General features: G+C 34.7%; 1 protein-coding gene and 1 pseudogene across 1 annotated transcript; one reads left to right on the top strand and one right to left on the bottom strand.

Moving 5' to 3' along the window:
- The first annotated feature begins 70,332 nt into the window (after positions 1-70,332).
- SEMA3D (semaphorin 3D) lies at positions 70,333-274,312 on the top strand. Its single transcript, XM_010379909.2, has 20 exons — positions 70,333-70,464; positions 89,583-89,656; positions 103,985-104,116; positions 141,726-141,916; positions 165,898-166,058; positions 188,634-188,696; positions 197,463-197,582; positions 203,115-203,208; positions 205,867-205,995; positions 217,053-217,195; positions 231,008-231,122; positions 232,535-232,604; positions 235,973-236,117; positions 250,614-250,836; positions 252,895-252,983; positions 254,914-254,955; positions 257,977-258,134; positions 260,627-260,691; positions 266,498-266,637; positions 273,844-274,312. Exons 4-20 carry the CDS (start codon positions 141,766-141,768, stop codon positions 274,267-274,269), a joined length of 2,334 nt encoding a protein of 777 aa, XP_010378211.1. The 5' UTR covers positions 70,333-70,464; positions 89,583-89,656; positions 103,985-104,116; positions 141,726-141,765; the 3' UTR covers positions 274,270-274,312.
- On the bottom strand, positions 243,556-245,396 carry LOC104675370 (annotated as a pseudogene).
- Positions 274,313-288,358: the final 14,046 nt, after the last annotated feature.

Here is a 288,358-nt window from a genome sequence, read left to right as displayed (position 1 = left end):
TGTATAGAAGACTACTAGTTTTTATATGCTGATTTTGTATCCCACAGCTTTATTGTATTTATTTTTCAGATCTAAGAGTTCCTTCGGTGGAATTGTTAGGCTATTCTAGATATAATATTATTATGTCATCAGTAAAGAAGGACACTCTGAGGTCTCCCTTTTCCAGTTTGGATGCCTTTTGTTTATTTCTCTTGCCTGACTGCTTTGGCTAGGAGTCCCAATACTCTGTGGGGTAGGAGTGGTGAAAGTGGGTATCCTTGTCTTATTCTCGTTCTTAGGGAAAAGGCTTTCCACTTTCACCCATTCAATATGATGTTAGCTGTGGGTTTGTCATATATAGTGTTTATTGTGTTGAGGTATATTCCCTCTACGCCTCGTTTGCTGAGGGTTTTTATTTTGAAGGGATGTTGAATCTTACTATTTTTTTTTCTGTTCTATTAAGATGATCATATGATTTCCGTCCTTCATTCTGTTGATGTGTTGTATCACATTTATTGATTTCAACCATTCTTCCACCTTTGGGATAAATCCCACTTGGTCATGATGTATTGTTTCTTGATGTGATGTTGGATTTTGTTTGCTACTATTTGTTAAGAATTTTTGCATCTGTCTCATTTTTGTCTGTTCGGGATTTCTATTTCTTCCTGACTGAATCATCCTAATTCATTTTACCCATTTTCTCTTGTTTTTCCAGTTTATGCATATAGAGTTCTTAATAGCGTTTGATTATGTTTTGTGTTGTAGAGGTTTAAATTTGAATGTCTCCTTTTTCATTTTTGATTTTATTAGGATATTCTCTCTCTCTCTCTCTCTCTCCCCCTCTCTCATTTGTCCAGAAAGCAGCTTATCAATTTTATTTATTCAGAAAACCTTCTTTTTGTTATGTGTTTTACCTATGTAACAATGTTGCACTGTGTGCCCTTTAATCTATAACAAAAGTTGAAATTATAAAAACAAAAAAAAGTCTTTTCATTTTATTGATTCTTTGTATTATTTTGTCTCAATTTAATTTGGTTCTACTCTATTTTTTTTTAATTCTAATAATTTTAGGTTTAGTTGGTTTTTGCTTTGCTAGTTCCTTGAGGTTCATAATTACATTGCTTATTTGAAATCTTTCTTCTTCTTTGATGTATTCATTTATGACTATAAACTACCTTTTTAATACTGCTTCTGCTGCTTTGCATAGGTTTTAGTATGTTGTGTTTCAATCTTCATTTATGTTTTTTTATTTCTTTCTTAATTTCTTTCTTGACACAGTCGTTGTTAAGGGGAATGTTATTTAATTTTTATGTATTTATAAAGTTTTCACAGGTCCTCTTGTTATTGATTTCTAGTTTTATTGCATTGTGGTGTTAGAAGACATTTGATACAATTTTGATTTTTAAAAGAATATGTTGAGAATTGTTTTGTGTCCTAACATATGTTCTATCCTGGAGAATGTTCCATTTGCTGATGAGAAGAATGTCTATTTGGTAGCTGTTAGATGAAATCTTATACAAATGTTTGTTAGATCTAATGTGCAGTTTATATCCAATGTTTCTTTGTAAATTTTCTGTCTAGATGATCCGTCTGATGCTGACAGTGGGGTGTTAAAAACACAAGTATTGTGGTATTGGAATCTATCTCACCCTTTATATCTAAAGGGTGGGAATAAGGGTTTCTGGGGATCATTCACATACCTGTTCCCCAATTTAGGAAGATGCTCAGACTCCCAACTAATCCTGACCAAACAGGCTGTTTTGTTTTCCTCTACTCCCTGGCTTTTGGTGCTTCTGGTCACTTCCCTGTTGAATTCCAGTGTTCTCTCTGATATGATCTATTCTAAGTGTGGTTATCTACTTGCTATTTTATTTCCTTTTTGTGGAAGAGGGTGTTACTAGATCCACCTACTCAGCCATTTTGAATTCCTTTCATGTATTTATTTTTGAGGTACTGAATATTAAAATACTTAATAAAGATTGTTTTACCAACACCTCACAATTATTTAAAATTATGCTACTTTATGAATCATTAACATTTTCTGAATTAACTAAACATAAGCATCATAAGCAGGTGTTAGTAAATTCACACCTGAAGTGAATATTTAAATCTCAAATTGGAGAAACATTTCTGAAAATTGAAAACATCAATGAATTGAGAAGTATTAATGTAAAGATATTAATTAGTGAAATTTGCATTGAATCGTGAAAATGTGAAGAAACATCACAGTTAAAATAATTACAAATTAACAGTTTCTGTTAATAGCTGGGGATAAAGTGGGATGTTTAAAGTACCACAGAAAGAGATTTCCCAGGGAATTGAGAAGTGACACTACACAGGAAGTAATACATGACTTACTACTCAATATAAAGTTGTGGTGAGGTAAAGAAGCAAGCACATGAGGAGAAAAAATGATGGCCTTTTACCAAGACAATAACATGAGAATTAAATTCCAAAAGGAATCAAATTGGCTTAGCTTTAGAGGCATGACAAACCCTCTGCCAAGACTGAATCTAACTGGGATAAATAAGTTTGGATAATGGATGGATAATAGATAATGGATAGATTAAAAAAAAGATACTGACTACAATCATAAATATGATAATGCATTGAGTCATTAACTTTGAGAACTCAGAAAATAGATGGTTGACCCTTGTGCTACCTTTTAAATTTTTTATGTGAGAAATAGTTATCTTTCAAGTAGTTTATATCACTTACTTAGATAAATAAATATTTTTAGGAAAAAATATTTGGAGAACAATACTAAAACACTCATTTAAAAAATAAAATTTATTTATTTTCAAATAAAAATTTATAGCTTTTAATTAAAAAGCAGCAAGCTTCACCTCTTCTGAGTTTTAAATTTTTTATCTGTTGAATGGTAGATTGATCTAGATAATCTTTAACTCCTACATTCTGTAGGTCTGTGAAGATAATGACTGGACACAAGTATGCATTTCAAAGATGCTTAGAAACTAAATATCACTCTTTGATACTCTGGCTTGTGATCCAGAGAGACTGGACTTAGGTAAATAGGGTATGATGTGAAATGTACTCCCTAAGACGAGGAGTAGATCACTGAATTCTACACTGGGTTCTCAGTATGGCCAATAACCTGCCACAGTTTATCAAAGCAAAAAAATGTGAACTTTCTGATATCTTGAGGGAGTTCTCAAAGAACTTTGAAAGAACAGTTAGCTATCTTGAGATTAGTGAATATAAACACAACTATCGATATTATCTGATTATTGTTTCTGTTTTTCATCTTGCTAGAAATCCCTTTGAAACAAAAACATAAATCTGGTGGATATATACAAAATTAAAATGCAGACATTAACGACAGGGATAACATTTACTATATTTCCCAGCAGTAAGCACTTTTTGGTAAAAATATTCCCTCATGCATGTTTTCAAAATATCAAGTCTTGTAAGTGAAGATATAATAGATTATGGGTTAGAATATGTATTTTAGTACAGCATATTATTGATTCTCATTATTTCACCTTTGTAAGAAAGCTAACGTTTCCAGCTAAACTACAAGACAAAGAAACTGATTAACAAAAACAGAAACACACTTAAGCTTTTAAGTAATATTTTATTGACAATACTTGGTGGTATTTGAGTATCGTCCAAAGGAGTATAATAATTTCTTTACCTGTGTAGTGTCAAGGTAACAGTCTTTCAGAACTATACTACAGGCTACAGAGAATAAGCAAGTAAAGGCAGAGGAAGAGAAAAAGTGAGAGGCTGAATAGAAATAATTAAAAATAAAAGGGACATATAATTTAAAAGTTGATGATGAAGTTTGTTTAGCACTATTCTCCCCATTCAATTCAAAACAAAGGAATACATTGTAAAATTAGATCTCTTCAGAATTTGACAAAAGGATGTAAAATTTGTTAAGTCAAATAAGTGATGATTAAATGCTATCGCATCCTCATAGATATGTTTTACTTAATCATAGTCATTATTCATTTATGACTGTGTATTAAATGCTGTTAATTAATTCCTTAAATTTGCATTCTATTAACTATGCTTATATTTTATATTATTTGTTTAATATTTATTCTTATTAAACATGTGCCATTACCACCTGTCATAACTTTGAGAATGTAGGGAATTGATTCATTGCATTACTTTTATTTTGTTTTATTTATTTTATTTTTTGAGACAGGGTGTGGCTCTGCCCCCAGGCTGGAGTGCAGGGGTATAATCTTGGCTTACTGCAACATCTGCCTCCTGGGATCAAGTAATCCTCCCACCTTGGTCTCCCAAGTAGCTGAGAGTACAGGTGCATACCAAGTCACTGGGGTAATTTTTAAATATATACATATATATATATTAGAGAATAAGTCCCATTATATTGCCCAGACTAGTCTTAAACTCTTGGGAAACAAATTTAACCACCTCCAATCTTGGGTCTTAAAATTAATTTTTATTTTCTTTCTATTTTTGTGAGATGGGTCTCATTATATTGCCCAGGCTGGTATCAAACTCCTGGGCTCAAGGGATCCTCCTACCTCAGCCTTTCAAAGTACTGAAATTACAGGTGTAAGACATCATGCCTAGTTTGATTTCCATTTCCCTCATACAATAATTAACATTGTAATTAATATTTTGATAGCATAGCTTTTTCTTTTTTTTTTTTTAGGATGGAGCTAACACTTTTGGAATCACTTGGTTAAGAATACGAATATTTTAACGTCCGTTTTATATTAGCAAATAGCTTTTTACAAGGGCTAATTAGAATCTCACCAACATTATGGAATTTTGTTTCCTTTAGCAATTTAATTAATGAAAAAATTGTTACCTCATGGTTATTTAATTATCATCGTTTTAATGAGCATATTTCTAAGGAACCATTTGCTCCTTATAGGTTTTAATTTGATGCTGAAGGTTTTCTCTGTTTGGTGAATCATTGCTTTATGATATTTCTCCATCTATCTAAGGAGTACTTTGGATGACTTGGGGACATTTAGAGATCCATGAGGCAAAACAGTTATCTCAAATTCTTATTTGATTATCTCAATGAAAAAATAGTCTCTGTAAAAATTCATATAGATACAGCTTTTTGGAAATATGCATCGTAGGAGATAATTCCACTTCAATTCTAATCCAATAATCTAATAATTTATAAGTATACACAGAAACATTGATCATGTATGTGAGTATAGTTCGTTATGTTTGGGTTCATATTTTAATTTCTTTTGAATAAAGAAAGCTTCACACAACAGGACTATGAGACAGGCAGGAGACTGGGCATATGTTGTAATATTTACCTTTGAAGAAGACAGATATTTTAAGTGGAAGCTTGTCAGTCAGTGATAAAGTTTAACATTTCAGTAGGTGCTGTTGATTCTTTGAGAATGAGGACAAGGGGTCACTCTCCCCCTTTAAGAGACATGTAAGTATTCTGTTGCTCCACAGTGCTGTTGTGTGGTGGCATAGTTCAGAAAAGGGTGTGTTAGTGGCAAAATATTTGAAAGGAAAATGAAACATTTAGTCATCACTCAAAGTTGTTATTTTATCAGCATAACAAGCAAGAACTTGTTTTACTAATGTGTTTTTAGCAGTGTCACAGGGCTCGACTGGCATGCCATTCTGTACCCAAAAGGTGCAGAAGGATTTCACATTTTCAAGGGTAAAGCATAAATAAAGATTTCGTTGTAAAATAATGTCTGGTATGCAGGGTGTTGCCCCCAAGCCAATCCCATCTCCTAAAAGTTTTAATTCATTCCTCCCACCCCCTTCTGCATATAGAGGAAAATCTATTTATGTATTCTTATTCATGGATCAACTTGCTTCATTTAGCATAACGACAATATTTAATTTTACCTCTGCTCAGTATTGTACCGGCTACCTTACCATCCAAAATACACTGTCGAAAAATATTTTCAACAAAATTTTTTCTCCTAGTGTTATGAAATATGATGACAAAAAATCCTAAAATAGACATATAAGTTTCTTTGGGAATTTTCATGCTAGAAATCACAGTTTAATATACTTGCATACCAGCATTCTAAAACTATGTGATTTAAGATTCTTTCTAAACAAATTCTAATGGATGTAGAACTTAACAACAACAAGAACAACACAAAAAACTGTAGAAACATTCCTAACCAGATTTTCTAAAGTCTCATTAGAAAACACCTTATAAAAAGTCTTCATTGAAATTTAATGAGCCTACACAAATTCTTATCTAATGTTGTAATTCAAATTTGCAATATGAAGAATTTTAAATATTTTCATTCAATTCCTTGAAAACATTTTATTTGATATATTTAAGCAACGAATAAACTATGTACACACTTTGAAGAGCTTTTCTAGAAGAGAAGACATTTATGTAATCAAATAGTTTCAGATACATTTCAATAGGTAGTGAGACACATGGGATATTGTGGAAGCACATATAAGTCTTTCAGGAAAATGAAATGCTTTAATCAGGAGTAAGGCAGGCCAAGTATAGGAGTAGTGGGGAAGCCTGCTGGGAACCATAAGAAGTTCCAGAAAGAGGTAGAACAAAAGAGACAACGTGGACATAATGATGGGTAATTAGGGGTAGTTCAGTTTTGTTGAAATGTAAACATTGACCAGAGATACTGGGAAAAGATGAAGCTGAATGGGGGCTAAATCAAAGAGGATCATAAATGTCATATGTCATTTGACCAAGAACTTGTTATAGTTGTGAGGTAGGTGATCAACATGGTCATATTTATATTTTAGGAAACTAAAGACATGAAATAATCTACAGGAGAAAGATTAGGGGCCTGAACTAAACAAGTGGTGTTGGAAATGAAGCATGAGGGCACACACAGACTTACAAAGTATCTGTTAGGTAAGAACTACAAAACTCAGTAACCAGAGTGGCTACAGATGGGAGAGTTGGAGGAATCCAGTGTGATTGCCAAGTTCTTCTTTTGGAAGAAAGTTGGATGGTTCAAGCATCATCTGAAATAGGGGATACGCAACTGAGAGTGATATGCTGCATGTGCGATGTCATGGGAAACCGTAACATTAGACAATGAATGGGATGTGAGCAGGGATCCCAGGGTTCCTCAGTATTAATAGTTGCTGCTTTTTTTCATCATACATAATTATAAACCTTTTTCTGAGCTGGTCTTCTACACCACTTCCTGGCTGCCCTTACTCATGGTTTTGTAGTTACACTGTAAAGTCTGTGAGGATAGAAACACTGTCTCATTCACATTTGTTTCAACAATTAGCACAATTTTATGTTATTTCTGGCACTTAAACATATATTGAATCACTCTTTTCATTTGCTAGACATTGAGGTTACAAAGATGAAAAACAGGCAGGGTCTCTGCCCCTGAATGGCACACAACATCACTGTACAAACAGGCAAACATATAATTACTACTCTTAACACCTGTAATATTGGGAGGACCACAAGAGCAAGGAATAAGTAGCCATTGAATTGATCATGCAGAGTAGGACTGAGTGAATATTCTTGGGCCGACTTTACTATGCAAGACCCCATCAGACTGCTACCTCGAGATGCCCCTTTCTTTTTCTTTTTCTTTTTCTCCTTCTCCTTCTCCTTCTTCTTCTTCATCCGCTATCCATTAACTTGATCAAGATGCCGCTTTCATTGCAAAATGTAAATCCTGACTGAATAAGCTGCCTCATTCTTCCATACTATACAACAGCTCAAAAAAGTTTGAATCTTTTTGTAAGAGTTACAACTGACACTACAGCTCAATTACACAATATCGTATGAGAACCCAAATTTCTTTAAATTTTGTCCAGCCATGCCTTAGGTTTTGCCCTGCTTGGCATGGTCAAAGCTTACTCACTAGTACCTTGTCCCCATACTAGTCCATAGAGAGGGAGAAACTTAGTACTTAGAGGGCAAAGAGTTTTCTTTTTATAAGACATTACTTTGAAATTGTCCACATAAATTCTACTCATAGTACCTTGCACAAAATTATTTTCAAGATCAAAGAATGACATAAAGGATGTTGAAGAACAGGTTTCTAGCTCTGCTTCCATGTGCTCTGAAGAAAAGTGGGGGGCTTATCATCACAAGAAATAAAGGGACAATAAGTAATGGTGTGTTACATTAGTTTCTATGCCATAACCACTTAATTATTATCTCTAATAAAACCATTATTATCAGAAATTATATCACATCTATGATTTCCAATTGTTCATCCTATTATTTGACCTAGTAATTTTATTTTTTCAGTTTACATATTCTTGCACTCCCCAGTAACGTAGTTGTTCAGATATTCATGATCTTGAGCTCACAATTTTTTTTCATGATTCATCAAATTCCTCTCTTTTTCTTGCACAGCTTAAAATTCCATGATCTTTTAATAAAATCAAAACATTGAAAATTGTCTTAATGCCTTTGTTTCCTTTTATATAACAGAAACCCAATTGAGCCTGAACCAAATTATCCATCTCTTCTGGGCTTACATCTTAGACTTTAAATAATTCTTGAGAAAAGTTAAGAAGCTGATATAATTGACTTTACTTTAAATTCATGATCATAAATTTTATTCTTGAAATTCGGAGGTCATTGCCAGGGCCTCTGGTCAACAATATCAGCCAGAGGTCCTACTGCATCTTTTTAGTAAGCTTTTACATTCCCACACTGTAAGGTAAATAGATTATATTTTCTTTCTTCTTCTCATGCCTCTTCTACACTCAAGATCAACACCTTAAACAATTTCAAGAGTTTCTTTAATAATCAAAATGATGTATCTGAACCTTGAACACTCCCTTTTCTCACTCAACCTTGTGGCTAATGGCTTTATACTTCAAACATGAATTCCTTCATCTTTTTAAAACCAAACCTGTAAGTCAACATGCAGCTACCTGTTTTCCAAGTGGGAAATACCCCACCATCCAACAAAGGAAAGTGCAAGCCATGTGTTTGTACTAACATTTCCCAGAATTTTCACATTTATTCTTTCTAATGAGGCAATATCATTAGCATACACCATAAGTTCTATTATGACAGCATATACCTTCTATAAATATTTCTTTCTATCTGTATCATCCTCCAGATACTGCTGATTTTTATCTCCTTCTCAAAAAGAAATTCTCTTAAAAGTGCCTCATACATCTTGATTCATTTTCACTAATTCTCATTTATTTTCTAACACATTTTAAAACTTCTCCTTTGTTCTTCAACACAACCAAGTCTAGTTTCAGTTTATATAACTTCACTGGGATGAGAGCCTCTGATGATGTCTTTATTCACAAATTCAAATGACATTATTAGGTCATCATCCTCTTTGACATTGGGAATACATAACAGAGTTTGACCTTCTGTTCTTTCTTGAGATTGTCTTCTCTCTTATAGTGTACACTTTTTGATTTGCCTCCAAATTATACATATTAGATCTCCTTGAAATATATTCTTGACCTCCTGTCATATTTATTTGCATTCTCTACCTGGGAGAGATTCCCACATCTTTAAATAATAGCTACATGCTAGTATCTTGCAATTTTCCTTCTCTATCAAAGACCTCATTTGAGAAACCCAAATTTATAAAATTAACTGCTGTTTGGATACTTTGAGTAGAATACCTTAAGGGAAATTAAAAGTTAAATTATCCAAAACAGAACTCTTGATTAAAGCTCACCTGATTTTCCCCCATTCTTCCTCATTTAAAAATGATGTATAGCCTACCCACTTATCATACCCAGAAAACTGAGAGTTATTTTTTATGTAATTCATCTTTTGCCACCACGTACCTTCTGTATTATCTTTCAGATTTATGGCACCATAAGGATTTTTAATATCTACCTTTGTAACATATTTCATATATATGCATTTCTATCTTGGCTGCCACTAGCTTGGCTCCAGTCATTTCCATCTCTTTCTTAAACTACTTTTAATCACTTATGAACTGATTTACTCACTTTTTCACCTTCCATTCATTCTCTTTAAATCAGTTTGAATATCCACTAACATATAAATCAGATCATAATGTCCGTAAAGGTCTCTAAGGCTTTCATCTGCAGTTGGAACTAAAATGTAAATCCCTTATGATGTTCCCCAGGATTTTACATAGTCTTTCTTTTGATTTCTTTTATAATCTTATTCCGTACTACTCCCCCTCCATAGCTATATCCAGTCACAGCATGTCTTCAATTCTAGCACAAGTTTGACCCCCTCATCCATCAAGGGCCTGCGTATTACGGTTGTCTATGTATTTCTGTCTGTCTATGTGGTTTGTCCTTCAATTCTTCGGGGCTTTTTTATTATTATTTAGCTGTAAGCTCAATTAACAGTAAGCTTTTTCCCATTCTATCAAATATAGTTTCTCAGATGCTCACAGATATTCTCTATCACAGGATTCAGTGACTCTCTAGTATTACATAAAACGATATAATTATATGATTGTTTTTACTGTCATTTATTTTTGTTTCCCACACTAGAATGTAAGCACCATTATTTTAATGTTGTTGTTGTTGTTTTTAATCTCGTGCTGTCTTATTCCATCTTGGTAGCCCCAGGATAAGGACAGTGATTGGCACAGAGCAAGTTTTCAGTAAGTATTTGTTGACTAATTGAATGAATGTATATTTGATAAATGAGAGTACACTAAGTGGATAAAGGGAATGAAGTTCGCATTTTAACATTAAAATCAAATGTAAATTCATGAACATGGAATATCCTAAAACTTCAGTCAATTTAATATGTCTATAGATAAGGGTTGGATATAAGCAATGAAGGGCAAAACAGTCAAATTATTAAGAACATTGTACATTGTGCTAAGTTTTTTACTTTTTTTTAAGTTAGTGACAATATTGGCTTTGATTTTTAGCTAGCTAACTATAAGAGCAATGCCAAAGATAGAAATGGAAAATACATGCAGAAAGAAATAACATTTAGAGTAATGAAATTATGTCCCTTATATGAGAAAAAAATGAGAAACTGAACTACAGGAGGAAGAGTTAGTCTACAGAGAAGAGGACCTGCTAGATAAGTAGAAGATACAGGATTTGGTGATAATTTGACAACGGAAGGGACAGTGCAGAAGCATCAAATATAATTCCCAGGTGTCTAATACCAATGCCTGGCTTTTTACAATCCTCGGTTAAAGAAAGTAAATTTTAAAAACTGTGAACTGACCTTCCTTTAAGCTTCATATTGCTACGTCCTGAGGCTTGTTTTGTGAGCAGTATTTAAAGAAGCAGGAAGAGTGGGGATGGTCTTGGGTAAAATTTGAAACTGAATTCCTTTACTTGGCCTCTCTTATATTACAGTTTTTCTTTTTTTTTTTTTTTTTTTTTTTTGGTTTGGCCAAATTTTAACATTGCTTTACATGTTTTCTGTTTGTGAAACAATTTGTATCACATTTATAAACAACAATTTCAACTGGTAACAGATTTAATATTCGCTATCAAATACACAGTTGATAATCTTGAGGGGAAAATACATCACAAGGTAATTAATATCAAAATATCAATTCTATCAATACTTAAATGCATTTTACTGTGTGAGATAAGCCAGTCTAAACAGGTAACATTCATGCTATATGATTCCAACTATATGACATTCTAGAAAAAATAAAATTTTGGAGACAGTAAAAAGATCAGTAGTTCTTAGGAATTAGCAAGTAGGGAGGGATGAATAGGTGGAGCATAGAAGGTTTTGAGGATACTGAAACTATTTTTTATGATACTATTTTGGTGAATGATTTCATGATACATTTGTTAAATCCATAGATTGTACAACACCAAGAGTGAACCTGGATCTACACTATGAACTTCAGTTGATCATGGTGTCAGTGTAGACTTATTGGTGTAACAAATGCACCACTGTGCTGCGAAATACTGATTGTGGGAGAATCTGTGGGGACGGGGGCATATGTACTTTCTGCTCAATTTTGCTGTAAAAGTAGAACAGCTTTAAAAATAAAATGTATTCCTTATTAAATAATGATGCTTTGCTATTCTAGATCTTAAACTAGATGATATATTTCTTAAAGCTAATATTGTATTAAAAGGGGTTGCTGAGATACTCAGTAGTATATACCTGAAATCTGTTTTTATTGGCTACCTCTTAGTTTCTTTCATCTTAGGTGAAGATAACAACACAATGCAGAGGGAGAAATTTGACATCATAAATTTTGACACCAAATTTTGATTTAAAATTGTAGTAATAGCCACAACAAATACTGCATAAACATAAGAAGTAGCAAATAAAAATGAGGTCCTTTCCTACCCTATGCTTGAACTGTAGGCGCTTACTACATCTCTGAGGTGAGAGTTTACATGGGCATCTCAGTCACGTATAAAAAACAGGCGCACATGGCAGGACTAAGTTATTAGTAATTCTCTGAATTTTTTTTTGCCTCTAGCTTTATACTAAATAATAAACAGTATGTAAAAATAATTTAGATTTTAAAACTACATAAAAATATTACCCCTCTAACTCCTGTCATTATTTTTTGCTTCCTACTTTAGACTGACACATACCTCCTGGACCATCACAACCTAGAGATTTGCAGTTTATTTCATACTCAACGATATGTGGCTTGCACCAATGCAAAGAATGTTTTATAAGTATATAAACAAAATGATCACAAAGAATGGAGAAAATATATGCTACAGTTTGATTGTGCACCTCTGAAACTCATGTTGAGATTTGACTCCCAATATGGCAGTGTTGGTGGAAGTGGGGATTACTAGTGGGAGATATTTAGAAGATGAGGGTACCACCCTCATGAATAGATTAATGCCACTTCTCAGGAGTGAGCGAGTCTTCACTTTTGTGGAAATGGGTTAGTTTTTCTGAGAGCAGGTTGTTATAGGTGAGTGCAGCTTCTAGTGTATCTCTCTTTGCTCATGTCCACTTATCTTTCTGCTTCCCTGCTATGTTATGAAGCAGCACCAGGTCCTCATCAGAAGCTAAGCAGAGGCCAATTCCATGCCCTTAGACTTATCACCCATGAAAATCCTTAGCCAAGTATGCCTCTTTTCTTTATAAGTTGCCTAGCCTTGGGTATTCTCTTATAGCAACACTAAATGGACTAAGACAACATACATTGAGTATATCAGATATTTAAACAAGATATATACTGTAACTTTATCATATCCCCATAACTTACCTAGTAATTAATTGTTTTCTTGAATGCAGTAAACAACACTAGTGTTGCTGAATATTCTTATTGTCAATATGAGATAGTGTGGATGTGATTTACAAAATAAGAAATTCTGAAACTGCGACATCTTCAGTGGGAAAACGTTAAAATAAATTCAGAATAAAGCTATTCTTATACTTTCCAATATAATGAGTTCCTGAAAAGAATGTCAAGTCAAATATTAAAAACGTTCCATAGACTTCACATTTCACGTTGAAGATTCCATTTTTTTTGTAGTTAAAAAATAAAGTACAGATTTCTGGGCTCTGGTTCAGCAGATAAGGGGCTTAGAAATTGCTATTCCGTCTTAACAACAAGTAAAAAGATGAACAAACTAAAAAATCAGCAACTCTTTTTAAATTTATCAGGGAAATGAAGTCTTAGGGCAAAATGCTGCACCAAAAATTTGAGACAGACAGGCAAATACCAGAATACAACTTAAGGAGCAGAAATCCACAAACAGACACCTCCACACGATCCAGTGTTGGGGTAGAAAAACCTGTACTGGAATTGACAAGTTGCTGGAGAATTAGTGTGAACAAATACGAGAGAGAAAAATTCCACTCATGAGGAGCCCTACACTTTTGTGAACTTTACCTTCAGGAGCTCTTACAGGACCTCACAGAGAATAACAGAGAAAAAAAATGTTTTGTGGTTCCAGCCGAGGGAGGGAAAAGCAAGCCATTTTGAAATATGCCATTACATCCTGTCCCCAGAAATAAAACTTGCCTTCAGGATAAATTATTTTGCTAGAACTTAACCTGCTGAAGTTCCATCAGAGACTGACTTAGGAGAAAGGAAATACCCAACTGAAGCCCACTCTACATATCTCACCTCACTTGGTGGTGTGGGGGACTGAAGCAGAACTGGTGACTATAGTCCAGAGTTACAGGCTCAACAAAGCCTGACACCTATCCATAAAACTATACAACACTTCCCCTCCCCACAAACCTTACTACTACATTGCCAAAGCCTTCTACCACAGTTCCTTTTCTCTACTACATCATGTCTATGGTTGATGACAGAATTATAAGACTTACTAAAGGTAAAAAATTAGTTTTTTTAAAATTTCAGATAGAAATTCGTACTTCAGAGAAAGAAAAATTGTCATGGATAAAGTGAGAGAACTACATATTGATGATTTGGTCAATAATCTAAGAAGACTTAACAATCCTTAATGTTTATGCACCCAAAACAGAGCTTCATCAAAATATGTGAGACAAAAACTGGTATCGCCATAAGTAAAAGTAGATAAATCCAGTATTATTGTTGGAGGCCATGACATCCCTGTATCTGAAATAGATAGAACCAGCAGACGGTAAATCAGTAGGAACAGAATTTAACTCAACAGTACCACTAAACAACAATGTCTGCTCTAAGGCCACAATGAAATTAAATTAGAGACAACAGAAAGCCAGAAAAATCTCAAAATGCTTGGAGATTAAATCACGTACCTTTCTATAGCACGCAGAGCATACAGGTCCATCAAAAATATCTCAGAGACATTTAAAATATATAGAAGTAAGTGAAAATGAAAATACAACTTATCAAAATTTGTGAAATGCAGTAAAAGCAGTGATGAGAGTAAAATGTATAGCACTGAATAAATATATTAAAAAATATAAAATTATTAATCTAAGTGTTCATTGAGGAAGCTACAGAAAGAAAAGCAAATTAAATTCAATATAAGCAGAAGAAGATAAATAATAACATTAGAAATGTATGAAAATGAAAACAAAGAATCAATACAGAAAATCAACAAAACCAACGACCGATTCTTTGAGAAGGTCCGTAAGATGAATTACTTGCTTGTCAGATTAACTAAGCAGAAAAGAAAGATGACACAAATTTATTTTTTTTTTATGGTAGCTCTATTTTTAGTTTTTGAGGAACTTCCAAACTGTTCTCCATAGTGATTGTACAAATTTACATTCCCACCAACACAACGGTTCCCTTTTCTCCACATCCTGGCAGGTATTTGTTATTGCCTTACTTTTGGATAAAAACCATTTTAAATGAGGAGAGATATCTCATTGTAGTTTATTTATTTACTTGTTCATTTTTATTTCCATTGGTTTTTGGAGAACAGGTGGTATTTGGTTACATGAGTAAATTATTTAGTGGTGATTTGTGAGATTTTGGTGCACCCATCAACTGAGCATTATACACTGAACCCAATGTGTAGTCTTTTATCCCTCACACCCTTCCTACCTTTTCCCCCTGAGTCCCCAAAGTCCATTGTATCATCCTCATAGCTTAGCTCCCACTTATGAGTGAGAACATAATGATGTTTGGTTCTCCATTCTTGAGTTTTTTCACTTAAAACAAGTCTCCAATTCCATCCAGGTTGCTGCAAATGCCATTAATTCATTTCTTTTATGGCTGAGTAGTATTCCATTAATTAAATATATATATACATATATATACACACATACACACACACACACACACACAGTTTCTTTATTCACTCATTGATTGATGGGCATTTAGGTTGGTTCCGTATTTTTGCAATTGTGAATTGTGCTACTATAAACAAGTTTGTGCAAGTATCTTTTTTGTATAATAACTTCTTTTCTTCTGGGTAGCTACCCACTATATGGATCAAATGGTATGGTGCATCAAATGGTAGTTCTATTTTTAGTCCTTTAAGGAAACACCATACTGTTTTACATAGTCGTTGCACTAGTTTACATTCCCACTAGCAGGGTAGATGTGTCCCTTTTCACTGCATCCATGTCAATGTAAGTTATTTTTTGATTTTTTGATTATGGCCATTCTTGCAGGAGTAAGGTAGTATTTCACTGCGGTTTTGATTTGCATTTCCCTGGTAATTAGTGATGTTGAGCATTTTTTCATATGTCTGTTGACCATTTGTGTATCTTCTTTTGAGAATCATCTATTCATACTCTTAGCCCACTATTTGATGGGATTGTTTGTTTTCTTCTTGATAATTTTATGAGTTCATTGTAGATTCTAGGTATTAGTCCTTTGTCAGATGTATAGATTATGAAGATTTTCTCCAACTCTGTGAACTGGAAAGATGACACAAATTTCTCTTCTTTTTTTTTTTCTTTTTTTATTTGTGTTTTTATTGTTTTATTATACTTTAAGTTCTAGGGTACATGTGAACAACGTGTGCCGGTTTGTTACATACATATACATGTGCCATGTTGGTGTGCTGCACCTATTAAACTGTCATTTACATTAGGTATATCTCCTAATGCTAGGCCTCCTCCCCCTTCCCACAATATGACCCAGTGTGTGATGTTCCCCTACAAATTTCTAATAAGAGAAATGACAGCATTAAAATCCCATGGGCATTTAAGTGATAATAAAGGGATGCTATGAGCAAAATTATGCACACAAATTTGATAGACTGGGTGAAATGAATCAATTCCTTGAAAGACATAATTATCTGCCAACACTCACACAAGAAGAAATAGATATTAATTGGTCTATATCTTCTAAAACTTTCAATCAATAATTAACAACTTTTAAAGACAGAAAACACCAGGCCCAGATATATTCACTAGTGAATTCTACCAAATTTAGGGAAGAAATTATGCCAATTCTTTGCAGTCTAATCTAGAAATTATAACCAGAGGGAATACTTCCAAACTCATTGTATGAGGTAACCATCGCTCTAGTATTAAAACCAGAAGAAAAAATTATAAGAAAAAACTACAGACCAATGTCTATCATGACATAGATGAAAAAATCCTCAACAAAATATTAGCAAATCAAATCCAATAATACATACAAAGAGTAATAGACCACAACCAAATGAGATTCATCTCAGACATGCAGGTTGGTTCAACATTGGAAAATCAAGTAATGTAATCCATCACATCAACAATCTAAAAAGAAAAAAAAATCATATGATCATATCAATCAATGCAGAAAATGCACTTGACAAAAATCTAACACTCACCCTCAGCAGACTGAGAGTAGAAGGGGACTTTCACATCTTGAATAAGATCATCTATAAAAAGGCTATAGTGAACATCATACTTAATAAGAAATTTAAAGCATTTTTCCTAAGATCAAGGAAAAGACAAGGATGTCTCCTCCCATCAGAGCTTTTCAACATTTTGTTGGAAGTCTTAGCTAATCAAATAGGATAAGAAAAAGAAATGAATGTTAGACCTAACAGGAAAAAAGAAATAAAACTGTCTTTGTAGAAGACATGATTATGTAGAAAATTAAAAAGAATCCAGAAAATAATGTCTGGAACTAATAAATAATTACAGGTTGATTACAGAATACAAAGTTAATGTACAAAAGACAATCACTTTCTTTTATAAAGGAATGAGAAAGTGGAATTTGAAATTAAGGATACAACACCAGAGTGCACAATGTAAGTTAAAAGAAGCAAAAAGTGAAACAGGTAGTAGTTATCAACTACAACCGGATCAAATCATTCAGTGAACTTGTGAAAAAAATTCAGACCAACTGAATGTTAATGTTTGTCAGTACAGTTACAGCATAATTTTCCTTAGTTTATTATGAAGCATATATTGAGATTTCAGAAGTGGTGAGCATCACCGAGGAGCTCATAGAAATGTCGAATCTCAGGTGTCTCTGCAGACTTTCTGTTTTAATCTGTGCTGCTATGGCAATATGCCACAGACTGGATAATTCACAAACAACAGAAATGAATTTCTCATCATTCTGGAAGCTGGAAGGTCCAAAAGCAAAGCACCAGTAGGTTTAGCATCAGTCAAAGGCTGCTGTCTACTTCAAGATGATGCCCCACTGTTTCCTCATGTGGCAGTGGAAGCAGGACAAAAACAGGCCTAAGCTAGTTCCTCAGCTTTTAAAAGGCACTAATCCATTTACAAGGGTGGAGACATTACAACTTAATCACTTCCCAAGAGGCCTCATTCTTAATACTACCACAATAGGGATTAAGTTTCAACATGAATTTGGGAGGGGATACATTTAAACCATAACACATACTACATTTGAATCTGCATTTAGCAAGATCCCCAGGTGATTCCTAATGCACTTTAACGTTTGAGAAGCACTGAAATAGAAATATTATAATTGATAAACCTTAACAAGATGTGTTTATTTTACCTGATGACAATGAGAATGCAATAAATAATTTTAAGTACGTTTATAAAGATAATAAATAAAATTTTAAAAATTTAAAGTTTTTTAAAATGTAGTACTATTTACATTAGTACTGCCCAAAATAAAATACTGAGGTAGAAATCTAAAAAAATACGTACAAGATCCATGAAAGAAAAACTACAAAACTCTGATGAAACAAAAGAAGGACAAAATAAATGAAGAGAAATTCTATATTCATATGCAGGCAGACTCAATATTGTCAGGTTGCTAGTTCTTCCCAATTTGATCTACAGATTAAATGCAATTCCAAACAACAGCTCAGAAAGTTGGTTTGTGGATATTGTCAACCTAAATCTGAAGTCTATATGGAAAACCCCCAAACACCAAATGGCCAAATTAACATTGAATGAGAGAAGCAAAGTAGGAGGATTGACACTACTTGACTTCCAGAGCTACTAGAAGGCTCCAGTAATAGTGATAGTGTGGTATTGGAGAAAGAAGAGACAGATTGACAGAATGGAATAGAGAACCCAGAAACTGACACAATAATTATAGTGCATTTATTTTTGACAAAGGAACAAAGGCAATCCAGGAGTAAAGACAGTCTTTGCAACAAATGATGATGCAGCAACTGGACATCAATATGCAATAAAATGAATCTACATGCAGATTTTATACCCTTCATAAGAATTAACTTTAAGTGAATCATAGATCTATATGTAAAAAGAAAACTATAAAACCTCTAGAAAATAAAATGGAAAAAAATAAAGGTGACACTGGGTATGGCAATAACTTTTTAGATATGACTCTAAAGGCACAATGCATAAAAGAAAGAATTGATAAGATGTACTTTACCATAGACCAAAAGAAAATATTTGAATAAGGGACATCTGATAAAGGAAGTTATCTAAATTATACAAAGAACTCTTAAAATTCAACAATAAGAAAACAAACCAATGGATAAACTAAATGTGCAAAATACCCGAACAGATACCTCATCAGAAAATGTACAGATGACAAGCATTTGAAAGGATGTTCAACATTATATGTAATTAGGAATTTCAAATGAAAACAGTACTGATATTCCACTACACATATTTTAGAATGGCCAAAATCCAAAACAATGACAATACCAAATGGTGGTGAAGATGTAGAACAATAGAAACTCTAATTCATTGGGGATGAGAATGAAAAGTTGTGCAGCTCCCTTGTAATCCATGATTGTGGTTTCTTACAAAATAAACATAAGATCCAGTCATTGCATTCCTTAGTGTTTACCCAAATGAACGGAAAACTTACGCTCACACAAAAGCTATTACATGGATGTTTATTATTGGAGCATTATCCTCAATTGTCAATAGTTGGAAGCAACCAAGAAGGCCTTCAGTAGGATGAATAGATAAAAAAATTGGGGTACATCAGGCAATAGAATATTTTTCAGCAATGAAAAGAAATGAGCTATCAAGCCAAGAAGAGATATGAAGGAAATGTAAATGCCTTTTACTAAATGAAAGAAACCAATCTTAAAAGTGTATATACTGCATGATTTCAGCTATATGACATTCTGGAAAAAGCAAAAATTTTTAGGTCAGAGAAACGGTTCTGTATGATACTACAGTGGTGGATAGGAGTCATTATAACATTGATCTAAATCCGTAGAATGTACACCACCTCGAGTAAATCCTAATGTAAACTCTGGGCTTTGACAATGATTTGTAGATGTTGTTCCATTGAGTGTAACAAATTTATCACTGTGGTTTGGGATGTTGATAGGAAGTTTGTGGTGTTTAGGGACAGGGGTATATGGGAATTCTACGTGTATGTTCTGCTAAATACTGCTGTGAACCTGAAACTGCTCTAAAAAACTTTATTAATTTTAAAAAGAATTATTCAATCCCTTAATTATGAGTGCATGGAAACTGTTGGAATCTGAATAATGCCAATGAATTTCACCAATGTCAGTTTCTTGGTTTGATTTTGTAGTATATTATTGCAAAAAGTTATCGAAGAAACTGGGTAAAAAGTACAATAAATCTCTGTACTATTTCAAATGCACATTAATACATAATTACATAAAAATTAAAGTTTATTAATACTCCCTCCGCCTTTACACATTTTTTTTAATTCTTTAGCTCTAGCATCTTGTGCCCGTTCATTAGCTTGTGTACTTGACTCAAAATTGGTACATTATCTGGCTTAATTCAAATGAGAATTCAATTGATAGTTACAGGTTCACTATTTAAAACTCCAAATATTTGTTTCATTATTTCTGCATTATCTTATCATATTAAGTTTATGAGATGATTTTTAAAACTAGTGACATTATTTTTATTTTTCTGTATACCAATAATTTTATAAAAATCCAAAACAAAGCATTAAAGAATTAAAATATTGACTAGGTGCAGTGGCTCATGCCTGTAATATCAGCACTTTAGGAGGCTGAGGCAGGCAGATCACAAAGTCAAGAGATCGAGACCATCCTGGCCAACATGTTGATTCCCCGTCTCTACTAAAAATTCAAAAATTAGCTGGGCATGGTGGCACGTGCCTGTAGTCCCAGCTACTCAGACGGCTGAGGCAGAAGCATTGCTTGAACACGGGAGTTAGAGGTTGCAGTGAGCCAAGATCATGCAACTGCACACCAACCTGGGCAACAGAGTGAGACTCCGTCTCAAAATAAATAAATAAATAAATAAATAAATAAATAAATAAATAAAATATTAAATCATCTAGCCAACAAATGCAAGTGTTTTGATAAATATAATGACCTATAAAAAGGAGTTATTGGGCTGCAGGTAGTATCACTAGGAAACAGCTTGAAATGATCATAATTCTGCTCATGGTAGCTCATTTGGTATCTGAAAGCCAGTTAGAGGGGTCTTATACCTAACTACTGGGATGTCTGAAGTTACATATGCAAATTGGGGATAAATAAAGTGGAATGGTATAAAGTCTCAAAGAGGGCCTTACAAAATTTTAGTTGTACGGAAGTAACTCATAAACTAAGAATTTTTTTTTTTTTTTTTTTTTTGGCCTTGCCTGGAAATAAATATTTTAATTTTTGTTTCATTTTTATGATGACAAATAATTTTCAAGTTTATTTCCTTGTTTGTTTAAATACAAAGCTAAACCACAAACAGGTATAATCAAGACATTATGTCTCACATTTACACTCCCATCAGATCCTCTTCCAATTTGCTGACCACTGACCAGGCTAACGGCGGGTGGGAGGGAAGACTCTCTTAGGTAGCACCATCGTGAGGCCTGAGGTAGGGTTGGGGGGAATCAAAGAAAAGGACGGGCTCTCACACCTGTCTCCATTCACATTTACCTGGGACCAGGGTGGGCAGGAGACACCCGGTCATGGCTCCTGAGCCCTGGCCCCCTGGACTGAAAGGATAGTGAGTATAAGCTCTGTGAAGGGCAGAAGGAGGCAGCCACCTATTCCTCCTGCCTTCACAGTTAAGGTGAAAACCTTAGCCCTATCCGTGATTCCTGGGGGCTGCCGGGCCCTGCGTGCTGAAATTTTTAATAAAGGGAAATTGTTATTTTTAAGCTTAGAGATTGACGAAATTAGGATGTTTCTATAAATAAAATGCCAGCCACCTCTCCTATTCCCTTCAACTTCAACCTGCCATGCTCCTAAGACTGGCTTCACTCAGATCTGCGGTGGTATTCCCTTCCTCCTTATGCAGAAAACAGATACTTGGCATGAAATTGTACCTACATAGTCACAATTTTCAGCTTCTGACACACACATCATTCTAGGATAATTCCTCCACTTATACTTAAAGATCATGACCTCTATTTCTTCTAAAATATTTGTATGAATATGAATTGCTTTATCTTTCACCCATATTATACATTTTACCATTTCAATTAGCTCCAAATCCTTAGCTGGGTTCTGTTCGGATGTCAAGAATAAAGAAAAATGATTCCCTTGAACATACACCCTCTTTTAAACATTACCTTCCTTTTCCCTCTGAGAAATAGTCATTCAGTTGATAATGCTTAGTTTTATGGTGAAATCAGCAAACTAATGATCTTTTCTGTCATGTCCACTAATCAGTGTTCTAGATCTTCTGAAAAATTAGATTTTTAAACTGCTGATGAATAAGACAAGAGCACCCGATATTTGCCTTATAAATACCCCCCACAACACACTTGGTAAGACGCTCAAATTCTGTTAGACAAGAGTTGTTTTTACACATTGAGCATGTCCCACTATAAGAAAATTTGTAAGAGAATGTGTATATAAGTGTGTGTGTGTGTGTGTGTGTGTGTGTGTGTGTGTGTGTTTTCTGATAGTAGCAGAGTTGTGATAATCCCAGATAGGAAATTTTTCTAGAAAGGGAAAATAAATGCCATACACCAACACTATTATTCTCTTCCTTACTATGCTCAGAGGTGCTACCGAGCAGTGCTTGGGCAGTTATATATGGCTTCTCTGTCTGAAGATCTTGCTGGGGTTAATGACATACACACCTGCGTCAGCTCCAGTGCAAGCAGCTCACTCACCAAGCAGCTGAGAAATTCCTTAGGAATCAGTGTTTATCTGAAACCCCGAGGGCTGCTAGCCAGCCCTGGGTGAGGAAGCCTGTGCTCAGACATATCTGACAGAAACCTGGGCAGTGATGCAAAGGGACTCTTCCTCCTTTCCCTTATTTTTCAGTTTGTTTTGCCAAACTATAAATACTAAATGGAGTAATTAAAGTGAATGATACTATTTGCCTCATTATTTCTTAGAACTGTCAAAATCATTTTAGTTCCTTTAACACACCTGTTATTTTCTTTTATCATTATTCTTCAGAAAATTAATTTTACACTGGATATCTTTTTCTCTCTATGCAAGATTGGGAGTAAAAAGTTTTCACTTTATAACCTTTTCATAAATTTTTCTGAGCTTTTATTGAGCTTTTCTGAGCTTAAAAGCTCTGTTGGTGAGGCCCTCAAGCAACTGCTGGTGGAGATGGCTCAGATGTTTGCTCGTGAGCAACTCCAGTACTGTGGTCATTTGCAATAGGACCACTGATGTCCCAATCTCTCATTTATCTCCCAATGGCTGTGCTTCACAGCTGCCTGCAGCCTGGCCCCAGCAGACCTGAGGAAAAATATTCTAGTGGACAGGATGATAGGAAACTACTTTGGTTTCTCTCGGGAAGGTTAGGGTCTTTTTTCTCTTCCAACACTTTACTGAAGGTGCATCCAGTTCTGATCTCTTTCTCGCAATCTTCAAGTATTTTCCAGGGACACTATAAAGATAACAGATAAAAATTAGTTATTAAGGCTTTCATCTTGGCAGGTGACATTTCTGGGTGTCTCAGGGAGCATACCCACTCTGCTTCCAAAACCCTGAAAAGCTTCCGCGGAAGCTTTTTTGTTTTTATTCTGGAAACAATAAAGAGAAACACTGTAGACTGCATTCCTCTTTACCACCAAAAACTTCAGTTTGTAATCTTAAAAGTCAAAAACACATTCTCTAACATTGTCAAACTAAGTAAACTGAAGATTGATAAAATTACATTGTCTGATATGCTTCCATCATTCAGGTTATAGACAGTCATCCTGATAACATCATTAATGGCATTTTCCCCCAATTTGGATCCAGTTCAGACTCTTATGTTGCTATCAGTTGCCATGTCATTTTGGTCTCTTTTAATCTGGAAGGGCTCTGAAACTTTCCTTTGTCTTTAACAACAAAAATATTTTTGAAGTTTGGCATATTGTTTTGTAGGAAAAGCTTTTATTACTGTTTTTATTCTTGCTTGTATTTGTATCTCTTACTCAACATCAACAATCAGATAAAACTAGTAAAACCAGGCTGATCTCCACATCCAAAATGATTACAAACACTGTCTTTATTCACTTTTGACACCACTATTAATAACAACAAAGTAAGGGAGGGCAGGAGTTCCACAAGGAGACTTGCTGTCCAGGGAAACATAATGTGAATGCCAGACTAAACTGAGGTTCCAGAGTACTTATCTATCTACTCATCTTCTGCTCTGTGCTTTCTCGTGGGATTATCTAGCCTAAACAAATATGTGCAGACTTTCTTTGCCTTCTGGTAAGGATTTAGAAGTAAGGCAGTATTACTCTCTAATTCTGTGCATGGAAACTTACTCAAGGCTACTTATACATTCTAACTTGATCACTGGAAACCAGTTTCATTTGAGGGTACTAATTATCTCAAAGGCTGAGCCATTCCAGCATTCCAACAGTGTGCTCTGTTTCTTAAACTGACTTTTCATTCAAGTAAGATCTATTTTTTTCCATTTGCACTAGCCATTGTTCAAAACCATTTCACCTGTCATTGAAGAGTTTTTTTCTAAAAATAACATCAACACATTTTTCTCAGTAATAGGAAAAATGCTTTCCTCAAAATAATGTCCTCATGATGAAATCATATTTACTCCTTGGTCAGAAAATATTTTTGACACTGAGCAGAGGTCTATCATTAAATTTAGTAAGTTAAATATGGATTTTCTTTCTCTTCTCAGGGAATGAAGAGGATTTAAAGAGGATTGTGTGATGTTGCTATAGGGTAGGGACAAGTTTAAGGATGATTTTCTATGTCCCTCCCTCTCCATTCAGAAATAGGACTCATAAAGGGTTCACGACCAGGCATGTAAATGCATGAAGCTTCATTAGAACCACGATTTAGTTGGTACAGAGTAGCACGGTAGATATTCCCGAGAGAGTTAGTTTACTTGTTTGTTTATTTGTTTCAGTAGATTTCAGTTTTTAGAATAGTTTCACATTTGTCTAGTTTGATTTTAAGGAAGTCTCTAACCTTCACCTGTACACTCTTAGCTAGTAGGTATTCCTACTATCAATATTTCGGGACAAACCTAACTCTTTCCCATGGCAATCCAGGGATCCCCTGAAAAAAAAATGATACAACAATAAAAGAGAAAAAGAGAGTATTGCTTCTCATTTAGGGGTGCTATTTTATCCGCAATAAAACTTAATTGCACAAGATTCACGAGTAATGATGCTTGTATCACAGTCCGTATGCAGGAGGATATCATCCCACCTTGCTCAAGCATAAATACCAAGATTTTTCTTTCTACACTGCCACCACCATTTTTAGTGGAAGTTTGCCAACCATTTGTTAGAGGTTCTTACAAATGTACTGAATTACTAGAAAAACAGGACAATTCAGATGAGGGTTAGCCAAGTGTTCCAGACTAAGTGGTTGTTCTTCTGGATGATGTAATGTTGATTTGCAGACAACTTTCAATCCTGAGCTCACACCCCACAACAATTAGTCTTACAAAGTTAACAAGCAATGACATAATGCATAATGACATAATGACACAAGAAAATATTGGCCTAGCTTCCATGTGATTCCCCAGCACTGAAAGTCTGAGGGACAGTTAATTTCTGAGGCCAACTCACTCCTCCCAATGCCAAATGCACTCATTTTTCGTAGCCAACACTCCTGCCTCAGAATCATATTCCCATATCTACTTTTCTGTCCCAACCCTGGTAATCATCCACTTATTTCCTAGTCCATTAAGTAGAGTGGAGGAATTGTTTTCGTTTTCATTCTAATTTGACAATTTTTGCATAAACTTTATTTTCTACTTTCTTCTAATCTTCCTTTTGATACACAGAGACCTTTTTTTTTTTTTTTTTTTTTTTTTTTTTTTGAGACGGAGTCTCGCTCTGCCACCCAGGCTGGAGTGCAGTGGCCGGATCTCAGCTCACTGCAAGCTCCGCCTCCCGGGTTCACGCCATTCTCCTGCCTCAGCCTCCCGAGTAGCTGGGACTACAGGCGCCCGCCACCTCGCCCAGCTAGTTTTTTGTTTTTTTTTTTTTTTTGTATTTTTTAGTAGAGACGGGGTTTCACTGTGTTAGCCAGGATGGTCTCGATCTCCTGACCTCGTGATCCGCCCGTCTCGGCCTCCCAAAGTGCTGGGATTACAGGCTTGAGCCACCGCGCCCGGCCTGAGACCTTATTTTTTAAGAAAGATATGTTTTTCCTCTTTTCACTCTGCCTAAAACAGTACCACTTTTCCCTCAGCCAATGTGAATGCCTCTAACTGACTTGAAGAAAGTTTGTATGAAACAAAAGATGGAAAAATGCAAAAAATACAATTTTAACACATGTTATTGCTATATAAGAAACCCCAGTAAAGATTGATCTTACAAGACTTCATACTTAGTTTTAACGAGAAGAGTTGGGATAATTCAATGATGATTCGGATATTTCAACACTCAGATACTTTCTAAAATACATATAATAGTTTTAAAAATAAAGAATGGAAAATCCATTTCAGGAAAATTAATGATTAATTTGTCATTGTGGATGTTGATTTATCAATAATCATAACATATCAGGATGGATATGAACAATAAAGTAGATGCTACAGTGCTACAGCATAGTAAAAGGGTTGGATAGAAAGGAGAAAGTCAAGGATAGAATCCTGGGACTGTCTGCATTTAAGACAGAGAAAGAAAGAGACCTGAGAAGACACAAATGAAAACTAAAAACAAAAAACTGTCACACCGAGAGAACAAGAAAAGAATGTTTTAAGGAAACAACATCTATGTACCAAGAAAACACATTCCTCAAAGACAAGAAAGTGTAAACTATTACAGAAACTGAGCTCAAAGTGTTCAAGAACTGGGAGTAAAGCCCACTATCAGAGGGAAGTTGTTGTTCTTATTGACTTTGTTGGTTTGGCAACTGGGTATGAAAGAAAAGTTGAATGAGAATATAAAAAACGCAAAAAGCAGGTAGAAATTACTCCATTATATTCTTCGACATGGAGAGGAAGGAGACTAGTTTAATGGTTACATGAGGAAGTAGAAGTTTCGAGAAAGTAGAAGGCATTTTAATGCAAGGACGAACTAAGCATACATTCAGGAAGTCAGCAAACAGCCAAGTAAGAGAGGAGATCTATAGACCATGGAAGAAGTATGGATACTGACAAATTAAAATTCAAAATAAGTGAGCAAGGAGGATTCAGCACATTCATAGGAGATATACTTTTAATTAGTCAAACTGGAAAGATATCGAGGAAGGGAAATGAAAACACCTTGTATTAGAAGACCTCAAGCTCTACAATGTAGGAAATGAGATATGTTGACTGTTTTAGTGAGGGTGAAGAATAATTGTAGAATATAATTATGTGAAACACTCCTGGAACTGTAAACCCTGAGGATCTTTGAAGGACTGATCCCATGTATATGCATTGAATCCAAAGTGCAGCTCAAAATCAACAACACAGAAACATGTTGTAGAGATATCCCAACTTTCGATATGGGTAAAGTTGGTTAAGGCAATAGTAAATTCTAAGTATTCAAGCAATGCCATTATTGAAATGGCTGGTCGTAAGCAGAGGCATGTGATTCTGGAAAGCCTCTAAAAAGCTGAGTGAAGAGTGGCTGAATGACACACAGAGAAATGTCATGGTAGCAAAAATCTGATTCAAGAGAATGGAAGAAGTGAACAATGTGAAAGGAGAGTATTGATTAAAATGTAGAAATATGGATATAATCAAAGCTATTTTGCTGCACATTTATCTGGAAGTAGTAAGGGATTGGCAAGGCAAAAAATATTCATTCTAATTGGATGTCATTAAATACACTGCAGAAGAAAAAGGTGTGAGAGTTTCACCATTCAAGAAAACTGAGTTTTATTTAAAGCAGTTAGGAAGAGTTTTTCTCTTTTGTTTTGAAAAGTAGAAGTACATTGGAGCTTACTTACATTTAAAAATAGGTTCAAAAAGATGTAATGAAAAGTAAGTAGAAGGCTGGCAAAGAAGGTAGTTGAGACAGAATGAAGAACAGGAAAAAGAGAAGCAAGGAATTCTAAATAAATTGGATCAGACATGTTAGTAAAGTAGAGGGGAAAATGCAATATACGCAAAATATGCAAAGTTCTATTATTAGAAGGGAATTTATATCTAATCATTTCCAGTGTTTCATTTTCAATGTTGCTAAGATAAAATAAGACTATGAAATTTTATTCATTGTCTTTGGTTTTACATCAAGAGCACTTAAAGATACACTCATATTAAAGTTCGACACTTGTTAACAAACAGTATATGTAATTTTTGGAGTTTAGCAATAATGTTTTTATAAAAAATAGTTATTAGAGCCATGACCATTTTTGTAGATAAGATCCAATGGTGTAGAAACCCTAATTCCATGAAATGCTCTTATTGAATATGGAGAATATTTAAAATAATTTTATTGAACTAAAATATTCAGTTATTGGAGGGTATTTTAAAAAATAGCAATGGATCAAGACAGTGTTTTATATTGATATAGGCTTTCAATTATATTTTAAAAGCATTTGGAGTACTCTGAGTGAGATATCAAAATCTAAGACAAAGATTTTGTCTCATAATTTTTTTAAAGTTGTTTATCTTCTGAAGGCTTACAATTATATGTAGTTTCAAGATTTCTAAAATGTGGCGTCATATATTTTCTTTTCATTAAATATGCAAAGGCTCTATTTTACAACTTAGTATATCTTCTTGTGGTAAATAAATACAATGAAAATAAGAAATGCAGTTTTCAGAGACAGGGTGATTAACTGAGGTTTTGTTTTACTTAGGACTGAAAGAAAAAAAAAGCAGTGAAACAATGTCTAGAAGTTCTTCTTTCACTTTATGGAACCTTCTAGAGTATGCTGTGCTAGGTAAGACATTTTATAAACTGGGCTACTTAATTGTCCTTTGGGATTACCAATGTTGTAAAAAAACAGGCCACAAGACAGAGACGTTAAACAGGTTTTATTTGTTGTTGTTTCTTTCTTACCCCAGAGCAATGAATTACAAAATGTGTACATGACTTCCTCTCTCTGTGTCTTTTTCATAATTCTCTTATGACTTTCATGAACAATGAAATCACAAAATAGCAGTTTTAAGATGGCATAAAACAATAAGATAAACAGAGGAGATAAGATAAAGGGTGAGAAAATTTATGGATTACCAGCTGTTTTGGGGAAAAACAAACGCAGAAAATGTGTGTGATCAAGGAAGGAATACAATTAAGAGATTACACAAAGAAAGACCAGAATTTTGACTCGATGGCCTGGAGGGCATCAACATAGGTTATCTGATGAGATTTCCAGATCTTACATTGGAAGTAAATATTAGACCACTGTGTACCAGTAGGTATTTGTGAAGTCTTACATATTTCTCTTCCTATCTCTGGTTTTTTCTATTTTGTAATAAACATACCACTTAGTGAATGATAAACTCTTTTTCAAAAAATGAAAATAAAATTACTATTCTGAAAATTGGCATAGTGTAGAAAACATCTGAATGATTGTGTTTCTTTCCCAATTTTTATCTGTACAGTTTGAAATTATTTAACCATGAATTTGTAGTGTGCAGAATCCTTACTGGCTTTTCATGCAAATGTTTGACAAGGAAAACAAGAATAGAAAACTGCAAAATATTTGTCAGTATGGCAAACACATAAAAAGTAAAAGATACACAAGTCACAGTTTTAAAGGAGATACATATCATTTTTCTTCATAAAATGTATAAAAAGTACAGCCTAACATTGTGCTTTTGGTCATTGTCATATACTTTGATAACAAATATTAGAAACTAGGATTTTCTTAGTCTCAATACCAAGTTGATCAATATAAAAATTAACAGAGGAAGCAAGAACAATTTATTTTTTTCTAAATTACTTGAGTCATATAATTATTGCCAATGTTAATCTTTCTTCCAATGTGATTCGCTGTGGAAAAATATGATTGACCACAAGGCGTGAGAGAATTTTAAAATATTGTACAAACAATCTGGAAGAAATTGCACTATGATTAATAAGGTCCAACTTAGAAATTTTCTTCAAAGTGAAATAGTACACAGAATTCTGATTTATGAAATTCATCATTTGTTTTCTACCAAAAGAATGTAATTTTTTTCTGCAGACCTGACATCAAATATATTCATACATATATTACATATATTTTATATATTTGTCATGCATGTTTTCCAATTAAATGCCACATATTTCAGTCTGTTTGTGCTGCTATAACAAAATGCTATTACCTGGGTAGCTTATAATCAACTGAAATTTATGTTTTATAGTTCTGGATGCTGAGAAATTCAAGATTAAGGTACTGGAATATTCAGCATCTATCTGGTGAGGGCCTGTTTCCTGGTTCACAGATGGTGCCTTCTTTCTGTGCCCTCACATGTTAGAAAAAGCAAAGCAGCTCTTTGGGGTGTCTTTTATACTGGCACTAATCCCGGTCATGAGGGATCTGCCCTCGTGATCCAATCACCTCCCAATGTTCCCGTCTCCTAACACGACATTGGTGGTTACCTTTCCACATATACATTTTGGGAGACCCAAACATTGAGACCACGGCATCATGTAGGTTTACAATGTTTCAAAGAATAGTGACGTGAATATTTTTATTATGTTCATACAGTTTAGCCCTAATCCTTATATTTCATAGAGAGCACATTTGCAATATTTACAGAAATACTTTCCAGCAGAATAAATACTATTCAGCAAAAAATATAAATATGAAGAATAAAAAGAGTCAATTAACTCGATATCATTTTTCAAGAAAATAAACCATGGAAAGGGATCTCAATTACTGCTTTTACAATTCAATCTTATTTTTATTTGAAAGCACATAAAGGTCACTGTGCTTAATGCACATGCTTTAAAAGAAACCACAGGGCTTTTCATTTACCATCAGTTATCCACTGATATATAGATAAATCTTTGCAGTACCATAAATTTCCACAATATAAACTCAGTAAAGAAGTATGTGGCATGCACTTTGAAAATATCCGCCTTGTAGTCAGTAAAGTTTCTATTCCATAAAGGAGGCTGTGTCTAACCCTCACTTTAAACAATACTAATTATTTTTATGCAACTTTGACTTGTTGCAACAAAGACATTTCTTATATATGAAGACTAACAACAAAAAAAATCCTCATCGTACTTTTCAGCGCTGAAACTGGAAAACTGCCTTTCTCTTGAATGTGACTATCCACCAAAGCAAACTATGAGTTCACTATCCTGTTGTTACCACAAGTACCACAAAACCTGCAAATATGTTATCTAATGTGTTTCCACAACCACAAAAATCAAAGTAAAATTTGCTATCTTTCAGTTTAATTCCATATTTAAGTAAAAAAAGGAGCTTACCAAGCATACAATGAATATGTCATTTAATAAGAATGCATATATGCTAGTTTTATAAAAAATATGGATACTGCATTATCTCTGGATTGAAGTTGAAAAAACGTTCAAGTTATTAGTATTTTTACCTGCAACATGAAGTTGCAGTTTCATTTTGTCAAACCTCAAAAACAAGGATGAAAGGAGTATGTGTTAGGTTCATTTGAAACTAAATTCATGAGCACACTAGGAAAAGAAAAAAAGAGGTTTTGTTGAACGAAGTGTCATATAAATTCAAGCTGGTAAAGACTATTTACAGTGGAGAAAGTGAATAAAACAAATGAAAGCCCTGGAATGTTAAACAGACTTAATACTATAAGAAAATGTACTAATAATGCATTTGTTAAAAAAAATGGGAATTTGATGGGGAGGAGCTAAACAAGGATTTTGATAGCTTAATGATGGATTAGTGAAAGAGAAGCCATTAAGTGTAATTTAGAAAATTAGTACAATGTGGAGGCTTTATAGTCCTATATACTATATTTGTATATTATTGTATTTGTAAAGTATAGTATGTAAAACTTTCAAGGTAATGTAATCTTTCTTAAGAAATAATGTTTGTAACATGAAACTGAAATGGGAAATGTTCCCTTGTCTCCCGGGCGGGGTGTGATGGGGGGTGTGGCTTGCTTCCTCAATACCCGGCTGTAGGGAGCATACAGGCGGGGACCTGTGGGGCTCTGACCCCACGGCAGTGTCCAGGGGTGAATGTTTACAGTTGAAGCCCCAGTGGGCGTGTGTTATAGGGTGCTCTTTTAATTTAGCCGTCTGTAGGCGGCTCATCACAATTTTTCTGGCAATTAAGATAGACTATGTACCTAAATCAAAATTGCGATAGTTATCTAGAGAATCTTTTAACTTTTCAATCTGGATAAGTATGACTTCTTAATAGCCAACTCAGCAAGTTTCTACTGATGCCCTACTCACCAGGCCACTCTAGCCATTCCACCCGGAAGACCTCCTGATTAAACATAGGATTCTAACATCCCTCACCAGGCTGCATCTCCGAGTGAGCGTGTACCTTTCTTACTGTGCCCCGTATCACCTAAAGGCTGGAGGGCTGAATTGTTCAGGAAGAGAGAGAGAAGAAGGAGAAAGGGTAAAGAAAACAGGAAAAGAGGAAAGGGAAGAGGAAGGATCACAGATCAGAAGAACACAGCTTGTTCTGATTTCCACTAGATTTTCAAAAAGGAAACTCCACAGATTGTACGGTTTGAAAAGCATAGCCAACATAATAATTTTGTATTTCGAAAATGAAACGAATGTATTGTTTTCATGATACAAGCTATTCAAAATGAAACTAGACAAAATCTTCTTGGATAAGTATATGCATCTTGTGGTAAGGAAGAAAGAAAATGAGATTTTTATATTTATCAATATAAAACAAGGCTATTAAAATATTGCCATGGAGGATAGCAAGGCATCTCTGCGCTTAAAGGCTGTTTTGCCATCTTTATTTGACTATATGTTTATTAGTATTGTAGGGTGAAAGATAATTAGATGACCATTTCTAGTGAAAGATAGGAAGATGACACTTAAATAATTCAAAACAAAAAGATGAGCCTAGATACGACAAGGTTGTTACATAATCTAGCTAATGCTGAACTAGTATATAAAATATGCACATTCATCTAACACTGTTACTTTAGGCAGTTTCCTTTCTATTTTACATAACTTTGTTTGACCTCACTTTTTTTTACCTACAAAGTAATAAATTCAATTAGGTGAATTAATAATTTCGGCCATAACTTTCCTATTACATAGTTCCATTAACAAATGATACGATGTGGTCTAAGTTGCAAGGTGGACTACCATTTATCCAAGAAGATGAATTGTGCTCTGGAATGCGGAATACAGCACTAGGAGTTGGCCTCAGGACTTCAAGATTTGCTGCAGGTGTTCAGAAGAGTTATTTAAATTCTTTGGACTTCAGTTCCCTCACCTACAAATACAAACAAAGGTAAAATGATCTCTAAGTTTCCTTCAAGCTCTAATATTCAGCAATTTTATAAACAGACCTGTGTGTGTGTTACAGGAATTACAAAAATAATTCTAGTGCTCTTCTAAGTAAATAATGTAGCTTTCTTTATAAAGTGTTATCAAGAAGTTACACAAATAAACTGTTGACCCTTAAATAATTGTTTTCATTTGAAATTTGATATATTTGTTTTACAACAAGGTAGCATTGCCATGTGACAACAACATATAATACAAATTGTTTCCAGTTTGTTTTTCCTGTGTCTGTCTGCCTTTGTCTGCCAGCTTTGGAATTGTAGTGTGTGGTTCTTTTCTTTGCATTATTTCTTAGAGACTTTTTTTTTTTCCAACAGCTTTTTTGGAATGGCAGGTTACACAGATAAGTTCATTAGTGGTGATTTCTGAGATTTTGATGCACCCATCACCTGAGCAGTGTACACTGTACCCAGTGTGAAGTCTTTTATCCTGTACCCCCTCCAACCCTTCCCTGAGTCCCCAAAGTTCACTGGATTATTCTTATGCCTTAGGATCCTCATAGTTTGGTTCCCACTGATAAGTGAGGACATGCAATGTTTGGTTTTCCATTTTTGAGTTACTGCACTTAGAATAACAGTCTCCAACTCTATCCAACTTGATGTGAATGCCATCATTTTGTTCCTTTTTATAGCTGAGTAGTATTCCATGGTATACACACACACACAAACACACATATATACACATTAAATATACATACAATATTTTATTTGTCCTCTCATTGACTGATGGGCATTTGAGCTGATTCCATATTTTTGCAATAGCAAATTATCCTGGTATAAACATGCCTGTACAAGTCTGTTTTTCATATAATGACTTATATTCCTCTGGGTAAATACCCAGTAGGGGGAGTGCTGGATTGAATGGTAGTTCTACTTTTATTAGGTTGGTGCAAAAATGATTGTGGTTTTGCCTTTAAAATGGCCAAAACTGCAATTACATTTACACCAACCTAATAGTTATTTAAGGAATCTCCATACTGCTTTCCATAGTGGTTGTACTAGCTTACATTCCCACTGGCAGTGTAAAAGGGTTCCTTTTTCACCACATTCGTGCCAAGATCTATTATTATTATGCTTTTATTGTGGCCATTCTTGCAGGAGTAAGATGGTATTGCCTTGTGGTTTTGATTTGCATTTCCCTGACAATTAGTGATGTTGGGCATTTGTTCATTTTTGTTGGCCATTTGCATATCTTCTTTGGGGAATCATCTATTCATGTCCCTAGCCCACTTTTTGATGGGATTTTTTTTTTTCTTACCGATTTGTTAGTTTTCCTTGCAGATTCTGGATACTAGTCCTTTGTCTGATGCACAGTTTGCGAAAATTTTCTCCCACCCTGTGTGACCCTTAAATAATTTTTAAGAGACCTTGATATTTTCATAAGTCCTTTCCTCATCTCCACTAAATAGTATGATGGAGACCACAGAAGTAGAAATTCATAGTTATCTCCTAGGTCCTGGCTGAGGGTCACATTCTTTGTTGATGATGCTAAAGAATCTGCTAAAGACTGAAGTGCAGGGCAATGCCTTCCTTTCTGTGAAGCAGACACGGAGGGTTGCTTATGCCTTGACCAGTTGAGGTTGGGGAGATTAATATTTTCTCAAGTTAACTTTAAAGAAATCAATTAATTCTGTCCATACTTTTAAAACAGTGAATATATTCCACACACAGAAAAGTAAACTACCTGAATCCATCTTTAAAACAAAAAAACATAGTGGGAAACAAAAACAAACATGGAAAATAACAGACTATATACATATATTTATGTACATACACAAATACATGTTATATGTGTATAATGTTTTATAGTCTTTTTTGCATATATTAACTGACATTGCATTGGAATGATTAGTTTTCTGCATATTACCAGACACCCAGCTTAGATGTTTTTTCATGTTAAAGTAATTTGAAATTTAAATGCAAAATTCCAATTTTACCTTTAGCTACTTTGAAAATAGCTTTATTTAAATAAAATATCAAACCGCCTTCAAAAGCATACATACAAAGAAATGTTTAACTTCTCAGGGTTAGTAAATGGTAGCAAAATAAGTTTGCAAGAGATAAGGACTTTCAGATGTTTTGCTAATTTTAAGAGTGTATATTCTAGAAGTAAAAACATATATTTAAAAAAATGGTCTAGTAATGTACACATCTTGAGAACAGACAGCTAAATTTGATTGGGGATTTCTAAACCTCACTGCAGCCTTCAGCAATTTTATTATCTGCAATGATTATTATGTGTTTCTTGCCTTCCTAAAAGACTTGCTCAATAGCAAGTTAGGTTAATATACATATTAACCTATGTGTGATAAATTTGAGTGTCATAAAACAATCTAGATTGAAATTCTATAATTAGACACTATGGTTTTTTTATCAAAGGATAATTTGACATTTAAGTCAATGCTATTAATCCTTCACATTTTTGTGCTATTCATAGCATTGATTGTTAAGTTTATTTTAAGATAGATTTTTCTTTTTCTTTCTCCTAAAGATACCCATAACATTATTTGACATTTGGCATGAGACATCTTGTTTGTTTGTTAAGTGTCTGTGTGTATGATTCATGTGAGTGACTATAATATAAGCTATTACATACTTAGCTTTCTGTTTTATATTTACTTGTATTTTGAGAACACTAAACATAATAAACACTATCACTGGTGACCACCAAATGAGAACATCTTGATAATCATCTAAGATACTATAACACAGGCTTCAGGAACATAATGTTCAACACCAGAAAAGAATATATGTATTTGAATACTGGTCAGTATGTGAACTTTAGTATCTAATCTATTATTTTAAAGTTTGGTTTTCTCAGTGGTAAAGTGAGGATATATTGAAGTCTTAACTTTTAAAAAGATGCAGTTTCTACTTCAAACAATAGAGTGTTACCTAAATCTCTATTTCCCCTACTTTTGCATCTTGGTATGCCTTTTAATCATATTCTTTACTGAGTGGCTTTTTACTTATATTTTCCTTATTCTCTCTCCCTTGTTTAGGCAAACACTGTCCAAAATAAAATTACCTTGTCGAACAATGGCTATTTTACACATTTACTCTTCATTCCTTTCCTAATGGTTCAGTGGGATCCGTGCTAGTTTTGTCTGTTTCTGTTCTGGGGTCATGACTTTGGAGCACATGTCTGCTTGAAAGGATCTGAGGCCAAGGTCCTGTGGACTCCCTCGTCACTTTTATACCTGACTCCAACTCGATAAAAAAATAAAGTTCAGTATGCTACTCTGACTTATTCACTGCTCTGATCCACTTTTGTGTTGAACTCTTTGTCCTGCAGTTTGTGCAACATGATTCTATGTAGTTGGGCCCAGGTCAGGCCCCTCTGACCTGAACCAACTGATTGTACCATGGATTTAAGAGATAACTCTGTTGGGATCAAAGAAACAATGAGAGCTCCTTTCCTTCTCTGCCGACACTGTCTTAATAGTTGTCTTTTAAACAGCACTGTTTCTTTATCAGGCAAGAGCAATGTATTATTTTTAAATTTGTAGTCTTTTTAGAGTTGATAAAGCCCATAATAAATATATTATCTTTTAAAGACTGGCATTATTACTTTCCTAATTTTACACACTAGAAAGCTAAATCCAGAGAAGTTTAATTAGTTGCCCAAAGTTACACAGTAAGCACGGTGCAGAACTGACATTATAATCTCAGACTTTTTTTAATCAGAGACCACTATCAGTTTTCCCAATAATCATAGGACTGACCCATTTATAAACTGTGAATTGAAATGAGGGAAGACAGAGTGCCAATAAACATTTTTTTTGTTTCCCCCTGGGGAAGAGATGTCCCTCGAATTTTAACATAAATTGGTAAATAGAAATTTGTGTAGAGATAAAAAAGGAAAAGAAGAAGAACCTGAAACTCTGTCACCCATATGTATTTTTTATGGAAATTTTTCTAAGCTGACTTGTTGACATAGCCCAAGAAACCAAAGTGTCGGTAACAGAATGAATTGTTTAGATACACAGGCACAACACATGGTATCCAGATCTGACTCAGAACATCTAGGACAGAATACCAGCTGTATTTGAATATAACACCTTGAAGAAAAAGGAAAAATAAAGTAGAATATTTTAAAGTACTGATTTTTTTATTATTATTACAGTTAGGAGCAAACAAACATTTGTGGAGGGAATTACTGACAATTTCCAAATTGACTGACAATTTGCTAATATCAGATAGCATATTTAAGCCTTGCTTATTTAACATTTACTACCAACAAAATTGGAAAATTAATGAAAACATTCTATAAGCCTATTGTAGGTGGCTTAAATAGGTTCTATATTGCTGTGTGAATAATCTATAATTGAAAACACTTCACACAATGACTTTTTATTGATTTTTCTTTCACAAAGTTTGATATTGTTAAACCATATTGCTGGGAGTAAAATAACATAGTTTCCATGTATAATTTTAGAATTATGGAAAATCTTTCACCAGCATCACTATCTCTTCAATGGCAAGCATATATTTTGACCATAACCATATCCTTGAAAGACTCCTACAGGACCTAGAATAGCTCTCCTGTGAGTGTGTGCCTGTATGTGGTTTCATCTTTTATGACTCTGTATACTACTATTAGAAATCTTATTTTAAAATAGATGTTATAATCTAATTAATTTTACTATACATATTCCCTCTATAAAGTTGAAATCACATACATAATCTTTACCATATGATAAAGATTAACTATAGAATTGGTAATATATTATATTGCTAAGCAAATAAAACATCTTTTATTTTGTTTTAATGTACTAATAACATAAATCAGGTAAAAAATCATGTCTGATATATAAACTTGAGTAAAATATAATTGATTCATGTGAGTGACTATAATGTAAGCTATTACATACTTAGCTTTCTAAGTGTGTTCATTTTTAGCTATAATACATCAAGGGCACTGTCAGTGAAGCCAACATAACCAATTCTGATATTTTAGTCATAGGTACCTCTTCTTTCCCCAAAGGACTCCTGGCTTTATTTCTTTTTCTTTCCTTTTTTTCCTCTGTGGGCTCTGGAGCGCAATCTCCATTCTCTTCCTCTGGCAGATGCCACCACAAACTCTTTCCCCTAGGGTTCTTCACCACACAAGCCTGGGTGTACAGAGGATGTGGAAATCTAAGCTGTACAACCATTGTTTGCTGCCACCCAAGAGGCGAATATGGGCCATTTTTTATTTAAAAGTTCTACAACTAAACATGGTTAAGAAACATGTTCTACTTCTCAGTTTTAAGTGGGTATCAGAATAACTTGAATAATACATTCAATATGCATATCCCTTAGCTCACTGGGGGCTTCATGAATCAGGATCTGTGATAGTTGAAACCTGGAAATACCCACATTTTAAACAAGCCTGCAGAGTGTTAAAAGTTGCTTTGAAATCTCATAGTATAGTTTCTAATTTTAGATGACAAATAAAATTCTAAGACATTGGTCTCCAAAAAACGTAGGCATCACTGGCTTGCTTGTGATAGAAATACAATATTACAACTTGTATGTATTAATTTTTCTTTAAAGTAAATGGCCCATTAAATAAATTATCTGTTAAAGCTCAGACTGATGCATATACTACCAATACAAACACAAATGAAACAGACACAGAAGAGCTGATTCACCTTCTCTGCACATTGTGGTGTAAAGTCAAGTATAATCTCATAAGATATAATGAGAAATTATATAAAAGTATCCAAAATTTTCAAAACCATTTGAAATATAGAGTCTCATCAAAGATAAGCAATGGTATACATTTAATAGTAAAGTTAAAAAGACAGTACATCAAAATATGGTTTATTTAGTAATTATTTTATATATATATTCCTATTGTATGTTTTATAATGTGTGCAATGTATTGGTACATGACATCACTTAAATAAATATACATATATTAAGAATACATTTTGATAGTTTTTATTCAAAGACGTATACAGTTAGAAAAGTCTGTAGACCATATATGTAATAGTTTCCTGCCTTTTTATCCAAATAAGGACATCTTTCTTCAGAAATGATATATTTCTTATCTCAGAAACCCAATCCATGCAAAATAATTGAATATCTTTTCATCTCAAATGAACAATTTATGTTTATTTGAGACTCCTACCCTCGTGGCATTACTCAGGCACTCAGCCATGACCAGGAGTAACTTTTACTTTTATCGACAAATCTGTAAATAACAAAATGATTATTTAACTAATAATAATTATTGAAACATACAATGCTCTGAATGTTGCAATCAGTCATTGAAAATGATGACACCAGAGAGTACTTGAGATTGTTAAACTATATTGATGTAAATGACAATGATATAAATGATAACAACAATAATTTAATGACAGCTTTGTGACAGGCATTGCACCAAACATTTGTCAAAGGCAATTATCTCCATGTATAAATGAGGAAAACACCTATATCAAAGAAACAAATTACTTGGTAGAGTTCTAATGGGCTTCATAAAACAGAACATTATTGTTGGCCTTTGATAAGCAATTGGGTGTTTGCTGGCACTTATTGGCAAAGGACATTCTTGAGCAAAGAAACATCACAACAAAAGGGCCCTTATCTACTGGTTCCTGGGAATTAGAACACTCTCTTATCCTCTAGTCTATTGGCTAAATCTTGCACTTTTTCATGATGCCAACTGTTCTTCACTTATCCTTCTTCATTGTCCTTTAAATTAAGTGTCCAGAATACATATCTCAGTTGCTTAATTATTTGTTTATACTCTCCCAACTCTGTTTTTGTTAAACTATAAGATCTGTGAGAACAAGGGTCATATTTCTATCACTCACCTTTATCTTTTTTGAGCCCAGGAGTATTACTGAAGCATGTAGCCAGTGCCAAATAAATATTCGATGAATGTGTGACTGAATATATTAGTCTGGCTTGGAAACAGGCACATGCAACTATCACTGAGGGGGATGCTAAACAGAACACAAATAAGCACAAGTTTGGCCTAAGGACTGAAGGCCTCTAAATAATAAGCAGTCACAGCATTATAGCTAGAGAAGTGCAGATAAGTAGAAAATAATAAAGATGTTATGTACAGAACTATAATGCTTTGTATTACATCTCTATATATTATGTGCAATTATATGAAGCTATTAAACTTTCAATGTTAAATAATCATGTGGCTCTATTTTGCATTAGGAATAATAAAATAGTTAACATTTATATAAAATGCTTTGTATCAGACAACATACTCAAATCTTAAATAGATTACTTAATTTAATTATTACAGAGACTCAATGGCAAATCCAAGTTTTTTGGAGTCTGAAGCTTATATGATTTGGGGGTGGGAGATCACCTTAAGAATTCAGTATTAAGAATATTAAATTAAGTACAAAACTAAATATTTATTTAGAATGAGAAAAAATTCAATAAATTGCAATTACAGAAAACAACAAACTTCATAGCCATTGTAAAACCCACAAAAATAACATATTTTATTAATTAACACTACTCTATTGTTTTCTTGTATTTTTATCTGTCCCACTTAGTTGACATTATTAGCACTGATAACACAAAAGCAATGGTGGGTAAAACTACCAGCACATTAGCATAAATGAAAACAGTGGTGTCAAGTTCTAAGAGCAGTCATTGTGTTCTTTACCATCTTGCACTTACAAAAAAAAAAGCCAGTTTAATTTCAGAATTTCCTTGGTGATACAGTAAAAAATATTAATTTTACTAAATTTCAACACTTGTATACAAGCTTTTAAATATTGTGTGTGATAAAGTGGGAAGTTTGCACAAAACAATTTTGCCGCACAACAAACTACACAGATTTTCTCACACACACACACACACACACACACACACCAAAAAAAAAAAAAAAAAAACTCTTATTTGTGTTAAAGTTGAACTGGTCACTCTTTTTCTTATGTAAAATTATCTTTACTTGAAAGAACAACTGACAAAAAAAAAAAAAAACCTATAATTTAGAGTTAAATGTTTGGCTTATACTTTCTCAAAAATGAATGAAGTAAACCTGTAACCTCAATAAAAATAAGGTGTTGTCTTTGATAAATGAGGTTTCAGGAAAAAATTAGGACTTTGGAAAAATTGTATCCACACTGTGAGCTTGACAGCTTCTCAATAATTTTAAGACGTCTCTGATGAGATCAATGAAAATATTAATGAATGTGATAGTTTGCTATTATATAATAAAATATGTTAACATTTGGAAGGTCTGCATAACTCAAAAAACCAACATTTTCCAAAGAAAAGTTATGTATTATGAAAAAGAACCTTAAAAGTGCAAAATAAGCCGATAGTTTTAAATTTCTCATCGCAACTAGCTTTCATGAAATTATTATTTTTCAGGTTTGAGTGTAATCTTAAAGAAAATTATCTATAATTATCTGAAAAGGCTATTAATTTGCAAAAATGTTAAATGGTTCTACTCTTCTACCTAAATGTCTTGTTTGTTTGGAAAATATATTTTTTTCATAAAAAGTGTAATATACATTAACATGTAGTGAATTTACTGTTGCTGTTTTCAAATGAATTAATATTTAAATTAATATTTAAATTTTTTCCATTTTAATTTCTGTTATGGTAGTTATAATCCACAGAAACAAAAGCTTAGGACATTTGGTGAATTTTTTAAGTGAAAAGTGTCCTGAGATTAAGAGTTTGAGAACTATTACTCAAAGAAGAAGGTGAGGGAGAAAAAATATTGCAGTTCTCCGTCTCTTGCTCTGATCCCTGGTCTTGTTTTGGGGAGGGCATAGAACAAAGTAGTTTAGTACAAATGACTTGAAATTAGATTAAATATATTGACCCAGAATTCGAGCTGCTCCAGATAACTAGCTCTGTGATACTAAGAGATAATCTCTTTATGCTTCCAAGTCTTAGTTTCATTAATTCTAATATGAGAACAACAATAACACCTATTTCATAGGGTCTTTCCAGAGGGGAATGCAACATGAAACTAATGAAATTTACTTTTCAAGGTCTATGATTTGCACAGGCAACTTCTAAAGCCCTAGTTAATGGGTGTAGGGCAATTGAGGTTAGTTACTCTTCACAGTCAAAGAAAATCTGAAATGCCCGGAAACCTGAAAGCTTTTATTGAAAAAAAAAAAAAAAAAAAAAAAAAAAAAAAAAAAAAAAGGCTTGGTGGAATTTACTGCAAATTTGACAATAATCCTAAATTTTATAATATAGCTAAAAGGACCTCTCCTAAACAATCAATGATAAAATATAAACATTAAATAACCTTGATAGGGAACTTAATAGGGAAACAATATTTTTCCTACTCTTTCTACAGGAAAAATACTGCAAAACCATTGCCATATGAAGAGGCCAAAAAGAACCCAAGTAAAATGTACATGTGTACATCGTTTGACCAGTCCTTAGAATGCTTGATATTGGGTTTCTATGTAGAAATAGCCATTGAAATCATCATTATAAGAGCCAAAAACAGGCCGAGAGTGGTGACTCATGCCTGTAATCCCAGAACTTTGGGAGGTCGAGGCAGGCGGATCACGTGAGGTTGGGAGTTCGAGACCAGCCTGACCAACATGGTGAAACCCCAACTCTGCTAAAAATACAAAATTAGTTTGGCGTGGTGGCACATGCCTATAATCCCAGCTACTCGGGAGGCTGAGGCAGGAGAATCGCTTGAACCCGGGAGGCAGAGGTTTCCGGGAGCCGGGTTGCAGGGAACCGTGATCACACCTTTGCACTCCAGCCTGGGCAACAAGAGGGAAACTCCATTTCGATAAATAAATAAATTAATTAATTAAAATAGTTTAATAAAGAAATACACATCTCACTCCCTCCAGCTAAAATTAAATATTTTTCTCTCTATGTGTCATATATTTCTTCTCTACCTTCTATCCTAATTTAAATGGTATAGAGATGTCACTCTAGTTACAATTAGTAATATAGTGCGAACATTTTATTACAATATGTGTACAACTAAAGCATATTTTCCAGTGATGACCAGTGTTAGCACCAAGGAAAAGTCCTTGGTGCTATTGATCCACAATGCTGAATTAGTTATTTCACTCTAAAGAGTGGATCCCATTTGTTAGAGAAGGGAAGTGTCAACTAACCAAAACAATGTGTGTATTTCATTACTCTTCCCATTTGATGTTTGACAAAATAAAATGGTACCTACCCAAACCACAATATCAGGTTATGGATCCAAGTGGATTTTGTTTATTTGAATCAATATACAGGATTGTGCACGTTTATGGGTTTATATTACCATAACCACAGATGGTAGCCACACTGAATGTATGACATTTTTACATAGATGCACATGTTTTCAATGATGCTAAACTTAATAATTTATGTACTTTTTTATATAGCCCATGAGACTGAAAGGCAGCCAAAGAGAGCCACATCTAGAAATGTTACTGATGTAAACGAAATTAAATTTAGCATTATAATGCACAAACAAAATGAAAATTAAAAATAAAGCACACTTATCAAATGCAGTTTTAGTACTAATCAAATACTGTGGGTCACAGAGGTGAAAGACCTCATGCACTTACACTAAGTGATTAAAGAGACAGCAGTTTCTGTTTAATGCCCTAGGAAACTGTCCCCTCTTGTTGTCTTAAAGGATCACACAGAACCGAAGAGAATTCCTTTTGTCCATCTCTGAAGAAATACAGACCCTGGCAGATGCATGACAGCCATCAACACACTGAATGATTAGAAAATCATTTCCTGGAGACACAGAATTTAAGAGATAATTGTATAAAAACAAGTAAGTGATCAATCAATAACAATAACAACAAAGGCCTTACCTAAAACTTATTGTAAAGTAGTTTTTTTTTCTTGCAATTAATATTTAGTCCATCTGATAACATATAAATGAAGTGAATAATACCATTTTGGATTCTAAAAGACTATACTTTTTAATAAACTTCAACTATTAAAGCTTAGCATCCCTTTAGATGCTTTTAGCATTTGCAGAAACTATTCAAAAATCTAGTAAAGTCTTTTAAATTATACTATTGCAAATAGAGACCATTTTTAATTCTGTGTGTGTGCTTATCAATTAAACACACTATCTCTATTTGTTAGCTACTGATAAAATAGGTTGTGAGAAAGACAATGACCATAAGTAGTGTGTTCAACATATAATGATTGTGATTGATGAAAATCAGCACTATACATTGCTTAACACTTGGGAAAACTAATCATCCAATAGTGCTAGCAGTAACAATTCCTAAATTTATTCTAATATACCTTTATAAACTGATAATTTATAAATTCTAGAATAAACCTGAATGAATTCTTTTAATATCTGACAAAATAAGTTTTCTTCTGGGCAATATTTTAGCTAAGTGTATCATTCAATCTAATTCACTGTACAAGTCATTATTGCATGAAGTTTCATTTAGCAGATATTTTGCCTGAAATGTAATCATTTGGCATAAAACTGCTACATATTGAGCGGAAATAAAATACCTGAAATAAAGAGTAAATAGTTCATTATTTGAGGATACTAATATAAGTGTGTAAATTAGATTTTAAAAGAAAACATTGCTACCAGAGTTGAAGTTTTAATATAAAAAAATTATCCATAGTAAATCATTAAACAAAGCTTAATTTATTTCAACGTTATAAAATTTTAATATTGGAAAGAAATATTTTTTCTCACATCTAATACAAACACACAACACACACACAGATGCATGCACATGCATTTAGACTTTTTTTTTTTTTTTTTTAACCTAAGTGGATATCAAAGTTGACAAGTGGAAGAAACTACATAGGTACCATATTTCTCTAAAGAATAAGTGATCAACTCTGTAATTTGTTTCAGGAAAAATACAAGTTTAACAGGTACACATTGCTATTCTGAGGCTGAAGGGTTTTCCAGTGATGGGGTTCAAGACAAGTTACTCTAAAATATGGCATGTCGGCATTTGAGAAAGAATCAGAAGGAGGTAACAAAATCTAGGAAAGTCACTTTGAATTTTTCCTGCCCTTCTCCCCTGAAATAAATCATAAGACCCTCGTTTGAGAGATGCCCTCCCTATACTGGAAGGAAAGGAATATTTTATTTCTGAAGACACAGAAACACAGAATAATCTGAACAAACAGGCCTTGCTAAATTCCCCTATGCCATTTGTACTATTAGATCATACCTCATTTGTCCAAGTATATTTCTTCGTGACTATCCAAGTATTTATTAAGCCTAAGTGAAAAAAAAAAAAAAAAAGTTAACCCTTGAACAAGTAGGAGATTAGTGATGGCATCAGGCATGGTCAAAAATCCACTGATAACTTTTGACTGTCCAAAAACTTAATCATTACAGCCTACTGTTGACCATAAGTCTTACAGATAAAATAAACAATTGATTAACACATAAATTTGTGTATGTTTTTTGTATTATATACCATATTTCTACAATAAAGTAAGCTAGAGAAAAGATAATGTCATTTTTAAAATTAAAAGGAAGATAGAATATAGTTATTAATTTACTGGAAGTAGATCATCATAAAGATGTTCATTCTCAACTTCATTATGAATAGGCTGAGGAAAAGGCAGATGAGGGGTTGGTGTTGCTGTCTTAGAGGTAACAGAGGCAGAAGAGAATTCTCATATTAGCACACGCACGTAGTTCAAAGTTGTGTTGTTCAAGCATCAACAGTACACAGTTCTCTTGTCTATTTAGGCTTTTATTTCCGAAGCTTTTCATGCATTTAAAATTTATATTAAATAAATGTGTATGTCTTTCTATTGTTAGTTTGTATTTTGCTATAGATGCCTCAAACATAGCAATGAGTGAACAAAAAGTTTCAACAGCAAACATAATTCTGTTCTGCTGAACTGCTCTTATGTTCATAATTCAAGTATCAATATAAAATAAAATATTCAGGCTTTCTATATTCACCTAACAGTGTGGGCTGCGTGAGTCCTCTCTAAAATACATATCAACAAAGGGAAAGACAGAGGGAAAACTGAGAATTCAATGCGGAAAATGTCCTCACAGAGATTAGCAAGTAAAAGAGGAAAATCGAAGAACAGAAACAGAATTAACAAATGCTTAGAATTGGGTCACATGTTTCTTTATATTTACTTCTACTTTGGGGAATCCATTTACCTTATTCAATTAATTTTTTCAGAAACTGTTGTTTGCGTTTAAGCCCATTCATCCTCTTTGGTTAAATAGCATTGATAATTGCTCTTATGAGACACTAAATTGGGACTGTGGAGAATCAGAGAATCCTTTTACATTTATTCTGTAGTTAATTTGACAGTAGATCTGTGTCCCCACATTAATCATAAAGTGAAAGATGATTTTTATTTACCACTTTCTCTCCAGCATCTACAATATTGTCTCTTAATAGACTTTCCAATTATATTTGATGAATTAATAAATGAATAAAAAGAGAGGAGATTATAGTAGAATACTTTAGCCTAACCCTACTAAAGACCATAGTAATAAGTCAAATAGCCTGAATATTATATATTTCTTAGATCGAATGGTGTTGAAGATCACACAAATTAGACAGTAATAATTGGGATAGCCTAACATAGCAACTTTGAATTTATTGCCTTCTGTTACTCTACAATAGATAAACAAGTTTCCATTTCTAAATATAGTATCTTCAGTCTTTAATCCTAGTGAATGCTTTATCATCTTTAATCCTGCTGAATGTTTGTATATCTATTGTAGACAGTAACTTTTTAAATGTTGCTAATGTAGGACAAAGTATGGACTTTGATATAATTTTATTCATTTCAGACCTATGCTTTGAGTCTAGTTACATAGAATTCTTCATCATTGTTCCTTTCCTATGTGAAATCTCCTAATAATCCTAAAATGTTTATGCACATATGGATAATTTACAATTAACTTTGGAATATCAAATAATGATTTAAGGAATTCACTAAAAGCATAAATTAAATTAAAAGAAGAAAATGTATCTTATATAGTTATAGTAGTTTAACAATAACCTTTCATTTAAAAATTAATTTTGTTATGACTACATAATGATAAACCAATGTTTGAATAAGAAAAAGAAAGGAAAGAAGAACTAATAGATTATCTTCCCTAATGTAGAGACCCCAGTTTTGTGACCAAAGGAAGATTTGCAATAGTTTTACTTAATTAGCATCTGCTGAGAGAGGCTGTGGTCTATAATAGAATCTGCAAAACATGGGTGTTTTTCAGAGCCTCCCATTAGTTAATGGTGTGACCTTGATCAAACAGATCTGACCCTTACTTTATTCATCAGTATATGAGGAGGTTGGATCAATACGTTCCAAACCTAGAGTTCCACTGTTTTCTGTGGTAGACCCAGGAGTTATCAATCCACTACTGGTGTTCTTGGAAATTTTTGAAGGCATTATAAATAGTTTTCAAGATTTAATAATAACCAAGACAAAGACTGACAACTTCAGTGAAGACTATATTTTGTCAAAGTTTTAAAAAAAGTGTTTTAATTGACCTTGTGGGAATTAAATCTGTGCATACATGTTGCATATAAAGTGTTTCAAGCTTAAGAGCTGAAAAACTAGTTGATTATTTATTGTTGAAAATGTCTTAATGTATTGCGTTGGACAGCTTGAGTTTTCTAGTTTCTACAGGTTGATAGTTTTATATAAAAATTGTATTTGGGAAGAAAGAAATGAATCACTACAAAATATCAAAGCAAACATGGGAATCAGAGGATAAGAAAGGAGGTAATCAATAAAGAATAATAATTATTTTTTTTCTTCAAAGCTTTTAAGTAATCGATCAGTGAGAAACAGAGCATCTAATCAGTGGTGATGCATTATGATGGTTCAGTCTGTCCTCACTGTCCTGCTTCCTTCCCATCATCCCTTCAGAGGCCTTTTCCTGATTCACAATTGCCTAATTAGTATTTACCCAGTGGACCAGATTGTGTATGTAAACTTTGATGACAATAATTTGCACAGAGCTTTAGTTCTACAGCACTGGTTGTACATATGTGGTAGTTTACCACTTATACCAGAATTGGTTTTGCCATAAATCATGTCAGTAGATACATTTTGAGTTCATTCTGTCAAATTTCATGCTACATACTATGCTATAGGCTATAAACTGATTTTAATTAATATATTTTGTCATTGCTACTTATTAACTTGGAAATCTGGTCATATGCAATGTTGTAGCTTTAGTCTCTGGTTTAATAAGGCTAACAAGGCATAAAAGTGTCAATTGTCCTTAGCTACACTTGACTGGGATGGACACATGCCTTATAATTATCTTCCTTCAGTGGTCCTGATCTCTCCAAATCTAAAACTAAGTTACCCTCTTTCAATGAACATATCTAGATTATTTGTAGTAATGTGTATATTTTCTTTTCTATATAAAGCTATATATAAATAAACAAACATAAATGCATGTGAGAGAAGGATATAGCTCATAGCTGCCTTGACTTACCTACTCTCTTTGCCACCCCGCCCTTCTCACATTTCCAGTGGCAGGGCAGGGAGAGATCTGATAGAGCAGGCGAGTACAGAGAAGCTTATCACTTCCTCAAAGTTACTAGTGCTGCTTCTCCAGGCTCAAATTCCCAAAGTCTGGATTTTGTACAAAGGATCTGCTGAATTTATATTTTGACAAATGCCAAATAAGCAGGTAGCAAAATCAAAATTCGATTGAACCTGAAACCAAATCTAAATTTCACAAGCATAGAATGAATTTCTAGAAAACAAGAAAAAAATATATTTAAAATTAATTATTTTGCTAAAAATCAAACAGTTAATTTTATTTCAAGTTTGGCATTATGGTGCACTAATTTCTGAACACTATAGCTTCTTTATTCCTGCAGTTACTGTATTGTAAATCTACAATATCACATGGATGATGAAATATTATATCTGTTTGTTGCTATGTCAATCTTAGGCATTCAGAATTGTTTAAATTTTATTCATTGCACAATGGTTAAATAAGGTAAGCAGTGTCTCAATTTGTTTTGACATTATATATTAAAATATTTTAAATTTTAAATTAAGCAATATTTTACACTTAGGGTAGTTACTTGAAAAATGCAATTATGTAAATTAATATGTATATGATATGTTGTAATTAACAGTTGCTGAACTTTCTTTTGTTAATTACCACATGCAAGTTTTAAAATTGAATGTGAGTAAATTGGGAATCATTTAGCATATTATTTAAATAAATGAAATCGAAATTTTGAAAGACATGTTCAATATCATCTGAAGTCAGTAAAAGCAACAAGATATTTTCATCTAACAGCATGCATTACAGACAGTAATGTTATGAATAATGCATTAAATGATTTTTTTCCCTCTAATAAATGACCAAGATAAAGATCTATCTCCATGTAAGCTCTATAACTTGAAGAGTGGTAAGGATGAATTTCACTGAAGCAATCCACAGATTAATTTTTTAATGATTAAAGAAAACCTTTGTGAATATTTTCATGAAATTAGCATGATTGTTCTAATTTATATGTTTGTTTATGTTTAAAATATCTACTGCTTCACAAAATCACTTGGGAAAAAAATTAGCAATCCATCAATCTAGATATATGGCAACAGAGCAATGTAATTGACATGTAAAATTTTTTGAAATTCTGAATTTTCACCCAGGTCTTAACTTTCCTTTAATACACCTTTCGTTCCACAAATTTCCTGAAATAGAGTGATTAGCGGGGCATTCACGGTAAATATCATGGGAAACATTTGCACTTTGAAAGAATATCATTTTAATGTCTTCTACAGCTGGTTTTGGCAAACTATTTTCTCTATAATCAACCATTGGATGCTATTAAGTATTCATTATCTAAAAATACAGTATTCAGACACTTATTGAAATATCCTTGTCAATATATGAAAATTGGTGTTCTACCCCATTGAAACATCTTGCATAAACAGATGAGAAGGCAGTTATAAAGCCTGTCCTCTTTTATGGTGTTTGGCTGAAGGAGATGAAAACACCCCGATATATTTCTACTTATGACCAGTAATTCTGTCACATGTCACATTAACCACTTTCTAAACATACAAATAAAAGATGTTAAAAAAAACCTTTTAAGCTTTTAATTTCTAAATTAATCATAGCTTTCACTATTTGTTCTATTGTCTAGGACAAGTTGATAAGTATATAGCAATTATGGATTTTCCATGCCATAAATCTCTTTAAATAGACTATGGTGTTAGTTTCTGATATCAAATCCTTATCAAATTCCTTATTAAATCTGTTAATGAGGAATTAAAGCACAAGCCGAATGCATTGGATATGATGAAAATTTATTAATTATAGGACTATTGATTGTCTAAAAGTTCAGCAACAATAACAATCATGTGGATATATGCATTTGATAAACAGTATGTTTTCATCAAACAATGAGCCTGATTACACACTTTAATGACCATGCAATGTACCCATTCTTTTCCTCCTCCACTCCAGGCCCATGTAAAGATGCACCCACATTTTGGAGGAGAAAAGTGATCTAGATAATCATCTGGCCATCTTCTCCAAATTGGGGAAATCATTTTAAGCATCTGAGTATTTTTCTTTAATCTTTAGATCCCCAAGACACTTCATTAATACCTATGCACATGTAACTGGTTAAAATTTTAAAAGCTCTTCATGTGCTTCTCACTTTCCAAATGCCTTGGAAATTTGGCAAATGTCTTGGTCTGTCGGCAGTGTCTGTTTCCTAGAGCCCTAGAGCGTTTTCAAAATAATTTCTAGGAAAAGAACTACAATGATGTTCAACAATAAGATTTTACAGCAAGCAGTAGTATTGTGATGCAGGATTGTCTTGAAAGAAAATTGTCTATTTTTCCCCTTATCTTTTAATATGTTCAGAGTCAAGCTTGGCCTGTTGGACCAAAGAGTTTTATGTATGGTAAGTTCATGTATTTGGAAATAGTAAAAAGAAGAAAAATATTTGTGATTTCCATCTCATGGAGAATAGAAAGGAGAAGGAGGAATGAAAGCAGAGTCATGATGTTGTCAAATGTATCCCAATTTAAACCTGATGAGGGGAAAGTTCATCAGATAAGTTAGTGTGGAAGAAGGCTATGTCCCTAACCATGCACCAACCTGACACATTCACATCAACTCAGTGATCTCTGTAAGGGAGGTCCTAAGATGTCATTTTCCTCAGAAACATTAGTTTTCACGGGACTCAGCTAAAGACACCTAGCTAACAGTTTGGAGAGACTGCCAGGGAGGTCAGAATGTCATAGCAGGAAACTGTTTTGAGACATGCAGAGGAAACTGCCTGACCTGTGACTATGTGGGCATAGCAGGCAGATCTCAGACAGTTTCATAGAAACAGCGAGGGCTGAGACAAGCCTGAGACAGTTTTGAAACACTGCTGGGCCTTATGAAACCAAAATATCACTAGTTGTTCCAATTACGGACTTTAGTGAAGAAAGTAACAGGGTCAGCAACACCTACATGGATAAGGCATATTTTTCTGGAGGACAGAAGAAGCTGAAGACATCACACCCCAGGGCTTTGGTGCTTAACTGCTGCTGTGAGGCTACATAAGCACTGGGTCATGATTTAGGGGAAAGAAGCAAAAGGACAAATTGTCCCAGGTTTTGATTTTTCTTAATCCAAGAAACTGAACACTACTTAATGGAATATTTAAATTATTGATGCTAACTAAGGGATGTCAAGGGAAAGGAACAGAAAAAATGGTGGGGTCAAGAAGAAGGAAAAATAGAAAGTAATAAGGGAAAGAGAAAAAAAATTAAAGGGCACTTTTTAAACTGACAAATAATAATTCTACAAGTGTTACCTGGTACAATGATGTTTGATATTTGTATAATGACTGAATTAAGCTAATTAGCATATCCATCACCTCATCTACTTACCATTATTTTGTGGTGAGAACGTTTAAAATCTACTTTTTAAACAGTTTTGAAATATACAAATGTGTTCTTATTAACTTCAGTCACCATACTGTTAATAAAGTAAAGAAACAACCCAGGGAGTGGGAGGTAATATCTGTAAACCATATTTCTAATGGTCTAATATTCAATATATACAAGGAACTCAAACAAGTCAATAGTAAGAAAGCAAATAGCTCAAGTAAAAAATGGAGAAAGAATCTAAATAGACATTTCTCAAAAGAAGACATATGAATGACTAGCATATTTATGAAAAAATGCTCAAAATATGTAATTATTAGGGAAATGCAAATTAAAACCACATTGAGGTAACACCTCAAGTATATTAGAATGACTGTTATCAAAAAGAAAACTTTTATGCTTTGATTTTTTTCTCTAGCTCCTGATGTTACTATTTATTAGGATATTTGAAATATCTCTGAGTTTATTTCAAGGTATAGAGCATTCCAAGGAAAACTGTAATGGTGTGTTGTAGTTCTTACTGTATTTGGAAAGAATGGAAGTCAGAGTGATAATAGGAAAAAAGGATGCAAGAGGCTGGTTCCTAAGGCTAGAGGAAGAAAATGAGTCAGACTGGGAAACATTGGTTCCAAAGATCTCTGTACTTCTAAAAGCCTCTATTCCGTACCCTCAGCTCCCTTTTAGCTTGACCACTGTGCAAGAAGCCTTTCCTTGTTGATGAACATAGTAATCAACAATATAGAAGGGAGTAAGTTCCCTACCTATCATGAGCCCTTTTCTCATCATCCTACACTGAAAGAATTAAAACGCCTCCTCACTAAAATTGTTATTATGTAGTAAGTTTAAGCTGGTTTACACTGGGTTGGGCCTGGAGAACTAACTACCAGCTAAAAACTGAATCTAGGAAATATTATTTTTTAAGTGTAACTAAATCAAGAAATGACATTGGAAGGGTATTTTTAAGTGGCCTAGAGTCTTTTTTTTTTTTTTTTATGGTATTAGATCAATAGCTGCAGTTTAAAAGGTCTATTCATTCAAGTTCTTTGGTGTAATGCTCATTTGATTTCAAATGCCTTTTACAAGTTGGAAAAGTCACTGCTCTCATATGACTAAGGCGGAAAAGGTCAATTAAGTAATAGTCTATTCTGGTCTAGCAAGAGTCTCTTCCTTTCCAATGTTAAACTATGTATTCATTTTTAAGAGCTCAAAGTTTTTTTCAAAAGTGTTTTTTTTATAAATTAGTAATATAAAAAAGTATTCATTTTAAAATCTGCTTTCACGTTTTAATCTAGAATATATAGGACATGTAGTTTTAAAATATTTCTCATACTTGAATCTTCCCCTTATTCCATGGGTCATTGCTTATATTCAGATCTTTATTACCTTGGAATATGGAATAATCTCTAAGAAAGATTTTTTTTTATTCCAATATCTCCCACTTCTAACATATGGTACTGGCAGATTAGCCTTCTTAAAGAGAAGAGCATTGATATTACTACTAGGTTCAAAGTTCTTATTTTTGTTTTTTTCCACCCAATATTTCTCTAGCTCAATCTGTAAAGTCCTCATTTCATTGTCAGGCATCCACAACCTTCCATAACATCTTCCACATCTACTTTTACAACCTCGTTTCCTACTCTTTGATAGATCCTCATTCCAGAAAAATTGCAAATTTTCAGATTCCCTTTTAACACTGCTGACATTCTCATATCAGGAGTTGGTTCACATGAAATATTTTTCAGGAAATAGCCTCGCCTTACAACCTCTTCCACCCACACAGTTTCCAGGTGCTTACATTCTGTTCATCATGCAAGATCTTGCTCAAAATCCCTCTTAACAATATTCTATTTATATACTCAAGCCTGTACTGTCTTCTGCACAATGTCCGGTTACATGTTTTTCTTCTGAACTCCAATAAAACTTTAGGTTTAGTCTCTTTTAAAATAATATTTTTGTCTTCAAAACAAATGGCAAAAACTTCAATTCTAGTTAAATCTAACACTTCCTCTAATCAGTCTATAAACACATGCAGCTGAGCATTTAACATGTTATAAGAACATATTTGCATTCTTACAATAAATTAAGATAGAAACACATAAGATGCTAACTTGATGACTACCACACCCACACTCTTCTGGATATCTGCTGCTTACTTCTGCTCTCTGCTCATTACATCCTGTCCAATCTTCACTTTAGCTACTGAGCTTAATCCTGTATTTTTGAGAAAGGAGAGACAATATGAGGAGAACTGCTAAAATCTCATTAAAAATCATCTACCTGCCAACCTGCTTTGCAGGCACCTAATTCTGTCCTGCCTCATTTTACCACACATCAACTGTCTTTCCTGTTAGTATGAAAACTTTTCAACTTGGTATTAGACCTCACCCTCTCTTACCTATGCAACAATGTCATCCAGAAGTTATTTCTCAGTTCTTTAGAATCATGTAGTATCTTTTGTTCCACTATATAGTTTTCATCAGTAAAAAAAATGTAGTGCAATTGTTTTTATATTTAAAAAAAAGATAGACAGAGACTAGTGTGGTGGCTCATACCTGTAATCCTAGCACATTGAGAGGATGAGGTGAGAGAGTCACTTGAGCCTAGGCATTCTAGACCAGCCTGAGCAACATAGTGAGACCACTTCTCTACAAAAAGAGATTTGCCATTCATGGTGGCACAAACCTGTAGTCCCCACTACTCAGGAAGCTAAGGCAGGAGGATGGCTTGAGTCCTGGAGGTCAAGGCTGCAGTGAGCCCTGATTGCACCACTGCACTCCAGCTCCAGCCTGCAAGACAGACAGAGAGAGAGAGAGAGAGAGAGAACCTCTCTGAAAAAATAAATAAATGAATAATGGAAATGAAAAAGGAAAGCCTACTCAGTTCTGGGTTTCCATAGAATAGTGGCAATTGAAATCTTTCCACATAGCCTCTAAAAACTCACATAGAACAAGAGAGAGCACACACAAAGCCACTCTTAACTCAGATCTAGAGCTTAACTAGTAGACAGAAATTACTAAAATCTCTAATTTACATATAAATAATAAAATAAACACCCAAAAATGAGTAGGGTCAGATCTGGAACCCAAGCTGAGGCTAAGACTAAGAAGGAAATTGAGTAGAAAGGAGATGGTGGTGAAGCCTAGCAATAGCAGGAGACGTTAAATGACTCGAGAGAAAGAGTTTCACACTTGGTGGAAGTTACTGAGAAGAGTCACAGCATGGACTACTGGGAATTGTAATGAAGGGGCTTAAAAGTGTAGGCGATCAAAGTTAGTAGTTTTCAGAAAGCACAGTTTCTGGGGAGGAGGCATTCCTTGGAAATTGGGGCTGGTGAAAGAGAAGAGAACAAATGTTGGAAACCAAGCATCCTATGAAAACAAAAAAGAATTGCAAAATTAGAAGACCCATTAATCGTTTTCCTCTGCTGAAATGAAGACAGATATCTATGAACAAAACCATGTTTTGGTATATCAAAAGAAGAGGATACTGTGGAACAAAGAAACTTGAGAATCCACATACCTAAACTTCTCTTACAAAATTGCCTATTTTTCTGGTCTAGGAAAATATGAGACAATTCAAACAGAAGATAAATTACCAAAAATGAAATAAAATCCATATGCAACTGTGTATTAGTCTGTTTTCATGGCCTGGACTCTACTGTGGCCCCTTTCGGCCACGTTGAAGTGGCTGGGATGCAGGGCACCAAGTCCCTAGGCTGCACATAGCATGGGGACCCTGACCCTGGCCCACTAAACCATTTTTCTCCCTAGACCTACTGGCCTGTGATGGGAGGGTCTGCCCTGAAGACCTCTCTCATGCCCTAGAGACATTTTCCCCATTGTTTGGGCAATTAACATTAGGCTCCTTGTTACTTATGCAAATTTCTCCAGCTGGCTTCAATTTCTCCTCAGAAAATGGGATTGTCTTTTATATTGCATTGTCAGGCTGCAAATTTTCCAAACTCTTATGTTCTGCTTCCCTATAAAACTGAATGCCTTTAACAGCACCCAAATCTCCTCTTGAATGCTTTGTTGCAGAAAATGTCTTCTGCCAGATACCCTAAATCATCTCTCTCAAGTTCAAAGTTCCACAAATCTCTAAGGCAGGAACAAAATACCACCAGACTCTTTGCTAAAACATAACAAGGGTCATCTTTGCTCCACTTCCAAGAAGTTGCTCATCTCCATCTGAGACAACCTCAGCCTGAACTTTATTGTCCATATCCCTATCAACATTTTGGGCAAAGCCATTCAACAAGTCTCTAGGAAGTTCCAAACTTCAGCACATTTTCCTGTTTTCTTCTGAACCCTCCAAACTGTTCCAACCCCAGCATGTTACCCAATTCCAAAGTCATTTCCACATTTTTTAGTATCTTTTCAGAAACACCCCACTCTACTGTTAGCAACTTACTGTGTTAGTCCATTTCCATGCTGCTGATAAAGACATACCTGAGACTGGGCAACTTACAAAAGAAACAGGTTTAATGGACATGCATTTCCACATGGGTGGAGAAGCCTCACAATCACGGCTGAAGGCAAGGAGAAGTAAATCACATCTTACGTGGATGGCGGTGGAAAGAGAGAGTTTGTGCAGAGGAACTTCTCTTTTAAAACCATCAGATCTCATAAGACTCATTCACTTTCATGAGAACAGCGCAGGAAAGACCTGCCTCCTTAATTCAAACACCTCCCATTTAGTTCCTACCATGGCACATGGGAATTGTAGGAACACACCCAAACCATATCAAACTCAGTGGGAAAAAAAAAAAGCAGAAAATGAGAATGAACAATTTCAGGTGATGAAAATCATATCTATTCAAAATAATATCAACAAGAAAAAAGTGAAGGATAAAACAAAAGATAAACATTTTCAAACTGACTCACAATCTAGAACTCAATTATATGCTGAACACATAGGACAAACTTAAAATGGTGTGATTCTAAAATACTAAAAATAAAGGAATGGGTGAAGGTGTATTGAAAAAAGTAAATAAGAAAAAATGGATTGGATTTCTGAAAACAGACAAGGTACAGTAGGTCAAAAGGCATTAAAAGATATACTTTACAATGCTAAAGACCACAATATACAATATTATGAATATCTAAACAACTAATAAAACAACTAGCTTTATATAGTAGAAACTACAAGTAATGCACAGGAAACTGAAAAATCTAAATGTAGAAGAATTGAACACACCATTCTCCGTACAAAAATCAAGTAGAGCAAATAATGATAATAATGATAATGTTAAAGAAGACTTAAGCAATATAATCTTATGCAAATGCATAGGGTAACAGAAAAATGTCTTAATCTCAAGTGCACAAGAAATAGTCATGAAAATTAAACATATATTTGGCCCTTCAAATCTCCAAAATTACCACGAATATTACAAGCAACATTTTCTCACAGAGCTACAATAGATTTAGAAAATAACACAATTAAAAACTAGACATTAAAAATAATAATGATGGCCGGGCGCGGTGGCTCAAGCCTGTAATCCCAGCACTTTGGGAGGCCGAGGCGGGTGGATCACGAGGTCAGGAGATCGAGACCCTCCTGGCTAACACGGTGAAACCCCGTCTCTACTAAAAATACAAAAAACTAGCCGGGCGCGGTGGCGGGCGCCTGTAGTCCCAGCTACTCAGAGGCTGAGGAGGGAGAATGGCGGGAACCCGGGAGGCGGAGCTTACAGTGAGCCGAGATCGCACCACTGCACTCACAGCGAGACTCCGTCTCAAAATAATAATAATAATAATAATAATAATAATAATAATAATAATGTCTCTTTATCCTGAAATTTAAATAAAGAACTTCTCCTATTAATACACAGGAGAAAGAGGAATTAGGAAATAAAATTCTGAAAACTAATAGTAATGAAAACACTACATTTGAGATACTAACGATATAAAGTAGTAATCATAAGAAAATATATGGCTATTTATATGTATAGTAATACGAATCAAAGAAGGAATAGGATTGAAGCAAATTTTCCCAAAAAAGTTAAAGAACAAATAGAAAACCTTTTAAAGAAGGAACAAAAAGAAAATAGAGGACAAGCAAAAAGTCAATAAATTTTAAAAAGGAAAAACAGTTAAACCAGTTAATGAAAAAACTTTTAAAAAGTAAAGTAATTATTAGATAACCAAATTAAAACATAAAAGATGTAAAACATAAACATAATAAATTACCCGTGGTAATCATTATTGAATGAAAAAATGAAAACATGAAGTGATTTTGCCCAACAATATGCAAATAAATTGATAAAACTAGATAAAATAGATAACATTCAAAGGAAAATATAATTTATCTAAATATATTACAGTATAGAGAGAGTTATACTTCTACAGAAGAAATAGTTATTAAAGATTTACACCAAACCTTTAAACCCAAGCTAATCTCAATTATATAACAGTATTCCTAAATAATCCCAAAGAATTCGTGATAAAGGTAGGAAAACAATAAAATAATTCCAAAAGTTTGCAGAATATAAAACTAACATACAAGAATCAATAGGCTTTATATACAAAAACAATATTTAGTGAGACAATATAATGAAAGAAAAGCCTTACTTACAGTATCAGTGAGAAAGTTAAAATACCTAGTAATGATATCATTAAGAAATGGACAAAACCTATATGGGAAAAAGCTTTAAAACATTTTTGAAAGGCAAAAAGGAAACTTGAAGAAATGGAGTGAAATTCTTACTATGGGTTTGGAAGAGTCATATCTAAAAGAGTCAATTCTCCTAATGTTATGGAGTTATTTTTTTATATGAATCTTAGCATCATTTTGTTTATTCCTAAAAATGAGAAGAATTTGTATGGTGAAAACCATAAATCATACTGAGTGTGTCCTCTTTTAATGACTACTAATTTTCTTAAAGACGTGTACATTGTTGGTGTAGTTATAGTTCATTTATTTCTGTTGCTGTGTAACCTTCTTCTGCGTGGATTTTCCACAGTATATTCATCCATTCTACTGTTGAAAATAGTTTGGGTGATTTCTAATGTGAGGTTATTTCAAAGAGTGTTGTCATGAACATTATTGTCCATTTCTTTGTTGAAAACATATTTCTTGGGCTCTATGAGTAGAATTGCAGGGTTATAAGTTATTAAAACATTTAGTTTTTAATCTGTACTGCCAAAGAGTTGCCAACGAAAGAGTCCAAGTCTGTAAAATATTTTAAGAGATTTATTCTGAGCCAAATATGAGTGACCATGGCCCATTACACAGCCCTCAGGAGGTCCTGAGAACATGTGCCCAAGGTGGTCGGGGTGCAGCTTGGTTTTATACATTTTAGGGACGTATGAGACATCAATCAAATACATTTAAGAAATATATTGGTTTGGTCCAGAAAGGCGGGAAAACTCAAAGCAGGGATGGCGGGGGTGGTGGGGGTTCCCAGGCTATAGGTGATATAAGTAAATACAGGTAAATTTAAACATTTTCTGGTTGACAATTGGTTGGGTTTATCTAAAAATCTGGGATCACAGAAAGGAAACATTCAGATTAAGATAAAAGATTGTGGAGACCAAAGTTCTTTTGAAGTCTTATAGTTTGAAGTCTTATAGTGGCTGCCCTTAGAGGCAATAGATGACAACTGTTTCCTGTTCAGATATTTAAAAGGTGCTAGGCTTTTAGTTAATCTTTTTAGGATTGGGAGGGCCTGGAAGAAAAAGATCTATGTTAATAGAGATTCTTTCCAGTTGCAAATTTTACCCCACAAATGACAGCTTTGCAGGACCATTTCAAAATATGGCAAAGAAACATGTTTTTGGATAAAACATGCTGATTTTTTTCCTTGTCTTGTAATGTTATGACAGAGTCAGGTTGGAAAATAAGTCACATTATACAGCATTAAAAAAAATAAATAAAAAATAAACATCTGATGAAAATTCATGATTTGTAGGACATGACTCCACAGACCTCTTAAATAGGAATTTGGGCAAGATAAAAAAAATCAGAGTTTAGTCCTCAGGGTTTTCCAAAGTGGTTGTACAAATACTTCCACCCACAGTGTATGAGAATTCTGATATTTCCAGCCTCAGCAACTATTGGCTTTTTGTCTTTTTCATTTTAGTCATTTTTGTGGGTATGTAGTAAAATCACATTGTGGTTTTTATTTGCATTTCCTTGATCACTGCACAAGTTGTTGGCCTTTTGAATCTTCTTTTCTAAAATTTAAAAACTATGTTTATGGATATCTAATAACTGTTGAATACCCCTTAGATGAAGATTCTTTTTAAGTCTTTATTCCCTGTTTCTACTAGGTTGCCTTTTTCTCATTCATTCAAATAAATCCTTTACATATTCTGTATATGTAAAGGATGTGAAGATATATGGATTGACAACATCTTCGCTCACTCTGTGGCTTGACTTTTTACTTTCTTAATTATTTCTTTTGATGACCAGAGTTATTAATCTGATACAGTCAAATTTATGAAGCTGTTTCTTTACAGTTAACATTTTTTGTGTACTGTTCAAACTTCCTTTTTCTACTCTAAGCTCATGAAGATGTTCTTCCATGTTTTGTTGTTGTTGTTGTTATTGTTGTTGTTTTCTAAATGATACTGTTTTTCCTTTCACTGTCAGATCAAATCCCTCTGGAATTATTTTGTTTGGGTGTGAAGTAGGATTTTAGATTCACTTTTATTATATTTGTAATAGGGGTCTCCAGTTTTCCTTGAGCATGTCAGTTCATTTTTACATTCCAAATGTTAATGTAGGCATTCTATTTGGAGGAATGTTGTGGGGAAAAAAGCTGCTAAATTTCCTTAATATTTAATTAATCATTCTATTCTAAAACTATTGATTATATATCTTTGTCTCACAAATTTTAAATAGCATCTTTGGTTATATATGCCATACATTTTGGAGATAACGTTTTTGAGGTACAAATATTTTATCTCAGCAATTCCTGATTGCCTCAGGACTCGTCATGCTTTGGGTAACTAAGTGTTCCACGAACTATGTGATCACTCACTGAAAGGAAGACAAATGAATTGAATAAAACAAAGCCAACTTTCAGCTTTAGGATTTCCGAATAGACTTATTTAAATGCCTAGCAGTATCTCAAAATTCAAGGGTTGGTATTTTCACAAAAAGTCTCTTTGTTTTCAACTTTGCAAATTCTAAAAAAAAATAGTATATGCCATAAAAAAAGAGTTAAGAAAGATAATAGGTGAAAAACAAGACTATCCCTACTCAGGGCTATATGAAGTTTGAACATTCTGGGAAAAATCAGCACTGAGCTGACAAGAAGTAAAATAACGAGTTGAAAATTAGCTGGGTGTGGTGTCCCATGCCTGTAGCCCCAGCTACTCAGGAGGCTGAGGCGAGAAGAGAGCTTGAGTGTGGGAGGTCGAGGCTACAGTGATCTGTGACCGTGATGCTGCACTCTAGTTCTAGCCTGGATGAGACAGCAACTTAGATTCTGAGTGACACTGTCTCAAAAAAAGAAAAAAATGAAAAAGAAAAAGTTAGTGGGTTTTCTTCAGTTTCCCAATGTTTGGCAAAGTCTGGGGATTATAGAATATCTTGTACCTTTGGTTAAACCTACCCCATTGTATTTATGGGGTACAACTGTGAGGTTGCTAGCTCCAGAGGCCCAGAAGCAAGGTACTAATGTCCTTTACCATCATTTAACCAAAGGAACCTAGTGTTTAAAATAAGGGGCAGACTAAGGGGGATTTATAAGTGGATGCTGTAACTAAACTATAGGTATTTCACAGACACAATGAGAAAACAAGATAAATCCTAGTAGGGAACTTTGTATTCATCTTAGTGTATGCCAATGGAAGAAAGAAAATGTCTATAAACAAAAAATCCCTTCACTCCTTTTGTGGGATGAATTGTGACCTCCATCAATTCATACATTGAAGTCCTAAACCCTGGCACTTCAGAACGTGACTGTATTTGGATATAGGGCCTTTAAAAAAGTAAGTCAGGTAAAATAGATCATATGGGTGGACCCTAATTCAATATAACTGATGTCCTTATAAGAAGAGGAGATTAGGACACACACACACGAAAGATGATGAAAAAACACCAAAAAAGATGGCCATCTACATACCAATTACACAGAACTTAGAATAAACCAACCCTGATGATACCTTGATCTTTGACTTTATAGCCTCCAGAAATGTGAGGAAATAAATTTCCCTTGTTAAACTACCTGATCTGTGTTAGTTATTATGGCAGCTCTAGAAAACCAGTATACCTTCCTTCCACTCCTAGATTTATTTAAGCCCTCTTTGAATTTAAATGCTATCATTAGGAGAAAGCAAAAAACGGTAGAACCCTGGATTGAGATATGAATAAAATGTTAAATGGCTGAATAATTACTGACTGAGTTTACCTGAAAACAATCAAGCTGTTTTTTTCTGGTTGCCCAGCAACAGTCAAAAGAAAGGGGGAAAAACCATACAATTATATCAATAAATACAGAAAATGGATTAGACAAAATCAAACACCCATTCATGATGAAAACTGTCAGCAAATAGGAATAGAGCAAACTTCCTCAACTTGACAGAGAGCATCTGCAAAAATCCTAGTGCTAACTTCATACTTAAAGGTGAGAAATAGGAAGCTTTATCACTAAGATCAGAAATAAGCAATGTTATCTCCTCTCACCACTGCTTTTTAACAAAGTACTAAAACTCCTAGCTAGTGAAATAAGACAAGAATAAGAAATAAGAGACATACTGATAGGTAAAGAAGAAATAAAACTATCTTTGTTTGCAGGTGACATAATCATCTACTTAGAAAATCTGAAAGAATCAACAAAAAAAAAACTATCTTGGAACTAATGAGCATTATAGCAAGGTTGCATGGTATAAAGCTTATCTACAAAAATTAATCACTCTACCAGGCTTTCTACTTTTTCCATTAAACCTTTGGCATATTGATCACAGGTTTTTAAAGTACCTGGTCTGATAATTACAACATTCCTGCCATATCTGACTCTGGTACTGATGCTTGCTCTGTCTCTTTAAACTGTGTTTTATTTTTTCCTTCAGTATGGTTTATAATTTTTGTTGTTATTGTTGAAAGATGAACATGACATACTATGTAAAAGCAACTGCAGCAATAAAACTTTAGCAATGTAGTGGTAAGATCCAGAAGAAGAGGAAGTATTCTACAGTCCTATGGTTAAATCCCAGTCTTTTATTAAACTTGTGCGCGTGAACTGTGAACTTCATCCTTGCTTCTCAGTTTTGTTTTGTTTCCCCCTCCATTATGTGGAATAGGGTGACCAGAAGGGGCTGGAGTTGAATATTTTCTGCTTGCAAAGTGGTAGGCTGGAGCAGACTGGCTTTGAGTATATCCCTTCTCCCATGTCACTTAGGCTCTCAAAAAATCCCAGTAGGTAAGGCTCTGGTCATATAGTTTCTGCTGAGGGTAGCCTTGCCAACAAGAAGAGAATATTCCAGAGTATTTTAAAATGATTCTTTTTTTTCCCTCTCCCTGCTAAAGGCAGAGGGGACACTTTTTTTTAAATACTTATTGTGAGGACCAAGTACAGCTCCAGGGTGTAAAACTCACAAAAATGTAGGGATCATCCTTTGTTTGGGTCTCCCTGGAATGTTTTAATCTCAGACTTGTCCACTCTGAGCCTCCATTAATTTGTGAATTTCTGTGCAAGTTTTCCCACCTAAAGAAGGTTCCCGTGATTTTTGTCCTGGTAAATTGTGATACTGTGTCCCCCTGTCTTTCTCTCCCATTTGGTGGACAGAATTTGCCTTGTGAGCTTACTTCTCTGAGCGATCCAAGAAGAACTGTTGATTCATCATTTTGTTCAGTTTTTTACTTGTTGTTGAGATGAAGTGCTGGCCGCTAAGCTCCCTACATGCTGGACTGAAACCCAGAAGTTAATGGCTATGTTATCATCTTTTGTAATTGTCTTCTTTTCTTAGAATTGTAAGTTTTAAATATAGTAAAATTAGAGATTTTTAAAAAATAAATGGGTTATCATAGACTCCTAATGTAGACTTGCTTTTGACAAACTCAGGAATAAAAGTTGGAAACTAAAACTTTGCTTGATGTAAGAAAAAATAATTTTATTGAAGTGGCAAATAGAAAAAGAATACAAGTTGTTAATGGTATTGTGATGACACAATATTATTCACTACAATAAAATGAAATTAAAAATCTTGAACTGTTTTATGAATAGTATTTCCTAATAATTCTAATGAAAGTACATCTGTGCATCAAAGGTCAAAATGTTCACTATGCTAAATAGACTTAAAGCAACATGATTTTATGTTACCGTGTGCCTTAGAAAAGCAGTAACTCTGGACATTAAATTGGACACTTTGAGAAACTGCATTTATTCTTTCTGATTAGTAAGACAGAATTTGGTCTACTTGGGTAGTAACTTGCTAAATTAAGGGTGAAGATTAGAAGTGCCCTACTAGCTCACTTAATGAACAAAGGAGATACAGTCAGATGGTAAATATTTTATTTTTAAGTCACTTATCTTTAAGTTTCATTATCTGTATAATAATAATACTAAAAATAATAATAGTGATTATTATAGAGTTGAAGTAAAAATTTAGCAACCTGGCTTGTTTTAAGCCTTTGACGTTCACTTAGTTACTGAGCTACTTAAATTAGAGTTTGTATGAAAGTCATTTTCTTGATCAGAAACTGTTCCCCACTAAACCCATTTTCATTTCTGTTGTTTTAGAAAAACATGGTGGGCATTTTTGTGATATTATAAAATTAATTACATCTGCAGCCCACAATATGTAACACACTTGTTACATCCTTATTTCTGAGTAAAGTAGGGCAAAAGGAAAGAAAAATATGCAAGAATGAAAATCACTATTCTCTTAATTGCTTTATTATATACTTCACTTTTTGTAGTGGAAAAATAAACACATCTTACAGTCGAAGAAATAGTAGAGGCACAAATATAGTAGAAAAGGAATCATGAATTTTCTCCCATTTGTGGAAACCGATGGTTTAAGTCTATCCAAAACAAACTTCAATTTTTAGCAAAGAAACTCTATCTAATGCATTTATTTGGAAGGGATTTTGATAATATCTATACAAATTTATAGGCTATTTTGGAAAATCTTGCTTTTCAGGGATACTGATTTCATTGTGGCTAAGCAGCTGCTTATGACTTTGAACAAAGCAGAAGTCTTGGAATGCTTTCCTGCTGTCTGTGTGGACCTGCGCTTGCCAGTTACTGCACAAAGAAATAGTTTAATTCCACATGGAATACAGGTATGTTTGGGTTTCAGGAAATAATAGAGTACTGTTGATTAATTGTGAACCAGAACAAATAAGCCACAAGAGGGCATATTTTTCTTTATTTCATCACTCATATACAAATAAGGCTTGCCTCAGTTGGGTATCACAGGAATTCCCTCTTCAACCTCATTTTCTTAGAAGGATACACTGTATCTAAAATATGCTCTAAGGGTAGAATGATGGTGGTATGAAGGTATTTTTAAAAAGCAAACTTAAATATGATTTTTATATTATGCATAGGAAAGTTGTTTATTTTTCCTTAAAGTCCTTCCTTGGGGATTGTTTATTGATATAAGTACATTGTTACAAATCAAACACAAAGAGGCATTTATCTGACTAAATTCTACCAATCTGCAATAGCCATGTAGACTCCTATATGAGGCATGGAAAACCTTTCCAACTTCTAGTGAATGTTCATAGTCAAGGAGGACTTTCTTTTCTGAAGTCTCAGGATTTGGGCCAAAGAGGCTGGACTGTGTTTTCATTTTTGTTTTGAAGTACATTCCTGCTGAATTTAATTATTCACCACACCCCAACCCAGCTAAGTAAATATAGCCTTAAGATTCTGGCTTGGACAGTTTTGAAAAATAGCCGATTTTTAAAAATTTTCTTCTTTTCTTTTCTTTGTTTTTAAGAAAAGTCTCTATAGAAAGGTGAAATATTTATAGAGGGCATTGAGGCAGAATTCACAAGGAGCTGAGTGATAACTATGTCTTCCTTGGCCCTGGTTTCCTTGTGTCTAACATGAGGGCTAGAAGGTTTTGAGGTGTCTTCTAACTCTGAATGTTTATGATTATTTATGATTTTATAAGAGTTTAAAACTTAAAAGTATGAAGCAAAGTTTGGACAGTTTTACATCCCAATTAACTAAACATAAACTGTTTTCTGTCTTTATCTGATGATGAGAAGCAGGGATACATTTCTGAGAGTTCTATGTATGTATAATTAATACAGAAATAAAAGATGAAAGTCAGGTGTGTTTTTTCCCATCATTAAACACATCAAATGATTTTATAATGTAAATATCTAATGATCCAGTGATGAGTGTATTGCTATGATCAAATGAAATAGATGGAAAAAATACCTGGAGTTTATAAGAAGAAAATAGCTAATAGAAGATAAGGAGCTAGGTGAGCTGCTTTAAACTCATGCCCTCACTTGTTTCAATTTAGATGCAGTTTAACATATATGCCAATTTTCTTGGATGAGGATAACAACATTTCTTATCTGTCAGTGCTGATAAATTGATATATGAGAAAACATTTGTAAAGTGGTATTTATTATAAGACAGAGAGGTTTTGTGTATGACTAAGGTATGACTAGTTTTAGAGAAGTAAGCATTAAAATGATATGCTTTTTAACCCAATTTTCCTTGCTTGCCTCTGTGCATAAACTTTGGGGTCTCCTTTATCAACAATTTTCTTTCACGTTCACTAAGTTTTCATTTGATTTGTGAATATAAAACTGTTCAGAGAGAACTAAGATTGTAGATTTTGTTGGGTTTAGTATCTTCTGCTGAGAGTACAGCCAAATCTTCTGCTAGATTTAAGTTCTGGACCCAGTAATTACCTTTCTCCTGTCTTCTGGGCAGAGGTAGCTATATGTGGAATTGGAGAAGCCCACAACATGTCTATTCTACCCTAACCCATCCCTGTCGCCTTTTCCCATGGCTCTCAATATAGATTGATGATTACTGAAATTATACAATTAGAATTTTATTCTTTGGATTTGTTTGGCATCAAATGTGATCCTTTGAGAAATAGTGTATTTCATATTGCCTAACACATAGTACTACCATAAAATGAAAATTACTTATTCATATTATATCTGTGAGCCTGGATAGAGATGAGTGAGGAGTAGTATGTCTCAGAATAGCCTAGATTCTCAAGGCACACAATTTATTTATTCAATAGTGTTTCCAAGAACATGAAAGTTATTTGTTTTCTTTTCTTCTTCTTTTTGTTTGTATTTTTCCTCTTGGACTGAAACAGGCATACAAGCAGCAATTAGGTGGTTTTAACTGATGATATACACATTGCTTTCAGTGAAATTAAGGCTCACTTGTTAAATCTTGAATAGTCACCCTTGAAGACAAACTAAACCACACAATACACCTTATATTTTTTGTAAAATATATTTTTTCCCACTGGGTTTTATTTTAAGAATGTAGATAGGGTATTACCCCTATAGGACAGAATACTAAATTGCTTTTGATGAAAGTAAATCTCAAACTCTTAGAAAGGGTTGTTAAAGCTATCTTGGTGGGAACCTATATAGTTATTAGAAATTCAGAAATAAATCCAGTGACTGAATATTAACATTATTTCTACTGTTTTTATTAACTTGTTTAACATATACATATTGGTTAAACACCTAGCACATTCAAGATATTCAGGGAAGCAGCCTGAAGATTACAGAGCCATGGACACAGCTGAGGCCATTTATCACATTGGGCAATATATTAGCAGTTGATTCTGTCTGCTTTGTGCTCAAAGTCATTAAAAGGAAGGAAAGCACAGAACTCATGCTCCAGATGTTGTTTTCTCATGGTATGTTCAGGATACTCTGGTAAATTCTGTCTAAATTTGAAGTCAGAACATCTTAAACTAAATCACTACAGTACAATGTCACAGGCATTATATTAGAGGATGAAGAAACAAAGACACAAAACAGCCAAAACTTTTGTATGGGATGCAGAAACATGCATAACTAATTATAATATAACATGAAAAGAGCTTATTATAGTAGTGAAATCAAAGTGCTTCGGGAAAACAGGAGGGAGTGATTAATTCTATAGGGGCTTTATGGAAAGGATTGAATGGTAGCAAAGGAAGGTGTCATTTGGTTTAAGCATATTAAGCTACAACTTAAAAGAGAAAAGAGGAAAATGGGAAATCCAAAGTTAACCACAATTCTAGTTACACACAAAATTCTGGCCAATAAACTGACAAAATTATTTAAAAGTTTAAAAGTAGAGTTTTTTTTTTTTTTTTTAAATCAAAAACTGCTTACTATAGACCCACCATATATGGGGGACAAAAAGACATTTTGTTTTCACAACGACCTTGCAGTTTGGATGGAAGTGCAATGACATATACAAATGAAAATAATATAAAAACATAGAAAAATACAATAAACAATTGCATGACTAGGTGCAGAATGAGTGGTGTAACATTAAATATAAAACATTCAGAAAAAAATGAAATAACAGTTGCTATAGTTTGAAATAGTCTATGAGGACTTAAATTTTTTTTTTTCTCTATCCAAAGAGGGTATTTATGGGGTTGATTGGTTGTGAGTCCAAACCAAGGTTATAGAGTGGGGCAGCGTGAGACACAAGAAAGAGCCTTGGTCAGATTTGGGAAACCTGAGCCTTTCCTTAGCCTGACTCTGCCACCAACCACCTATAACTTAAAATGACTCATTTAGCTTCTGTGGCCCTCAGCCCTCTGCCACAGATAAAAGGTCAAATGAAGAATGTCGTCTACCCCTTTCAATTACTCCATTACTGCATTTGTCTGTTCATCATCTCCAAATCAAGATATCTTTTGTTACTTGCTAAGGGAGCTTTGGGACCCTTGATTTGTGCTCTTAAATCAAGCTGACAAATGCAGGATCCCATGGCTGCTTTCTTTCCATGTCTCTACCTCATGTCAGATTTATGTTTGGGACTAAGGGCAAGGTGTGTGACTATAAACATGGATTTCCCATCACAAAGGATTTACCATGCAGCTAAAAATGCCTGACTTACAGGGCTCACCAAATGCACAGGCCTTTTTATAATGTCCCTGACGGTGGCCTCATGAGCTCACATTGTCATATATTTTTGCAGAATCTGTAGAAGTGAGATATTTCTGTGTTACTTTTGCTTAAAGAGGTAGAAGTGAGATATTTCTGCATTACTTTTTCTTAAAGAGGATCCTGCATTCAAATTGCATAGGTTCCAGGTTCATCAAAACTTAGATCTTTTCCTTGTCGTCATATACTTCTAAGTTCCTACTACGTGAATAAGGGGTGCAAAAATCTAAAAAAAAAAAAAAAAAAAAAAAAAAAAAAAAAAAAACTCCCGAAGACAAGAATATGAGGCACATCTCTTTGTAGGTCTGGTGTAAGGGAAAGAGGAAGAAAGGATTACATTCTACTCGTTTTTATCTCTTTCTGTTTGGTCTTTATTGGGCGCCAGCCCCTTAATGGAGGGCTGATCCCTGTTCTTCATCCCTATGCCTGCCTTGTCAAGGCCATTAACTATGGACTGAGGTTTTACATAGTGGAACGCAGATATTGTTTTGTGGGATTAGCATTTTTAGGACGGTGTTTGTGGTCACTCTCTGTTTCTTCCTCACGGGGTCCCTTAACAGGTTTTATGGTATAGAGAAGGAAATAAAGAGGTCCCCAAACCACCCAGAAGGAAGATCAGACGTCGGAGGTTGCTTTACATATAGGGTGCCCTGTTCTGATAAACATCCGTCAGCGCGACCGGGGCTACCTCTAAAGCCATGCTATTGGCAGCCTCGGCGGCGCAGCAGGGATGAACTTCTGCACGCTTGGGAGTTCTGGCGTGCGCAGTGGAAGGGGGGCGGGGGCTGGGGGAGGAGATCGGAAGGGGAAAGGTAATCCCCGGCGTTTTCAGCATCCTCTTTTTAGAAAGACTGAGTCTCTCCCAGGACAGCTGCTGCGGTCACACCACAAACTTAAAAGCCGCCCTCCTGTTTGGAGCGTGCCTTTCCTCGCCACCCTCGCCTCCCCAAAGCTCCAGCTGGTGCTTCGCTCTCCGCCTGTCCCAGCGCGGCGCTCGGTGGAGGCAGCAGCGCCCCCTGCCTCCCGGCCTGGCCCCTGCGGCCGCAGCTTCCCGGCTCTGCCAGGGCTGCTGGCGGTTCCGCCGCTCAGCCAGGGCTGCGGCTCAGAGGAACGCGCGCCGGTGTCCCGGGTCGCTGCGCCGCTGGACCGCAGCCTGCATCCCGTTCCTCTCTCCCTGAAAAGCCACCAGGAAAAGAGAGAGAGAGAATAGTTCACAGCAGGTAAGTCTGGTTTGGGTCACCTGCTACTCCAGTGGGAGTGTGTGCTGGAGACCGCGGTGCTAAGCGGGGATAGTGGGATTTGGGGGTGGCTGTGTCCGAAGTGGTGGATGAGCAGGGTCTGGGAGATAAGGAACCATCCTGAGACAGAGAAGGCTCCCGCGAGCGGACAGAGAGTGGGCGCCCACGGTAGCAGACGCGAAATCGGTGCGCAGTAAGCGCGGCGCCGGCTTCAGCGCGGCCCCTGGGGCGCAGTCCCACCCCGCCTCAGCAGCTGCGGAACCTACTCCTCCCAAGCCTCCGCCTGGCAGCACCGCACAAAGTTTTCCTCCCGAGACGCACCCAGGAACTTTGCGCTCTCCCTGGTTTCCTGGCTCCCCCACCACCCCTCCATTTCTGGGCAGCGGAGAGCGCCTATGAACGTGTCCCCCGCTTCCGCCGGCTGCAGGTTGATTTGGAGACGCTTTGGTCGGGAACATCCGGGGAGGATTTGACCAAAGGGCATCTGCGCCCTCGCTCGCTCCTTTCGCTGTTGGTCTAGGGGGAAGGGAAAGGGGCAAGGAAGAGGGAAGGGAAGCGTGGTGGTTTTTATGTAGCGTTTTGGGAGAGGAATGGGGGACGCCTTTTTCCTCGCCGGGGAATCGCGACGCTCCGTCTGATGGAAGTGTGCATCCTTTTAGATTTAGAGGGAAAGTTGGAGTCAAAGAGCAGCCACAAAGCTGGCTATCTGAAATGTGGTTAAGGCAAAACACTCGGGGGATCCCTTTGTAGTAGTGGGCTTGGCTCACTTTGGAAAGGCCGGATTTGACTCGTGCTGGGCATTTAACCAGGAGTGCGGTCCCCCGGGTGTTTCCTCCCGGCTTCCGCCCAACAAGCCCGGAGTTAATGCGTTAATGGGCTACGCTGGTAGCTCACGGGCCGTTTTCGGCGCTGATTCTCCTCCTCTGATGACTTGAGTTCAACCTACTGGGCTGAGTTGCTTTGACTCCGTCCCAGTGCAAGGAAGGAAATTGACAGAAGGAGGAGACACTGCGCTCTGGCAGGGCGCTCTTGGATCCAGGGGACTGGACCAGAGCCGCGCCAGCAGCTGGGGCCGCTAATGTCCGGGATTCCGAGTTATGGGGACAGGAGTTAAACGGGCGAACTTTCAGCGATTTCGCCTCGAGCGAAGCGGTAATAAAATGCAAGCTTCTCTGCGTGGACTCTTATTTCATCACCAAAACCCCACCACTTCTCCCTTAAATTAGTGCTATTTATACAAGCAAAAGAAGAGAGGAGAGGAAACAAAGTTTATGTTTTAGCCTAAAAAGGGTTCTCCTGAATGTATGCGCAGGCCGGGAATGGCGTGGTGGGAGCGCGCGGAGACGAGGGGGAGGATTTCCTAACAGAGAGGGAAGGGTTGAGGCGGAGGTAGAGGAGAGGTCTGAGACATCTCCTGGGTCTGGTGCTGCTGCTGTTGTGTAACCATGACAACCGCGGGGGCAAGGGCGGTCAGAGCCTTCCCAGTCCTGCACGTGGAAAGAAAAATGTGAAAGGCGGAGAAGGGAGAGAGCCACATGTCATCACTCCAGTGATGCCTTCCCTTCTCCTTTTCCTTCTCTTTTTTGTTCTCCTTCTTTGAGGCCAGACAGCAAGGAGGATGAGCAAGAAGACACACATATCATCACTCCAGTGATGCCCTCCCTTCTCCTTTTCCTTCTCCGAGGCCAGACAGCAAGGAGAATGAGCAAGAAGTTCGGGATTGGGAGTGATCAGCCCCAGCTGGCCACTGCTTTAACCCACTCCGGTCTTAGAGTCTCTGAGACTCGCCCCAGCAGCTAAGGCTGGTCAGGGGTGCAATCTCTGACAGGCGCAAAGTGATGACCCTGGTCAGGGAGATGGGAAAAGACCTTGGCTCTTGGAAGGGAAAGGCCAGGAAATATAGGAAGGTGATGTGGGACGAGATAAGAGTAGGGTCAAGGGCTGAGAGACAGTAACACAGTACTGATTCGGATTGCCAACATTTCCAATGGAATTTGCCCAATTGTGAAATGGAAAATTGCTAGAGAAGGAAAGAGACATTTATCAAACACCTATTGTGTTTCAGGTGCTGTGAACTTTATCACAATTAATATCCTCAACAATATGATACAAGTGTCATTATTCTCTTATTCTTTTCATTTCTTTTTGAACAGAAAAGGAAAAAAAAAAACAGAGACATAAAGAGTTATAAATGGGTATTGTCCCATTTTGGCTTTTATGTTCTTAACAAAGAATCATAATTCTTAAAAAGTTGTGTTGATGGGGGAATAAGCTAGGTAGTTATTATTTTGGACATGATAATAAATGAGATGCAAAAATGTTGCTTGATGTGCCCAAATATAAGCTGAGTAAGGGACAGGGCTGAGATAGGAACTGTTTTACCTGGGTGTGGGTCTCCTTTCAGAAACTTCAAGCAAGTTGTCGTGACCCCACTTAATGGGAGGACTTTCTGAGGTCAGTTATGATGCTGTATCTGTATCTGTTATCATTTACATGTGGAGAACACTCAAAAATTTAAATGCAATTCATGGTTGAGAATGAGAATGAACCACATCAAATTGATAAGCCCAGAATCATATGTATGTGATATTAAAGATCTATTCATACCTATAGGTTTCATTTTTCTTTGTAGGAATTGTTAATTTCTTTAACAATGTTCATAAAGGGGAAAAAAATAAAATAATTTATCAAATAGAAAACCCATGGTTGTGTTAAGAATATCTCCTGAGATTAGTTTTCCTCTGTCTACTTATTGTCCTCTTAACCTGAATACCTAAGAATTTACATCGTATTTCAGCACCATTGGTTCACTTTTGTAGTTCGCTCTGGTTACTTTCCTGTTGACATTTTGAGACGAGAGGTTAAGAAAAAGTATCTGGCAATGTAAAATGTTTTGGAATTATTAGGAAACTATAATCAACACTAGCAGAAACTAATGATAAAAGATAGAAAAGTAATTGCTGTGGCTTTCTTTTGCCTTTCACCAGAATTGCCTTCATAAGTAAGTCTTTACTAATGATTTGCTTTATATTTTGCAGAAGGAAAATACACAAAGAAAAGCTGAATTTGTAATCTCTCTTTTATATAGGGGGAGGACTAGTAAGCGTGGGAATGGGAATTATTTTTGGTGGCAGGGAAGGTCAGGAATATAAACAACTGGAAATGCAGAGGAAGCACATCTTCTACTATTTCCGAAAGGGTAACAGACCAGACTTCAGGTTTCAACTTGAGTCACCAAGCTGATTTACTCTCACATATTTTTCTTTTCCAAAACTAAGAAGGATATTGCTTGGGGTTGAAGTTAAATTAATTCAAGAAGTTTCATGGTCTCCAGTTATTCTTCATACAGTGCTCTCATTCCAATGCATGGACATTTGTTAACTATCAAAAGGGTTATCATAAACCAGAGGTGTCTCTGAAGATAACTTCAGGGATTGGCAAGCATCTCTGTGTCTCAGTGTCTGTTTAGTACATTAATAGAGCTACTGGGCTAACTCATTACTATTTTTATTATGCCTGTGTAATATCAAATTCTCAATCTCAAGGGGAAGACATTCTAATTGGTGCTAGTTTAATGAGTATTATGTCTTCAGGTTGTTTGTTATAGCTTCATTATTTTGGCAAAGCAAATGTTGACTCTGAACTTTGCTGTTCTGTCTGGGCGGTGCACTACATTGCTGACACATGTTCCTTGAGAATCATCCTTGTGATTAATAATTTAATTAATCACAATTAAATGAATAGATGAATAAATAATTTTCTTCATCAACAAGAGTAGCCATAGGCTTGTTTTGAAAAGTTCTTATTATTCTTCCTTTAAACACCTGGAGCTGCACAGAGTACTTAAGTAAAGTAGTATTTCAACACTCCATAACATAATCCTTGAAAGGAGAAATAAATATTCACATTTGTGGAATAAGTCATAAAAACAATAATAGTAATGATGATTTTCTATGGGCAATAACACTGATCACATTCTTTCCTGCCTGAAAACATGGTTTTAAAACAACTCCCATTCTCCAGGAAACATAGCCAAAATCCTTTTTCATTTTATACATTTTCCATACCTGTCAAGCTAATAGTCTATTTTCAAACATTTGTATTCTTCTTTACTTTTTCTGTGGTTATGATCCCTTACTAGGTAATAAGAACCTTGAGGTTAGGAATTTGTCTTCCCTAACTTTTTATACCTTCATGTTGTTCAGTGCTGAACAAATTCTAAATACTATCGAAGTATAACCAATTGTTTAAATAGGTAATAGTGATTTTGAATCTTTTTATTGACTGTAAAAGTCAAACTAAAGATTTTGGAGTTTATAATTTACTTTCTCTGAGATTTTAGCAAAAATGTTTTTTACAATATTAGGATTTTACCCCTCATAAAAAATTGTGAGAGACTGGGAGTTTTATGATAATGCATAACACACAGAAATAGTGTAATGATCAGATCAGATAGAGTATATAAAAATAATAATTAAAAATATTTAAGATTATTTTTTGTAATGTTTAGAAGGATCCAATTAATAAAGATAGGTATACATCATGTATGTCCATGTTAATTCATCCTAACTTTAAATACCTAAATAATAACTAAAAAAAAAAAAAAGAAAATAATAATTCACTGTAACCAAGAAATACAGTGATAAACAATTGCAACACTTTTGAGATTATTTTGAAACTTGAGTGATATTAAGATTAGTAGACATTTTTATATAATATAAATAATTAAACATCTATACATAGGTAAGTCTTTTTAAAAAGCTGACATTGTAATGAACTATACTGTTTATATTTGCATTTTAATAACTGTGATGATTTTCAATCCATCATTATTAGTCTTGGATGCTTTAGATCCATGTTCATGTTTAATAATTTTAATAGCCATCAACTAGGTCATCTTTAACTAGCATGCTAATCTTTCACTGGTCAATTTATTCAGTTTGCTCACTCATTTGCAAAGCTCAATAAGCTACAAAGATTACCTTCTTTTTCTCCCCTCCTTTTTCCATGCTGTACTCTTTGGAAGGAGGTCAGCATGCTTAGCCAACACTTCAGGAGTAGACAGTTAGGCTTCTCTTTCTCATGGGCAGAGTAGCTACATACATTACTTGAAATTATTGTGCATGGAAGAATTGTCTTTTCCTCCATACTTGTTAATTTATTCAGTCACTTATTTATACTAGCATACTATCATGGTTATTTTTTTATACTTGCATTATAATCAGTACTACTTAATTTAATTTATTTATTTATTGCTCAAATTTTTCCAGCTTTGGCCTCTGGGAGCTCTTTCAATTGGCTCCTCTGTCTTTTCAATACACCCCTAGCATTGTGTGTGTGTGTTGTGAGCATGTCTTTATTTTTTGGCATTTCAAGATGCTGTAGGCTCACCCTGATCCATTCCTGGAATGAGCCATTTCTCCAAAAATGACTGGTTCTTTCTATTGGAGAACAATATTAGAAAGCAAGATTGGCGTGGGGTAGCATTTTACAGTGGATAAGCCTGAGGAGCCCTATCTCACTATCTTATCCAGGTAATCAAGGTCAACATCAACAGTGGGTGGTAAATCATGTTGATAGCATATGCCCTTGATATTACTGCATTAAAATGACAATTTACCTCTGTGATCTTTCTCCCCAAAACTCATATCTTCAATCTAAGCACAAGAAAAAATCAGATAATCTAGAGTAGCATTCCACAAAATACCTGATCAGTAATCTTCACACCTGTCTTCAAAAACAAAGAAAGTCATCACTTCTCAGCGCAAATGAACTAAACCAAACAAACAAAAGCCTCAAAATAAGCAAAAAAAAAGTCTGAGAAACTATTACAGCACGAGAAGCCTAAGCCTAAAGAGATATGACAACTAAATGTAATATAGTATCCTGCATGGGACCCCGGAACAGAGAAAAAGAAATGTTAGATTAAAACAAAGAGAATCTGAATAATGTATGGACTTTGATTATTGAAAATGTGTCATTATTGATTCATTAATTGTAAAAAATGTCCATACCAATGTAAATGTCCATACCAATAAATAATAAGAAAAACTGGATGTGATTTATGGCAGACTTATCTGTACTATTTTCTCAATGTTTCTGTAAATTTAAAAGTATTCAAAAAATAAAGACTATCTTACATGTATATTTAAATTATATAGTGGAAAACTCTACTAATAGTGAACCATTCTCTGGTGTCAATAAGATTAATGCATGTATTAGTCATTTTCACACTGCTATGAAGAAATATCCAAGATTAAGTAATTTATAAAGGAAAGAGGTTTAGTTGACTTACAGTTCCACATGGCTGGGGAGGCCTCAGGAAACTTATAATCATAGCGGAAGGGGAAGCAAAAACGTCCTTCTTCACATGGCAGCAGGAGAGAGAAGTACAGAGTGAAAGAGGGAAAAAACCCTTATAAAACCCTTATGTCTTGTGAGAACTCACTCACTATCATGAGAACAACATGGGAAAACTGCTCCCATGATCTAATCACCTCCCATAAGGTCCCTCCCCACAACACATAGGGATTAGAATTCAGATTACAATTCAACATAAGATTTGGGTGGGGACACAGAGCCAAACCATATCATTCTGACCTTGACTCCTCTCAAATGTCATCTTTACCACATTTAAAAACACAATTATGCCTTCCAAAAGTCTTCACTCATTTCAGCATTAACTCAAAAGTCCAAGTCTGTAGTCTCATCTGAGACAAAGCACGTCTCTTCCAGCTATGCACCTGGAAAATCAAAAGCAAGTTAGTTCAAAATATAATTGGGGTACAAGCTCTGGGTAAATGCACCCATTCCAATGGTAGAAATTGGCCAAAACAAAGAAGCTACAGGCCCCATGTAAGTCTAAAATTCAATAAAGTAGTCATTAAACCTTAAAGTTCCAAAATGATCTCCTTTGACTCCATGTCTCATATCCAGGTTATGCTGATACAAGAGGTGGGCTCCCAAAGCCTTGGGAAGCTCTGCTCCTGTGGCTTTGCAAGGTACAGCCCCACTCCTGGCTGCTTTCACAGGCCGGCATTGAGTGTCTGTGACTTTTCCAGCACAGTGCAAGCTGTTGGTGGATCTACCATTCTGGGGTCTGGAGGAAGGTGGCCCTCTTCTCACAGCTCCACTATGCAGTGCCCCTAGAGGAGGCTCTGGCCACTACTCTATTACTTTGTGGGGGCTCTCACCCCACATTTCCCTTCTATACTTCCCTAGCAGAGGTTCTCCATGAGGGCTATTCTCCTGCAGCAGACATCTGCCAGGACATCCAGGCATTTCCATACATCCTGTGAAATCTAGGCAGAGGTTCCCAAATCTCATTCTTGACTTCTTTGCACCTGCAGGACCAACAGTACATTGAAGCTGCTAGGACTTAGCTTGCACCCTCTGAAGCAATGGCCTGAGCTATAACTTGGCCCCTTTCAGCCACGGCTGGAGCACCTGGGACACAGGGCACCAAGTCCGAGGCTGCACAAAGCAGGGAGGGCCTGGATCCAGCCCATGAAATGTTTTTCTTCTAGGCCTCCAGGCCTGTGACAGGAAGGGTTGCTGTGAAGTCTCTGACATGCCCTGGAGACATTTCCCCCTTGTCTTCATGATTAACATTTGGCTCCTAGTTACTTAAGCAAATTTCTGCACAGGCTTAAATTTCCCCTCCGAAAATGGGTTTTTCTTTTCTGTTGCATCATCTGGAGGCAAATTTTCCAAATTTTTATGCTCTGCTTACTCTTGAGCCCTTTGCCAGTTAGAAATTTTTTCTGCCAGATACCCTAAATCATCTCTCTCAAGTTCAAAGTTCCACAGATCTCTAGGGCTGAGGCAAAATGCCACCAGTCTCTTTGCAAAAACATAGCAAGAGACACCTTTATCCAGTTCCCAACACATTTCTCATCTCCATCTGCAACCACCTCAGACTGCACTTCATTGTTCATACCATTATAAGCATTTTGGTCAAAACCATTCAACAAGTCTCAGAATTTCTAGACCTTCTCACATCTTCCTGTCTTCTTCTGAGCCCTTCACACCATTCCAACCTCTGCCTGTTACCCAGTTCCAAAGTCACTTCCACATTTTCAGGTATCTTTACAGCAGCACCACACTACCCAGTACCAATGTACTGCATTAGCTTGTTTTCATGCTACTATGAAGAAATACCTGAGACTGGGTAATTTCCAAGGAAACAGGTTTAATTGATTCACAGTTCCACATGGCTGGGTAGGCCTCAGGAAACTTACAATCATGGCAGAAGGTGAAGCAAACATGTCCTTCTTCACATGGCAGCAGGAGATAGAAGTGCAAAGAGAAGTGGGGGAAAGCCCCTTATAATACCATCAGAGCCCATGAGAACTCACTCACTATCATGAGAACAGCATGAGGAAACTATCCTCATGATCTAATCACCTCCCATGATATCCCTCGCACAACACGTGGGTATTACAATTCGGATTACAATTCAAGATGAGATTTGGGTGGGACACAGAGCCAAACCATATCAATGCCTTTCAACTGAATGCTTATGTTTTCCTCTACTTCCATTTACTACTTTGCTGCCATTTTTTCTGTTGATAATACTATCATAATAAATAAATACTGTAAATTAGCTGTTCTTGTAATTACTTATTTTTCTAATAAAATAACATTTGAATTATTAAAAACATTCAGATTTCAAATTATGAGTATAATTAAAGGCTTTCATGCAAAAAATGCTATTTATTAGTCATCTTTATAAATCAATCAAACATTTAAAAAATATGTGCATTTTTTACTTCTGTCTTTGCTGTTTCAATGATATTGACAAGACACATCAGTGACAGATGTTTTCAATTCTAGATGATGATTATGCTTCCAAGATTCTTGCCAAAATTACTGTGTGACTACTTACTCTTTTTTTCTCTTTCAACCTCAATAACGTCTACCACATTAAGTGCTTGAAAAATCACTTGCCATCAAATGTTATATGTGTAATATATAGACCATGACAATTTTGAATATTAAATTATACCCAAGAGTATTAAATTAAATATTAAAGAATATTAAATTATACCCAATATATAATTATATATTATAATTATAATTTAATTATAATATTAAATTATACCCAAATTTGAATATTAAATTATACCCAATTCTACCTCCCCCCAAAATAACTTTTAGAAGCTGAGACTTACATGTGTTCCAGACAATATAGAATGGGCAGCAAATATGGCTACCATCTTACTATCTCCCTATTACATTTTACACACGTGTGCATATCTATACACACACATACATCCATGTATGAATACATGCACTATACAGTCATGTATCACTTAATGACAGGGATACGTTCTGAGGAATATGTTATTAGGCAATTTTGTCATGGTGCAAACATCATAGAATTAACCTATGCAAACCTAGATGGTATAGCCTATTGCTCCTAGGCTACAAATCTATATAGCATGCTACTATACTGAATATTGTAGGCAACTATGACACAGTGCAAAGTATTTGTGTTTCTGAACATATCTAAACAGAAAAGATATGGTAAAAACATGATATTATACTTTTGGGACCACCGTGATATTGTGATCCATTTTCGAATACAACATTGTATATATCACATGACTGTATAGATATATCTCTAAATGTCAATTCTCTCTCTGTTTCTCTCTCTCTCTCTCTCTCTATATATATATACACACACACACATATATGTATATATTATATATACACACACATGCATATACATGTTACTTTACACATTATTCCTTCTCTTCCTTGTGTTCCAAATTGTTGAATTTTTTTTAAAATTGAGTTTTACTGTCTCTCGGGAAGCTTTCCTTCAGTCAGACCCAAAGTTGTTTTCCCTTTTCTATATAAGCTTTTATACATACCAAAGTCATACTCTTTTTACCTTATATTTATACTTATTTAATAATGACCTGATTCTGTGCTTTACAGTTAACTGGAGTTTCTGCTGAATTTGTGCTATACCGGAGAAATGGCTGAAAGTTTAGGCATGCTTTTTTATTTCTGGTTTTAGTTTGTATGAGTGATAGCATACAAAACACATTTCAAGAACTTGTTTGGAAAATGTCATGGAACTTAATCCCAGAATGTGTGACTAAAAAGTGATATCCCACTGAAATTTCTGAAACAATACAAGTGTCTGAAAAGACGAAGATCAATATGACTAATACGATTTGGATTCTTACTAGAATCTTAGATTTTGGGTTTTAATTTCCATTACACAAAATAAATTTTTAAATATTTTATAGAGTGATCTTGTCTTGACAACTTAGCTCAATCCAATAGAGGGATGAAGCAATATAATATTCTGACTAAAATTTTTTAAATGCATGCTTAATTTGCACACTTAAGTATGTGAACCTCACTTTTTTTGTACAGACTCATGTTGTCTACTTCTTTGTTTTAAACTTCTATCAATATATCATCGTGATGGCTTGTGAATACTTAATCATGATGAGAATATTAGTTTTAAAAATTTATTTGTAAATGAAAATAATCATCTCAAATGTTAACAAGATTTTAGGTTTGACTTTACGCACTAGAGAGTGAATTATTTATATATTTTTGCAATTATATATATATATATATGTTAACTTTATCCTTGACATATTTTAAAATTCAAAATTCATTCTTTTGACCACACTATCTTCGGTCTTGTCTCTTCATATATTTATATAGTTCCCTATCATAACTGAATTCATTGTTATCTGTTTCTTCCCAAGCAGATTGGCCAATTATAAAAGTAGCCAGATTATTCTGTCTGCAAAATTACCTGCATGATGACAGAGTGTAAGACAAATTATTTATAATTTTGGAAATGGAAGTTAATACAAATTAAGAAATTATAGTAGTAGATTTTGAAATTGATTCCTATCACCTGTAAAGTAGCTGTTCAAAAGCACTTATACTGGATGTACAGACGGGTGAATAACATTTCCCTTTCTTTGGCTCAATTCACATTTCACAGAGCTGTGGGGATTGTTGACTTAGACTTCACTGTGATGAGGCTTGGCAGAGAGTATTCATTGTTCGGGTTTTAAAAAGGGCAAGTTTTTGGCCAGAATAACTTGCAAAAAGAAGGAATGTTATGCTTACACATGTGTACTCAATAAACTTTCAGAGAGCCTGGGCTAAGATATTACAGGATTCCTCACCTTATCCCAGCCCCATTCTCTGGATGTTGATTGTTTAGAAGCCTTCTTTGGTTGTGTCACTATCACATGGGTCTTTTCATATTTCAGGAAATAGTACTTTGATTCATATTTCAGAAGTTAATAGTGTACAGTGAATAGTCATTTCATATCTTGTGCACTTTCACTCGAGTTATTAAAAATCACAATCGCATTCAGGCTTACTTTCCCCTAGTATTTAGCAGTACAAAACCATCATCTCCATGTCAACAAGCAATCATTCTTTTGTATACTTGCAACCCTTTATTACATTCAATAATCATACATGAAGATTTTGAGTTTTCCTTTACTAACTGGGTACAGACAGTGTTGAAGTATGTGTGTGCTTTAAGTTGATAGTGTATTAGGATGAGAAAAATCTATTGTAAATTTGCTAAATTGATAAGCAGAGCAAACCAGCATTAGCCATATGGACCAGGCATAGGGGTCTACAGTTTTGCTGTGCTCTTTCCCTAAGGGGCTCTGGCTATGATTTTCCTTTTCAACTGGAATAATTTTATATCTTTTATTGCTACCAACTCTCCCAGTCATCAACCGATGCCCCTACTCCCTACCCCACAGACACCCACTTAATCTTACCTGGAAAAGATTTTTTCATTCCAAATCTACCCACTTGTTTGTAAGATCTCTTTCAGTCCTCAGTAGCTCTTGCCTTCTCCCTTACTTCTTCTAGTGCCACAAGGTTGTTTCTCAAGGATACAAACCAAATGGTTGTTACCTAGGTATCTTTTTTCCATATTCTTATAGCATATTACCAAGTATTGCACAAAATAAGTGCACCGTTTCTAATACTTGATTGAAATTAATCCATTTAGAATCTAATGCATCTGTTTTTTTTTTTTTTTTTTTTTTTTTTTTGTCTTGTGACAACTTGGGCTATGGATCTTATCACAAAGCTTATGTCACTCCTGTATTTCCCATATGTTTATATTGCTCTTGAAGCCCTCCTAACTCCAACTCCCCTTTTGTCTTTTCTTTAATGAGTATTTATTTTTCACCTGCTACATGCCAGGTGTTATAATAGTCACTGATGAAAAACAGATGAAAAAACATGACTAGTGCCCTGAAGTAGACAATTTTAAAAGAATTCTTTATCACCATGGGTTAAATCACATATCCTTAGGGTATCAAACACAAATCAACAAAAGGATCTATTTGTAGTCTTGGTCTTTTTTCTCTGCAGCCTATGCTTAATTACATCACCTTCATCCTCACCTGTTTTTATCTATGTGGCGGTTATGTTCAGAGTATTGTCTCCCTCGTTTCTTTCTTAGGTCCCAGCTATTTCAGCACACCAGGAGCCCTGGCTCAGCACCTGGTATTAGTCCTGATTACTCAATATTTCAGTTATAAAGGTAGTCACTCACTTTAGTAACTAAAAGTGTTAGAGTCCTTGATTAGTTTAACTTTCAACTGAAGCTTTAAAGTATGGAAATGAATGTGGTGTTGTGGCTAAGACTATGGGCTGTGAAAGCGGACATCCTGGGTCCAGATCCTAGCTCTGTCAGCTCTTAGTTGTATGATTCAGACAAGTTACTTTCTATATCTCAGTATCCCATTTTTTAATTGGAGTTCATGAAAACACTAATCTCATAGAGTTATTGTGAGGAATACATGGGTTAATACAGGGAAACCAAATACTATATGGCGTATTACAATAGCTGTATGTTACTTTTTCTTTGTCTTACACAGACTATGCATATTACAATAGATCAAATTCCCACTCCATTCTCCTGCCTTTGTATTTTTTATCTGCTGAGTTGCATCCATCTCATTCAAAGAACAGCCTCTTGGTGGCCTACTTCAAGTATATACTTTCATAAGAGAAGGGTGTTTTTAGAATTGAATATCCCATCTGTTTTGGCACGGAAGTGTGTTTAAAGGGATAATTTTGGGGCACAGTGCAATAGATCATGTTACAGTGATGTGAGGAAGAAGGCAGGACAGTGTAAAGCCTTAATCCTAGTTGCCACAGAAGAATCAGCCAGTTATAGAAGCTGAACAGCAAGTAATAAAAGCCTTAAGCACCCCCACTCTGAATTCCCAGACTTATTTCCTAGCATCTCTCTGTTCACTTTTAAACTATCTACTACTGGATTAATAATATTACATATTTTTTGCTCCAGTTATACACCCTCAAATGTGCAATGTATATTTGTTCAATTCTCTCTCTCTCTCTTTAACCCAATGCATAGTTACTTACTTAGCCTTCCAAGCTAGATCTGCTCTCATTCCCATCTCCTTGTCCACAGTTTACTTCCACTGTGTGATCACTACCTCGTTTCTTTTGTGCCTTGTTTCTTGTGCCTTTTCTAACCAGGTATTGCTCTTGGGATCTTTTGTTAAATGCTCTCACTGTTCTGCTGTTTCAGAATATTCTATTTTAGTCTCCCTCATAAGAAAGTGAGGGGAAACAAAATGACCTAATTCACCATCCACTCACTCAAGGATCTGGAACTCAGCCCAGAAACATTCTCCATAATGCAGTCTCATGCCCAGAGACAGGATCATTTGTAGACCACACACCAGTGCTCAACTTGCCCTACTTGAGCTGTCTAGTTACTAAGAGAGCCCAGAATGCTTGCTCCCTAAATTTGGGCTTCAGAGGACTGTGTAGGAACCTGCAGTACAGCACTTGCGCAATCAAGTTGCCTCATAGAAGCTAAGCACAAATCCCTCAAGAAGCAAGTTTAGGGAGAACCCAGAGATAAATGAGTAACTTCTGCATCTGTAGGGAATCTAATGTGCAAAGTACATCTTTGTTCCATGCTGCTTTATCGGCTTGGCCATTCCCTAGAATACAGTTTAATAGAAACAGCAAAGTATGTTAATCAATGATGTTTTCCAGAAATTGAACTTGAAGGTCACTTCAGCTTCTGAGCAAGTTGAAGTGAAACTGAATAATGTTCTGATTATTTTATGAAAAAATACTTGTTGAGTGCTTTTCTTGGTATGGTTTCAAATTAGGCTATTCCCATAATTGTCTCTTTTGCTTTTGGGTCCTCATCAATATGTCAGATTTTAATAATAATAAACAAAACCCTATCTACAGAAAGTGAAATGTTTTAGAGATAGGATAAATAACAATTACTCTAAATATTTTCTAAGTAATCACAAATAATTATTTAATGATTTCTAAATAATCATTCTACAATATTCATCTTGGGAATATTAAATATTGCCCCATGTTTGCAGATAAATTAGTGTAAAATGTTTCTTGTACTCTTTCAAGTGCAGAGGGAAAAGAAGCCTTTACTCACACCCACACACACACACACACACACACACACACACACACACACCCCGCTTTAACATGTGTCATTTTCTATTCCATGAGTCCTTAAGGATAATTTTGTTAGAGCAAATCAAGAGAAGGAAACAATTTTAAAGACTAAAACCAAAGTCAGTTCAATTCAAGGTTCATTTTTGTTTTATTTTTCCTTTTTTATATATAAATTCATTCATTCCTTATGTACTTTTATTACTTTAGTGAATACATATTATAAATATGCTGGCTTGATTCTCTATGAGATTTTTAGTAAATGAGATAAACAATATTAATTTTTAATTATTTTATGGGAGACGTAGAGGGCGTCCCTTTCCAAATTATTAACTTTAGGTGTTGTTCAAGGGACATGCCTATCAAACAGTGGGTTTTCTGGGTAGTTCCAGGACACTAATAAAAAGATTGATCTTGATCAAGGTAACAATTGTTGTTCCAGGTCCATAGCCTAGGACTGAACACAGGTAGGGAAGATGGACCAATCCTAGGTCTTTCATGTGGGTTATTTTGAGGCCCCCACAATTCCCAGGCTTCCCCTGACTGTTCCCTCTCTAGCTCCATCACGGTTGCTTTCTCCTCCTCTTACTACATTCTCTTTGTTCATGGTTCTGTTCTTTTTCTCTCTATAGACTTTGTTCACTGACCCATTCACTTTGCTCATTCCAGTTATTATTTAAAAGGGAAATACACATAAATTATTAACTCTAATCTCTCAGCCTTGATGCTTGTCCAGTAGGCCCTAGTCTACAGCAGTGAATCATCCACTTAAGGGTTTACATTCTTATGATTTCACCACATGCCGTCTTCTACTGGTTGTGACTTTGTATGCACAAGCGTGTACACTGTATTTTGGTGGAAAGGAAGCTCACTTTTGAGTCACAGTCACAATTATTCTATTAATTATTTGAGAAAATTTTAGTGTACTTATATATTGAGATAGAGGCAAATGACAATTTTGCATCCAAAATGCAATGAGTTTTAAAGAGAATATATAAAGAAATAATCTATTCTGGTGCCTGACACCATTGTTATTTTAAAAGTTAACACTAGTGTTTTGATGTCTTCTCACCAGTATATATTAAGCATGTTCTACTGGTTGCAGAAATTTGAAATTCTGTGACTTGGAATTTGGATTTTATTCCATAGTTGATAGGGAATCACTGAATATGTTTGAACAATGAAATAACCCAAGAATTAGTGTCTTGGGAAGACGAACCTATGAATAATTTTGAAGGAGATTAATTAACCCTTTCACATATGTGATATGGACTAGACTATTGCAATGGTAGTGATAATATAAAAGAAGGATACCAGAGAAATTACACGAAATAATTTATTAGACTATTATGGCAGACTTTGCCTGATAGTCATATGGTTTATGATTTTGCCCTATTCTATATTCAAAACACTCTGCCTGACATAGAACTTTTTCTATACCTCTCAGCACCTAGATTCCCTAAGATCCATACCTTCCCATTGATATATACTTTTTGAAATGATTGTTGTATTGTTCCCAGAATTCACCATGGAACAAGAAATATCTTTCCACATACATAGAAGTCTGAGGTCAGACTTGATTCTAGCAGTATATAGAATACTTCATGATCTTTTTCCTGATAAATGAAGATGACTGTTTCAGACTACTGAAATAATGAGGTACAGAAAATAGGTTTGTACAGGCAGCAACTTTCAAACATACATCATAGAACTCGAAATAGAAACCAATGATAATCTTACTAAATATTTATTTTGTGAAATGAAGTAGTGAATACTTACTTTGTTGTCATGTATATTTAATATTTAGGGCCCAGCATTGCTCATGCTGTTCTTCCTGAATGGAATTCCTTCTTTCTCTCTCTCTCTTTTTTTTTAAATCTTGTGCTATTCTATTTTTTAAAAATCAAATCACATTTCACCTTCTCTATCCATCAGAATACCAAACCAGATCACATACATACTGAACTTATTTTTGTTACATTCACAAACACACATTCACACATCAAAATAAATAATTTAAATTTAAAACTATTTCATACGGACACTTTGTCTCACTAGCAATCTATCAGTTCTTAAGAACTGATAGTTCCACATTTCATATTCATTCTGCGAGATACCTAGCATAGCAATCAACAGTTGTTGATTTGTAATTGCAAATGAAAACAAAAAAAGTAAGTAGAGTTTTGAGAAAAGAATCTAAAATCCTGAGTTGTATGTAGCATCAGTAAAATATTTTTGTTTAAATAAATAATGAAATAGATACCACAGCACTTCTTTTCCAATTTTTGTTAGAATCAGAAAGACTTAAGATGATTATCCTTTTCTCAATCAAAGATATCCAAAGTCAGTCTCTTAGGTGGCAGTACTGATTTAATTTAAAACATATGTTAGATGGAAGGATGTACATTTTAACCTCCATAACATTAAGTTAATAAGCTATGAAAATGTTCTAAGTACTCTATTTTGCCTCCTTACTATCAGCCCATTTCGCTTTAGGTTATCTTCATTCAAAAGAATGTTACGAGCAAAATATACTGTGTGAAAGTAGCAGACAACCTGTTAGTGCTCAGAAAACAGTGTCTCTAAAGTTCAATTTTATTCTAAATATATTAAATTAGTGTATATCCACTAAGTAATTTTTGAATTTTTCCAACAAGGTGCATTTTGTTAAAACTTGTTTAACAGAACTAGTGTCTGAAGGTTTTTCTTTGTTTTGTTTAATTTCAGTTTTGGATGTAATTGGAGTATGAGCCTGACAAACTGTTGGTTTCAGAATATTTATTTGAAAATCTTTCTAATTAATAAAATAATGATAAAATAATTTTTTCTAGTGTGTCTCATGGACTCATAGTATAAGAAAATAATGATAAAATATTTTTTATCTAATTTATCTCATGGACTCATAGTATTTCAGAATAAAAAAATAAACTGAGATATTGTCTAGTCTGATTTCTTAATTTTACATGGACAACTAAGCACAAGCTGGTTTGAATTCCTTCCCCTGCCTCAATGCTTTACTGCCTCTTGCTTTATTTGATCTTGCTAGGATCTTTTTTCTTTTCTTTCTTTATTTTCTTTTTCTATTTTTTCTTTATTGTCTTCTTGTCTTCTTTCTTTTTCCTTTTTTTCTTTCTTCTTCCCTCTTTCTTTTTTCTTTTCTTTCTTTCTTATTTCCTTTCTTTCTTTCTTTCTTCTTTCTTTCTTTCCTTTCTTTCTTTCTTGTCTTTCTTTTCTTCTTTCTTTCTTCTTTTTTCTTTCTTTCTCTCTCTTCCTTCTTTCTTTCTTCTTTCTTTCTTTCTTTCTCTTTCTTTCTCTCTCTTTCTTTCTCATCCTTATTTCTTTAAACATGAATGTTTATATGTATATATATAGTTTAACATACGTGCTAAGTGTTCAGAAGAGAATAGTCCTGGGCTTGAGTAATTCATAATCCAATTCTTAGGTTGGTACAAAAAAAATTAAAATTAAAAATTGCAAAAACCGCAATTACTTTTGCACCAATCTAAGACACTGGTTATAGTGTGCTCAGAGGCACATGACTGAGTTATCACAGAGCTGAGATTACAACTGAAGCCTCTTCATTCCCACAAGAGTAAACTTTTTGCTTCTTACTGAGGTTGACAACTAATTTAGAAAGAAGCCTGTAATGCCAGAATTCTTGATACTTATATCAAAGCAAGGTGACAAATAATAGTCATATTGAAATGAGCATTTCCAGACGAACAAATTAAATTTTGTATCAGATGCTGAAGAATTCTGTTCTGCTATGAGCACCCAATCTATAAAGCTGGTATGGTCTCTACCTAGAATATATTCCTTATAAAAACTTGGCTGGCCGCCAGGGTTCATGCTTGTAATCCCAGCACTTTGGGAGGCCAAGGTGGCAGATCATCTGAGGTCAGGAGTTCGAGACTAGCCCGGTCAACATGGCGAAACCCTGTCTCTACTAAAGATACAAAAATTCATCAGGCATGGTGGTGTGCACCTGTAGTCTCAGCTACTTGAGATGCTGAGGCAGGAGAATCGCTTGAGCCTGGGAGGTGGAGGTTGTAGTGAGCCAAGATCATGCCACTGCAATCCAGCCTAGGCAACAGAGTAAGACTCTGTCTCAACAACAACAACAACAACAACAACAACAACAACAAAATCACAATAGTACATTTATACGCGTGTATCATTTATTAACACTATACAAATTTATATTTATCTATTTATCCATATATACAGATGTATATGCATGTATACATAAATGCCTATTATATAACATGCTAATTCTATCTTGTATATATGTGATTGTATATACTGTATATCTATGATTACATATACTATATATTGTACATAAGAGAGTGTTTGCAGACAGCAACTTTCAGAAATTTCTTGTGTAAAGTAGTTCTTATAATGACAGTAATAACATGAAATCACACACTGACCCAAATGCTTCTCCTCCAAGTGTAACATTTATTCTTTGAAATTGCCTATTTCTACTCTATTTCCTCCATTACTACATGAACTCTATTAGGTAGGAATATGTCTGTCTTGATGACCATTTTATCCTTATGGTACTTATAAATACATGGTAGATTCTCAATAAGTGTAATATAATTAATGTTTTACAGGATAAATGTTGTCAAGTGTCTTTTGTGATGCTCACCCTGACTTAAGTTATTCGAGACAATTCTTCCAGACAACTGTAAGTTGTGAAGTCATTGTTTGGCTTTCTTTGTCTTGCTTGAGTACCCTTGGATTTACATTGCTCTTATCTATTAATTTTACTGTGACATCATCATTCAAGAAGCATAAACCAGGGATAGGCATGTTTTGAAGATAACTTGCACTCATACACTAACTTGTGAAAAACAGGTTTTTGAAAGTCACAGAGGTATTTTAAAATAAGAATTAAAATTAGATCATACATTGATAAAAAGTTAAGTGGTATTTGCTGTTAGACGTTTCTTGGAAAACTTGTTCTGACTAGCCTGTAGAAAGGATGAAACTTTCTTGGGACTACTGTGTGACTGCATCCTCTCCCCACCAAGCCACCCAAATATTAAGTAATGGGTAGGCTCTGTAGGTGGAGACGGGCCATTTTCCACATAGTTGTAGTTGTCTTTAAAAAATAGTAAGAGCCACAGGTTGATTAATCTATTTCAGCCATTAGACTATGATAAGAAAAGTATAAAATTCTGTCAAACTTTTCAATTATTATATACACTTTAGTCCAAAATATATGTCTTCATCATAAATATGCATGGGAACAGTATAGAATACCCCTACTAGTGTTTTGTTTATAGCTATTTGTCTGTGGGAGGTAGACTTATCTAAAGTATTACCATTTTCCATTTGTTATCTGGATGTGAACAAAGAGAAAGATAATGTTTTTACACAATATCATATTTTCTTGGTGTAGTCACCTTTAATAATAGAAACTAAAAGAAACATTTCCCAATGTATTCATCATAATTCTATCAGGAAGCAGATGTGCAGTCTTATTTTTCTTTTAAATCATGTATTTATTTATTGCATTATATCTTTCAGTTGTAGATATTTTCCTGTAGAGGGAAATTCCATCCTTCCTGGAATAATAATTCCCCAAGTTTTAGATGTATTTTTTTAAACTGGAGATTTGACATGAAAATACACCCTTCCTTCTTAAATATATTGGTCTTTTGATTGTATGTCTATACTGGTAAACCTTGAATGCTTATAATGCTTCCTGAAGATATTTCTGTGTATTTATAACAGTAAATCAAGATAATTTTATGGGCAAAGTCACATTCTTACTAATCTACCACAAATAGACCTCCAACATTAGTATCAGCTACACAGTAAATTATATCATTCAAAGGTGAAAATTTATAACACAACCACCTATCCTTCTAGCTTTCTAATTGCTTTTCTTCATTCCCATTGAAATGCTTTATGTTTCCATGAGAACATCTCCACCCTTGACTGTTCTGCATATTTCCAGATACTCTTGGCCTCACTTCTCTATTTAACCAGCCAAGACCTCCAGATGAGGCATTTCAAGCAAAATGTTTCAGCCTATTATAACATTTCTTCTCTTGACATTTCAGTGTAGTTGATGTAGCTCCCTGCATGATGAAACATAATATTGTTTTGGCTTTTTATGATCTTCAGGGTCTCAGTTTACCTGTGTCTAATGAAATATCTGCTGTTTCTCCAGCCACCTTTGCTAATGGATATTTCTCTAAGGCCATATCCATTTGTATTCATTTCAGGACATTGTTTCAGTTAAATTTTGTTTAATTTGGTAATTTACTTTCATATTCACTGTATGCCATCATTTATATAATACCTCTGATCTGTTGCTTTGGCTGTAATCCATTATCACCTTCGTACAAAACCTCAAACTCATGTTTTCTTATCCACTTTAATGTTCTTTCAGCTCTTCCAATATAAAATGTTCAAAATAAAACAGGGCTTTCATTTTTATTTTTCCCCTCACCAACTCACTGAACCTCTTTTCTTTACTTTTATCAACACCATACGGCTAGTAATTTCAACTTTACACATCAGTCATCTCTAATGCAATACAGAGCAGGTCCTGTGAACCTAGTCGCACCTGGATTCCCATCCTGATTCTGTCACTAACAAGCTTGTAGCCTTGGGCAACTTGCTTTATCTCTCTATGCCTTAGATTCAGCATCTGCAAATGAAGTATTAAGAGTATTTATTAAATTACTGTGTGTATTGAGTTAATATGTGTTCATAAGTTAGAATAATGTCTGGTCCTTAGTAATACCTCATAAATGTTAGCTACTATTATTATCACTTTCCTTTGCTCTTTATTTCCAATGACTTCAGCAAGTTTTCTTAAAACTTGCCTCCTTTCCATCGTCACTGCCAACACCATGATTCAAACCTTCATGTTCTTTTGCCTGAACTATTTTATTAGTTTTCTAACTCATATTTTTGTTCTCATTTTATCATAAGCCCTAATGAAGTGAAGATACTGCATTTAAGAACCTTTATCATTGTTAATAAGACTTTATTTGGTAAGATCAACACCGTGTAGAAAAATACATAATTTAAGCAAAACTAACAATGACATTAAGTATCACATGCATATATAGCATGTTTTAATGTGTATATGTGTGTAGGTATATGAAATATAGTAGTAAATGAAGAACAGTATCATTCCAAGAAAATCAGATACTCATTGGTTTTAAACCTGCTTATGTCATTAACCGGCTTCTTGGCACCTTCCTCTATTAAAAAATCGATGAAGCACATTATATACTCAGGTACATATTTATATAATTTTGTTAGGAATAATATATGTCATTTTAAGGCATATGAACCTATCTGCATTTTCTCTTGCTTATCTTTTTAGTGTCTTTTCTGAATATTTCTGTAAAAGGCTGACCTTTGCAAATACTTTGTAGTGTTTGAGATGCATGATTGCTTTCTCTACTACACATTTTCTCCATAAATGGAGACTTACACAACATACTTGCTCCTATTTTATATAAGAATAATTGTAAGGAATAATTGATGTCCTTCTTAATTTAAAGGGAATGACCTGAATTGGGTTTAAAGAAATATATTGCAAACTTTTTTAAAAATGGCATGCATATGTACTCAGATATTGAAACATCACAAGTGATGAAACTATTGTGGGCGAAGCATGATTTTCGCCTGATAAGGTAAACTGAAATAAAGTGACTGCCCTGTTTGGACACCTCTGGTGTCATTCACTGCCTACTGAAAGTGATGGCAGAATCCAGTGTAAACACAATACCCTTGTCATGATTGGGTTGTAATCTAACTTTGCAGTTTAGTCCGTGCTTATCTTAGCCACATGAAACTATTACATCACATCTTTTCTCATGCCATATCTTTCGTGTCTATTGAAACATTATCTACTTACAAACTCTAGCTTAAATAATTTCTCTACTGTGAAATTTTCTTTGATTCTACTACATGTCCCATTCATCTCACTCAAGAAATTTTTTTTACTATTCATCTTCTATATTTCTTGTATAGCACTTTCATTCTGCCTAAATTACAGCTCTTTGTATACATGTTTTATATCTCTAAGTGCCTATTGTTTCCTGGAATAAAAGACCATATTTTATTTACCAGCTACAAATACAATGGAGTTGAGTTTTATACAGGTTCTAAGTTCTAAAGTCAATATTTAAAGTTAAAAATTCCTACTGTCAGCATTATCCAGAAAAATCCTAATGTAATATATAAAATGTATTATACAAAATTTGTGTGCCACAAAAGTGGCTGACATTCAGTCTTTCAATAAACTACAACACTGAAAGTTTTCCTCCTGTATTGTGTCAAGTCACTTTCTTCACTTCAGCACCAGATGAAGTAATTGGCTTGTCTTTAGAGGCTGTGTTGTATGAAAAAATCCATGCATCTTTAAGCATGAAAATCAAATGCAGCTTGCGGAGATGCTCAGACTATGAGAACTTAGACTGACTAAGGGAATCTACTTTTCCTTTCCAAAAAATATTTTTTAAAGAGTGGCAGTTCAAAAATGCTCTCTATCTGCGTTAATTTTAAGAAATTTGGTTATCAAGTTCATAAGAGTTTAGATAAATAAATATATGTAGAGATACATACAGATAGAGAGATAGGTTTCGGTTCAAACAAACAATAACAACTAGTTTAAATAACTAGTTTAAATCCGTGATTGGTGGTATCATTATACAATGATATTACGTAGTGACTCTGTTCAAGTTATTATTCACTGAAGGCTCCCAGGTAGCAACGTTATGAAAAGGACATACTTTTGCTCAAATAGACCTTTATTCAAATCCATGCTCTGATACTGACTGACTGTAAGACCTGAAGCACTCACTACACTTCTCTGAGCATCAACTTTATTGCAAACTAATTCGCATTTTTGAAAAGTCTTCCAAAAGAGTCTGAAATAAGATGTGTAGAGTTTATTTCATAGCAAACATTCAAAAAAGATTGGTGATTATTACTGTTGTTATTGATGTTTCCATTCACAAAATAAACATTTTTAACTTATGAAACTTGAAACTTTTCCTGTTAGAATGGAAGTCTGTAACTTTACTCAGTTCAAGTTATATTTGAAAGATTGGCAAAAATTACTTTCCCTTACTGTTTCTGAAAAGCATTCAGATATGAAATACTTGGTTATTTACTTGAATCAGGATTGAAACATTTGGCTGGTTGAAAGCAATTCTGGGAATGAGAATAAGGGAGCCACTTAAAATGACTGAAGCTGGATTTCTGAATTGGGTCTCTCAGAAATAAGGGGCTTCTTTGCCCATTTTCCATGAATTTACATTTTTCATAGTAAATTGTCTTGGATCAGATAAATTTTAAGTAACATCTTTCACTTTATTCATTACTTTAAAAAATTCATCTTTAAATTGCCTAATTATTTCCTACAGTCCTGTTATCCTTTCTGTTGGACTGATTCTTTTTTTCTTATTTTTTCCATCATGCTGATCATTTTTATAGCGTTTTTTTTTTTTTTCAGAGTCCATTTCTGATCTTAGAAGTATTATAAATCTTTCAAGACTTGGGAAATTAAGATTATAGTTTACTGTTCGCTCTGATGACAAGCACTGTATTCTTTGCTTTATAACAATTTTCTTACTGAATTCTCTTGATTTATTGTGTGGGGGGTGATATCTTCTTTTTCAAGTGAAGAAACTGAGGCATAGAGCGATTAAATAACTCACCCCAATTTCCTCCTACTGAGCTGTGAAGATAGAATGTGGACCCAGGCAGTTGGATTTTAGAGTTTAAGCTCTTCACTGCTGCACAAGCATTAGCTCACTTTCATGGAGAGGCCACTTTCCAAGTGCCTTTTTTTTTTCTTTTCTTTGTATTCTGTTTTACTTTCTAATCTTACTGTATATTTTGGATTTATGTATACTTCTTTTATATTCCTACTTCACATCCTTGTCTTTCCTTCTCGTTAGCTCACCTCCTTGGATGTCCTCGGCCTCTAAACCTCTGCCTAATGACATTCAATCGCTGACTCAGTTCCTTTACTTCTGTCTTCCAAGGAGTCTGAACATTTTAAATGTTATTTTCCTTTCAGTCAGTTCCAAGATGATGTTTGCCTCTGCTAAGTGTATTTCCTCTCAGCTACTGGAACCTTCTGTTCTGCAGATTGCTCCTTGGTGCATTTGGAAAGATGTTGCCAAGTTTCTTTTTGTGCATATGCTTGTTTTCAGTTTCTGGAAACTTGTCAGAGCTTCCACTCTTTTTCCAAATTCTTCCTCAGGTTTCCTCACCCTCCCAGTACACCTTTCCCATATTGTTCCTCCTTCTATTTACTGCTCCACTCCACTGCATCTTTAGAGTGTCCTTTTGTTCTGAATGCTTAAACCTACCTGAAATTTCTGGCTTTTTTCACTGTGGCATGAGTTGCACTTTAATCAACTATGACATGTCATTCTTAGAAAACAAAGGTGATTCTATGAAAACAAATGGCTACACATTCTGGAAACTTAAGCTAATAACTTTTGTTATTAATTTTTACCTGATCTCTTTCACCTGCTTCTTTCATTTTTCTTTCATAATAATTGCACTTTTTTTTTTTTTTTTTGAGACGGAGTCTCGCTCTGCCGCCCAGGCTGGAGTGCAGTGGCCGGATCGCAGCTCACTGCAAGCTCCGCCTCCCGGGTTCACGCCATTCTCCTGCCTCAGCCTCCCACGTAGCTGGGACTACAGGCGCCTGCCACATCGCCCGGCTAGTTTTTTGTATTTTTTAGTAGAGACGGGGTTTCACCGTGTTAGCCAGGATGGACTCGATCTCCTGACCTCGTGATCCGCCCGTCTCGGCCTCCCAAAGTGCTGGGATTACAGGCTTGAGCCACCGCGCCCGGCCAGTAATTGCACTTTTTATGTTTCCCAACAAACTCATGATAAGGGTGTGGTTTTATGCAGTAATCACTGTTTTGTTAACTCTGTGTTTATTGATGCTGTGACTTTGTACATGAATTGCTCAGGACATACAATGCAGTGGAAGGATCACTTGCTGGGCAGTTGGAGGATGAGGTCTTTGTTGTTGTTAGCTCTTCTTTCTACTTGATTTAGGCTGCTCAGAAACCTCTCTGATTCTTGCTTTGTTACTTGTGAAACAGAGGATGAGCAATATCCAACTCCAAAGCTGAACTTAAAATGAGATTAAAAAAAAAAAAAAAAAAAAACACGTGTTTTACAAATTGGGAACAGCTACAAAACAGGTACAGTTTATTATTACATTGACTCTCAAAGCACAGAGATGAGTGTTTGTCAGACAAGCAAATGCATAAAATGCAAACAAATGGACAGTCTGACTAGAGTGAGAATTTCATTTCTTCAGAGTTTTCTATTGTGCATCAGATGTTTCTTAAAATGCAGAAATCTTCACTTTGAGTTTTAATAAAAACATATTTGTATGCAACACTGTGGATATTTAAGTTGTGAGATGGTGGATGACATACCTGTTTTGCTAACTCGAATATCATAATCCAAAAATAATACCTGTGTGGGTAGTTCAGTTTCTTCCTATGATGGGTATTACAGAGTGATTCATAGAAAAAAATACAGATTGACCTCTGTGTACATGCAACAGCATGTGTTATTATGGATAAATAAGTCCCACCTGAGAATTGTTTGCTTCCTTCTGTGAAGAGCCACCTCACTCCTACATGAATGATAGTTGTTTTCCTCTCTTCCTGCTTCTTGCAACTCTCCCTGCCTACTCAACCTGCAACCATCCTCAGTTCCAGCCCTGTCTTCTTTGCCCCTCCAGAGGCCATGGGTACCTGGGTTTTTCATACCCCGCAAAGTTACAGCAGGGGAGGGAGGAATAATTTTATGATTAAAACATTATAAAATATTTATGATTTATTTCCATATCTATCTATATGTTATTTATATATTTTATATTTCCCCATTGCTAATTATATGAGTGATTTATTCACATTTTAATATTTTAAAATATTAATTTGCAAATCAACACAAAGAATCACTGTAAGCTATGTTAAAATGACCAATTATTTGATTTTATTTAGTTCCCTTCTGGAAATTACCGAATTAATTTACTATTTCAGGTGAAGGCTAGTGTAACAAGAAAACACGGAAGATAAAGCTAAAATTTTTAGTCCTTTTGAAAATTGAGTTTGTATTATTAATATAATTCCGATATTTCCTTATTTTATGTTGACTGTTTTGTCTTCCAGAATCATGGTCACCCTCTGTATGGTCAAGTTGCCTGTATTTTATTTACACTGTCCAACTGATGTTATCCATCCCCCTCCTCCATACATGCAAGTAGTCATTGCTTGCATTTTTATACTTCACTTCCTAATTTTAGGGTTGATTTCTTTTCTGCTTCATTGCAATTATTCTTCATAAACCTCTTCTCCTAGTACCCAATTTAATAATACTTTTTTCCTCCAGAATTTTGATATATTTTGCTGGTTTGTAGAGAGATACTTTGCCCGTCAACTTGTTGCTCATCCAAGTTGAGCTTCTTTAGTGCTTTAATCTTCCATCAGAAATCATCTTTCTTTGTATCTTAATCATTTTTCCATCATGTCTCTGAACTCCTTCCAGCTTCCCTGCACCTTTTAGATAACGAGATGCCTGGGTCTGAACACCAGGTGCAGTCCCACCAGTCCTGTTTAGGAGTGTCCCATTACTCTTGTGCTGCTATGATGTTTTCTTGTTCCCCAAGGTTCTCATTAGAATGATGATGCGTGTTTCTACAGGCGGAGAGTCAGGCACACTGCGTCGCCCCCATTTGCCTACAGCTGCCTTCTGGTAATTCTTTTTCCATTGTGGAAATCTTGGTTTCAGTTTCTCTCTCTCTTTCACTATGACTCTGTCTCTCTTGTTCTTTATAGTTTTTATTTTTACTCATTCTGCCTGACTCAGATCTTATTCATGTGTTTATTGACCTCTTTATTTTTTTTTCTGTATCTTGATCAGATCCATTATCTTCCCAGTGCTATACTTTCATGCTGGTGTTGATAGTAATCTCTGTCACTCTGACTGTATGTTCATTCATCTCTTAACCATATCAATTTTGTTCGCACTTCGATGGTAAAAAAAAAAATACATATTTCCTTATTTTATATAATGCCTTACCTTTTTGTTTTTTTTTTTAATCAGATCAATAAGTAGCTTGACATTATCCTGTTAGGCTTGAAAATTCAATTTTATCAAAGTTGAATTGAGATATATATTATTTTCAATATTACTATTTTCAGTTCAATAAAATAACAGTTCAGTTTTTATCCACAAGTGATATAGTTTATGGACAGATGTGATAGATATGATATCTCTCGAGTAGTTACTGTAGAACTTATGGCTTGTGTTTCTTGAACACTAGTTGGTCATTCTCTCTTCGTTCACTTCCTTCTTTCCTATCTTTCTTGCTTCCTTCCTCCAGTTATATAATGGTTACTGAAATCCTACCATCTGCAGGACAGTGTGAAGGAAAGAATGTGCACTGGTATTAGATGGCCTGCTGTCAAAGTGAATAGCTCTGTAGCTACATCAAATCATTTACATTGTCACTGTGTTCTCACCCATAACTGACGTGGAGTTCAGCAATATGATGATTAAGTAAGAATAAGACATCATTTTACTCACAAATTAGAAGCCTAGTTAGAGATAAAGCCATAATAAATTTTCAGATAATATTGAGAAGAACCTTGACCACTTGAAAAGTTTGTTTTTCTGGTTTACAAAACAACACATGGCTCCCCATTGCCTACCAAATCAATTGTATCAAAACACCTTCATAGTACACATGTGGTTTGTATATGGCCAGAGGACGGAAGTGACAGAAGATAGAAAATAATGTAATGGTTCATGAATTAGGTAATAAAGATAGATGAGGGCTAGAGTTAGAGGAAAATCTGAGTCTGGCACTTTAGATTTGGGAACTGACTTTAAAGTCAATGACTGTTAAAAAGGGGTAGATTCTGTCCTACCACCTGGAGTGTTTTAATGATTAATCCAGATTCCTTATCACCCCTCTTTGACTTGCTGCAATGAAATATTTGAAGATGATGGTCTGGAAACTGCAATTTAACACCCTCCTCTACCCTCACTGCCATTTGATTTATGTGTTTATACTTGTTACAAAATTTTAGCTGAAAGTGCAGCCAGTCATTGTCAAAATAAGAGAATATCAGGGTCTAAGATAAGTAGGAGAAAAAAACAGACGAAGGGGGTTAAGGAACTACAGGTGTTGGGTCCCGCCAGTAGCTGAGGTGATGGTAAAGAGAGTGATGTGGGTAACAAAGCAGGTAGACACTATAGACACAGTTGGTGAGAAGGGGAGAAATAAGTCACTATGAGGAATTTGTGGTAAGGGCCAGAAATTGAATTTCTGATCTTAGTGGAACAGAAAAAATTCTGATGATACAAATCAGTGTGCTTTGGGGGACTGAAGTGAAAACGTGAGGACTGTTGGGCATTGTTGAGAGGAGCTACATCTCCGCCCAGCGGAGCCTTTGTTGGCTTGTTTTGTTTTGCTTTGCTCTCCCCAAACAATGTTGATGTATGTACAGCATAAATTAATGCAGTTTATTTACTTACAAGCCTTGTAAAATACAAGTAACAAGAGAAATATAAGATAATATTGTGACATGGTGCAAAAAACTCAGACATCAGAGTATTTTAGTGAGCACATTTTAGACAGTATACATAAAGTGTAGGCAAGGGTCAAATTTTGAAGAAAAGGCACATAAAATGTACAATGGGGAGCTGTTTAAGCATACCAAATTGTCAACTTATAAAAGCATCTTTTCAGGAATTTAGTCTCACTTGGAGAAACAAAAATATTTTGGTTAATATTGTGAAATACAACCAGAATCTTTCATATAAGTTATTTTTATTACACTATGCTGATATTTTAACATTGATATCAAAACTGTTACCATATTTGTATTAACATAATTTATTTATTAACTGCCACATTTTTAATATTGACTTTCTTTATCCATCTAAGCACATAAGGATGAAATTTTGTTATTATAAAAATAAGAGGCCGGGCGCGGTGGCTCAAGCCTGTAATCCCAGCACTTTGGGAGGCCGAGACGGGCGGATCACGAGGTCAGGAGATCGAGACCATCTTGGCTAACACGGTGAAACCCCGTCTCTACTAAAAATACAAAAACTAGCCGGGCGACGTGGCGGGCGCCTGTAGTCCCAGTTACTCGGGAGGCTGAGGCAGGAGAATGGCCTAAATCCGGGAGGCGGAGCTTGCAGTGAGCTGAGATCCGGTCACTGCACTCCAGCCCGGGCGACAGAGCGAGACTCCGCCTCAAAAAAAATAAATAAATAAATAAATAAATAAATAAATAATAAAAAAAATAAAAAATAAATAAAAAATAAGAAATAGAATAAAACCCTAGGTCTATTTTTTAAATCAGACTAAAAAGGTAGGTTTGTGCCAGAAACAGTGAGACATTCTGTATTTCAAAGTGCCATTTATTCCCGAAGCATGTCAGCCTCTGCAGTGACCGTGTGTTTATCTTTATAAAGAGTAAAGTAAACCATTATGCAAACACACTTCCATTTGGGCACTGTAGCGCAAAGTGTTAATGGCATCATTATTCCAAACAAAGCATGTTTAGAACCATTACTTTTTGTGTTATTTTTCTTGTGGTGATTTCCATAAAGTGTCTGTAGGGCTAAGATATTTGCTGATATAACTATTTTCTTCTTACTGTCTGTTATGCTAATGGTATTTTGTGGTGTTTTTGGTAAACTGGTTGATTTACTTTATAAAGAGCCTGTTAAAAAGATTACTTTGTAATCTGTGCCAGCTCTCTTTCTTTGTGTGTCCTCTATATTTCATGAATATAAATGGCTTATAGGTGATGACTTGGGTGGAAAATGTAAGCAGCTCAAAAGGGGTTGAAATTTGCTCATAAATTAGTAAAATTCTTAAATTTTTTCAATACCAAACTAAAATGTAGTTAAGACCGTAGGTCTTAAAGAGATATTATTTTTCTGAAATGTGATTTTTATAACTTTATACTCTGGAACATTCAGTTATTCCTTTAAGTTGGAAGAATCAAACTCTAGAATTCTATGCAATACATTGAAGTTGGAGATTGCTTTATTATCTTAAGAATCACTTGTGGCCGGGTGCGGTGGCTCACGCCTGTAATACCAGCATTTTGGGAGGCTGAGGCGGTGGATCAAGAGGTCAGGAGATAGAGACCATCCTAGTCAATGTGGTGAAACCCTGTCTCTACTAAAAATACAAAAATTAGCCAGGGGTAGTGGTGCGTGCCTGTAGTCCCAGCTACTCAGAAGGCTGAGGCCGGAGAATTGCTTGAACCCTGAAGGTGGAGGTTGCAGTGAGCCGAGATCTTGCCACTGCACCCTAGCCTGGGCGACAGAGCAAGACTTCATCTAAAAAAAGTCACTTATATTACAGCATAATGCAAGATGAATTAAAATATTATTTTGTCTACATTTCTAAGCATACACACACACACACACACACGTAACAAATAGGTGATAAAACTAACAATTATCAGAAGAAAAATAAAAATAACTAGATAAGCCAGTGCACATTTGGACTTAGAAGCACATCAGCTAAAATAAAAGGAATTGTATAAGTGTGACATAAGTCATATTGTTCATTCATATTTGCAAGAGCTCAGCATTTAATTGTCATTGACTGAGGTGCCACAATTTTATGAGATGTTAAGGGCTCATTACTTACTGCTTTATGATAAATGCAAACATTATCTCTGGTAATAATAGACATTTTATAATTTGTACTCTGTTGAAGAGCTAACCCCCATTAGAAATAAATTATATAAATAAAACATGAATATAGGTAAGTATGACATCTCTAAAAGGTAAACAAATTATTGTTTATTGTATATTTTTTAAATAATAGGTTTGTTTTATAGTACCTAAATGTGTAAGTGAATCATTTGCAAAATGTCTTTAATTAACACCATCAGTTGGACCTGTTCCCTGATTTGTCTATTATTTAAGATTTGTGTCTTTGGCATGTTACACCTCTGTTGGAAGTACATTAAGTTTCAGTGTGACTAAATGTTATTAGGGGTTTAAAATGTACCTATGGAAAACAGAATAACTAATGGACCCTCAGGGAGATTAAAACTAAGATGATAGCCTCATAAGCACTAAATTCTAATGGATAAGTAACTAGTGTCCAACATATACGTTAGGGGTAATGTATATGGATATCACTGTCCTGCTTTGAAAAAAATACTTTAAGTCAGATGGTTGGCAGGAATGTATAATGTGATAATAAAGCAAATGTCAAAAAAAAGAGTGATTGCAGAATCTAGGTGTTGGTGTACAGATGCTTTCTGTATACTTCAACTTTTCTGTATGTGTGAAAATTTTTATAATACAATGTTTGAAAAATCTTTGCAATGCAAGATCATTACATTATTTTTAAAGCAATCAATTTGAAAAACTGTGGAGATGACAGTAATAACATGACACAATTCTTTATATGTAGAAAGACAAGTTGTGCTTTATCTTTAAATAAATACCTTTAAAAATAATGACATCTGAGCTTAGCTAAATTCGTTTCAGATTTTTGCATATTTTTGTAAAAAGGTTTTACTCTTTTCTCTTTAGATTATGTGTTCAAACCTAATTATCTTTTATGGTTGTCTATTATTTAGGGCCAACCTAAACTTATCACCTTGTGTTGTATTTTAGTCAATGCACTTATTCAGTTTTATGGTTCTCTCTGGCACATTTACAAAGTGCACTTTATACTGCACTTCTAGTTTCCTATAAACAAGGAAACAATCTGTTCTACTGTATTTCAAATCACTGCCATCCTGACCATTACTTCATTTGCAATAAAAGTCACAAACTGTGCAAGTGCATTTCATACATGTTCATTTCCAAGGTGTTAATAAGTAAATGTCTGGTCAGCATTGGTACAGAGAAGGTGACAGACCCCCCCACATGGTAGGGTTTGTATGAGGTTTGATGGGATACCAAGAGTATGCTTCCCTGCCCATTTCCTTGAGGCTCCCTTCAATGGGAACGTCCATGTTTGTTCCATCTTTCTAAAAAATAAAATAAGGTGGGCCGGGTGCGGTGGCTCAAGCCTGTAATCCCAGCACTTTGGGAGGCCGAGATGGGCGGATCACGAGGTCAGGAGATCGAGACCATCCTGGAGAACACGGTGAAACCCCGTCTCTACTAAAAAATACAAAAAACTAGCCGGGCAAGGTGGCGGGCGCCTGTAGTCCCAGCTACCCGGGAGGCTGAGCCAGGAGAATGGCGTGAACCTGGGAGGTGGAGCTTGCAGTGAGCTGAGATCCAGCCACTACACTCCAGCCTGGGTGACAGAGCGATAAAATAAAATAAAATAAAATAAAATAAAATAAAATAAAATAAAATAAAATAAGGTTTCTATTTTTCAATAGAAATGTTGAAAAAGTGGTAAATGTTATCAACCACTAAGAGTTATTAATAACTGAGCATGATGAATGTATATTGTAGCCAGCCCCGAGAAAACTGGGCATGGTGAGAGTTTGGAACTTGGGAATTCTCTGTAGTGTCTGAACATCCCTTGGTTTAGCAGGCACAGGAAATATGATGACTTGGAGGTTAGGCAAGCAGAAGCGAGCAGTAAGGCATTCTTAGCAGTAAGGAGCAGCTAAGGGTTTCTGTGACAGTTGATTTTATGTGTCCACTTGACTGGGCCATGGGGTGCCCGGACATTTGGGCAAATATTCTGGATTTGTCTGAGAGGGCATTTTTGGATAAGATCAACATATGAATTGGCAGACCGAGTAAAGCAGATTGTTGTGTCTCCTGTTGTGGGTCTCACTCAATCAGTTGAAGACCTAATAGAACAAAAAGCTTGACATTCCCACAAGTGGGAGGGAATTTCCTCTTGCCTGACTACCTTGAGCTGGGATATTTATTTTTCTGCCTTTGGACTTGAACTGAAACGTCTGCCCTTATTGGTCCTGGAACCTGAAGGTGTTTGGACTGGAACTGTAGTATTATCTCTCTTGTTTTTCAGGCCTTCACACTTGGACTAGAACTATAACATCTGCTGTCCTGGTTCCCAGGCTTTTGAACATACACTGTTGGTTCTTCTGAATCTTCACCTTGCCAACTGCAGATCTTGGGAGTCGTCAGCCTCAATAATTATGTGAGTCAATCTCTTAAATAAACCTCAATAGATAGATGCATGTATTCTCCTATTTGTTCTGTTTCTCTGAATAATTCTAATACACTGTCCTTGGGGTGATGTGATTGGAGAGGAAGCACTCTACATGATGGTTCGTTAAGGCAAACTTTGGATAATCTATGTCCACACTACATACGATGTTATTTCTAGACATGATCACTCCAAGACCTTGGAATGCAAATAATGACTGGGTCTCTGCTGTATCAATGACTCTCAAAACAAATATAGTGTAAAGTAATTGTAATGCTTTGAGTCCTGTTAGTTATATACAGTTGACCCTTTAACAACATGAGTTTAAACTGGGTGGGTTCACTTATATTAGAATTTTTTTTTTTTTTCAAACAGATACAGTATTCTCAGGATGCAAAACCTGCTTATACTGAAGGCAGTCTTCTTATATAGCAGGGTTCTGCAGGGAGGACTGTGGGAGAATGTTGCACACCTGGGCATATGGGAATGGCAGTGATCCTGGAACCAATCTTTGGTGTGTATCAAGGGATGACTATACATTATAATGTTGCCATTACATTAGTAATCACTTGCAAATAGTTATTTACCTCTCTCAGAATTAGCAGACATAGCTTTCTTGTGATTTCTTGATTTGAACATGTCACAGTGTCCCAGTTCCTTAGGCTACTAGACTTGACTTTGACTTGCATCAGTGACTACTTTTGCTTCAGCTCCAGAGCTAAAGATGAACAATTATGGTAGTCCCTTCTACTATTTTATTTGTTGTATAGAATAACAAAATATACCATGTAAGCACCAAGTAATTTATCAGTTTCTAATCCTAATACATGTGTGTATTTGTTTTATAAAATAAATTCTTTCAATAGAAATTATTTCGATGAGATTATTAATCTATGTTTGAAGACACTTTGCTTGTATGTAATCTTGGCAATGCTCTGTTGAGTTATTACTATACCAAAAATCAACATCATATTCTGTTATTGTTGTGTTGTTTCATTGTTTGATAGGCATAATTAATAGCTCTCATTTTCCTTTTACTGTAAGATTGTGATTAACATTTTAGGCACTTAGCCTGAGATCACTTTAATCCTAGCTAACTTGTCTTCTTCCACAAATTAGACATAGTGTCAGTCCTCAAATTATAAACTATTAATTTTCAGGCAAGAAAAATGATGTCTTTTGACTACCATATAATTTAATTTGGTGATCAGGGATCAAATGTAATTATAAATATTGATTCCTCTTTTATTTGCTTATGACTGATAATGATTCTTTTACGTGCATCTTTGACTTATTCTAATAATCAGTAATAGGTAATTCAGTCATTACTTATTTACACATTACAGTAAAATTTGTTTAACAGGTACTTGAAATAATCAAAACCAAAGATTAAAGAACCCTCACTCTGAACAACAAATATTGTCCTACAAGTAAGCATAGGTATAAAATAAAACATAAAAACAAAACAAGAAAGAGATAAATGTTTAATAAATCAAAGGGAGCAGGGCAGAGCAAGATGGCCAAATAGGAACAGCTCCAGTCTCCAGCTCCCAGTGCGATTGACACAGAAGACAGGTGATTTCTGCATTTTCAACTGAGGTACTGGGTTTATCTCACTAGGGAGTGCCAGACAATCGGTGCTGGTCAGCTGTTGCAGCCCGGCCAGCCAGAGCTGAAGCAGGGCGAGGCATCGCCTCACCTGGGAAGCACAAGGGGGAAGCGAATCCCTTTTCCTAGCCAGGGGAACTGAGACACACAACACCTGGAAAATCGGGTAATTCCCACCCCAATACTGCGCTTTAAGCAAACAGGCACACCAGGAGATTATATCCCACACCTGGCCGGGAGGGTCCCATGCCCACGGAGCCTTCCTCATTGCTAGCACAGCAGTCTGCGATCTAACTGCAAGGCAGCAGCGAGGCTGAGGGAGGGGCGCCCACCATTGCTGAGGCTTAAGTAGGTAAACAAAGCCCTGGGAAGATCGAACTGGGTGGAGATCACAGAAGCTCAAGGAGGCCTGCCAGTCTCTGTAGACTCCACCTCTGGAGACAGGGCACAGCTAAACAACAGCAGCAGCAACGACAACAACAACAGCAGCAACAGAAACCTCTGCAGACGCAAATGACTCTGTCTGACAGCTTTGAAGAGAGCAGTGGATCTCCCAACATGGAGGTTGAGATCTGAGAAGGGACAAACTGCCTGCTCAAGTGGGTCTCTGAACCCTGAGTAGCCTAACTGGGAGACATCCTCCACTAGGGGCGACCGACACCCCACACCTCACACGGTGGAGTAAACCCCTGAGAGGAAGCTTCCAAAGCAAGAATCAGACAGGTACACTCACTGTTCAGCAGTATTCTATCTTCTGCAGCCTCTGCTGCTGACACCCAGGCAAACAGGGTCTGGAGTGGACCTCAAGCAATCTCCAACAGACCTACAGCTGAGGGTCCTGACTGTTAGAAGGAAAACTAACAAACAGGAAGGACACCCACACCAAAACCCCATCAGTACGTCACCATCATCAACGACCAGAGGCAGATAAAACCACAAAGATGGGGAAAAAGCAGGGCAGAAAAGCTGGAAATTCAAAGAATAAGAGCACATCTCCCCCTCCAAAGGAACGCAGCTCATCTCCAGCAACGGATCAAAGCTGGACAGAGAATGACTTTGATGAGATGAGAGAAAATGGCTTCAGACCATCAAACTTCTCAGAGCTAAAGGAGGAATTACGTACCCAATGCAAAGAAACTAAAAATCTTGAAAAAAGAGTGGAAGAATTGATAACCAGCATAATTAACGCAGAGAAGGCCATAAATGAACTGATAGAGATGAAAACCACGACGTGAGAAATACATGACAAATGCACAAGCTTCAGTAACCTGACTCGATCAACTGGAAGAAAGAGTATCAGCGATTGAGGATCAAATGAATGAAATGAAGCGAGAAGAGAAGTCTAAAGAAAGAAGAAGAAAAAGAAATGAACAAAGCCTGCAAGAAGTATGGGATTATGTAAAAAGACCAAATCTACGTCTGATTGGGGTGCCTGAAAGTGAGGGAGAAAGTGGAACCAAGTTGGAAAACACTCTTCAGGATATCATCCAGGAGAACTTCCCCAACCTAGTAGGGCAGGCCAACAATCAAATTCAGGAAATACAGAGAACGCCACAAAGATACTCTTCGAGAAGAGCAACTCCAAGACACATAATTGCCAGATTCACAAATTTGAAATGAAGGAAAAAATCTTAAGGGCAGCCAGAGAGAAAGGTCGGGTTACTCACAAAGGGAAGCCCATCAGACTAACAGCAGATCTCTCGGCAGAAACTCTACAAGCCAGAAGAGAGTGGGGGCCAATATTCAACATTCTTAAAAGAATTTTAAACCCAGAATTTCATATCCAGCCAAACTAAGTTTCATAAGTGAAGGAGAAATAAAATCCTTTACAGATAAGCAAATGCTTAGAGATTTTGTCACCACCAGGCCTGCCTTACAAGAGACCCTGAAGGAAGCACTAAACATGGAAAGGAACAACCAGTAACAGCCATTGCAAAAACATGCCAAAATGTAAAGACCATTGAGGCTAGGAAGAAACTGCATCAACTAACGAGCAAAATAACCAGTTAATATCATAATGGCAGGATCAAGTTCACACATAATAATATTAACCTTAAATATAAATGGACTAAATGCTCCAATTAAAAGACACAGACTGGCAAATTGGATAAAGAGTCAAGACCCATCAGTCTGCTGTATTCAGGAGACCCATTTCACATGCAGAGACATACATAGGCTCAAAATAAAGGGATGGAGGAAGATCTACCAAGCAAATGGAGAACAAAAAAAAGCAGGGGTTGCAATCCTAGTCTCTGATAAAACAGACTTTAAACCATCAAAGATCAAAAGAGACAAAGAAGGCCATTACATAATGGTAAAGGGATCAATTCAACAGGAAGAGCTAACTATCCTAAATATATATGCACCCAATACAGGAGCATCCAGATTCATAAAGCAAGTCCTTAGAGACTTATAAAGGGACTTAGACTCCCATACAATAATAATGGGAGACTTCAAGACCACACTGTCAACATTAGACAGATCAATGAGACAGAAAGTTAACAAGGATATCCAGGAACTGAACTCATCTCTGCATCAAGCGGATCTAATAGACATCTACAGAACTCTCCACCCCAAATCAACAGAATATACATTCTTCTCAGCACCACATCACACTTATTCCAAAATTGACCACATAATTGGAAGTAAAGCACTCATCAGCAAATGTACACAAACAGAAATTATAACAAACTGTCTCTTAGACCACAGTGTAATCAAACTAGAACTCAGGACTAAGAAACTCAATCAAAACCACTCAACTACATGGAAACTGAACAACCTGCTCCTGAATGACTACTGGGTACATAATGAAATGAAGGCAGAAATAAAGATGTTCTTTGAAACCAATGAGAACAAAGATACAACATACCAGAATCTCTGGGACACATTTAAAGCAGTGTGTAGAGGGAAATTTATAGCACTAAATGCCCACAAGAGAAAGCATGGAAAGATCTAAAATGGACACTCTAACATCACAATTAAAAGAACTAGAGAAGCAAGAGCAAACACATTCAAAAGCTAGCAGAAGGCAAGGAATAACTAAGATCAGAGCAGAACTGAAGGAGATAGAGACACAAAACCCCTCCAAAAAATCAATGAATCCAGGAGTTGGTTTTTTGAAAAGATCAACAAAGTTGATAGACCGCTAGCAAGACTAATAAAGAAGAAAAGAGAGAAGAATCAAATAGATTCAATAAAAAATGATAAAGGGGATATCACCACCGACCCTACAGAAATACAAACTACCATCAGAGAATACTATAAACACCTCTATGCAAGTCAACTAGAAAATCTAGAAGAAATGGATAATTTCCTGGACACTTACACTCTCCCAAGACTAAACCAGGAAGAAGCTGAATCCCTGAGTAGACCAATAGCAGGCTCTGAAATTGAGGCAATAATTAATAGCCTACCAACCAAAAAAAGTCCAGGACCACATGGATTCACAGCTGAATTGTACCAGAGGTACAAGGAGGAGCTGGTACCATTCCTTCTGAAACTATTCCAATCAATAGAAAAAGAGGGAATCCTCCCTAACTCATTTTATGAGGCCAACATCATCCTGATACCAAAGCCTGGCAGAAACACAACAAGAAAAGAATTTTAGACCAATATCCCTGATGAACATCAATGCAAAAATCATCAATAAAATACTGGCAAACCGGATCCAGCAGCACATCAAAAAGCTTATCCACCATGATCAAGTGGGCTTCATCCCTGGGATGCAAGGCTGGTTCAACATACACAAATCAATAAACGTAATCCAGCATATAAACAGAAACAAAGACAAAAACCACATGATTATTTCAATAGATGCAGAAAAGGCCTTTGACAAAATTCAACAGCCCTTCATGCAAAAAACTCTCAATAAATTCGGTATTGATGGAACGTATCTCAAAATAATAAGAGTTAATTATGACAAACCGACAGCCAATATCATACCGAATAGGCAAAAACTGGAAAAATTCCCTTTGAAAACTGGCATAAGACAGGGATGCCCTCTGTCACCACTCCTATTCAACATAATGTTGGAAGTTCTGGCTAGGGCAATCAGGCAAGAGAAAGAAATCAAGGGTATTCAGTTAGGAAAAGAAGAAGTCAAATTGTCCCTGTTTGCAGATGACATGATTGTATATTTAGAAAACCCAATTGTCTCAGCCCAAAGTCTCCTTAAGCTGATAAGAAACTTCAGCAAAGTCTCAGGATACAAAATTAATGTGCAAAAATCACAAGCATTCTTATACACCAATAACAGACAAACAGAGAGCCAAATCTGGAATGAACTTCCATTCACAATTGCTTCAAAGAGAATAAAATACCTAGGAATCCAACTTACAAGGGATGTAAAGGACCTCTTGAAGGAGAACTACAAACCACTGCTCAGTGAAATAAAAGAGGACACAAACAAATGGAAGAACATACCATGCTCATGGATAGGAAGAATCAATATCGTGAAAATGGCCACACTGCCCAAGGTAATTTATAGATTCAATGCCATCCCCATCAAGGTACCAATGAGTTTCTTCACAGAATTGGAAAAAATGGCTTTAAAGTTCATATGGAACCAAAAAAGAGCCCGCATTGCCAAGACAATCCTAAGTCAAAAGAACAAAGCTGGAGGCGTCACGCTACCTGACTTCAAACTATACTACAAGGCTACAGTAACCAAAACAGCATGGTACTGGTACCAAAACAGAGATATAGACCAATGGAACAGAACAGAGTCCTCAGAAATAATACCACACATCTACAGCCATCTGATCTTTGACAAACCTGAGAGAAACAAGAAATGGGGAAAGGATTCCCTGTTTAATAAATGGTGCTGGGAAAATTGGCTAGCCATAAGTAGAAAGCTGAAACTGGATCCTTTCCTTACTCCTTATATGAAAATTAATTCAAGATGGATTAGAGACTTAAATGTTAGACCTAATACCATAAAAACCCTAGAAGAAAACCTAGGTAATACCATTCAGGACATAGGCATGGGCAAGGATTTCATGTCTAAATCACCAATAGCAACAGCAACAAAAGCCAAAATTGACAAATGGGATCTAATTAAAGTAAAGAGCTTCTGCACAGCAAAAGAAACTACCATCAGAGTGAACAGGCAACCTACAGAATGGGAGAAAATTTTTGCAATCTACTCATCTGACAAAGGGCTAATATCCAGAACCTACAAAGAACTCAAACAAATTTACAAGAAAAAAAACAACCTCATCAAAAAGTGGGCAAAGGATATGAACAGACATTTCTCAAAAGAAGACATTCATACAGCCAACAGACACACGAAAAAATGCTCATCATCACTGGCCATCAGAGAAATGCAAATCAAAACCACAATGAGATACCATCTCACACCAGTTAGAATGGCAATCATTAAAAAGTCAGGAAACAACAGGTGCTGGAGAGGATGTGGAGAAATAGGAACACTTTTACACTGTTGGTGGGATTGTAAACTAGTTCAACCATTATGGAAAACAGTATGGCAATTCCTCAAGGACCTAGAAGCAGAAGTACCATATGACCCAGCCATCCCATTACTGGGTATATACCCAAAGGATTACAAATCATGCTGCTATAAAGACACATGCACATGTATGTTTATTGCGGCACTATTCACAATAGCAAAGACTTGGAATCAACCCAAATGTCCATCAGTGACAGACTGGATTAAGAAAATGTGGCACATATACACCATGGAATACTATGCAGCCATAAAAAAAGGATGAGTTTGCATCCTTTGTAGGGACATGGATGCAGCTGGAAACCATCATTCTCAGCAAACTATCACAAGAACAGAAAACCAAACACCGCATGTTCTCACTCATAGGTGGGAACTGAACAATGAGATCACCTGGACTTGGGAAGGGGAACATCACACACCTGGGCCTATCACGGGGAGGGGGGAGGGGGGAGGGACTGCATTGGGAGTTATACCTGATGTAAATGATGAGTTGATGGGTGCTGACCAGTTGATGGGTGCTGACGAGTTGATGGGTGCAGCACACCAACATGGCACAAGTATACATATGTAACAAACCTGCATGTTATGCACATGTACCCTAGAACTTAAAGTATAATAATAAATAAATAAATCAATCAAAGGGAGAAAAAATCATAAAGTGGTTATGAAATCAATGATTATGAAATTTAAACAATTTTGTTTCATATATTCAGCCATAGAAGCTATAAGATCATTAACTATTACCTAATTAGAAAATAAAGAAAGCATCTCAAGGTATATAATACAATTGTAAGAGATATTCTTTGCAAAAAAGTTTTGTGGACTTTTTCATTATTTTTATAATAGTAAGGTCAAAAATCCTTTTTTTTTTTTTTTTCAGACAGTCTAAACTTTGGAATTTTTAAATAGGAATTTAAAATTTTCTTCTAATATAATAGTTTAAGTTTGTCTAGAACCTTCAGGTCAATGTGATGAACTGAACAGAAAATATTATCACAAAAAGCTGTGCCAGTACAAGATGCTTTGAGAATATAAAATAAATAGTACTAAATACACTATAATATACCGAAAATTGCATACCTTGATCACAGATGCACACACACACACACACACACACAGATGCATTCACACATCAACTATGATGTTCTATTTTAACCAATATAGAAATATATATTGTCTAATCCCTAGTTCAGGTTAAGAACTATATTCTTTCTGGAACTGATTTTGAAAATAATGTGTTACTGTTTGTTAAGAGTATGACACTGTTTTTGTTTGCTTTGTCTCAATTTGGGGTTAGGAAAAATTTCCAGAAATCTTTTATACATGTATAAACTTGGAGATGTTTAGCTGGTTTATTTTGAAGATTTCCAAAGTGAAGAATGAAAGAAGAAATGAGGACAAACTATACAAGCCCAAATTAAGGAAAGAGAAAATGAACCATTTTCTTGAGTTGACAACACTTTCTCTATTCAGTTTTACATAGGGTTTTTGCAGCATTTTTTTGACATAGTTTTACTAGACTTTCAGTCTCAGCAATATCAGATAACGTCTCTAATTATATATGTGCGGTGTGTGTGTGTGTGTGTGTGTGTGTGTGTGTAAATTTTTTTATTGTAGGTAACAGTGCTATTTAAACATTTATATTGCTTAGTATTTGAGAAACTTTCAGGTGATATTAAGCTTTAAATGGGTTAAGCTTTTAACTGAGTTAAATTGTTTTAGAACTTTAGAAACATTGTTTTAAAATATTATTTTGTTTGTCTAACATTTACAATAAAAGGAATTAACAAGAAACACAAAATAACACCATTCACCATTCACCACAGAGGGAAGTCAACGTAAAGAAAGTCATCTTTGGATTCTTTCCAGTGAGGCTTAATCATGGCACCACAATAGGGACATTGTTATGCCAGGTCTTACCTACTTCATTACCTTATACCTAAACTCAGAGAACCAAAACATAGAAAAGCTGCAATGACTGTAATCTTCTGGGTATAAATGTAGCAAAAGCTGGAAGATACTGAAGAGTAAAGGAGATAAAATGAACGTTAAGATGTAAGCAATAAATTGATTAGTACATTGCATACCCAAATTCTCCTTCAGGTTTCAGGTTTGATTTGGGAAGTAATTCGATTTACAGGGATATATATATACACACATATACACACACACACACACACACATATATATATATATATATTTTTTTTTTTCTAGAAAAGTATTTAGAACAGAAATATCTTTCCAAGATCTTCAGTTCTTAGTACCATAACAGCTCAATTTTTTTTTCATCACACCTCTCGGCCAACAAACAAATACTAAGAATTCTGATTTTTATAGTTAAGGCCAAACAACTTAATAAGCATTTATGTCCTGACAACATAAATTAAAACAAAAAAATGTTTTACATGTTTTAAATTTAAATATCCTTAAATTACATGTGAATTACTTACTAATGGGGAGTGCATATGTGTTGGGCACTGTGCAGCTTCTCAAACCTTGGAATTGGATTGAACATTGCGATCCTTAGTACCTGTTCCACAAGGACTTTTGAGGATACTTACTTTACTGAGAACCCAACTTCACATACCTATGACCCCTCGAATGTAACCCCCTGGAATGTTGAAATTAAGAAACAGCTTGACTAGTAGTTACTACAGTGTCTGATAAATAGTGAGTATTGTTGTGTTTATCTTGAAATTTTAAAATATCTTACAGCATTCCTGGTGAGTTCACTGTATTACTCCAGAGTGCCTTGCACATAGTTTTGGAATCACAGTGTTAGACTATTAGATGCTAATGTTAATCGTAGCCCCTAAATCTTAACTGAGAAGTCCAAAAGCTTCTGACATGGTGGAAGTGAATGGAAGCACTGTATGGCGACTATAAAAGCTCAGTATCATCTTTAATCTCATTGTTTTCTGATTTTTCTCAGTCCAGTACGGCAAATATTTCCTAGGATTTACAGGATCACAGAGTCTGTGACTGAAAATTTGATGTTAGACAGTGATGGTAAATAGGACCACTATCATTGTTTAAGGCAAGTGTTACTTTTGTTTTTTGTTTGTTTTGTTTGTTTGTTTTTTGAGACAGAGTCTTGCTCTGTCACCCAGGCTGGATTGCAGTGACACGATCTTGGCTCACTGCAACCTCTACCTCCTGGGTTCAAGCAATCCTGCCTCAACCTCCCAAGTAGCTGGGATTACAGGCACATGACACCATACCTGGCTAACTTTTTGTACTTTTATTTATTTATTTATTTATTTATTTATTTATTTATTTGGAGAAGCGGGGTTTCGACATGTTGTCCACGCTGGTCTTGAACTCCTGACCTCAGATGATCTATCTGCCTTGGCCTCCCAAAGTGCTGAGATTACAGGCATGAGCCACCACGCCCAACCAAGTGTTACTTTTGTATTTTTAAGAAAATAATATTATCAGTGTTTATTAAGACATTTTAAATTTTGACATAGCATTTTAAGATTTGGTGTTATTTTGTGTTTCCTTTTAATCCCTTTTATTATGCAAATGGTTTTGTGTTTCTTGTTAATTAATTTTATTGTAAATGTTAGAAAAATAAAATATTTTTTAAAAGTTTCTAAAGTTCTAAAATAATTTAACTCAGTTAAAAGCTTAGCCTATTTAAAGGTTTAATATCACCTGAAATTTTCTCAAATACTAAGCAATATAAATGTTTAATGTAGCACTGTTAGCCACAACAACAACAAAAATCTACACACACACATACATACACACACACATACACACTGCACATATATAATTAGAGACATTATCTGATATTAATGAGACTGATTTAACTAATTTTTTTCAAAGTTTCTAACTATATTCAGAAGAGCTACTTGTTTTAACAGTTCCTGTGAGATGTATTGTACTGAGAGGAGAACTCTGTCTTCTCATGAGTCTACCCTAACTGCAAATAAACCCGAGGGTGCTCTGAGGAAGGAGATTTGAACTAATTTTTTATTTTATCTCATTTTCGTGTTTCAGTAACCCAGTTAACTATATAAACACTGTTTCCTTTTAAAAACAAGTATCTTATAGAAATGTGTATTTTCTCTCAGCTAAGGACCTTAGTGGAAATCTTATCTGGATTATTAGGAGAACTCAAATATGAGAGTCCTTGAACTAGATGATGTTAACCATTCCCTGCTCAGAACAGAAAACTAAAACAAGTCATATTAAGATGAATAGTAACAAATATAAATTGTTTTGTAAGTGAAAAGGGAAACAAGATATGATGACAGAGAATTCTTCCAGATCTCAGGGAGGGTTAATTAATGATCATCATTAATAGTGATACTTAGCAGCTGTTTCTGACACTCTTGTGATTTTAAATTCCAATTTTTAATCTTCATGTTTATTTTTAATCTTCATTTCCTAGAACCTATGTTGCTGATCAAGTTTCCATACCTTTAAATAGATTGTCATCGTGATCTCTGACCATAGCAGAGATAATTTGATTAACTTTTGTTCATTGGTTGAAATTGTTTACACCTACTAGGCAGTGGGTGTTTGAGAGAATGAAACTCAAAGCTAGTGGTGAGTGGGCTGGTATGTTAGGGACAGGGTGCACTCTCCCAGTTGAAAGACTCCTGAAAATTGATAGGGAGATGAGGCAGGAAGTTGATCAAATGAATTATGCTGCTGGAAAATAATAGGAAGGGTACTTCTCCTATGTTATATATCCAGAACTGAGTCTGGTTATTTCATATATAACTACAAGATCAGAAAACAATAAATTAGCAGATATATAGGTAAGTGAAACAATATCAGTGATACTAAAGCATTAGGATAAATAATATTTAAATAATAAGGTACTTGAAAAAAATCGATTAAGATTTTCATGAAATTTTGTTATCTAAATATCAGAAAAAAATACTTATAGACACAAGATTTTGCTTCTAAATTGATCGAGGCATCGTATTTTTCATTATTGGTATTAAATTGCTTTCTAGCCAGGTTGCTAACACCACGTCTATAGACAGATATATTTACAGATAGTTAGAAATAGGGATCATTAGAAAGATGGACAGAGACCAGGAGCCGTGGCTCAAGCCTGTAATCCTAGCACTTTGGGAGGCCGAGGTGGGCAAATCACCTGAGGTTGGGTTTTGATACCAGCCTGACCAACAGGTTGGCAGATCACTTGAGGTCAGGCATTTGAGACCAGTCTGGCTAACATGACGAAAACCCATCTCTACTAAAAATACAAAATTAGCCGGGCATGGTGGCTCATGCTTGTAATCCCAGCTACTCAGGAGGCTGAGACAGGAGCATCGCTTGAACACAGGAGGCAGAGGTTGCGGTGAGCCAAGATCATGCCACTGCAATCCAGCTTGGGCAACAAGAGCAAAACTCCATCTCAAAAAAAAAAAAAAAAAAAAAAAAAAGGAGAGAAGAAAAAGAAAAGAAAGAAAGATGGACAGAAAATTCCACTTCCGTGACTGGAACTGTACCCATCTAATGTTGACACTGTAGTATACGGAAAGATGAGCCCATTCTCTGGAGGAATGAACTATGTTTTTCTGGTTCACTTACTTCCTCCTAATTGCTGTACCAACATTCTTTCTTTTAGACTTTCTATTCCTGAAGCTACTCCCTTGAATTGTTCACATTAAATTTGCTACTCCTCTGAGTATCCCCACAAATCTGCAGCATTCTTTTGTAGCCTGCTTCCATTCACTGGGGTCTTCTGCTTTGTCATCATCCAAACATATCTGGAGATTTTACTGTACATTTTTCCAGAAAGATATATTTGTAAACAGAAGACTGGTGCTTGTATCTTATTTCTCCATTTCTTTTATCTGTGATACCTGCTATTAGGCTAGTTTTTATTTTCTTTCGAAAATATGACTTATTTCTTTTTACCAATACAAGTGCATATTTTAAATGCAGAATTGTTAAGTAAAAGTTTTTTTTTTTTTTTTTTTTTAAGATGGAATCTCACTCTGTCACCCAGGCTGGAGTGCAGTGACCCAATCTCAGCTCACTGCAACCTCTGCCTCCCAGTTTCAAGTGATTCCCCTTCCTCAGCCTCCCGAGTAGCTGGGGTTACAGTCCCCGCCACCACGGCCAGCTAATTTTTGTATTTTTAGTAGAGACAGGGTTTCACCATGTTGGCCAGGCTGGTCTCGCACTCCTGACTTCAAGTGATCTGCCCACCTCAGCCTCCCAAAGTGGGGAGATTACACTCATGAGACACCACTCCTGGCTAAGGTTTTTAATAGTATATGTGAAATGTGATTGTATGTATGTGTAAAAATACATATATGTATACATATGTGTATATATCTCATTAAAGAACTGTAAGATGTCATACAAATATAAAGTTGATTGAATAAGAAAGATTGAATTATCTATTTATACCAATTGGTTTTTCTTTATATGTACAATTAGCCCTCTGTATCTGTGAGCTCCACACCTGTGGATTCAACCAACTACAGATCAAAAATATCTGGTAAAAAAATTATCTGAAGTTTCACAAAGCAAAACTTAAATTTGCTGCCGACTAAGTTCTATGCCAAATCCATGGGAATGAAATTATGTGTAGGCATTGTATTAGCTTTTATAAGTAATCTAGATATGATTTACAGTTTATAGAAGAAAAAATGTATAGGGGAAGAGGTGAATAGGTTATATGCAAATACGACATCATATATAGGAGACTTGAGCATCAGCAGATTTTAGTATCCAAGAAGGATCTTGGAACAAATCTCCCAAGAATCTTCCGGGACGACAGTGTGTTTTTAATCTCAGAGTTTTGTATTTGAGAATAAGAAATCACTTCTTTTTGCAAATGCCTTATAATTTCCCTCCAATAAAGATCCTTTTTTCCACCAGATTTTTTTTGACTTTTTGTATCATTAAACATACTGTATCTTCTTGCTTGGTGACAAGATGTGATTCCTGAGAATTTCCTGTTCCTTTAATGGGAGCTCTTACGTATGAGTTGTAGATTTAGTATTCCAAGATTCCAGCAACGTAGCTTTTAGAATGGCATTTCTCCATTTATTATATAGTACTTAAATACCAAATAACTAAAAGTAACTAACGATGATAGCATAAAAATATGTCCAATTCTGCTTCCTATGTCATTATTTAAGTATAGTACTTTTGTCTATCTGCCCAAACCAATAAAACATTAAAAACTTTTTCATATGTTGTTCAGACCATCACATCCATGTCACCTTACACTTTATATTTGACTTCACTTTTTCATTCACGCATTTTTTTCTTTGGTTTTACATAATAAATTTAACACATCTTTTGCGACATGTATTATGCCAGACTGGGATCAAATAAGGGTTAAAAAAACACTGTCAACATAATTCCCATACTTGAATGGCATCATTCCAGAAAGAGTTTAAAAATTTGGAATTCGATTTTTGTGATGCTCTCATGTCTATTCATAATTCAGAGCCCTTGAAACATTCCTAATGAGGTTTCAAGTATTTTATTTTTCCTGCATGCTTTATAAACAAATAAAATTAAACCAAACTAAACACAAATAAAATCCAAGCTAGAATTGTGTATATCATCCAGCTGCTCCAGGATTTCTCTCTAAAACTTATTTGTTCTCCTTAGTTAAATACAGTGGACACCAAAGCCATATTAATTTATAAAGCCAATTTCTCCTATCTTTGAAATGTTAATCATTGGGCTGGGATTAAAGTAGGAATCTATAATAAATCCTAATCCAATTCTATGACATATTATTATTTGCTTTACACTATTCACACATATCATACTAGAGGCAAGGGAAACAGAAAAAATAAGAACAAACACAGCTTTAATTTTGGGGTCTAAGCTGACTTAAATGTTGGATATTGCAGGCCAGTTCCCAAAGGGAAAAAAAATGTATATATGAGTATAAATTCTTAGAAACCTTGATAAAGGTCCTTACAGAAATCCTGATGGTTGTGTGAATTGTGTTCATTTTTCTATTACATGAAGCATAAGGCAAAAAATATATCTTTATTCTGAGAATCTTTCCCCTCTATCTCATGTAAAATATATTTTCTACCTCTGGGGAAGAGGATGAAGTTTGCAGGTATTTACATCTTGCTTTAGTTTCAAAGCTAGCTTTAAATTCAACTTTTATGTTATTTAATTTAATTAATTAAACTTAATAAATGATACTCGATTCAGTTATCAGAAAACTTTTATATTTGCTTGAAACAACTTGAGTAAATTCAATCTCATTTTTTAGTTGTAAATTTTCTGAAATCAGAATACAAACCAATTTTTATTGCTAATAAAAATTCAGAATCCACTTAGAGAAATACTGAAAGTGTGAAATGCACACCTGAATCTGAAGACTTAGCATGACAATGGTTTTTTGATTAATAATTTTATATTGTATACATGTTAACATGGTTATATATTGGATTAAATATATAAGAATTGGTTTTATATGCTACTTTTTACTTTCATATATAACTACAAGAAAATTTAAAATACTGTGTCTCAGGTCAGGCTCCGTGGCTCATGCCTATAATCCCAGCGCTTTGGGAGGCCTAGGTGGGTGGATCACTTGAGGTTAGGCATTTGAGACCAGCCTGGTCAACGTGGCTAAACACCGTCTCTACTAAAAATACAAAAATTCGCCAGGTGTGGTGGTGCATGCCTGTGGTCCCAGCTACTCAGGAGGCTGAGGCAAGAGAATCACTTGAACCTGGGAGGCAGAAATTGCAGTGAGCCAAAATCATGCCACTGCACTTCAGCCTGGGTGATAGAGCAAGACTCCATCTCAAAAAAAAAAAAAAAAAAAAAAAAAAAAAGAAAGAAAAAATTACATGCCTTATATTATATTTTTACTAGAGAGCACTATATATTATACAACTGGATTATATTGCTATATATTACATGTCACGTGCTGCATAACAACATTTCTGTCAACTGACAGACTACATGTAGGATGGTGTTCCCATAAGATTATAGTATTTTATTTTTGTTGTATCTCTTCTATGTTTAGGTAAGTTTAAATACGTAAATACTTCCCATTGTGTAACAATTGCTTTTAATGTTCAGTACAGTGACATGCCGTACAGATTTGTTGCCTGGGAGCAATAGGCTATACCATATAGTGTAGGTGTGTAGTAGGCTGTACCATCTAGGTTTGTTTAAGTTCCCTCTATGATGTTTGAACAATGATGAAATCACCTAATGACAAATTTATCAGAACATATTCTCATTGTTGAAGCATGACTGTATATTTTTATGCTATTCTTATCTTTAATAACTTTGAAATCACTGGAATTATAATGAAAGAATTAACATTTACTTTAGAGCTTATAGCTATAGGCATTCTGCTAATCACTTTTCTCATATAACCTGATTTTATCTGCAGGTACCATGTCATGTCAGTTTCATACCAAATTATGTGTGGCATCATGATAGCTATGTGATAGGTACTCATTATCATTATTGTGAATAACTTACTTTTAAGATTGTCTTATTAGAAATAATTATTGCATTATGAGTAAACATATGAAAGGCATATTTATTGAAAAGATAAGAAAAACGTTTAGTAAGTTGTCTGAGGTAGAATTGCTCTTGACATTACTTTTCCTAATTAAGGTGGCATTGTCTCAGCATTTGGGATTCCCAGAGAAAGTCTTTTCAACTCATGGACATGGCTCAAGAAAGACAAATTCAGAAAAAAAAAATGTATAAGATGTGTTATATTTATTTTGAGAAACCATCACCCAGCCAAAGAGAGAAAAGGTTATTCCATTCACATCATGTGGTTAGTCTGGGAATCTTTCTAGTGTAAAAGCAAGAAAAGTCATAAAATTAAAGAAAACATGGATGGGGTTTTTTAGACGCGCGCACGCACACACACACACAAATGCCATCCTTCTTTGCTTTCTTCTAAAGAATCTCTTTCTGGACTCTCTGAAATAAAACAAATATCCAAAGCCTTTATTCTTCTTCCTAAAACTTGTCTATATTCTGTTCTTGAGATCCATGTCCAATGCAAATTGGAGAAAATACCGTATTACCATGGAGAATGATTAAATAAAAACAGGACCACCATGAGCTAGATGCCTTATTTCCCTGATGTAATCTGTGTCTTTTGTAAATAAATTATGACATCTTTAGAAATATTTTCTTATTGAGTTTTAAATAAGGTTATAATTTCATGTCTAGAGAAATAAATTTTGATTTTAAAACAATACAATTCATATAGAATTAACTTTGGCTGATACTGAAGGTGTAGATAAAGCTAAGTACTTTCTCAGTGTTTTACTAGATATTATTGGTTCAAAAATTTATTATACTGGTAAAGAGATGATATCTCAAACCTTGATTAAATAAGCAATTGAGTAATTTAGAAATTGGTAGAGACACCCAGAAAATTGTCCTTTTTAGCAATGTTGATATGTATTATTAATTGCTTAGAAATTTTAATACATCAAAACTAAATGCATTGCCACCTTCTGTATAGTTCACAGAAACTTGTTTTGTGTTTTTCTCTCTTACCTTCTATTTTGCTGGCTATTAGATTTAAATAGTGCATTAATACATTAAAGCTTTGGTTAAATGCATTTTTAACTCTTTTTCCTATTCTCTCTCTCTCTCTTTTTTTTTTTTAATGCAAAGCGCATTGCACACATCATAAATTAATACTGAGAAATCTAAATTTATGCCAATAAGGTCTTTCAGTGAAGGCTTAATAAACTGGGCCCTTGTTTATTCTGTGTGTGGCCACTTTGGTTATTAGTAGGGGTTACACTGACCGCCTTTTCCCAGATTTATGAGACTTGGCAAAAACCTTGAGAAACCAGAGCCCAGCTCCTCTCAATAGGAAACATTATTAGATACTAAATAAACATTAATTTAGGTAAACTGGTACTATTCAGCCCAAAAGGAACATGTTCTTATTTAGATTTGCTCTGATAGGTGAAAGAATATGTGCCAGAAATGATTTATGGAGATAAAAAAGAAGGGAACTTAAGTAATTTAAATTTCAGTAACAGTTAAGACTACTCTTAGAAAGACTTTGTGCTCATTCATGTAGGGCAGTGATCCTGTGCTAGGGAGGACATGCATCATGTCCTTCTCCCAGTGGAGAAAGATCAAGAGACCAATCTTTTTTTTTAATATTAGCACAGAATCCCCAAGAGTACAATGATTAATTTTCTCTGGATTCCAATAAAAACTGAGAAATAGTTTTTGTTGTGCAGTTAGTTGACATATGGTTTTGAAATAAATTATTAAGTTTTTGACAATGTTAAAATTCCTGAAGAGGTTAAAGCATTTTAAAAGGAATAACTTGAACTTGTCTGTCTTCAACAAGTTAATATCATGAAATATAAGAGAGGGGGTTAAAATGTGTACTATATTAAAAATGATAGTGCTGAAACTAGGTAGGTATAGTGTGCTTAGAATTAGATGTCAAATTGGACAAATCCACCATAGAAACATTTTTGAAACATCTCTAAAATTTTTAATGTGACTGAATATTAAATAAAATGAAAACATAGTGATGGGTAAAGTGGAAACAATTAACTCATTAGTAATTTATAAACTAGATTATTGATATAATCTCATTGTTGTAAAATACATTTATGTATATGCACAGAAAATAGGGAAAATATAGAAGATTTTAACAGTGATCATCTCTAACTGAGGTGCTGATAGGAAGATGGTGTTTTGATTTTCTTTTTGCATACTTACCTTCTTTTAATGGTAGAATGTAAAAAACTAATTTTATAATAATCACAGTCTATTATTAATAGAATAATTAAACAGCAGTAAAATATATATACATTCATTCATTCATTATTAGGCCAATCCCCAGGGAAACCAGAATAAACTTATATTAAATAGATTTATCTCTTAATAATGACTCCTTAACAGAAGCACTTAATAATGTGTTCATGTCTTGCAGGTTGTAGGCTATAGATTATAGGGAGTAAATATCATGTATATATACATAAAACTCTGCTGTAACATGTTGGACAGAAATTTGTGCTGATGTTTGAAGTGACTATGATCAATAATGTCTCAATTTTTCTTTTTAATGTAAGTGATCCTGTACAGATCAGAACAGTAAGTCACCTTAAATCCCATCTTCACTAGTCCCTTCATTTAAAGATGAGAAAACTGCAATTCACAAAAATAGAATAATTTAACAACATTTACTGGCAGGGCTTAAACCAGACCTTAGCTTACATGATTTCTAATGCCATGCATTTTCACTCTGTCACAATCAAAGTTTTGCATATTTGAGGAAAAGAGAAAATACAGAAGTCTTATTTAATAAATCAATTATTATTTTTTATTGGGTAAAATAAAACATTTTTATTGATGTTAAAAAACATTAAGTAAATGCTCTTATGAAGTTAATTTTTTAAATATTAGTAAATATGTTAATATATAAACATTTTGAAAATTATATGATACTTAATAGTAGTCTGCAGTAATATATTGTTAATATATTAATGTAATTAATAGTAGCCTGTGTAATAATTACAGCATACAACAAATTTATCTAATTTAATTTCACCTAATTTTTTTTTATCACTTTTTCTGTGGTTATAATAGTTTACAATGTTGCCCTCCACTCAGGGAGGTAAAAGATATTTATTAGGTGTGTTTGTTGTGTCATGGGAACAGTTGTTTATTCTGCAACAGCACTGTACATAACAGTATTTATCATTTGTCTAATTCTTTGATAGAGAAATAGAATGCACATCTTAATATAGTCAGAAAAAAATACAATATCATTTCATAAGTTTTAAGATGGTTTTTTTTTCTCACTTCAATATCTCTGAAATCAACAATGTCTTACAACCGATGCCATATCATAGTTAAATTGACAAGATTGTTTTCTTAGTGACACCTAAAATAATGATGTATATTAAAATGGTATCTTAGGTTAGATTAAATAAGTTGTAATAAATAATATTTATTCACTTCTTTAAAGATATTTTCATTATAAGTTCAAAAGCATTTTTCTTAAAGAATAGCATTCATCTGTAGTCCCTTTGTGAAAAAGACAGAAATATTATTACAAGGATTTCAGGATGCTATAAATCTTAACTTTAAAGCATTTGCTGATATAAAATGATGTTTTCATTGTGAAAATAAAATAAAATATATACATATAAATGTATATATCTATTTGAATAACTTGATATTTTTGCTCCATTGCATAACTCTTTAGTACTATTTAAATCTAACAATCAGTGCTCAGATCTTACCTTATTGACATATTAGTAACATTTAATCCAGTGGCTCTGTTGATCATTTATCTTCCTCTGATTTCTGATTCCTGTGAAAATTTCAAAGGAATACAGAGTCTCACATATTTCTCCTTGTCCTTCTCCACAAGTAGCTTTTACCAGTCTCAGTTGCTGGTTCAGCCTCATCTCTCTGACCTTTTAATAATGGAGTGTGCCAGGGATCAGTCCTTGCACTCATTTTTTCCTCTATCTGAATTTTTTCCCTTGGCAAAATCACCTCTCATAAATGCCACCCATATACTGATGACTGCCAAAATTATACATCTATCTCTGACTACTACTTTCACCTTCTGACTTTAATTCAGCTGCCTTCTCAATGTTGCCAGGTGAACGTCCAATAGAAAGCTAGAATATATACAAAACCAAATCTTGATCTTCCAGCAACCTCCAAAATGAGAGTTGAACAATGAGAACATAAGGACAGGGGGAGGGGAACATCACAGGGGAGGGATAGCATTAGGAGAAATACCTAATGTAGATGACGGGTTGATGGGTGCAGCAAACCACCATGGCACATGTATACCTATGTAACCCACCTGCACATTCTGCACATGTATCCTAGAACTTAAATTATATATATATTTTTAAAAAAGGACAGGGAGGCACAAAATGGAACACAGGGATGAAAGGTATTCATGTTAATATACATGTAATATAATTTTGGTATTTGAGTTACGTACATGTTTTATATAATCAAAACACAAAACAAAAAATAAGAAAAAAAGCTTAAAGTAAACAAAAATTAGCCAGGCGTGGTGGTGCACACCTGTAATCCCAGCTGCTCTAGAGGCTGAGATGTGAGAATCTCTTGAACTGGGGAGGCAGAGGTTGCAGTGAGCAGAGATTGTGCCACTGCACTCCAGCCAGGGTGACAGAGTGAGACTGTATCAAAAAAAAAAAAAAAAGTAAAATTATTAATTAAAAAAGAATATCAGTTATTGCTCTTATAAAGTTTACAGAACCTTTTATTCCTAAAATTAATTAATTGTTTAATGAGTCAGAACAGCAGATTTCTGTTGTTTCCTCTATATAATTGTTTGACTTCTTATCTGTCTACTAAACATTTATTATGCTTTTATTTTGAGCCCATTCAGCTTCTATGAGCTATCTGAAGTAGATTTAAGACAGTATACATTTTCTGTGCCTAAGCATCTTTCCAAATTTTTTGGAGAGGTAAGAGGCTTGTAAAATTCAGGCCATATGCAAGAAACTTTGACTGTAAGTCGATGTAGTTGAGAAAAAATCTGCTGTAGTTACCCTGGTAGAAAGTGTGTGAGTGTGTTGACCTGGAACTTACCCAGAAATGCTTTTTGGATGAGATTGGATCAGGACAGCAGAACATCACACACAGGAAGAAGGAAAAGAATATAATTTAGATGGAATGTGTTCACTGACTATTTTGCCTGGAACAGGGAGTGCACATTGAGGAACAAGGAAAATAATTTGTGTAGTTAAAGAAGGGATTTAGATACCAACCTAGGGAGTTTATATTTCAAATTAGAGATGGCATTATGAAAGCAAACATTTGAGGAAAACAAGTATGGAAAACAAGTTATCCATTTCCAGGATTGAAGTCTATGGGTCAAGTCCAGAATACCAATTGTAGCAACACAGGCATTCAATCAGAGCAACTCGGTGCTACATTAGTCGCATGAAAATGGAGTAGAAAAATTAATCTTAGGTAAAAAAAGAACATGTACATTATTAAAGGTATCATTAATATTGATGACAACTTTGATAAAGAGCAGATATTCCCTTGCCATATCCCTGTAGTGTCTGTGTTTTGTATGTGAGTATATATGAGATTTATATATATACACACATTCCTATGTATATACTATATATGTCTTATATATCATATCCTGTATGTACCTGATGTATAGACTATATATGTCATATCTATATCATATATATATACCACATATATACACATCTTATATGACTTTTATACATATCATATATGCCATATGTAATACATGGTACTTCTCTATTTCATAAAAGTAAATTGCAATATCTGAATCAGAGTTTCTCATATCTGACTCTGCTGTACATTAGATTTAATAACATTGATCCCTAAAAAAAGTAAAATTGAATTAAGTCAAAAAGGTTAATCCCTTTTTAAAGAAAAAAGTCTATGTATGTTGTTAATCATTTAAAAATATTCATAGACACTTTGCTTTGCTAAAACTACGTACGTCATATTCCTGTTATATTGATGACATATCAACATACTAAATTTACGTAAAAAAATCCCTGACCCTGAGTGGCTAATTGAATTCCTGAAAATAAGATGTCTTGTATGAGGCAAACCAGGACTACAGTCATATCTTTAGACCTTTAACTCAGAGCACTTTCCACTAAAGCATAGTGGATCCTTATTCATGTTCCCTTTGCATTCTTTATCAAAGAGTAACTGGAAAATCTGACACTTATATAAAACATCAGAATTTAATAGTTCAAGTTAAATGATAATAAAAATCTGTAAATAGTAAAAAATAAAAATGTATTTTCCCAGTTCATACACATATTTTTAGCAAGACAAAGCATAATATGTCTTTCAATGCATAATGTTTTTACTTTTCTTTAATATTATAAATAAAAACATATTGTAGAAAATTGTATAATTTGTTTTAAACTGAAATAATCTTGAAATACCATTTACATATTACAAAAATGTTTTTTTAAATATGTTACTCTACCCTTTTGCACTACATTGATTGGTCAATAGATAGATGATATAAGCTTGTTTTAAATAAATCAAATGCAGTATTTGGAAAATCAAAGTTCTGTGTATACTTAATGCTTATGCTTATCATAATCCCTGGAAGTTGGCAGTCTTTGTTGAATGATTAGGTAAAGTACACAAGTCACCTTTTTAAAGGAGAATTCTTAATTTTATGAGGATAATGCAGTACAAGAGTTTAATGAAGCATTGTCTGAAAACTGATTTATTATAGTGACAAGGATAGAAAGATATCTTTTTCCTTTTTCTCATTGTTTTATAATCAAGAATTCGTTATTCTTCATTGACATTCCAAAGGACGCACTCATGCACTATTACAATTGAACTCCACATTCTTTCTTACCCAAGATAGCAATAATCTCTACATCTCTACATTTTTCCTTTGAGTAGCTTGCATATTTTACCACTTAGACATTACTCTCTCATCCTCTTTTTAATCTGGGTGTGCATTTATTTAGGAAAAGGTCCGTGCTGTGAATTTTCTAGAAATGTGGGAATCATATAGATAGGATAAATGCTTAATGGATACTTCTTGAATACGTCTTTAAATTCTACTTAATTTTATGGTTTGTCTTCTGGATACAACTCAACAATTCACAGGAAGAGAGGAAGAGAAGTAGAAACATGATAGTAAATAATACCAGTAAATATATCATTTTCATGTGTGTGTGTGTATATACACACACACACACACACACACACACACACACATATATATATATAAATCATACCTAGTTGAGGGAATGGAACTATCTTAATCTATAATAAGAAATAATTGTCTCAAAAAAAAAGAAATAACTATCATAATAGCCATTGTTATTCTGCAAGTACTATTTAGGTACAGATTTTAATGTACATTATTTCAAATGCAAAAACATAGCAAAGTTGTCATTATCTGCCAAATTCCAAAGAAAATCTTATCCTGGAAATGGTAAAACTGGAATTCATAATCAAGCCTGTCTGACTCCAAAGTTCAAATGCTTACCATTATCTCACCGCCCTTCCCTACACACAGGGGTTTTCTAGGATATTCTCAAGTGATGTTAGAAAAAACTGTTGTTCTAAAAACTTGCAAAAAGATACCCAGAATTACAAAGAACGTCCCTGAATAGCTCAGATATTCCTCCCATTTTGGAGGGTATGAATCTTTATAACATCTATACCTCTTTCTAATTTAGTCCCTACATTCCCATATGTTCCTTGGACTCTTGGGGAGACACAAGGTTTTTGAGTTTTTCTGATATTACACATAAGGATGCTGTAAAGAGATTTGAAAAGCTTCTCCATCATATATATGTCAAAGAAGTGGGCTGGTGAAGGAAAGAGGAGATTGAGTTCTTCTTTCATTTATTTAATAAATAAACACCCATATCTTACTCCATATTAGGGACTGTGTTAAGCTTTGAGGATACAGTGGTAAATTTAATAGATGTCCTGAATTCATGTGGTACAAAAGAAGAAAAAGTACATGATTCGGTAGATGGAGATTATGTCTGGAAGGTACAAATGAAAATCTTGCAAGATTTAGGGAATGATCTACGAATGACTTGGAAATATATTTTAAACTGTGATTTTATTATGATATAACAACTCATGTTTTGAATACTCTAAAAAGTACAGAAGTTATAATTAAAACTAAATTTCTTGATATGCATAAACATTGTTGGTTATTATAATATCTAAATAAGCCTTCAAAAATAACTTTAGGTTGGCTTTCTATCAAAACCATTTCTAAGCATTTATATCAGCTCCAAGACCTCCCTCATAGACTTTTTCTTCAAACATATTTAGTAATCTCTAGTAGAAAATTCTAAAAAAAATATTTTCATTCTCCCTTTTATTTTGTATAGTCTAACAATTTCCACATCCAGTAAAGCAATTAAGTATGTTCTTTTTATTAGGATTTCAGTTTGGCAGTGCATAGGGGCTCAATGAATTAGAAGTTCAGAGGAAAACAATGTATTATTAATACTGCAATGGGGATCTTATCTAATTGTGCATTGAAAAATATGTACACTGTGGAATGAGAGTTGAGAACTTTAATGCCAAATTATACAAACACATTTGTAACTATGATAGGAGAATATGGGAGTTTCCAGACTTCCTTTTAAGTTTCATATTTACTTACTATCTTTAGAAAATACTTGCTATCATAGTCCATGTAAAAATGGAAGACCATTAAGCTAACATTTGTTAGAGCTAGTTATGTGCCAGAGAAGATAGTAAGTGCTTTTCATGCATTATTTCATTTTATTCTCACAACAATCATATTTGATAAGAACTGATAATCCTATTTTGTAGATGCAGAAACTGGACTTAGAGAAATTAAGTGAATTCTCTCAGAGGATAAAGTTGATGAGTAACAAAATAGAAATTACAACCAAACCATCTTATAGCCAGAACCTGAAATTTTAACCAGTAGGCTGAGCGATCCCTGGAAAATTCAAGAATTTTATCTCAGTTGCTATAACACTTGGTAAAAACAAATAAGTTTAATTACTGAGGATTTTGAGAGACTATCTGAGTTGAACTCTGTATTTAAAAATTCAGAATGTTGTGCTAGTTTTAGAACATTGTGCTAGCTTTCAAGTCAACTTCTGAGATCATGTAGTAAAAGGTATTATATTTTCTCCAAGAGGGAAAGATGTAAAAAATAAAAATGGAGAAATATCCATCGGCAGCTGTATGCTCAACTCAGGAATCCCCTGCTTGTCCTGACTGAGGCACTTTTTAACATTCATATAAGTCCAGTTGTTAAGATGTAGCTGAGGCTATAAGGATGAGCCTAAACACAGCTCAGAAACTGATATACTATGTTGATAGAGAACTAGATAAGGAGGGTGATAAGGATGGAGGGGAAATTAGATAGCACAAATATTCAACACATGACTTCAACAGAACAGTCATGCAAAAAGAAGAAAGCAAACATATCTACATAGGAAGACCAGAGAGGTTTTTTATAAATACGTGACTGCCTGATAAAGAAGCTGAAATTTCTGGCACTTTATTAGTCTCACTATCACAAGACAACACCCCAACTCATTCTATACGCATTGCGTATGCACTAGGTAACTGCAAGTTACTTTTTAAACACAAATATATTAGTCCAGGAACTGCTCCCTTATACAAATTAAGAGAAGGTAAAAGAGATGAATTCAGCTTTAATGATAGAAGCTCTTTAATAAGATCCATATTATGCTTCTATATTGCATGTCCTATACATCAAATAATGTTATTAAAATATAATAAATTCATGTGAAGGCATATATACAGATAGTATAAAACTTGTATTAATTATAAGATGGTATTTCTACATTTTATTATGTTATTTGGAATTATGTAATACATTGACATTAATTTTTAATTTTATTAATTTATATTTGAGGACAGTAAAGTTCATGCTAGAGAAACATTTCATCCTTATGCAAATATGTATTTCAATAACTATTTAATATGAAATAAATTTTTTGATGTGTTCTTTTAATAGTCCATCTTAGAACCACCAGAAATATTAAGATGTTCTAAGATGCATAGTAGCTCTTTGAATCTGTGGCAGAGACAACTTCAACTCTTGGTATGCTACAAATACAGTAATTTTGAAAACTGTTACAAATAATACTGGCATGTTTACATATGTGAAATGGTTTAAAATGTTATTAAAAGTATTTTTTATGTTTAACCTGCCAAAACCTAATTAAAGCTCAATATGATATCCAATTTTGCCATGTTTTAACTTAGGAAACATTGCTTCACTGTTTTATGTGTTACCATAGTCAATAACATAATTTTTGTTTTCCTGCTATATATGAAAGTTTTGCTATGTTTGATATATAATCACAGGGTATTATAAATGAAATTTGATCAAAACTGTTTTATAAGCTGGTGTGAATTTTGAAATATACTTGGTAAAAACATAACAATTTTAATGTAAGTAAAACTAGTTTCAAAAATTGATCATAAACACAATATAGCTGTTTTTAAACATGATTACTTTTTCATGTAAAAATTATTTTAATTAACTATTTAAAATAATTTCAGGCATATGTTCAAAAATGGTCAGCAACATATGTTCAAAAATATAAATTGGTGAGGTGCCTAAGTTACATCATAATTACGAAGAATAATTTTTTAAAGAAAGCTGAAAACAGATAACATTAATAAAAGTTCGTTAAAGATCTTTATACCTTTAAACCATACTATACGAGTTGTAAAACTAAAGACTAGGTGTGTAATGGAAACTAGAACACTGAATTAAGTCTCATAGATGCATTTTTTTTTTAAATTACAACCTGTTAAGATTCAATACAAATAATATATTGAATTGCAGACATACATACATAATCGTTATACTTTGAATATACTGTTGAATGTACTATATCTTTGTATTTCACAGGATCCACAAGATTTTTAAAATTTGTTTTCCCCTTGAGAAGGTAGTATCCTTTCTGGAGAAGGCACTCAGGGAAGCATACTTCTTTTAATCTTTTTAATCCAAATAAAAATCTTCAAGTCAAGTACTACACATATTCACCAATGTTTATTCTACTTTGATTTAAAAATTTTATATGAAGTTATTGTTGATCAGGTATTTAGTTATTTTCTCTTTCTTGATAAATTATGTGATTTAATTTAAATGAGTAGCATTAGAGGTGCTCCAGATACAATTATGTTATGCCCTTCATAATCAGATTCAAACCATCACTTTCATTCTCCCCTTTTAAAGTATAGAAATGAAATTTATTTGTTTGCTTGTTTATTTGTGTTTATGATCTCAAAGAATTAAAATTATTTTCTTCATTTGTTTTCATACTCTTGGATGTTATATAGTATTTTCCTGAAAACTGCTTTACAGGCCTTATAAACTGTAACTGTACTGTCAGATAATCATGAGTTGTCTTTAAAACCATCATTTTCTCTTGTTATTAAATCGAGTTTTAATATAAAATTAAGACAAATTGATTATAATGATTTTTAAATGGCTAACACTGATAGATCATTTACTGTGTACTGGGCAGGGTGTGGCGCTTTACATTATGGTTTCTGAGTTGTTACAACGAAGGAATCAAATACTCTTGTTATCCACAATTTCAGGTGAGAAACATGAGACACAGTATGGTTAAGTAACTGGCCCATGGATAAACAGAAAGCAAGTGATAGACCGGGGCTTTTTGTCTATGTGCTTAACCACAGTGCTACTATCCTTTTGACATATCCCAGAAGAGTTATGGAAGATATAACCTGGGATATGTGGAAGTGTAGCTAAAAGAAACTTTTACCTTGTATAACAAGGCAGTCATATAAGGTACAAATAATGGAACTTATGATATCAATTTATTTATAAAACTTATATATTTGTTTTAAGTTGTTTTTAACTTTCTCAATAGCAGAGTTAAACGAAACATAGGAATATTTACTGAGCCAGGGATTTGAGAACTTTTGAATTTCTGGTAGAAGCTGGTAGATTATTTATGACAAAATTCAGATTTCTCCTATGGATATGATTTTCCAGACATCCAGCTCTTTTCTGGGCCAGGAGACCCCAACAATGAGCATGTGCAAACTTATTCTACAATGTTTACCTTATAATGACACAATTAGAAATACAAGTGGGTTGGAACAATTGCATTTGAAGCATGTTAAAACAAGATGAAACGCATGAACATATGTCATCATCATTAGAGATACAAACAATGATCACTAAATAACTATTACTGCTAAGAGTGCTGAACAATTCTTTTATTTGTTGAAAGAAAAGTTGCCTTTTTGATTGCATAGTCATCATCAGGTGTTGAATTTAAAATGTTAATTATTAATAGTTGATGAGTTGGGTCAAATACCATGAAATTCAAATTGAATATGAAGACTTGGTTCCTAAATTTCACTTGTGATGCTAAGTTCTTTTTACATGCTGCCTATTTGTGTTCCCAGATAGCATTATGTTTATGAAGTGAATTATTTAAATTTTTTCTCCTATTTCCCTACGGTGTTTATTTCCCTAAGGTGTTTCATTAAATAGTGAAGAAAGAAACAAATAGTGTTAATGTGTTTAGCACATCTTTTGTAAAAAAAAAAAAAAAAAAAAAAAAAGATAAAATAAGGCTATATAGGATTCATTTAACTCATTATAAATGTTTTGATCTCAACAGTACATGTGTTCCTGAAGAATATATGTGAGTATGAAACTCAAGGTCATAGTTTTCCTGCTATGTGCAGTTTTTTTAGATTAAAAGTTTGCTATTAAATATGGGCATTGCTGGTAGATTTGATGGCATTTCTTTATCTGTTTATATAAAAGGGTTAGGATTTTTATGAAGAATATGTATAATTGTCCTACAGCATACATCTCAAAAATGTAATTTAATTACTTCATAATTATTTACTGGTTTCCAACAGTTACAACCTTAAGATTCTTTTTTTTTTTTTTTGAGACAGAGTCTGGCTCCATCTCCCAGGCTGGAGTGCAGTGGCCGGATCTCAGCTCACTGCAAGCTCCGCCTCCCGGGTTCACGCCATTATCCTGTCTCAGCCTCCGGAGTAGCTGGGACTACAGGCGCCCGCCTCGTCGCCCGGCTAGTTTTTTGTATTTTTTAGTAGAGACGGGGTTTCACCGTATTAGCCAGGATGGTCTCGATCTCCTGACCTCATGATCCGCCCGTCTCGGCCTCCCAAAGTGCTGGGATTACAGGCTTGAGCCACCGCGCCCGGCCACAACCTTAAGATTCTAAACTAAGTATGTATAACCCCATGTTATAATTTAGTGTCAGTATAGGAACTTATCGAAATGCTATTTCCTATACATAAGTGGTTTGGTATAAGCAAGCTTATATAATTTTACATATTGGCAACTATAACCTCTGTATGTTGTTTTGATGATAAGATGAAATCCCCGTCTCACAGTCTGATAAGACATGTATTAAATAATAAAAAAAAATTTCAATTTTTCCTCCTTTGGCATAACCAATTTTTTCAGTAAATGTTTTTAATTGGAAAATTAAAATATACACATGAAGATTGTGGAAAACACGACTACCACACATGTCAATAAATGAAAATAAATTCTGTTTTACACATTTGTCTGTCTTTCCTATCTAGGTGTTGTGCTCTTCTCTTCGTGTATCTCTGTATTGTTCTTACCTTAAAATAAGTGCTGCTAAAACAAACACCATGATAATATTTTAAAATATAATAAAGTAGGTGAGGCACAGTGGCTCACGCCTGTACTCCCAATACTTTGGGAGGTTGAAGCAGGATGATCACTTGAGGCCGGGAGTTCAAGAGCAGACCAACCTGGTCAAAATAGTGAGACCCTATTTCTAAAAAAAAAAAAAAGAAAGAAAAAACAGAAAAGAAAATTAGCTGGGCATGATGGCACATGCCTATAATCCCAGCTCCTCAGGAAGCCAAGGCAGATGGATCACTTGAGCCCAGGAAGTCCAGGCTACCATGAGCTGTGGTCATACCACTGCACTCTAACTTCAGTGACAGAGTGAGATCCTATCTCTTAAAAAAAAAAAAAAAAAAAAAAGGAAATATACATATATCATAAAAATACCTGTATTGCTTTGAAAAACAAGTTTCCAAGTGCAGAATTATTTATGCTGCCACAGAGACCATGGAGCCACTAACTTGGTTTGTAAAACAGAATATTCTGTACATTTTATTGTGAATAATCAATTTTTTAAAATTCGAATCCATTTATTCTTCACATAGGCAGAATATGTATAATATTAGATACATATTATAAATTCTGGGAAAATGTGAAATGAACATATAATTCAACAGCTAAATGAATAACTGAATGTGAATTTCAGAAAAGAATAAAGAAAAATTTTGGATATTTGCCAAAATATTGTTTAGTTTTGATAAAAATGACATTTCTAAAAAATAAAAGAGCTTGACTAAATCAGAAATAAGCATATCTCAATAATAAAAATATAGTTGGCCCAGTGCGGTGACTCATGCCTGTAATCCCAACACTTTGGGAGCCCGAGGCTGGTGGATCACGAGGTCAGGAGCTCGAGACCAGCCTGATCAACATGGTGAAACCCCATATCTGCTAAAAAATATAAAAAGTTTAGCCAGGAACGGTGGCACGTGCCTGTAATCCCAGCTACTCGGGAGGCTGAGGCAGAAGAATCGCTTGAACTGGGGATGTGGAACTTGCAGTGAGCAGAGATCGCTCCAGTGCACTCCAGTCTGGTTGACAGAGTGAGACTCTGCCATAAAATAAAATAAAAAATAATAAAATAAAATAAAATAAAATAAAATGGTAAAATAAAATAGTTAATTCTTACTTCATTATTCCAAGAAAATATAATAATTTTGCCTTCATATTTTCAATAATTCCTACTCTGCTTTTTTCAAGTCTCTTCATTAAAAAAAGCAGAAATACCTAAGAGGCACATATCAGAATATTTGAGGTCGAAGCTTTTGAGTTTTAAAAAACAACCAATTTATGTTTCGAGTGCACACATTAAAATTTGACAAAATATTATATAATTCTCCAAAAGCATATTATAAGATTATCTTGGTCATGAAAAGTTGCATGAGTTAAAATGCTCCCAAGAGTATAAGAATTTGAAAGGAAAATATTGAAACTTTGGACTGTTGATTAATCTGATTTGAAGAAAAGCCAACTCTAATGATGTTGTTAGTACTTTCTCTGACCCTTCAAATTGATAAATATCAATTGCTGCTTTGAACAGCAAATTGATGTGAGATTTAGGATGAGGAAAATAAATATCAATAAAGTCATTCACAGTAGTATTTTATTAAATTTGTATAAAGCTGTTAACAACTTCAACAGTTTAGACCTTGGAGGCACTTTATTTCTTTGGGACCTCTTTACAACTTAAACATTATTTTGTTGTTACTGTTATGGTTAGAAACAAAAGAAACCCACAATATTAAACCTAAGAGATTCTACACATACATTCTAAAATCTCACAATTGTATTATTTTCTGTTGAATTCGTTAGAGGTGAGATCTTACAGAATTTTCTTTGGCTCTTAGTACATGGCTATAACGCATGCAAACCCAAGTAAAATGTTAACAGCGTTGCTTTGTTGAACAGGGATTATAAAACAATAAACTCTCAGTGTATTTTAGAAATGCAAACATAGCGTTTAAACCACTAAAAAATAAAAATGTAGGTAGTTTAATTTATATTTACTGACAAATAGCTTAGCTCAGCTCTACAACTAATTTCTGATGATAATCATAATTTGGTGTGTGGAGAAATATCATTGGCCATCATAAAGAGGTTTGGAAGCAGATTAGCATTTAATCAAATATAAGACTCTTTGTGATCTCTGAGGAGTCAGATGGCCTTCCACACTCCTTTAGAATATATCAATTGATGGAGAATTCATGATATCTGAAGACAATGAAGTCCATTAATGGACAATTAGTCTTTCAACAAATACTTGCTATCTTACTAAAGTAGTAGGATATTTTATATGCCTATTAGAAAATACACAGAAGGAAACTTAGAAAGGATAGGATAAATTTAAGTGAAAGTTCTAGCATTCCAAGCTCTACTCCTGTGGACCTTTTCACATACCACTTGAATCCTACTTTTATATTATTGCACTTGATCAATGGAATGTATAACAGCCCCCTATAACATAAAGCTGCTCTTTGTTTGCCTATGTTACCTCTTTGGCTTTCAAGTGTTTTTCTATAATCCCTTTTTGTTGTGCTGTCCACAGCCATGCCATGAAGTAATGTTACCAATCATTGATCAGTCATGCGCACCCTACAGGAAAACCATCTAATCAAACAATAGCTCAAAATCGGAGCAGCAATTTGGCCAAAGTGAGTTAATACAGATACTGCTTTTAATATTGAGATAGGCATATTTCCTTGTGCTTTCTGAACTGGGTAAAAAACATTCTCAAGTGACCTTATATGTACCACTAAGTTATAAAGAACAAAGAGCTCTTTATAAAATTAAAAAATCAGGGGTTCTTTTCTTCCCTTCCCCAACCTACACACCTACACACACACACACACACACACACACACACACGCACACTTGAGAAAGAGTCCTAAATCTAAGTGTTCTAGATTTTCAGGCATGAAGACTTATATATTTTAATTATTGTCCTGTGCATAGAAGCTATTTTTTCACACAAATAGTACCTGATCCTGGCTTAATGACTTTTGGAACAAATGCATATGAATAAATAAGACAAATCAATGAAGTTCACATATAAAATTTTGTATCTCTTGCTCCTGAAATAAATTTTTTGACAAGTTATCATCCATCTAATAAGTTCTGGACTCTGTGTTCCTTAGGGAAATGGCACAAGGTCTTCTTCAGTTTAGATTATGCATTTGGATCTCTGATTTAGTGGAACAGTGTGTAAAAGTCTCTCATAATCAGAACACTCCCTATTGGCTCCACATCTGAAGATCCCCAAGAGTGCTGTTTCTATCAGGGAGCATCTGGAATAGATTATATTCAGTTAATTGGCTCCAGATCAAGCTTGTTACAGACAGTAGCATGCAGTATAACCTATGCATTTCACTAAATCCACCCACTTTGGGTTAAATCACACCTACTTCTCTCCATAATTCATCCCAGATGCCCAACACACACACATGTGCACATAACACACACACACATACAGAGCAAAATATCAATAGAGTAGGGAGGGAGGAGGTTGTTGGCAATACGTTTAACCCGTAAATTACCTCAATTAAAAGATTAACTATTGAATTTATAGGATTGTTGGGAAGAAAAACAAAGAATCAGGACCAGCAGATTGTAGGTCTTGACTGTTTTATAGTAGAAAAATATATAAAGGCTTTTATTTTAAGTTCCAGAAGTATCACCATTTTTGCTTTATTTTGTTCCTCCAAGTACAGGTTCAGCACACATAGGCACTTCTCAGAATGTCTTAGTAGTAAGGAAAGCAGGGCTTTGATTTTTAACTTATTTAACAATATTAATTAGTTGGGTTACAAGGAACAGTGTTACTACTGTTCATTGAAAACCAAAACATCAATCTTCTTAACTTACGACGTTAGACGCACAGGGCATGTCTTAGCGATTAATGACTAGTTGGAGGAGTGGATATCTCAATGCATAGCCAAGGGCCATTAACCCCAACTAGTCATTAATTCCCAGGAAATGTCCTGCACTGAGGTCATTATTGCTAATAAAATGCACACATGGAAAATTCCCTCTTTTTTGCCTGTGTATATAAACATACATTCACATTACATGCATTGTTACATGTCATAAAAAAGTATTTCACATGTCCAGAAGCTCAAAAAAAAAAAAAAAACAACTAAGTATAATGAGAAATTTAATATACTTAGTCTCTACATTCATTTATTCATTTTACTTTTCTTTTTTTTAGAGGGTATGGGTAGGAGGGAGAATACATGTTTGTATGCCAAGGCTGTGAGTCTGCTGCAATCAGATATCAGTGCTTTGCTAATAACGTGAATACAAGAAATAATGAAAGGAACAGGGTAATGGGATTGGAGAAGCACTGATGAATGTGGGTGGAACAGCACACTTGATCAATACCAAAAGGCAGTACGGAGTGATAATATGCATTGTTTTGAGTCGTAATATATTAGGTACCAGAGCATGCATGAGCCAAATTTAAGAATTAGCCCAAGATTCTCTTTGGTGTGCTTCTGTTCTATGCCACTGAATTATGCCACATTCTCTTCCTTCTCATAGCCATATAACCAAGTCTATCATGCAGCCTGCCTCACTGTTCAGGAGTCCTTAACGAGGTTTCACTGTTTTCTGGAACTGTCTCTGTTTGCTTTCCCAGTCTCTTTTCTCTGTCATCTATGAAAGCGTACTTGTCTTGTTTAAGCCTATATGATACTCCTTTGAGTTATTTTGCATAGCGTGTCACAAATGTCTCCATTTTTAATTTATGTTATGGTACTTTATTGTTTATAATCAACCATTCCCTTCAGAATAATAATCTTATCCATTTCCTCACCTTATAAATAGCGATTAGATATGTCAATGGCTGATAAGAATGTATATAAGTGAATATATGTTAGATATATTCAAATACCATCACAAGTTATATAAATATATATTTATTAACATATAAATATGTAAATATTTAAAACTTGTATTGAAATTTGTGTAAAAGGAGCAAGTTTTTAAGGAGAATCTATAAGTCAAAGAATACTGGTATTCTAACAAGTTAAAACTAACTTTTAAAACTAATAAGTTGTAAGAATGCATTGAGATTGAATGATTCAAAACTCATATATTCAAATCTAATCTGATACTTTTTTTTCTGAAGATCAGTTAAAGTGACTGTTTTGTGGCAATAGCATTAATGTGTTCCTACTGGCCTTTAAATAATATAATTTTTAGTACTTTATTGTATTTTTTTAAAGGCTTTATTAGTGTTCTATATTAAAATTAGCATAATTGAAATATTTAAAACTAAAATTTTCATAAAAGGCTGCTGATGGTGTAGGTGTTTTTGGTCAGAGAGACATTCCTATTGTCTCACATTTTATCTAATTAGGGGAAACGTCCAGGAAATGTCAATTAAATGTGAATAAAATATGCAATGATTGTTATTTAATACAATATGATTGAAAGACTATCTAAATCAACTTGATTATCTGCATATGGAGTAGCCTTATAAAATAAGAATTAAATGTTGACAGATTATATACGAAGAATAATTTAGTATTTCTTGTAGGTATCTTTGAATGTAATGAAAGTGCTTGAAGAAGCAACTTATTAAGCACTCACTTTTAACATTTCATGAAGAAATTCAGCATAAAATTGAAGTCTATCCTTAATTATTTATCATGTATAAATGTAATATACATCAAAATTTGACTTTATTTTACTTCCAAAGACTTAACTGCTGAGATTTAAGGTAACTGAAAACTTGGTATTCAAAATCTGGGAGACATTTTAATCACTGAAGAGCTGATCTCACTTAAGGAAAATTCATCCCTTATTAGGCCTTCTCTTAAAACTAAACCATATAGGCATAAAATATTTATTGTGAATGTTAACTAATTAGAACATTACTTAAAGTCTAATACTTTTTTATTATGATCAAAGCTATCACCATGCAATGTATCACCAAGGAAATTATGGGTTCTGTGGCCTATTTCCTAGTAAGATGGCAGTAAGTTAATTAACATAGAAGAGAAGTTGAAGACTCTAGCAGGAGCTGAAGATCACTAGTTTCTACCATAATGCAAAGCACCCGAAGACTTAGGTGTGAAGAAAGCAGACTCCAGCTAAAGTCCTGATCATGTGTTGATTTGATACATCTCTTACTTGCCATGTACCCCTGGAAGAACTATTTCACTCTGTATCTCAATTTTGTTTCATTGGTGAAGTGAGATAAATAATTACCCACCCGTAATGGCTGTTTTTAAATTAAATCATTTAATCTATGTAAAGCACTTTTCAAAAAGTATTGGGTACATATAAATGCTCAATAAATATGATTTGTTTTTGTTACCAGGCTTAGTTTGGAATACGTGTTTTGATTTACTCTACATCTTACAGAAAACAACGAAGTTAGCCTAGTTTATGGCAACCCAGTTAATAACCACCCCCTCCTTCTTATAAATGCTTATATTTTAGAATTTGTTTTTCCATTCATTACTTCCCTAGTGTGGAATAATACAGGTTTCAGGTAAGATTGCATTATTCCAGGCCTAACACCTATACTGGGGCCCTGACCTAATTAAATTAGTTTCTCACATTTAAGTGGAATTTTTAAATGTCTCTAAACTCAGAAACAAGAGAACTTGTCTGAAAATGACAGCTTTTGTCTGTTTTAGTTGGTGGACCTTTTTATTTGGGGATGATATGGGGCAAGTATGGACCTCTACCAGTGAAAGTGGTCTCATCTGATCAAGTAATTCAAGTTTTGAAAAAAGTTGGTTCTTGAGATATTTGCTTTAACAAAACACAGAAACAACTTTAGTCAAGGAAAAAACGGTAAATATCAAAATAGTTTAAATTCTAGTGGTGCTTTTATTTCTACATCTGGACGAAGCCAGTCCTTCATTTTATTCACTAGTTCTGATTCGTCTCTGTAAGAGTAAAATAAGAGCTATGGGGAAATTAATTTTAAAAATCTATATACATTCAATAAATTATAATTTAGTAAATTGAGGAAAACATGCCAACTGCTATCTTAATAGTTTTTTTTTTTGTTGTTTTTTGTTTTTGATACTTTAAGTTCTGGGATACATGTGCAAAACATGCAGGTTTCTTACATAGGTATACACGTGCCATGGTGGTTTGCTGCAACCATTAACCTGTCATCTACATTAGGTATTTCCCCTAATGCTCTCCCTCTCCCAGCCCCCCAGCCCCCAACAGGCCCTGGCGTGTGATGTTCGCTTCCCTGTGTCCATGTGTTCCCATTGTTCAACTCCCACTTCTGAGTGAGATGATGTGGTGTTTGGTTTTCTGTTCCTGTGTCAGTTTGCTGATACCTTAATAGTTTTTTTTTGTTTTTTTTTTTTACTCTTTCTTAGATTAAATTAACACCGTTGGAAAGAGAACATTGTTTTCATCATGAATGCTAATAAAGATGAGAGACTTAAGGCGAGGAGCCAAGATTTTCACCTTTTTCCTGCTTTGATAATGCTAAGTATGGCCATGTTGTTTCTTCCAGTCATTGGTACTTCAAAACAAAATATTCCAAGACTCAAGCTAACCTACAAAGGTAAATATATACAATATTTTCTAAATTGTTTATTAAGATTTTTAAATGTCTTTTTTGATTGCTATATTTTTTCTTTTTAGAAAAGCATATTGGCTTCTGTGAAATGTTTATTATGTTGGCATCAATTCATAAAATAGAATTATAGAACACGAAGCCCAATCACTCATTTTTATGAGGAAAAATATGCTAAAGCTATTCAAGTACCCTTTTCAGCCCAGTATTTATAATAATCAGTTTGATCTGCAAGTGGTAAACGGTTTGGTGTTAAAACAAATCAATCCTTAAAAATAGAAAAATGTTAACTAATTTCACATAAGTCTTGCTAGTTTATTCCTAGTTAGAGGGGATTTTTTTAAAAAACACAGTAAGATATCTTTAAAAAGAATTTAAGACAGCAGGATAGCTTCAAGTTCTCAACTACATATGTATTTGGTAATAGAAAAAGACAATGTGAAAGGTTTAAAATACAAAAAAGATGAAACAACTTGGCTAAGAAATGAAATCTGCTCAGCTAGTTTTTAAATGTTTGGTATAACAGCAAAGTTTATGTGAATTACGGTTGGTCATCTTTGTGTGTGTCTGTGTCCAGTTTCATGCCCAAATAGTTTTTACTTTGGTTTTCCTTTTTGATGTACTCTGGGGTTCATTAATACCTCAAGAAATAAAATGGATGTAGGGAGAATAAAACTTCTTTATTCTCAATATGATAGGCAAAAATGATGCTGGCAATTTGATATCCTCTCATCTCTTTAAGATGACATTTTATAGACAAACAAAATATTAATAAAAGCATATTGGATGGTAAATCTAAGAGTAAGTTGAATTAGCACATTATATCCATTACAAATCTTGTATGTTGGTATTTGTACAGAATATATGTCATGTATTAAAGAGTTAAACAATTTATATATTTTTGAATTCTTATGTTTTTATATGTATCAAACTCATTTGAATTGGAAGTCTATTTTTTGGTAATCTAGGATGTTTTTATCTGGAAACATTGATCACATTATGAAATATAGTTTATTGATGTCTTATTTAATCAATAATTAAAACCTTTTTTTTTTTTTTTTTTTGAGATGATGTCTTATTCTGTTGCCCAGGCTGGAAGGCAGGGCATGATCTCGGCTCACTGCAACCTCCGCCTTCCGGGTTCAAGCGACTCTCTCACCTCAGCCTCCTGAGTAGCTGGGATTACAGGTGCCCACCACCATGCTTGATTAATTTTTGTATTTTTAATAGAGATGGGGTTTCACCATGTTGGCCAGGCTGGTCTTGAACTCCTGACCTCAAGTGATCCGCCCACCTCGGCCACTCCAAAGCTAGGATTACAGGAGTGAGCCATCTCGCCTGGCCATAATCAATAACTAAAACCTGTATTTGATTGTCTTCCATTTCTTAATCATAGATATATTCAATTTCCTGTCATTCCCCTAAAATTATCTTAGTTTCAAGTGAACATTAACAGTTATGGTAAGATTTAGGCCATAAATAAAAAACAAAGTCAAGGCTTTTAACCATGCCAGTATAAATAGTACTGAATTATGCCTTCTTCCATAAACAACTATTCATCTAGATAAACTATATGAAGCAACTATTTTTAGACATTGAGCAATAGGCAGCAAAGTTGAAAGAAAGAAACTACCAGTGGTACATGCCTATAATCCTAGCTATTCAAGAGGCTGAAACGAGAAGATTGCTTGAGCCCAGGGGTTTGACTGCAGTGAGCTAGGATTGCATCACTGTATGCGAGACTCTGTCTCTAAAAAAGAAAAAAAACAAAACAAAACACTTAATGGCGCAACTCGGAAAGGGTTTGGGGCAAACGGGGAATTTGTGCGCTGAGCTGAGATACTGAGCTGAAATATTGAAGGTCAAGGAGTGCCGAATGATATAGCAGTTCTGCCCATCCAGAATTTTAAAACTTTACCAAAACGTGGGGCACTCAGTTGACATGCTGCAAGGGTCATTTTATTTTTTAATTTTTATTTTAAGTTCAAGGGTGCATGCACAGGTTTGTTACATAGGCAAGTTGTGTCATGGAGATTTGTTGTGCAGATTGTTTCATCAAACAAGTATCAAACCTTGTACCCATTAGTTATTTTTCCCGATCCTCTCCCTCCTTCCTACCTCCATGCTCTGATAGTCCCCAGGGTATGTTATTCCCCTCTATGTGTCCACATGTTGTCATTGGTTAGTTCACACTTATAAGTGAGAACGTGTGGTATTATTTTTCCTCCATTAGTTGGCTAAGGATAATGGCCTCCACCTCTATCCATGTCCCTTTAAAGAACATGGTCTCATTCTTTTTTGATGGCTGCATAGTATTCCAGGGTATATACGTACAACATTTTCTTTATTTAGTCTATCACTGATGGGCATTTAGGTTGATTCCATGTCTTTGCTAATGTGAATAGTGCTGCAGTGAACATACAAATGCATGTGTCTTTATAATAGAAAGATGTATATTTTAGGGGTATATACCCAGTAATGGGATTGCAGGTTCTAAAGGTATTTATGTCTTTAGATCTTCGAGAAGTTGCCACACTGTCTTCCACAATGGTTGAACTAATTTACACTCCCACCAACAGTGTATAAGCATTCAGTTTTCTCCACAACCTTGCCAGCATGTGTTATTTTTGTCTTTTTATATAATAGCCATTCTGACTGACTAGTGTGAGATGGTATCTTGTTGTGGTTTTGATTTGTATTTCTATAATGATCAGTGGTGTTGAGTTTTTTTTTTTTTTTTTCCCACATGATTGTTGCCTGCATGTATGTGTTCTCTTGAAAAGCATCTGTTCATGTCCTTTGCCCACTTTTTAATGATGTCATTTATTTGAAACTATAAAAACCCTGAAAGACAACCTAAGCAATACCATTCAGCACATAGGCGTAGGCAAAGAATTCATGATGAAGATGCCAAAAGCAATTGCAACAAAAGCAAAAATTGACAAATGGGATCTCATTAAACTAAAGAGCATCTGAACAGCAAAATAAACTATCAACAGTTGACAGTGAGTAAGCAGGATTGAGTCAACAGATAACCTACAGAATCAGAGAAAACTGTTACATACTATGCATCTGACAAAGATCTAATATAAAGCATCTATGAGGAACTTAAACAAATTTACAAGGGTCACATTATAAGAGCTCAGTTATTCTATTCCTACTGTAAGGGATACTTTAGTCCTACCTTAAAAAACGTGACAATAAGTGTCAAAAGGATTGAACTGATCTTCCAGTAAACTCAATATCCACCAGAAAAAAAAAACTCAACAATTTTTAAAATAAGAAAACCCAAATCAACCATACTCAACAATTTTTAAAATAAGAAAACCCAAATCAACCATACTCTCAACAATTTAATATTCATAATGTCCAGATACAGTAAAAAAATTACTAGACCTACAAAGAAACAGGAAAATTTAATGATAACAAGGGAAACATGCAGTTAATGGAAGGTAAATTGAAGTGATGCAGATGTTCACATTAGCAAAGATTTTAAAATAGCTATTATGAATATGTTCAAGAATTTAAAAGAAAATGCTATCAAAAGGAATAAGCAGATATGGAATCTCAACAGAGAAGTGAAATGTATTAACAAAACTAAATGAAAACTCTAGTAATGAAAATTGTATCTGAAATTAAAAACTTACTGCATGAATTAAAGATTGGAGATAGAAGAACAACATTCAGTAAACCAGAAGATCCCAGAGAAAGAGGGATCATCCAATATAAAGAACCCTTGAGTTTTTTACATGTCAATTTATAACATATTCCATTAAACCAAAGCCATATCTAGAAAGTTCTTTTGTATTCCTTATGTTCTTTGTTTGACTATAATGGGATATCTTTAAATTCTTTGATGCTCTATTGTTTAAATAAATAAATACATATATATATATATATATCTTTACATCTGTATCTATCTATAAATATATGTATCTTCATATCTATATTTATATCTATCTCTATATATAGTATCTATATGTATCTCTCTATATAGTATCTATCTCTCTATAAAGATACTATATTTAGAGAGAGAGAGAGAGATACTCTTGCTCTGTCTCCTATATATAGAGAGAGATAGACAGATAGATACTCTTGCTCTGTCTCCCACGCTGGAGTACAGTGGCAAGATCTTGGCTCACTGCAGCCTTGACCTCCTAAGCTCAAGTAATCCTCCCACCTCAGCCTCTGGACTACAAGCATGAGCCATCATGCATGGCTAATTTTTGTATTTTTTGTAGAGACAGAGTTTCACCATGTTGCCCAGGCTTGTCTCCTGGGCTCAAGCAATCCGCCTGCTTCAGCCTCCCAAAATGCTGGGGTCATAGGAGTGAACCACCTTACCTGGCCAAAAGATAATCTTTAAAGCCACAGGTTTCATGTTTTATTATGGCAGTGCCCATTTCTAAAACCAAAATGTAATTTGGATAACTATTGCTGTATAACAAGCCATCATAAAACTCATTCCCTTAATAAAACAACAATTACTATATCCCTCAGTTTCTCTGGATCAAGAATTTGGAAAGGCTTAGCTGGGTGGTTCTGGTTTGTACTCTTTAATGGAATTGTAATCAGTCAACGGCTAGAGTTATAACAGTAAGGGTCTGGCTGGCATCTCTTCCTTGATGTATCCTCAGGTTCCTCCGAGGGAGTCTTTTCACTTGGGTAGTTTGGGCTTGCTCAGGGCCTCAAGTGCATACATTTAAACAAACAAAGAGGAAGTTTCATTGCCTTTTTATACCTAGCTTCAGAAGTTACATGGCATTGGTTCCAGAGTATTCTATTGGTTGAAACATGAGAAAGCTTCACTCAATTTTAAAAGGAGAGCACAAAGTCTGTACTTCTCAATCATAGTAGTGTCAAAGTCACATATGTAAGGAGCTGTGGCATGAGAGGTATAAATTCTTATATATATATCTGAAACAAATTGATAATAATAAACAAGTTTATATAGGGTAAAATACTTATTCAGACACTTCACAAACATATACATAGCCAATAAACACTTAAAAATGCTGGCCCTCATGAGTCATTGGGTAAATACAAATTAATATTACAATGAAATACTCTTATATATCTGTTGGAATAGCTAAAAACATGAAACACTGATTATATCAAATATTTGTGAATCTGTGGAACAATTTGAGCTTGCAAACATTGCTAATGTAAGAGTTAAGTTGGAAATTGTTTTGGCAGTTTCTTATACTATTATACATGCACTTACCATTCATTTGAAGTTCTAGAACAGGCAAAACTAATCAATGGTTTAAAAATATGATAACAGTTGCCCTTGTTGTTGGGGGACAGAGAGGATTGATTGAGAGGGGCATGAGAGGAAATTTTCTGGGAGTATAGATGTGTTTTCTGTCTTGATAGGGATGTTGAATGCCTAAGTGTACAGATTTGTCACAACTCATTAAATTGCACATGTAAAGTCTGTCCATTTGCCTATATATAATATTGCCTTAAAAAAAAAAGAATAGAAAACAAATATTAAAATCCAAGGAATAAAGAAAGGATATGGAAAGTTTGAACTAAAGGAATTGTTCATAAAAGGGGAAACATAAAAAGGGAAACTCTGGTTTCTTTAATACAGTGAATATCGCAAAAGCACTGCATTGACAAACATGAGTAAAGCAAACATCACGCTTGCAAATATATTTTAATAATTGATAATATTCACTAAAGAGTCATAATGAGCAAAACATTGGCATAAGGACTGTGTGTGAATTATCTCATTACCTCGCTGTGAGATGCGTATTATCATCCCTTTCCTATGTATGAGGATACCGAGGTACTGAGAGATTGAGCAATTTGCCAGGGTCACAAATTTAATTCATGGCTCAACTCCTGGGTCAACCCCAGGCTACTTAGAGCTAGGATTCTAGCCAAGTCTCTCTCACTGTAGACATAAGTATTTCCTTCCTGAGGCACTTACCTGTCATAGTGAATAAATTTACAGAAGCATCATGCTGATATTTGACTAATACTGATTATGTGATTTTCAATTGTCAACATTAAATGAAGTTGAAGAAGATTACATGTACTCTTTAAGATCACTGGGTAGCCAAAAAGATTATTTGATTTTTGTGGGATTTTATGCCATTTGCTAAACTTATTTTTTAAAAGTTGATTGTGATAAATTGTCTTCGTAATCAAAGTTTCATAGAAGAGTGAGTCTTAATATTAAATCAAATTGTCATCTGAAAATAACAGCTTGTATTAATGTATGTTTTTGGCCTTAGAGCCAACTCTATAAGGATTAAAAATCTTGTTTTATTTCTCTTTCTCTAAATTTTTATTCCTCTCAGCACCTTATTCTTATATATAAGGATAATTGATATGTTTTTCTTGGAGTAAATGCAAAAAGCTCTACTCTTTTGATGCTTCTTATATTCAGTATTTGTTTCAACTTTATAATTTTTTCAGATGTTTTAGGTTGTCTACATGTCAAAGGCTGGTAATCAGAAGCAGAGACTGAATGCAAGATAGAAATCCTAGATATCTTCCAACACACCCTCAGCACACACCCATACTTCCCTACCAGCTCCCCAGGGCTACTGTTAGTGAGTCATTTCTCGATTGTATGCTAATAATAGAGTAGTCACCTTTGTTAAGAGAACTACTGATAATCCTTTGCTGCTCACAGCACACCATTTTAAGGAATGCTGAACCATTTTAATGAATGCAGAGTATTCATTTTGAATATCACAATTGTTCAGCACTGTGAAGTGTATATTTCCCCTTCACTTCCAAAAATTTCAAGTTTTCCTATCCACCTCTATAAAATCAAGCACTTTAGAAGGAAAGTAGCTCAAATCCTGACATACCACCTTTTAAAAGCTGTCTTTTCCTGGATTTTAAAAAGCTGTGCACAAAAATTACCATTAATTTTGTGTTCTGATGGGGCAAACTGCTTACATACCACATTCCTGCTTCTGAGGTAAGAATCACAACATTTCCTTGACATTTTCATTTTTTCTCTCATGACAACTTATTGACTTGAGATCAGCTGGGACTATCCTTTGCTTAGACAGTATTGAGAGTCTGAAAGGTTATTCTTGGTCACTAATACACTGGTAGAACGTGAGGTTAAAAATAGCCAAAATAAAAAAAATACTAATTTTAGTTTTAAAAATAATTAATTTTGTGGACATAAAATTAGCTTTGTTTTCTTTGCTTTCCATAATTCATAGCTTCTCAGTGTAAACCAAAGATGCAGGAAGTATCTATAGTAGTAGAGTTCGCTACTTGGACGAGCTGCAAGGTAATATTAAGGGATTTCTTTTCTTTCTTTCTTTCTTTTTTTTTTTTGAGATGGAATCTCACTCTTTCGCCAAGCTGGAGTGCAGTGGCCCGATCTCGGCTCACTGCAGCCTCTGCCTCCCGGGTTCAAGCGATTCTCCTGCCTCAGCCTCCTGAGTAGCTGGGACTACAGGCACATGCCACCAAGCCCAGTTAATTTTTGTATTTTTAGTAGAGATGAGGTTTTACCATGTTGGCCAGGATGGTCTCATTCTCTTGACCTCGTGATCTGCCCACCTTGGCCTCCCAAAGTACTGGGACTGCAGGTGTGAACCAACACGCCCGACCTATTGAGGGATTTCTTAAAGTATTTCTTAAACAACAAGAGAGTTGTAGCAACCATTTTATCCAAAGAATGCTCTTTAATAAAGACTTAACTGAGAACCTCTGAATCCCCAGGGGCTTGGTAGTTTGGTTCCATTGTTGTGCAAAGAAATTTCCCTTTCGTCCATGTTGTGAATTCTTGCATACTTGTGACTACTAAACTTTTTTCTTGAATAATAAGTAAGGAATCACGGAGGTCAGAATGTTCTGTATTTCCAGGTTTTGTATTATATGATTATTACTATAAATATTGTCTTACAAATTAGGCTTCTCATAGTGACTTCTACAGTTTATGCCTCAATTATAAAAATAATATTTGAGAGATGATCTTCTCAAATTGCACAATAATATAAGTATTTTCTGTCTCACCATCATCACTATAGACTCTGAATGTGTTGGAGATATTTACACTAAGGAATCACTGGTGTCTGTAACGTTATTTGTTTGGAAAACTCCAGAAGATGAGATAGGTTTAAGTCTTCAGCAAGAAAAGTAACTCATTTAATATTTACCATATATTCATCCATTCTACAAATATGTAATATGGAATCACTATTTACTAGGCATTGTTTTAGATAAAAGTCACTGTCTCATTGGAGCTTATTTTTCACTTAGGGAGACAAACAGTGAACAAGCAAACAAGCAGGTGAATATCATTTCAGATAGTGCTAAGTGCTATCAAGACTATAAAGCCAGAGAATGACTGGGCCCAGGTACCCTATTCAGATTTTATCATGTATAAGTCTCACAATACTGTTTTTATACCCATTGTTTTCATACCTACTTTATAGATAAGATACGTGAGGCTTAGAACCTGAGTCTCTTGCCCGGAAGCAAAAAGCTATTAAATAGCCCAACCAAGCTGTGTGCTTACATTTATCTAGTTCAAGGTCCATGTTATTGTCAACTCACCATGCCCTTGAGGAAAACATTACATTTTCAAGAGGATAAATATTAAGATATAAAAAATAACAAGGTTTTACCATTATTTCGTTAGCATCAAGCTATTTTCAATAAATTCTGATAGTAGTAATTATGTTGTACACCTCCAACATTTATTAGATGTATAGTCATTGACAAGAAAAACTTCAAAATTCCCTTTTGAATTTTTATTTGCCTATCTTATATAACTAGGGATTACTGTATCTTCTAGAATTGTTCTTTATTTTATCAGAATTTTCTAAAAAATGAATAAGTAAGGCCATATATTTTTCTGTAATTTACAAATTATTTAGCTGTGAAATTTAGCATGTGTGTCAAGTAGAGATGTCATTTAACTAATCTAATTTGTTTGATTTGTATTGATAAATCTAATAATATGTATTTTATCTGGATTCAGTATGATATAGCAGTGAATTATTTACCAAGATAGAAAGTGACCAGCACTGTGGAGAAAAATGAATCAAGACAGGGAGCTCAGTAGTGGTGGGAGTGCAGTCATCAAATACTGTGGTCAGAAAAGCACTTCCTGAGAGAATATTTTCACAGATGCTTAAGCTAGTCCTGCAGATATCAGGAATATTTTTGCAGAAAGAACATCAAGTGCAAAGGCCCTGGAGTGAAAGTGTGTCTGGCATGTGTAAGGATCCTAAAGAAAATGGTATGGCTAAACAAATAGTGGGATGGAAGAAAGAAGAAAATTGACTAAATAGAGAGTTAACAGGAGGGAGGAGGGATTAGATCTTCTACTGCTGGCATTTAGTCTGAGTATTACGGGAATCCACTGAAGAATTCTGAGCACAGTCTGACATGATCTGACTCTCAGAATAATAGAATCATTGTAATTTGCATGTTGAGAATACATAGAAAGAAAGAGATCAAGAAATAGGGAGCCAAATTTGAGACTATTGTAATAATTCATGTGAGAATTAATGGCCTGTGGCACAAAGTGATAGGAGTGGATACACATAGATAGAGCCAACAAGATTTGCTGATGAGCTGAATATAAAGTGAGAGAGAAGTCAAAGATGACTTCATGGCTTTTGTGGTTTTGTTTTGTTTTGATGTGGTCTACAGGTGGAGGTACCATTAATTAAAGTGGGAAATACTGTGGAAGAAGTAGTTTTGTGGAGATCAAGTGGACATATTTTGTTTGAGAAGGCTATTAGACACCTAAGTGAGATGCCAAGAAGGCATTTGAGTACATTTATAACCCTGCAGTTCACGAAGATGTCAATTGGAGATACGAATTTGACCATTTAACATATAGAAATTTTTAAATCTACAAGACTGTGAAATAATTAAGGGATGAAGCAGAATTCAAAAGATTGGCTTCTGGTGTACTATCAAGTCAGGAGATGGGATAAAGGAAGAATTAACTGCAAGGTGAACTGAAGAGGAATGCCCAGGTATATAGGAGAAAAATTAGGAGTTATAATACAGAAGGCATTAAATGAAAAAAGTAAAAGGAAAGAGATAATCAGTGGTGTCAAAGTCAGCTAATACGTCTAGAGAGATGACAACTAAAAAGTAACATTAAATTTAACAGAGCTCACTGTTGACTTTGATAAAAGCAGTGTCTGAGTGTGCCAGCCAAAGCCCGATTAGGATGGATTCTTGAGAGCATGGGACTGGAGACACTGACTATAGATAATTCTCTTAAGGAAATTTTTGATAATTGTGACATAGGCATTAGCTGGAGGAGCAAAGAGATCAAGAGACTTATTTTAATGCAAGAAATAACATATTTGTATTTTAATGGAAGTAATCTAGAAGAATAATAATTGATGATACAGGAGACATGCCAGATCATCTACACCTTACTGAAGAAAGTATTGATGAGATTATTTTCCCTAAATCAGGGTACATTTAGAACATGTATTAATAAAAGTGGCCTATTTTGCATAATAAAGTTCATTATCAGTTGCAACTATTGTCTAGAAAGGAAGCTAGGTTAAACATAAACAAATTTTCAAGGAGGAATGCTTAAGTATGATATAATGATACAGACTGTAGGCACCATATATGTTTAGGAGATTAATATGTAAAGATTTGGAAACAAAAATACAGACAGATTAAATAATAACGCTAGGGTCACATAAGTAGATAATTTTTAAAAAACTGATGTTCAGATCTAAGTCCACTGTTTTTTAGTAAAATAGTGTTTGTATTATTAATACAACTTACCTGTATACAATCCCTTTATACGATAATAATTGAAATCCATTTAACATTGTATATGGAACATTGTTCTAAACATTACTGGTCTATGGAGCTTTACAGAGTGGTAGAGTGACACAATAATATAAGGTAATATATGATGCAGTATTGCCATGCAAACCTACAAGAAGCCTTCCTGGAATTAAGAAGATAGATAAAAATCACTAAGGGCTACAGTGATCATCTATGTACTCCTAGCAGGGTAAAAGAGAGCTCAGCCTTGAGGCACTTGGGTGGTGTCTTTGTTTTTGCATAAATGTGGAAATAACTTTAAAAAGGGCATAGTTTGTCTAAAGGCAATTTTTATTGTGATAAAATCCAGTCAACTATCTTTTGGTGGAAAACTCTTTTTGAATAGATCTTGTAAGCAACTGGTTTATTATTCTATAAACTATTGAGGAGCAAAAGTTTTTATGTGCAACTGCTCATTTCATAATTCAACTTCCCTAAATTTGGCTCTAATTTCTTGAGCCTTATTAAAGGAATTTTCACAGTGAGATTTTTTCATACATGTGTATAAATATAAATTCAATGGCAGTTTTAAAAATAATGTCATTAGGTCTTTTTTAAGCAGAAGATTTGACAAACAATTCCCTGATTTCTTAAGAACTAGTAATATACAGTTTGTGTTTTTGTAAGAATCCTTTAAACATACTGCTTTAATCCTACTAATTCAAAAGAGGCATAAATTAGAACGAAAGTCCTTTTTACTTACAAAGATGGTCATAAAGCGGTTTATTTGACTAAAGCCACAGTGAGCCAGGCACAGTTTGGAAATTAAGATAAATACTTCAGTGATCCCGATGGAGTGGTGAAGTGGAAGAAGCAATAGAAGTGAACCTGTCTGTTGGAATATTCAGTGGAAATATAAGTAGAGACCTTTTGAAAAAGAATCTTGTTTATCTAAGTAATGCTAAACATTAAAATATAAAATATAGCTGTAATGGGTGATGGGGCTTAGAATCAGCAGATAAAGATAGGTTTGAGCTCTTTCTGTGACATCAACTGTCTATGCACCATTAGAATCGTAAATTATCTTTCTGAGTCTAGGTTTTCTCATCTGGAAATTAAGTTCTTCTTGGGGATCAAATTAAATAATAAATGGGAAAGTTCCTCAGATGTTACAAACCACAAAATGGAGGTTGTGAGAGATTTCAAAGACAGACCATAGCTGTTTATAATTAATTGAATATATAAAGAAAATCTAAGGTGTTTAAGAATATAATTGTAGTTTAGCATCTTGGGTAGAATTTTTGCTACCACAGATAACAGCAAAGATATTTGAAATGAAAGTCTACAATGGATACTCATCTTGACACCTTTTTTTTCTCAAGTAAATGTGTGTTAAATTAATGTACTTCACTTCTTTGTTTGAAAAAAAAGCTGAAGGGAAAAATCTTATATATCATTGGTTTAAACTAAACATTTCATTGATCACTTCTAGAAATTAAGGAATAAGCTAGGTAAGGATGTACAAATGTGACCAATTTAGAATCGTAAAAGAAAAGAAATACTTTGGCCACCTTGCATAAATTAACACACACCATGAGGTAAAGGTTTGAGAGAAATTCTAGTGTGAGGAAGAATGAAATAATTCAGCTCTTTAATGCGGGCAAGCTGAGAATAACAGGCACACACTGTATTTATTTTAAACCTTTCTACTCTAGGTGTGGTTCAAACTGCAGTAGTAACAGCAAAATCTGAAAGCTTGTTTGAAATGCAGAATCTCAGATATACTCTGTGACTTCTAAACAAAAATGACTGTATTTTAACAAGAATCCTTGAATATATGTTACATACTGAAAAGTAATGCTTAGGGATCCCCCCGATACATGTGAAATATGGAGATTACAAAAGGAACCCCTTATGACTGCAAAACATTATCACAATTGGGTCTCTAAATAGCACTTCACTTCTCTAAATTATTAATAAGATGGTAATAAATCCTGATTTATATCGAAAGTAGATAAACCAAGGCAAACAAAAATCACTAGTTTAAAATATTGCGAGTTAAAACTTTATTAGCCTTATGTATAAGAGGTGGTGTTGAAATACAGAAATGATTTTGACATTATTCTTATCTTCTAGGGCTTCTAGTGTTTTTAAGGGACAAAATAACTACAAAAAATAACTGCCAAAAGACCAGTGCCATAGTATAAATAAAACCAGAAGTTTGAAAGCATTTAGAAGAATTTGGATATGAAATTGAACTTTGAGCACTGGAGAAAGTTTAAAATTTATTCAACGAAGCATATGTTAGTATTGGAGTATTTTAATCATGAAATTGACCTAATGTAATTGTGATTGTGGGGAAAATGAAATAGGCAGCATCATGCGGGAGACGCTGTTGGGAGAGTGGGCGTAGCAAAAGATAATTTATGAACCTTTTACAGTAATTTGGAGTAGTAGTAATATGATAGGCAATAAGAATAAATATTCAAGAAGGGAGAATAGATAATCTGCTTGATAGACTCTATAAGGCTTTAAATTTAGCTGGATGTTGTGTGAGGTGGGGGTTAAATAGATTTAGAGTGATGGATTATATAAATGGGGGAAAGAAGAGTAAGGAAGAAAAACTAAAAGTGATTCAGAAATGTTGAGCCTCATGACTAGATAATTTCATTGAAGTCATTAAAATCAATGAGATCAGATGATTGGAGGAAAAACTGACAATACCTAGCAAGCGATGGCAAATTCTAAACTGGAACACTTGGGAGAGATGTTGGGGTTGTGGTTGTGTATTTTAAAGTCATCAGCAGAGAAATAACAATTTGTGGGAGAGAAACTATTTAAGGAAGATAATGCATAAATGGAAAGCATTTTTTCATTGCTTATACCCGCTGAATAGTACCTGAAATTGAGAACAATATTCCATGATGACATTTTTAAATTTCCCTCTTGAAGTATATGTGCAAGTTCTGATGCAAATTCTCTGCACACCTTTACCAGGGTGATGCTCCTTGGGCAAGTGATTAAGAACTTTCATCTGGAGAAAACCTCGAGAAAAGTCTCACAGTTGATTGATATTTATTTGTTGTAGATGAAAAGCCAAACTGAAATTTTCTTGAATGTATGAAAATTGAATTTTAGATAAAATGTCACACTGAGTGGCCAGTATGATCAATGATCAATTATATATATGTATGTGTGTATATATATATATATATATTCTGGCAAATTATTTTGAATTTCATAATAGCAAGAGAGAGGATGTGATTTGAACAGCTTCCAAGAAAAACAGAAGGCACATTCAAAGGCTTGGAAATACAAATGGTGATATGGTTTGACTGTGTTGCCACCCAAACCTCACCTTGAATTGTAGTTCCCATAATCCCCACATGTCCTGTGAGGGATCTGGTGGGAGGTAATTGAATCATGAGGGCAGTTTCCCCCATGCTATTCTCCTGATAGTGAGTGAGTTGTCAAGAGGTCTGATGGTTTTATAAACATCTGGCATTTCCCCTGCTTGCACTCTTTCATCCTGCTGCCCTGTGAAGAGGTGGGTTCCACCATGATTGTAAGTTTCCTGAGGCCTACCCAGCCATACAGAACTGTGAGTCAATTAAACCAGTTTTTCTTTATAAATTACCCAGTCTAGGGTATTTCTTCATAGCAGCTTGAGAACAGACTACTACAGATGGCATGAGACATCTCAACTATGACTCTCACAATTGAGAAGTTTCACATATACCTTTTAACATTATTTTTGATATACATATACTTGACTTTAATTAATGGAATTAATTTTATAAAACAATATTGTTATAAAATAGTGTTGTTTTTTTTTTTTTTTTTTGAGACGGAGTGTTGCTCTGTCCACCAGGCTGGAGTGCAGTGGCGCTATCTCGGCTCACTGCAAGCTCCGCCTCCCGGGTTCCCGCCATTCTCCTGCCTCAGCCTCCCGAGTAGCTGGGACTACAGGCGCCTGCCACGGGCGGATCACAAGGTCAGGAGATCGAGACCACGGTGAAACCCCGTCTCTACTAAAAATACAAAAGTGTTATCTGTTTTATATTACACACATAAGTTTTTGCTTTATTCCTTAATTTATAGGGATCTTACCTGGAGGAATTATTTGCTCTTGTCATATTTGTCTATTATTTAGAGTCAATAATAGATGTTGTATTCAGTTAAGACCTTCCGAGGTTTTTTACATTAAATGTATATACTTGATTGAAACAAGTACCAAATATGTGTGACATGGTGTTTCATTTTAAACATTCTTTGAAACTTGAAGAAGGAGAAATTCTGAATAACTTGAAGGAAGCTAGGAAACAATTGTCAAAGTAGTATCAATCGTGCTTAGAATTATACTCTCAACTTTTTATCAGGAAGTTTATTCTATCGTGACATTGCTTTTCTTGAAATGTACTAGATATTTATAACACTAACATTTTTACAGGTCAGTAGAAAAAAAGATCACAGCAAAGCTTTTGAAAATGTAAAAGGACTCCTTCTTATTCAAAGTATGAATTTACTCCATAACTATAAATCATAAATGTCACAGTGATGGATTATATAAAGCATCCACTATTGAAAGCTGGCCAAATAAGAAGAAAATGTAATTTAAAAGTATGGATGTGACAGAAATACGACCGTGTATAATTGCCACACTCCTACTCCACAACCTGTCTTGGCAAGAACACAGGCCCCATGACATAATAAGTTTAATTTGTTTCTAATTTATGTTTCCCTATGTGATATCATCTGTTTTATTATTGATATAGATAATGTTCTAAGACCTAATGAACAGAATGATCTATAACATTCCATCACAGAAAAGCAAGAGAATTTGATTTGTTTGTGTTCTTTCTGATTTGGACTTGCATTTGCAAGGAGATAATGGTTAGCATGGCTAGCATAATGATATCTAAGAGAGCATAATAATAACATAATCTACACCTGCAATTTTGAAGCAGTCTTTTGTAGCGCTTTTAGGTTTGACTAATATTTTTTCTTCATATGCTTTGAACGATTAGCTTTAAAGACTAAATGTACACAGTAGAGAATCATTGGTATTTTTGTGTTGGTAGAGGTGAATTATGAGTTATCTTGATAACCAGAATGTTTTCACATGATCTCAAGCCTCAGAAAACATATTGGAAGTCAGCTGATGCCAAGTTAAGATGACCTAATTTTCCCAATGTTAAATCTAAGGGAGAATCAGTGTCTTGCCTTGGACAAAAAGCTGTAGTATTTCTGGAAGTTATGGGAAGAAGCTTTGAAGGCACTTCATAGAAATGATGCTCTGATAGTAACTTAGCATAAAAAGCCTGGAACTTTAGAGATCAGAGGAGAAATGCTGAATTTAAGGGGAAGGCAGAAGTAGAAAGGATGCTGAAAGGCTTAAAGAGAAACGTTTTTACTTAGACAGCTTTGTAGAGAACACACTGGAGATCTGACTACACTAAAGAAACCTGAGAATAGCCCTATTGATAAAACTGCTATTTCCTGAAGGAAAAAGAAAAGTGGGTAGGGCAAGAATATGTGCTGAATATCCTGAGATGGCAGGGAAAGGTGATTGTATTTTGATCTGGATCTATTTTTAGTTGTAACATTTCTCTGCTGAGGAATTTTACTCTTTAGATCGGAATACATTGGAATTTAAGCTTCTCCAAAGCGGATTTTCTTTTTAGCCCCATGAATTTCTGTCTTTCATAAAATGTTCTTTAAAAGATGTGGGAAGCATTTTTTTCTTTTTTTTCTTTTTCTTTATCTATGTAGTCTTCTCGTGAGAGAAACTGACAACTCCACCCAGTTCGGGATCTCTGGCAATAAATGCAGGATTTCAAGGTTATAGGATCTTGTTCATTTAACACTCAAATACTGAGGAAGTCTGTGTTGCTTAATCCTAAATTTATTAGATTCAATATGACTCACCACTCCCTTCCTTTCTGGGGTGAAGAGGAAGAATATAGACCATTGGGTCAAATGTTTCCTCAGGCTGAATGAACAATTGTATTAAGGGACACTAAAAGGGAGACACAAAGAATTATTTTCAGAACAAAAGTATTTCAAATAAGAGCAGAGATTACCTAATCCTTAGCCTTCCCTTAAATAGGGGAGCATCTGGCTGTCAATTAGGAGATTCATTTTATTAGGCTTGCTAAAGGAAATATATATAAAAAGATATTTCCATTTTACCATTAGAGGTACTTACTGGTCTACTACATTATATGGTTGTCCTTTGTCACAAGTATATTTTCATTTTTGTTGTAGATGAGCATTTTCTCTCCACGAGGCTGTGAGTTCCATGAGGACAGGAGTGTGTTAAACTTGTAATCAGTGTCTTTCCAGCATGTGCAGATACCTGGTGTTCTTAGACAAGTCAGTTATTGCCTGCAAAAGTCACATTTTAGGAGGGTAGTGACTCACTTTCTTGTGCTAGCAATGAGAAATTATTTTAAATATTATTAACTACATGTGGAAAACATACAATTTTCCCTGTGACTTCTGGTAAGATATCAAGAGGTATTAATAAAGACACATGCAGAAACTCTTCAAAAAATACACACATACATACAAATGTGAAAATGTCATGTTGTTTACATGAAATTCAATCCTCAGACCCATTTCATTGTCCCATGATGGTTTACTGATAATGGGTCAAGAACATCTTCTCTGTGTCACCCATGCATCAAAATCCATAATATGCAATGATTCCTATGTTTAACCAAGTAGATAAATAAAAAATCATGTCCTTACTTCATTAATTTTAGAAATGGTGAGATTGTAGATTTTTCCAAAAGTGTGTTGCTAGAGCAAAAGTGGGAATTTGAACATCTGTGAGATTAAGATTACAAACTGGGAACAAGGTAATAGGAGAATGCACTGCTAAAAGGAACAGTGAAAAAGAATTATGGTGGATTAGGTCAAAGGTTTAGGGAGATAGAACAAAGGAGTCATTTGGAGGTAAGTGCTGCTGACATCCCGAGGAAGGGTGAGGCTGTTTAATCAAGCACAGAGCTGGCCTCCTCTCAATGGCACGTGTGAAGCAACACACTCACCCTTTTACCCAAGGGGAAAAATAAAAAAAACAAAGTTCCTGTCTGAAAAGCTTTAAAACTATGGACAATCTAAAAAATCACATGCCCAAAAATTTGCAGTTTAGAATTTTTAAAAAAAAGCTCCAAAATATATTGCCAAATTATTAGTCTTCAACTTTGATGAGTTTGAACCCAGCAGAGCCAGCATCCATTTCTGATTTATGAAATCCACTGAGTGTCTTCGCTTTATGTGTTAAGATACAGACTCTAAAATTACCAATTTTTTTCAGTTTTGGTTAATAATCCTGTGGAAACAAAAATGTCTTTGCTTGGTTTGGCGGAAAGGCAAGAAAGATAAGCTGGTTGGAAAAGAGGGAACCTGTTCCAATCCCTGTCCCAAAGTCTTTTCATAATGTGTGCGTCAGCATAAGAAATTCTCATATGTAATGCCTAAATCTAATTATTTAATTTGGCTACAACAAATTGTTGAAGGATGTTTGATCGTTTTGCTGCTAGCATTGTCACAGGGCAATATTAAATCATTTGGAAATGATAATACCCCAGGTTAGTCACTATTTTTTCAGCTGTTTTTTCTTGTCAAGTTGGTTTGAAACTACATTATATGGTTGTCCTTTGTCACAAGTATATTTTCATTTTTGTTGTAGATGAGCATTTTCTCTCCATGAGGCTGTGAGTTCCATGACGACAGGAGTGTGTTAAACTTGTAATCAGTGTCTTTCCAGCATGTGCAGATACCTGGTGTTCTTAGACGAGAATTGGTTTTGATTAAAGAAAATAAAGCAAGTGGCTATATCAACTTTATATTTATTTTGCTCACTGTATAAGTAAAGACAAAAAATGACATAAACAGCTCTTAAACACCTTCCTCTTCTCACTGCCATAATTCAGGGACGCTCCATGTTTCAGAACCTCTGGATAGTCTTCCTGACCCCACCTTTCCCTGTTCTCACCCATCCTGAATAATTTAGCCAGACTTATCTTTGCAACATTCAGCTATAGTTGTTGCCACTTTTCTGAACAAAACATTTTAGTAGCTTCCAATCACCTACATAATAACCAAAATCTTCAACCTGCCATCATAGGCTGTAATCATCTAGATGCTGCCTTTATGTCTAGTCTCAATTCTTTCCACCCCACATAGTCCCTATATTTCAGCAAAACACATTTCCTCAGTTCTACAAATAATTATTAAGTACTGAATTTGTCTCAGACTGAGCTAGGTGCTGGGAATTCTAAGATAATTACACCATGGTCTTTGCCCCGAGAGAGGTCACACTCCAGAGTAGGAGACATATTAGAAGTGCAGCATGTATGTGCAACCTGGAGTAACATGTGCCCCTGTACAGCCTAGTGTTCATTCTGCCTGGAAAAAATTTTTCTTTATGTGTTTCCTCTCAAAATTCTATCTGTCTTTCAAGGCTGTCCTCAAATGTCACCTCCTTTTAGAAGGTGATGTATAATTAATTATCTGAAAGGTTTAACATTTTATATATACTTCTATTAGAATTTATTTCACGTATGTTGTGTTTTATATACATAACTGTTTCCACACTGATCTGTGAGCCCCTTGCAAACAAGGCTCACTAATCCCACAATCTTAACACCATACCCAACATTTAATACACACTAAATACTTCTAACTATATGTGGCTTTAATAGCATTTTAATATTATTCCATTATCATAAAAAATGCAGAGATGTTCTCATCTTACTAATTCTGATTTAATGGAAGATAAGATATATGATTTTAAAATATATCTTATTTGGCCCAAAGCAGAGTTTAATAATCATACTCAAAATAATAGTTATTGACTTTTCCTATCTACCAAGCATGGTTCTAAGAACTTTATATAAATTACCTCCTTTAATCATCATGAGAACTATGAGTTGGGAAATATTATGATTTCCTTTTTATACATTTTGTATAGACTTTTAAAAATACATCATCATCACTGTAATGACTGATAGATACATAGCACTTACTATGTGCCAGACACTATTCATAATGCTGATCATGTATGTATTAACTCGTTTATTCCTCACACCAACATGGCTTGTTACATCATTTCTGCTTTTGTCCTCACTTTATAGACGAGGCAACTGAGGCATAGAGAGGTTAAGCTGACTCGTTCTAGATTACATAGCCAGTGAGTTGGGAGGCAGGATAATGCCCTGATGGCCTGGACCTAAAGTTCATACTCTTACTCATTATGAGAAGTAATATTTCATTTTGTAATTAACAGTGCAATGCATGCTTCAAAATAATTGAATATTATTCATAGGCACTTGAAACAATAAGGATTTTGATTATATAAACTACTTATTCTACTAGCTGGGTCAAAATAAACCCCTGGGAATGCTTTTACATACTTTTGATTTTGCTGATTTCAGTCTTTGTTAAATAAGGGAAATTACGTGGAAGGCAACTGCCTGATTGAAATAAGGTTTATGTGAAATGTATTTTCTCATTAAGGCTTTAGATTACATTTGTTTATGTTTTGTCTTGGTTCCATTCTTCTCTTCTCAATTCTACTTTACAATCAGTATGGCATGTTTATTGGATATTATCCCTGCATTCGGAACTGCTATAAAATATTACACCATTGGGTCTCTAGTCTGAAAATGATTAAAGTTATATTTAGCTTAATAGAAAAATAATTAGTATCAATTTCAGACTTCTATCCAATGTACACAAAGCATGCTCTAAATGTTAGTGAGACATTTATGTTTGGTAATGTCACGCTCATTTGAGATTTCAAATATCATGTCTTCTTCAGCATACTGCCTTTTGCTTTGTAAAATCTAAGACAAAACCCAGCTTAGAAACTAAGGGAAATAACATTTAACCATTATAAAGTAGAAAAAAGAAGGAAGGAAAAGCTAAAAAATATGAAATAATAAGAAAGCCCATTGTTGGTAGATGGAATATACAGCCATTGTATTTAAGGGACTCAAATATCATTTTTACAGAGGTTCAAACTGCCATGCTACTTTTTAGAATTATCTTGGTGCCTATATCCTAGACATTATCTCTTTTTATCTTTCTCATCAATTAATGATAAGCTACTTTTTTTTTTTTTTTTTTTTGAGACGGAGTCTCGCTCTGTCACCCGGGCTGGACTGCAGTGGCCGGATCTCAGCTCACTGCAAGCTCCGCCTCCCGAGTTCACGCCATTCTCCTGCCTCAGCCTCCCGAGTAGCTGGGACTACAGGCGCCCGCCACCTCGCCCGGCTAGTTTTTTGTATTTTTTAGTAGAGACGGGGTTTCACAGTGTTAGCCAGGATGGTCTCGATCTCCTGACCTCGTGATCCGCCCATCTCGGCCTCCCAAAGTGCTGGGATTACAGGCTTGAGCCACCGCGCCCGGCCAGTGATAAGCTACTTTTAAATAATGAATTGATTAAAAGTCAGATAGCACATAATGAGCTTTAATAAAGTGATGAATATTAGTACCTTATTAGCATTCATTATTCTAGGATTTAAAAATAAGATGATATTGTAAGTACCTGAGACAAAATCTAGTGAAAGGATCTGGATAACTTATAGGAGTCTGTACATATTATAATTATAAATAAAACAAAGAATTGGGACCTAAAGAGAAGTGTCAAAAAAAAAAAAAAATTAAGACTGCAGGATCCAATTCAATTATCAACTTTGCTGCTATGTAGTTTTGTAACTTTAGGGCATGTGACTTTACCTCGAAACGATTAAAGAGCTTCATTTGTATAATTATGCTTTTGCATTAATTTAATTTCAAGGCCCATTCTAGCATTAAATTTTTGATATTACTGGATTACTGGTTCAGGGTCATATCTCTTTCAGAGTACATTTTCTGGGGTTCAGTTTCTTTACATCTTCTTTCCTGCACATATGAAATAGAAAAAGTTTAGTTCTTCAAACACAGGCATCAATCTAAATACTATCAAAAGTAGGATGGGCAAAAGACAAGCTGCAGATTGGAAATAATATTTGCAAAATATATATCTGATAAAAGACTGTAATCCAAAATATACAAAGAACTATTAAAACTCAATGATAAGAAAACAAACAACCTAATTTTTTTAAATGGACAAAAGGCCTTAACAGACATCTCACCAAGGAAGGCATACAGATGGCAAATAAGCATATGAAAAGATGCTCCATATCACATATCATCAACGAAATACAAATTGAAACAATAAGACACTGCTACACACCTACTGGAATGGCCAAAATTGAAAACACGGATACCACCAAATGCTAATGAAGACGGAGCAACAGAAATTCTCATTCATTGCTAGTGGAAACGCAAAGCGGTACAGACACTTTGGAAACCAATTTGGCAGTTTTTCACAAATCTAAACAGAAGACCCAACAATCATGCTCCTTAGTATAATATTTACTCAAAAAAGGTGAAAACTATGCGTATTAGTCCATTTTCACACTGCTGATAAAGACATACTCGAGACTGGGTAATTTATAAAGAAAATGAAGTATAACGGACTCACAATTCTACGCGGCTGAGAGGCCTGGCAATCATGGCGGAGGGCAACAGGCCTGTCTTCAACAGCGGCAGGCAAGAGAAAGTAAGAGCCAAGTGAAAGGGGTTTCCCCTTATAAAACCATCAGATCTCGTGAGACTTATTCACTGCCTCCAGAACAGCATGGGGAAACCACCCCCATGATTCAATTATCTCTGACCGGGTCCCTCCCACAACATGTGGGAATCATGGAAGCTACAACTCAAGATAAGATTTGGGTGGGGACATAGCCAAACCATATCAGTATGTCCACACAAAAACCTGCACACAGGTGTTTATGGAAGCTTTATTCATACTTGCCAAAACTTGGAAACAACGAAGATGTCCTTCAGTAGGTAAAAATTTAAATAAACTGTGGTACATCCAGGAAATAAAATGTTAGCACTAATAAAGGATGAGCTATCAAGCCAATAAAACATGGAGCTAACTTAAATGCATATTACTAAGTGAAACAAGCCAATCTGCAAAGGCAACATATTGTTTGGTTTAAACTATGTGACATCCTGTAGCAAGTTGAACTTTGAAGACAGAAAAAATTAGTTATTGCCAGGGAGAGGGGTGGGGGAGAAGGATGAACAGGTGGAGCACAGACAATTTTTAAGGCAGAGAAGGTACTCTCTATGATACTACAGTGGTTGATACTTGTCATTATTCCTTTGTCGAAATATATAAAATATACAACACCAAAATTAAACCCTAAAGTAAACTATGAAGTTTGAATGATTAATATGTGCCATTTTAGGTTTATTGATTGTAATAATTATACCACTGAAGTGAGGGATGTTGATGATGGGAGAAGCTATGAATATGTGGGGTAAGAGGTATATGGGAAATTTCTGTATCTCCCTCTCAGTTTTGCTATGAACATAAAACCGCTCCAAAAAAAGAAGTGTATTTTTTTAAAAGTAGGAAAAAAATGCTGAGATTTATGACACACTTGATTTGATGTTTACTTTGTATACATTATTTTATAGGTTTGCAAATATTGATATAGATAGATGCTTTAAATGATAAGAATATGAATATAGGGTTGTAAAATATTTCGCATTTAACTTTTTGTGTATTTACGTATTTTATATTCATTTTAATACTGTGTATTTTTCACACATAAATATTGTGTTAAAGTACAAATATATTACATCTATTTCTAAATAATTATGTTGAAAACCGTAATTACATATAGCTATATTGGCCCTTTTATGCTGTATGTATTCATTTACAAAGTGGGACAATATGTATATTTAGGCAAGTAAATATTTTGCTTATTACTAATTCTTTCTTTCTTTCTTTCTTTTCTTTCTTTCTTTCTTCTTTCTTTCTTTTCTTTCTTCTCTTTCTTTCTTTCTTTCTTTCTTTCTTTCTTTCTGCCTTTCTTTTCATTTCTATTCTCGCTTTCTTTGTTCTTTCTTCCTCCTTCCTCTTTCCTTCTTCCTTCTTCCTTCCTTCTTCCTTCCTTCTTTTTTTTTTATTTTCTTTTCTTTTCTTTCTTTCTTCTTTTTTCTTTCTTCTTTCTTTTTTTTCTTTCTTTCTTTTCTTTTTTCTTTCTTTCTTCCTTCTTTCTTTCTCTTTTCTTTCTCTCTTCCTTTTTCTTTTCTCTTCTTCCTTCTTTCTTCCCTTCTTTTTTTTTTTTTTTTTTTTTTTTTGCTTTCCATAGACTTGCTGCTTTCAAATAGCTGTATTCCCTTTTTGGGTTCATCAGAAGGACTGGATTTTCAAACTCTTCTGTTAGATGAGGAAAGAGGCAGGCTACTCTTGGGAGCCAAAGACCACATCTTTCTACTCAGTCTGGTTGACTTAAACAAAAATTTTAAGAAGGTCAGTATATTTATGTATACGTTTGGTTAAGTTCATTTACTTTCATCTTTCTTCCTCTCCCGTTTTGTTTTGCTTTGTTTTAAGGGACGCAATGTCAAATGCAGTGCCTCATGTACATGTCAAAAAGTAGCATACTTGAAGAATATATTGCCTCTGATACACATTCTGGATTTTTATGGATTTAAGTACATATGCATGTTCTTTATTAAGAGTGAATAAATATAATAAAAGCCTTGAAAATATAAATGAAAACATCAAAAATTAGTTAATGTACATTAGGCTGTATAATAGAAATGCAAAGTTTGAGATTGAAGAAATGACAAATGAGTTATACATCAAAAATGAATATATCCATAACAATAGTTGTACAATTAAATTTGATTAACTTTCAGTTCACAAATAAGCATACTTTCAAATGATAATGTGGCTATAATAACAAACACTATACTGCTTTTTCCACACTCTCATTTCACATCCAAATAGGTTTCTCTTACAAGTCAATCACTCTCAGCAAGTAGAGATAAATAATCTCCCAACTATGGGTTCATTAAGACAATCTTACCATGACAAAGAAACATACACTAGTAATTTAAAAATCAAAAGGCAATTACTACCATGTCCTACATTTTCAACTACCAGTGTGAAACCTGGAGGAAAGGATGCCACACTTTAGATGTTGTCTACTAACTAGTACTTTAGCAAATGTCAATATCTATGTAAGCAGAGATAGATGCTAAGACTGACAGAGATTGAATGGCTGATAAGATAACATAATATCAGATCTCTTCTGCATCTTTGAGACATCTTCTATTGTCTTTTTATCCCATCTTTTCCAGAAGTATTGAAAAAAAAAGACTAGGAGCAATTGCAAGGTTTAAATCCAATAGTTACCAATATTGAGTTCTTCTTCTTCAAAGAGAATTGTTTATAGGCCATCCTAGGACTTTAGACTTTGAAGCTACATACAGTATTCATCTACAATGACCGCTTTAACTCTCTAATTGTGAGATTTAATAGCCAAATATCAGTTGCTCAACTATTTTAGAATTATTTATTCTCAGGGCTTTAGTCTACACAAAACATTTATCTTAGTATGCAGTAATATTACTTAATTTCTGAAATAGAACAATGTTCTTTGGTTTTCAATCAATTAACTTTTTTTATTATTATTATTATACTTTAAGTTCTAGGGTACATGTGCATAACGTGCAGGTTTATTACATATGTATACTTGTGCCATGTTGGTGTGCTGCAGCCATCAACTCGTCAACACCTATCAACTCGTCATTTACATCAGGTATAACTCCCAATGCAATCCCTCCCCCTCCCCCCTCCCCGTGATAGGCCCCGGTGTGTGATGTTCCCCTTCCCGAGTCCAAGTGATGTCATTGTTCAGTTCCCACCTATGAGTGAGAACATGCGGTGTTTGGTTTTCTGTTCTTGTGATAGTTTGCTAAGAATGATGGTTTCCAGCTGCATCCATGTCCCTACAAAGGACCCAAATTCATCCTTTTTTATGGCTGCATAGTATTCCATGGTGTATATGTGCCACATTTTCTTAATCCAGTCTGTCACTGATGGACATTTGGGTTGATTCCAAGTCTTTCCTATTGTGAATAGTGCTGCAATAAACATACGTGTGCATGTGTCCTTATAGCAGCATGATTTATAATCCTTTGGGTATATACCCAGTAGTGGGATGGCTGGGTCATGTGGTACATCTAGTTCTAGATCCTTGAGGAATCGCCATACTGTTTTCCATAATGGTTGAACTAGTTTACAATCCCACCAACAGTGTAAAAGTGTTCCTATTTCTCCACATCCTCTCCAGCACCTGTTGTTTCCTGACTTTTTAATGATTGCCATTCTAACTGGTGTGAGATGGTATCTCATTGTGGTTTTGATTTGCATTTCTCTGATGGCCAGTGATGATGAGCATTTTTTCATGTGTCTGTTGGTTGTATGAATGTCTTCTTTTGAGAAATGTCTGTTCATATCCTTTGCCCACTTTTTGATGAGATTGTTTGTTTGTTTTCTTGTAAATTTGTTTGAGTTCTTTGTAGGTTCTAGATATTAGCCCTTTGTCAGATGAGTAGATTGCAAAAATGTTCTCCCATTCTGTAGGTTGCCTGTTCACTCTGATGGTAGTTTCTTTTGCTGTGCAGAAGCTCTTTAGTTTAATTAGATCCCATTTGTCAATTTTGGCTTTTGCTGCCGTTGCTTTTGGTGTTTTAGACATGAAGTCCTTGCCCATGCCTATGTCCTGAATGGTACTACCTAGGTTTTCTTCTGGGGTTTTTATGGTACTAGGTCTAACATTTAAGTCTCTAATCATCTTGAATTAATTTTCGTATAAGGAGTAAGGAAAGGATCCAGTTTCAGCTTTCTACTTATGGCTAGCCAATTTTCCCAGCACCATTTATTAAATAGGGAATCCTTTCCCCATTTCTTGTTTCTCTCAGGTTTGTCAAAGATCAGATGGCTGTAGATGTGTGGTATTATTTCTGAGGACTCTGTTCTGTTCCATTGGTCTATATCTCTGTTTTGGTACCAGTACCATGCTGTTTTGGTTACTGTAGCCTTGTAGTATAGTTTGAAGTCAGGTAGTGTGATGCCTCCAGCATTGTTCTTTTGACTTAGGATTGTCTTCGCAATGCGGGCTCTTTTTTGGTTCCATATGAACTTTAAAGCTGTTTTTTCCAATTCTGTGAAGAAACTCATTGGTAGCTTGATGGGGATGGCATTGAATCTATAAATAACCTTGGGCAGTATGGCCATTTTCACAATATTGATTCTTCCTATCCATGAGCATGGTATGTTCTTCCATTTGTTTGTGTCCTCTTTGATTTCACTGAGCAGTGGTTTGTAGTTCTCCTTGAAGAGGTCCTTTACATCCCTTGTAAGTTGGATTCCTAGGTATTTTATTCTCTTTGAAGCAATTGTGAATGGAAATTCATTCACTATTTGGCTCTCTGTTTGTCTGTTACTGGTGTATAAGAATGCTTGTGATTTATGCACATTAAATTTGTATCCTGAGACTTTGCTGAAGTTGCTTATCAGCTTAAGTAGATTTTGGGCTGAGACAATGGGGTTTTCCAAATATACAATCATGTCATCTGCAAACAGGGACAATTTGACTTTTTCTTTTCCTAACTGAATACCCTTGATTTTTTTCTCTTGCCTGATTGCCCTAGCCAGAACTTCCAACACTATGTTGAATAGGAGTGGTGAGAGAGGGCATCCCTGTCTTGTGCCAGTTTTCAAAGGGAATTTTTCCAGGTTTTGCCCATTCAGTATGATATTGGCTATGGGTTTGTCATAAATAGCTCTTATTATTTTGAGGTATGTTCCCTCAATACAGAATTTATTGAGCGTTTTTAGTATGAAGGGCTGTTGAATTTTGTCAAAGGCCTTTTCTGCATCTATTGAGATAATCATGTGGTTCTTGTCTTTGTTTCTGTTTATATGCTGGATTACGTTTATTGATTTGTGTATGTTGAACCAGCCTTGCATCCCAGGGATGAAGCCCACTTGATCATGGTGGATAAGCTTTTTGATGTGCTGCTGAATCCGGCTTGCCAGTATTTTATTGAGAATTTTTGCATCGATGTTCATCAGGGATATTGGTCTAAAATTCTCTTTTTTTGTTGTGTCTCTGCCAGGCTTTGGTATCAGGATGATGTTGGCCTCATAAAATGAGTTAGGGAGGATTCTCTCTTTTTCTATAGATTGGAATAGTTTCAGAAGGAATGGTACCAGCTCCTCCTTGTACCTCTGGTAGAATTCAGCTGTGAATCCATCTGGTCCTGGACTTTTTTGGTGGGTACGCTATTAATTATTGCCTCAATTTCAGAGCCTGCTATTGGTCTATTCAGGGATTCAACATCTTCCTGGTTTAGTCTTGGAAGAGTGTAAGTGTCCAGGAAGTTATCCATTTCTTCTAGATTTTCTAGTTGATTTGCGTAGAGGTGTTTATAGTATCCTCTGATGATAGTTTGCTATTTCTGTGGGGTCGGTGGTGATATCCCCTTTATCATTTTTTATTGCGTCTATTTGATTCTTCTCTCTTTTCTTCTTTATTAGTTTTTTTAGCGGTCTGTCAATTTTGTTGATCTTTTCAAAATACCAACTCCTGGATTCATTGATTTTTTGGAGGGTTTTTTGTGTCTCTATCTCCTTCAGTTCTGCTCTGATCTTAGTTATTTCTTGCCTTCTGCTAGCTTTTGAATGTGTTTGCTCTTGCTTCTCTAGTTCTTTTAATTGTGATGTTAGAGTGTCAATTTAAGATCTTTCCAGCTTTCTCTTGTGGGCATTTAGTGCTATAAATTTCCCTCTACACACTGCTTTAAATGTGTCCCAGAGATTCTGGTATGTTGTATCTTTGTTCTCATTGGTTTCAAAGAACATCTTTATTTCTGCCTTCGTTTCGTTATGAACCCAGTAGTCATTCAGGAGCAGGTTGTTCAGTTTCCATGTAGTTGAGCGGTTTTGATTGAGTTTCTTAGTCCTGAGTTCTAGTTTGATTGCACTGTGGTCTGATAGACAGTTTGTTATAATTTCTGTTCTTGTACATTTGCTGGTGAGTGCTTTACTTCCAATTATGTGGTCAATTTTGGAATAAGTGTGATGTGGTGCTGAGAAGAATGTATATTCTGTTGATTTGGGGTGGAGAGTTCTATAGATGTCTATTAGGTCTGCTTGCTTCACAGCTGAGTTCAATTCCCGTATATCCTTGTTAACTTTCTGTCTCGTTGATCTGTCTAATGTTGACAGTGGGGTGTTGAAGTCTCCCATTATTATTGTATGGGAGTCTAAGTCTCTTTGTAAGTCTCTAAGGACTTGCTTTATGAATCTGGGTGCTCCTGTATTGGGTGTGTATATATTTAGGATAGTTAGCTCTTCTTGTTAATTGATCCCTTTACCATTATGTAATGGCCGCCTTTGTCTCTTTTGATCTTTGATGGTTTAAAGTCTGTTTTATCAGAGACCAGGATTGCAACCCCTGCTTTTTTTTTGTTCTCCATTTGCTTGGTAGATCTTCCTCCATCCCTTTATTTTGAGCCTATGTATGTCTCTGCATGTGAGATGAGTCTCCTGAATACAGCAGATTGATGGGTCTTGACTCTTTTTTCAGTTTGCCAGTCTGTGTCTTTTAACTGGACCATTGAGTCCATTTACATTTAAGGTTAACATTGTTATGTGTGAACTTGATCCTGCCATTATGATAATCACTGGTTATTTTGCGCATTAGTTGATGCAGTTTCTTCCTAGCCTCGATGGTCTTTACATTTTGGCATGTTTTTGCAATGGCTGGTAGTGGTTGTTCCTTTCCATGTTTAGTGCTTCCTTCAGGGTCTCTTGTAAGGCAGGCCTGGTGGTGACAAAATCTCTAAGCATTTGCTTATCTGTAAAGGATTTTATTTCTGCTTCACTTGAAATGAAACTTAGTTTGGCTGGATATTAAACTCTGGGTTGAAAATTCTTTTAAGAATGTTGAATATTGGCCCCCACTCTCTTCTGGCTTGTAGAGTTTCTGCCAAGAGATCTGCTGTTAGTCTGATGGGCTTCCCTTTGTGGGTAACCTTACCTTTCTCTCTGGCTGCCCTTAAGATTTTTTCCTTCATTTCAACTTTGGTGAATCTGGCAATTATGTGTCCTGGAGTTGCTCTTCTCAAGGAGTATCTTTGTGGCATTCTCTGTATTTCCTGAATTTGAATGTTGGCCTGCGCTACTAGGTTGGGGAAGTTCTCCTGGATGATATCCTGAAGAGTGTTTTCCAACTTGGTTCCATTTTCCCCCTCACTTTCAGGCACCCCAATCAGACATAGATTTGGTCTTTTTACATAATCCCATACTTCTTGCAGGCTTTGTTCATTTCTTTTTCTTCTTTTTTCTTTTGGTTTCTCTTCTCGCTTCATTTCATTCATTTGATCCTCAATCGCTGATACTCTTTCTTCCAGTTGATCAAGTCGGTTACTGAAGCTTGTGCATTTGTCACGTATTTCTCGTGTCATGGTTTTCATCTCTGTCATTTCGTTTATGACCTTCTCTGCCTTAATTATTCTAGTTATCAATTCTTCCACTCTTTTTTCAAGATTTTTAGTTTCTTTGTGCTGAGTACGTAATTCCTCCTTTAGCTCTGAGAAGTTTGATGGACTGAAGCCTTCTTCTCTCATCTCATCAAAGTCATTCTCCGTCCAGCTTTGATCCGTTGCTGGAGATGAGCTCCCCTCCTTTGCAGGGGGAGATGTGCTCTTTTTTTTTTTTGAATTTCCAGCTTTTCTGCCCTGCTTTTTCCCCATCTTTGTGGTTTTATCTGCTTCTGGTCGTTGATGATGGTGACGTACTGATGGGGTTTTGGTGTAGGTGTCCTTCCTGTTTGATAGTCTTCCTTCTAACAGTCAGGACCCTCAGCTGTAGGTCTGTTGGAGTTTGCTTGAGGTCCACTCCAGTCCCTGTTTGCCTGGGTATCAGCAGCAGAGGCTGTAGAAGATAGAATATTGCTGAACAGCGAGTGTACCTGTCTGCTTCTTACTTTGGAAGCTTCCTCTCAGTGGTGTACTCCACTGTGTGAGGTGTGGGGTGTCGGTCTGCCCCTAGTGGAGGATGTCTCCCAGTTAGGCTACTCAGGGGTCAGGGACCCACTTGAGCAGGCAGTCTGTCCCTTCTCAGATCTCAACCTCCGTGTTGGGAGATCCACTGCTCTCTTCAAAACTGTCAGACAGAGTCATTTGCGTCTGCAGAGGTTTTTGCTGCTTTTGTTGTTGTTGTTGTTGTTGTTGTTGTTTAGTTGTGCCCTGTCCCCAGAGATGGAGTCTACAGAGACCGGCAGGCTTCCTTGAGCTTCTGTGAGCTCCACCCAGTTCAAGCTTCCCAGCGGCTTTGTTTACCTACTTAAGCCTCAGTAATGGCGGGCACCCCTCCTCCAGCCTGGCTGCTGCCTTGCGGTTAGATCGCAGACTGCTGTGCTAGCAATGAGGGAGGCTCCATGGGGTGGGACCCTCCCGGCCAGGTGTGGGATATAATTTCCTGGTGTGCCCGTTTGCTTAAAGCACAGTATTGGGGTGGGAGTTACCCGATTTTCCAGCTGTTGTGTGTCTCAGTTCCCCTGGCTACAAAAAGGGATTCCCTTCCCCCTTGCGCTTCCCAGGTGAGGCGATGCCTCGCCCTGCTTCAGCTCTCGCTGGTCGTGCTGTCAGCGGCTGACCAGCACTAATTGTCCGGCACTCCCTAGTGAGATGAACCCAGTACCTCAGTTGAAAATGCAGAAATCACCGGTCTTCTGTGTCGCTCGCGCTGGGAGTTGGACACTGGAGCTGTTCCTATTTGGCCATCTTGCTCCTGCCCCCTAATCAATTAACTTTTAAGTAGTTCTTTCACACATTTTTAAGGTCTGCTAAAGGAACAGGAGGTATTGCTTATAAAGGCTCATACTTAATAAAAAAAATTATTTCTGCAAATGTAAACACATACATTTCATGTAATCTGTGTTTTCAGATGAAAAATTGAGGGCTAAAATACTGCTAGCAATTGTTTTTGACTTCTCTTAATCCATACACACTAAGAAGCTCATATGATTATCTTTAAAAAAATTAAAGTTATCTGGTAGCCTGGATATTGTTTAATGTAAAATAAAATAAGCAGTTGATTATGCACTAGAATTTGAAAGTTTGTCCTCCATTCTAATCTAACATTATAGCTCCATTCCATTTTTTTCTTAAGGCTGTACTTTTTTCTTCAGGAATTTCTTTTAAAAATACTGATACTCCTAGCATGAGCCAATCGATGGCATCAAGTAACATCTTAATTTTCAGTAAATATCTTAGCAGGGGATGACATGTTTTATGAAAGTGGCCAAGGAAAAAAATCTTAACTTTGCAATTTTGCTTTAAGAGATGCCACGTAGCTTAAAAGGCGTTTTTTCCAAATATGTCTCAGTTTTACTATACTAGAAAAAGCAATTCATACTTTTAAGGGAATTTGTTCTTGTTCTGTTCTCTGCCTTCAGGGATTGGAAGAAAAAGTCCCTTTATCTGAACTGAGTGTATTAGATCATTGCTTAAAATAAATTCTTATAGCATAACTTCCTGCTGTGACTATTTTAAGCAAATCTCTCTTTGGCGATGTTTCATGCATGAAGTGTGTTAATATTTAATAAAGTAAATGTTTATGAAGTATCGATTTATCTTATGATATCATTAAAATAAAGTTATTTGAATACATTATAAAAGTAGATGTTGTCTACGTAACTGATATTTCTTTATCTCTCTATAAAATGTATAATTCATAAGGGGATTATGTATGCAAAGGTAATAATTTATATTATTTAGGTGTCCACCATTCCAATTTATATAAATCACTCCATGGCTAAGGATACTCCACAGTAGCACATAAGTGTCAAAATGTAGTACTTTAGCAGTGTTTAGACCCACTTGGTTTGCACTGGCTCAGTGCCCCTCGGCAAAGATCCAAACTCTCCTGCAGAGGAAACCACACATGTTGGGACTCTAAGGGTCTGAAGGCTGTCCTTTGTACTCTTTAGGGTTAAAGCAACCTACAACATATAATTGAGTTATCAGTGACTGGTTGGGGTTTTTTCCCCCTTGGAAAGTTTAAAAAAAAAATCTGTAGAAAATACTCGAAGTTAGGCAAAATTTACAATATATGTGAACTTTGAGGTTTTGTACAAACAAGGCTGTGCCTCTTGAAAAAAAGGCCATTATCATTCATATTTGCCATGGGCATTTAGCGTAGAATCACCAGAAATTATAGCAAAATCATTCACAAAATGCGTTTTGTAGTAATTATTTAATAATACCTTTTTACTATCTTTACTGTTGTTCAGATTAGATTTTGAGTCTACTAGAGTGAATAGTGCAGGTATATAATTAGTAAATATTTGACAAATAAATGATCACAGAAGAAGAAAGTCATAATTAATTAGAATTTTGGGGAACATTTCCACTATCTAGAAAATAAAAATTAAGTAGACTGAGTTGTTTTTTTGTTTCTGTTTTTTAAATTATCTGGCATTTAAAGAAGATGGATGAGATTATGACCTTCTTTTTGTCTTTTCCGAAATTTTTTTTTTGAGAGAAAGGACTATTTCTATAGGGACTTAGACTTAAAAGCAAGTATAAGCACACATTGCAAGGATGTGACACCTCACAACTTACCTATTCCGAAGTTTAACGATTCCAGATTTGGTCCGTAAGGCCTTTCTTCAGCTAGGGAATACTCGTGGACTCCTTCTCTGGGACGGGGTCTGGAAAGATGATGCTTATTGATTTGACGGTCCCTTCCTCCAATACTAAATCAATATGGAGCAATCAGAACCACCCAGAAGTGATCACATTGCGAGAGAAGGACATGGGTCTAGAACGGTATTTGCCATTTCCGACACTTTTGTGTAGGTTGAGTTTCTCCGGAAGCCAACTCTGAGATGAAGATTATATCATCAGAGAGTGTTCTTGGAATCAGCCCAGTGGGAGGAAAGCTAGGAAGCAGTATTAGGCAAAAGGAGATTTGAGCTGTGACACAGTCCCAGCAAAAGCCTCAGCTGACAAGCCAAGCTGATAATGTGGCAAACATTTCAATATATTTTTCTAGTGTGAGTGATAATACCATTTTTAACTTAGTTTATCCTTTTCTCCTATCTAATCTGTTCACCACAACCATAAGAGTTATCGTCACAAAATTAAAAGTCTGAATGTGTCTCACTCACTTATACAACTCTGGCAGTTTTTCCTAGCAACTTGAATAAACTCCAGGCTTCTTAGCATTGACTTTTTTTTTTTATTTTTTTATTATACTTGAAATTCTAGGGTACATGTGCATAACGTGCAGGTTTGTTACATATGTATACTTGTGCCATGTTGGTGTGCTGCACCCATCAACTTGTCAGCACCCATCAACTCATCATTTACATCAGGTATAACTCCCAATACTTTTAAGTCTCTTCCTAGCGCATTTCCACCCTGTTTCCAGTCTCACCAGTTAACTATTCTTCATTGTTCTCTCACATGCACTCTATTTTCTGCTTCTCTCTCCCCACCCCTCTCTTTCTACTTTACTCAAAGCATCCTGTTTATTCCTCATAAAGAATTTACTATCAAGTTCTGTGCCTTTTCTAAAACTTCCTGGATTTCACTTTCTTGCTCATTTCACTGCTCTTCATTCTTGAAAGACTTTATCAAATTATATTCTTTTGCTCTCCAAGGCTTCACCTTTTGCTCTCCAAGGCTTCACCTCACCCTTGGAAAATTTAAGTGTTCTTTATGTTTACTGGGGCATTTTGTATATTTATGGCAATGTCAGATGTCCTAGCTGATAGTGTTGTCAGTATTGATTTGTGTCAGTATGTCTTCATCCACATTATACATTCCAAGAATAAGGGGATAATCTTTTATGCACTTCTGATTCTCTTTTAGCACACTGCACAATGTCTGATACATAAAATACACTAAGTGGTGTGTTTCTCTAATTTTTTTGAATGTGTGATTTTGTTAGTTTTCCTTTTTTTGAGTAAGAAACCACTCTGTTGCTTTTATCAATTAGCATGGAATAGATAGCTAACAGAAAAGAAGACACCTAAATTTGAATTAAAAAATAAGAAAATTTGTCATATAATATAAATGTGTTCAGAGTTTGAGTGACTACAAAGATGAAAATATCATCTGCTTAATGATGTTATCGAGGACCCAGTTATTTCTCTGTCAGCCATTCTTGGGGTTGGCATTATCTTTAGGTGGGTAGCAAGATGGCTGCCACAGTTTTCATGGGTCACATCCAGACAAAGAAATATAAATGGAAAAATAGATAATCACTTATATCTCTTTTTTAGGAACAAAAATACTTTTGTAAAACCCTTTCTTTCATCTCATTGGTCAGAAATATATTAGTTTCAACTATCAAACTTGCATGGAAAGGAGGGTAACTATAAGGTGATTATATCAGTCACCTCAATTTGAAGGAATATTTAGGAACCAAACACTTTGAATACAACACTTACAGAGAGGGAGCAGAAAATAAACTTTCTTTAAAAATTAATTGACTTAGAAGACTGATTTTTTTCTTTTTCAGTTTAACACAGGTAACGTAAGGGAAACATAAAAGTTTTCTCAGCCAAACAAAAAGAAGAGGATATATTGCCTATTTGGAAAGACTTATAAAGATTAGCTAGTTCTACAAGAAAATTATCTGGAAGAATTTATTATTCTTTCAATAGATGGCCTCGGAAGGTATTTGTTGCCAGTAAAAATCCTAAAAATGATGTAGTTTTTTCATTTTGTGTAGTAAAAATTGAAAAATCTGCTAATCCTCATAAATAATTATTTTCCTTCACAAGAGTTTATTTGCCTCTGCAAAAGTTTTCTCTGTCTTGATTTAATATAAACTTCATGAAATTTGGTCTGCTGCAAATCTTTTTAATTATGGTAGTATCATATAAGTTTTCTCCCTTTAATATTTTGACTGTTTTGGGGGGGTGACTTTGATGAGAAAGAATGGATTGTAACTTAGTTCAAAGACTTACATAATATGTTATTCTATAATCATAGTATTTAGCATTATATGCTAATTATTTAATGTACAGAGAACATATTTTTTAAAAATCAAATAACTACATATGACTTAAGCACCATTTAATATATATCTTAGTGTAATTATAAATAAAATAATGCTGCTTTTATTGGTTTGGTTTTGTCAGTCTCTGCAGCCGAAACAACTGATATGCATTATAGAAATAAAACTTGGGATACTTTATAAGTGACTACACTTTGAATATTTTTTCTTTTGCCCTTCTACTTGAGCCAGCATTTCTTTTTCATTTGGTTCAACAAAAATCCATTGAATATCTATTATTATCACTAAGCATATTGTAATAGAATATAAAACTCAGATCTTGTCATTGCTCAAATCCTAGTTAGGGCAACAAGGAATAATAGAGTTACACGGAAAGTTAGAACATTTTAAATGTCCAAAATAATAAGACAGATCACATATGGTAGAAACCCAGAGAGAGGAAAACAATTACATGTTGTTCATGGTTTTGAACTAGCACAAGATGGATGAGTAAAATTTGGATTAATGTTAACTGGTTAGTTTAAAATGTTTGCATTTAAATTTTGAACTTGGGGTTTGTTGTTTCCTTGTTGTTCAGTTTGAATGGGGAAATATATGTTTGAAAAATGGAGCAGAAGAGAGTCCATTCTCTATTCTGTATGTAGATTTCTCACTTGATCTCAGCCAAAAGGCTGAGAAACGATTGTATGTAGATTTCTCATAGTTTAAATTAAGGGAGCTGCATTTTCCTGCCCCAGCTCTTAACATCCTACTCCATCTCCTTAGTTAGAGGAAGTATATAAAAGAAGAACTTTTAATCGTCCTTCAGAAAGGTGGTCAACTGTGAATAGACATTTATATCTATTTATTTATCATTCATTTACAAGTGATGCATTAGAAGCCTGTTCCGTGTAGATGTGATAATAATGAATGTGTTTGACATTTGTACAATATGGTTTAAGGACCCATGGTTTCCAAACAAATGATTTGAAACTCCATAGTAACTGTCAGTTTGACTACAAGTGAACATTCTCTACTTCAGCCGGCCTTAAGTAGTCCTAGCAATAATTCATGTAAAATCCAGAGCCCTCTCTATGTAAACTTCAGGAATAATGTATACAAACTGAAAGTCTTCCTCTCCCTCTTTCTCACTCTTTTTTTTTTTAATGGAGTCATAGTTGATGGTAAAAAAATATATATATCCAATACTCTCTGTTTGGTTATGTTACTTAGTTGGACTTCTGAGTTAATGAATTATTGGGATCTGTCCACATGAAAATGTTACTTATTTTGGAAGCAGTTCAGACCTGCAGGGATGGAACGAGTCTCTAAACTAGTATGAAAGCAAAGGGTCGCAAAGAGAATGACGTATGACTTACCAAGCTGAGTACTGCTTTTGTGTCTATATTGTTCAAGGATTTATTTGTTGGCTTTCTTTATTTCTCCTTCCTTCTCTTCCTCCCTTCCTTCTTTCCCTCCCTCCCTCCCTCTCTCCCTCTCTCTCCTTCTCTCTCTTTGTTCGTTTTCTTTCTTTCTTCTTTCTTTCTTTCTTTCTTTCTTTCTTTCTTTCTTTCTTTCTTTCTTTCTTTCTTTCTTTCTTTCTTTCTTTCTTTCTTTCTTTCTTTCTTTCTCTTTTTTCTTTCTTTCTTTCTTTTCTTTTCTTTCTCTCTTTTCTTTCTTTCTTTCTTCTTTCTTTTTGTATATAATTGTAAAAATTACTCAAATTACTTGAAATCCTTAATACTACACCCTTATGTTTGAGCATTTATATTGTGAAAATAACTAACCTAAATGAGTTTATAATTTTACATATAATAATTTTCAGTGGACTATTTAAACACCCTTCTTTGCCTAACATAAAAAGAGCTTTGTTATTTCCCTTTCTTTAAGGAAGTCTACAACAAGACTTTTGATACATGAAGACTCTACACTTGCTTGTTTAAGTATAAGCAAAAATACTATTATAAATCAGAATGATTTTCTGACTCCAGTTCTATTAACTTACTCTATGGCTAAATAAGACATTTCTGTCTAATGCTTTAGCTTGTAAGAAGTCTATTATATAGTGGGAAAAGAATAGAAGAAATAACCTTTTCACTTAAAATCAAGTTATTGGTAAAACAAAATTGTCAGTCTTTTAATTCTTATTTAATACTTGAAATTAAGAAAATATAAACACATGGAAAGCATGTGGACAGCCTAATAAATTAACTTTCGGTATAAGGCACCCTGCTTAGATTCATGGGATTAATCTGTTTCCATTGCCTGCCAAGCATATGCTGTCTAGTAATCACAGAGCTAAAACAATCGACTCGTTCATGGATGTGCTGGCTCTCTAGCCCGGGTGCTCATGTGCAGGTCCCATCTGGTCACTGTAATGGACTGTCGGGATGTTGTCAGACTGCTCAGACCTCGCCAGAACTCTGACAAGAACTCCTTCTCTGTGTCCAATTCTATGGGAAACTCTGCAGATCACTTTTCAATGAATAATTATTGAGCGCTCACTATGCCGGGTTCTGTGCCAGGTACTAAAGGTGGTAGGAAGAAAAAGCAATGTTCCTTGACACCAGACATCAGTGCTTATTAAACTTCAGTGAGTCATGGATTAGAGGTGTTGAATAGTATTCACTACAATAGTTTGAAGTCCATCCACAAGAATAATTGGACCGCAACTTCTAAATTACTGACCATTTGTGAATTTCTTCGAATGTATTTTAATTTGTATGGTATATTAGCATTTCTCTCTCTTTCATGCAATACATATTAGTAGGTTTTGTTTGTTGGTTGGTTGGTTGGTTGGTTTTATGAGATAGGTTCGCACTCCTGTCACCCAGGCTGGACTGCAGTGATGTGATCTTGGCCTACTGAAGTGTTGACTTCTTGAACTCAAACAATCCTCTCACCTCAGCCTCCTGAGTAGCTGGGACTACAGGTGCTTGTCACCATGCCCAACTAACTTTTATTATTATTATTTTTAATAGAGACAGGGTGTTGCCACATTGCCCAGTCTTGTGTCAAACTTCTGGGCTCATGCAATCTGCCCACCTCACTTGTAATCCCAAAGTGCTAGGATTACAGGGCATGAGCCATGGCACCCGGTCTTGCAATACATATTTATTGAGGTTCTACTATATTCCTGATACTCTTCTAGATCCTGAGAATATAGTGAAAAATAAAATAGGTCAGACATTTGTGCTCATAGTGTCTTCAATTTGGGAATAGAGAGTTAATGGAGAAAAAGAAACAAATATAACACTTATTGTGAAGTGTTATGTTAAAAAATGTGTGGTGTTCCTGGGAAACTACTTCAGATTGTTATTAGAAAAGACCTTTCTAGGGAGATGATAATAAAATTGGCATTTGAACATTTCTTTCAAGTGAGTATTAACTTGGTGGAGATGATGATTTGTATTTTAAGGCTGGGCAGCTGGGACTCACACCTACCTAAAGTCACAAATCAAGTGGCGATGCAGTAGGGACTCACATTCACATCTTCTGATTGCACTACATTTAATTGATCTTTACACCTGGGAAAAGGTCTCAAACTAAACTTACTTTTGAAAAAGAAAGTACCAAATGGATGTGATAAGCAAAAGTGTAGTAGAAGACAGAGATAGTGGTAGAAGGCTAAAATGCAGGTGAGGCTCCTGAGCTGAGTCAGGAAACGGGAAAGACAATTGTCACCCAAGTCTTCAAGAAGAAATATCATGGAAAAGACCACTTTAGACTGTGTCTGGAACTCCATCTTCTGTATTGAAGGACATTTTCTTGGAAAATTTGTAGGCCTGCCCTTATATAAAAATCTAAAAAAAAAAAAGTGGAGAACTTAAACTTCCCTTCTATAACAATTTCTGTCTAGGCCAGGCCAGTACCCACTGTGCAAGCTTTACCTTTGGCGCTGTTGCTCTTGTTTTGCAATAGGAAAACATCTCCCTGTCCTGGGAAACCAGAGTAACCATTGCTCTTTTAGTTGTTCAACTACTTATATAGCATTCAGAGTGACTTTTTTTTTTCTTTAAAGACATTCAAAAACTTGTATCCTGTTTTTTGAAGGAGATGGCCACTATCTCAAGGGTTCTGAATTTTTGTCTTTAATTAGGTTCTATGAACAAGTTTCAACTTCCTTTTGTGTGTCTCATTCAGTTGTTTTGACATCTCTGAATTAGGCCAAGGGGCATTTGACTAACCATGCACTTGCTAACTTGAGACAATTAAATTGCTTCTCCAAAGATGAAACAAAGAGCAGATATAATTAGAATTTCCTTTGGATGTTGTTATAAGGTCTTATCATTATTTGAATGTTTCTGTAACTTGTCTAACACTGAATAATTAAAAATTAATTGTCTGACATTTTCACCTTACTGTTCATTAATTATCTAAATCATATATGAAACAATAACTATTAGGGATACTGCAATATTTTGTGAGTCCCTTCTAAGTATTTTTTTCAAAGTGAAGTAAAAATAATATTAAAAGGACAAAAAGTTATTTTGGATTTTGGACAGAGATAAGCAAATAAAATCAATATAACTAGATCACAGCTTGTATTTTTAGTTCACATAGTTTCCACTACATTTTCGTAAAAAATATTATTAAATCTTTTTAAGAATATGTTTAAACTATAACTTTATGCACAAAGCCTATTTAAGGAGGAACTGAAGACAATTTTTATTTCTGTAATATGGTCTCTTTTCGTACTAGTAAGCTATACAACTCTAAAAGAAAATATACAGATATATGTTTAGACAATAATATTTGAGCCTTCCAAGGTTAGCATGACAAAATTAATCCTGGCCGGGCGTGGTGGCTCAAGCCTGTAATCCCAGCACTTTGGGAGGCCGAGACGGGCGGATCACGAGGTCAGGAGATTGAGACCATCCTGGCTAACACGGTGAAACCCCATCTCTACTAAAAAAATACAAAAAACTAGCCGGGCGAGGTGGCGGGCGCCTGTAGTCCCAGCTACTTGGGAGGCTGAGGCAGGAGAATGGTGTAAACCTGGGAGGCGGAGCTTGCAGTGAGCTGAGATCCGGCCATAGCACTCCAGCCTGGGCGGCAGAGCGAGACTCCCTCTCAAAAAAAAAAAAAAAAAAAAAAAAAAAAAAAAAAAAAAATTCTTTGCAAATGATCAATTGTGAAATACTATAAAGGCAACATAAATACAGTAATATGGGTAAGTCAGTAAAGTATAGAATATGAGGACTGGCTTATGAGACATACTTGTTTTACAGTGTTGACCCATACACTCTTATTTCTAAGTGAAGAAATGTTATAAATTTATTTACTTCTGTTTGCCAGTTTTCTGTTATCAACTAGATCTATAAGAATTAGCACTCAAATTAAAACTAATTGGCAAGTATTGTTTAATGATTGTTCAATTAGTAATTATACCCTGAATAAGTAAGTTGAGAGGAATTCTTAGGTTCTTCTGGATCCACAGAAAAGATCTCCATTTGATTTCTGATGTCTCCTGCACGTGGATAGATAGCAACAGTAAGCTCTCCACATATTTGCAGTCCTTGATATCAAGGCTCTAAGGTCCCAAAGACCACAGCCTACCAAAATTATATCCTTAAAATCTGTGTCTGGTGCATCAGCACAAGGTTAGTTAAGAATTAGTGTTATGTGGGAATATTTCAGAACAATTAAAACCTGGCCATTAGGCAATGGCATCTCTGCTTCTGATATGACTCTCTTTGATAAGTGAAGGAAAAATATCTGTGGATGACTTTCTAAGGGACAAATACAGTGCATCAGCTTTTACAAATGGGGACATGTGCTTTGTTGTGTGCTGTTTCATGCAACTTTTAATATGTCAAGATACTGTGTGCAAGACACACTACAGTGCAAGAAGATTTATGTGGCATTTTATTGCCAATAAATTCAAAATGCAGTAAGAATATTAATAATCACTGTCTCAAAATTGTTCATATTAACTATTGATCCTGAGGGTTGACATTTAATGGATAATGTGGATATTATATTTTTTAACTATATCATGTGACTTTTGTCTAATCGTGACACAATCTCAAAGTGTACTGACTAGGCTACTAAAATAATCTAAGGAACACAGGTACGTCTTGGGCTGTTGTACAAAATATGCTGAAACTTCAGCCTATATGTGAAACATATCTTATTCTATACCCAATCACCCTACAGTTAACATCTCTATTTTTCCTTTTATATAACTGTGCGTGTCTCTGACTTTCTCTCTCTTACTTCCCCCTCCACATGCACCTATACACACACACACAAACACACACACACACACGGGGTGAGGGGGGAGAGAGAGAGAGACTAGAAAAATATGAAAATAGTGGAATGCTATTATATATGTGCGTGTATTGTACATTATATGTCGCATTCTATAAACATTATATATAATGTGATATATATACATATAACACTTCAAAAGATTATTGAAAACTTTGCCAATTCTATGTAAGAATGAGAGTGGATCTTTAAAAACGAATTTGTCTTGTTTTTTGTGTTTTTAGATTAAATTAAGGGAAATTCTGTCTCTTTAAATTATTTTCCAATTAGTAATAAAAACGAATATTTTTTTAAAATTTTTTTATTCTAATGACTAGGTAGTCTATAAGAAAAAAGTCCACCACAAATCATAATTAAACTGACATCTTTTCAATATTGACACAGCTATAATGACTCTTTTTCCCTTCTAAGTAAATGTTTAGAGTCTAAAAGACAATCAGATATATCATGGGTTGTTTTTATTTAAGGTAATTCTGTTTGTGATTACTAAACCTTGGCAGCATTGTGTCAAAATAAGCCAATATGTAATTTCAATAAATCGTTATTTTTGAAGGTTTCAATTTTACGTTAAGAAGTAAAATTTTCTTTGTGATCCCATCTCAGAATCCCTGTGCTTATATGTAACATTTACTTGCTAATCAAAAAGTCAATTCTCTGAAACTTGTAATTAGTTGCATGGCTTCATCAACTAGGATGATGCAACTCAAATTACAATTATGTGATTTATAAGCAATAACTGAAAATGTACAACAAAAACATTAAAGCATCTTATACAGATTTGTATTTCTTTACAAAGAGAATAAATGTGCAATTGCTATTTTGGTGTCAAGTCTCTGAGACAAAATTAGAGTTGAAACTACCTAACTAAACCAAACTATTATATTAGAGTTGAAACTATTAAGAGCAAGTAATTTAAAACAGAGGCTCAAAAGTAGAGACTGCTAAAGATGCTGTTTACCAGTAAGCGCTCCACAGTGCTCCCTGGGCACAGTGGTTTCATCTTGTGTACCCTTTTCTCACTCTGTCTCTCCCATCCTGACTCAGATCCAAGCACCCCAGTTTTACACCTTGGCTGACATACAGAGGCCCTTCATAATTATATGTCTAATGAACAAACAGTTAATGAAGAGTAACTACTTGATGCTAACTTTGAAATCTCGATTTAGATTTCAAAAACGATTGCTTCCACATTTTGTCATTCTTTAAATAAGCCCCTCCTCTTAGAATTACTAATGAATATATTCACACTTAATTTTGGTGGCATAATTTATCTCATAATTTAACTCAATCACCCAATACTATGATTTGAAGTAAAAAATAAAACCCTTAAAACCCTTTATCCTTTCTAAGACTCATTTACTTAATATGAGTTATATATTTTTTGTTTCCTACATTATTAATATTTGTATGATATATAATTCTGAACAAATCTATAGCTATTTGTCCTATACGTATTCCTGAATTGCGATTAAACCTGATTGTCATCTAAAACAAACAAAAAAAGAACAGGATCTTTCATGCTGAAATGGTTCAAAGAAATATTAATCTAGCACCATAGCAAAGACATGGAATCAACCTAAATGCCCATCAGTGGTAGACTGGATAAAGAAAATGAGGTACATGTACCCTATGGAATACTGCCCAGCCATAAAAAATGAAACAGATTTTGTCCTTTGCAGAAACATGGATGGAGTTGGAAGCCATTATCCTTAGCTAACTAGCACAGGAACAGAAAGCCAAATACTTATAAAATGGACTTCTGTGTGTCCATGTGTTCTCTTCACTTATAAGTGGGAGTACACTGATAAGAATACATGGACACATAGAGGGGACCAACACACAGTGGGGCCTTTTGGAGGGTGGAGGGTGGAAGGTGGGAGAGAATCAGAAAAAATAACTAATGTGTACTAGGCTTAATACCTGGGTAAAGAAACTGTCTTTACAAGAAACCCCCATGTGGCAAGTTTACCTCTGTGACAAACCTGTACTTGTACCTCTGAACTTAAAATAAAGGTTACAAAGAAAGGGGGGAAAAAAAGAAAATATTCTAAAAAAAAAAAAAAAAATTCTAGGCACAAGATCTGCATCAATAAATATATTTTGAGTGCATTAAAAAGATTAAATCAATTGACAGGTTATGGATTAGTAGTCTGTGTACTATTTTCAGTCCAATGACATAAAGTTGTCCTTTGTAAAATCACTGTAATATTGAAGAACCAGCAAGTACAGCATTTCACTTTTGCAAGATGAAAAAGTTCTAGAGATTGGCTGCAGAACAATGTAAATATACTTAACATTACTGAATTCTACACCGAAAATTGTTAAAATGATAAATTTTTTGTTATGCGTTTTTAACCAAAATTAAAAATAATAATAAAATTGGACCATTGGAGGGGGGAAAAAGTGAGAGGATACCCAGAGATCTCATAATCTCATATCTAAAGCAAAGACTCTGAAATCAAGATGCATTTTTTTTTTTTTTTTTGGCAGAGTCTTGCTCTGTCGCCCAGGCTGGAGTGCAGTGGCACAATCTGCGCTCACTACAAGCTCCACCTCCCGGATTTACGCCATTCTCCTGCCTCAGCCTCCGGAGTAGCTGGGACTACAGGTGCCCGCCACCAGTTCCGGCTAATTTTTTTTGTATTTTTAGTAGAGATGGGGTTTCACCGTTTTAGCCAGGATGGTCTTGATCTCCTGACGTCGTGATCTGCCCGCCTCGGCCTCCCAAAGTGCTGGGATTACAGGCGTGAGCCACCACTCCCGGCCAATGCAATTTTAAAAGAGCACTAAGTCCACTATTTTTGCTAGCAATGATGAATAACAAAGGAACAACCAAAACAAAAATAACAAACAACATTGGAAGTAACTCTCCAGTTTGTGGCCAACTGCGGTGTTCCATCTGGATTATTAAGTTATGGCTTCACGATTCTGGGTTTACGACTAACCATTGTCCATTGGTCCATGCATAGCCCATTTTAATCTATTTACTAACTTACATTAATCTCTTGTTCTTAATTATGTATTAAACGCCTGAAAATGTACCGTCAAACACAAATGCTAGAATCTGATAAATAACCTGTTTCTTACCACCAAGTCATCCTTCCCCTCGTCTCCCATTTTGGCTGGCCATTTTTCTAAATGCACCCACCTATACACCTGAAATGTAACCATTTTATTTTAGTTGCTTTTAACTTTAATCTAAAGCAAGATCCTGCGGTTTTCAATTTGAGGACATATTCTTTTTTGACCTATTACTGAGTTGCTAATTTCCATTCACATTGCTTTTCATTGCTGTAGCTCATTGATATTTGACTGCTGGCTGCTATTTAAAGTTGTGTAATAGTAGAACTACAGTGATTCAAACCATTTCTGAATAAATAGCATTTTCTGGTCTTCATTATGCACCTTATCAAAGTTAGCTCATCACTTGGACCTCCTGCTGTCCCAACCACCTGCCTATATACATATCTGGATTGTAATTTGTGAGTCTTAAGATCTTCTCTAAGTAAACAATCTTGCTTCCATTTAAAATCTCAAAAATTTCATTGTATTTGTCCATTTTGAATGCTATTCTCTATTCTTTATTTGAGACATAAAACCCTAAAATTTCACCACAAAGATAATATCATATAAACATTGATGACTTCTAAATATTTTGTTAATTCCAGGTTTAACAAGTCTCTTTCAGTGTATTCCCTCAGGATATTTTCTTTTTTTCTCACCTATTAAAATATTTTCTGCTACCATTGGTAAGAAACATAATAAAATTCTGTCTGGAACTCCTGGAGCATATATTATAAGATTTTAGAGCTTGCTTTTCTTGTTCCTTCCTGCTTATAGCTTAACAGAGAGCATTTCTTTCTGTAAGCTAATGAAGTAACATAGCTGTTTAAACTTTATTTTTCAAAAACTTTCTTACAGAATTCCTACAAAAACTTCCTGACAGAATTTAAAAGAAAGAAAGAAAAGGCTTGAACACAAGATTGTGAAGCATAATTAAAAGCTATCAACCAATGAGTTTGGAACACTTGAGTTATATGATGGTTGAGACCCCCCCAGTTCAGGAGTCAGATGGACGTTGAGTCAGATTGTGGCTCTGCCATAAGTGTTGTGGTCCTCAACATGTTATTTAAAGACTATGTGACTAAGTTTTCTGATCTCAAAATGGGAAGAATAAGTACAGCCATCTCAGAGGGTCATTGTGAAATTTAAATAAGATAATGCTTATAAAACATTTAGCTAAGTGTCAGATGCATCTGAGTTCCAAGCATGTTAAATATTGTCAACAAATTCACACTGGTCCTTGGCTTGAAGAAAGAACTTATGCTCTGACAGAGAGTTGTTTCTAACACTTCATGGCACATGTTTATGATGTACTGCTACTCTGAATAAACACAGAAAAACATGGTACATACAGCCTCTTATTTAGACAAATGCTCATGTGAAATTCTGTTGACACCATGATAAAGCTTGTGGACCTCTGAACATAATGTATCTACTGTTACATACATTAAATTAGAAACTAGAAGATTAACAAAAATGGATAGTACTAGACACTTTTCTTTTAGAAACTTTCAGAGTGGCTTTGGGAAATATTTAAATCTCAGATTTCCCACATTGACTCTAACAACATGCTTAATACTCATTCTTCAATTTCACACATCACTCTCTAATCAGAATTGCAGAGTGTTAGGGTGTTTCAGATATTCACATTGTAACATACTTTGAAATGTTTTGCAGATTTATTGGCCTGCTGCAAAGGAACGGGTGGAATTATGTAAATTAGCTGGGAAAGATGCCAATGTAAGTATGAAACTTTAACAATTATCTTTGTAAAACTTCTACTGATATGAGAGTAAATATTTATATTGGGCTTTATTGAATTAATGGTATTAGTGTATTATTTTTCAGACTAAACTAACATATTCCATGTGAATATTACTGTGGAATAAAATATCTCTACCTTAACGAAAGCCACGATATTATTTATAAAATTTAAGAAATCTAGAAACATTCTAATGTATTAATTCTAAATATTATTTTTGTCACAAAAAAAGATTAGAAACACATTAAAATATTCAAAAATAAACCATCCGAAAGATTGTAGTTGTAGGAATATGTATTTTTCATGTATGCACATGTATTTTGTAAGTGTACATAAAACCATCAGTTATTTTAGCATCACACAGAATTGATATGTAATTTCAATTGAGTTGAAATTAAAATATCTATAAGAATTCCTTTATGTAGTGACATGATGGAAAGAACAATAAGAATTAGTTAATAATGAATGACAGCATTCTGGCATAAGAACTAGTAATTACATAAGAACTAGTAATATGTAATAAAATTTACATATTAGTAATAATGATTATATAAAATAACTCATAAAAGACAACTAGAGGGTACTAATAGAAGCTTTTAGTTTAAGCTGCCTTGAAAAGCAGAGAAAACCCTTAGACAAGTATGACTTTTCGTCTCCGGGATGGTCTTATCTACTTTGATTTCTGCACTGTCCAAGCTGTCCTGCATGCTACCTTTAATCGTGTTGCCTGATTTATCTCCAGCAATGAGGGCCATGACTCTGACTGGCTCCTCTCCTCATCCGAGTGCTTTGATTCAGGCCATATATTCTATCTTCTGCCCTGACTTCTTGCATTATGATAATGGGGAGAATTGCTCTTTTTTTTGGCAAAATAAATCACATTCAAGTTGTAACCCAAGATGACAACAGGTCGTAACCTGGGGCAGAAACATGGACATCTTGAGGCTTCTTTTGCACCATCCTTTAATCGTACCTCTAACCACAATAATGCAGGGGTATTAAGCTCAGTAATACCGTCATATTTAATAATAACAAATAGTGTTTGTTATATGAAAGGATGAATAAAGAATCCTCTGTCAACATGATAGAAATAAAACAATATGACACATAATGCCTAATGATGTGAGGAAAAGCTCAGACAGCTAATAATCTCAGACAACAGGTTAGTTCACTCATTTCTTACTCATTTATTCAAAAAATATTTTTAGAGATCCTAAATATGTATATGAAAATTCATATCATATCTGTCCTCATGCAGCTTTCAATCTAATGGGGGATACAGATATTGCTCAAATGATGACTTCTACATAGTAACTACAAAGCAAAATAATTGAAATGAAACAAAACAAACTTGTGGTGACCCCTGATTTTATATTCAGTTATTAACAGAATTAAATGTCATCCTTTCAGGCATATTTATATTAGCAGAAATATATCAGGGAGTGTTAACATAAAATGCAATGGGAAACAGTTTTTACATTTCAGCCACTAGAGATGAAAGAGATTAAACTATTCTGTAATTTATTCTTCTTCCTCCCATGGCTTTGGTATCTTCATCCAGTTCAATATTCCAACACCAAACAAGTACCCAGGTCTGCAAAAGCACCAATACTTTACTGAACACTCATAGAGAAAAAAATGCTTTGGTTATGAGAGTTTTTCAAATTATTTCATTTAATGGACAGTATAAGCATGGCATAACCACCATGAACATTTTTATATTTCTGTTTCACCAGTATTGAGTATACAATAAGGAGGCAAGAAGGAAAAGGATGTTTTCAATTGACTCCAATAAACTGGTTTTCCCATGGAGAAGATCAGGGATAAACAGTCAAGGTCAAACAGTCAGTGAAGGTTTAAATTCTGACAGTGCTTGTCACTTGGGTATGTTCACTAATTCCAGTTACATAGTAACTTAATTGCCTCTCTTATTAAGTTAAAGCAAACGGAGATAAACTTTTCTGGAGGTGATATCCTTGACCATGTAGGATTCTGTATATAGAACATACTATTCCAATTCAGTCATAATTGTGAGCTAGCAACCACCTCTAACCTTTAAGTACATTTGCTGCTAACCCAGGATTAAAGATATGAGGAGCTTTTTGCTTTTTGCTTTTTGCTAAAGTCTGTAGTTTGCTGTTGAATCATGTAGTGATAATTTTTAATTTTTGCCTCATTTTAACTTGTTCCTTTAAAATAATGTTTCATTTTAGAGCTACTAATAATAGCTAACACTTTTGTAGCAGTTACCATGTTCAAGGAACTGATTTCAATGCTTTACATTTATAACCTCACTTAATCCTTACGACAACACTATATGCTAGATTTTATTATTATTTTCTATTTTCTGGATGAGAAAACTAAAGCCAAAAATCTTAAATGGCTTGCCCAATATCATGCATCTGGTAAATGGTAAAGCCAGGGATTGAATCCAAAAGTCTTGCCCCAAGGTCTGTGCTCTTACATAACTTTATAAAATATACATATAAGATCCAAAAACTATATCCTTCAAATTATTTCTCTCCAGTAATATCACCAGAACATAGATCCTCATTTTTAACAGCATTACATAGATTTTGGCCGACAGAAAACTGAGACAGCTCTGTGGTTTTATTGACATCTTTTATTATGTTTGGCATTACCCTCTCTCCTCCTTTCGAGATCTCTAGTAATTTTTACCTACTTCCCAAGAGTGTGTTTAGGATTAACAAGTGTTTGGAAAGACTGTCCCTTTACACAAAGGTACTATATAACTGCAAAACAGTGAATTATTTACCCTAATGAAAGTTAGCTAATTGGGGTGTGGATAGTAGAAGATGAGGAAACAAAAGGGAACTATTCCACTTTGTTGAACATAGTGCCCAGTTTAATCCAAAGAAGGGTAGAGGTGACAGGAAGATATTTAGTAGTATTTTGCTTCTGTTTAGTGGAAAGTTATTCAAAAGAAAGTAACTAAAGAAATGTCTTTAGTCCTGACTATATAATTGTGGGTTCAACAGCTTACTCCAAGCAAAAGAAACCACAGGGTGAGGGTAGCCTTGGCTTTGTTTGTCAGTTTAACCACAGAGGGGCACAGCCTGTCCACACAGACATTACACAGAGTTAAAGCGTCTTCCGGAACTTCAGTTCTTTGATTATATCCACCCTCCTTCCTTGTCTCCCTCCTTCCCTCTCTCCCTTCTTTCCTTCCCTCCCTCCCTCCCTCCCTCCCTCCCTCCCTCGCTTCCTTCCTTCCTTTCTTCCTTCCTCTCCCTTTCTTTTTTTCTTCCTTTCTTTCTTTCAAGAAAGTCTAAAACTAAAATAGAACGTTCATTGTAGAAAGTTTGCAAATTATATACAAGCAAAAAAAGAAAAACAAATCATTTATAAATACCTCCCCCACGAACACTGACCAGAGATAACTGGTGACATTTTGATGTTTTTCTATCTTATCTATTTACTATTTTTCAGTATGATATCATTGTATACATAATCACTTAAAACACTTATTTTTTTTACTTCACAGACTGCCATGAGCATTTTCCCATGTCATTAAATTCCTTTTTATAACACTACTTTTAATAGTTACACTGCATTTCTTTATGTATTATTTCATCAATCCCCTATTGTTAGAAGTTTGGTACATATCCAGTTTTACTATTGAAAATGACCCTGTACATGAAAAATTTTTATGTAAATATTATGAACATCTTTGATTATTGAGTAGACTTTTATTAGTTAAGAACATAAACATTTTTATAAACATGTTGCCAAATTGCCCTCCAGAAAGTTTATGCCACATATGCTTTAACCAGCATTATGTGATCAACGGAGGGTGTATTTACCTATTATACCATTGTTAATATTGGATACAACATACAATTAATGCTTAATACAAATGCACACGAATGAATAAAATATGTATATTCTTTGCCAATAAAAAGAAAATTATTTTTGCTGTTTTAGCTTGAATTGTTTTCATTACTCTAAACATCTTACATGGTTGTAAAATAAAATTTTTAAATAGCATATCCCTGTGGCCTGTATTTTTTTAAATTTTCCTGTTTGCCTTTTTTGTGCTATTTACAGATTTATAAAACATATATATATACACACACGTATATCTAGACATATATAATAACATAAATATATAGAGAGTGTACATAAAGTATAATGCCTTGTGTTCCAAGCATGAAAAACATATTCTTTATCATTTTATCAGTTATCTTATTTGATGTATAGACTTTATTTAAATAGTCATTTCTATCTTTTTCTTTAAAATGTTTTCTTTTGCATTTTTACTGTAACTGATTATTGCTCTGTAGAAATCTTCACTGTTAGATCTCCCATTTTTAAGTATAAACGTGATATATGAGTTTTTCTATTTTTATTTTGAAGTGTTAACCATCTATTAAATAGTTTTTTTGTTGTTGTTGTTTGTTTGTTTGTTTTAGACGGAGTCTCGCTCTGTCACCCAGGCTGGAGTACAGTGGCTCAACCTCAGCTCACTGCAACCTCTGTTGCCCGGGTTCAAGTGAGTCTCCTGCCTCAGCCTCCTGAGTAGCTGAGATTACAGGCACCTGCCACCACTCCCAGCTATTTTTTTTTCTTTGTATTTTTGTATTTTTAGTAGAGAAAATTCACCATCTTAGCCAGACTGATCTTGAACTTCTGACCTTGTGATCCACCCGCCTCGGCCTCCCAAAGTGTTGGAATTACAGGCGTGAGCCACCGCTCCCGGCCCTATTTTAAAGATTTTAAGACCTAAACTGGTATCTCTGCATCCTGGATCCTGTCTGAGAACTTCTAGACAAGCCTAACATGTAGCACAGAGACAGATATAGGTGAAAAGTCAAAAAATGTTTGATAACAATATTCTGCAACACACATTAAAAATAAAACCAGATAAGATTCCTAAATCATTAGTATCTTGTAATATTTAACATAAATAAATTAAAATTAGCTATTGTAAGTCAATTATCATAATAGATATAAAGCTGTTTTGGATTTTATTGGATACTTCGTACGTCTTGAGAATTACAAGTACTTCTATTTTTCTATTATCTTTCCAGGTATCTGGGGAGAAATTAAAATTCTAAGTGTTAATGCATAAACTAATATGCTTTTTGCTTTTTTTCTCTCCAAGTATGAATTCATCTTTATACTTGTCTATTTAGTTATTTATATATGTATGAATATGTCTGAGAGATAAAATATTGAAACATCTAATATTACTTAAGATAATTAAAAAGTTGATGTTTGCTTTGGTTCTTTCTCTCTTCTCCCCCTCTTCCCTTTTTCTTTCTCTCCCAGTGTGGGTAGGGTAGGGCCTATGGAAAGTCATGTAGGTAGGAGGAATAAAGGAAGGAAGGAGAAATTCAATACTTTTCCTAAGTTGAATATATTATTCCCTGGGTTGTTTGGTCACATTCAGTGATTGATTGACATTGTGGGCAATAGCTGACAAATTAGCTTTCAGGGAAAGTTACAAAGGCTGCTTCTCAAAGTTGTCTTTCTTCATGCCTCACAGAATTACACTACCATTGATAGCCTTGCCGGTCACTAAGTGAATTAAATCAAGTTAATTATTGATCATGCTATTTAAACAAATCTTCGAAACTTTGTGTATAAGAATAAAACAATACAGGATTTCCGAGACTTAAAAAAGTGAAGTTATGAATTGAAAGGGAAGTCATTGTAAAGTTTTTTTTTGCAACAAGGATTGTTTGGCTTAAATGTCAACCTCAGCCAAAATTTAAAGTGGGAGACCTTATCTTTCACGATCTCTGTTCACAGGTTTCTTTTGCTGAGGCAGCCAAGGCCTTTCTATTGCCTCTAGGCTGCTGAGAGAACCATCCTCTCTCAACTTCCCTACAGAAAACTTGGAGCACAACCGACATTTTTGTAAACTGTGTCAGATAATTCAAGATTCACCCATACTTTTTTTTATTATTATTATTCCATGTCAGCCCAATCAGACAGAAGGAGGAATTTCATAAATTAATCTGAGGTATGCCTTGTCAAGTCAGGAAACTGGCATATTAGGCTACTTTCTAGGACTAGCACCATTTTAATAAAGTACTCCTAGAAAAGTGAAAGGAAATGAAATACTTTAGATGTGATTCAGAATTTCTTTTTTAAATAATCACCAAAATTATATCCCCACTGTGTATAAAATGTTACCCTGGATCATATTTGTCTTTTTAAACAGTGCTGCGTCACTGGTGGCTTCTAATCTGTTTGACTCCATAATTTAAAATCTGGAAAGGGAGTTATATTTCTTTATCCAAATATTTATTTCAGAATCTTGCAAAATTACTTTCTAAATTCTAACTGAGCTTTTGAAAAAATGATGAACTAATTGGTGGTGAGTCAGTCCTCCCTCACTCCAGCCATATGATTTTACTGTTCCCTGCCCTGCATGCTCTCCACGATGCACTAAAGTCTTTGTGCAGGAAAAACAAAGGAATACAAGTCTTTTCAAAAAGCGAGCATGAGTGAGCAAATTAAAGGCTGGATTATAAAACTTCTTACTCTAGCCATGAGGTCATCAATAAAATTTACCTGGTGATCAAGTACATTTTCATACTTTTATCTTATCTTTTCTCATATTACTTTGTCTTCATTGTTTCTTCAAAACTATTAGTATTGACCTGCCACGGTGGCTCATGCGTCTAGGGGATTGCTTGAGGCCAGGAGTTCCAGACCAGACTAAGTAACAAAGCAAGACCCTATCTCTACAAAAAATTACAAAAATTATCCAGGAGTTGGTGACTTGCACCTGTAGTTCTAGCTACTCAAGAGGCTGAGGCTGGAGAATTGCTTGGGCCCAGGAAGCGGAGGCTGCAGTGAGCGGAGATCGCACCACTGTACTCCAGCAGCCTAAACAAACAAACAACAAACAAATATATGTATGTGTGTATGTGTGTGTGTGTGTATGTGTGTATATATACGTGTGTGTGTCTGTGTGTGTGTGTATATATATATATATGCCAGTTGAAACGTTGTAGCTCAAAATCAGGGTAAGGAATACACAAGTATTAAATTTATATTATTTCACTTAATCTACGTAACAGCCATAACAATCCTATCAGTAAGTCATTGTCTGACTTTTTAAAAATTTTTATTTCGGCCGGGCGCGGTGGCTCAAGCCTGTAATCCCAGCACTTTGGGAGGCCGAGATGGGCGGATCACGAGGTCAGGAGATTGAGACCATCCTGGCTAACACGGTGAAACCCCGTCTCTACTAAAAAATACAAAAAACTAGCCGGGCGAGGTGGCGGGCACCTGTAGACCCAGCTACTCGGAGGCTGAGGCAGGAGAATGGCGTGAACCCGGGAGGCGGAGCTTGCAGTGAGCTGAGAACCAGCCACTGCACTCCAGCCCGGGGGACAGAGCGAGACTCCGTCTCAAAAAAAAAAAAAAAAAAAAAAAAAAATTTTATTTCATTCTAAGAAACACCCTACCAGTTAGGTTATCATCTATTGTTGGGGTTTGTTTGTTTTAATATATTCCTCCTAGGAACCCCAACAACAACAGTGGACCATTAGGTCTATGCCTGACTGGTGAGTAACCTATGGCCACTTGGGCAGAAATAAACTGAACTTTTTCTATGAAATCCAGTGGTTTATAATCAGATTACCAACTTCCTTAATAACCCAACACTTGCCTGTCTCCTGGGTAAAGTCAATCTAGAATAAAAGTGTACTCCAGCCCAGTGTTTGCTTAGGTGCCTTTGGATCTAAGAATCATGAAGCCATGATTAAGAAATTGCATCTAACAATTATGTAAAGATACAGTATCACTTGCAGGAGATAGATTGAAAATAATATATAATAACAAGAATAAATACTTTGAAAAAGAGAGAGTCAGTATTTACTGCTATCTGAAGCATATAAAATAATTAAGTTCTAAAGATAATGATGACATAAGGAAATATTTTTAGGCATAAGCTTATGCAAAACAAAAAGAAACAAAAATTTCTTCAAAAATTTGACTTGGTGTAAAAAAAGTCCATGAGAAAAACAGGGATTATTGAAATTAACCAGAAATAATCTGATTCTTAAAGGCTCTGAAACATCGGAAAATAAATGGCAAAAAGTGGTAGGGCATCTGGTCAATAAGAATAGAATACATAGGTAGAGATGTACGTTTGTGTTCAGTGTTTTGTTCAGTGTAGCTGAGACAGATGACATTGCACACAGTAGTAGCTATATAGTATAAATTATGTGGTAACAACAGATCGTGATAGATTTTGTGTTCTATGTATTTCTTGTAGAAAGTAAGGATACCAGGTGAGGTGGTTGGTGCCTGTAGTCCTAGCTACTTGGGAGGCTGAGTAAGGAGGATCTCTTGAGCCTAGGAGTTTGAGGCCAGTCTGGACAACATAGAGAGGTCTCATCTCTAAAAAAATAAAAAAGAGAAAATTTTAAATACGGAGGTCTAATTCATATTCTGTTTATATCCGTTTTGTAGGCCTCACTGAGTATCACTTTAGAGGCTTGCATTCTAATTAACCCTAATTCTGATTAGTTCAATGGTTTTATAACTTCGAAAATCTAAAAAGCTACTCCTTTATGCTATCTATGGTTTCTATATTTGTCTGGCCTCCTTGGCTACAACAGATGTCTAGAATGTCTCATAAATCTTTTTCATTTGTGCTCTTATTTTTGAAGGCTAATCTACTTGGAAAACAGGTGGCATAAATGATAATATTTCAAAAACCTGAACTGTGTGTTAATGCTTTTAATTTTTATGCCCAATAGACAGAATGTGCAAATTTCATCAGAGTACTTCAGCCATATAACAAAACTCACATATATGTGTGTGGAACTGGAGCATTTCATCCAATATGTGGATATATTGATCTTGGAGTCTACAAGGAGGTAAATAATGAAAAAGCATGAAAAGCATAATTTATTGTAATACGTTGTTACTTAATTCCTATGACATAAAAGAGGCAGATTTGAATATAAAAACTGAAACATATATGGCCAGGCATGGAGGTGCATGCGTGTAATCCCAAAACTCAGGAGGATGAAGTCAGAGGGTCCCTTGAGCCAAGAAATTAAAATCCATCCTAAGCAGCATAGTAAGATACTGTTTTAAAACAAAACAAAAAATGAACAGTTTATGAACAATATAGTAACTCATGTTCTTAGCCATTCTATGGACTGTTGTTTTCACCATATACTTGATCTACCTAATAAAAATGTTTTTCTATTAAAAGTGGTTTTTAGCAGGATGATCAAAATTAATAGTGTAAAATGTTAAAAGCATTTGTTTTTTATGGGCTCCATGTACATCTTTATTTTCTCTTGACTTTCCTTTTTAACTAGATATATATAGAATGTTGCTGTTGGTAAAAATTCATTTCCCATAAGATCTTGTAGTGGAATTGCATTACATAAATAATTTCATTTTCCCATCTAATAAAGTTGACCTGTTATGTATAATAGTGGACACTAAGTAAATAATATTTTAATAATTTTGCTAAAATTTTATAGTCATTGGCACAATGAATTTATTGTTTCAGCTGGACCAAATTGGCATAATGAAAATAAAGGATGTATTAATTAGGAGTAATGTATTCCAGATATCAATTAGCATTTTAATAAGTGAGAAACATGCATATTTTTGCAATTAAATTATTTACTAATAATTTAGTTTACTGTCCTTGTGTTATGGACTTCATGCAATCCACTTTACATGGATTATTGCTTTGGAATTTCACAACACTATTAATAAAGCCAGTGTCATTATAATTACCAATTTACAGGTTAGTAAAAATTAAGTTTCAATGGAATAAATAATATGCTAAATCACCCAACTAATAAATGGTCTTACAACAAATTGAATCAAGGCAGTGTAACTCTAGAGCAAGCATGAGCAACTGAGCTTTAGGATAAGTGCTCCCACTTGTTTCTTGGTGATGTGCAATGTCATCCTCATGTTTATGTAAGTACAGTCATGTGCATCATAACAAAGTTTCCATCAGCAACAGGCTGCATATAATACGGTAGTCCCATGAGATTATATTACCCTGTTTCTACTGTATCTTTTCTATGTTTACATATATTTACATACACAAATGCTTACCATTGTCTTACGGTTGCCTGTAGTATTCAACAGTAACGAGCTGTACGTTTGTAATCTAGGAGCCGTAGGCTATACCATATAGCCTAGGTGTGCAGTAGGCTATACTATCTAGGTTTGTGTAAGTGCACTCTGTGGTGTTCACACAACGATGACATTGCATAACGATGTACTTCTCAGAACATACCCTGTCTTTAAGTGATGCATGACTGTACTTTTTGTGAGTAACCACACATATTTGCAGGATCATTGGCTGTGTTTTTGAAAGTAAAGTCTGGGCTTATGGAAAAGGTTTCTTTACATTGACTTAACTGATTCACACAGAAATCAAACCCACAACTGTGGATGGATAGATTTTGCTCTCTAACCAACTTGTCTAACCAGCCCAAACTCAACTGTTTGAAAATAAAGCAACCCTGACAGTTAAATTTCTGAACCACTAGGAGACTAGGAAACTTGAATCCATCATTCTTTGTTGGTGGTGTAATGCCTTCTTGTCTAGCTCTGATGCAGGGTAATATATAACGTTAGCTCGTAGCATAGGGTGTAATTATGTGATATAGCCCCACAGCTTGAATGTGTTTTGAGGCCTAAGGATAAAGGCCAAACTCATAACCTGCTGAGGGGCGCAAATAGTGTTCTATAGCTTCTTAAAAGTCACAAATGCTGGCCGGACACAGTGCCTCACACTTTGGGAGGCCGAGGTAGGCAGATCACCAGAGGTCAGGAGTTCGAGACCAGCCTGGCCAACATGGTGAAACACCGTCTCTACTAATAATACAAATGTAGCCGAGTGTGGTGGCACATGCCTGTAATCCCAGCTACTCTAAAGGCTGAGGCAAGAAAATTGTTTGAACTCGGGAGGCAGAGGTTACGGTGAGCCAAGATTGTACCACTGCACTCCAACCTGGGTGACAGAGCAAGACTCTGTCTCCAAAATAAATAAATAAATAAATAAATAAATAAAATAAAAAAATAAAAAAAAAAAACAGTCACAAGTGCTGAAAGGGAATTTAGATTTTAGATGGAGCTAATTAGTAGCTAATTAGCAGCTTGGGACTGTCAAGAAGCTCTGGGGCAGTCAAATTTACAAGTTTCATGAATAAGAGAATTATGAGTAAACAGGGGCATTGAACCTTGAGTTTTCAGCTGGTCTGGCGTACAGGTAATTTGGCAGCCCTGCTTGAAAATTGTTAACTTTTTAAATGAATCATTAGTCCCAAGAAATCATTGTACTTCTAGAGGGAGTTTAGAAGGACCTTCCATTTTCAAATAAATAAGGCTCCTCCTAAGGTGGCTGGGAAGAGGGAACAGCAATACACAAAAGGAGCAGAAGAAGGTATACTTCAGGGACTGCTATGCAGTGTGGCTGGGGCAATGGGAAGAAACAGGGAAAAGCTAAGATGAATCCCAGATTTCTGACTTTGCCAGTGAGTTGAAGAGTGGTGTTATTTATTGAGGTGAGAGTAGTAGCAAGTTTGAGGGAAATATGGTGAGTTAGTTTTGCACATTCTGTGTTTGAGGCATGTTCAGAAGGTCATGCCAAGTGGCCAACTGGAGCTGGAATTTAGGAAGGAAGTCAGTGCTGCTGTCAACAACTTCTAATAGTAAGTTGAGGACAGACGGCCAGAGTTTGAAATATGGTTCCAGTCATTTACTAACTCCATTGCTGTATGCATACTCTATAAACTTTCTATGCTTCTGCTTATTCAGTAAAATAATGATAATACTAACTATTTCACAGAATTATTTTCAGAATAAAAATGAGAAAATGATTGCATACTATTTGGCATAGCACTTGCTTCATTCTAGTCACTTAACATTCATCCATTTCTAGGTAACAGAAACACAGAAAGCTAAAGAGGCGTGGATATACACAATATGTATATTTTACGTATTTCTATAAAATAATATTTGTATCCCACAGTGCTGGGAAACCTTGAAAGCTGTTTAATACTTGGCTTGGTATTGTTTCCTCTGGGACCTCCCCTCTGCTGCTGCAGATCTTATCTTTAAATTGCCGTGATATTGACAATAATGTTGCTTAGCTGTTGTGATCATTAAATGTTTTCTTACTATCATTCATACCTACTTGTATCATCTTTACTTCTCTGCCCATATTTCCACCTGTGTAGCTCAGACAGGTGCTTTTTGCATAATTAATCAAGATAAAGGAACTTCATAGAAGCAATCTTATAAAGTTGAAGTCTCAAAATATAGAGTGCCACTAATTCAGTCAGCTTATTTCAGGAAGCACATGGAATCATCCATTTTTTTTATATTGTTTTCTTGTATGTGTCCTTGACTGGCTCAAGGAAACTTGCTTTCTTGCTATCTTCTATTTCCAGTAGATATTGTCCTCAGCTTCCACAAATGTCAATATAATGGGCTTCCATGAATCATTTAATCGAATACTGTATTCAAAAACAGAAGTCTATACAATTGTAAGAGTTTGTCTGGTAGCTTGGATCCACTGTTACATTTTCCCAGATATATTTTTTTTTTCTTTAATACTTCCTTCCTTTCTCTTTCCCTCAGTTCCTCCCTCCCCCGCCTCCCTTCCTTTTTTTTCAGCTTTTTACTATAATTTTCTGGGGCATCAGGATTCAGTTCACTTTTCTCTTTACAATATCTCATTACAGACTTTTGAGTCAATAAATCTATTTGATCTGTGGAGAATAATGTACCCTTAATGATATTTAAATATGCTTCCGAGTCACCATATACAATTGTTTTCCCCTGGCATATCTCTGACCCCATCTGCAGTTGGGAAGCATGCCCTAAATGTGTTCTCATTAAACTTTTTTTCATAGCTCAGTTCCACTATTACAACTTTTCATTAGTTGGCCTATTCTAACAAAACATACTTGGATTTGATCACATTGTGGTCACAGTGAGTCTACAAATTAACTTCAACACATTTTTATATTTATGAGTTTGAAATTCTGAGACTAGATTAGTTAAGAGGATAAATTTTGGAGACAGTCATTAATTCAACCTCCACTTTGCCTCTTACTAGCTATGTGAGAGAATAAGGTCAGTAACTCTTTCTATCCTCAATGCGATATTTGCAAGTCTGGAATTATTAAAGTATTACCAACTACATTATTAGGCTGGTGGTGAGAATTCAATGAGATAAAGGGCATAAAGTTGCTGGCATTAGATTAGTACCTATTTAAGTACCATTATTATTTGTATTAAAGTGTTTGCTTAAAATTGTGATCCATAAATTGTTAACCAGGCTATTTAAATTGCTATTAGTATTTAGTATATTTTTTTAATTAGGCAATAGTTACTATTGGTCTTGTTCAAAAGAAAAACAAAGATCTGAGGTGCAATGTAACACATAATTTTCTCTGTCTCTTTTGCTTTGTTGCTTGTGTTCTACATAAGTTGTACTGAATGGTCCTTTTTTATTACATGTGTGCTCTGATATAACCTAATAGATACGTCACCTAGACAGAATGTCTGAAGTGCAGGATTTCTGTAACTAGTGCGTGCACAGAGTGAGTCATCATCCTTTCTGCTGGATGGTAGTGCTCTCATTGTTATGAAACACTCAATCTCATGGGGCCATATTCATTATACATTCATATTTTTTCTTGGAAAGTTCAACTTAAGATGTTATTTATTTTCCCAAATACTAAAAGTCTGCCAATGTCATTCTGTCTGTGGCCACTATTATAAAAATAGATGTTTCAGCCAAAGTAACTATGTGGTTTAATGTGTACAGTGTTTTCGTAATAGTGAAATACTACAACAGGATTTTTCTTTTTTTACCCAGATGTGTCAATAACTTGAAAATGAACTGTCCGCCTTAGAACACTTTTATGTTACTATAATTTTAAAAACTATTACAAGGTTTAAGTCATTTGACATAGTTGAAGATGCTTAGTTATATAAATCATAATCATTATCCTGAAAGTATGATTATTATAGCAAATCTATTTCTTAAAAGATGAAGTTGGTTTTATTAGGCTTAATAAGTTAGTCATGAAGCTCAAGAAATGTGTGTTCTTAGTGGTGATTTTGATATTGATAATGGTGGAGACTAAATGTACTGATGAGTACATTACTATTTGCATTTGAAAAACTCACTCAGTATTATCATTGCCACTTTGGGCAAAGGGAGACCAAAACATGGTTATTAAGTCTTGCCAGATATGTTTGCTAAAAAGTTAAGGAGTCCAGCAAGATGCACATGCTGTATACTCAATTAGTTTTATCAAATTCATGAGTTAGAATTCAGTTTGTATCTCCCACATTCTTACTGTTTGTAATAGTTTTAAAAAGTTCACTGATATTAATATTTCTCATAACAGGATGTTATATTCAAACTAGACACACATAATTTGGAGTCTGGCAGACTGAAATGTCCTTTCGATCCTCAGCAGCCTTTTGCTTCAGTAATGACAGGTAAGATCAATGACAGGCAGTTCTTATCCTTAAATGGTTTTCTAAGAGTTATTTGTTGACTGAACCACATTTTCCTATTGAGTTAAAGTAATTTTTGACTAATCTTCCACCAGCGATTTGTTTCCATTATTTTAGTGCCAGATTTGTCTGTACTGAGCATCCTTCTCAGTAAAGGAAGGCCACAGCAATCCATGGTGTCTGCACAGTTACTTTTTAAATGAACTTCTGATTGAATTTTTATAATGTAAAAGAACACATAATTAAGTGTTCTATATTTTATATTTAGATGTCTGGGGATTTTCTTATGTTGTAATATCTGCCTATCTGACTTAGTATGGAAATTAAATTTAGCAATTCCCTATGTGGGTAAATTAAATCAAATTAATCAAGCTATAGAATACAGATAATAGAATGTTACAACATCTTCCTTTGCAATTTCACTGTAACCTGATTATATCAGTGGAAACATGAAATTTCTGCTAGCGTAGCTAGTCTTCTCTCACTTTGTATACATCTTAAATTCTCTTATGAGATAGCTATCTTGTTCAAAGAAGCAGTGCTGTGTGGTCTGAAGTCTGTTCCAAGGAATGTCGACAAGACTTCTGAATTTCAACCATTATAAGGACTCCTTTTGTCTTGGTTTGGTTCATGACTTTAGTCTCTTTCTATTTAACTTGTCTGTCAAATGTTTGAATAGACGATAAGATTGAAGCACCATGACATTTTAATTTTCACTTAGTGAAAACTAGTGATTTTGCTTTGAAGTGACAACATGTGTGTATTTGTGTTTTTTGAAAATTATGTGACTAATGGTCAGTCATTATTCTCAGAAAATGAGATACATGGTTTGTGATTCTGATTTGTGAAGTGGAGTTGGCACACTCTTAATAAAAAGCAAAACAAAACAATAGATTGTTGGCAGTCGTTACACCCCTTATGAATCTCCAAGTAATTTTAGGTACAAGAAAGAAGTTTGAAAGCCTGGATATTCAGATCTAATTTTTATGTTGAAATATATTTTTCCTAACAAAACATTCAAATACTTGCAATTTTATAGTTTTCAAAGTGACAGTTCGCTTCGTTTACCAAACTTTTTAATAATGTCTTTGTTATTATTATTTTATTATTTTTAAAAAATATGCCCACAATGAAATATTGCCGTTTACCTGATACATCGTAGGGAAATACTGTAAGAGGATGGAAGCAGTACCTAATCTACGTGTACTTTACATAGCTGGAGTTCTCTCTCTCTCTCTCTCTCTCTCTCTCTCTCTCTCTCTGTGTGTGTGTGTGTGTGTGTGTGTGTGTGTGTGTGTGTTTCTTTAGAAGTTAGCTATCTCATTCTTAAGGTTGAATTATCTCTGATCGTTCACTGAAATCTCATTTAGATGGATATAAACAGGGGCTATAGAAAGTATCTTCATGCCTTCTTATACAAGGCAGAATTTTAAAGATATGTTTCTGAGCAAAAATAAATTTCAGTGACAACACAATGTATTTGTTCTCATATTTAGGCATTCATAAAATCTAAATGCTTTGTAGGGATTAGCCATTTTTTACATTGTGGTATTAAATGTAAAGCCAAGTGGTTGACTAACAAGTTTCTTGAAATAGTAAAGGTTTACCTCTCAAGAGACAACATATTCTCCTGCAGGGACAGCCTTCTTCCTGCCACTCCACCCCACCCCTACCCAACACCCTGACTAACATTAGGGAACATGGATCCCTACTCCCTTCTTCTCCTTCCCTTATGTTTTTCTCACTCCCCTTCCTTCCATCTTCTTCCTCTCTCTAACCTGCCTTTTCTCTTTTCTCTTTGTTCTCCCCTTCTCCTGCCTCTACTTTTCCCCCTCTTCCTCTTACTTCCCTTCTTCCTCCTTCTCACTATCCCTTCTCCTCCTTTTCCTTCTCTTTTCTTCTTCGTTCTTCTCTCCTTTCTGTCTCTTTTTCTCCTTGACATTCCCTTTCTCTCTTTTCTTTCTTTCTGTCTCTGGTGAAACAGAACATGCATTTTACACAAATAACAGAACAAAGAAGTTTGGTATGCAGTAATGGCAACATCTTTCCCCTTTCAAGAATTCCTGTTTATCAGAACTATTAGAGACATGATTAGCTACAAAGAATGCAACATGTTACAATTACCAAGAATGACTTCAGTGCTGAAAGCTCCCTTTCAACAGAGGTTAGGCAAAGAAAATTTGTGGTCATTGAGGTTGTGTCAGTTAAGTAAATACTAATTACACAATCCATTCCTCATTATGGCATTTAGCTTTTCATATTTTTTGTGTCTTATTCTAAAGAGGAACTCTTAATTATGATATTTGTTTGAATTATTTGTGGGGAGAGGAGAAAGAGGAATCGCTTATTATTATTTATGGAAAAGGGAAGCTGATGCATGTGCAATTATTAATTCAGAAGAATTTGGCCTGTTTTATATTCAAGTATTCAGCATCAGCTTACCAAAGTAAACTGAGTTATCCTTTCTTCAACTGAGATAAATTTTCAAAATCTGAATGTGAAATTTATGAAACAATACATTCTGATATTCTGATATTAAACAACAAACATCTTTGGTGTCATGCTGTAAAATTTGTATATGTTAAATAGCATCTACTGCTGTACTCTTAAAAGCTCTGTGTACTTTTTTCTCCCTCTCAGATGAGTACCTCTACTCTGGAACAGCTTCTGATTTCCTTGGCAAAGATACTGCATTCACCCGATCCCTTGGGCCTACTCATGACTACCACTACATCAGAACTGACATTTCAGAGCACTACTGGCTCAATGGTTAGTGATTTTTTTGTTGTTCCCTTTTGATTGTCTTGCCTTTGGTTTAAGATAGATAAGAAGTGCATTATTATTCATTCAAATGTATTTTGGAATAATTGATTTAGCTCAACATTATAAAATACATTTGAAATAATTCCTCACTAAGAAAATCTACAAACCCTTTTGTTTATATAGTAATACATCATATTTATTGAGTGTGTGCCATTCCTCAACACTCTTCTATGCTCTAATTAATATTTTACATATTTACAATGACATCTGGGATGTATCATTATTTTATTCTTTAATATGCATAAACTATTATGCTATAAAAATACTGAAGTACGGAGAAGTAATTTGGTCAAGGTCTTACAACTTGTCAGATGCAGAGTGAGAATTCAAGCAGGCAATCTTACTCTTGCAGTCTTTGTAAAGACCAGGGCATGTACTGTCTGTTAGCCCAATGAACTGGGGTTGGATTATAATGGTAACTTCTGTTGCTTAAAAATAATATACATTTGGGTTAAGACACTTCTCTTCAAAATTTTAAGCATATTAATACTGACATAATTTTGTCTGATTACCATTTTATTTAAGAATCATACAATATTTTGAGTTTAAAATTTTTAAAAAAACATAAGAATCTTATAAGTGAATTTATTTAATTAATACAAGGAACACTACAAGGCATCCAACTCCACCCCACTCCCCACTACCGCCTTACAACAGATCAAATTTTATCATGATTCTCTAACATATGACTTTATTCCATTGCGTGGCAGAATGACTTAATACTATAATTTAAGCAGGCGGGCATTTTTCATTCCCATAATAAATATTGGACCTTAGTGAAGGAGGCCAGGGTAGAGATTTCCTAGGGGCTATCTCTCTATCTCTCAGTGCCTTTTAAGCAGTGACAACATAAACAAAAGGAAAAATACTTTGAAAACATTTCTTTAGTCAAAAACTCCAGATCTATTTGTTTATACAACAATGTGTTTCTCATCAGCCAAAAATGTACCCTTAATAGATAGTCTTAAAAGGGAAAATAAATATAGAATATCCAGGACTATGTGATTACCCATTAATTTCTTAACACACATGAAAAGCAAAGCTATCTTTTTGTGCATTGTCAGATATTTGTGAAATTATTTGGTTTGAGAGTAAGTTCTTAGATGTCACCTATAGAATAGCTTAGATACCTATTTGAGTAAAAAGATATTTTATGGCTTAAAATGAAGTATAAGATTGTATCTCTGTCTTGGAATGACAAATATCACGTTTTTCCTCCTCTAAAAAACGATAGTATTTTTTCCATAACTGTAACATATTCATTAATAAGTTGGCAACATTGTCAATACAATAAATGTAGGAAATATGCATTCAAATATTATTTGCCTAGATATGCTATTTTTAGTGCTCTATGAAGAAGATTAGAGATTAGGAAGCCTTTGAATTGGTTTAACAATTTCCTTAATAAATAACTTCTGAGACCCTGTTGCCTACTGGGTGCTACTCTACCCCTGTGGCCTGCATAGATAGATAGGGGAGGGTCACTGACCTCACAGATGATGAATGCCTTGCTCAGCCTGAAGCATAAAGCGAGAGTGGGAGACAAGGCTACAAAGCTGTAAATATTATCTTGAAACCATGATGGCTTACTTTTTAATCAAGGAGTCAGAACTTTGTTTTTCTAAAGGTAATGTACAAAAACAATAGCATGTTTTTTAATAGTATGAATGGAAGACTAAAGAAGGACGAGGACAGAGAGACAAGAGGCCATTGCATGAAAATAGGGAAATGAGAAAGGGACAGCAACAAAGGTAGTGGAAGTGGGGATGGGCATGAGAATATACTGCAAAGAATATTTGAAAGAGAATACACTGGATTGTAAATAGAAGAATCCAAGGACATAAGGCAGAGCTCAAGAGATTTGGATGCTGGGAAAATTCGCAATTAAAGAAGCCAGTAGAATGGAGGAAATTGAAGGTAGGAGAAAAGACAGATGGTACAGGAAGTCTCAATTGACCGAATTCAAGTAAATAATTATGATGCAGAAAAACTGACTTTTATGATCCTAGGAGATTCAAGGCAGACTGCTTAGCAGTTCAAAGCCAGGATGATCATATGACCTACTTTGCCCAGGACATTTTCAGTTTGCTTCTGTTCTTTTACTCTTAAAAGTGTCCCAGTTTAGATCAAAATTACAGCTTTGTTTCTGTGGAACTTATTTATTTGTGCTTAATTCCTGAGTGGTGACTTTGATCAAACTTTAATGTCCATTCAAATTATTTGTGTGTAAATATGGAATCTATTAACAATAGAATCTATTTACAGGGTGTTATAAGGATTAAATTAAATCATATCGGGAAGTCTATTAGAAGATAATTTTAAGAGCTGAATTAATGTCAATATCATCATGATCATTATTATTCCTGAAGGTAGCAGTGGGAGGTAGAAGTGGGGCTAAAACCTGAATGCCATGTGAGTCTCCACCATCTCGTTAGCGTTTTGTATTATTGACCGCCTTTTCATTCTCTCCCTCTACACCTCATAATTCTGTGAGCTCATCCATCCGAATAGTTTCCACTGTTTCCTGTGTTCCAGTATTTCCTAAAATTGTATTTCCAACCTTTTCCTGTAACTAAGTGGCCTTAAAAATAATTTATTTGGATGACTTCCATTTTCATTCTAGATTAAAAGAAAAAAGATTATTGTTTTATATAAAAATCAAGATATGTAAGCCTTAGTTTTGACTGTGCTGTTAAATTGCTTTAAGGTTTTTACAAGTGGTTTAATGACCCTTTGTTTTAATTGGATCTAAAGTCTAAAATCTTGTGAGTGTTATAGATCTTGTTTCTTCTTTCAAATCTGTCCTCCAATATCCATTTCCTAATTTTTATCTATTTTAACTTTCTTAACTTCATCCACCCAGTTACCTTGGAGTTATCTTTGATTCCTTCCTCTTCTTCCTCTCCTTTATCTAATCTATCACTAAGAGCTTTTACTTCCTTGAAAATATCTACTGACCTTGTTCTTTCTATGGTTACCATTTTCCTATAGGGCTTCATTACTTCATCTCTGGTTTATTGCCACCATTTTATTGTTTACCAACTGCTCTCCCCATCTCTCATCTCTTCCCATTCAAATTTATTTTATATAATATCCATGCTAGTCCTATCTTTGGCACTTTTAAAGTGCTATTTTATTTTACTGTTATAATCCTGAGAGAATTACTATTTGCACTTTACATTTGGTTATATATTAGATGTCAGATAATAGTTCATAGTTAAACAGCAAGTAGAGGTGAGACTGAAGCTCGAATATGTGTATCTAGCCCCCTACATTGTATCATTTCCATTGTATGATACAGTTCATCAGCTCAAAATCCACTCTTTTGATGGCATATCCCCTGCTCTTTGCAGCCTCACTACAAACTGGGCCATATGTACATGCCATGTAGGGCAACAGCAAACCAAGGATGTGGGTCTGGTAGCAGGAATTAGGACAGATAGAGAAAATGGAGTTCAGCAAGCAATGAGGGGGACCTAGCCAGTCTGGCGGGAGCCAGGGAAAGCAGGGAAAGTGCAAGCAGCTAGTCAGATGTTTGCTGAGGGAAAGGCAGGCCAGAGCTAGAAGAGCACAATGCTTCAGGAGACTCAGTCATTCAGGAGTTTCCCAGTCCACAGAAACTAGGGCAGAGTAAGGGCAGAAATTATAGAAATGATGATATTCTTATAATGAAGAGGGATCTGATGGACTAAGACAAAATATTGGCTTGCTAAGAGGACATTTCTGTCCTTTATGAGAAATGGCCATTTTCCAGATACAGTCAGCCTATGGTCCAAAGTCAATGGGGTCATCTGTCTGGAGTCAGGAGTGGGAGGGGAGAGAATACAGATGAAGTGTGACAACTGAATATTTAACTGTTAAGATGCAGTTTCTAAAGAATTATCATTTTTAATACGATGCTACATGAATCTTTTATAAATCCATTTTTATCACTGAAGCACTTAGGGAGTTTAAAATTCTTGATACATGTGTGCATGCCATATTGTGTTCTGTGCCCCACTTGGCATTAACCAGAGTGAGATCAGCTAACCACTTAACAGTACAAGGATCCTTCTCAGAATTATTCTAGGACTGTTTAATCCAGTTTCAAGACTTAAGAAGTAGGAATCCTGATTCCTTCCTTAAGATACTAATCCATCTAGCAAATACCTTACGAGGAGTATACAAAATGGCAAAGATGAAATTTTTTCATCTTTGAGGCAGTTTTCATTTGAAGTTGTAAAAAGTGTTTTTTACAGTACTTTTATGGGCATTTCTAAATGAAGACTGATGGTTCCACACTTTGATTTATCAACTTAATCTTAAAACATATAGGAAATAGGAATATAGATGCAGACTAGGGTGTTTACTCAAATGCAGTTGAGCTTTTGTTACAATTTTAGGATAAAACTAAGAAGTGTGACCACTTGGAAGATGAAAGCGAGCAATAACGCCTCAGATGCAAGCAGATGTTTTTGTTTTCTTTCTTGGAATAGATGAGAACTTTTGTTTTAAATTTTCATTTTTAACATATGGAGACAGTTTTCATTTGAAGTTTCTCTTGGGGTGATCTGTTGCCTGTAAACTCTCCTTCCACATGAAAGGAGAACATTAAAAAATAGTAATAGGAAAATGAGACCATAAGAAGTAGTAAAAGGAAGTTAGGAACTCACTGTCTGTTAAATAATGCTAGTGTGCTCATCTGGGTGAAAAGAGGTTTATAGGGAGAAAGGGAAGTAGTGTGTGCTGCAGGCCACATGAGTTTATGCCATTTTCTTTTGGCATTGCCTCTTGGTGTCATGCTAGAAGTTCATCTGAAAATGCACGATTTCAAACTGCATTCCTTTTGGGGCATGTACTTAAATGCCAAATGGAGAAAATGTGCTATAATAAAGCCCAGGTGCCTAATGGTATAATTTTAAATTGTTGAATTCATCAAGTATGCACTGATTAAATAATACCTCTTTTTACCCAAATTTGGCAACAAATCAGGAAGAGCTTCTGTCATAAAATACTAACATCAGAGTTCTAAGACTGGACCTCAACAGAATCTACAAGAAAGAAAGTCTGTTCTTGCAACTTGTATTTATTTTTAACTCTCAAGATGCTTCCTGTTTAAATTACAGAATAAAGCACTATTTGATACTAACTCTTTTTCTCATAATTAAATTTCTTTATACAATAAACATTTAGCTTTAACACCTCCAGTATTCCCCTCTAAAACATTTTTTACAGTGCTGGCAAGAGAACCAATATTTAAAAGAGAGTTCAATAAAATCAATAATGACTGAATAAACAAATAAGACTATGGTATACATTAGTTGAAAAGTAAAATCAATATCGCTTAGAAAATTATCCATGCCCTTTCCTCCTCCCACCTCATTGATGTCATACTGAAATTTCTGAAATGTAGACTGGTGTCATAGCCTACCTATTGGCCATTTCAAATAGCCATTCCTGTCAACAGTTGGATGACTTTTTTCATATCCTAAATGGATTGTCCCATGCATTTCTACAATATGACAGTGAATTGCCATATTTATTTATACTCCTTTTAGACATCTTTTATCTTTCTATTCTATTTTATTATTCTGCTCTTTTTCTTTTAATTGAACTGTGAAAACAAGTGAACAGCAATCAGTTCATGGAACCCCTTCTCCCAGTTGAGTGACTGAGGAAAGCTTTATAAGCGACTCTCTCCTTCATATTGGTATCCCTTTTAACTGTTATGTTTTCCTGTTTCAAATCACTGAGTTCTGATTTTTTTTTCCTGTCTCTAGAGAGGAGATTCTATACACTTTGCACCATTATGTTATTTTTTAAATTATAAATTCAATTCAATCATTTTGTAGGTTTGACAGGACACTAAAATTTCAAGGGCCATCATGCTGCATGTGTAATTTCTATATTAATTATATGTAAGTGCCACGATAAATTCTACTAATGTTAATACCAATTTTAATCCTACATATTTGTGAAGATAAGGAAAGCCAATCATTTCCTATAATTTCTGCATAGTTTCAGTTTTATGTATTTTTTCCCATTTATATTACTTAAGAATTTATTATTAAGTCCCCATACCGCCCTGTCCATCCATACAATTGTATTACTGACCTTGAGTTAATGAGTCTAAATGTATCTTTTTCCCATTCCATGTATACATAGAGTTTTATTTATTTTTGTATTTGTATATGTTTGAAATACACATGGCAGTTCAGGTACAGAATTCCATCCAGTTTGGCAGCACTGGATTTAAACATCTGTAAATTCAAAAAGTTCTGTAGATTCTTATTCATCCCTGGTCTGTGTTTGTGGGAACCCCCAGTTGGTTGTTTTTGTCTGTTCATTGTTGTAATATCATTTCAAGTCAGTGGGAAAAATCACGGCTAGGCATTCTCCTTAGCCATGTCTTGACCATTTGTCAATATTTCCTTAATCCAGATTATACTTGGTTTGATATAGAGTGTCAGTTGTTATTAATTCTTGCATTAATTCAATAGTTTTCTTTTTTTGCACTAAGTTCTTTGAATATAATAATTAAATACATTATTTCTCTGTTTTCTTAAATTTCAGAAACCCAAATCTCACATTTATAGAACAATTTGATCCCACAAAGAGTTCCTTTTTTTTTTTTTTTCTTTTGAGACAGTCTTGCTCTGTCACCCAGGCTGGAGTGCAGTGGTGTGATTTCGGCTCACTGCAAACTCCACCTCCCAGGTTCACACCATTCTCCTGCCTCAGCCTCCTGAGTAGCTGGGACTACAGGTGCCTGCCACCAGACCTGGCTAATTTTTTGTATTTTCAGTAGAGAGGGAGTTTCACCTTGTTAGCCAGGATGGTCTCGATCTCCTGACCTGGTGATCTGCTGGCCTCAGCCTCCCAAAGTGCTGGGATTACAGGTGTGAGCCACACCAAGAGTTGCTTTTTAAAAGAAAACATATTTAAATAAAAAATCTGAAGTACTGGTTTGAGATTTAAAAAAAAAAGATTTTTACTTTGCTCAGTGATTAAAACCAAGTGTTTGTGATTTACTAATAATTTGAAAGAGGGCCGGGGCGGGGGTGGGGAGAGACGTTGAATGGAATTGTTAATTGACCTTGCCAATTTGAGATTAGTTAGAAAAAAATAAATAAATACTTTATGTGGTTTTCTAAAGTTTTATTTTTATATGTTTTTGAAAAACCATACCAAAGTGAGATTATCAAGAATATAAAAAGTCTATTGAAGTTCTAAATTACCGACAAAACAAACAAAACAAAACAGGAAAATAATATAGAATAAGGAGAAGAAAGTTCATGAATGTATTTCCCTCCTCTCTTTCCCTTTCAAAGCTTTGCATTAAAGCAAAGAAGAGATTGGATGGGAGACACACGGCCAACCCAGAGAGGCTGAGACGTTTTTTGTTGTTGTTGTTGTTGTTTTGTTTTGTTTTGTTTGAGACGTAGTCTCTCTCTCTATCGCCCAGGCTGGAGTGACTTGGTGTGATCTCGGCTCCCTGCAACCTCTGCTTTCCGGGTTCAAGGGATTCTCGTGACTTAGCCTCCCAAGTAGCTGGGATTACAGATGTGCACAACCATGCCCGGCTAATTTTTGTATTTTTAGTAGACAGGGTTTCACCATATTGTCCAGGCTGGTCTCAAACTACTGACCTCAAGTGATCCACCCACCTCAGCCTCCCCAAAGTGCTGGGATTATAAGCATGAGCCACCACACCCAGCCCCAACATTAACTTTTGTCTATTGAAAAAGGCTACTGTGAAGCTTTCTTTATTGGGATATTGGCCAATTACTGTGCATTTGCAGGAGAGTGATTTTCATTACACATGGGGCACACAGCAATCAGAGCTCTAGGCAAAACTCTAGAAAAGACAATATTGATCTTTTTCACCTCCTGCCAATTTATTTTTCTTTTAAACCTTTCTGGCTTCTCTTTTCTCTTGCTTCTACTTCTTAAAAAAACAGTGCTCTGTGCTTCTTTCCAGGTGCCACTCATTTCCTACTTAAAGTCTTTCCTTCATTTCTCAATAACCATACTGTCTGTCTTCTTTCCTTTAATCCAATTATTTCTGAACTAGTATCATCCTATTACACATCTGTTACCTGGTTAATTCACAGTTATTTAAAACCAAGACTTAAAATGCCCAATACCTCTTAAACAAGGATTTAGAAACACAAATAGATTTATCACTGATACAGTGAAAAGAGGTTTATCATATTGCGAACATTTTTACACTGTACATATATTATGGCCATCTTTCCAGGTCAGTACATACAGATCTAATAAATTTTTAATAATGACATATTGTTTTTACAAGTACATGGATGTACTAAATTTTCTATTAACCCCTCTGTATTGTCATCATAATGATAATGCTTATCAGCCCCATAACTGTCTTAATAATAAATCACATTTATTAAACACTTGTTGTATAATCAGCCTTTGCCTGATGCTAAATGCTATACATATATATATATGCTGTATATATATGCTATATACATTTCAGTATGACATCAATGAGGTGGCAGGAGGGAAAAGCATGGATATTTTTTGAAGTGCTATTTATTTTACCTTTTAACTAATATATACCATAAATAGCCTTATTCTATTTATTCAGTCATTGTTGATTTTATAGAACTCTGGTAAACATTGGCTTTTGTATTGTAAAAAATTGTTTTTGGGGGAATACTGGAGGTGTTAAAGCTAAATGTTTGTTGTATAAAGCTATATATATAAATGCTATGTATATAGCATATATAAATGCTATATATAAAATGTTATATGGTATATATATAAAATGCTATATATAAATGCTATATATAGCATATATACACATATAAAAAGGGATTTAATGCTTATATAGATGCTTTATGTATATGAATGCTATATATACACACATATAAATTCACTTGGTAATAATATAAATTATCTTATTAGGTAGATGATATTGGTAGTCTTACATTACATATGAGTAAATTGAGTCATTGAAAAGATAAATAATGTGTCAAAAGTCACCACTCCAGTAAGTGGCAGAGAAAAGATATAAACTCACAAAGTTTATCTAGAGCCTATACTGCTATATGGAACTTGAACCAAACACTATTGGTTGTTTCCATTTTTATACCGCTAGGGCAATTACACAAAATTCATCAAAGTATTAATACATCACAATATGTCAAAATCAGTGCTAGATATTTACTATTTCCTAAGCCTTTTACGAAAGACATGGTGGTTACTTGAGCTTCCCACAGTCGCAGCTGCTGCATGTGTTACCCCAGCCTGGACTTGCTTCTGACTTCACCTCCTCCTTCCTTTGCCCTCCACCTTCCAGCTCAGGGATCCCTTCCCTCAGGGCTGTGTTCTCTGAGTAGAATGTGGTAGATGGTGGATCATAAAAGTAAATACCCTTCTGGGGTACAGAAAAAGTTAAGAGAGGATTAACCTGAACTAATCATTCAATGTGTCCCCTGGCACCTAGCTAACCCTGGCTCCAGACTGAACCCCTAACACTGACCACAGACTGAGCCCTCTAACCTTGGCCACCATATAATTGTTATTTGTGGCCAGACACTAAGTAAGAAGATTTCTTAGAGTGTGTTTTTTTTTATTGTATTTTGGGTTCTGGGGTACATGTGAAGAACGTGCAGGTTCGTTGCATAGGTATATACGTGCCGTGGTAGTTTGCTGCACTCATCAACCCATCATCTATATTGGGTATTTCTCACGATGCTATCCCTCCCCTAGTCCCCCACCCCTAGACGGGCCCTGGTGTGTGATGTTCCCCTCCCTGTGTCCGTGTGTTCTCGTTGTTCGGCTCCCACCTGCGGGTGGGAGAGTGCGGTGTTTGGTTTTCTGTTCTTGTGTTGGGTTTGCTGAGAGTGATGGTTTCCAGCTTCATTCATGTCCCTGCAAAGGACATGGAACAGCCCTTCATGCTAAAAGCTCTCAATAAACTAGGTATTGATGAAATGTATCTCAAAATAATAAGAGATATTTATGACAAATCCACAGCCAATATCATACTGAATGGGCAAAAACTGGAAGCATTCTCTTTGAAAACCGGCATAAGACAAGGACGCCCTCTCTCACCACTCCTATTCAACATAGTATTGGAAGTTCTGGCCACGGCAATCAGCAAAAGAAAGAAATAAAGGGTATTCAGTTAGGAAAAGAAGATTTAAAAAAACAAAAGTTATTGCCTCAGAGAAATCTTATCATGCCCCACCAATAGAGACATAATTCAAAGGACACATCCTATCTAACTGATTATAAATCAACAGTATATACCTTTACCAACTGTAATTTATAATCCATCAGTAAAAGATAGGAGAATGAGAGGCAGAGAGGGGCAGCAACAGAATCTCTTATGTAGGTGAACAAATAAATTGAAATAAACAGAGCCTACTCCACCTGGACCTCAGAACCTCATGGTCAGCAATATCAATGTGCTTTTTATTATGTTTGCTAACATAACCCTGCCTCTACTCATAATGATAAAAGAGGAATTGAGCCATGATGCCAGAATATTCATGAAACTAAATATTTATAAGCAGAACAGACAATAAATGTTTGAGAACAGTAACGTTACAAGCACTCAAATATGAAATATGCAACCTCTGCCCTTTGTTGTAGCTTTCAGTTGTGAAGAATAGTTTTAAAAATAAAATTTAGTCTCCTAATGAAAAAAAGAAAAAGAAAGACATGGTGGTTAAAAACTTCATTATATAGAAAGAGAATATAAAATCATAGTATCTCCATATCTGAAAAGATCTACAAGTAATTTAATCTAGTCATGTTCTCACCTGTTCTCTGGAATTCCTGGAGAACTTGTTCAGTACCTCTATGCTGATACATATTTATACATTGTGTCATGTTCATTTATATACAACATCTCATTTTCCACATCCTGCCCATAGTTCATTTTTTAAAAATTCTACTGCTAATTGCTTTTACATGGAAATATCACCATACTATGATGACTGGATTGTTTCAGCATCTTAATTTATAGCTTCTTTTCTTTCAAACAGGAGCAAAATTTATTGGAACTTTCCCCATACCAGACACCTACAATCCAGATGACGATAAAATATATTTCTTCTTTCGTGAATCATCTCAAGAAGGCAGTACCTCCGATAAAACCATTCTTTCTCGAGTTGGAAGAGTTTGTAAGGCAAGATATATTTATATGTTTTACTTAAAGCATATATATATGTATATGTATGTGTATATATACATGCATATATACATAATATATTACATACATATATACATAATATATATACATGCATATATACATAACATATATACATACATATATACATAGTATATATACATAATATATTACTTAAAGCATATATATATACAAAAAATACAAGGTTTAAGTCAAAGTTAATGCCCATTATTCATAAATGGTATGATTCATATTACCCTAGATGTGTAATTTTTGAGATCCAAATGTTAGAAAAGAAAAGAAAGAAAAAGAAAAGAATTCACATTTTTCAAACATTACAGTTTGTTTTCCAGCAGTGTCCTGAACTGTTGCCCTGGTGTGAGTTACACATCTTTGGCAGCTTATTTCATTTATTGAAGGGCTATTCCTTTGCCAGTGATTGCTATTCCCAGTAACATCATTGCATTGTCCTGATCCCTGGAGCTTAAAATTTTTTTATATAATGTCAAATAATCCACATGAAAGTAACTTAATGTAATCCCTAGAGTAATTTAAGTATCATCAGATGTATATTCTATATTTTTATCATCATGCACATCACACATGTAAAATTATATATCATTACATGTATCGAATAAGCTGAAATTTTGTTATATTATTACTCTATTAAATATTTTCTAGACCTGTAATCTAGATTAGGTTCTGAGAGAAAATGAGGCAAAGAGGAAAAAACAAATAAGCACAAGGAAAAATATTTATTTTGAAGAAAACTGCAATGAGTTTTTAATCTTGCTATTTTATATAAATTATAGATAAGCACACTCTATGAGAAGCTTCTATTTTTGATTGAATACAAGCTTTATGGAATAATAATGCTACTATAATCATACTTTGACTTCAGTATATTATTTTTCTGCTTAGATTTGTCTCCACTGAAATAACTTTTCTTAAATACACACCTTTAGCATCAACTCAGTTATTAAGGGGAAGAGCTGTTAATAAATACTCTCAGCGGGAAGCTTTATTTGGTCTTGTACAAACTTTTCATTTTCTTCCATCTGAACCTATCACGTTTTTGTTTCAATCTGTACCCTCAGGCTTCTGAACACTTTCGGGGACAGAAATACAAACCATCATTGCACTTAAAAGTGCTAATGAAAACATGGCTTTTGAATGAGGCCAACTTGTGAGCCCAGATCATTCTTTACCTAGTGTCCTAGCCAATAATGCTGTCTCCCACTGATCCCCTCACCCCCAGGGGACAGATTCTCTAAAAAGCATTCTCATTCTTTCAGACTCTAAGAATTCGCAGTAATTTCTCTTGAAGCCTCTTGCCTAGAGATGAATGCCTGTTGTTTGGAGTAGTCCTAGTGTGTTAGTGTATTGAAGCATGCCTTACAGCAACAGTATCCTGATCCTGAAAAGCTGTGTTGTGAGTTGACATTATTTGTATAAATGAGCTCTGTTAAATAAAGAATAAGGTATTTACAATCAATTAAATGAATTTCAAGAGTCACTTTCTGATGAACATACATAGCAAGTAAGTATATATTTTGTGCACCAGTTCAATGCTTATTTCTTGATAAATATAATCCATTTAACAGAAATGTATTTATAACAAAGTAATGTCTTACCCTAGTATAAATATACTGAAAGTTAATCTCAGAGGTGGAGAAATGTATTAAAGAAAAATGTAGTTGCCCCATGTATAAATTCCTATATGAAAATTATAACCTATTCTCTAAACATCAACATGTAATATTTTGTTTATATTATGAAAAAACACCTAGAGAACTGGAAAGGCAGAGAAAATTGTCATAAATGAGTTTTCCCATCACACACACGCACACAAAACCTCTGAGGCCACACAGCAAGATTCTGTCATGCTATTGTTCTTGGTTAAAAAGCTAACAAATTGTGAGATCCAAAAAGAATATATAATGGATGAATTTACTTTAAAAAAATAGAGGTTCTTCATTAATTAGTGTATCTCTACTCAATCACTCTTTTAAATGAGCACGTCTTCAGAATTTCTCGCTGTACATATAATCCATTTGTCAAATGTCTACAATGTTTTGCTTCTAAATGCTTTCCTTGCAGTTTCTTAGTTGCATCACATGCTGCCCATGTTTCTAACTTAATAATCTAAGATTAAATTGTGTCAAAAAGTGAACACTTTCAAGTGGAGATTTCACTGACAACATGAGAAATGACTGAAAATCTTTATTTAAAATATGACAAGATGTCCTACAAAACCATAACAACTTTAGCAATAGTTTAAAAAGACCTCAGCATCATTGTTGCTGTGGTATCTTATTTTCACATAAAAAATATTATTTTGACATTATTTGAAACTTATTATTCTTTTCTGTTGTTTCTTCCCCCCAACGTCATTATAATATTGTTTTTTCTTTTGACAAATAATAACAGAATGCACCTCTATGCTGTGAAACAAAATTGAGTTCAATAGATACAAGTAAAGATCTAAGAAGCAACAAATCAAGTTAGAGGAAACTAAGAATAAACTCTGTATGCTTCACTGAATTTATAAAGATGTTTTAGTAACATGAGAGTCCTTTATTCTATATGTTCCATCAGCATATTCCCACAGAACATATTTGGAAATACTCAGGTTTTGTTGTTCTTGCTGTTATAGTTGTTCATTTGTTTTCATGTTTCACTGAATACGTTAGCACAGTAAAGAACTGCTGACAATTTAAGAGCTCCCTTCATCTTCAGCTACTAACTGAAAAACAATTGTTTTATTGACTTGTAAAACTCGTTTTATTGACCTGTCAAAGATATTATTATTAGATGAAGTAGTAAACTGTGATTGGTGGGGAAAAGGCTTTGGCAATAGAGAAACATTATAGAAAAAAGGGGAAAGGATTATTCGCAGAACAAGGGTAAATCTTCTCAATTTTATAACTCTTTTGTTTATTATTTTATCATCTCATTTTTCAACAACAGCAACAAAATATAAAATAATTTCTGTGCAAAGCGCACTATACTAGACAATTAGTGTAAATAATCAACCAATGTCCCTTTTCCTTCAAAGTTTATAGTGGGGGCAATAGACATATCAACAAATAATCATAATGTGATGTGATAGAGTTATGAGCTGAGAACTCGAAGAATTTGGTGAAGCCCAAAAACGAAGGAAGTGGTGCTTCAGTTGAGTTCTATGAGGAAGTGGAACAACACTAACGAGTGGAGGCCAGGCATTTGAGGCAGCGTGGTGACAGTTTTTTTTTTTTTTTTTTTTTTTTTTTTTTTGGTTTGGTTTGGTTTTATTTTTTGTTTATAGAACAGTGAAATCTTGTTGTAACTGGAATTCAAGGGATGTGTCTGAGGAGCAATGACTTTTGAGATTAGAGTGGTAAATTCGTTGATAAGAAGTCTTGTTTCCGTGTTAGCGAGTGTGAACTCTATCCTGTAGTCAATGAGGGATTATAAAATGTTTTAAGCAGAGAAGTGACAAGATAGGTAAATACAGTTAGCAGCAATTTGAAGAATGTATCTGGATCGAGAAATATTTGTGACTGGGAGAACCTGTTAGGTTGTTCCCTAAAGACAACAGGAACAAAGAGATAAGCACTAAGAGTAAGTTCAAGAGATAGTTCAGGTAGAAAGTATATGTAGATTTCTATAAAGTCCTCACTTTATTACTGCTCTTTTATTATTTGTCTGGTATGCATAGGGCTGACCAATAGAGCATTCTGGTAATGATGGTACTTGTTCTACACCTGCACTATCCAATAGCCATGTAGATGTTAGTCTTCAAATATGACTGGCATGACTCATGAGCTAAATTTTTTAATGCATTTTAATTCTCTTTCTCCCATCACAGAGATTTTGATACCCACCTTGTAGACAAGTACCCTTTTATTCTTTGTAATTGTGATTACTAGAAGATACAGCATGGACCAGGAACATGTGCACAGATATATATTTTGATATGAGACAGTAAATAACAAAAAAAAAATTATGAGCACAGATTTTTATATTTGGACATGAAGAACTTCATGTGGTTCTGAGATATGGGGACTCAATAGCCAGTTGAAAATATAACCTGAGGCTCAGTAGTCTCTGGACTGATAAATTTGAAAATTACCAGTATACTGGCAGATCTTGAAGTTATGGAAGTGCCTGACATTGCTCAGACAGATTTGTAGTGCAAGATCAAAGGGCAAGGATAGAATCCAAAGGGACAATGACATTTAAGAAATAGAAGAGAAAAATGTCTGCAAAGGCAATTTGCAGAGTGGAATGGTGTCATTGCTGAGTGGAAAAACTGGAGAAGAGTGTTGTCACAAGTCAGGGGAAAAGACTGCTTCAGTAAGAAAGCAGCTGTCAAAAATGTCGCTTATCAAAAAGAGGTCAAGTAAGATTATGATTAAAGACTAGGTGTTAGATTTGGCAGTAAAGATATCATCAATAACCTTTGCCTGGAGTATATGAATGTTCAACTTAAAATCAGATTTAGGCTTACATTTTGCTCTACTTCTCATTCTCTCAGTTTCTTAACCTAAACAAATGAGAACACCAGGGACCTACTGCTTCCATGACTGTTTCACCAAACAAATGTAAGGCTTTAATGAGATCATATGAATTTGGATGTGACAGAAACTGAGGAAGTTACCAAAAACAAGGGTAACTTAGATATCTAAGTTTACAAGCATGCAACAATTTACTATAAGAGATTGACGAATAAATAATGTAAATATCTGGTCACACTACAGTGAATTTAATCCCAACAATCACACATATGCACACGTGCATGTGCACACACATGCACACACACACACACATCATACATACATTTGGAGCCAGATCAATGTACCTGTCCTTAGGAGTGGAAGAAGTTGGTGTTCATGGTAGTGGTGTGTGTATTTTGCGGTGTTAGGGGCAGGTTAGTTACCAAAGATAAGATATGTCATTTTATTAGTTTTAAAGGCTGGAGTTACCATTATTATTTTTCTTTATCTTTAAGAGAATTTGTGCTTTGAAGATTGATCTTATTTCTGAACACAGTCAAAGTAATTTGGAGCTGTATTTGGACAAAGTTGCATAAATGATCTGAACAATGCAAATTTTGGTCAAGGGATATCAATGAAGAGAGACACAATAAATAAACTGACTTAAAAGATAACTTTACTTGGCAATATTGCTCAATAAGAGCCTGAGGAGAATAAGTACCTTCATCCACAGAATATCTTTTAAACTTAATATGTTTATAATTGTACATGGTAGAGCACATTTTCTAATGAATTATTTTTAGTAGTGTGCCCACTTTTCAGTCAAACAACTTACTCTATTTTTCCAATAAATTGTTTCACCTTGAAGGATTTCTAAAGTCCTTGTCAAATTCTACAATTCTTCCATTTTGTGAAACAGTCAATATTTTGAAGCACAAAATGATGCAACTTACACCCCAAATAACTGCTCTCATAGATGGTAAATAACACAGATCTTTGTGATGAGGTATTAAATGCTAATTGAATGAACAGCCAAAACCACATGAAATAAACCCAATGAAAAGATTTGTGTCTATTTACTTTGCAAGTTAGTACTTTCAAAATACCACTATTTATGTCTGTGTGGTGTTTATTACTCTGTGTGTGTGTGTGTGTGTGTGTGTGTGTGTGTTTCCCTTCAAGACCCACCTTTTAAGCCAATGGGTGGAAATACTAGTTCCTTCAGTGAGACTTGCTTTCAATTTTTCACCTCAACGCTGTTTTGCATTATTTTTTAATTCTATTCATTTTTGGAAGAGCTGTCCATTATACTTACAGCAGTCTACTCCAGATCCCAGCTGTAGTTTATGCCAATTCTCTTTTTTGTTTTGCAGTATTTCCTTTCCCTATGCCAGGAATTCAGTTTGGATGGCCCTTTCACATAACTTGCCTGGGGGTCTCATTAATAGCCCTTTGCTTCAATTCCCCTTGCATTGTCTATTTTGATATATGGTCCTATTTGGACAATTACTGCCTTTGAAGATTTGTGTTTTTAGGCCTATGACACTTTCCGTATTTATTGATCTCTGTTGAGCTGTGGTTTTTGTGCTTACTTTCAGCATGTCACTTACAACCTAAATGAGAGATTTAGTGCCCACGAGTTACAGATGTGCTTTTGCTTCACTTCCATCTGTTTTCCTGTCTGAGAAATTCCTAGGAAAGGGTTTATACTGTTTGCTACAGCTTTTTTTTTTTTTTAATTGAATCAACTCTGATTCTACCTGAAAAGGACTGCTTCACATGCCTAGATTTACCTAATTGAATGTGCTAAATCTTAGAAACTGAGTTGTTTAGGATAGTGTATTACACCAGTCCTGTATTTCCAATAATTTTTATGAGTTTCTGAAGTAGTTAGAAAAACATGCTCCCCATTTCTGTTTGCTTAGTCGTTAACAGCAAATCACAAATAGTCGTCTCTAAATACGAGGTGTTTTTTTCAGAAAAAAAAAAAAAAAAAAAATTGCCTTGAAAGCCTCTATAGAATTTATCCCTTAAAACTTAGTGTGTTTAATACCTGCCACAAAAGTTTTTTGTTGTTTTCTTTTTTTTTTCTTTCTTGTCTATCCTTTTCCTTACATGTTTGAGTTTGTATATTTTTATTTCCTCTAAGGTATTTCAAGATTATTAGTAGGTGAGGTAAAAGAATCTATGTTATTATATGTCAAGAATTTTGGGGGGATTCCTAAGTATCAGAAATGGGACAAAAACCTTTGAAAACACTAAAGGGCAAGTGCCAATAGATCTTCCTCTAGTCAAGAGAAATGCTATCCATAAATTTCTCTTTATATTAAAAAATGCTTATAATTTCAGTTGCCAAAGAAAGTAAGTGAAGAGATATTTGTTTCTACATGTTATATTTCTACATGTTCTATGTTACACAGTTGTTTCTACATTTGTTTCTACAACTTAACTTACATGAGTTGGCGGCCAAATATGGTTAGGTGAAAACTCACAACCTTATTTTTTAAATTCATATTATTATTTTTGCCTTTATTTTTTAGTGGTCAGACCCTTTTTTTTTTTAATCCCAATGAACCAAGTACATGAAACATAGTTATAGCATTGCAGCTATTGCAAAAGAAGACCCACAGGCTAAAAAGTGAATTTCAACATAATTTGTTTCATTTGATTTAATGAGCATAACTTCACTATCTTCCATTAGTTCACTTAATGTATTGAAATATACTCATTTAAGATCTTCTTCACAATATAGTAATATAAGTCAACATATGGCATACACTTCTAATGAGTGTCCTTGGGGCTTATGCCAGGTTTCACTTTTTGTTTCTACCATGTCATGGTCATAGTTTCAACCTTCTGAATAGGCCACCCTGAGTTTGGATTATCCTTATCATTATTATTTATTTATACAGCCCCATGCAGATCATTTGTACTAAGTTTTCAAAGAAAGATTCTAAAATCTGTCTCTAGAAATAACCCAGTGAATATTGAGACAACACAGATAGATGTAGATTGGACGGTTGCTGCGGGATCTATTATGAATGACAAATCAAGCAAATAATATGAATGATGGATTGAAATATAACAGGAATTAAATAAAAAGATAAAAGTATTAAATTTATCTAATCTTATTTGTTGAATTTGTAAAAATGGCCAACAGGAAGCCTGTGTGTTTGCCTCCGTGTTAGTTTGGGTAATGGAATAGGTTTTTATTAATTTGTAATACTATAGTATTTATATCACGCTCCAAAAGAAGGTGAGTAGTATTAATTCAAATTAAAATCTATAAGCATAAGTGTTACTAATGGGTAGAATAGGGAGTGGGGCACGCAAAGGATGTGTATATCATGGTTTTCAGAGTCTGAGAATTTCATTTTCTTGCTTGCACAAAGATGCAGAAGAGCAGTATTAGGCAAAATAACTAAATGTTAAGCAAAGAATAATTTATAACCTCTAACTCCAGCATCAACTATTTTTTTAAAGTTCTTAAACTTTGTCATTATCCAGTTTCTATTGATTTGAAAATAGTGTCCTTCAACTTAAACTCATTAATAGGGTTACAAATCTCTGCATACAAATTAGTTGCTTAACAAAACACTTGTTTTCAAATATCTTGTAAACTGATTTTATAAAATCTTCAGGATTTAAGAGCATAGGAGCTGAAAGTCAATTATTACATTTTCCAAAAGCCACTGTTATCTAATATATAGGTTAAAATGACAACGTTTATAAAGTACTGAGGGATCCTTGAAGAGGATGGTATATACAGATAAAATCATGTTTAACAGAGGAACCCAGCATAGTGACCCAAAGGTCAAAAGGCACACTCAATAAAAGTTCAGGTGTGACAGCTGCTAGCTACTTTACATGTCTATGTAAGATTTATAAGAGTTTGAGTTTTTCTGGGACAGTAGAAGGAAAATGTAATGCCGTATTACCCTGCTTTAAGTCTGATCTACCTATTAGTAGATGCTATGATTAGAAGATCTTAGTAATTCGTAACATGCAGCCATCATACAATCAAACGACTCAGATGTACTATATTTTAAAGCTGCTGAAGTATTGCAAATTGTTTTTTTTTCTTTTTTTAATTAATCATTTTAAATTAAGAAATATTACAAACACATAGAAAGGTACAGGAAAAAGAAAACAGGCAGCCTCTCTACTTACCACCCAAATTGAACTCATGTGATCAGGTTTGTTTACATATAATTTCTTTGTTACTTTCATCTGCATCTTTGAGTAGAGGGTGTCAAGGCTTTGGGAAACCTGACTACAAAAAGTGAATGATAAACAGTGTAGAGACTCACAGAAGTGACTGGTGACTAAGAACTGCTGATTTTGACATCTTAATAATAAATCTATTGTGTTAGTGAGATGGTTGTATTCTTTAGAACTTCACAAAAAAAAAGCAAGGAGGTGACAATTTAGTACAAAAGTGGTTACCTCCCTTTCAGCCCTCTCCTGGGCTTAAAGTTCTTAGAGGAGATTGTGTGGATATGCAAACAAATCCAGGGACTGAGAAACTGGTCAACAAAATCCACCCAACTGACATTTCCCTGCAGGAGAAATACAACTCCTTGTGAGTTGAACTTTGCCATCTCAGGTCATGCTTCTGGATGTCTGTAAGAGTTACTATCCAGTCATTAAATGCTTATAATCCATTCCTGAGTGCTATTACCTCGGGAACTGTATTTGTTTCCCTTCTGACAGCAGGTGGCTTTCATCTTTGGCTTGGATTTTTTTTGTTTTGTTTTGTCTTGGTTTTTTATCTTGTTATTTCTGAGGGGCTAGAGAAGGCTGTAGGATGATTAGGCAAGATTATTTCGTTCGAAAATTTTCATTTTTTTTTTTAATCAGGTTAAAAGAAATGCGGGTACAGTATAAATCCCTTCTCTGTCCTTCAAATCTAGATAGGATTATTCTACTAGTTAGAATGTTCTCATGGTTACCTTAAATATCAGTGATAATTATAAATAGAAAGGGAGGAAATGTTTGAAAATGAACATTTATTGTCACTTTTACTTAGTAAAATGTTTAAAAGAGGATACAATTGTTCATTTTTATGAAGTAATACTGTGTATGCCTGTTAAAGGAATGTCATTAAGCTGATATTCTGCTTATATATGTATTCACTTAACAAAATAATTTCAGCACATATTCTGAGTTGGGTAAGCCAAACTTTAGTCTCTGGCATTATATTCATGATCACTGATATCTTTGTTTATATTTATTGAATCAACACTATTTTCAGTATTCACTGCTGACCCTCTCAAAACATACAAATGTAGGCAAAGAAAATTTAATAAATACTATCAATATATAATAATGCATTAAAATAAAATTGTTTTTACCAGTGCTCTTCTTAGCACAACTAGAAAGCTGATGAAAAATGTAAAGATTAGATATATTACTTTAAAAAGATCTAAGTCAAGGGTCATGAAATAGATGAGGAAATATCTTATATTTTAAAATTTATTTAAAATTATCTTAGTTTCTGATAATTCCAGATATACATCTTCTCACTGGAATCCTACTATATGTGAACACAGAACTCATTGTTACATTAGGAGAAAGATTCAATATTTTTGCTCATTCTTATTAATGTATAGACATCTTTTCATAAATGATCTGAGGACATTGGCATTAAAAACAAGTCATATCTAGCTAAATCTGTCTGCATATGCAGACATCTGCAATCATCCAATAACTGAAATATACTTTATTTTTTAACAAAGATACTCATAATAAAGGTATTGTATGTAAAATATAAATGTAAGAGCAATTACTGACATATTTTTTATAAGAGAGTCACTATATAGAATATATTATGCATTTTCTTAAAAGGAAACTGATTATTTAACTTCCTTGCCAATTACTAAATTTTTTAGTAGTTCTTCATGTGAACTTAATAACATACAGACACTCTGGCCTGGCATTAAAGCTTTCCTTGATCTTACCCCAATTTACTTTTATAACTTTTTCCTTCACTATTTTAATTGATCTCAGTCTTCAACTAAACACAGTTTATCCTGATTCTCCCTAGATGTGCTGGATTGTTCCACTCATTGTCCTTTTCCCTAGTTTCCAGCACTGAGTGTATTTCCCGAACCAATTTCTCTGTATGTAGTTTGGTCCCATCTATTATTGTAAAAAGTTAGCATTAAATCCAACTCTTCAGTGAAGCTTTTGCCATTTTCCCACTATAACGAAATTTTAGAGGAAACTCAAACTCCTTGGCCCTTAGTCTATACCATTCTGAAAATTTGTTTCAATTTTGTCTTTTATTCTTAGTTATGTATTAACTACTAACCATGTCTTCATTCAACAGCGATAGGGATTTAGTGACATATCGGGAGTTGAGTGGAGGGAATTTTAGGGAGTGCATTGTCTAGCAAGAATTAAAAATTATTCAAAAACCAACTAAAAATTATTGTGCTTTTTATTATCACCTCATGCCAGTAATTGTAAACAGTATCAGTGACAATATGCTAATCATAGAAGAGTCTTTTCGGTCTAGATTTTAAATTGTTGTTTACTACTGTGTATCTATTATGTATATGTATATGTGTATATATGGATATTTGTGAGGATAGTCAGCCGCCAGCACACATGTACTCAGTTACACACATGTTCCAAGAGTAAGTTCATAATGATTTGGAATCATTTAAAATTTAAAACAGTGAGACATAGTGCAAACTATGAGGTGTGATAGTTTGTTCCTTAAGTGCCAATTTTTAGTTCGTACATGAAATATTTTATTGAGTGTTGTTGCTTTTAAATTTCAAAGCTATTATTTTAAAATTGTGTGGTATAAACTAAGGAGCAAATAAAGAAAATAATAATTGTTCCTGAGTTTTACAGAACTATTATTGAAAATGTATCTTTTGTTTAGTGGGAAAGGATTGTAAAAAATGATTCACTCTGGGTGTCACATACCATAGATGCCCTTGGTGTTAGGTGCCAAAGGCTATAAAGATACCTCTGGTCCTGGTTTCCTTTCCTTCCCTTCTTCCCTTCCCCCTTTCTTCAAGCATAGTATTTATATGATTTCAAATTCTCCTGTTTGTTGTAATCATTTAAATGCCTTTCTCTAATTTAGTTTAATTTCAGAGATAAAAGAAGAAAGTGTCTAGATATTCAGACTTGAAACTTAACAGTTAACTTCTCATTAACTTTACAGAACATAGATTGATTCAAGGATAAGTGATTTTATGTAATTTATACTTAAATGTAAATAAATTATTGGAAAAGATAGGCTCCAGTAGTAATTTAAATAAATTAGTTTTATCATAAGCACAGCACAGCTAGTTGAGTCAAATGAACGAAAAATCATACTTATTCAGTGTTCACAGGTGTATTAGTCTGTTTTCATGCTTCTGATAAAGACATACTGGAAACTGGGAAATTTATAAAATAAATAGGTTTACTTGGACTCACAGTTTCAGATGCCTGTGGAGGCCTCACATTCATAGCAGAAGGCAATGAGGAGCAAGTCACATCTTACCTGGATGGCAGCAGGCAAAGAAAGCTTATGCAGGGCAACTCCTGTTTTTAAAACCATCAGATCTCCTGAGACCCATTCACTATCAGGAGGACAGCATGGGAAAGACCCGCCTCCATAATTCCATCATCAACCACAGAGTCCTTCCCACAACATGTGGGAATTATGGGAGCTACAAAATGAGAGTTGGGTGGGGACACAGAGCCAAACCATATCAACAGGTATATATTAATTTAAAAATGAGAATATAAATTTTTATGCTGAATTATTGAATACTGTGATTTTTTTTATTTTTTATTTTTTTTATTTTTTTATTTTTTTTATTTATTTATTTATTTTTTTTTGAGACAGAGCCTCGCTGTGTCTCCCAGATTGGAGTGCAGTGGCGCGATCTCGGCTCACTGTAAGCTCCACCTCCACGGTTCACGCCATTCTCCTGCCTCAGCCTCCCGAGTAGCTGGGACTACAGGCGCCCGCCACCACGCCCGGCTAATTTTTTGTATTTTTAGTAGAGACAGGGTTTCACCGTGTTAGCCAGGATGGTCTCGATCTCCTGACCTCGTGATCCACCCACCTTGACCTCCCAAAGTGCTGGGATTACAGGCGTGAGCCACCACACCTGGCCTGTAATCTTTTTTATTGTGTAATTGATTTAAGTGTTTATGTTTTGCTAAATACTTAAAGAACATTTTTAATGAACCATTTCAGAGTAAAAATAAAGTATGGAAAATATAGATAAATATTATTTAAAAGATTTGTTTTGGTTTTGGTTTTGTTTGCTTTTGAGACAGGATCTTGCTCTGTTACCCAGACTAGAATCAGTAGCACAAACATGTCACACTGCAGCCTCGAACCCCTGGGCTTAAGCGATCTTTCTCCTTCAGCCTTCTGAATAGCGGGGATTACAGGCACACACCACCACACATGTCTAATTTTTGTAGAGATGAGATCTCACTATGTTGACCATACTGGTCTTGAACTACTGGATTCAACTGATCCTCCTGCCTCAGCCTCCCAAATCGCTGTGATTATAGGCAAAAGGATGGTTTTTATATATGTATTATTAAGCATATGTTTATGTTGCATTGATGTTTAATCTGTAAGACATTCAATTTGAAAAAGACTTTTAAGCCTATAAAGACACATATTGCTAAAGGCTACAAATACTGTTTTTAATCCTATAAATACTATACAAGCCAGTACTAGCATTCATTGAACTCAAGTTGCCTGGAACTATGCTAAGCATTTGATAGACTTTTTTTCCCCATTTACTCATCAAACTAACCATATTTCAGCTGGGTGCAGTTGTATGCACCTGTAGTGTCAGCTACTCAGGAGGCTAATGTGGGAGGATTACTTGAGCCCAGGGGTCTGAGGCTATGATCTTACCTGTGAATAATTACTGCACTCCAGCTTGGACAACATAGAAAGACTTCATCTCTGAAAAACAACAACAAAAATAACTAACCATATTTCAAGAGATTTATCATTTTTATCAATGAGAAAATAGAGACTTAAAAAAATAGTCTCTTGCAGGTTATGAAGCAAAAAAATTGGCAGGTGGGATTATTACCTTGTATGCATCTACTCATCCAGTAGAGCTGAATTGCTTGTATTGAATTTATTTAACTATGAGAAAAACATTTAAGATTGAAGGCATATACTATCTTTTCCCTTATTTTAAAATTCAAGGACTCAATATCTGGATCCCGTGTCTTTGTAAACAATGGCATCAATAAAACACTGTAATACCTGTAATAGCTACCAGTTTTGGTGAGTGAAAGAATTGTGTTGGTAAATATTTATCTTTTTTTTTTTTTTCCATGTCAGAATGATGTAGGAGGACAACGCAGCCTGATAAACAAGTGGACGACTTTTCTTAAGGCCAGATTGATTTGCTCAATTCCTGGAAGTGATGGGGCAGATACTTACTTTGATGAGCTTCGTAAGTTCCTTCTTTCCTTCTTTCTTGGAAAAGCCTTACTGCCTAATTAAGTAACTTGGCATTTGTTTCCCTTTGGCTCCAATTTGGCCTGATTAATTATAGCTGAGCAAACCTTACAGGAATGGTTCTTACTGAAATTCACACGCAAAGTACACAGAAGTGCTTTAGGTCTGGGCACACGTAGTAATGCAGTAACTCTTCTCTTTGTAAGAGTCCTCAAAGTAAGTGAAGGAAACAAAACTCCAGCAAGACACAGAAAGGTATGAGCTCTGAAACTACAAAGTTCATCCATTCTCCGTGCAGTCTTTCATTTTGAAAGCAGCCACCTTGTATAGGTAGGAAAAGTTGGATTCCTTGTTCCACAGATGCCCTCTGCTGGCAAGTACAGGAGATTTGGTGAACACTGTCCCTCCGACTTGTTGATGAAAAGAATAAGCACAAGCAGTAGACAGCTTCTTCTATTTCACTTCTCCTCTTCACTCCCTCAAAAACTCCTTCCAAGTCTTAGAATGATTTTTTTTCTTTTTTGGTTGTGTATAATGTTAGCATCATTAGCTTTTAGCTTCTTGAACTTGTTCTTGTTTTTGCCATGTAATGTATACATGATAATCTATATCATTAAATTATTGCATCAGTATTGTGTATTTTACAAGCTTAAAGTATATATTGAGTAATCATGGATGACCTCTCATATTGTATGTAAGCACATTCACATCTTAATCTTTTAAAGAATATTATTCGCACATAACTTACTGTCAATACTGCACTGATTTTGGGGTAACTATTTCCTTACGGTTACCAAGTAGGTAAATGAGACTGGGCGTGGTGGCTCACGCCTGTAATCCCAGCACTTTGGGAGGCGGAGGTGGGCGGATCACTTGAGGTCAGGAGTTCAACCTGTCTCTTAACTAAAAATACAAAGAGTAGCCGGGCTGGTGGTGGGCACCTATAATCCCAGATACTTGGGAGGCTGAGGTAGCAGAATTGCTTGAATCCAGGAGGGAGAGGTTGCAGTGAGGAGAGATTGTGCCACTGCTTTCTAGCCTGGGTGACAGAGCAAGACTCCATCAAAAAAGAAAAAAAAGGTAAATTAATTACTAACTTGACACAATTACAGGACAGAACTTCTTTACATTAGAGGGTAAAAATTACTATTTTTTGGTTTGCATTTTCTATGAAATCAAAGATTTCTAATTGGAAACTGCCTTAGAGATTATCAGTTGTACCATACTCTACATAGTCAGTGAGAAAAAAACAATCTTATATTTGATTTCTCAAGGCATAATATAGTGCCTCTGTTATTTTAGTCTTATAAACTGTTTAGATTTTGAGAGTTTCAGTTGTGTTATTAACAAAAAAGCAAATGTAATACTGAAAAATAAGAGTAAATATTTATTTTTCCCCTTTAATAGAAGATATATATTTACTCCCCACAAGAGATGAAAGAAATCCTGTAGTATACGGAGTCTTTACTACAACCAGGTATGTTCAACAAAATGCTTTTAATGCTTCTAGAGAATTGTATATGTATGCAAGCCAATATAGTTATAGGATCTTTTTGTCCCTGCCTTTGTAGTAGCATGTCGTAAGCTTTTTTTTTTCATTTTACCATTTTACTTAATGTTCTTTAAAAATCATTTAATATCAATGTAAAAATTATATTTTTTCTTTTTACGCCAGCATAGCATTCACTATAATAATTACCACAAGTCATTTAACCAGTCATCTGAACGTGGACATTTCTGTTATTTCCAGACTCCTACTGTTGCATATAATGCTTCAGTGACTAATCTTCTTCAAATGCCATTCCCCATAGGAACAAAGATATCTGTGAGATAAAGTCCCAAAATAAATTTTCTGTGTACAAAAGGCATATGCAGACTGGGCTCAGCAGCTCACTCCTATAATACCAACACTTTGGGAGTCCAAGTGGGGGATGACTTGAACTCAGGAGTTCAAGACCAGCCTGGACAACACAGTGAGACCCAGTCTCTGCAAAAATAAAAATAAAAAAATTTAGCTGGGCGTGGAGGCACATGTCTGTAGTCCCAGCTACTCAGAAGGCTGAGGTCAGAGGATTGTTTGAGCTTGGGAGGCAGAGGCTGCAGTAAGCCATGATGATACCACTGTACTCCAGCCTGGGTGACACAGAGAGACCCTGTCACCAAAAAAAAAAATGGTGTTTGCATATATTAATCATAGTAATTCCAAGATAGGTGTCATAGTGATAGTACTAAGGAAATACGTGGGTAAATGGTTAAGTTCATTTTTAAGGCTATAATCATGAGATGGGACACTCTTAAGTTTTAAAACATCATCACATGCTATCCTATTATCATTTCCCAGTTACCCTACAAAGATAGGTGTGGCTGTTGTGAGTATTTCACCGCTTTACTAATTTAGGCAAAGAATGTTTACATTACTTGCTCAAAGAGAAGCAGCCTATTAGTAGTAAAAAAAAAAAAAAAAAAAGATTGAAAATGAAGATAATTTCATATTTTCTACTCCTGTATTTTTGTCTTCTTTTTGCATAATGCTCTCCTGTACTTATCATTGAGACCTTCTGACTTCCTTAAAAGCTGTACTAGCATTGCTGGGCGTGATGGCTCACGCCTGTAATCCCAACACTTGGGGAGACCAAGGCAGGTGGATCATCTGAGGTCAGGAGTTTGAGACCAGCCTCCCCAACATGGTGAAACCCCATCTCTACTAAAAATACAAAAAATTAGTCAGGTATGGTGGTGGGTGCCTGTAATCCTAGCTACTCAGGAGGCTGAGGCGGGAGAATCACTTGAACTTGAGAGGCGGAGGTTGCAGTGAGCCAAGATTGCACCATTGCACTCCAGCCTGGGCAACAAAAGGAAATTCTGTCTCAAAAAAAAAAAAAAAAAAAAAAAAAAAAAAAAAAAAAAAAAAAAAAAAAGGTTGTACTAGCATCTATGAAACTTTCTCAAATAATATGTAGGCCCCCCGCCTTAATTTTATTGAATTCAGTAACTTAAATTTGACTGTGTTCAAAGCACACCCTTACTCCTGTTCCCTATCACTGCCTACATTGCTGGAAATAGTTTTCATATTTTCCACAGTTTTGCTCTCAATCGTTATCAATGTATATTGACATCAGTATAAAAGGAATTGAAGATACTGATATTGGTACTGAAGAAAAGGTCTTACTGCCTCCTAGTGAATAAATTTTTAATCTATTTATATGTACAATATAATTTTTTTTCTGTGGCACAATCCTCATTTAGTTCACAATACCTTATTCATAAACTGAAATGCACTGCTGGTTCAGAGTATATCAGAAAACAAAACACTATTTGGTTAATTATAAGATATAGAATGTGAATGTTTAAATATGAGAATAAAGACGATATCCTAGGAAGCTGCTATTTTAGACTCAATTTTTCTGTTAATTTATGTCCTAATATAAAAAGGTATAAGAAGTGCCTCTAGTCAAGTATCTCAATCCCAGTTCCATTGGCACCTTTCCAATTGCAGCACTTTCTTTGAAGTCACTGTGCTCCACACACAAGGCACGGATATGTGCCAGGAAAATATAGCCCCAAGATAGTTCATTTTTTTCTCCTATTAAGTTTCTGCCCACCCAGAGTTTGAAGTTACAAGTTAGCTCTTTGTTCTTCTTATACTTTATTGTTTTGTTTTTAATGCCATCCTAAAGACCAAGGTGACATTGGAATGTATATCACATCCTTTGTCCAGCAAGAAGACATAATTAACCTGCAATAATGGCAATGCCATTAACCATGAGGCATCATACCTTTAAAATATCCTAGGCAGATTCTGTGATTTTTGTGGCAACACCACCTCTACTCTCAGCAGCTACTTTTCTCCCACCTACCTATTTACTGTTACCTCTCTAAAGGTTCCCATTAATGTCACTCCAAGAATATTAATAATTGAGTTACCATGCTAGAGAATCATTAGCTTGTTAATGCTAAGATGCTTAATATATTTCTTAGATCATAAAGGGTGATCTCATTTTTGAAAATGGGAATGATTAAAAGTTTTCAACTCAAAGTATCTTTTAATTTCTAGAAATAAAGCAAAATAAAAAGACATCTGATTAGTGTTCATTTTTGTTCATTTGCAAAAATTTGAAAAAATTCCTATGGACTTTTTTGCCTCTTAATACTTTCTCTAATCTCATGTAATTATATTACTTTCAGTATCAGATGAGCTGCTGTAATACATAAACTCATAAATTTAAGGAGGACCAAAAAGAAAAAGATTGTTTCAACATTTTAAAATCAATTTAATAAAAATCATATAAGTAATTTAGCAACTAATATTTATGGATATTCATTCATTGTAAGAAAACAAATGAGATGATTATTATTAAAATATTTAAATAATTATTTTTAAAAAGGTAAATAATATCACTTTTTATTTTGTAAGCTCTTTGAAATGCACTACACTATGATAACTTTAAATAAAATAGAAGAACATATAGAAAAATATAACAATCTTTCATGCATATATTCCTCTTTATCCTCCAGGGTTTGTTTTAGATAATTTCTGTTTATCTATCAGGTGTCAATTTAGATGACACCTCCTCCCTGAAAACTTAGTTGGCAGTCCAATACTGGGTACCCATGCATATTCCACATTGCTTACCATATTTACTGGCAATGAAGTTATTATTACACCTTGTTTAGAATTGCTTGGCTATAAGCCACTTGAGGACATAGGCACATTGTGTCTACAGTACTCATCAAATTTAATGTGCTAAATAAATTTTGTCCACAGCACCTACTGATAGTATGTGCTCAGTCAATGTTTATTGAATTCATCAGTGAATGACTGAATGACGTTGCTTTTTTTTTCAGCTCCATCTTCAAAGGCTCTGCTGTTTGTGTGTATAGCATGGCTGACATCAGAGCAGTTTTTAACGGTCCATATGCTCATAAGGAAAGTGCAGACCATCGTTGGGTGCAGTATGATGGGAGAATTCCTTATCCGCGGCCTGGTACAGTATGTATCCAACCTAATAATCAAATTATTTTCCTAAGCTCATATTTAATTCCTAATTTAATTGTGATAAATTCTGCTATTCACCAGAGCCACATATGCTGTAATAACCATTATTTATTTGCAGTGATGTGTTAGCATTTTCATCCTTCATTGAAATTTAACATTTCACTAAGAATTTTAGTTTGAGAAACAATGGACTATGTCATAAGGATGTAACCATGCTGACAATATGGAGCTTATCCCCAGCATGTTTATGTTTATAGAATCACTGGAAAGATTTAGTTATCTAGAATGACAGCTATTCTAAATTAGATGGAAATGTCAGAGAAGTATTATTTCTCACATACAGCTCTGCAGATAGCTCGAGACTTCTAATCCCCACTTCTACTTTGAAAAGACCACGTCATAATGGTTCACTTAATTTATCTCTTTTTTGGTATGCATTTATCTTTTCTTTACTTAATTGTACTTTAGAATAACATGCATTTTTTAAATGAGAAAGGAATTTTAGAAAACCCTCAGTCAGAATTTTTTTTCAAATAGTATAAATCATGTTTAAAGCACAAATGATGTAGGAATGTATTTTAGAGTTTATACAATTGTTTAAAACAAAAAACAACTGCGGTTCAAAATGCTGTTACATGCATTTTAAGTAAAAGGATTTTTAAAACGTTTGTTGATATTACTATGACAGTTTAAGTTATGTTAACATCACGATTATTTATTGACCTAATATTAGAGGAAAAAATGTGTTTTTTCATTTTGGATTTATTCTGAATATTACAACCAAGAGGTATAAAATAATTACCAAAATATCTGAGAAAAAATATTGACTTAAGTCCTCAAGTTTTACTGAATATTATCTTTTCATATGTTCATTCTTAAAGGAGAACCAGCTGGTAGATATGCTTTCTGAATTCTGTTTCCATCTTCCTGTTATATAACTTAATTAAATTTGGGAAGCATACTATACAACCATCTCTATTTTCCCCTTAATAATTCCTCAATATAAATTTGTTTCAAGGATGGTTTCTGACTTGATTGTAAAGTAATAATGATGTTTGTGGAAACGTGTTTTTTTTTTAAATATTATTATGATTTTCAGGAGTCATTTTTTAATTTTCTCACTTTTTAATACTGTGATAAGAACATTTATCATGAGGCCTACCCCGTTAAATTTTTAAATTTACCATCCATTATTATTGAGTATAGGTACAATGTTGTACGGCAGATCTCTAACGCTGTTCTTCTTAACAGAAGCTTTATATCCACTGATTGGTAACTTCCCATTTTGCTCCCTCCTAGCCCTTGGAAACCACCATTCTGCTTTTTGATTCTATTATTTTGACTATTATGGATACCTTATATAAGTGGAATCATGCAGTGTTTATTTCTCTGCAAATGGCTTATTTCACTCAACATAACGTCCTTAAGATTTATTCATGTTGTTGCATAGTGTATGTAGAATTTCTTTGTTTTTCAAGGATGAATGCAGTCCCATTTTATGCATATACACACACACATCCCATATATATATATATCTATATGCACATATAGAGATATATATGTATCACATGTATATAGATATGTACATATATGATGCATATGTCATATATATATGTATGATGTATGTCTAAATGTATCATATATATTTATATATAGATACATCTCATATATATGTATATAGGTATATAATATATAATCCCAGATATATTGTATAAATATAATGTGCAAACACACACACACACACACACCATACATTTTCTTTATCCATTCATCTATTGACAGACATTTAGGTTTTTTCCAAGTCTTGGCTATCGTGAATAGTGCTGCAGTGAATCTAAGAGTGATAATATTTTGTATATCTTTGATATCTTAATTTTGATTATTTTAGATAAATATCCTCAAGCAGGATTGGTGCATCATGTAGTAGTTCTATTTTTAATTTTTTGAGGAACTGCCGCACTGTTTTCCATAGTGGTAGTACCATTTTGCATTACCACTAACAGTGTGCAAGGGTTCCAATTTCTCCACATCCTCCTTAATACTCACCTTTTGTTTTTATGATATTATCCATATTATCCATGCTGACAGATGTAAAGTGATATCTCATTGTGGTTTTGTTTTCAATATCACTGATGATTAGTGATGAACAATTTTCACGTACCCATTGGCCATTCATATGTCTTCTCTGGAGAAATGTCTATTCAAGTACTTAGCCCATTTTTTAATTAAGTTATTCTTTTCTTTCTTTTGTCAGAGTCTTGCTCTGTTGCCCAGGCTGAAGTGCAGTGGTGCAATCTCGGCTCACTGCAACCTTCTACTCCTGGATTCAAGCAATTCTCCTACCTCAGCCTCCAGAGTAGCTAGGATTACAGGTGTGCACTACCACACCTGTAATTTTTGTATTTTTAATAAAGACTGAGTTTCACCATTTTGGTGAGGCTGGTCTCGAACTCCTGACCTCAGATGATCTGCCCGCCTCATCCTCCCAAAGTCCTGGGATTACAAGCATGAGCCACTGCACCTAGCCTAGGTCATTCTCTTTTTTAACTAATTTTTATTCATTGAATATCATAGCTGTACTTGCTAGTTTCACTTAATTATATTTGAACAGTAATATAACACTTAGGATATGGGGATATTCTTCTAGATGATTTACAAATATTAACTTACTTAATACTGGTCATAATCCCATGAAACGTATGCTATTATCATTAATTCCATCATGCAGATGAGGAATGTCAGGCACAGACAGGTACAGTAACTTGCCCAGGATCACAGAGCTAATTAGTGATAGGACTGGGTTTCAACCCCAAGCTCCAAATTCTTGGTTTCTACTGTGATTCAAGGTCATTGCTCTTACCCTAAGTCCCAGTTACTAGTTTTTATACTATGATGTTGCACTACAAAAATGTTAAATTAAATTTTTTAGCCTTCCATGGGAGAGAGAGAGAGAGTGTGTGTGTGTGTGTGTGTGTGTGTGTGTGTGTGTGTGTGTGTGTGTGATTAAAATTGGGAAACAGCTCTAGCTGGGTAAATTTTACTGGTATTAATACTTTGGGGTTAAATATTATAGACTGTCACATTCTGAGCCTTTTCTTACTACATGAGCTTTTTGGCTTTGGGTTGTTTTTGTTTTTATTTGTGTTTAATAAAGACTGTCACCATTCAGGCCATTTTTTTTTTTCAATTATCTAGATATCATAGGAGAATGAATTGGAAGCTGAAACTATTCATATTTATTACAACAATAACAAATTATTTGCATATGTAGACATTGAGTCCTATAATACTCAGAAATAGAAAATAATTATCAAAATGATTACATGCTGATACACCACAGTTACATTATTTTCCAACTCGAGTGTAAGTTAAGATGCTTTACAAGTGATGGTTGTCACCGCTTTCCCTGCTGCTGCCTAGAACAGCTGTGAATGTCATGCGAGGCTTAAAGAGAACTCATGTTTTACATGACTGTCCTCATAAGTACACATACACTTCTCTGAAATATGAGTAAATGACTCCCCAAAAGTAAGAAAACAAAAATGTCAGTGGAGAGTGTCTTTCATTGATGAGAAAAGAAACACCAAATTATGTTCAACATAGTTGTCTCTTCTGCTGCTTACTCAGAATACAGTCTTTATGCTGTAAGAAATTGTCTTGAAAAGTTCAAAATTATTTAGCAAATAGCCTGTATCTAAATCATCAAATAAATACTTAATTTTTCCTTTCTAACAACTTGAGAAAACAAAAGCATTATTAGGACTAAAGAAGGGTCATTTAAGAAAGTTATTACTCAATTTTTCCTCAACATTAATATTTATCAGACAATTTCTATGCCTTTAAAAATATGTAAAAGCATTTGCACCAGAAGTTGAGCTCTGAGAACCATGCCTAATAAGGAATCTTTCCACCGTAGCCTCTATTAAGGCGATAATCGGTAAATAGAGACAGAAAGACCAAGTCTCCCTCTGGAAGACTCCACCGAGAAAACTCTCTTTCATCAAATATTATGTCCCTTTATAGAACTTAGAGAGATTTTAAACATGCCAGTTACTGTCAAAATTTATTTATTTATTTTTACAGGCGTGGTTAAAAGAAGGAGGATTTTCTTTTTGTTGTACTGAATTAAACTGTTATATCTATGCTCTCTTTAGATAAGTAGAAACCACATAATATAAATTTATTAGTATAAGACTAACAATATTGAGGTATTTTAAAATATATATATATATTTTTTGAGACGGAGTCTCACTCTATCGCCCAGGCCGGAGTGCAGTGGCCGGATCTCAGCTCACTGCAAGCTCCACCTCCCGGGTTTACGCCATTCTCTTGCCTCAGCCTCCCGAGTAGCTGGGACTACAGGCGCCCGCCACCTCGCCCAGCTAGTTTTTTGTATTGTTTTTAGTAGAGATGGGGTTTCACCGTGTTAGCCAGGATAGTCTCGATCTCCTGACCTCATGATCCACCCGTCTCGGCCTCCCAAAGTGCTAGGATTACAGGCTTGAGCCACCGCGCCCGGCCAAAATATTTTTATTGATCAACCCTATCCAATTGGTTCTGTGTTAGAATAGTGACAATCATTTCTACTAACATATTTGCAGACTTTATCTAGAAATCTGTGGTAGCTAAGGACATCAGCTATTTCCAAATAACTAGTTACTTATGTATTCTCTTTGAAATCACTGTGACCAAATTTGAAAATGTCTAAAATCATGCATAGATAGGTAGCCTTTTACTTCATTGCTTCTTCAGTCATTTTTCAACATCTTGTTTTCTATTAGCATTAAATGCTGTTAGTCTGCTTTTCTACATTATGTCTTATATTTAGAATACTGATGTTGAATATAGGAGCATCATATATGTGATGTGAAAATCTGTTATACAAATACACTTTACAGAAACTAACTTTACCATTAATAACACTACACATAAAATCATTGAAATTATATTTCACAGCATATCAGGTAACTATGCTTGTAAAATTTGAGAATGTAAGAACTGGAGTGAATGATAAAGACCACATAATTCACCCTCATTTTACAGGGGAGGGAATGAATACCCAGAATAATTACATAACTTTACCAATATCATATTGCCAAAAACAGCAGAATGAAGAGGGATGTTGAATTTTCTGATCAGTCTTCTCTCTCTATTCGTTAATATTCTCTAATATGCACTTATTTCCTAATATTTATGTCACTGATATACTGCCAAATGTCCCACCTAAAATTAGCTGCATTGAATTTTACATTATCTCCTGGCATTCTTTATTATTTGTTTTCTAAAAGCAGCCCAATTTCAGTAATTTTTGTTTACATGAAGTTATGATTCTATTTCTCTAAATATCCAGCATATTTTGATGAAAGTCATGATTGAACACTCCTTATGATCCAGACACTCTGATAAGCCCTTATATGTTATCTCACTACATTCTTAAAACAAACACAGAGTAGGTATTATTATCCCAATTTTATAGATAAGAAACAAGCCCAGTGAGGGTAAACATACGTTCATGATCTCACAGCTTATGGATTGTTATGACTGGAATTAAACTTACTCTACTTAACTCCAAATCAAAAGCCATTAACCCACCTTTTGTTCTACCTTCAAAGTGATAACAAATGAACAACCAAACAGAACCTTATGCTATTTTTTCCAGAGATTTGTCTATTCTCTGCACAAATAATAATGAATTTTGAAACCTTATTACACTTATTTATCTTACTGCAATTCAGAGGAACACATCTTACTTTAATAAAAGTATTGCTGAATAATTTGCTTTCTATGAAATTGTTAGAACCTTTACTAAAAGCTGTATTACACTTAAGTTAAAGCTTTAACACTAGATTATTTTTTTTAAAAAAATTGTTTTTACATTTTCTGCACCTGTATTGCTATTAAGATTGAATTCTAAGTTGTTCTCCCAGTAGTTACTTCTGTTGACATTATCACTCAGTTAAATAAACACTACAACTTGCAGTGTGCCATGCTTACTTTAAGTTTTTGGTTTTGACAGAATGCTGTACTTCTTTGACAAAAAGTCAAACTTAAACTCCTAGCTTAACCGTGACATCACTGCTCTGCAATGTTAATAAGCCTAGAAATGCAAGGATGCAAAAGGATATATTATAGAATGCCTTCACTTCAAGTGATTCTTCCGCCCTCTGCTGTCCAGATAGAATATTTGAACAAGCCATATTTTGTTCAGGAGGATTTTTTCAATCATTATTGACCTGCCGGGTCTTGGTAATAGGAAGTTCCAAGTGAAATAAAATATTAAAGAGTCCATGATACAGTGAATCAATCATACAGGTCAGAGACAGAAACCAAATTGAATCGAACCCAAAATAACAAACTACTAGAAAACCCAGAATGTAAGAAAGATTTGTAAAGGCAGAAAATTTCCAATTTGATAGTTGATTTTTTATAACTGATATACTCTGCAGTTTTATTTTGTGTTGTCAAGGGCTTTTTAAGATTTATGTGTACATGTAAAGTATTAATAAATGTTTGCTCAAAAGTGAGTTTCAGTTTTAAACCATTCCCTTATCAAAAAGAATGTATGTTTTAGTTTTCTTGAATCCTTTTGCCACCATTTTTAAACAACTACTAAATGTTTGATTTTGTAAAAATAACAATTCCTTTTTAAATTCTATTTACTCCCAAATTGTTATTGCATTAAATGTTAGTTGTTTTAGTTTTACTTTTACAGATAAAAGTTTACATATGAATTTCCCAACTAAGTCTCCATTTTTTGGTAGGAAATAAAAGGAGGTAGTTATAGGTATTTTTAAAATATTTCATAAGTTCATTTTACTATGTGGATGCTGATGAACATAAAGGCATGATAATTTCTATTAATAGCTCAAACACGAGAAAAGCCTGTTATTTTTACTTTTTTTGTATCTACATAGTTTAAAAAAAAAAATAGGTGGTGAAAAATGGTGATTCTAAGGATTCCTGAAAATTTCTTGGTTCAAAAAATTGGAAACAAAGCCATATTTAAGGAACATCATAAAATGGTGAGAAACATCCCGGGTAGAGCACCTAGTGACTGGACTTCTCACCCCAGCATTGCCTCTTCCACTATCCAACACTAGAGACACTAAGTAAATGCTCATTTTCAGCTCAAAATCTCTTTTTATTCAGGGGTGGAGGTTGTGGTTAGTTTTCTTTTGTTTAATCTTTTTTTGATACCAACTTTAAATACAGTTTTCTTTAAGACATTTCCATTTTCCACTTACAATACAATGTTTATAAAGTGCAATGTTATTTCCTTTCCTTGTGCACATGTTCCATATTCAAGCATTGAGAATGCCCAGTAATTTATTATAGCAACTTGACCTTAAAACTGCCATAGAATTTGCTGCAAATTTGGGTTCTTCGGTGCTTTAACTGTGTAGAACAATGCTTCATCTGTACTTGTGTTAGCTTAATCAACCTCTTCAGTGGTGGGCCCTGAAAATCACCACCAGAGGCAGGAGCTCTACCACCAGGAAATCCCACTGGCATTCCTCCTAGTATGCCTTCTGCACTCTAGTCCAGTTTGGTTGTGATGGACTTGCAGACTTCTCCAGCTCTTGCTGTGCATGTTCAAATTCTTCCTTCTCTGCAGTCTGATTCTTATCAAGCCAGTTGATAATTTCATGGCACTTGCTAAGAATCTGCTGTTTGTGCTCACTGTTAATCTTGACTTGAAGTTTCTCATCTTCAACAGTTGCTTTCATGTTGAACACATAGGAATCAAGTGAATTTTTGGATGACACCTTGTCCCTCTGCTTCTAATCTTCAGCTTTGTATTTCTCAGTTTCCTGAAACATAGGCTCAGTGTCTTTCTTGCTCAAATGGCCCTTGTCATCAGTGATAGTAAACATTGAGGATGCCCTTGGCATCAATATCAAAGGTAACTTCAATCTGATGAACACCAAGGGGTGCAAGGAGGTATGCCTGTGAGCTCAAACTTGCCAAGCAAGTTTTTATCCTTGGTAATGACATGCTAGGCTTGTCAGAGTAGGCAGTGAAGGTCTGTGTCTGCCTGGTAGGAATGGTAGTATCACACTTAATGAGGACAGTCATGACTCCATCAGCAGTTTTAATATCAAAGGAAAGAGGAGTGACATCCAAAAACAGAAAATCTTGAACGTTTTGAGATATCTCCAGATAGGACAGCTGCATTGTAAGCAACACCTTCATCAAATGATGCTCTCATTCAGTTCTTCTCCATTGAAGATGCCTTGGAGAAGCTACTAAATTGTGGGGATACAATTAGGACCACCAACCAGGACAATATCAGGAATCTGTGGTTTGTCTAGTTTGGCATCTCAAATGGATTTCTCTGTGGGGTCTAGAGTACAACAGAACAGGCTCAGCATTCAATTCTTCAAATTGGGCACAGTTAATGGAGATATAGAAGTTGATTCCTTCATGAAGAGAATTGATCTCAGTACTGGTTTCGGTGCTGGAAGAGAGTATGCTTAGCACGTTCACAAGCAGTACGGAGGCACCGGACAGCTCTCTTGCTCTCACTGATGTCCTTCCATATGTACGCTTGAACTCACCAGTAAAATGGTTAACAATTCAGTTGTGAAAGTCCTCTCCACCTAAGTGGGTGTCTCTGGCTGTAGATTTGGCCTCAGAGATTCCATCCTCCATAGTGAGGATCAAAAATGCCACCTCCCAGGTCAAAGATTAGCATGTTTCTTTCAGCTCCAACCTTTTTGTCTAAACTGTAAGCAATAGCAGCAACAATTGGCTCATTGATAATTCCAAGTACATTGAGACCAGCTATAGTTCCAACATCTTTGATAGTCCTGATGCTGAGAGTCATTAAAGTCATTAAAGTAAGCTGGCACAGCATTGGTAACAGTCTTCCCAAGGCAAACTTTTGCAATTTCCTTCATCTTTGTCAGAACCATAGAAGACACCTCCTCTGGGTAGCAGCTTTTTGTCTCTCTCTTGTACTCTACTTGGACCTTGGGCCTGCCAGCATCATTTACCACCGTGAAAGGCCAGGGTGTCATATCACACTGGATAATGGCATCATCAAAATCACATCCAGTCAGACATTTGGCGTCAAAAATCATGCTGGCATGGTTCATTGGAACTTGATTATTTGGAGTATCACCAATCAATTGTTTGGCATTTGTAAAGGTGACATAGCTTGGCATGGTTCGGTTTCCCTGATCATTGGAAGTTATCTCTACTTTTCCCTGCTGGAAAACACCGACTGCAATAGTAGGTGGTGCCAAGATCAATACCAATTGCAGGTCCCTGAGCCACGGTTGTTTGTGTGCACGCTCAGCTCAGATTGCAAAGTGAGACACAGGAACCCCAAAAGTTGCCGGTGTGTTCAATGGAACCCTTGTTTAACACTCCTTTTATGTTGAGAAAACAAATGTTAAGCCACATAAAACATCAAAAACACTAAGCTAACCTCCTTCTTCCTGCTAATTGTCTTCCATGGTTTTTCTTCTGAATATATGTGCTTTTAGTAAGAAAATAAAATAAAATAAAATACCCTATAAATCTTGATTAACAAAACTTGACTAAGAATATTTGTAAAACTTTATTAAGAAAAAAAAATATTTTCAACTGCCACCAATGTAAAATAATTAAATGTGTCTCCTTCTGCAAGATTTCAAATCTTTGTCTAAAAAAAAGGCCCCATCATGTACAACTCACATTGATTTTCACTAGAGAAAATCAAATGTAGATGCTAAAAATTTCCTCTTTTGCTGTAGGGCCTTTATTGTTCCTCTTTTTTGCTATAAGATAAAACCTCCAAACTTGAGATATAGGTGTAGATATGTCTGACAGTCATTTATTTCCCATCAAATCATTAGACTTTCTAACATTGTAAGAGTCATTGAGAAATTATAAAGTTCTTTTGATTCTGGATCCACTGAAAAATTCATCTTACAAATGCACTACCATGAACCATCTCTGGGTCCTGGCATACCCTTCTGTTGTAGAAAGGTCTTTTTCACTCTAGCATATCAAGGCATCACTGCCATGCCTGAGCTTGGTTTCTGATTTTGCTTTACAAAAGCAAACCTTGGAGAAGATGGATCATAGGATAATAACACATAATATCAACAATTGGGATTTCATAGTGGACTTGAAGTACATAATGTGTTCTTCAACTAGAACTGGAATATTGCTTAGAAATTCCAACTTTTACCTTGGTTGATCTTCTCAACAGCAGGGGTTTGAGGTAACCATGGATTCCACAAGTCAAAACTCTTTAGCTGTTTTCTCTTCCTGCTCCACCTAAACTATTTTACTTAAGCTTCAGCATGATTCTAAATACATTCTTTTCCTAAAGAGCTGATGTTTCTCAGAATATATGTATTTCTTAACCTCATACATTAGATTTTAATTGTAAACTATGCTGATCCTATTAAGTAAGAGTTTTAAAAGACATATTTTACAGTTGACTTTCAAAAATAAGTGTAACTTACCCAAAAAAAAGTAATTCAAAAATAATATCCAGAACTTTCTATTAATTTGTCTAGTGTTGGACTATGATAGTCTTTCCAAAGGACACTGAAAACTGCAGAGTATGATGCAGGAATTCTCTCATAGTGTCTCACCCTATCTTCCCATTTGTGTGCCTGAGGAATGTAGCTAACATCTTATTGTTATTGTTTGTTTCATTTAAGCAAGTCTTTCCTAATTAATTCAAAGTCTGTGGAAAATTTTGGGGATATCTCATTTTAGGCATCAGTGGCTCACTCATGTCTCTCTAGCATATTGAATTCACAGTTTTATTTTCTCTTTAATATTTGTTCACTCCATTACCTTCCACTTATTGGATAACAATTACTTTATCTCTCTAAATTACTGAGGATATCTCTAGTTCTGTTCACTCAGTCCTGGTTTTGGTTCTAGAAGGGAGAAGCAGAGGCAGGACTAGACTGTGGACATTCTGAGTCCAGATTCCTAAAACAGATTACACTAAAGGAGATGTATCATATATCACTATCATTTCCCTTTAACTGTGTGTAGGCCATTTTTCCCTAAAATGGAGATAGTCAAGGGGCTTCCAACAGGAATTGACTTTTCCAACTGGCTTCAGCTTTGTTTTCCAGAGGGCAAGCAATTTGCTTTTAAAATTAAGTTCTTCAAATCCCAGGCTATTTACTGTGTTCAATAGTATTTTACTTTTTCTGGCATAGAAATTCCTCTAAGAGAAAGGGAACCTTAAAGAGAAAGAGAGGGAGAGGGAAGGACAGAAATTTACCTCTGTATGTTTGCCCCAGGCCTCTTTGTCCCTGATATTTAATATAGGATCTTTCCTTGTCCTTATCTGTTGTAGATTGACTCTTCGATGAATAAGCAGAGGGATAAGATGGCAACTGTTACATTTGCATTTTTACTCTATAAATAAAACTCAAGCTTCTGAAAACGAAAGCCTAGTTCTGTCTTTCCTTTGCCATGTCTTCCCTCACGTTAGTCATTCCTCTGATTTGTTTAAAAGGAAACTGCAACCTGTAGAGAATAGCCTGAAGCTGCAGGGAGAAAAATCCTTTGGCAGCTGTCTGGGGCCTTGCCAAGGGGAAAAGTTCTCTCATTGGATAAAAACCATTTTTCTCCTCTTATCCATTGCTTCCCACTCCACTACTAAAGGCCCTAGACAAACACACGGACTTGCCAAGCATAACATGATCACACCTAGCCAGCTGTGGCAGCCAGCCATGGGAGATAGGCCCTGAACCAGGGCTTGTTGCTGTCGGATTTTCCCTTTCATCTCGGTATGTCTAGGCATGTTCTATTTTCTCTTCTTCTTTTGCTCTGGTATTAATATTTCCAGCACAAGAGAAGAATACTGTCTTTGAGTATTTTACAACAGTGGATAGAGACACAGATACATTTCCTGATTTATTTCCTACACTCCTAGTAGCTAAACTGGCAAATGTAAGAAAACTGAAGGCAGAAATAAATGGCCCCCTATGGTATGTTCAGGTGGGCTTTGTTAATACCGAGAAATTAAAAGTACATACATACAGAGAAAAAAACACTAGATTTCTAATACCTGAGATGTATAACTGCCATAGGAGAATTTTCTAGAATTTGTTAAAGGAAAATAACTGAGTATGAACGACCATCTGCTTTAGATGTAGCATTTCCCTACACTGTCTCTTTTCCTTTATGGAATTTTTCTTTCCTACTTTACTCTTACCTACATACATTGCTTGGCATCTCGTTATTTTTAGGTCTGTGTGCGGCACAGCTATATGATATCAAAGCAAAAATTCCCCGGGTTTGAATGTACTAAAATAACAATATTTAATTCAAACTGTACTATCCTAAACCTCAGAGAGTAACTCTACCAAATCATTTTCATTTGTGCAAGCATAGTGGAGACGCAGACCTGAGATATCACGCATAGCAATTGAGAGGATAAAGATCTTATCCAAACACTGGCAACATGCCATGAGGAAAAGCTGCCATAAGAAAAAATATATATTTTCAAAGATCATTTTATAGTCAATAGAAACCAGGTTTTCCTTCCCTTTTTTCCCCTTAGATTTTATTACACTTAAACCTTTTTTGTCAGAGCAATGAGGAAAATTAATATTTATTTTTTTCCTAAATGTTTATATTTTCATTCAGCTATACTTTCTTACATTAAAATTTCTAATTATTTAACAATTTGATATCAAAAACTATGGCTTGAATGTCACGATATTATTTCTTTGAAAACTTTGGCTACTGCACAACTACAGCCGCAAAGTCAAAAGTGATTTTTTCTTAAGTTGGAGGACTTTTTAAAAAATGTGTGCAGGCAAAATCTTGCTCTGGCTTTGATTCTAATGATACACCAACCAGACTGAACCGCAGGCATTATATAAGCCTGCTATGAATCGTCTTTGACTGAGCCTCAAACATGCAGCCTATAATTGGATAAGAGCTTTGTATCATTTGAGCTCCATATCCATTTTGAGTCCCTGCTTAATCTACTTAATGCAGGGTTCTTCCATTATCAAGTTAACGGATTCCGCTTGGCTGAAGGTTAAGTGCTGGAAATAATGACTGAAACTGCAGACTTAGATCTTTAGACCAACATCCAGTTAAGAATATGTTAAGTCAATGCAAAGTGGCTAATATTCTAGAACATTTCTAATCTCTCTGATGCAGACCTGGGACAAATAAGTAAATATCAAGAAAGTGTCAGTTTCTTAATACCAGACATTTAAAATTGTTGTTAAAGATATTCTTAAGGTATTTATAGAGAAACATTAACAGACTTTTAGTAAAACCTCTTTGATATTTCTTTTAATTCATCATGAGTCATTATTATTTTATTGGTATAAAATTTGGGGTCAAAGTCAAATATCGGGACTAGTTCTAGTATCTTCAGCTCCCTAAGAATGACACTCTTGAATATTTTGAGAAGTACATTACTTTTTTGGAGCCTTGGCATGATTCTGATTAGTGCCAAGTATAAATGGTTCAGTTCCATGGAGACTGTTTCCAACTTCTCTAAAAACTGAAATAAAGGAAAGGCACCATTAAAAAAAACAAAAACTTTCCTTACTGTCAATCATTTTACTCTCCATGACTGAATTAATTGACTAAATTTTTCCACTCCAAAAGAATGCATTAGTCCATTAAGAATTCAAATATTATAACGGAAGAGTTCTATATGAGGTACCTTCCTAAATTGCAATATGTTTAAACATAAAATAGACTTAGGATGTGGGAGAGATGATATTTTCTGGAAAAAAAAAAGTCAAATCATAAAGTGTTTTTTCCCCTTTATTTTTGGATAAAGGCACATAAAATTCATTTGATTTGTGCCATTTTGAACTTTTTACTTTTACCACCAGGGGGCAGGTCATGCTAACTATTGATTTAGTGGATGCTGAAAGGCACATAAGTCAATTTTAGACAGAAGTATAAAATTCCCTAAGGGTTTCTTCGCAGACTCTTTAGAAGAGCTGTTGAATTGTTCGAAGTGTAATTTTCACACGAATTATAAAAGAAACTACATAATTACAATTTCAAGCTATTAAATACTTTGAAATTAATTTTTGTGAACTGTTTATTTGCTCCTTTTTTAGTTTTTAATTAAACATGATTTCATTTGAACTGAAATTATAAATTACTCAAGGGAAATTGAAAATAATGGCTTTCCACATGTTCTCGTGTTTATAGATCAGTTTCTTAACAGTTATTTCAAGTTAGATTTCAAATATCTTCATTAGAAACAATCTTCAGAAGAAATAATCTTCATAAGAAAATAATTCACTATGGAAATGTTGAAAAATGCAGATATAATTTAGAAAATTTTTGCCGGAGAAAACTGGGTTTACATTTATTGGAGGCACACTGCATTTATTTACAAGTACACATGATTCCATATTGAGTCTGTTGTCCCTTCATTTAACACTATTGATGATAAGCTACACAAGCTTTATTGGAAACAAGTGTGAACTTCTCAGGTGCATAAACAATGTCTTTACTTTCCTCTACATTTCTTTTCAGTGTCCAAGCAAAACCTATGACCCACTGATTAAATCCACCCGAGATTTTCCAGATGATGTCATCAGTTTCATAAAGCGGCACTCTGTGATGTATAAGTCCATATACCCAGTTGCAGGAGGACCAACATTCAAGAGAATCAATGTGGATTACAGACTGACACAGATAGTGGTGGATCATGTCACTGCAGAAGATGGCCAGTATGATGTAATGTTTCTTGGGACAGGTAAGCTAAAACTGGATTAGGATTTTTTCAAAAGGAATTTTTCATTATTAGACAAAGAGAAGAGAAACTTCAAAAACATTTATTGGTCAAAATCAAAATGAGTAATTATTAGATAAAACCTTGTCAATATTTCTTAAAATTATGTAGGTTTTAATTGATAATCATAAATATCTCCGGACTTCATATTTGAGATTTCAAAATGTATTTGACAGCAATGTGCCCGCTCTACCTTACATGCTCAATACATATTTGTTGTATGATTTTGAACTAAAATTAAACAGGTAGGGCAAAGCAATTTTTATTTTCAAACTTTGCCTTTCCCTCTCTTTACAAGTATACCCCCAAAAGATTCCTTCACCTGATTTCGAGAATCACTAACTTAGTTGACTTAAGATAGATTTTTGAAAACATTAAGCATTACTTTGTGAAGGTCTTTAAATAGAAAGTTCTTGGAGATTATCTTTCTTCTTGAATTTTGTGCATTAAAATGTATTTCATAGACTTAGTTTTTAAGCCCATTGTATTTTCCTTTGCATGTCAACTCAATAACTATAAAATGATTACAATGTTTTTATAAAAAGAAAAATTTAATCTCAAAAAAGGTAAAAGTATTAACTAATAATGTCATGGGAATTCTAATGGCAGTAAAAATAACATGTATCATTAAAACAAAAGCACTGTATTCCATATCATGTTATATAACTTAATGGATCAAGCATTTCATAAAGATTAAAAATTAAGAATTTTCAAGAAACAAAACTTTTTATTAGAATAGATATTTAAGAGTTCAAAACAATTTTAGAATAATTTTATTTTTAAAAATTATGGGTCTTATAGAAGTTAGGTTTATTAGGAAGTATGTGTGTGACGGACTCAGAGGACCTTTGTCATCGATTGTCAAACCTGATTATTTTCCAGATGGCAATTCCACAAACCAGAAAAATAAGGGATATTCCCAAGACAACAGAGATAGAAGTTAAAGAGTCAAAAGTAGAATTAATTAGTTACTATTAATTCCCACAAGTTTGACACTTAATTTGCACTGTCCACCCAAAACTAGGTCTTCAGCAATTCACTGCAATGAATGTCAGTTAGCCACTAGGTGGTACTATCTAACCTTTACTGAGAAAATTCTAGACCTGCTAAGATAGGTTTTTAATTTTGACATTTGGAAAAATGTACATTTAATATTCTTTAAAATTCCCGGAGTTATTTAAAAACAATTACATAATTCAGACTATTTTACGCAAACAGGATCTTTACTATATATGTTACTATACTCCAATCCCAGTGCTCAGAAGTTTAGAAATGCCTATATTGTATAAATTAAAGTGGGATTTTTTTTTTTTTCTTTTTCTAAACTGTTCTTTTAATTTTCTTTCTGTACTAACCTTACACCTCATGGAATTTCAATGTAAGATGATGTATTTAAGATACCTCTTTTAAATGTCAATTTTTGGTTTGCATTATCAACCTTGTATTAAGTTGACGTAAATAATTTTAAACAAACCTTCCATTTCTCATCTATTAATAATGATTCTGAAGATGGAATACATTTGAAGAGTGAGCTACAATTTCCCTCAGCTACAATGAATTTTTTGTTCATTTGGCAATGTTATTAAAAGAATATATATCTGTCTTCCATGAACTGGATATAATAACTATTAAATAAATATATATTACATGGAAGGAAGAGAGAGAACTTATTATTTTAATGTATTTTTAATGTTTTAAGTTAAGGTTCGAAACATTTGCTCTACCCTTGTTTAACATTTCAAAATTTAAATTAAACATTATATATATTACTTTTGTTAAGAATATACTCTGAATATGCATCCTTTAATATTCTCTCTATAAAAGGGTGTTCTACTAGCTAAAAGCTGTATTTTAGGAGGACAAAACTTATACATTAAACTTCATTTCATATATGTTTCATTTAATCTGTTTTTTGTAAGGCATTTAAAGAGGAGGGGAGTAATTTGAAGGTTTCTGGGAATATGCTTACCACTGATTTTTGAGATAGGAACAATGGGATCATGCGTTATCCTTTTTTTTCAGACATTGGAACTGTCCTCAAAGTTGTCAGCATTTCAAAGGAAAAGTGGAATATGGAAGAGGTAGTGCTGGAGGAGTTGCAGATATTCAAGGTAAGACTTAGTCCAGAGTTCCAGAAGAGATGTTGAAACTGAGTAGCCCTTGTTATAGGGCACCCTTGTTTTAATACATCATCACGTTTCCCAGAGAAGCCTTTGAAATCAGCTTTCTTAGTTTTCTTTTCCTGAAGCAGTGGAAAAAGTTTTATAGGCAACTAGGAATGGGACTCACCTTCCTCTATAGCATACCGCTGAATTCAGGACTCCCGGGATTGCCTCTCATTACTGCATTCTCTAAGCATATAGTCAGACAAATTGCCACATTAAATGAAAGCCTGGGGTCTCTTTTACTATCCAGATGCTTTTCTACTTTATAAATTTTACTTTTCAATTTTTTTCCCCAATTGAATTTGAGAAAACTAGACGAGTGTATAAATCATGTGTCCCTGCTTTTCTGTAAGGAAATTAAAAAAAATATAGAGGTTGCATGATACTAAGTCTTCATGTATGCTAAATTCCTCTCACCCGCCAAAAAGAGTAGATCTAGAAGAATAGTTCTCCAGATTTGGAGAATGAATGCCTTTGACTTTTAACAGTAACTCTCAATTGTGGCATGTTTTGTAAATCCTCAGTAAAATTAAGTTTACAATTATTTGCTGATTATAACATTTGAAATACATTTTTTCTTAGAGAAACTTTTTAAAATACATGCTTTGTTTATTAGGACATTTTTATTGAGACTCCTTATTAAAATGGATTGTTTCCATGTCAATATCTAATGCTTTAGAAGAGAATAAAGCCCTCCTCTGTGAGGGGCTCAAGTTAATTAACATGCTGAGTTCCACAGGATCCTGTTTACATTGTGATGATAATAGTGGTCAAGGAGTTAACAAGAACAAGACCTGCTATCTGGTGTCTACTAAAACAAAATCTTGGGTGGTTCCTAGGGGAAGGCCAGATGTCAAATATAAGTGTGAACCCAAAGGCCAAAAATACAGTCCCTGTAACACACATAGTTGCATTAGAACAAGTCTCATTCAATGGTTAGACAGTGGTCAAGAAGAATTACTTGGATTCTTCTGTTAAAATTACATAATGACCAGCTTTTGTTTTCTTGTCTCATTCTAAAAACAGTTTTATTGTGGTATAATTGAGATACAACAAAAAACTGAATATATTTTATGTATATAATTTAATGTTTGGCCATGTTTTTAAAATTGGTAACAAAAAATGCTATTTGATAGAACTTTCTCACTGAAATTTTTTCTTTAATATATTTCTTTAAACTTTAACATCTGGTAGTGCTTCTCAATTAGTAAATATGAACTGGTGCTAAATGAAAAATAGCAGAAAGATGATAGGTAGATGGAAATTTTTTAAACCATCTTGTCCTTTTTCATTTGGTAGCTTTCTTGTTCATGTTTCTGATTTTATATTGCATGCATCAAGCCATGTTTTCTATAAATAAAACTAGCCTTAGTTCATATCATGAAATCATTTGCACCAGTATTGTGTAGTGCTCCATAAAGAATGTGGTCATCCACAAGGAGCATTATAACTTTTCAAAACTCTGCTACTTAAAACAACTTTTTGAACCACTGATCTAAGTAAGAGCAGAAAGAGGTAATAAATAATTACGGAGATGTTCTTGTCAACACTAGTTTGACTTATATGGAAGCGGTTAAGATAAGCAGATTTAGAAGAAGAACACTTGTGAGTAACTGGGAACAATTTTCAATGCAGAGTATTTTCTTATGTATTTAAGTCACTTATCTTTAATAGGATACTATAAATAATTTTTATCATTTCTGTTAAGGTACAAACACTACATTTTTGAAGAAAATAGCAAACAATAAGAACTTTTTTCCCTTATGTAATAGACTTGATGTTTACTTCAGTGATATATGGCATCAGATAAAACAACATATTTAATATAAAAACCTGTTAATGATTATCTTTATTGACATTTAACTTCTATTTTCAGCACCCGTCCATCATCTTGAACATGGAATTGTCTCTGAAGCAGGTACTTTTTAACTTTTGTATGAAAGTTAACCACAAAAGCAATGGGCTGCTTGAATCAAACTTTATTTGGAAAAAAATCCATTGAAATTGGAAGTTAAATTTTAAGAAATGTAAAATGTTATTTGTTTCTCTTGTAATTCATTAGAGACCATTGTTTCAGCCTTGCCTTGGGAGAAATGTAGTTAAATTTCATTAATTGAACGATGCATTCTCCCCTTCCTTTGGATCTTAAAAACTGAACTCACTTTCCTAGTCTCATGAGAATGTCCTTCTCTCAAGCCCATTAGACACTCATGTAGAATATCAACCCTAACCAGTACAAAGCGTTTTTAATCTGGGAGTCTAGGATTTAGAATATGAACTGTGGTGACAAACAGCCCAAAAGTCAACCTTCAACATGTCATGTAATATCAAACTCTCAAAATCAATTTCCTCAACAGTGAAGTTAGAAAAACAATATCCACCTCCAGAGTTTGTTGGGAGTTTAAAGAGGATGCTTCATGTAACATTCTAAACAGAGAGCAGACACACAAGTGTAAAGTAAATGGTAACTAATTATAATAATAGTAATAATCTTTAACATGATTTCATAACTCTCTGATGATATTCCAAATTGCAATTGATTCAAGAGATTCAGACTGCACTATTATTTCTATTTGCACCCCCAATATTTAAGAAAGCCATATGATATGTTCAACACCAAGGTGTTGCTAAAATTGTCTTAATCTATTACAGTTCCTATGACAGAGTGATTTTTTAGAAAATGATCTAAATAGTTTTCTTCTTCAGGTCTTTGTCATTTATTTGTTCATTCACTTATCATTTATTTATTGAAAGCCTAAGGTGCTTGGAGGGTACATAAATGAATGAATAACATAGCTCGCCATTAACCTCCAGAAGCTCACAGTAGAGCTGAGAGTCAAAGGAAGACGCTAACACTGCACAGTAATAATAGGGTATATGCTAGAGAGACAGAGACAAAGGGGCCTAAAGGGAGCCAGAAGGAACAGGGAAAGATAATTGAGAGACGAGACATACAACTTGAATTATGAAGGATGTCATAGTTAACCAGATATATTAAAAGGAGAATGGAATGGAAGAGCATGCGCCAACCAGAAGGGGAGAATCTTTGCAAAAGTGTGAAGAGTGAGAGACCATAGCTTATTGTAATAAGTGTGTGTACAATTAGGGTATGGATCATATGTGTGTTCAAAGGGGAGGAAGGCTGGAAATGAACCTGGAGAAGTAAGACAGAACAAGATTAGACACATCTTTATATATCCTCCTAAGAAGTTTAGTAGCATATCTTAAAAACAATGAAAACTCCTGAGTGCTTCGGTAATGCTCACCTGTAGTCCAGCTACTCAGGAACCTAGAGTGGGAGGATACCTTGAGCCCCGGAACTCAAATCCAGTCTGGGCAACATAGTGAGATCCAGGCTCAAAAAAAGAAAAAAAAAAGCCATTGAAAAGGAAAACAAACAAACAAAAATACATTAATGATTAAGCAGGAGGGTATTATAATAAGATTTTCTTTTTAGAAAAATCAGTCTGGTGCGGCAATGTGGAAGATAGATTGGATACTGGGGTAGAGGTGGGGGTTGTTGGAAAACAAAATCAAAGCCAGCAGAAATAGGACACTTACAAGTAATCCAGGAAAGAAGTGATAAGGACGGAAACAAAGTCAGTGTCGGTAGAGAGGGAGGAGATGAAATAGATTAGAAAATTCTGTATGAGAGAATGGAAATGAAGTGATGACAGATTGAATGTGAGAGAAAGAAGACTCAAAGACAACTCCCAGATTTCTTGACTTGGTGGATGAGGGTGCTGCTCTCCAAGGTAGGGCAGGAGGAATAGATTTAGGGGGGTTATTATGTTCATGTTTACGTTGTTTTCAAGATATGTCTAAGTCTTTTGTACAATATAAAAGGTAAATAAATAAGAAGCGAAAAGAGGGAAACCCAACATTTAATGCAAAAAACGAAATCACAAAGGAGACAAATGTCTTAATCTGAAATAAAGCGGGAGAATAGAAAGTGGAGAAAGTTTCAAGGAATATATAGTCATTAGTGTCAAACAGTATAGAGAATTTCAGTAAAACAAATACTAAACAGTGTTCATTGCATTTAGCAACTAGGAAGTCTTAATTGACAGTTTAATGGATGCTAGAGGTGTAAGACCTATTTCTGTAAGTTGAGTACTATGATATTATGCCAATACCTATTTCTAACATGGATTTCCCTCCTTTAACTCTTGAAATGGTCCACTAGAGTGGACCATGAGTTCTTTGGCACAGATTGTGGCTTATTCACTTTTATCACCCCTCCTCCTCCACCACTACTACCACAGATACTCAAAAGAATGTATAGGGAAAGTAATGCATTACTTTCAGGACTCATATTGAAAATGTGATCTTATTTGCTGGGTTTTTCAGTATCATGCAGCCTTGCATTTGTGATGTGGCATCCCTCAAGCCTGTTTAATACTTTCTTTCAGAATGATAATAAATACTTTCTCTCCCACTAATAACTCATGTTCTTTCAAGGATCAGTACTTCAATAACAAATGAAACAAATGAAATGGTTAATTGAAACCAGGGGAATGCTTTATAAATGTATGTTCAGTCGTCTCTTATATAAGGAGTCATGGAAAGTCTTGGGAAGACCGTGAGCTTTGCCTATAGCATCTGTGCTGGACATAATCTCTCAAAGTACATTTTCTAGTATTGAGAAAGAATTTGACATCTTAATTCCTGTCTAGCAGCTGGTTTTTGACCTTCTGAAATTACTGCCAAGCTTGTAGAATGCTGTCTATTTCAGCATCAAAATCTTCAAACTACCATCCAACCAGAATAGAAATGATTGACTTATTTTACTCCTCATTATGTTTCTGTACAAGTGTTTACAATGGGCAGGACACCCAGAGAAACAGATTTATATGTATTATGTGTTATTCAAGAAAAGAAAATTCTTAAGACTAGTCTGAAAGATGCTTCTAATTCATTTGTTTTACCCGATTTGCAGCAACAATTGTACATTGGTTCCCGAGATGGATTAGTTCAGCTCTCCTTGCACAGATGCGACACTTATGGGAAAGCTTGTGCAGACTGTTGTCTTGCCAGAGACCCCTACTGTGCCTGGGATGGAAATGCATGCTCTCGATATGCTCCTACTTCTAAAAGGTAAGAGGCACATTGAGTTTGTATAAAGCCTCCCTTTCTACAAGATGAATATCTCACATTAAGGCCTTGTCTTATAGTTTAAGTTAAAGAGAAAATATATACTAAACACGGCCTATAGAAGGAATATTGAAATCAAAATGTTGTTTTATATTTTTACATAAAATGTTTGAAGGAGGGTAAAACAGATGCTCTGAAATTCTGAAATATGCGACTTCAAACAATTTAAATAAATTGTTTATTCACTATTTTGGCTTTTTTATAATTGTTCCTTCCTTATTTCTTATTTCTAAATATGCATATACTGATGCCTACTGTTTTGCAAATAATATATAAATATATATGATGGTACAAGCACAGATTGTATAAAACCCACAGTGCAGCCCAGTGACTTGGTATAATTTTAGTTTTACTCTAATAATTATAACTTGGTCAATTTCTGCCACTCATATAATTAAACAACAAACATTTTCCTTGCTGTTTGTAGTTCATTGCTTTATGTGTTCTTAGAAATAGTGCTATTTTGAGCCAACAATTCCAAGCTAGGAATTTGTTCTATATACACATGTGCAAAAGTACCACAAAGTTCTATGTTCAAGAATGTTTATTTCAGCATTATTTTTATAGTAAAATAACTGCAAACAATCTGAATGCCCATTGATATGCTTGACGCTAGCTAAACATATTATGTTAATTAGTTTAAAATGTCAATTATAGTAACATTATTTTCTAAAGTATTCGAAGTATATTTTCCTCTAGGTGAAATGTAAGCAAATGTATTTTTAGGTCTGTTCTTAAACTAACAGGCACATGCTAGTCTCATTACCACATGTACACTTTTTTCTTTTTGGAATTTTATGGATTTCTCAAATTCTGATTTCTAAGAAATTATGGATTGAATGTATAGTGCAATAACAAACATTACTTAAAATTAGAAAACATTTTATATTCCCTGAAATCCATGAATTCAATTGAAATGGGTACATATGATTATTAGAAATTACAAGTTAAAAGTCACCCACATTTGGTTATAGTTTTTGGCCAAGAACATACTCATTATAGTCTTTGGGGAATGCTTTCCTGGAAAGCTGAAAAACAAGAATGCTCATTAGTTGCTAATAAACCTTCAGTTTGATGAATTGACCCTGTTCCTTACGAAGCCAAGATTTAAAAACATTCTTGACCTTTTGTACCTTACACCATTATAATTTTTTCTTCTTGTATTTCCCAAGACTGTATCTCTGATCTTTCAGACATGCCACTGTGATGTTTTCCCTTACCTAACATAATGTCATGTGAGCCAAAAGATGTGTATAATGGATGAATCTTGTCATCTGTTCAGCATTACCCTCAAGGAACACTCTAGATATCACAGAACATTTATTGGTACTTTTCTGATCTCTGAAGTGACAAAATAAAATAGCCAAAGCAAATGAAAATATGCTGTAAGAGTGTAAGACTTGCTTAGATGTAGCAGGTTTTTTGTTTGTTTGTTTGTTTCTTTTTTATAAAATAGTTACTACTTTATTTTAAGGAAAATGTGTGATGTAATACAAAAGCCATTGTTTAATATTATTATTAGCATAACTACCAGAAAAACAATTTGAGCTACTCATCAGCAGATAGAAATAACAGGTAGTCTTTTATACCATATTGAACTTATAATTCTATTTCAAGTTACAGTATTTAGTTTGTTGCTTAATAAAATCTATGCAATAATGAATCTTTACATGACAAGGTGTTTTGTATTTGTGTATATGTTCCTATCCACTGACTGAACTCTTTTATATATTATTATTTCTCAATGACTGACTAAAAAGAGAGTTCCTAAAGAGAGTAGCTGGCCAGGTGCAGTGGCTCATGCCTGTAATCCCAGCACTTTGGGAGGCCAAGGCAGGCAGATCACCTAAGGTCGGGAGTTCGAGACTAGTCTGACCAACATGGAGAAACCCCGGCTCTACTAAAAATACAAAAAAAAAAAAAAAAAAATAGCCAGCCGTGGTGACACATGCCTGTAATCCCAGCTACTAGGGAGACTGAGGCAGGAGAATCAGTTGAACCTGGGAGGCGGAGGTTGCAGTGAGCCGAGATCGCACCATTGCTCTCCAGCCTGGGCAGCAAAAGCTAAACTCCGTCTCAAAAAAAAAAAAAAAAAACACAAGAGTAGCTATCCTCATTTTAATTATATAAAACCAGGATTGTATTTTTATTCAACCTTTTTTGTTGAATACTTTGTGAAAAAAATCAGAGAAAAAGAAGCATAGTTAAATAAAATTCATGTCATCTCATTGTCTGAACAGGGTTTCTTCTATTAGGACCTCATTACCAGTAGTTTTTTAAATCAGTGTTAGATTGATTGGAATATTGACTTGCATTTTAAGTTGAGCTGTAAGACAAGAATAGTGCTGCATCTGCTACTGTTGTATTAGATGTAGCCTTTCTATATGATGGTAATCATGCTTGAGGTTCTAATCAGTGTAATCCCCTTTCCGTAGGAGAGCTAGACGCCAAGACGTAAAATATGGTGACCCGATCACCCAGTGCTGGGACATCGAAGACAGTAAGTACAGCTGTGATATGCTTTTTCTCTGATTTAAAATGCTAAGCCCATTCTTTTGTGTACTTTTATTATATGACTTAAGCCATCTATTATATGGGAATATCTCCATTTTGTGTAATGCGCGTGTTCTGGAAGAGCAACAGGAAATTGTATAAATCAACCCCTGTCTACGTGCCTAATTGAATAATCTTTTGTTATATCATTATTTGTTTCATATGTCTTTTAAAATTCCTAAACTGTAGCCTTTGTTTCTTTCTACTACCATATCCATCCTTATAAAGTTTGAAAACTGCTATTAGAGATAAAACAGGATATAACAGAAAACATTTGCACATTTAGAGTAAACTCAAATAGACCTCCCAGAAGTCTTATTTGAAAAAAGTTTTCAGGTAGCTTATACTTTATTTATATTCACCTATCAAATCATATATTCACTTAATCAATAAATATTTATTAAGCAACTTCCATATGCATGTAATTGTCCTGGGTATACTATGTGACTAAGAAACTCCTTAAAGAGCTTATGAATCTTTGGGGAAATGTCATAAGGCACAATTAGTGATAGGGGAGTTTAGTGAAAGAGAGGCTGTATTGTTTAGAAAAATGAATCATAGAATAGAAGATCTTGAAAGCCTGAAGGAGAAGGCAAGTGTGGGGGAATAGAGAGGAGGCCTGATGAGTGATTCTGAAAACAGAGAAAAACAAAATTGATAAAAGTATGTATTCCAGAGCTTCAGTTACTCTCCACTCTCAGGCTCTACCTTAAGATAGAAAATATATACACATATACACCAAACACACACACACACACACACAACCTGGTAGAAGAAGTGCACATTCATCACAATGTTACTGACCACCCCACCAGTGATGTAAGTAACCCAGATTTCATAATCTACAACTGGTGGTCTGGTAGTGTTTTCTTGATTTAAAAAAAAAAAAAAAAACAGTTATTTTTAACTTATAACTTAATTCTTCTGAAAAATAAGCCTTCATTCAGATTAGTATGCTTGGGTTCTTGTTCTAATGTGTAGGTGATTCATTGTGATGTCCATTGGTTTAGTTATCAATCATTACTGTGCGATACATATGCAATTCTCTACACATGCATATGATATGTATCAGAGATGATTATAGGTATTGAGGATACAGCAATGAACAACAAAGAAAACAACAACAGAATCTGTACATTCACGATACTTATATTCAAGAGTGTGTTGGGGAGAGAGCAGACAATAAATACCAAAACAAGTAAAATAAATGCTATGTCAATGATAAATGTTATAAAGAAACTGACACAAAACATAGTTGCTGCCTAAGGCACTCACAATTTTTGTCTTCACTTTACCATATCCTATTCATGCTATAACCCACTGCACACAGTCTTTTCTAATCATCATGATCATCACTCTATCCAATCCATTCTTGTCAAGGTCACCAGCAATTTCCTCCTTGCCAAATCCAATGACCAATTTTCGGTTCTCATTTTTACTTAAGCTGTAACTCCCTCCTTTTTGAAACACTTTCTTTGACTTCCATGCATTTGTGTGCTGGAGCCAGTTCATGTGGCCTCATTTAAGTTGGTTCCTTAAAATTTTGAAATTTTGTGAGCTGATTTTAAACCACTGAAAGCTTGAATCAGACATGTTGGGAGTTTTTACACCAGCAAAATCAGCAAGCACTACAAATTAGTTTTTTTTGTTGTTTTGTTGTGTTTTCAGAGAAATGATGTTCCAGCATACATATGTGCCTTTGTACCATATCCTTCTGGTTTATCTCTTACTTTGCAAACTGTGCCTTCTGAGTGTCCTTAACTTCCTTTTTTGTCCCACCTTTTAAATATTGGAGTGTCCTGAGCCACTTTCCCATTCTCTATCTACTCATTCTCTAATACTGTCTATTTCAACACTGTCAGAGGCTATTTCCCTCCCAAATTCATAGTCCAATTCTGAACTCACCCTTACATGCCAGACACAGACACTTGTATGCCTACTAAAGAGCTCCACTTGAAGGTCTAATTAGCATCTGAAACTTATGTCTGAGAAAGAATTCTTGTTATCTTCTTCAAGACCTATTTGTTCTGCAGACTTTCCTATATTAACAAATTGCACACCATTCACCCAGCTACTTATGTCAAAAAGCAGCTAGGAGTCACTTTTATATTATTTTCTTTCCTTCCCATCCTATCACCAACCTCTCAATTAGTCCTTCTGGCCTGTGGCCAAGCTTTCCTACTTCTCATCACACCCACAAACGCCAGCCTAACTGAGGGCACAGTAGTCTTCAGTAGCTGCTTCACTGGTCTTTCTGCCTCCACACTTGTGCCACTTCTATCTGTACCCCACTTAGCTGTATACCCCACTTACTAGCCAGAGTCATCTTTTTAAAAACTTCAGTCAGAGCATGTCACTCCCTTACTCAACATTTTTCAATAGCTTCTTAGAACAATTGGTAAAAAACCGGAAAGCTTTCCTATGGCATGTAAGATTATTCTTGACCTGATCTCTAGTATATTCTCTGACCCTCCTTCACATCACTGATGCTAGATTCACTTAGTAGCTTTCTCTTTTTCAAAAGCACCAATGGGTTGCTGCCTTATGTATGTTTGCGTTCATTGTCCTCTGTACCTGAGGAACTCATTTTTCAGATGTTTATTTAGCTCCATCTTTTTACATCAACTAATCCTATGGTTACATGTTAATTATTCCGAGAGACCTTTCCTCATCATCCCATTTAAAGTACTTTTTTTTTTTTTTTTTTGCCCTTGGTATTTTCTAATCTCCTTTATTGTTTTGTAGCAGATATTACTTCTTTATTTATTTACTTGATTACTTTGTCTATGTCAATAGAATGTAAGTTTCTAGAGGGCAGTAAATTTCATATTCATCCTGTCATATTATCCTAGCACTTAAAATGATGTTAGTGAATTAGGCACACAATAGCAGTTGTGTAATAGACAAGTAAATAGAGGGATATTCAGATGGATAGCATTTGAGCCATGCCTTCAGGAGAAAGTTAGATTTTATAAAGTAAATGAAGAAACAATAATTAAATTCAGAAAGACCTCACATAGATTGGGTAAAGTTTGTGAAAGTGTCTATATGATTCTATTAATTTTATGTTTACTTTATAGGTGCTAGGAGCTATTTCATATTGCTCAGAAAAGTTGTTTTTTTAAAATAAAAGTAATTGACACCTGTATAAAAAATTGATTGGAATATGAGACGCTAGAGGCAGAGAATCAATTGTGGGAGTTAGAGTAGAGACTGTAAAGATATTTACAAATTAATTGACTTGTATCTAATCCATCATAAATGTGTGCTGGATTTTATTAGGAAGTCAAGTCTTGAATAATGGGCAAAGATTTTTCTTTTCTTCTTTATTGCTTTTATTGTTAAAAGCTGCAAAACTGCATGGTTATCGATGACATAAAACCAGCAATACGTGCAGAAAAATAGTTCAACAACATTAAACAGATCAATCTTGCACTTCAATGATAAGCTATATATTTATTATAAAGAGGTATTCTAGGCATTTTACTATAAAAAATTTTTTTGACTGCAATCTGGAGGAAAAAAAAAATACTCCACAATTATCTTACATGTCATAAGAAGCTATTTTAACTATTTCAAACACTATTGTAATATAACTTTTACACATTTAAAATTTAGATCATGATAGAATAAAACAAATTGAATATTCCTTATCTGAAATGCCTAGGATCAGAAGGTTTTTGGATTCCATATTTTATCAGATTTTGGAATATTTGCATATACATAATGAAATATCTTGGAATGGGATCCAAATCTGCACACAAAATTTATTTGTATTTCATATACACCTGATACACATAGCCTTCAGGTAATTTTGTATAGTATTTTAAATAATATTGTGCATGAAACAAAGTGTGTGTGCATTGTACCATAAGAAAGTAAAGGTGTTATTTTCTCAGCCACCAATGCAGACAGTCTGTGGTTGTATGGCATCACCACCATTCCTGACTGAATTTATATGTTACCAATAAGCAATCATCTTCTTATTCACACATAAACTGTATATTGGGTCCCTGCCTTTTGACTGCAACCCATCAAGTAGAATTTTCCACTTGTGATTCACGTCTGTGCTGAAAATGTTTTGGATTTTGGAGCATTTTGGATTTCAGATTTTTTGAATTAAGGATGCAGAACCTTTGTGTATGATAGTATGTGTGTGTGTGTATGTGTGTATGTGTATATAATATGCATACATCTATATACGTTTAAAAACTTTTAAAGTGGAAAACTTAGAATTCAGAAATAAAACAAACGTTGTTGGAAGTAACAATAAATTCATTTTCAGTGAAACTGATGTAGAGATGTCAGACATTATTTTTATTAATTTGAAAAAAGAGTTCAGATAATGAGCTCGCTATCACTTTTCCAGTTGATTTCACCAATTTATCTTTTACTAAATTGACCAATTCTTTGGTCAAGTCAGTCTGATGGCATTTCTCCTGAGCCCTTGCCCCATATCCCAAAAATTAACCTGCATCCTCTCCTACTTTGTTGACAAAATCCTTTTCTCAGGAAAATTGTATCTGTTATTATAAGATGGTGCATGTCTTTCTTTTCCATAACTAGCACCAGTGATCTTTTTGTGCATTAGGAATTTATTAACTGTGAAAATCACAGCTATAATCTGTTGAATTGGTGGAGATAGTTGATTGACTACAGATTTTAAATGGAATCCACACATTTTGAAGGTTACATGAGGTTAATTCATAATGGTGTCAGCATGCTTGACTTAATCCTTGCTGGTAAAACACAAGTAAATTCAAAATAAGTGTATTGAAAAGAGGCCTAACTAACATATGTGCATTTATGCCACTGCTGATCATTTGTATGCTTAGGTTTAGGATTCACTTGGTCTTTTAAACCTTCCTTACTCTAGTTGATGTTCTATAGTGCTAAGTAAGCCAACCTGTAAAATTGAGATATCTGAATATATGATGAAATAGTGCATATTTGGGCTAAGCTGAGCAGCTGTCATTTTTTGTTTGATCAAATTTGAGCTAGAGCTCTTAGATCACACAAGGGACACAGCCTTTGGCTACTCTAGATGGAATGTATTTCAGATGGTGCATCGATTTACGAGAATAAGGTGTCTGAGACACTGTTCTTTTAAGCATCCCAGTAACTATCTCATAGCAAATGTATATTGGGCTAAAAAATCCCTCTGTATAAAAAAGCATACAAATGATAGATTAATACAGATAAGGCCCAGATACTGAGTATTAGTGCATATGTCTCATGATCATCATCATAGAATTTTATCAAGTGTAGATCACTATAACTTACTTTTCTGATATCAAAATTTTCTGTTATCTGATCAGCTCTGTGGACCAATTCATGATAGAAATTGTCTTTAAATTAAAGCAAACTGCTCCTCCAGAACTATCTACAAAATTGTTTATATTTTATATTAACAAAAAAGTATTTAAGCACTAAAAGATGCAAAAGATTTATTCAGCTCAAAGAAAAAATCTCAATATATAGAGTTTGATATTATGAACATTATTTTTTAAAATCAAGTGCAAATAGCTAATATATTGATGAAAGAATAAAAATTACAATACAGGGATAAAATTTTAAAAATCCATCTATTGTGTAATATTTGTCTCAGGTAACAATATTATAACATGAATTTCCTTTCTCTTTAATAATGTATATGATTCTTTCCCCATGGCATCTGTTCTGAATCAGTCTGTTTTCCCATTGCTTTTAAAATCAGGTCAAGGTTAATCTCTTATTCCATGTTTGCTTTCTAGGCATTAGTCATGAAACTGCTGATGAAAAGGTGATTTTTGGCATTGAATTTAACTCAACCTTTCTGGAATGTATACCTAAATCCCAACAAGCAACTATTAAATGGTATATCCAGAGGTCAGGGGATGAGCATCGAGAGGAGGTAAGCTGTTGTCATCAAAGAATACTCACTTTGAGGGAAATAGTGTACGACTGAGAGATGTTCAACTTTTAGTGCTGTATGCTACTTTTATCATTATTTGATTAAAAAAAAAGTTTTTGCTTACTAACACCAAAAGTAACAATAGTTTTGAGATAAGAATAGGCCAACTTCACACAAATGTTTCCATAAACTATATTTAAAAGTAGACTGAATTTTTTAAAGACTTTTACATTTTTTTTCCAAATTCCATATTTCATAGGTTGCCTATATTTAGGAACAAAGCCCTGACTAATAACAAGAACACCATATTTTTCTTCCCACAGTAGCACAGTGACTACATTTTAGTTTGCACTGTGTTTAATATAGATCATGAAATGAAGCATGTTGAGGTTGTATTAAAACAGAAATATCTGGTCGGGCGCGGCGGCTCATGCCTGTAATCCCAGAACTTTTGGAGGCCGAGGCGGGCGGATCATGAGGTTAGGAGATCGAGACCATCCTGGCTAATTCGGTGAAACCTTGTCTCTACTAAAATACAAAAAAATTAGCCGGGTGTGGTGGTGGGTGCCTGTAGTCCCAGCTACTGGGGAGACTGAGGCAGGAGAATGGCATGAACCCACGAGGCGGAGCTTGCAGTGAGCCGAGATCATGCCACTGTACTCCAGCCTGAGTGACAGAGCAAGACTCCGTCTTAAAAAAAAAAAAAAAAAAAAAAAAAAACAAAACAGAAATATCTATGTTAATCAAATTATATGAGCAAATTAGATAAGTATCCAGACATGTTAAACTAAGGACACTGTAATGAATAATGGAAAGAACACAAGATTCAGAATTACATCTCTTGAGTTGAAACATGGTCCTTAAACCTTTGGTAATGTTCCTGAGCCCCCAATTTTCTAAGTGAACAAAATAAATTCAAAAGTTACTATAATATTAAGTGGAAAAAATGCATATGAGAATGTAGAATTTCAATAAAGAGGCGCTCACAACTGTAAAATATGCATGTAAATTACAGATACCCTATTAATGAGGGTATTTTACATGTGGATCAGGAAAGAGTACTAATCATGTGTTTAGAAAATATTAGTTCTACCTTTCGCTTAACTCCTGAGAATTCATGAGCAGATCGTAACTTCTCTAGCACTTAGTTTCTCTCTTATATAAGTAGATCAAATTTCCCTAAAATATCAGCCTTATTGACAAGTCTATAAACATTTAAAATAGTACATGTAATTAAGTCAAACATTAGTACAGAACAGTGGATCTCAACCTCCGGTAATTTTGTTTCCAGAGTGCCAACATTGGGCTATGTCTGGAGACATTTTTGAACATCACAGCTGGGTGGGTGGTTGGCCAAGTGGGTGCCCCTGGTGTGTACTGGGTAGAGGTCAGAGATGATTCTAAAAATTCTACAATGCACAGTCCCTCACAGTAAAAAACTATGTCACTCCAAATGTCAAAGATGCTGAGGTTAAGAAAACTTCAAGTAAAAAAATCAAATTTTATCATAAGAAATTGATTTAAAGATATAGTTCTACTGTTACATGAAGAGTTTAACATCATTCTCTTCATCTAAGAGCTACAAGAATAACTTTTTCTAAGTGTTAACTCTTTACATACTTAATATATAAATAAAAGAATAACTTCACGTTTTGTTAAGTCAAATTTCACCAATAAAACTAGATACATCATCATTCCTGACTTCTATAAGTCCTAAGAGTATGGCAGATTCATGTTTACACTGAATATTTATTTTAAGGGTTCAATTTTTCACATTTATATTGAGATATTATTTGATACAGAAATGATTATTTAATTTCAAAATACAAGGCATTTACTAGAAATATTGAAAGAACGATACTGAAATTTTTTAACTTGCAGATTTTTTTATTATGTGGCAATGTTTTAATCTTAAGTGTCACAAACTAATATTTTGAATTTCATAGCAAATAAAGTTTGATAATTGCTTTTCAGTTAAATATAATTCTTTAATAAATGGATTTTTCTTCATGGGAAATTTAATCTGATTTTTAAAAATATGTGGTCCTCTGCTTGAGTTCATCTCTCAGCTCTAGATACTTACATTTGCCTGTGGTTGTTTGTATTCACACTTTGCATTTTCTTGAAAAGTCTGTGCATTACTTTAATTTACTTTTTAAAGGTATATTATATATTCATAATGGTACCATGCTCCATGAATTTCAATGGAGCAGAAATATTTATTGAATTTTACTTAAAAGTATCTTCACTGTAATATTTCAACTGGTATTTTCATTTATCTTTGTAAATAGAGACTTTCACATTATCCAAGATATGCAATACTGCTTCCTGAGCTGAGGAAAAGGGCAATATCCAGATTATACTTGAAGTATTTTTCCCAGCAGGATGCCTTCTGCTTCTTACCCATAAGGTCACAATTTGGAATCTTTCCTCCACTCAAAAACAGCCTGCAGGAGGGACTGTGATCTCCTGTGGCACAGAGGCTGTCACCAGGTTATTCTCTGCCAGGAGGAGAACATTTCCTTACTGAGCTGTTTCACAGTTGGGTGCTGTACGGGAGGTCATGAGTCAGTTATCTGCTGACTTTCTTATAAAACTGTTCTTAAAATTGATGATGTTTATGCTGTAACTAGCGAGTCAATTGGCAGTCCCCAAGCTTCTGTTGAACTTTTGGGATCTGAATAAGTAAACGAGGCTGTACTATATTTTCTCTGTTTATGTTAATAATATTTTAAAAATATTCAAATATTTGCATTATTCCACTTGTAGATCTTATTTTATTTTTATTCTAAAAGCAATATAAATGATTTTAAAATTATAGTAACACATAAAAGAAGTATGAGACCACTAAGTGTAGATAAGCATAAATAATATTTTGATGTCTATTCCAGCTTTTTTTTCCACTCACCACTGCACTGTGAGCATTTTCCATTATCATTTAATGTCAATACCATGCTTTTTCTGTCTCCCACACATCCCACCCTGCCGTAGTTATCCATAGGTATTCCAGGTGTTCTCTCACTAGATCATGTTCCTGCTTGAAATAATAATAATGAACTTTGTTATATCTGAGCCTTTCTCTGCTTTTCTAACTATTTTCTTAAGAAAAAATCTTAGAAGTAAAATAAGTTAAAGACATTTGTTATCTTTATGGATTTTGATAAACAACACCATATTGCTAATTTCACATAAAAATCACTGTATTAGTGTCTGTTATAAATCCCTGAGGCAAAATTATGATTCACAATTTAAGAAAATCTTTACCAGTTTAACATGAAAACTGTATTGCCTTCATATCTACTTCTTTGCATATTAGTGGATGCGAACTGACCTTCTTATGTGTCTTGGTTCTTGGCTTCAGTTGTATTTGGCGAATTGTCTTGCCTGTCATTGCTTACTTTATATGGGCATATTTATTTAATAATAATTGTAATAAGTCCTTTGTATATTACATATATTAATAATTTAATGTTATACATTTATACATTTATTTTATTTTACATTTCTTTTGTTTCTGACAATTTCTGACTTTCCTACACATTTTGTTTTATACAGGCAAATCTGTTGATTTATGGCTCTGTGATATTTCACCTGTTATGCTTAAAGACTCCTTCCCCAATCAGACAGCAATTACATATTTTTTCTAGTTATTTTATGATTTTTTACATTTATATTTTACATATTATATTTACATGTACCCAAAGATAGTAAATTAATCTAGTAGTTATTTATGTATGTATATATTTGATTTTTCTTTTTAATAATGAGGTCATTGCTCTAGCATCTGGTTTAGCAAGTTTTCCTTTTTCTAATGTTTGCTTTAAAATATTAATTATTGGTTTTGTGGTATATTAATAGATGGATCATATACAGTGTCATGTAAGTAAACTCTGATAAATTTAAAAACATGTATACAAATGATTCTATTCCAGTTCCTTTTCCTTTCTTCCAAATTAAATAAGAAAACTTTTCAATGTATTTTTTAAATACAGAAAAATTTTTGCCACAGTTTTGCAGACATTTGTTCTCTCACACAAGCAGCTTTATTTATTTTGTAATCCTAATTTCCCATTAGTAATATTTTATATTTGTTAGAGAAAGGGGATATTTTTGGAGCCCTGACCTCTTCCAAGGCATGTGCAGTGCTTTTACTATGGAAGAACTGACAGGTGAATTATCTGTAAAAGAACTACCATTAGACTGCTATTATAAGAGATAAAGTCGCTGACCTTTACCTGCTGCTTAATACTTAAATGTCCTTTGTCCCTTCCATGTTACTCTTCTCATGTTAAATGAATTGCCCTTCAGTGGAGATCTACATTTAATAATGCCAGATATATTATCCTTGTTCACATTAGGCAAATGGATAGTCAACCCCAGCTCAAACGTGGTTTTAATTTGTAAAGTTGAGCAGTTTTTACTTATCACTTCTAGAGTGGAGAAAATTCCAAGAGTTTAAATCAATGACCAGAGATTACATTATCTCTTTGTTGAGGAGCTGAATTTTCTAAATTGACTGTGCTGACATTTCACTGTTGAGATACAGTCTGCATAATGCATCCTGTTTCAGCAAAGAATGAAAGCATTACAGAGAAAGAGAATGTAAAGTAGGCAAATGTTAATCAACTACTTAGTTTCTGGGTCACAGATTTTTATCTCTAGATTGTAAACATTCTCTGTAAATATATCTATTCAAAATGTCTTTTATTAGAGCTGCCAGTTTACTAAAAGCACATTATTGAAATTTCAGCAAGAAAAAAATTGTTAAATGGTCTAATTGACATTAGTTAGATGTAGAAAGCTGAAAATTTATTAAATCAAGTATATCTGTAGGTCAAAAACCAGAGAACAAATCCAGCACTCCACAGAAGAAAAGAAAGTTGAAAGATCATGACCGCGTAATGGAATGCCAGGTGTTTATGGAATCCTGAGTCCTGTGGGGACAGAATTAGAGGGAAAAGGATGGAAGGGGACCAGACCTCAAAGTACAACAACATAAACAGGATACAAAAAGATAATAGCAAAAGCAGTGATTAAGTGTTACACAATATGTGTGAGATCAAGTCATAATTTCTTCCTGTCAGAAGATTAAAGAGAACAATCAAAAGTCCTAGTCAGAGCTGTGACCATCTCCAAAAGCCACATTAAATGTAATTTAAACATTAGCAAGAGTACCAGTTATGTAAAGGAAATCTAGAGATGAACTAGAACTGGAGATATCCACTTTGATTGTCATGCTAATAACCTCAGGCCATTTTCTATTAAAAGAATTACAGTAATAAAGGCTTCAAAATATTACCTCTCAAGCAGCATGGCAGTAGTATGTAATGTTGCTAATAATACTTCACTATTTTAACCTTCAAAGAGCTTTGCTTTTAATCCCCCAAATACACCATATGCTGCACCACCAACTTGATAGATGGGAGACCAATGGGGGAAGATAAATGAGTCATCATAGGAAACAGAGTAGAGACCAGAAGGTTCAGTTATGAAGCTAGTATTTTGATACCTAAAATGTATTAAATTAAAAAACAAATACAGTGAAATTATCTAAGGGGAAAAAAATAATTATACGTAGTGTATTAAATTTGACATGGTCATTTCTGTTTAAGATTGGCCATTTAAAACTCTCCTAATTCAAATCACATTTATTTTAGGCCTGAGACTCCTATGGTTTCTGAGAATGTAAATTAATTCAAAGTTAGTTTGTATTACAATAGCATTTCTAAATGTCTGGGCTTTTAGAATAAATCCATAAGAAAAAGAATACCACATCCAGCTTACCAAATGGGCAACATAAGAGAAACAAACACACAAAGCTCTGATGGTGTGGATTCAGTGCAGAGCAAAGGCAGGCCTGGAGACCATTCAGCCTCATTAACCAGGGATCTGAGCTGTGACCTGCCTTTGGCCTCAAATGGTTCCCCGCCAGCTGCACTTCTCTGGCACAGAGGGTGGTTTGCCATATACTTGTTGTTAGTTAACTGGGCCAGTAGCCAGAGATGTTTCTTTTCCTTTTCTCATATTTCCAGAATTGGGGAGATTTTTTCCTACATATTTTCACATAAAGATGCAGAGTACAATCCACCCACTGTGAATAAATTTAATTTAACCATCTTTATGCTTCCTTGATTTCCATCATCTAAAAGTCTACAATACAGGGGCAGATGTGTAAACTGGGAAATCTTCCAGACTTCTTTGTTGCTGCTGTTGTTGTTTTTGTTATTCCACTTAATGCTGAGCCACTCAACAATACTCCACATTAAGCAGGGCTCTTTAGTGGGTAAACATGCCTCTAGTTTTACTGAAGATAGGTTCATTATTCACACCATATCATGAGCCAGGCAAGCTTAATATTAGAATTGTCTTTTAGTAATATTGCTTCAAAGGCTGGAGAGCATCACATTTCAGTGGAAGTTCTTTGTGTTCTTGGGCTTTCTCACACTTGAAATCACATTACCATGTCATAGTATATGAAGGCATGGCAAATATTTCCACAAATGACAGTTGAAAGTATCATGTATACATACAGTATGAAAATTCAATCCACAGTAAAGAGGGAAATTCAGCTTTCAATGTTGCTAACCTTCTGACTAGGGTCCTACTCAATTACAGCTCTAACTTCCAAAAGACTATACCCATACCTTTGGGTTTGACTTTAAAGAAGTCATCATTTACAGCTTTCATATGCTACTCACATAACTTATTTGGTGATATCTGGAAAATAGTAAATTCCACTTGGAATTATTGTTCTATTCTACATTATAGGTAGTAGCATGTACTGAAGCTCGTTCTCTATACAATAATTGTAAATGTTGCATTCTTGCTCCACATTTCAGGTGCTAATTTATGATCTTGGTATAGTAATTTGTATATGAAATCTCTGTAAAGAAGGTCACTTGATGGTTTCCAGTTTTTCATTCCTATCTGTAAATTGGGAGAAAAAAAATAACTGTATTCCAAAGGTTGTTAGATTTACTAAGATACAAATGTGAAAAATTAAGGATAGAGTTTGGGGGCGATTACTTTAGTTAAATTTGTTTACCCTTTTAAACTATGACTGACAATATTATGCTTGATGACGGAGACAAAGAGACAGTGAATATGTCTTTTAGGTTCATCTAAGTAAAACTATGTAGCCTGTTTTCATTTGCTCTTAGCTCTCTCTGTTTTTAATTTATTACCTATATTTTTCCAATTCTGCAGTTGAAGCCTGATGAAAGAATCATCAAAACGGAATATGGGCTACTGATTCGAAGTTTGCAGAAGAAGGATTCTGGGATGTATTACTGCAAAGCACAGGAGCACACTTTCATCCACACCATAGTGAAGCTGACTTTGAATGTCATTGAGAATGAACAGATGGAAAATACCCAGAGGGCAGAGCATGAGGAGGGGCAGGTCAAGGATCTATTGGCTGAGTCACGGTTGAGATACAAAGACTACATCCAAATCCTTAGCAGCCCGAACTTCAGCCTTGACCAGTACTGCGAACAGATGTGGCACAGGGAGAAGCGGAGACAGCGAAACAAGGGGGGCCCAAAGTGGAAGCACATGCAGGAAATGAAGAAGAAAAGAAATAGAAGACATCACAGAGACCTGGATGAGCTCCCTAGAGCTGTGGCCACGTAGTTTTCTACTTAATTTAAAGAAAAGAATTATTTACCTACAAAAACACTGTCTGCTGTTTTGTATATCCCTTATAATAATTCATAAATGCTTCTCATGGAGTTTTGCTAAGGCACAAGACAATAATCTGATTAAGACAATATGTGGTGAATATAAGAAAGGGCAAAAAAATCATTTGAACCAGTTTTCCAAGAACAAATCTTGCACCAGCAAAGTATAAGAATTATCCTAAAAATAGGGGCTTTACGTTTGTAAATGTTCCATGTTTTGAGTTTTGGAATTTATTGTCATGTAAATAATTGAGCTAAGTAAGCACCAAAGTTGATAGTATATAAGGTGCTTTATTCCCTCAAATGTCCATTAAGCATGGAATTTACCATGCAGTTGTGCTACGTTCTTATGAACAGATATATCATTCCTATTGAGAACCAGCTACCTTGTGGTAGAGAATTAGAGGTCAGACACAAATTAAGACTACTTCCATTATCAACAGGAACTTTCCCAGTGAGCCATTCGCTCCTGGAGAATGGTATAGGAGTTTGGAGAGGTGCATTATTTCTTTGTGGCCACCGGGGTTAAATTTAGTGTACCACAACATTGATTTACTGAAGGGCATTAATGTTTCCCCCAGGATTTCTATTGACGAGTCAGGAGTAACAGGTTCATAGAGAGAAGTTGGTGCTTAGTTATGTGTTTTTAGAATATATGCTAAGCTCTACAGGGACAGAATGCCTAATAAATATTTTAATAAGATATGGGAAAATATTTTAATAAAACAAGGAAAACATAATGATATATAATGCATCCTGATGGGAAGGCATGCAGATGGGATTTGTTAGAAGACAGAAAGAAAGACAGCCATAAATTCTGTCTTTGGGGAAAACTCATATCCCCATGAAAAGGAAGAACAATCACAAATAAAGTGAGAGTAATGTAATGGAGCTCTTTTCACTAGAGTATAAGTAGCTGCCAATTTGTAATTCATCTGTTAAAAAAAATCTAGATTATAACAAACTGCTAGCAAAAGTCTGAGGAAAAAATAAATTTTTCTGAAGAATCATAGGAAGGGTAGACATATTTTATTTATAACCAATGATATTTCAATATATATTTTCTCTCAAAAATATTTATCATTCTCTGTATATTATTTCTTTTTACTGCCTTTTTTCTTTCCTGTATATTGGATTTTGTGATTATGTTTCAGTGAATAGGAGAAAACAATATATAACACAAAGAGAATTAAGAAAATGACATTGCTGGGGAGTGGGGATATATATTTGTTGAATAGCAGAACAAGTATAAAATTTTGACAACGGAAAGGGTTAAATTAACTCTTTGACATTATTTCTTCACGCAACCTTTTCGCATTGCTGAGTTAATCTGTTGTAATGATAGTATTATTGTTTTAGTAATTTAATAATAAATAAGCCTGCCACGTGTAAAAAGAATCAAACTCACAATATTAACATAAACATCTTTCATATTTTGTTAGTACTTTCAAATGTTTTCAATTTGACTTTCCCTCTGACTATGTATGGTGTGTTTCCTGTCTGTTTAAGCAGAACTCACCTTTCCTTCTTGTAACACAGAACCCTTACCCTTCTTCAGTTTTGCCTTTTCACGCCCTTTATAGTGTGAAATGAAAAATTAGTCACTTCCTCACATGGAAGGCAGCTTTTCAGAAAACTAAATAACAGACATTGCTCGTTTCTCATGCATTCTACATATCTTGAAAGAAAAGTCTGTGAGAAATCCGTGTGATTAGAGGGCAACGTAATGCAAGATCTGTGGCTTTATGTTGAGAGCAGTATCTCTCTGTTATATTTATTTTATTTGCATTGGTTACCTATCTCAAACTAGTCAAACTGGTCAAACTGATATATGAGATTGAGTATTCCCTTTTGATATTATACTGATGAATATTTGTAGGTGTTTCACTGTAAGGAAAAGCTAAGGAATAATTTTAATAAAAGTGAACCAGAACAAATCACTCATTTAAAAAGTAATTCAGAAGAACTGTGTGGCATGACCACACTTCTAATTGAATAGCATAACAACAGTGTTTGTAATTATAGATTTGCTTGGACAAAATGTTCCAGGAACTCATAGCGAGCTCAAAGCAATTAAGTGGGAACATTTTTAATTTAAAAAAAAATTCAAAATATTTGTGGGTCCAACAGTAAATATGAATGACTTCGGTAAAATTACATGAAGCTCAAATGTTAGGATTGACTTAGGAAAATAAATTTTATTTCTATCCAAATTTGAATGTCCAAACCATTTTTTAATTACTTCTTTCTAATCCTAGTTATTCAAACAAAATTTGGGAAACTTATTTTATGACCACCTCTAATATTCTGGCTGCTTTGGATACAATACTCTTAATTTATGATAATTAGTTAAAATATATTAAAAATATTATTAGTAAAATAAAATTTCACACAATAAAAAACAACATAGAGGACAAATATTTATGTGTATTTTCAAAGACAAAGAATATCTGCCGGGCGCGGTGGCTCAAGCCTGTAATCCCAGCACTTTGGGAGGCCGAGATGGGCGGATCACGAGGTCAGGAAATCGAGACCATCCTGGCTAACACGGTGAAACCCCGTCTCTACTAAAAAATACAAAAAACTAGCCGGGCGAGGTGGCGGGCGCCTGTAGTCCCAGCTACTCGGGAGGCTGAGGCAGGAGAATGGCGTAAACCCGGGAGGCGGAGCTTGCAGTGAGCTGAGATCCGGCCACTGTACTCCAGCCTGGGCGACAGAGCGAGACTCCGTCTCAAAAAAAAAAAAAAAAAAAAAAAAAAAAAAGAATATCTAAACTTTTTTTCTTAGCTTTTTAGTTGTGTAGGACATTTAGAGAGAATATGAATATATTAAATCCACAAACACACTATATACTTCCTCATCAATGACTGTCATCAAATTTGCCTTAAAATAATGAAAAAGAAAGGTACAATTAATGGTTTCAAATATTCTAAGAAACTGATTCTCTATGGAGGGGATCTTAAAATGCCTGTTTACTCATGTTTTTGAATTTTTCTTGTCTCTAATACTTCTGTCTTTGACTGCCTTGTGTGTTCTTTTCTGAATTTTCTGAATTTCATTTCAGCAATTTATGTTGCTAAATAGAATCCTGCATGTCTGCATTCATTTACATTCAATTTATTGTAAATTTGAAGATTTTATTTAGAAATGAATAGTCTAATTAATTTATGTAGAGTCCTTTTTTTCAGAGAGCTCAAAACACTACATCCAAATTATTGAATAAACACTTTTGGAAACCAACCAAATTACTTGAGAAATGGAAAAGTAGTCATAGAGAAATTTAGTAATTTGCAAAAGGCACAACAGTAGTGGAAGAATTAAAATTCATAAAGTCTCATCATTCTGTTGGCTAAAATAATGCTCTTTACAATATGCTGGCTACAAAATGGTCTTACTCTTGAATTTTGCTTTTGGTTCATATTTTGGTTCTTCATATTCTAGTATGTTTTGTTCCTGCTGAATTTTACAGACTCAGCTAAACAATAAGTTATCAGTGGTCACTTTTTACTTTTCATTATCAAAATTAAATTTCCAAGAACAACTTGGTATCATTCAACTGTCCACAAAATAATAAAAAGGGCATTCATTAAATACTGATTTTCTTAAACTTAAATGTTATATTTCATATTTATTTATATAATGCAAGGGGAAATCAAAACTGAAATAGCCTCCCTTTAGAATGTCACATTTTTCTTCAAAAACATGTTGGAATTGGTTAGCCTTATTGGGAATGGATAATTTAGAAACAAACCAAAAAAAAGAAAAAGAAAGATATTTGAAGTGTTTTTATAGGAGATGTATTTTTATCATCATAAATGATCACAATTTTAAATAATTCATCTTAGAAGTGAGGTAAAACAAATGAAATCTAAGATTCCCAGATTCCATACATTACGAGTGCAAAGACGGGATCGTACACATGACTTATACCTCTCATTTAAATATTTTGTAGTATAAAGTATTTATGGGAATTGTTTGAGATAGATGATTTTTGGAAAAGGGCAAAATCTGTCAGATGCCATAGTTAATCATGTAATTTAATTCTAGTATTGTGAGTGGTTAGCAATCAATTTTGAATTTATAATTTTGCTATTTTAAAAGAAATGTAGTCTTGTAGACGAAATAATTAAAAATTGTTAAATGTATATTTTGGTTGTATTATAATAAAACACAAACATTAGCATTCTATGATTATAAAAACTACTGGTTTGTGTGCAAATTTTGTTTTTAAACCCCAAATATGGTAAATTTTATATATAAAATGGGACTAAAGAAAATCTAAGATGCAATATTTTCAGAAATGTTCAGTAGATGTATTTTACACTGTTTAAGTATGCAGTAATTTCATTTATGAAAGAAAAGAATGTGTCCCACCCAATTTGACACAATTATATTGCTAAGCTTTATTGTGATTTAATTTAGGTTTTAGTGGATTGAGATAAATGTTATTACCACAAATAACTACTTATTTTAAAGTTCCCAATTGCCATCTGATTATTTAAAAATACTTATCTATATGTTTAGCTGTATTGGAGTATAATTTATTAAATAGTAAGGTGGATTTTGTCTTTAATTTTGCTTTATAGAAACATTTTTTAAATTTATTTTACAGACACATATTTCTTGCCAATTTGGGACACACATGAAGAATATTTAATATTCGCAAATAAATAATATAATGTCCTACAAATATGGTACTCAAATAACATAGAGAGACACTGTGTTGAGAAATGTCAAGTTTTCTGACTTTACTGATAAGCTTGTAAGATTACACTAATAGTCTTTAAAATAACAAATAATTTTCACACAAAACACTTAAAAATTATTACTTCATTTGGGCTACCAAAAAAACACTCCTCATAAGTGTAAGAAATCATAACCGTGAATACATATATGTCTTAAGGATAACCACTATAGAAATAAAATAATAATGTCATTTAAACTAATTGAAGAGAACTATTTTTATCCAGGAAAAAGCAGAACAAAAGAAAGGAATGAGGGTGGATTGTGTGTATCAAATATGAAACAAGGGAATGGAAACATGACCTAATATGATATGTAGAACAAAGGGAAAAATAAAATATTCAATTCATTAATTAAGACAAAGAATTCAGATGGGCTTAAAAAATTCTAGCAAGTTATCAATAAAAAATGAACATAAAGCAAAAAGATACAGAAATAAAGAAGACAAATATATATTAAAAATACTGAGCAAAGAGTCCACGGGGATCACGATGGACAGGAGGCAGGATTAGATTGCAGCTCCAACTCAGATGCGCAGAGCAGTGTGTGGAGGCCTGCATCATGAATTTTTGCTCCAGAATGAATGCAGAAACAAATCAGCAAGTCTGAGAGAGCCCCTGAAGGAAGTGGATTGATCCTGCAGGACCCGGGAGACACCCCAAATACTGTGAGGGCCCAAAATGTGGAAGTGGGAAAGGGGGATCATCCACCCTCGAACACACCCCTCCACTGAAGAAACTGAGGGCCTAGATTATGGGAGAAGATTTTGATGTTACTTGGAGCTGAGTCAATTTAGAGAACCGAGTGAAATACAGAGGTAGAAAAAGCAGCAGAAAAAGGCCTGGAAGCTCATTGGGTTCCCTAGCAAGCTGTTTTTGCCTGGCCTCACAGGGGTCCTTCCGGAGGGCAGCCAGAGGCACCGGAAAAAAGGCCACAGGGAGAAGGAAATCTCCAGCTGAGCTTTGTAACAATTTGAATTGATCGAGAAGCCCCCTAGCCAGAACTCAGGGGAGGGAGTGAATTCAGTGTACAGATTCCGCAGGCAGGGGAAGAAAGAAAGCCATATTTGGTTTTGCAGCTGGGATGTGGGTAGCCTGGGGCAAATTCTCAGCCCAGCTCGCCCACTGACTGGAAACAGACTGGGTGCTGTTGGGGGCGGGGCATGGTGGGAGTGAGACGGCCCTTCGTATTTCATGGGAGCTGGGTGAGGCCTGTGACTGCCAGCTTTCCCCCACTTTCCTGACAACCAGCATGACACAGTAGAAACAGTCATAATCCTCCTAGGAATATAACTCCGTTGACCTGGTAACCTTACCCCTATTCCCCATAGCAGCTGCAGCAAGACCTGCCCAAGGAGAGTCTGAGCTCAGATATGCCTAGCCCTGCTCCCGCCTGATGGTCCTTCCCTCCCCACCCTGGTAACTAGAGACAAAAGGCATATACTCTTGGGAGTTCTAGGACCCTGCCCACCACTGGTTCCTCTCCATACTACCACAGCTGATGCTTTCGAGAAAGCTCCAGCTCCTGGCAGGGGGACAATCAGCACAAAAATAGTGCATTAAACCACCAAAGCTAAGAACCCTCATGGAGTCCTTTTCACACCACTGCCACCTCCACCAGAACAGTTCCTGGTATCTGTGGTAGAGAGACCCACAGACAGATCATATCACAGGACTCTGTGCAGACAATCCCCAGGATCAGCACAGAACCTGGTAGACTTGCTGGGTGGCTAGATCCAGAAGAGAGAGAATTTCTGCAGCTCAGCTTTCAGGAAGCCATACCCATAGGAAAAGGGGGAGAGTACTACATCAAGGTGACATCCTGTGGGACAAAAGAATCTGAACAACAGTCTTCAGCTCTAGCCCTCTCCTCTGACCCAAGTGAGAAGGAACCAGCAACCATCTCTGGTAATATAACAAAACAAGGTTCTTTAACACCTCCAAAAAATCACACTCGTTCACCAGGAATGGACCTGAACCAAGAAGAAATCCCTGATTTACCTAAAAAAGAATTCAGGAGGTTAGTTTTTAAGCTAATCAGGGAGACACCAGAGAAAGGCAAAGCACAATGTAAGGAAATTCAAAAAATGATACAATAAGTGAAAGGAGAAATATTCAAGGAAATAGACGGCATAAATGATAAACAATAAAAACTTCAGGAAACAATGGACACACTTATAGAAATGCAAAATTATCTGGAAAGCCTCAGCAATAGAATTGAACAAGTAGAAGAAAGAAATTCAAAGCTCAAAGAAAAGGTCTTTGAACTAACCCAATCCAACAAAGACAAAGAAAAAAAAATAAGAAAACATGAAAGAAGCCCCCAAGAAGTCTTGGATTATGTTAAAGAATCAAACCGAAGAATAATTGGTGCTCCTGAGGAAGAAGAAAAATCTAAAAATTTGGAGAACATATTCGAGAAAATTATCAAGAAAAACTTCCCTGGCCTTGCTAGAGACCTAGACATCCAAATATAAGAAACAGAACACCTGGGAAATTCATTGCAAAAAAGATCATTATCTAGGCACATTGTCATCAGTTTATCTAAAGTTAAGATGAAAGAAAGAATCTTAAGAACTGTGAGACAAAAGCACCAGGTAACCTATTAAAAAAAAAAAAAAAAAAAGCCTATTAGATAAACAGCAGATTTCTCAGTTGAAGCCCTACAAGCTAGAAAGGATTGGAGCCCTATCATCAGGCTCCTCAAACAAAACAGCCAAGAATTTTGTATCTAGGTAAACTAAGCTTCATATATGAAGTATGCAGTATTTTTCAGACAAACAAATGCTCAGAGAATTTGCCACTACCAAGCCACTACCACAAGAACTGCTAAAACGAGCTCTACATCTTGAAACAAATCCTGGAAACACATCAAAACAGAACCTTTTTAAAGCATAAATTTTCCAGGACCTAGAAAAAATACAATTTAAAAAACCAAAACAAAAAACCAAGGTATACAGGCAATGAATAGCACAATAAACAAATGGTACTTCACATCTCAATACTGACATTGAATGTAAATTGCCTAAATGCAATACTTAAAAGATACAGTATGGCAGAATGGATAAGAATTCACCAACCATCTGCTGCCTTCAAGAGACTCACCTAACACATAAGGACTCGCACAAACTTAAGGTAAAGGGGTGGAAAAAGACATTTCAGGCAAATGGATACCAAAAGTGAGCAGGAGTAGCTAGCTATTCTTATATCAGACAAAACAAACTTTAAAGCAATAGCAGTTAAAAAAGACAAAGAGGGACATTATGTAATGATAAACAGCCTTGTCCAACAGGAAAGTATCACAGTTCTAAACATATATGCACCAAACACTGGAGCTCCCAAATGTATAAAACAATTACTAATAGACCTAAGAAATGAGATAGACAGCAACACAATAATAGTGGGGGACTTCAGTACTCCACTTAAAGCACTAGACAGGTCATCAAGACAGAAAGTCAACAAATAAATAATCGATTTATACCCAGCAACAAATGGGCTTAACAGATATATACAGAATATTCCATCTAGCAACCACAGAATATACATTCTATTCAACAACACATGGAACCTTCTCCAAGATAGATCATATGATAGGCCACAAAATGAGCCTCAATAAATTTAAGAAAATTGAGAATATATCAAGCACTCTCCCAGACCACATTGGAATAAAACTGAAAATCAACTCCAAAAGGAACCTTCAAAACTATGCAAATACACGGAAACTAAATAACCTGCTCCTGAATGATTATTGGGTCAAAAACAAAGGATGGAGATTTAAAAAATTCATCAAACTGAATGACAATAGTGACACAACCCATCAAAACCTCTGGGACACAGCAAAGGTCATACTAAGAGGAAATTTCATAGCCCTAAACGCCTACATTAAAAAGTCTGAAACAGCACAAACAGACAATCTAAGGTCAAACCTCAAGGAACTAGAGAAACTAGAACAAGCCAAACCCAAGCCCAGCAAAAGAAAGCAAATAACCAAGATCAGAGCAGAGCTAAATGAAATTGAAGCAGAGCACAGAGGATTTGTAGGCCAGTGAAACTATTCTTATGATACTAGGAGAGTGGCTCCATGCCATTATACATTTGTCCAGACACATAGAATATATACAATACCAAGAATACATCCTAATGCACACTATGGACTTTGGTAATAATGATGTGTCAATGTAGGCTTATTGATTGTAATAAATGTACCATGGTGGTAGAGAATTTTGATAGTGGGAAGAGCCTATGCATGTGTGGGGATAGTGGAAAATCTTCATACTTTCTACTAAATTTTGCTGCAAATCTAAAACGACTCTAAATAATAAAGGCCATTATTTAAAGGAAAGAAATACATAGCAAAAATGAGCAAAAAATAGTTAATTCTGACAAAATATGTTTTAGGTGAAGAAATATAAGCAGCTAATTGTATATTTAAAGACATTTTTATCTGTTAAGACAAACATTAAAGGTTGAAATGAGATAATTTTTAGAATAAAAAAAGTAGAATATAAACTTTTGAAACAATAGTTGCTGAAGGTAGCTTATGGATGCAGGGAACTTATTTTCTCCCTACTTCTGTGTATTTTTGACAATTTGCATAATAAGGAAGTTTGCAAATGTAAAGGAGCAAAAAATGGTGTTAAATTCAGATGAGAGTCATAATAGAGAGAAACTACATCCACTTAAAATGCATATGTATTGAATATCACAAAATCTAAGCAATAACTGGATGATTAATTTAGGAAAGTCTAAATGAATCAATAACTTTAGTTGGCTATTTTTTAAATGTAAGTTCTGTGAGACAGGTGCAGAACATGCAGGTTTGTTACATAGGTATACCTGTGTCATGGTGGTTTGCGACACCCATCAACCCCTCACCTATGCTTTAAGCCCCACATGCATTCAGTATTTGTCATAATGCTCTCCCTCCCCTTGCCCCCCACCTCCTGACAGGCCCTGGTGTGTGATATTCCCCTCTCTGTGTCCGTGTGTTCTTATTGTTCAACTCCCATTTATGAGTGAGAACATGTGGTATTTGGTTTTCTGTTCCTGTGTTAGTTTGCTGAAAATGATGTTTTCCAGCTTCAGCCATGTCCCTGCAAAGGACACGAACTCATTCTTTTTCATGGCTGCATAGTATTCCATGATGTGTATGTGCCACATTTTCTTTATCCAGTCTATTATTGATGGGCATTTGGGTTGGTTCCAAGTCTTTGCTATTGTAATTAGTGCTGCAATAAACATACGTATTCATATGTCTTTATGATAGAATGATTTATAAACCTTTGGGTCTATATCCAGTACTGAGATTGCGGGGTCAAATGATATTCCTGGTTCTAGATCCTTGAGGAATCACCACACTGTCATTCACAATAGTTGAACTAACTTACACTCCCACCAGTGGTGTAAAAGTGTTCCTATTTCTCCTAGTTGGCTATTTTAATACATTATTCCTGGGAGCTGATAGTACAAGTAGCAAAAGAATAAGTGAAGAATACAGTAACTATATATAACACTGTGACACCACATTCATAAGAGAGGTAATATGCATTTTGAAGAAATATGAAAGATTCACAAAAATAGATCATGTATTAGCCTATAAGAAGATTTCTTTTTTTTTTTTTTATTTTTTAGTTTAAGCTAAAAAGGGAATTTGTTATATGCATAATAAGATACAAAGACAAAGATGTGGCTGGACCCCAGAAATAACTAGAAGGAGTGATCTGAATTCCATGAAGATTTTTTTTTTAAATCTCTGCTCTTCTCTACTTCTCCTTCACTCTCATCATTAGACATAGCTCCTATTTCTTTCTTTTTTTTTTTTTTTTTTTTAACTTTTATTTTAAGTTCAGGGGTACAAGTACAGTTTTGTTACACAGGTAAATTTGTGTCATGGGGGTTTGTCATACAGATTATTTCATCACCAGATATTAAGCCTAGTACTCATTAGTTATTTTTTTCTGATCCTCTCCCTCTTCCGACCCTCCACCCTCTGAAATGCCTTAGTGTTTGTTGTTCCCCTCTATGTGTCCATGTGTTCTCATAATTTACCTCCCAATTACAAGTGAGAATCACTTGAACTTGAGAGGCAGAGGTTGCAGTGAGCCAAGATCATGCCACCACACTCTAGCCTGGGTGACAGAGCAAGAGTCTGTCTCAAAAAAAGAAAAAAAAAAAAAAAAGAAAGAAAGAAAATAGCTAACAGAGGCAAATATTGTAAAACTGTTTGGCAAAATCTGCAAAGGCTGAGCGTAATGTATCTTATAACTCATCAATACTGCTCCTAGCACAGCCCCTACAGAAAGGTATACTTGCATTTTTAAAATACACTGACAAGTATGTTCACAGCAGCACTATTAATCGTCACAAGTTGGAAACATTCCAAATTTCTTCCTACTGCTGAATGAGTAATTAAATTATAGTACATTTATGCAAATGGAATTTCAGACAGGAATGAGAATTAGTAAACTTTAACTGCATACAAATGGATCCATCTCAAAATATAAGGGTTGAAAAAAAAAAGTGAGGCACAAAAATATACGCTTTATGATTTCATTTATATAAAGAAATTATGGGCAAAAGAAATCTCTAGTCAACATAGTGGTTTCTCTGAGGGAAAGGGAAATAACAGGAAGAGAATAAGGGCTTCTGGGGTTCTGAGAATGTTGTTTCATGATCTGGAAGACAGATGCAGAAGTGAGTTTAATTTATCACAATTTTGAGTTTTGCATTACATATCAATTGATAAATAGTTAATAGCTGAATAAAATCTGCATTAAACATGACAAATAATAATTTGATTAAGTAAGGATTTATCCCAGAAAGCTAGTATAGTTCAGTAACAAAGGAATCTATAACTCTGTGAACATATTAAAGCCATTGAATTGTACAATTTAAACAAGTAAATTGTATAGTACATGAATTATATTCCAATAAAATTTTTAAAAAAAGAACTGATAAATGTAATTTACCAGCGACTACATAGAATTAAACCTAGCTATTATTCTAATTGGAAAAAAGAAAAAAAAAAACTTTTGATAGAGATTAACAATAATTTTTTTACTTGATTTTTTAGCCAATTCTAAGTAGAAAAAAAATATGTAATTTGGCAAAGGTTATAAATCAAATGTATAAAGCAAATATATGGACAAAATTTTGTTACATTCCTTTTAGATTCCAGAACAAAACAGGAATGCCCATTATCAATGCTACTATTTAACATAGTACTGAGAGTCCTGTTCAATATTAAAAGAAAGATAAGTAGGCAATAATTAAAAGGATTGGAAAAGAAGTGATAAATACATCATTATTGATAGATGATACATTTATCTTCTAATGGGGAAAGATTACTAATGTAAGCAACATCTATTAATATAAATATAAATATAAAATTAGCCTAAAATTATAGCATTTATTTAAAACAGAATTAACAAATACAATTATAAACTAAAAATAAACTCTAATCACACAATAATATGGTTTGGCTCAGTGTCCCCACCCAAATCACATCTCAGTTGTAATCCCCACGTGTCAAGGAAAGGAACTGGTGGGAGGTGACCAGATCATGGGGAGTGGTTTCCCTCATGCTGTTCTCATGATAGTGAGGGAGTTCTCATGAGAGCTGATGGTTTTAAAAGTGTTTGGCAGCTCCCCCCCTTCCTCTCTGTCTCTCTTGTCACCATGTAAGATGTGCCTTGATTCCTCTTCACCTTCCACAATGATTGTAAATTACAATAGCTGGAATTGTAAATTCCAGCCATGCGGAACTGTGAGTCAACTAAACCTCTTTCTTTTATAAATTACCCAGTCTCTGGTAGCATTTTTTTTTTTTTTTTTTTTTTTTTTGAGACGGAGTCTCGCTCTGTCGCCCAGGCTGGAGCGCAGTGGCCGGATCTCGGCTCACTGCAAGCTCCGCCTCCCAGGTTTATACCATTCTCCTGCCTCAGCCTCCCAAGTAGCTGGGACTACAGGCGCCCGCCACCTCGCCCGGCTAGTTTTTTGTATTTTTTGTAGAGACGGGGTTTCACCGGGTTAGCCAGGATGGTCTCGATCTCCTGACCTCGTGATCCGCCTGTCTCGGCCTCCCAAAGTGCTGGGATTACAGGCTTGAGCCACCGCGCCCGGCCTTCTGGTAGCATTTTTATAGTAATGTGAGAATGGACTAAAACACAAAAATAAGAAAAATTATAAAACGTCTTGGATTTAACCAAGAATACATACACTTCTATGGAGTAAACATTAAAACTTTAATTGGAATATGATCTGAAATCTGAACAAATGTAGAGACATTCTATGCTAAAGGATGGAACAAGCTAATATTAATATTATAATAAAAGATTTTAAGTTTTTCCAAATAAGATAAATTGAGTTGAATTCCAATCAAAATTATTATAGAACATTTACACTGTGCTTTATTGATTCACAAGGAACTAATCTATGAAAGGTAAGTGAAAAAGAACAGTATATTTTTAGTTAATAATGAAATGATTGAAATATCCAACCTATTATCATTTTATACATTAACAATGTGTACCTATGAAGCTGAAACACTCATGTTCACAAATATATTCATTAAACTTCAAAATATACAAATTTAACATAAATAAATGATAGCTTAAGGAGAGAGAGGAAATTAAAAGTGGAGTACCTGCCGTAAAACCCCAGGAATTGGGCAGCAGCATGCTCTGCCCCTCTGCTCAGTAACTGAAACTCAAGCTCACTTCTAGGGCTTGTGAATTTCTGTTTCTTGAGTCCAGTAATCCACGATGTTATTAAAGAAAAAACAGACTTGGACAATGGTTAAAGCAATAAAAATAGATTTTATTCAGGAATTACTGCAGTAGGAGAAAAGAGACAGCTTCTTAGAAAAAATGAGATATGAGTTTCAAACCTGGGAACATAATAAAAATTAAAGAAGTTATTAATATCCACCAATTATTGAATGCATACTATGTGCCAGCTACTTTGCAGATATAATCTCATTCAGTATTCAAAACCACCCTTAGACATAGGAACTATTAGCCCCATTTTTCAGAAGAAGTAGCTGAGACTGGCAGAGAATAAATGTGTGGCTTAACATTGTTACAGCTATCACAGAGCTAGTAAATGACAGAACCAAAATACACATCCAGGCGGTCTGATCTAAATTCCAAGTTGTTAACAATAACAATACTATATTTTGTTCCATTAGTAAATTAGAAATGAGAGTAATAAGTATTCTTATTACTGCTAAAGGATATTTAATTTTTGTTTTTGTTAATAGGTAATAATTATAGAAGCTAGTATTTATGTAATGCAAAATAT

Source organism: Rhinopithecus roxellana, chromosome 6, assembly GCF_007565055.1.
Source record: "Rhinopithecus roxellana isolate Shanxi Qingling chromosome 6, ASM756505v1, whole genome shotgun sequence".
Taxonomy (NCBI): Eukaryota; Metazoa; Chordata; class Mammalia; order Primates; family Cercopithecidae; genus Rhinopithecus; species Rhinopithecus roxellana.
Note: the sequence above shows the minus strand (reverse complement) of the source record. Positions and strands in the feature narration are given on the sequence as shown.

Coding starts and splice junctions, on each gene's coding strand:
- SEMA3D (XM_010379909.2), top strand. CDS start 141,766: ATGAATGCTAATAAAGATGAGAGACTTAAGGCGAGGAGCCAAGATTTT. Junction 166,059..188,633: donor TAAACAAAAATTTTAAGAAG/GTCAGTATATTT, acceptor AATGTTTTGCAG/ATTTATTGGCCTGCTGCAAA. Junction 252,984..254,913: donor AGGAGTTGCAGATATTCAAG/GTAAGACTTAGT, acceptor TTCTATTTTCAG/CACCCGTCCATCATCTTGAA.